The sequence below is a fragment of the Triturus cristatus genome, chromosome 5_1 (genome assembly GCF_964204655.1).
Source record: "Triturus cristatus chromosome 5_1, aTriCri1.1, whole genome shotgun sequence".
In the NCBI taxonomy this organism is placed as follows: Eukaryota; Metazoa; Chordata; class Amphibia; order Caudata; family Salamandridae; genus Triturus; species Triturus cristatus.
The window spans coordinates 11,712,346-11,991,756 of NC_140587.1; the positions used below are offsets into that span (position 1 = coordinate 11,712,346).

Genomic DNA, 279,411 nt, shown 5'->3' on the forward strand with positions numbered 1-279,411 from the left:
CTCTCACATTATGTTAGACGTAAAACCCTACCCAGACTTTTTGCCTTTAGTTCTGTTTTGTTTAAATCCTTTTTGTTAGCATTCGGTCTCTGTGCACTTTCTACTTGTGAGCCAGTTCTAATGTGCTTGTACTCTCTCCTTTGAACATAGCAAGACTGACAGACACCTGATTGGTACAGTTAATTTACTTGTTAATCCTAGTAAATGGTACTACCTATGTCCAGGACATATAAATGCTACTAGTGGGCATCAGCACTCATTGTGCCACTCACTTAGGTAGCCTCAAACCATGGACCAGGCCTGCCACTGCAGCCAGTAGTACTGTTTTAAACTGACAGTCTGATCTGGCAAAATAAACCTGTTGACAATCAATCAATCAATCAATCAAGGAATTTGTAAAGCGCACTACATACCCGTGAGGGTCTCAAGGCGCTGGGGGGGGGGGGGTGGGTGGAGCTGCTAGTGATCGAAAAGCCAGGGCTTAAGTAGTCTTCTGAAGGCCAGCAGGTCTTGGGTCTGTCGTAGGTTGGTGGGGAGGGTGTTCCAGGTTTTGGCGGCGAGGTGGGAGAAGGATCTGCCGCCGGCATTTGTTTTCCGGATGCGTAGGACCGTGGCGAGAGCGAGGCTGGCTGAGCGGAGGCTGCGGGTGGGGGTGTAGAAGCTGAGTCGTCCGTTGAGGTATGCTGGTCCGGCGTTGTGTAGGGCTTTGTGTGCATGGATGAGTAGTTTGAAGGTTATCCTCTTGTTGACGGGGAGCCAGTGTAGGTCTCTCAGGTGGGGGGTGATGTGTCTGCGTCGGGAGATGTCGAGGACCAGTCGTGCCGTGGCGTTCTGGATGCGTTGCAGCCGTCTTAGGAGTTTGTTGTTGTTCCTGCATAGAGGGCGTTTCCGTAGTCCAGCCTGCTGGTGACGAGGGCCTGGGTGACGGTTTTTCTCGTTTCAGAGGGGATCCACTTGAAGATCCTGCGGAGCATTCGGAGGGTGTTGAAGCAGGATGCGGCGACGGCATTGACTTGCTTGGTCATGGAGAGGGTGGAGTCAAGGATGACCCCCAGGTTGCGAGCGTGGTCGGTGGGTGCTGGGGCTGTTCCCAGCGAGGTAGGCCACCAGGAGTCATCCAAGGCTGAGGGGGTGGAGCCGAGGATGAGGACCTCAGTCTTGTCAGAATTCAGTTTCAGCCTGCTCTCCTTCATCCATTCGGCGACGGCCTAAATTCCCCTGTGGAGGTTGGCTTTGGCGGTGAGAGGGTTTTCGGTGAGGGATATGATCAACTGGGTGTCGTTGGCGTAGGAGATGATGTTGAGGTTGTGCTGTCAGGCGACGTGGGCGAGTGGAGCCATGTAGATATTGAACAGTGTCGGGCTGAGAGAGGAACCTTGTGGTACGCCGCAGATGATCTCAGTGGTCTTGGATCGGAAGGGTGGGAGGCGGATGCTCTGGGTTCTGCCGGAGAGGAAGGATGTGGTCCAGGCCAGGGCCTCCTCTTGGATTCCGGCATCGTGGAGGCGGGCTGTTAGGGTGCGGTGGCAGACCGTGTCAAAGGCGGCTGAAAGGTCCAGAAGGATGAGGGCAGCTGTTTCTCCTTTGTCCATCAGGGTCCTGATGTCGTCGGTGGCGGCAATGAGGGCGGTTTCAGTGCTGTGGTTGCTGCGGAAGCCAGACTGGGATGGGTCCAGGATGTTGTTGTCTTCGAGGTATTGGGTCAGTTGTCTGTTGACGATTTTCTCTATGACTTTCGCCGGGAACGGGAGCAGGGAGGTGGGCCGGAAATTCTTGAGGTCCTTGGGATCTGCTTTGGGTTTCTTCAGTAAGGCGTTGATCTCGGCGTGCTTCCAGCTCTCCGGGAAGGTTGCTGTCTCGAAGGAGATGTTGATCGTTTTCCGGAGATGGGGGGCGATGGCTGTGCTGGCTTTGTTGAAGATGTGGTGTGGGCAAGGTCAGACGGGGATCCGGAGTGGATGGAGTAGTTCATGGTCTTGATGGTGTCTTCGTCGCTGACGTTGGACCGGGCGGTCAGGCAGCTGGTGCTGATGGTGGTCGCAGGGGTGGTGGGCTCGATGGTGGACGTGGGGGTCGTGGCGTTGAATCTGTTGTGGATGTCGGCGATCTTACGGTGGAAGAAGGTGGCCAGTGAGTCGCACAGGTCTTGAGAGGGGGGGATGTCGTTGGTGTTGGAGCTGGGGTTGGAGAGTTCTTTCACGATGCTGAAGAGCTCTTTGCTGTTGTGTGCTTTGTTGTCCAGGCGGTCCTTGAAAGCTGTCCTCTTAGCGGTCCTGATGAGTTGGTGGTGTCTGCGGGTGGCGTTCTTGTGGGCTGTATAGCTGTCTGGTGTTTGTTCGCGGAGCCAGTTCTTCTCTAGTTTCCGACAGGTGCGCTTGGAGGCCTGGAGGTCTTCGGTGAACCATGTAGCTTTCTTGCTGGAGTGGTTGGCGGCGGGGGTTCTTAGTGGGGCGAGGGTGTCGGCACAGTCGTTTATCCACTGTTTGAGGTTGAGGGCGGCGGTGTTGCGGTCGGTGGAGTCGGAGGGTGGTCTCAGGGCGAGGGTGGTGGTCAGTTGGTCTACGGTGACCTTGCCCCAGTAGCGGCGTGGCATCTGTTGGGTGCGGTGGTGTGTGGTGGGTTTCCTGAAGGTGAAGTGGACGCACCTGTGGTCGGTCCAGTGGGGTTCGGTGGTGTGGTTGAAGGAGACGTGGGGACTTGTGGAGAAGATGGGATCAAGCGTGTGTCCAGCGGCGTGGGTGGTTGTTGTCACGAGCTGTCTGAGTCCGAGATTGGCGAGGTTGTCGATCAGGGCGGTGGTGTTGGCGTCGTTGTTCTCGAGGTGGAAGTTCAGGTCCCCGAGGAGGATGTAGTCCGTGGAGGCGAGGGCGTGGGTGCTGATGAGGTCGGCAATGGAGTCACTGAACTGTGGCCGGGGTCCGGGTGTTCTGTAGACGAGGATTCCTCTGAGGGTGGTGTTGGGGTCGGGGTGGATCTGGAAGTGCAGGTGCTCGGCGGTGTTGAGGGTGTCGTCGGTGTTGGTCGAGACTCTGATGGTGTTATTGTGGACGATGGCGATTCCACCTCCCACTCTGTTGGTGCGGTCTCTGCGGGAGATCTTGTAGCCTTCTGGGATGGCTATGGCGATGTCTGGTGCTGAGGTGGTGTTCAGCCAGGTCTCTGTCAGGAAGGCGACGTCGGGGGATGTTGAGTCGAGGAGGTCCCAGAGTTCGATGGCATGTTTGCGAGCGGAGCGGATGTTGAGGAGGATGCATTGGAGGTGGTTGGGATCTTTGCTTGACGGTTTGGCGGGCTGGAAGCTGGTGAAGCTGCAGTTCCGGCAGGTGAAGGGCTCATGAGTGTGCTTCGGTGTGGCCCGGTAGCAGGTGTCTTCTCGTCCGGGATTGAGTGCAAGGACGGTGCTGGCATCGTAGTGCAGTCGGGTGCAGAGGTGTCTCCGGGGTCCAAGGGTTCTGGTGCTGGGCGTGGTCCAGGTGCGGACAGGCGCAGATGGGCTTGCCTTTGGCCGAGCAGCAGCAGCCGCCATTGAAGGCTGGGAGGGAGGGAGGAGCAGCTGGGAGGCGGGAGCGTGGCGGCAAGGGGGCATGGCCGCAGGGGGCAGCGGCGAGGAGAATACGGGTACAGAAGCAAATAGGGGGGTGGAGGGACGTGCTGGGCAGGGAAGACACCAAAATACGTTGCACACTAAACAAGTAATACAGAAGGAAGGCAGTAAGTACAGCACAGAATATACCAAACCACAATCAGACGGCGATCAGCACAGACGGGCGCAGCTGGCGCAAACTCGCATTCGGCACACGGTCAGGAACGGGCAGCAGAGCAGGTGGAGCTGTTGGGCAACAGGGGGGTGACCTGGCCTGCAAGCAGGGTCAGAGGCAGGGACAGACATAAACCTTTCTTTTAAATACGTATGTGTCATCCATATGGTATTCAAAAAATAGGGGGGGTAGAGGTTTTTGGCTAGATCCACCCTCCAAATGTACGTAGACCTAAACAACCTGAATATATCGGGTAAAGAACCTAGCCAGAAAAGTGTATTGGTACTCAGTCTGCGGTCCGTGAGGGTTCCAAATAGGTGATTCCGAGTGTGAGCGTCTCTTATCAAGTGTACGAGATACCCACACCCCCTCCGAGACCATGGGGCACATTTTTGCTTCCTAAAATATACTACATGACAATGCTCAAACGTATGTATATTCTAACGCATGCTTATTAGTTGCAGCGTCACTTAATGGTTTTTCACCTCAATTAGGTCTACTAGGAGTGGTTTACACAGGGCTGGTCCCTGTGTGGTCCTGACGAAGAGCTTGGGGAAGCTCGAAACATGTTGACAAGATGCTAGGTACACCTATTCCATTATAACTAGGTCTTTCCAGCATTCTACCCCGTTTTTAGATTATACTAACTAGGAGCAATAATAAAATTAACTGGCCCACTAGGTAGGTATTTTTACCACTTACATTAGCCCACTCCACTACACTTTCTGCACCACACATAGTTGTCACAACAGTGCTCCTACGTAATCCGCAAGTCGTAGCCCGCCTCAGTCCGTAGAGGACTGAGATGGCCCCAATGATGAAGCTTGTCACCGTGGGGAAACCCTGGTGAGTGAGGGGACTCAAGAAGGGAAAGCTTTTCTTTCTTGGTGTTTTTCGAACTCAGACTGAGTTCCAATACCCTTTTCTGGCTAGGTTCTTTACCCGATATATTCGGGTTTTCATCCATATGGTAGGCAGTAAAGGCTCATAGAGAAGGGTGCAAGGCATGACATGTGTATTTAAGTTTTACATGTCCTGACAGTGAAAGACCCCTAAAGTCAATGTTCACTGTTGTCAGGCTATGCCCTCCCACCCATGGATTGACACTAGGGTTGCCTTATTACATTTACTAATTTCTAACTTCAGTTTGGGACCAGATAGGGAAATAGTGTTTCCACTCAAAGTAATTGTAAAATGTAAAATCCTCTTTAGTGGTAAAGTCAGATTTAAACCTACCATTTTGTAAATGCCACCGTTGGAAAGTTGGCATTTTTCTGCCCTAAACCAATTGTGTCTTTTTAACAGTGTCCTGGGTCACAAGAATGTGTGAAAGGCTCTTCGGTGGTGTGTTGTGTATTGCCTCCTGAAACTTAGACTAAAGAGACTTAGGAGCCTGACTCCAGGCCTGCTTTTGTCACCCTAGACAAATAGGATCCATGAAAGCACTGAGCACAACCGGTTTTTGGTGTAGGCCATGGGGTTCTCCAACTCAAAGGTTGGAATGAAAGTGGGACCTTCATAATATCTCATTAGAACACTCCTGGACCTGTGAAATACTCAGAAAAAATAAATTTCCTCCTGTCTGAGGAAGAGAGATTAGCCTGCTGACAGAAGGAAGAAGATTGTACATGCTTCAGGCTAAGTCTTGAAGGAATGTAAAGCAGCTTGTTTTACCAGTCAATAATCTCTTGAATGATCAAATGAAAGGGAACCACACTAGGTATATATATAAAATATATGTATTTAATACTAAACACACCCCTCTAGTCTCTTTATGAGGCTAGAAGTAAAAGCACATCTTCGGATTCCATCAGGAGCTTTGGAGATGCAGACTGGCAATTGCTTCGTTGGTGCCTGCCAAGCAGGGGAGTCACTCCTTGACCCCAAGGGAGATTTCTTCAGTCCTCTAATCTTGAGTAGAGCGTTGAAGTTCCAGGATTCAGTTGCAGAGTTTCGTCCAGGGATATCTAAAGTCCTATTACCAGGGGTTACTTACTTATACCTAAGAAAGGGGTTGGGCTAACTCTGGGGACCCACCTATGGGAGGGTTTGGAAAGAGGGGTGGCTACACCCATTTCCTTTGTCCAGTTTCGTGCCTATTTCCAGGCCTTCCCTGATGGAGTGTTGGTCAGCAGCAGGAGGCCAGATCCGTGTCTGTGGCTGCAGCATCCATTTTGTGATGCCAGGGCTCTTTTAAGTTAGTACCGGGTATACCGGTGCTATCATGTCTCTCCCTCTAGAAGGGTGGGATCATACTCCCACACCAGTTACTGGTGTGGGGATATGATTCCAAGGTGTTTGACACCAAGGACGACATGTTTCCGTGCAGCCAGTCCAAAGTTAGCATTTGCCGTTTGGTTATAATGCACTTAAGAGTATATGGTCAGGCTGCACTACTGACAACCCCGATGGATAGATTCCGAAGGCTGCAGAGGGGCTTAGCTCATGCGTGGGCACCCTCTCACATATAACCAAGCACCCTACCTTCAGGATTGATAAGGCCTGCCATAGGTGTGACTGATAGGTTTCTATGTGCAGTGATAGGTGAGATATAGTGAACCTATATCTGTGTAAGAGGTGGAAGCACCACCTTAACCAGGCTGCAGTAGCAGACCTGTGGTGTCATTTCGGAGGGCTTTCCAGGGGTGGCATAAGACATGCTTCAGCCCCTGGTAGGCCTCTGGGGTACCTATGCCCTGTGTACATAGTATACCATATACTAGGGACTTATAAGAGCACCTCAGAATCCAATCTGTTATGTACCTAGGGTACATGGAATCAATTTAGAGAGGAAGCAGCTATGCTGGGGTACTGAATAGCAGGGCTCCAGCAGACTAAGTTTGAAAACAGTGAAATATCAGCAAAAAGTGGGGGTAACCATAAGAGACAGATTCTACTCTCCTACAACCACAACCTAAATGTCATTCAAAGAAAGGAAAGGAGAGTGAAAGAGTCATGTCTTTCTTCCTGAAGGGCCCAATACAATGTACCTTTGTTATGCAAGCTAGCAGCAAGAAAGACTGTGCTAACATTATCCTGCTTGAGTTTTGGTTTTTAAGGATGTCACTAAAATTTTGTTTCTTCTTCCTGTTGATTTTTCGGTTTTATGGTCTTTGGTCTAAGGTTGCAGGGTTTAGAAGCATGTTTTAGGTCTTGTTTAATTATTTTATAAACTGTACAGAATCAGGAAATATCAAAATCATATTTGATATTTTGGCTGCGTTTTATTCTTTTACTGATAGGTAAAATGGCTGGTTTCCTAAGAATCTTTCCTAATTTTATAATAATGATAGTAGGTGAATTGCCAACACCTCAGGCTTTAAACATTCAATGCAAGTTATAGTGACAAGTATATGTGAAAAGAATGCGGTCACCAAGCATCTGGGATAGTGGTGAAAACATGAAACCAGACTTTTGGAAAACATGGATCGCAGTGTCACTTTAAATGCTGCTGCAAAAAGGCTCTTTCCAAATTCAAGATTGGAGTGTATTTGCAGTGATTCAGCTTTGTACATAAAAAAGTTGTTTGATGATCTGTCAAAACTGATACCTGAGCTGAAGTGCTTCCATGTAAGAGATCCTTGCCACTTGTTAGATGGCATGGTGAAAGCATCCTTACAATCTTCAGGGTTAATGAAGAATGCTTTTTATTTTTAGTCCATTTTGATGCACTGTTTTGTTATGCGCGGGAACTAAAACACAAATATTTCTCATTTTGTGCTTTGTGTGGCATCAAAGAAAGAGTCTTCCCAACTGTGTCACTTACACTGAGCTGATGGTTCTCAGTCTGTAGAAGTTCTAGATCCCTTCCGTAAAAAGGAATCTTCTCCTTAGTTTCAAATGTGCTGCTTCATTTTTGACCGCTTCAATAACTCTGAGGGCATAAGCACACAGTTTAACGCAAATGTTGCAGAACCTGCCCAGAGAATCGCAATCTTCAAGTGCACCGGTTTTGGCATGGAAAGTTATGTCAGTGGCCAGAGTTAGCAAATTGTGTACTGGCTGTTTTGGCGTTGCCCGGCTCAAGTGCCAATGTTGAGAGGGCCTTTTCACAGGAAAAAAGTTTACATGAGAAGGAAAGAGCGAGTGCACATGACCAAAGAGTAACTGAAGAAGTATTGTACGGTGTACTACAATACGTTTGATTTGCAAAATGTATTTGGACCTTGTATACACTGTACATACACTGTCTATATACCATGCACTATCAGTGCAGAAAGCAAGCAATAATAAAAGGAAAACGTTCCATAAACACCGGAAAAATACTGTTTCTGTTGTTTTTAATGGCTCGAAAATGTGTAACCACTTATAACCACTGTTTTATTAAGGTATTGAAATTACTTGAAAACACTGAAAAAACCCCACCAGAATTTACCAAAAATAGAAACTGAAAGCAGGAAAGCCTAGCTATATGAATCGATGTTAGATCTGTCAGCCTTTGGGTGGTCTTTCCCCAAACTTTATGCCTACTACTTCCGATTTTTCTGAAATTTGTTGGTCTTAGAAATCAGTGCACTATACCACTGCTAAACAGTGCTAATATGGTTTGGTTGGCATATGCCTAATTTGCATATTTAATTGACTTGTAAGTCTCCTGTAGAGTGCTATATGATGTACACTGGGCCTGTAAATTAAATACTACCATTGGGCCTGCAGAACTGGTCCTGGGCCTGCCATTGCAGCCTGAGTGCAGTTTTAAATTGTCATGCCGGCTTGAAATGAAATTAAATGAAATACCAGTATTTGTAAAGCACACAGCTTACTTGTTTATTTATAAAGTTTTATATAGCGCGAACATGACCCACGGGGGTATCAGAGCGCTTTACAGTACATAATTCTCACAAGTTATACATACAGTCGGAAATCGCATGTAATACAAAAGAGGTAGACATTGGTGTTTGGATATAATTGGTGGCAAATAGGCAACAAAGCTACCTCCAAAGTGGTGTCCCAGGGCTGGGGGCCCTCTGGACGATTAAGCGAGCCATTTCCCAGAGTCACATGGTGCTGGGCTAAACTGCTGCCGGCGCCGGAGATCGAACCGTGAACCACTTAGTCCGGAGTCAGGCATCCTGGCCGCTGTGCCACACCTCTTCCACCATTTGGCATTTAAACCCCGTTGCCAAGCCTTAAACTCTCCTTTTATCGCATATAAATTACTTCTAAGGTAGGGCCTAGGTAGCCCATAGGGTAGGGTGCTGGGTAATTGCAATTTTGGACATGTACATGCACAAACTCCTAAAATAGTTTTTCACTACTGTAAAGCCTACACCTCTTATTGGATATCACTGTGAACTCCTTATTATATTCAATAAGATCTAATTCCTAATTGGAAGCAGTTGGAAATGTCATGCTTGGCATCTATGACATTTTAATGATAAACCCACATTAATGGTATAGTCTGATTTTTCATTACCTAGACCCAGCCTGAGTGAGTCTTGATCCCTCGAGAGGTGTCCCACAAGTGAACATTCATTTATAAAAGTAAAAAGGACACAACAACTGGGAGACACATCGAGGCATCAGGTTCCCTAATTATAGGCTTACTTGATCTTTGTTTTGTGGGAATAAATACAGCATTGGACGTAAAACTCCAAGTATGATAGAGGAATGACATAGATGGCTGAGGACCCTACCAAGCACCGGGGGGCATAGTTATGAGGGCTTTGTGTCAGGCCTACACCACGCAATGTGGTATATGCAAAATGCAAGACTCTAAGTCATATTTATAAAGCCACTTTGCATGCCTTTAAATGGCTTCAAAAATATGGAGTAATGCAACGCAGTGCAAATCGCTGTGTAGCATAACTCTGCGGAAGAGAAGCGTTCATTGTGTGTTGGAGTGTAGGTATTAACAAGCAAATCCCATGTTTTTGACTTATTCCCAGGTTTACCAAACCTGGCAAACCTAGGAATGTGCCAGAAAGATATCCCTCCTCATGTGAGGCAGAAGGAGGAGCAGTATCTTTATTTATGCTTGTTTTTACCTCTTTCTGTAAAAAAAAGGAAAACACCTCTATGGATTCTTCTTGTGCAAGAAGGTCGCCTTCTTGCACAAAAACAATTCTGCCTACAATATGGCACCCTTGTACCATGGTGCAAGGGCGCCTGCGTTGGTGCTAGGCTATTGAAACAGCACCAGCGCAGGGGGAAAGGACAGGAATGAGCCGTATTGGATAAATATGACCTCTCCCTGTGACAGGTAACATGCAGTCCTGCCCTGCACCACCATTCCAATAAATATTCCCCTGGATGCCCTACAGCTTGCGTTTGTGGCAATCATCGGAAAATGAATGCATCTGTTGGAAAGTTTCTAGATGTGTCCATAATCCACATCAATAAATCAGGCAAGTCTGATATCAGAGTGTCACAAGACGAGAAAAATATTATCGTTTCTGAATTGAGAGTTCCTCCTTGTGCCCTTTGTTTAGATTTGATTGTACCTGTCTGGAGATTGTTTACATTTTATTGTAAGATATTAACTAAGGAACAATGAGTTATCTCATTTGAATCACACCCAATTGTTGCTGTTCCATAGTAAGACTCTTGGAATCTACATTCAGGTAACACAAAGTTAGCAGGTGCTCAACATGCGTAGCATGAACAGCGGTATGTCCACCAATAAATTACTGATTGCAGATCAAGTGCATTTTCCACATATGGCTTCAAGCTGCTGAATGAGTCAACAGGGGAAGTTTGATTCCCATAATTCACTCTGGCCTATTGCCCACGCCTTGATAAGGGGTCTGTTGTCAGAGAACTTCCTGTTTGACCATAGTTACATTTGTTGCCACAACTTCATGTACTTGCATGAATGCACAAGCAACACCCTGTCCTCCCCTCTGTGGCTTCCCGCCATTAAATCTTATCCAGCACCCAGCCAAAACCTTCTAACCCTTTAAAACCTTTCAAAACACTTATGATAGATTTCCCTAAAAAGACCTCTACTTGCTGATCACAGAAACATTATTCTCAAGGTCATCAATGTCACAACTCTACCTCAAAGCTTTGTTTGTTGTTCCACATATCTAATGCCTCAAACAGTGCCTGCACCTCAGGCCTCAATGGGAAGCCCCTGCCTAAAGTTCAATTCCACTAAAGCAGAATTCTTAATATACTCTAAGAACAACAGACAAACTAGTCCAGCCCTGACTAAGTAACATACATCTGCATGGATTTGAAGGCAAATTTCACTGAATGCCAAGTCCCTCTCATCCACCATGGACCTTGACCTCACACTTCAGCAACACATCACAATGAAGACTAAGATGGCTGCTAAAGGCGCTCTCTGCTAATGAGAGTGAAAGCATTCCTGCCTTTCAAGCCCTCATATATGTGCACTTGGATGGAGGGATGACCCTGAACCACAGCCTCCCATAATGTCATCAAGGGCCCATAAATATGAGCCCATCACCACCAGCCTGATAACACTCCACTGATTAGTGAATAGTGAGTACTATTTATTGTTTATGGTTAATAAAAAACATTTACAAAAATACATTTATAAAATTCATATTTCATCAAATCCAATTTGTATAAATAGGCCGTGAATAAAATGTTAAAATTGGAATTTAAAATGTATAGTATTGTCTTAACTGATTACCTTTAAATGTATTGTTTTTTTCTGTTCAGCTGGCCGTAGGAGTGTTTGACACACTTGCTTCTGCCATTTTCATGTCTACCTTGGATCTTCACTAATTTACAGTTCAGCTGCGGGTCGTTGGCATTAAAACACTCAATCACGGCTTGCCATTGTGTCTGAATCCCGCAGATGTTAAATTCTGAATAAAGCCTAGCCCTTTCTTGCTTTTGATGCAAGCAGGTGCATATCAGGTGGGCCATGTCCTCCCTTACATTCCTGCATGGACGACAGTGAGTTGAAGTGTGCCCCCTTTTGCCATGGTGGAAGGTGCAAGATAGATGGCAGCTTCCCTGGCCGATGTTTGCCCCTTGCATACCCCTGACCGAAGTATGCTTTATGGCTATTGATGGTCATCCATGCATGGCTTCGTTTTGCAAATGCTGCTTTATCCTCGACTAGCGAAATGGTCCTAATTGTCCAACGTATTGCTTTCTTAAACCGTGTATGCAATTTCGGTGTCTCCCAGAGTACGGAGAGCCCTGTAGTTGCCAAATTGCTTTTTAAATAATTCAAGGCCTGCTGCTGCGAGCTAAGCTGTATCTCATTCCATAGTAAATGGGAGCTCTCAGGGGCATCCCTGATTTTATTCCAGCCTGTTAGGTAAGCCCATTGTCTTGCAAGCTGTTGGGTGGTGAGCCCAAATTCCAGTCTGATCTGCACCGCCGACGCGTAAGTAGGAATGTTAGAGAGGATCCTATAAGCTCTGATGATATTGCTATTGAGAGCAATGCTTCCATACAAGATGGTTGTTAGAATTTTTGGGACCTGTCAGCTTAGTTTTTAGCTGTTTCAAAGATATTGCTAGGCCCAAGCCTCTCCTTCTAATTGAATCAAGTTGAATGGAAAATTGTCCCCCATTATCAATGATTACACCAAGATATTTGTAATTAGTGACATTCTGGATTCTGTCCTTGCCCAAGTACCAAGTGACTTATTGTCAGTGAAATTATTCTCCCACCCTCGCATCTCCACCATCAAGTGAGGCCCTCCTGAGCCCCTGCACTCTCGAGTGTTGGTGTTCGAGGCCCTCCTCCACCTGCGGGCTATACCTGCACCTCTTCCCTGGTGGTCCACTGGACCTCTCACTCTTTCTCTCACTCCATTTATTCTGCTTGCCTTATCCTTTCACCTCTTTCCTTTCACCTTCGTTTTTCACCCTTTTACTCTTTTTCTGTCACTTTCCATCCTCCTTTTTCTACTATTACACTGTTTTCACTCCTTTTTCTGTGCACCTTTCTGCCGTTTTTTCCACCGCTGCTGCCCCTGCGGCCCCTCCCCCCAGCACGAACAGCCCAAGCCAGTTTCCCCTCCCCACTCCCACCTCCCAGCTGTCCAGCCCTCCCCGACCCCTACTTAATGGCAGCCGCTGCATGGCTGTGCCAAAGGCAAGCCCTTCTGTGCCCCTCCATGTCCCAAGGGCGACCAGTGCTAGAAATCCTAGATCTCTGGACCGCCAATGCTACAACCTAGCGGCACTCTACGCACTCAACCCAGGTCGCAACAGCAACTGCAAGCTAGCATCACCAGCCTACACCCACGGATCCTTCAGTTGTCACCGCTGCCATCACTCCTGCAGAACCACCAAGACCACTGATCCAGCACAACCCCTCCTCAACAACTTGACAGCACCAAAGACCCTGCAATGCATCTTCCTCAGCGTCCTATCCCTCCACAAACACACCACCGAAATCTGGGACCTCCTTGACAGCACATTGACAGCACGACCCCAGACAACACAATCTTCACTGAAACCTGGACCAACACCACCTCGGGACCTGACATCGCCATCGCCATTCCCCAAGGATACACGATCTCCCGGAAGGACGACTCCACCCGCCCTGGGGGGGACTCGCCATTGTCTACAAATCCACCCTCCAACTGAGCACACTTCCCGATGAGCCCACAGACCTGATGGAACACCTGCACTTCAAGATACAGGCCAGCTCTATCACTACCCTCCAGGAAACCCTCATCTACCGACCCCGTGGACCATTCACCATCTCCATCATAGACAGCATCACCCCCAGGCCATCACCGCCACCAAATACACCTTGCTGGGAGACCTCAACTTTCACCTCGACAACCACCAAGACCCCAACAAAACATCCCTCCTTGACAACCTCCACAACATAGGACTCTGACAGATCATGACTGAACCCACACACTCAGCAGGACACACCCTCAACCCCATCTTCACAACAGGAAACTCCATCACTTTCAGCCACACCACCCAACTCCCATGGATAGACTATCACTGCATCCATTTCACCTTCAGAACACCCGCCATCCACTTAACCCAGCACCTGCTCCAATGAAGAAATTGGACGAAAATCACTGACGACCAGCTCCCCACCTCACTTGGCAACTCCACCTCAGCCATAACATCCAACAACAACCCCAACACTGCAGCCCGAACCCTGCACAGATGGATCTCCAACTGCATCAACACCTCAGTCCCCCTCAAGAAGAATAACAACACACACGCCAGGAAAGCCAGCTGGTTCACCACCGAACTCCGAGAGTCCAGACACACATGCCACGACCTCGAAAAGGCCTGGAGAAACTACAATTCTACAGAAGCCCACAACAACTTCAGAGCCGCCACCAACGCCCACCACCAACTCATCAGTAATACAAGAAAGAAAGTGATCAAAGACAGAATCTCCTCACACGAGCACAACAGCAAAGAACTCTTCAGCAACATCAAGGAGTTCGCCCAACCCATCTGTGAGTCGACAGACATCCCTCCCTCACAAGAACTCTGTGACAAACTCAGCGCCTCCTTCCACCACAAAATGAAGAACATTTATGCCAATTTTGACAAAAACAGCCAACTCACAGAACTCTCAACAACCACCCCCGACACCTTGAAGCCAACGGACAGTCCTCACCACCAAAGATACACTGAAGACGATGAAGTCAATCCACTCCAGGGCCCCCACAGACCCCTGCCCTACCACATCTTCAAAAGAGCCACCGACACCATCATCCCATGCTCTGCCACACCATCAACCGCTCCCTTCGTGAACGCCTCCTTACCCTACGACTGGAAGCATGCCAAGATCACCCCCTCCTGAAGAAACCCTTGGCAGACACCACCTTGCTCAAGAACTACAGACCCATCTCCCTGCTCCTGTTCCCAGCTAAAGTAATTGAGAAAGCCATCAACAGCCAACTCACCATCTTCATCGAAGAGCACAACATCCTCGACTCCTCCGAATCCGGCTTCAGAAAGAACCACAGCACAGAAACCGCCCTCCTCGCCGCAACAGACGACATCCACTCCTGCCAGGACAAAGGAGAGGCAGTAGCCCTCATCCTCCTTGACCTCTTAGCGGCCTTTGACACAGTATCTCACCGCACCCTAACACGCAGACTTTATGATGCAGGAATCCGGGACAAGGCCCTCGACTGGATCTGCTCATTTCTCTCTGGCAGAACACAGTGGGTCAGACCTTCCTCTCAGACCCTACACCGACCACCTGCAGAGTCCCCCAAGAAATATCTACATGGCTCCGCTCGTCCCCATCGTCAGAACCCACGGATTCAACATTGTTTCATTCGCAGATGATACCCAACTCATCCTCTCCCTATCCAACGAACCCAAGACAGCCAAACACAACTTTCAAGAAAGCATGAGAGCAGTCGCCAAATGGATGAAGAGCAGCTGTCTACAACTCAATATGGACAAAACAGAAGTACTCATTATGGACTCACACCCCAACGACTGGAATGACACCTGGCGGGCACCAGCCCTCGAAAGCCCACCCACCCCCACGGACCACGATCACAACCGCGGAATCATCCTGGACTCCAAACTCAAATGGACTACCTGATCAACTCCGTCGCATCTTCCTGCTTCCACACCTTCCACCTCCTATGCAAGACCTTCAAATGGATCCCCCTCAACACAGAAAGACCGTCACTCACCCCCTTGTCACCAGCAGACTTGACTACGGCAACGCACTCTACGCCAAACTCAACAAAAGCCCCACCCGCAAGCTTCAAAACATCCAGAATGCCGCTGCCAGACTAATTCTCAACCTGCCACGACACTGCCACATCTCTCAGCACCTGCGCACACTCCACTGGCTCCCCATCGAGGCAAGAATCACCTTCAAGATTCTCACCCACACAAAGCCCTCCACAACACCGGACCAGCATACCTGAACAGCCGACTCAAATTCCACGCACCCCAAAGGACCCTACAATCAGCCCAGCTCTCACACGCCGTGGTCCCCCACACCAGATCGGGTGGCCGCTCCCTCTTCCTCGCGGCCAGAGCCTGTAACCCCCTCCCATTCCACCTCAGACAGAAGACATCTCTCCCCATCTTCACGAGGGACCACAAAACATGGCTCTTCGATAGACCTCCTCCTTGATGGACAGTACCCTGCGCCTCCCCCCAGCGCCTTGAGACCCTTACGGGTGAGTATTCGCACTTAAGAAATCAATGATTGATTGATTGAAGCATAAGACGTTTTTAGGAATTTATTTTGTAGACATAGTTTTAGTTTTGTCCAAATTTACCTCCAGGAAGTTTTCTCTGGCGCAACTCTCCAAGGCGTTCAGGATGTCGCAACCCTACTTTCATGTGGCTAATCATCACAATGTCATCCGCGTGTAAAATGCTGGACAAGGCCATGCCGCCAATCCTCGGGGCACGTGCATTAAGTAAATTTAATGATTGTGTAAGATCCGCTATATACAATTTAGGTGTGTACCATTGCCCAACTTTATTTGCACCCAGGCATCTGTGTGTAGTTGAATTATCATTTCCAAGAGAGAAGTCGGGATATTCCAGCTGCCCAATTTTTTCACAGCCTTGCTCAGTCGATATTATCAAAAGCCGCTTTGAAGTCTATAAAACAAAGTTGCAGGGCCTGTTGCAGGGCTTGTCCGTTTCCCAGGCTTTATCGATAAGAAGTGATATTGCTAGAATGTTGGTAGTTGTGCCGGTACCTTTGCAGAATCCTGTCTGATTGTGCGGGATAATGCCTTGATCGACGGCCCTCTCTTGTAACTCCGCGAGTAAGGTACCTGCAAATAATTTTTCTTCTATATTGAGCAGGGCACTAAGACAATAGTTTTCCGGAGCACCTTTGTTACCTGATTTATGGATTGGCAAGATGACGGAGCCCTTTCAAGAAGCTGGTAGTTGGTTTGTTTGCCTAATTTGACAGAAGATTGCATCTAATGTGTCAGCCCAGAATGTTACATCCTGTTTAAACAGGGCTGGAAGAATTCCATTTGGTCCTGGGGCTCCCTCTTTTTTACTCTAGGATATTTGCAGCTTGATTTTGGTTATGCGGGCTAGCTTGGTTTCCTCCTGGTGACAATTAGTAGTTCCCTTTGACCTTTCATTGAGCTGTTTGATTATAATTGGGCCTGTGGTTGCAACCCTTCGAGGGTTGCATCGTGGGAGGCTGTAATGGGATTCTAGGTACTGGGCTCATGTCTCCTCTGGAATGTCTGACAATACTCCACCATGTGAGGGGTGCATTTCTTTGTTCACCAACAACCAAAAGCGCACGGAGTTATTGGTTTTGGAGTCGTGGAGTAGTCTGTCCCAAATGTTTTCTTCTCTAGATCGTTTGATATCCCATTTTGTTTTTTTCAGCTCAGATCTATGCTGATTTTTTTCCTCAATCATGTCTCTCTCTGGAGACGCAGCATCTGCACCATCATATGCACCTAAAAAATGGATGTATTTCTGGAAGGGCTTTGGGATTTCTAATAATGGCTTCACCAGGAAGGTGGAGCTCTGAAAGGTGCTGAGAGCCTGGATAGATTCTAGGGATGCAGCAGCTGTGACCCTAGAGGAGGAGGAGGAGGAGAAGATTTTGGATGAGGATGATGAATTGAGCCAGGATTCATTAAAGAATCTGGTACTGCCTGTGGGGCTGAGGAGCCAACAGCCTGCATGGAGTTATGGTACCCCTCAGGGCAGGAAAAAGCATATCCTCCAAAGGTCTATCCCCAGAGGAGCTGGAGGACAGGAAAGAAGAAAGGATGTTGAAACTAGAGCTTGCTAAGCTCAAACTAGAAAAAGAAAAGGAGCTGAAGGAAAGAGAGAGAGTTCTAGAGGAAAAGAAATTGGCCTTGAGGAAGCAAAAGTGATGTAGGCTCATAAACTGAGTTTGAAAGAGCTGGACATAAAGGCCAGGACAGATGGTGGCAGCATTTCTTCTGTGTCCTCTGAGAGGAAGGTCCAGATTCCCAAGGGTCTGGTACAGGATTCTGGAGTGGGAGATGACATAGACCAATGGTTTGGGGCATGTGAGATTGATTTGCAGATTTACAAGATCCACGAGAGCGATTGGGAAGCACGTCTGTGGGAGCATATCGCTTCTGACCCTACTGGTCCTACAAGGAATTGACACAATGAGATATGGCCCCCAGGAAGGAAACCTTAATCAGAACATTTGGCTTGACCCCAGAGAAGTACTTCTGGACATTTAGGGACAGTATAAAACTATCCCCACAGACCTGGGTGGATTGTGTAGATTATTTTCATAAGGCACAGAATGGTTGGGTGAAGGACAGTGATGTGAAAGATTTTCAGGAGCTGTACAATTTGCTTTCACAAGATCACATGCTTAGTCTTTACTGTACAGATCTGCAATAACACTTGATTGACATTAAGTTCTGTGACCCCAGGGAGCTTGCAATGGAGGTGAACCTCTGGGTCAGCACCAGGGTCCATAGGAAGGCATCTCAGGGGATCACCAAAAGGATGGGCAGGGTCCTCACCAGAAGAAGAGGGAACAAAAACAAAAGTAAGGTGGTATTTAAAGGTCCCCAAACTAGTTCCCAGGGTCAGCTTTGCCATCCTCATGTGGAGAAGAGAAAGAAGTGGTTCCCTCACTGTAAGTCTATAGGGGAGGTTCCCTTGAAGTGTTCTGAGTGTCAGCAAGAAAGACACTAAAAAAGAGATGCCAAGTGTCCCAAGTGGGCACAGCCCCCAACTGGCAGGCAGTCAGTGTGGTTGGCTAGTGTAGGTCTTAGAGAGGAGTTTGTCCCATCCATTGGTGAGGACAGAGTTGAGAATGCCTAGTGTGTGAGCGATGATGCAGGGAACCCAAATGCCTGACAATACTAGGAAGTACAGTCAGTGGGTCACCATCAATGGGCAGAGGGTGGTGGTACTGCGAGACACAGTAGCCAGTATGACTACCATTCGGTGTCATCTGGTGTCTTCAGAGCAGATGTGCCCTAACGTTTTCTACCAAGTTGTTACTGCTGACAACCATGAGAGCCACTACCCAGTGGTTCTGGTTCCCTTGAACTGGGGAGGGGTCTCAGATTTCTTGAGGGTAGCTGTGGACTGTCTACTGGTCAATGACCTGTAGCATACCACCTGGAAGGAGGTGGAGCTCAGGTCACACTTGGAGATCTTGGGGTTGCCTGAGTGTGTGTGCCTGACCCCTTTTTATAGGGTGATCAGAAGACCCCAGAGCCTGGAAGAATTGCCCAGATACCTGCCAAAAAGAGGAAGGGCAAGGGGCGGGGAAAACCCACTCCTGAAACTTCCATGATCCAGGAAGAGGCTGACCATGAGTGGGACACCCCAGTACCTACAGGGGAGGATGTAGCTCATCTGGGGAACTTGCCTGACCTGTCCAACTGGAAGGCGGAACAAGCTCCCTCCAGGGAAAATTTCTGCAAGGACTCAGGAGCAGAACTCTTGTAGGTCTTCAGCAGCAGACTGAGACCCAGGCAGCTGGTAACGCCTCTAGCAAGCACCTAATCTACTGGGAGAATGATCTTCTGTATAATGAGCCTAAGACTCCTGAGCCATGTGCAACACGTATGTTGGTGGTACCCCATTGCTCAGGGCTTTCCTATTGGGTCTGGCTCATGATGTGGCCTTGGCTAGTCATTTGGGGCAAGGCAAGATGCTTGACAGGCTTGTCATTCACTTTCTTTTGGCCTCAAACGAGGAAGACCTCAGATGCTTTTCGCAGATCCTGTACTACCCACCAGGTGAAAGGCAAGTCAGAGGAGAAGTGTAAAGCTCCCCTACATCCTTTTCCTGTAAGTAGCATCCCTTTAGAGTGGGTTGGCATCAGCATTGTGGGGCCTCTGGATTCCAAGACAGCCATGGGCAACAGATTTGTTGTGGTCTTCGTGGACCTTGTCATCCAGTCCCTTAGAGCTATCCCTCTGAGGATGGTGACTGTGCCCACCACAGCAAGGGCACAGATGGGGATCTTTACCTGTGGGTGTTTCCACAAGGAGGTGGCATCTGACCGGAGTACCAACGTCATGCCTGGGTTCATGAAGGCCATGTGGAAGGAGTGTTGAGTAACCTACAATTTCTCCACTCCTTACCACTCCCAAACCAATTGGTTGGTTGAGAGATGATTATGGTTCTAGCCGAACCCTTGATGAGTTAGTGGGACACCCTCCTGCACTGTTGTTTGTTCACCTACAGGGAGGTATCTCAGAAATGGGTTCAGCCCTTTGGAAGTTATACATGGTCAACCTGTGAGAGGACCTCTCAGGGCCTCTCAGTTTGGTTAAGGAAGGCTGGGGGCAAGCTCCCAAAGAGCCACGCTAGGATGTAGTGAGCTACATGTTGGCATTCTGCAACCAGAAATCCTGCTTCTGGAATCTCACACAGGAGAATCTGGAAGCTAGCCAGGAGGACATGAAATGTTGGTATGACCAGAATACTCTGGTTGAGTTCCAGCCTAGTCAAAAAGTGTGTGGCTAATGGAGCAAGTGGAGCCCCAGACTGTACAAGACGTTTGGTCTGGCCCTTATGAGGTGGAGGAGGGCTAGAATGATGTCATCTGCTAGGCGGACATCAAGCCTCCTATCAACCCTTTAAGATTCCTGTATGTCAATCACATCAAGCCCCACTTTGAGAGGTCTGAGATTACCATTCTCTTGGTTACTGATGATGGGGTGGAAAAGGAAAATGTACTTCTCACCGAGCTCCTTTCTTCCAAAGAGCAGGATGGGTCAATGGAGGGTATAAACCTCTCCCCTACATTGATCCTACGTCAACAGATGGACTGCCACTAGTTGCTGTAACAGTTTCCTCTATATTCGCCCTTATCTCAGGGGTCACTGTATTCAGAATACCGGTGAAGAACAAAGTGCACAGTTTATCTGATAAGATGAGATCCAGAATCAAAGAGGATGTCTCTAAGATGCTGGAGTTAGGGGTTTTTGAGCCCTCAAGCAGCCCGTTGCCCAGCCCAGCGGTGTTGGTCCTCAAGGCTTTCCCGCCAGGTGTCACAACTGAATTCAGGTTCTGTGTGGACTACAGTGGGCTTAATGTGGCCTGTATGGACTACAGGGGGCTAAATGCAGACATCCCTCAAGCTTCACAGCACGTTTGATTGAAAGTCAGAGTATTGGCAGATTGCTTTGACTGAGGGGAAAGAGAGGTCAGAATTCAACATACAGAAGGCCACTTCCAGTTCTTTGTTATTTTTGTAATGTATGTTTAATTTTTTAAAAGTTATGAATGTTATGTAATTTAATTTTTGCGTAATTTAATTCCGTAGCGGTTTGTGGGTTTATAGGGGAATAGGGTGGGAAGTAATTTAATTATGGTTAATTAAATATTAATTATATTTATATGTTTTGATAATTAATTGATTGATAATTAATTATTAATTGATAATTAATTTGTATTAATTGGTAATTAATTTTTATTAATTGATAAATTGATAATTATGTTAATTGTATTTTTTATTATTAGGAGCGGGAGTTGGGTTTATAGGGGAATTGGGTGGGAAGTAATTTAATTGTAATAAATTAAATATTAATTTGTATTGATGTGTATTGATAATTAATTGATAATTAATTATTAATTGGTAATTAATTTCTATTAATGACTAATTAATTTTTATTAATTGATTAATTGATAATAATGTTAATTGTATTTTTTATTATTGGGAGTGGGTTGTGGGTTTATAAGGGAATTGGGTCGGAAGTAATTTAATTGTAATAAAGTAAATATTCATTTTTATTTATATATATTGATAATTAATTGGTAATTAAATATTAATTGGTAATTAATTTTCATTAATTGGAATTATTTTTTTTTCAATGGTAATTACTTTTTATTAATTGGTAATGATTTTTAATAACATTTTTATTGGAATTGATAATTAATTTAATCTTATTTTAATATTAAATCATTACTTTCCTTACTGTTGCACTCTCAGGAATGGGAATATAATTTTTACCCTCCCGCTATCCAACGCTTTCCCTACTCTTGCACTCACTGGAAAGGAATAGTAATTTCCACCCTCCCGCTATCCATCGCTTTGCCTACTGTTGAACTCACTGGAGTGGGATTAGTAATTTTCACCCACCCGCTATCCAACGCTTTCCCTACTTTTGCACTCTGTGGAGTGGGAATAGTAATTTTTACCATCCCGCTATCCAACGCTTTCCCTACTGTTGCACTCACTGGAGTGGGAATAGTAATTTTTACCCCTACACTATCCAACGCTTTCCTTACTGTTGCACTCTTTGGAGTGGGAATAGTAATTTTTACCCCTACGCTATCCAACGTTCTCCCTACTGTTGCACTCACTGGAGTGGGAATAATAATTTTTACGCTCTCACTATCCAACAAAATCTCTACTTTTTTTTACATTACATTTTTTATTTTTACATTTTAAGCTTATTTATATTATTTTAAGTATGTTTTATTTAATTGTTTTTAATATTTAATTACTTTTATATTATTTTTAATACATTTAAAAAATTTGATATTTTAGTTAACGATATTTTAACATTCTTATATTTTGGAATCGATATTTTAGTACTTACCTGTTTGTACATAGGGATTCTATATTCTGTACTTCGATATTTTGGAGTCGATATTTTGGGCATTCTATATTATGTCCCTCGATATTTAGCCACTGAACCATTGGACCTAGTGTCCTTGGTGTGGTTTCCCATAGCTTTTTGCCTTCTGAACTCCTGGTTTTGACTTTTTTTGCTGACTTTGTTTTTGATGGTTGTAGAAATCTAGGAACCTTTTCACTGCTAACCAATGCCAAAATGCATGTCCTATGTTGTGGAAATATGGATTTTCCTGATCAGTTATGTCCCCTATCTTGGACCCCAACGGTTCTATGTGCATGTTACAAGTACATGTATGTTCCCTCCAGTTCCAGTTCTGAAGACGCAAACACATGTGCGTCCACCGTCAACATGTCCTCTGTCAGATCCGCCATGAATGGGCTGGATATTCGATTCCTAAGTATGAAAGGCCACCGACTTTATATGGCTCAGTTACTCCATTTTTACAGTTCAGGCGAGTAGGCCCGATTCTGCCATCAAGCTTTCCCTGCTCTCTGCCTCTGACAGCTTCAGCTTGAGCTCGCATCTGTATCCATGAACTTTGTCCTACTCCCTGTGCGGCTAACGGTGCCTGCCTCGGCCAGTTTTGCCTGCCTGCCAAGAAACCGTATTTCACCTTCGAGTTATCTGCTTTGCTCCTCAGCCGATGCATTCCTGTCTAGTAGTTTAGGTAAACATTTCCTTCAGCTACCGAGCAAAGGGCCCGGCCTCTCTGTCCTCATGCAAGTAATTCATAGCCCTGTTACCATGGAAAGTTTTCTGCCCCTTGCATCTCATATAGACACTTAGACGCTTGTGCACGCACACACAGTCAGTATAGAATAGATTCTGTCCGAGAGTCCTTCCTTTTTGGATAACATAGTTCTTTAAACATAGGATGTTAGATATGATTTGGGATTAGGTTGACTTGACCCCCCAGACTTCTTGTCTCCACATGTAGAGCTAAATGTCAAGTCCCCTTCACCCCCTAGTTGCACGTCAATCACACGTCATGCTGCTGCGCGCGCATCTCTGCCAAGTATTATCTTATAGATCCACCTATATATGACATCATAACCAATCATGTTTCTTTTTACTCCTCATTACGCCCATTTTTGGTTACGCATATGAACTATCATTTTCCTTATTAATTGTTACGCCTTCTGCATTTGCTTCATTGTAATGTACATTCTATAAAAATGCTTGTCTGTCAATAAAGTATTGTACTTCACTTCCTGAACCCCCGTGGTGACGGAACATGAAGGCCGCGACTCGAGTCGGCCATTTTGGAATAAAGCCCATTCAGAAACCTCTTATACCACGGATTCTGCCTCTTATTTTCCTGAGCTATTTTATTTAGATTCCGTATTAAATTCAGTCCCGGTAATTAAATTATTTACCACATAATTGGCGCCCGAATAGGGACACTTTCTCATCTCACGCGACGGTGGTGCGTTGCAGGCCCGGTCTCCTGCCACAGCTGGACGGACCAAAAACGCGTACCAGCAGGATTTCCTGTAGCTCCCTCCGGTCAAGCGGGGGCGACTGAGGCTGCGATCAACCCAGACGAGGCGGTGAGAAGTGCGAAGTATCCCGACCAGAGCCTAGCAGAGAGAGAGCAAGATCCGAGGTATACAGAGGCCCACCAGATTTCGAAGTCCCGACGTCCAGAGGGTCCGATGTCCGCTGTTGTCGAGTCAAGTCCAGTCCCCTTCCGAGGCCTTCCGTTTCGAGCTACCCGGTGAGTACCATTGCTGGGGAGGCGTTCTGACGTGCACATAGTTTGTGCCGGTCAAGACGGGTTTGGGTACACAAATCCGGTCTGCACTGTTTCAGCAGTGTATCTGTACTGTTTAGCAGTATATCAAGTATTCCGAAGTATCTAGTTATTGTCAAGAATTATGCTTGGTGATTAGTTACGCAGACGATCATCATTGTTGTTTCAGTTAAAGGTTGAATGTTTAATGTTAAAGTGTTAAACGTCTTGCATATTGTGGTATGAATGATTGTTTATTTGTGCTTTTTGTACTAAGTGTGTTCAAGATTAAGTATCGGTTCAGTTGTCAATATGCCGCTCTTTTCGAAATTAAGACAGATCACTACCAGAAAAGGGGTACTTGAAGAAGCAGTTCCTATTCCTCCTAGGGACACTCCAGGGCACTTCATGTATCACAAGCATGGCTTAGACGCCATATTATTCCTTGATCTATGGGTGGACTACACCAAAGAATTACCAGAAAGTCAGAGGTGGCCCGTAGCTGGGACCTGGGATGCAGAATGCATTATGAAAGTAGAAGAAGAGTTGTGGAAGAGGAAAGCTAGACAGTCACAGAAAGACGCTGTTGAGTTATGGCGTAAAGAATCGCATAGACGTACCGAAAAGGCGCTAAGACAGGAAGAGAGAAGTAAAGAAAGTGCAAATAAGGTCCGAGAAGGTTTGTTGATTGAAGAGGGTACACGAGTCAAAGCAGAACAAACCGACAGGCAAAGAAATGCCCTTATGAAAGGTATGTATCCCCTTCTGGCCGAAGGATTACCTAAGGCTACTACGGAGATACCAAAAGACTTACCACCCCCATTGTTTCCAATAAAGGTACATCCTAAAGGACATCCCAGAACCGCAGAAGATGTTTTTCTTTCCTCATATCTAGATGACGCAGCTCCCGAGTATGCTAACCCCGCACCACATAGATCGTCTGCTGGGGGGGGTTCAACGTCAAGATCAGGTATCTGTCTCTGTGCAACAACAAACTCCGACACAAGCTTTGGCAAGCACATCTGTTTCCGCATCCGTCCCCGCAGCCGATTCTACAGTTGTGTCCACACCTGTAGTTGCTGTAGCACGTTCAACGAATCCTTTCGCGTCCAGTACCCCAGAGGGGGCTACTGGAGGTGCTACTAGCATTTATTCTACGCCACCCCGAATAAGTAAACTTACTTTTCAAGAACCAGTGCATACACGTACGCCCAAACTTGTAAACCCCCGCATGCTTAAGGACCTTATGATAGATTGTAGATATGACCCGGTGCCCGGCAAAGAGGACGAAATGGTCCTAGCATCGTTACGTGTTAGACGAGCTGCATCGTTTTTAGGGAAGCTACCAGGAATGACTATGCATTTGGATAGCATATATCATTTCGTCCAAACAGGGAAAGACCCTGAATGCATTAACAGAGCTATGGAATATCAGAAAGTGGAGATACAGGGGGAATTGTTACGCTTTCTTGTAAATTGTGTGATCAGAAATCAAGACCGACCGGGGGTGGACCCGGGAATAATGCAAACTCTTATGAGATGGAGTCAGAATATATCAGACGGAAGACATGATAAACAAGGAAGTATAGTAGCCATGTGTCGAAAAATTAGGAAAGAAATAGAACGTATACATGAAGAGAGATTGGAGACAGACGAGTTCGAGCAAGACGAGGCGTCCGAATCAGGGGATCCCGTAAGACAGTCAGACACCATAGCCTATGTAGGAAGAGGAAGGTCCTGCAATAATACTAGATGTTTTTCTGATCCAATACATTCGACATGTCCAGATAATAACAGAACTTATCCGACGCCTATAATAAATGTGAAGTCTCCCGAACATTCATTTCAGGCTGCTGACAAAATACTTCGAGAGCGAAGGGGTTACCACCTCCTCGATTCTATGGATGAGCAAGAATTAGCTAGGTCAGCCGTTCATTGGATTGATAGTCCCGGAAAATATGGGGATGACACAGTAGCACACACGTTTTTGAACCTCAGTCCAGATGAACAACGTTTAGCTGGAATCTATATGATTCAGCAACTTCTTATATTATATAAGAATCAACATGCCGATCCTGGTCCCTTACCTGATATATTAACTGAACTACTCACGAATAGATGGAGAGGTTCTGGTAACAAGTTAATTAAAGAAATACTAGTATCACGTAAGCAGTACATTCTTTTTGTAAGCCCAGATCCTTTCTCACTGCCCAACAAGGAAAGAACGCCGTACTACATGGATAGACAGAATCCCTTACGAGAAGTGCACCCAATAAAAGGCGAAGACAATCATTTTCACCGTGTATTTGTATATACACCCATATCTAAAATGGAATTGTTAGAAATGAAGAAAGTGGTACCCAGTCATGACAAGGACCCAGCAGGTTTCCACCGAGAAATCAAAGACATGTTACTAATGGGAGAGTATACCTATCCTGACATTATGACGATATTAAAGGTGCTAATGCCTGCTGGCATTTACGAAAAACTTAAGGAAAAGGAGTGGGAAGTGGGAGACCAAAAGATAGACTGGACAGCCTTAGAAACCGAAGAAAGAGGTCGAGCTGCAGGTTCAGGGCTTGGGGATAAAGTTAAAGCACTACCAGGTTTACTAGTACAGGTACTGCCACGTTTATTAACTACGAAAAAGGAAGATTGGGGTGCAATCTCAGCCTGTAAACAAAAACAAGATGAAGACACAAGTGATTTCTATGCCCGTTTTGAAAAATGTTTTGGTATAAATAGTGGTATAAAAGCAAATAGTGAGTCATATCCACATTTGTTTGTGACAAAACTAGTGGAAAATTCCTTGCCTCAGGTGAAGAATAGAGTATTGAAATTCGAGAGTACATGGCAAGGTAACACTCCGTCACAAATGTTACAAATGTTACAGTATCATCATAATAGAATTAGAGATGAACAAGAACACGAACAGAGACGTATGAAGGACACTAAAATGAAAATGCTAGTTTCCCAGACAGTACCAGCGGATGGTCACAAAAAGGGTGTGACACATTCCGGAGATTCGGCAGTTCCTGTAAAAGGAACATGCAATTACTGTAAACAACTAGGTCATTATGTACACGATTGTCCAGTCCTGAAGCGTAATATAGCTGTAGGTATTGCAAAGGAAAGACCACGACCAGTCAGACTGGATCAGAATGAACAAGGAGCTCCACAGCATGTACAGTCCATGCCAGCTCAGCAACAGTCCATGCCAGCGTCACAACAGCCTATACAGTTTGTGCCAGCCGCACCAGCGCTGCCTGTTGCAGCTACACAAACGACAACACGACAAATGTATCAGACCGCACAGTATGAATATCCTGAGTATCAACGTTATGCATGAACCAGCCTAGAGAGGGAAGTTGACTTACCCCTTATTGAGATCCCAGTAGATCAAGAAGGATCTTATGTGCATAGTGAATTACTAGGTCAAGACAGAAAATTTTTACTTGATACAGGGGCAAGTCGAACAACAATAAAACGTAGTGAAGTTCCAGGGGCACCCCTCTCAGGCTCTCAAAATGTTTCCCTTGGTTTTTCAGGAAAGCCTATTGTTAATGAAGTATCACAGCCACTTCCACTTACGATTGGTCCCTTGACACGAACTACAGATTTATTGCTTACCAAATCTTGTCCAGAAAACTTGTTAGGTATAAAGACACTGAAAGCTTTAGGGGCTATTATATGTTGTTCTCCGGAAGGAGTAAGATTGTTTTTACGTGATTTCAAAGGTCACTATGTGTCCAGAGACATGGATCATCGATTGCAGACTTTACCCGCACATCTATGGGCACAAGGCCCTACTGATGTCGGTTGCATGAACATTACACCATATCGAGTCACACTAAAGGCAGGAGTAGTATTACCACGAATGCGACAATACAAGTTACCACCAGATGCTGTAGTGGCTTTACTGAAAATCATTGACGAGCTTATTGCCCAAGGAGTGGTTGTGGAAACAGACTCCAATGTATGTAATTCACCGATAATTCCGATTCTTAAACGAACTGATCCAATGGCCCCGCCAGTATATCGATTGGTTATTGATCTGCGCGAATTAAACAAATGCATTGTGCCACAATTTCCTGTGGTCCCCGATATCTCATCATTACTGACAGCTATTGATTCACAAGCTACATTCTTTACAGTAATTGATCTCAAGAATGCCTTTTTCAGCGTCCCCATAGATCCGGAAAGCCAATACTTGTTCGGATTTAGTTTAAATGGACGAAGCTTTAAATTCACACGCGCTCCTCAAGGATTTACAGAAAGTCCCAGCATCTATAGCCAAGCACTGAAACGAGAACTTGACAGTATCCATATGCCAGTTTGTACCGCACTGCTTCAATATGTCGATGATCTACTGATCACCGCCCGAAGCGAGCCTGAATGTGAAAAGGCATCACTGACAGTTTTACAATTTTTAGCCGAAAAGGGGCACAAGGTATCCCCTTCTAAGCTGCAATTCTGTGCACAGCGAGTTGTTTATCTTGGTCACTCGCTGTCCAAGGAGGGAAGGCAGCTTACACCCGATCGCATCCAGTTAATTGCTAACATGCCAATACCCAAGACACAAAAGGAGGTGCGGGCTTTTATAGGCCTCACTTCATACTGTAGGCAGTGGATTCCCCAATATGCATTTCTAGCAAAACCACTCATTCAGTTGACAACGCAGGAGGCAGCCACATCGACTGTCCTCCCTTGGACTCAGGAACACACACTAGCTTTTGAAAGCTTAAAGAAAGCTCTATGTCAAGCACCTGTTTTAGCGACACCATGTTACTATAAACATTTTACACTCTTTGTTACAGAACGCGAAGGTACTGCTTTGTCAGTACTCACTCAGGAACAAGCAGGATCACGTAAGCCATGTGCTTATTTTTCTAGTACATTAGATCCCGTAGCTCAGGCTTTGCCTGCGTGCCTGAAATCAGTGGCAGCAACAGCTTTAGCAATCAGACAAAGCGATGCCATAGTGTTAGGACATCCGTTGACAGTACAAGTACCACATGCAGTAGAGGTTCTTGTGAACCGAACGCAAACACAACACTTGACCGTAGCTAGACTTACAGGATATGAACTAACATTGTTTCAGCCACACATAGAAATCAGACGTTGTAATACATTGAATCCTGCTACACTTTTACCTGTAATCGGAACAGACCCACTAGCCCATGATTGTGTTGAAGTTATTGCAATAAATACGAAACCCAGACAAGACTTAACAGACGTTCCACTGTTAGATCCAGACCTGACGTTTTATGTAGATGGATCATGTATGAGGACAAGTACAGGAGATTTAGTGGCCGCGTATGCAGTCACAACAGACACTGAAGTCATTGAAACAAACTGTATAAATACTTTGTCAGCCCAAGCAGCAGAGCTTATTGCTTTGACACAAGCCTGTATTCAAGCCACAAATAAAAAAGTTAACATATACACTGATTCACGTTATGCATTCGGAGTTGTACATGACTTCGGGGTGCTTTGGCGAGAGAGAGGTTATTTAACTTCTCATGGCACCCACATACAGCACGGGTCCCTCATTCATGCTCTGTTAGACGCAATTCATCTGCCCACTTCTATATCGATTATGAAATGTAAAGCACATACGAAGGTTACTGATATCATTTCTCAAGGCAATGATTTAGCCGACAGAACAGCTAAACAGACTGCTCAGAATAGCACATCCGACATGACAAAGCCAATAGTTCCGACACCAACACATTGTATGACGATTAAGGATCCCGCACTTGACATAATTGACATACAGACACATGCTACAGCAGAGGAAATAAAGAAATGGACTGAACTAGGAGGGATCCAAACAGATCAGGGATGGATGACGAAGGAGAAATCTGTATGGTTTCTTCCTGATTCTATGGTCCAAGCTATCATAACTACGATTCACAGTCCGGCGCATCTAGGAGAGAAAGCTATGCTAGACAGCATTTAACACATTTGGTTCAACAAACATTTACGAGCAGCAGCTAAGCAAAAAGTCCGTACCTGTATGATATGTTGTCAGTTTAACCCAGGTAAAAGCATCCCCGTAGAACAGGGTGGATTTCAGCCTCCAGATCACCCTTTTGAAGTCCTCCAGATGGATTATATCCAGATGGAACGATGTCGAGGATTCAAATATGTTCTCGTAGTTGTCTGCGCTCTTTCCCGTTGGACTGAAGCGTACCCAGTCTCAGATTACACTGCCCCGACCACTGCCAAGCAGCTAGTTCGAGAATTCTTCCCACGGTACGGTTTACCACGTGTTGTATATTCAGATAACGGTCAGCCGTTCTCATCCGAACTGATGAAACATGTTTCACTCTTGCTAGGGTATCAGTGGAAGTTTCATTGTGTCCGACACCCCGAGGCAGCAGGTCTCGTGGAACGACATAATCAAACTCTGAAAATCAGATTGTCAAAAATATGTAGAGAGAAAGGTGTTGATTGGATAGTAGCCTTACCAGTCGCACTCTTTTACATGAGAATGGTAGCACACTCTCGAACAGGGCTATCCCCTTATGAAGTGATCTTTGGAAGACCACCGAATATGTGGGGGACGCCTATACCCCGTAAAATAACTGATGTTGACTGTAATATGCTGACAGATTACCTGGCTTCCTTGATGTCTGCACTACAATCTTGTCGTTCACAGGTAGCTGCAGCCTTTCCTGACAACACTGAGGTGAAACCCCATGACGTAGTTCCGGGGGACCTCGTCCTCGTGAGGAATTTTGACCGAAAGACTCAGCTGGAGCCCAGGTGGAAGACACCCAAATTGGTCCTGCTCACCACAAGGACAGCCGTGAAGATCGAAGGCAGGAAAGGATGGGTGCATTCAAGTCATATCAAGAAATTTCATGGACTTCCTTCAGATGTAAATAGCCCACCTCGTGTGTCTTCACCCATTGACTCAAAACTACCTTTGACTGAGGCTACCAGTAAGGAACTTTATAAATTAAAACTAAGGCCTAAGCCGTCGGACGATTTGATTGTTTAAGTCCTCTCCAAGGTGAAGCGGTTGAATCTGTCCTCGACATGTATCCCTTAGACCTGAATCATGAGACATCGCGAAAAATGTTGAAACGACATGCGTACTGTAAATCACTGCGTAGCCACTGTATAGTGACTTTATTAATTTTGTTTTCCTTGAGTTTTATAATAATTACTGCAAGTATATTGTTGCATATATATTATCCTATTTCTAAACATAGGTTCAATATAACTGATGAACATTCTTTTAGTGACCTACCTCCGCATGAATTGTCCTATAGGCTTGCGCTGCGCAATAACACTTTCATTAGTATGTTGCATCATTCCCATCAGACTAGTAATGCTACTAATTGTTGGGTGTGTGGCCGACTCCCTCCCTATCAGAATTATAAAGGAGTTTTGCCTTTCTTTCCACATCCGTTTACACATAATGGCTCCTGTGGAGCATGGTTTAGTTTAATCAATTCCATAGATTCAGACACAGCAGTTTATCAAGACCATTGGGTATGGGGAAATCTGAACCTAGTTTTACTCAAGGTCTGCTACCCTGACAAGGAGGGTCGCCCCAAAAGAACAGGAACTGATCTAGAAAATGAAGTATATGGATTAGGTAATTTTACACCTAATCTCATGATTCTGAATGTCGAATCCGAAGTTGAACTAGTTTTGCCAACCATGTCAGTATTCCCAGCGAAGGGTGAATTGTGTGTAAGGAAAATTGGTTCCATACATATGGGCCATAGTAAATGCACTACTATAGTAGAATTCAGTGATCAAGGCAAATCCTCATTTAGAGCTTCTCGCCACTCCTACTTCATATGTGGTCAGACTGCATATATGCGTCTACCTCTAGATTGGGATGGTACCTGCTACATTGCCTTCCTTTTGCCACCTGTTTTCCTAGCCCCTCCTGATTATTACAGAAATATTAATTTAGTACACAATAGAGAGCGGAGAGATCTCCCAATTGTCGATTACACTGAGACGGCATGGGACAAGTATGTAGATTTTAATAAAGGTATCTTTCCCTATATAGGTACAATTTCAAATAGTAAACTGATACGTAGATTAACTAAGACTCTTGAAGCTGTAGTGAATGAAACTATTGCCGCCCTAGGCAACCTGACAGAGGAGCAATCTGCGATGAGGATTGTTGTTCTTCAAAATCGTCTTGTCCTTGACGTCATCCTGGCCGATAGGGGCGGAGCTTGTAGGGTCATCGGATCAAGCTGCTGCGTATTCATACCAGAAAATTCGCCATCTGTATATAAAGCTATAACTCGCCTTCATAAGATTGTGAGCCAGATACACCAGAATCCAGGCACTTGGACTTGGTCCGGGTGGTTTTGGAGTGTGATATCAGCCTGGGGATGGAGAGTTCTATCCTTCCTAGGTATTGGCCTTCTTATACTATTCAGTTGCTGCTTATGCCTGCAATGTGGACCAGCGATTTGTGGTCTGTGTGCCACATCGTGTATTCCACATCAAGGTTTTCACTCAAGATCCCGGAAGAAGAAAGAAGAAGAAATGATGCTCCATGAACAAATCGATGGATTAATGAAGATTGATGTTTCTTGATGGGCAAGTAGGGGACAAGGAGGGAATGTGGAAATATGGATTTTCCTGATCAGTTATGTCCCCTATCTTGGACCCCAATGGTTCTATGTGCATGTTACAAGTACATGTATGTTCCCTCCAGTTCCAGTTCTGAAGACGCAAACACATGTGCGTCCACCGTCAACATGTCCTCTGTCAGATCCGCCATGAATGGGCTGGATATTCGATTCCTAAGTATGAAAGGCCACCGACTTTATATGGCTCAGTTACTCCATTTTTACAGTTCAGGCGAGTAGGCCCGATTCTGCCATCAAGCTTTCCCTGCTCTCTGCCTCTGACAGCTTCAGCTTGAGCTCGCATCTGTATCCATGAACTTTGTCCTACTCCCTGTGCGGCTAACGGTGCCTGCCTCGGCCAGTTTTGCCTGCCTGCCAAGAAACCGTATTTCACCTTCGAGTTATCTGCTTTGCTCCTCAGCCGATGCATTCCTGTCTAGTAGTTTAGGTAAACATTTCCTTCAGCTACCGAGCAAAGGGCCCGGCCTCTCTGTCCTCATGCAAGTAATTCATAGCCCTGTTACCATGGAAAGTTTTCTGCCCCTTGCATCTCATATAGACACTTAGACGCTTGTGCACGCACACACAGTCAGTATAGAATAGATTCTGTCCGAGAGTCCTTCCTTTTTGGATAACATAGTTCTTTAAACATAGGATGTTAGATATGATTTGGGATTAGGTTGACTTGACCCCCCAGACTTCTTGTCTCCACATGTAGAGCTAAATGTCAAGTCCCCTTCACCCCCTAGTTGCACGTCAATCACACGTCATGCTGCTGTGCGCGCATCTCTGCCAAGTATTATCTTATAGATCCACCTATATATGACATCATAACCAATCATGTTTCTTTTTACTCCTCATTACGCCCATTTTTGGTTACGCATATGAACTATCATTTTCCTTATCAATTTTTACGCCTTCTGCATTTGCTTCATTGTAATGTACATTCTATAAAAATGCTTGTCTGTCAATAAAGTATTGTACTTCACTTCCTGAACCCCCGTGGTGACGGAACATGAAGGCCGCGACTCGAGTCGGCCATTTTGGAATAAAGCCCATTCAGAAACCTCTTATACCACGGATTCTGCCTCTTATTTTCCTGAGCTATTTTATTTAGATTCCGTATTAAATTCAGTCCCGGTAATTAAATTATTTACCACAATGTAACTAAAAAATGGTAACAATGGGTTATCTACAATTGCCATATTTGAAGCCCCTAGTAAAGTGCACTATATTTGCTCAGGGCATAGAAGTTTTAAATGCTACTGGTGGGCTTGCAGCACTGAATGTGACACCCACATAAGCAGCCCTTTAAACGTATCTCAGACCTGCCACTGCAGAGCCTGTGTGTACAGTTTTAAACTGCCATGTCAACCTGGCAAGTTAACTGACTCTTATACTCTTAAATTCGTTTAACTGCATGGCGTATCTTTCCCAAAATATATCATTGGGAATGCCTTATGATATTTTATACGTGCAGTTTCCAATTGAGAAAATATAGCAAAAATTAAATATGATGTCCACGGACTCATAATTTAAAAACACAACATATTGTGAAGTTGTTTTTTAAATTTCAGTACTAGAAATGCTACTTTAAGAAAGTTATCATGTTCTTACTTAAACCATTTAACTGCCTTCTGCCTATCTCTGGAATATCTGTCTAGGGTGGGTGGCAGCTAGTTTCCTGCATTCCCTATAGACAACAAGACACAAAGGAAAGGTAGGTATGACTGAGCAGCCATCTGCATGTTGATAGGTCATACCGTTTCAGGATCGGAGGGAGGAACTGACAATCTACATCTGAAAGGGCTGAGCTGGCCAAAACGTGTGGGTAATGGAGCCAGGGGAGCCTCAGGCCCTGCAAGAGCATTGGTCTGGCCCTTATGAGCTGAAGGAGCGCAAGAGCGATATCACCTACATGGTGGACCTAACGACTTGTAGGAAACCTTTAAGGATCCTGTATGTCATTTGCCTCAAGCTCCACTTTGAGAGGTCTGAGACTACCACACTCTTGGTTATTGATGATGAGGTGTAAGAGGAGAGTGAACCTCTCCTTGACTTCCTTGTTTCTAAGGAGCAGGATGGGTCAGTGAAGGGTTTGAGTCTCTCCTCTATCTTGATCCTAGATCAACAGAGGGATTACCACCAGTTGCTGGGACAGTTTGCCTCTATGTTCTCCCTAATCCCAGGGGTCAATCCATGGTACACCCATGATATAGACACTGGTCAAAGCGTGCCTAAGAAGAATAACATTTAGAAGTTACCTGAGATGATGAGATCCTGCATCAAAAAGGAGATCTCTAAGATGCTGATGTTAGGTGTTAGGGGTTATTGAGCTCTTAAGCAGCCCTTGGTCCAGCCCAGTGGTGTTGGTCCCCAAGGCGGACCCGCCGGGTGTCACACCTGAAGTCCGGTTCTGTGTGGACTACTGTGGACTCAATGAGGTCACTAAGACTGACGCGCACCCCATCCCTGAGCTAATGAGATCATTGATCAGCTTGGAGCTACCAAGTGCCTCAGCATGTTTGACTTAATGTTGGGGTACTGACAGATTGCCTTGACTGAGGGGGAAAAAAGAGGTCAGTGTTATGTGCACCTAAAGGTCACTTCCAGCTCAGTTTCATTCTTTTTGGGTATGGTTAGCCAGATCCTGGCTAGGTTGGAGAACTTCAGTGCCCCTTACCTAGACGACATTGTCGTCTTCAGCTCCAGTTGTGTGGACCACTTGGACCATGTCCAGGAGGTACATCAGGCTCTGCAGAGTGCATACCTAACTACCAAGGCCAGTAAGTGCCAGATAGGGTAGGGTACATGGGTCTACTTGGTTGGAGAGCGGTGCAGAGAGGTGTAAAAAGGGGCATGCCATCTGAACACCTCTCCCTGGCACATACTGGAGGTAACTGGTGGGCTAGTTGGCCCCCAGGGACCCTCAGTATTCAAGGGGAATTAACTTACAACTTACAACCCCAACTTACAACATGCCAGTGGGCACATTTGCTGAGTCCTGCAGGGAGGGGGGCGGCCTAGCCGCGATGCCGGCTTTTTAATAACACATTTTTTTTTATTTATTTTACAAGGGGGGCTGTGTGGCCCCCTTACTTTTACATTAATTGGGGCCATGGGGACCCCATACCCCCGGGCTTGCTCTTTTTTTTAACTTTATTAAAAATAAACGGGATTGGGGCTGAGCTGCATGGCCACATATATATATTTTTTTAATATATTTTTTAAGGTGAGGGCTGCGTGCCACTCTCCTGAGGCCTCTATTGGCCCCGGGTACCCCATCCCCCGGTGCAGTGCCTCTTTTATTTTTTTTATTGAGGGAGGGGGCTGTGTGGCCCCCTACCGGGCTACTTCTAGCCCCAGGAACCCCATCCCCGGGGCCTGGCCACTCCGTTGGGGACCGTGGGGGCATTGAGGCTCCCCCCACGGTCCCCAACGGAGTGGCCAGGCTCTATGCCTCCTGTGGGAGCCGGCATTGCTTTTCCACACGGGGAGCAGCTGGCAGTCCCCAGGGCCATCAAGGGCTCCAGGAGGGCGGACGCACGGCCCTGATCCCTCCATTTCAAAGCCCCGGGGAGATGGTGGTCCCCAGGGCCGGGGCCCGCTACGGACCCCATATCTCAATATAAAGTGCCCTGGGGAGGTGGTGGTCCCCAGGGCTGTTTGCCCCCCAAACTAATCATTTCTTTAGTTCTGGGGAGGTGGCGATCCTCGGGGTCCTCGAATTCTCATGAATGCTCCTGGAAGGTGGCAGTCCCCAGAGCAGCATGGGGGGTTGGGACCCCCCACACATTTCTTTAGGAAGCCCCAGCGAGGTAGCGGCCCCGGGGCTATGGGGCCACTGAGTGCCCCGTATTTAATTTAATAAGCTGTGGGGGCCCCACGGGCCCCGGCAACATAATTTAAAAGTGGCCCCAGGACCTGGTCCTCCTGGGGGCTTTTAGAAAATGAAACGCGAGAGTCCGCGCTTAGATTTTTTTTTATTTTTCGTCCAGATTCGCGCACGCAGCGCGAATTCAGGCAACTATTTTTAAAAAAATGCTTCTTTTGGCCCTGGGGGTCCTTGTGGGATCCCCTGATCAGGCCTAGGGGGTCAGAGTGTTTCTACCCTGCTCCCTTTTCTTCTTATTTTATCTTTTTTGCTACTGTTTTCTTGTGACTCTGTTCTAACAAGTCACAAGATGGCTGCCAACACTTCCTGGTTTGGAATGTTGGCAGCCAATTAGAATGAAGCTCGTGGTCAGAAGTGTTCGCAAACTCACCACGGCCAAAGATATCGATATTTTTTCAGCAACTACTGAACAGATTTACACCATTTAAAAAAAAGGCCGCTTTCTGAACCAAGGGCTACCTTTCTGCCAAATTTGGTGTTATTCCGTTCAGCAGTTTGGGCTGTAGCCTGTCTCAAAATTTCAGGATAGGAGCTGACCTGGATAGACCTTTTTTTGGGAGAATTTTGCGAAGATTCGTCAAATGACGCCAAAGTTATTAGCAAATCAAAAAACACTTTCTGAATAGAAACAAGGTCATAACTATAACTACCTACTGACGACCGCCAGTAGGTAATATATACATTTTTATATATTTATAACATTTAAATATAAATTAAAATTAATGGTTTATTTGTTTTAAAGTATATATATATATTCACTGAAAAACCATAGGTTTCAGGGACATTATAATTAGTTAGACATTTCACTCGATCAAAACCATAGAAATTCCACCGTTATAGTTAGTTCAGCTAACTATAACTCGCACCACCGTAATGAACTGCTATGGTCTGACTCGCAGAGGGAGAGCAAGGGGCAGATGGGCCTGTTAGCAGAGACACAGTTATGAGCTAACGGGCTAACTCACAGAGGTAGAGCTGCGGGCCCGAGCTGCGAGCCGACGGGCTGACTCACAGAGGAAGAGCAACAGGCCGATGGGCCTGCTAGCAGAGACACAGTTACGAGCTAACGGGCTAGCTCACAGAGGTAGAGCTGCGGGCCCGACGGCACGCTGGCACAGAGCTGCGAGCCGATGTACTGGTTTCCAAAGGCATAGCCGCGAGCCGCAATTGGTTCTGACCATTATTTAACACAGATACATCATCCTGTACAATATCAACAACAGATAAAACAATGTTCTATAATGGCAGGTATTTACTCTTGAATAATGAAAAATGATGCAGCATCTTAAAAGGTATTCTGTACATTCTGACTGTATCACAACGTGTTGTTTGCTGTAAAAACTTGCTGTTTCCTCCCTCACAGGGGAGTTTTGATACCTGGATTTGGCCTTCCATTCCGACCTTGAAGGCAGAGTTCGGCAAGCTGATCCGAATAAGAGCCTTATTGTCCCTAAAAGAAGTTTCTTTTACTTCTGCCCATGAGACTTATGTCCTGCAGGTGGCCAACACAAGAACAGAAGTTCATAATCTTTTAAACACTGATCTCCCACAACATTTTGGTGAACTAATTCATTCTATTTTCAATGCTTTTCATACAACAGGGCTGGTGCATTTTTTTTAGCTTGTGAGAGCCGGCCTTGTAACGTCTTTTCAAACTATTTTTGGTGTCAACCCTGCTTTCATTCATTCTATTTCCTCTAGTGTTTTTGGCGGGTTGCCACTTCGACTAGCTTTGGCTGCAGGACTTTTCGTCTTGATCTGCATGCTCAGAAATGGCTGCTCCACTTGTGCTTGTTCACAACCCAGCCCTACTACAGCTACTTTGCAACTGCATGCTTGACTATTTTTTTTTTTTTATTGCCACAGAAACAAAAAGAAAAATGAGCATGAAAACAACATCTTCAAATACATCGGTATACATATGTAGGGTATAAAGGAGCATTTATAGAGAGGAAGAAGAAAAAAAGGGAAGAAGAATAAAAAGCAGGTTGAAAGGAAGAAGGAAGAAGGGAACAGAGAAAAACAAAAAACAAAACAAAAAAACAATACAAGGAAGAGAGAAGATAAAAGTACAAAAAAGAAGAAAAAAAAAAAGAAATACATACGATCGTTAGTCCCAATGAAGACAAGACCAAACCCTACGCAGTTTTAGCAAAGATCGGGGGTCTCTAGCTTTTGCCAATGCAGTTTCCATTTCGAAGACCTCCCTCATCATAGACCAAAATTTGTTAATGCTGGGAGGTGTGGCATGTATCCAGAGACGGGCTATACAAACACGGGCACAAGAGGCGATAATAGAAGCTAAGGGTTTTGTAAGAGACCCAGATTCCATAAATAATCCCAGCAGTAGCTCTTTCCCCAAGAGTGGGCTATCATAGCCGACCCAAGTTGACAAAACCAAAGTAATATTAGACCAGAAATCCTTCAACCGGGGGCAGGTAAAGAACATATGGTTTAAATCGGCAGCATATTCCTGACATTTAGGGCAGTTGGTCATGGCAGCAATTGAGTTATTAGCCCATTTGGAAATTCGCTCGGGAGTGTAATATAGCATAAAAATAATTCTATGCTGTTGAAGTTTTAGATTGACAGATATTATAGCCGAATCAATGGTTTGAAGAGACTCTTGAATTTCCTCCCTAGAAATATTAGAGCCAAAAAACTGGCTAAGTTTAGCAGCAATCTGTAAGCCATCATCACCGACTGCCCCAAAGCTTGACTATTATGGTATCTTGCCGCTGGCCACTCTCAGCGTGGCTTACAATTTGTCTTTCCGCTATCCCTGGTATACTTGCATCCAGCCAGTGATCTCATGCATATCCTGTCCCTTCCAATGGACATTGGATCTCTGCCTCACAAACACTGCGTTGCCTGACCTGGACTTTCCTTTACTGATGAACCCTTTGGTGAATCATGAGCGTGAATGTTCCGGTATTGGTTTCATGGCATGTGCTGCTGCACTTGGTGTGCTGGCTCGGTGGAATGTATGTACGGCTGCACATGATTTCCTGCAACGGAGGAAAATAAGATAAGCGTTCCGGCAGACACCTGTTAAAATTAAACCCGTGTATGGCTATAGTGCCGCTACTAGGAATGGTGGGGTTTTGTTTTTGATTTTGTACAGTTAAGCAAGGGCGGCGTGGGGTGGGGGAGGTGGGTATGTTGGTGATTAAAACACAGACTTTAGTAACGTGCAGATGTCTAGCTACTAAAGGTGATGTAGTACCACTGTGACCATTTATAAAGCGCCCTATGGCATGCTATGTGTTTTACCTGCAAATTTACATGTTTTAATACATTTTGCTGATGAGCGTTTCGGGAGACATCTGTTGAAATTAAGCCTTTGTATGGCTGTAGTGGTGCTTCCAGGTTTGTTTTATTGGTTAAAGTTAAGCAAGGGCGGGTGTTGAGATGGTGTAGTTGTACTGGGAATATTTATAAACCGCCTAATGGCATGGTGTATGTTTTACCCACCAATTTGCATGTTTGAATACTTTTTGCTGATAAGCGTCCCGCAGACACCTTCGAAAATTAACCTGCGTTTAACGGTATAGTAGCGCTACTAGGAATGGTGGGGGTTTGTTTTTGATTTTGTACGGTTAAGCAAGGGCGGGGGTGGGGGGGAGGTGGGTATGTTGGTGATTAAATCGCAGACTTTAGTAACGTGCAAATGTCTAGCTACTAAAGGTAATGTAGTGCCACTGGGACCATTTATAAAGCGCCCTATGGCATGCTATATGTTTTACCCGCAAATTTGCATGTTTTAATACGTTTTGCTGATGAGCGTTTCGGGAGACATCTGTTGAAATTAAGCCTTTGTATGGCTGTAGTGGCACTTCCAGGTTTGTTTTATTGGGTAAAGTTAAGCAAAGGCGGGTGTGGAGGTGGTGTAGTGATACTGGGACTATTTATAAACCGTCTTATGGAATGGTGTATGTTTTACTTACAAAATTGCTGGTTTTAATACCTTTTGCTGATGAGCATTTCAGCAGACACCTATTGAAGTTAAGTCTATGTATGGCTATAGTGGCGCTAAAGGGAGTGCTGGGGCTCGTTGTTTGATTTCGTAAGGTTAAGCAAGGACAGGGGTGGGGGTGGGGGAGGTGGGTATGTTGCTGATTATAAGACGGACATTTGTAACGTGCACATATGCAGCTAGTAAAGGTGATGTAGTGCATCTGGGTCCATTTATAAAGCGCTCTATGGCATGGTATATGTTATATCCGGAAATGTGCATGTTTTAATACCTTTTGTTGCTGATCGTTGCGGCAGACACTTGTTGAAATTAAGTCCCTGTATTGCTATATTAGCTCTACCAGGTTTGCTAGGGCTCTTTCTTTGATTTCATAAGGTTAAGCAAGGATGGGGTTGAGGGTGGTGCAGTGGCAGTGGGCCCATTTATGAACCACTTTATGGTATGCTATATGTTTTACTCACAAATTTGCATGTTTTAATACCTTTTGGTGATGAGTGTTCCAGCAGACAGCTGCGCAAATCATACAACATTTCTGTGGATAACAAATCTCGTGCTGATAGACACTCTTGCACTGTGGTTGAAGGCTGCCAACATTGATGGCAAATTATGAAACTTGGTGCAATTATAGATTGAAATGGAAGCCTGGACCATTTCTTTGTTACTATGGTGCAGTCAGGGTTTTAATATAAATATAAATTGGGGGTGCTCTAAAAGGGGCAGGGCAAACTTCTTAAAGGGGTGTGGGCTATTCAAGTAGGGGTGTGGTGTAAATCAAGATAACTAGCATTGTGTGCTTAAGAAAATCCCCTCCAATTATCCAACGTTCGGAAAACACACTCTGTAAAGGATTTCCCTTCCTCCTCCAACGTGGCTCACCTAGTATGATGTCGCCACTTCTCAGTAGTGAGAAAAATGAGCATGCGCACATCGATGTACATGCTCTCACTGCAGTGCAATAAAAAAAAAAAAGAAAACTGACTACCGTTGCGAGGGCCGAAAATAGAGCCCGATAGAGACCCGTTTCAAGGCCCCCTAAAACAAGCATTTGCAATGCAATAGGTCTCGCAGTTGTTAAGAGTTTGAGCTATTGGCACTGTAAATGGCAATGTCTTTTATTTATGTGTGGGTTTTTAAAACATAAATAAAAGGCATTGTCATTTACAATGCCAATAGCTCAAACTCGTATAAATGCGAGACCTATTGCATTGCAAATGTTTTAAAACAAACAAACATTTCAGCATATTTCCTCACTGTGCTGAGAAGTAATCTGGAGTTCGCTGCACCTCCGAAGCAATCTAGGGAAGCTGGGAAAAAGGAGAAGTGTGTGTGGGGGGGGAGGGGTTGTGAGTCAGTCGTTCTAATCAGAGAAAACTCTGAAAACAAGCGCACACTGAAGCTGACGAAGAGGGAGTGGGAGAGGGGAGTGGGGGCGGGCACGCAGGCTGCCAAATGGTGCGCTGAAAGTGATCGCGATCACATCACGGCAAAAGTGAAAGCAAACGAGTGCTTTCAGGCCTCCAAATGGTGCGCACGACGAGGGGTGGGGTGAGAGAGCATGAGTCTGTGTGAGGACAGTAAAAAATATGATATGAGAGGAGCACTTATTTCTTTCTGAGAGGGAGAGAGCTGTCTTTGCAGAAACTTCACTGCAAACTTTTCATCAAAAGACGCCTTTAGCCGGAGTGGAAGAAAAAACATAAACCTGTGCTTGTTTGTGGGGCAAGGAGGTATACCAAAAAGCGAGGTACTTTTAAGCCAGAGGCTCACCACAGGCTGCTGTGCGTGCTTCTGCTGAGAGGGTTGCTGCTGGGGCTCTGCTGGATTGCGATGAGGGCTTCCCCCACCCCGGGGACTGAGGGGCAGGGCTCGGTCACTGACCGCACATCCTCCGCCTTGGGCAGGCTGGAGAAGGCGGCTCCCTCCTCGCAGGCGGACATGGTGGAGGCTGTCCGAGAAGATGGGCTGAAGTAAATTGATTAACCTGGCTGTGGGTCACATCCATTGCAGTGTAAGACTTAGAAATCTCCAAATTATAACAGGCAACGGGAACCATTGACAGATACTAGACCAGCAAACACCGTAAGTTCTCTAAAACTCACTTCCAAGAAAGTGCATTCATGCAGCAAGTGACAGCACAAGGTTAAGGTACACGTGATGTTTTCTCACTTGGGACACACTGCCTGCACCCGATTCTGAGGCAATGTGTATCTTTTTTTTAAAACAAACAAACAAACATTTCAGCATATTTCCTCACTGTGCTGAGAAGTAATCTGGAGTTCGCTGCACCTCCGAAGCAATCTAGGGAAGCTGGGAAAAAGTAGAAGTGTGTGTGTGGGGGGGGGAGGGGTTGTGAGTCAGTCGTTCTAATCAGAGAAAACTCTGAAAACAAGCGCGCACTGAAGCTGACGAAGAGGGAGTGGGAGGGGGGAGTGGGGGCGGGCACGCAGGCTGCCAAATGGTGCGCTGAAAGTGATCGCGATCACATCACGGCGAAAGTGAAAGCAAACGAGTGCTTTCAGGCCTCCAAAAGGTGCGCGCGCCCGGACGGCGCACATGCACTGTATTTGGAGGCCTGAAAAGCCACTGTTTGCACTTCCAAAACTCGCTTACTATAAGTCTCGCCAGAGCAGCGCTAAAGCGCTGGCTCAGGCGAGACCTAAAAATAACTGCTGGTGCTCAGACCCAGCCCACTTAAAGCCCTGTATCCATTCATCGTAAGGACTGCACCATCCAACTATCTTTCAATTCATCTATACATTCCTACCTACATACATACATACATCTGTCCCTGCACTTTTCGTAACCATCTATTAGCCCACTCGCCAATGGTAATCACTGTGCCATCCATCCAGCCATACGCCCATATATCCATACATACATCTGTCCCAGAACCAATCCTAAGCATCTATCAGCCCACCCGTCTATCCTAAGTACTGGTCCATGCATCCATTCATCCTTCCATCCTTCCATACATCCATACATCCATCCATCTAGCTATCCATTCATCCATCTGGCCATCCATCCACTCGCCCTTTATTCAACTATCTGTCCTTATTTCCGTGCACCCTGCGCCCCTGATCCTAAATACCACGTATTATACTCATCCACCCAGCCTCTTAAGGGGCCGAAAAGGCTGGCGATAAGCATTGACAGGCATATGTTTCTGATAAAGAACAAGAAAGCTTTGAGTTGCTCTTTGTGGACCATAGTTCACCACCCTTCTCTGGTGGTGTTTTAAACAAAGGTTGATCCAGCGAAAGAAATTTAAAGCAGCTTTTCAGTGTAAGACGTTAATTTAGAAACATAACGTTTTGTCCATTTCTATATAGGAACACTGCTTTAAACTGGCCATGACTGACAGATACTGAATACCTGTAGTTGTTACACTTGAGAGAGTATACCAGACAGCTAATTTGGGGTGGTGAGAACCTGCACTTCTATATTTCCATGTGAAGCACAGTATAGGAATATAAAGATAATTCCAAAGCTACTATCTTCATATTAAAGAGGGGGTGTGAGAACTAAGTGAGCAAAGCATGTGTTTTCGTAGCACTAAAACAAGCTACCGTGAAGGGTAATGGCAGGGTCGTGCTGGAGTTGGCTGCCTGTGGTTGTCTCTAGAGGCACAACCAGAACGAAATTTCGGGAGAGGCTAATTCTTTCAGCAATAGGCAGAGTGGGGATGTACGTGCTCTAAAAAGGGGTGAAAAAGAACAGAGCCTCATTTACAAGCAAATAGTGTTTTGAAGACCTGTGAAGTACTCTGTGTGTGCGCCCGGGAAGCTGTCTCAGGGAGTCTGGGGCAATGGGCGTTGCACGCCTAGTGGTCTCTCTGCTAATCACCCCACGATGATGTTGCTCCTGCACTGCAAAAAGAGAAGAGAAATCCTGAGATAAAATGGCTCTCTTTAAAAGATTTCCCTTCTCCTACAACGCGACTCACCTGGCATGATGTCTCCACTTCTCAGTAGTGAGCAATGTGCATGCTCTCACAGTCTCACTGCAGTCCAATAAAAAAAAAAACAACGGACTACCTTTGCAAGGCCCGAAAAAAGAGCCCCATAGAGACCCGTTTCGAGGCCCCCCAAAAAAAACTCCGGGTGCTCAGACCCCCACAGATGTTAATAAAGTTGAAAAGGCTACCTTATCTCTTATAGAGAACAATATTTATTACAAAACTGTATCTGTGGATGAACAGGTAATACGTTTAGAAGATGAATCTGAAATATCAAGTGGTCAAATAGAGAAAGTGGACAAGTCAAGGACTGAAGAGATTTATGAACATTACACAATATGTCCTTTGCATTCAAAAGAAGTAAAAGGAAGCAGCAATGAGTTATTTCAGAGCTTGGAAGCTCGTTGTTTTCCACAGCTGCTTCCTACTGGAGAAGATGGACGATATGATGACCAACCTGTACGGATTCCAGCTTCAGAATATCAGCAAACAAGATTATATTCTGAAGATCCTAGATTTCCACAGTTCATTCCATACATATTTCACCTTTTGTTTGAAAGTGATATGTCTTCTCTGTCGTATGCAGTGAACCACATACTTAAAACTGACAAGAAACCAAAGTTCACAAGGGAGGAGTTCGAGATCCGCGTCAATGAAGTCATCAGAGTCGAGCCACAGCTGTTTGGAACATTGGTCAGACAGACCAGCATAGCCGAAAAATCACGCCTGTGGCAGAGGATCGTCGATAGGTTGAATGCTGTTGCACCCATCAGAAGGACCAGGACTGAATGCCAAGCCAGGTGGTGCAATCTGCGGGGGGGGGGGTCAAGCGAAAAATGAATGACGACTATGCCCAGAGCAACATCACTGGAGGTTGTGGGCCTCGCAGACCAGTACATTTCCATCCCTGGGAGGAGAAGGTGATGTCCCTGCTTCCGCCGGTGGGAGTACATGGACTTCAAGGAGTTCAAGAGCCTGGTGAGTACACAAACAACTTACGTAACATGGGGGTAATTGCATCCACACCCCAACTACACAAAATGCACGCAACTACCCCCAAGCCCTCACCGGCCAGAACCACAGTCAAAAACAACGCTAATGCCACTAACATGTGTATGCCCCATTGAGAAAGCAAGGCCATGCTATGTCCCATGCTACACGAAGCACCAACCCAAGAATGGATGTCCGGTATGCTGGGAGGGTGGGTGACACAAAATGCATTTTTGAACTCCAAATCAGACACAATTGCCCTCATCCCATATGGCCCAGGTGCATACCCATGAACCATGCTCAATGCACAGGGACTGGGAAAGTACTGACAAGAAAGCTCACACTCGGCCCGGGTGTAGGCAGCACAAGGCCCTCCTGTGACCAGTGCAAACACAAACACCAAGACAACAAGGTCAGATATCAAGGACAGGAACTCACACTCACTGTCATGGCAGCATGCTCCATGGGGGGACAACTACATCACCTGGGAGCCCCAGTGCAAAATCACACTACACCCACCAGCAGGCCCTGTCACACACACCCCTTACACAAGCAGACACCCCTGGGACAGGCAATGGATTTACCCACTGTCACAATGAACATGTAACACAACAGCACAAATACATAGCCGAAGAAGCATCCAAGCAAAAAATCTATATGTCAAAGACTCAGGAGAACATATCAATATGTCCCCCGCAACATACCCATCCACAAGTGAACATTGAGGAGAATGCTAGGCACATACAACTACCTGGAGGAACAGTGCCAACTTGAATGTGTATTGAACATGGATGTTGCATGAAACAGCATTAACATTGTCTGTCTCTCACATACAGGGCAACGTGATGAATCTCCCCCCAACAATGGGGGTGAAGAATCACAGTCCCAGGCTCGACACGCCAGTCAACAAGAACACCAAGGACGGATGGAGGCAAGACTGGTTGAGCTCCTGGTGGTGCAAAGGGACATAAGCCATTCACTCCGTCGGATCGCCAACAACATGGGTAACCCTCCCTCTGCCACCAGGCGAAGACCACCACCAGCCACAGGGAGGGAGGAGGAGGAGGATTCGTCCGACGGAGCGTCCCAAGCATCGTCAAGGCCTGCATCTGAGGGTTCCCAGAGGAAGGTGGGTCATCCACGGAAAGACCGTGAGAGGCAGTGGACCATCCACATCTCCCAGGTCACCTGGCCGCCATGTGCAACAGCATCACCTCATTGATTAACACCATCTTCCACATGGACTTGCTGGTCACAGTCTGACCAATGATGCCAAACACTGTGGCCTGGACTCTGATGACTTCAAATGCCAAGGATCCCATCTCCCCCTGTGAACTTTGGATTCCATGGTCCCTGTATTGCACCTTTTTCTGTGCACAAATCACGCCCCAGACCTATAGTAAAAAAAATTATAATTGTAATTTTATGTTGCAGTCATTTCGCATGAGTCCACAACATACGTGTGGGGATATGTCAAAGTATGCCTGAGTGTGGAAATAACTCCAGCCATCCATACACTTGGATCTGAGTCCAGTCGAGGACACACATGGGTCCCACTGTATCACCAAATACAGACATGGAGCCCAATACTCACCCGTGAGGGCCTCAAGCTGCTGAGGGGGGGCTTGCAATACTGCTCAGACAGACCAATTTGGCAGAGTATCATGAAGGTGTAGAGGTCATGGGTCATGTTGAGGTGCCCGGGGAGGGAGTCCCAGGTCTGTTTGGCAAGGTGGGAGAACTATCTCCTGCATGCAGTTTTTCTGTGGATGTGATGAATGGTGGCCAGGGCAAGGTGGGCTGCACGGAGTTGGGTCAACGGGTGTTGGTTGACAGACGTCCAAGGTCGGTTTTGGGTCTGGGGTTGTGGACTGCCTCCTGAGTGTGGTTGAGGAGTCTGAAGGTGATGCTGCAGCAGACAGTGAGCCATTGTAGCTATCTCAGGTGGACGGTGATGTGGCTGGGGCGGGGGATGTTGAAGATGAGGTGTGCGGATGCACCCTGGATGTGGACAAGTTCTCCTGCAGTTTTGCTGTTGTTCCTCCGTAGAGGGCGGTGCTGTAGTTGACCCGGCTGGTGTTGTGGACCTGGTGGACAGTCTGTCTTGCCTTGGAGTGGATCTATCTATGGATCATTTGCAGCATGCGGAGGGTGTTGCAGCATGAGGTACAGATGGTGTTGAGTTGCATGGTAATTGTGAGCGTTTGTGGCCACTGGGTGCTGGTGCGGTGCCCAGGCCGGTGGGACACAAGGAGTGGGCCCAGCTGTAAGGGGACAATCCTCAGATGATGACCTCAGTCCTGTCCAAGTCCAGCCTCAGGTGGCTGATGTTCAGCCATTCGTCAACGGATCTCATGCCTTCTTGAAGGTTGGATCTGGCAATGGCTGGGTCTTTGGTGAGGTTGAGTATCAGCTGGGTGTCAATGACATACGAGATGATGATGAGGTCGTGTGCGCATGTGATGGTGGAGAGGGGGTCATGGAGACATTGAAGATCGCCACGCTGAGAGATTAGCCCTGGGGCATCGGCCACATGACCCCAGTGTTACATGCTGCAGGGTGGAGGCTGATTCCCTGGGCCTTGCTGGTGAGCTACTTGTTGATTTAATCCTGTGCCCTCCTCTGGATACCAGTGTTGGAGATTGGTGAGCTGACAGTGTGGTAGCACTTGTTGTACAATGCCGTTGAGAGGTCAAGGGGGGTGGTCTCACCATTGTTGAGCGGGCAAAGTTGTCGTTGGTGGTGGCAATGATGACGGTTGCAGTGGTGTGATTACTGTGGAAGATGGTCTGGTGCCGGTTGCCTGGAGCTGTTTGCATGGAGGAAGTTTGTCAGTTGCTCGTTGAATGTCTTCCTGATGACATTTGCTGTGTAGGGAAGCAGGGTGATGTTCCAGGAGATCCTGCGGTACTGCCGTCCGTTGTTTAAGAAGGGCCTGGGTCTCTGCATGCCTCCAGCTCCCATGGAATGTGGCAAACTCAAAGGAGACATTCTGGACGTGGGCTTCAAGGCTGTGGAATGATGTGGTTGAGATGTTGTGTGGGAAGGGGCCTGATGGAGAGCCAGAGTGGATGGTGCACATGAGCCAGGTGGTGTATTTGCTGCTTACGGGAGTCCAGAACCTGAGGGGGGTTTGTCCCATGGTTAATAGTGCTGTCTGCCTCTGTGTGCCAAGGCTGTCGTGTATGGCCATGAGCTTGCAGTGGTAGAAAGTTGCAAGGGATGTGATCGGCCTTGCAAGGGTGGGGTGTCTTTTGGATGGAGATCTGCTGTCAGTTCACTCACAATGCTGATGAGCTCCTTGATGTCGTGTGTTTTGGTGCCTGGGCCCTATCTGAAGGATCTCCACTTGTCCTTGCTGATGATATGGTGATGTCTGTGTGTGGCGTTTTCCAGGGCTGTAAGGTAAATGATGGTTCTTTGTGTTGCAAGGTTTGCACATGAGTCCGGCTAGATCTGTATGAGTCCATTAGGTCTGCCTTGTCCCAGGTGGCTTAGCTGTTGTTGTGCTTCACAGGAAAGTCCGTCAATGTGGCAAGATTGTTGGATCAGTAGCTGATCCAGTGTGTGAGGTTACAGGGTGTGGCGGTGGTGTTGGTTCGAGTGTCCCACACAGCTTGTCTGTGGTGACTTACATCAAGCATCTTTGGGGGATCGGTAGCAGGGTGTGCGGCAGTGTGTTGCTTGTCGGAGACGTGGATGCAAATGTTGATGGACCAATGATGGATGATGGTGTGGTTCTCCTACAGCAAGAAGTTACTGGCCCCCAGCCACATGTAGCCTGTGGAGGTGAGGGCGTGCGTGCAGATGTACGTGTTGATGGCTTTGCGGAATTGTGGATGTAGGCCTGGAGATCTGTAGATGAGTGTTACTCTGAGGGTTGCCAGGGGGTTGGAGCAAAACCGGATTTGTGACTCTGAGGGTGTACTTGTGAGTAAATTGCAAGTCATCCGCCGGGATTGTTGGTGCCGTCCCTGCTGGTGATCTTGTATCCGTCTGAGATGGCAATGGAGAAGTTGTGTGCTGAGGATGCTTTTGTCCAGGTTACTGTCATGAAGGTGATGTGTGGGGCTGTTGTGCTGAGGAGGTAACAGAGTCCAATGGCGTGCTTGTGGACGGAGCGGGTGTGGAGTAGGAGGCACATGACCTGGTTGTTCTGACAGGGTCTGGTAGGCGGGGCAGCGCTGTGTAGGCAGTTGGAGTTGCACATTCAGCATGTGAAGGTGTTGTGTGTGCGCTTAGGGGTTGCCTGATAGCAGGCGGTTGATTGTCTGGAGGACATTGCTTGGAGGTGGCTGCAGCATGAGCCGGTTGTGTGATGTGGGTCATGCAAAGACCAGCGGGTCATGCACTGTGCACGTTGCAGGCGCAGACGGTCCTGTCTTTGGCACGGCGTTGGCGCAACAGTGGCACAGACAAGCTGCTGGCTGCATTTAAAGAATGGGTGGAGGGGGAAGGGAGGAGCATTTTGGAGGAGTGTGGGTTGCAGAATCAGGGCACTCGGTGGGCCGGTGCCAAAGGTGAGGCAGCAGCAGGCGGAAGGGGTGAGAAAAAACAAGGCAAAAATTTGCATACAAAGACAAGGAGGGCAGAAAGGCACAGTGCTACAGGTGTATGTAAAGGAAGGAGTGTCAGGTTACTCATGGGTCACTCCGAGAAAATGTATGAACAATCAGCAAAAATGAGGGCCACAGGATCAGGCAACAAAATGTGGAGCTACGCACAGGAGACACACCGTCAGCAGGCGTTCACTTCCCGTTGTGGGGAGCAACCTGCACAAATACATACACAACCAGGTACTTCATGCACAATACATATTAGTAGCCATGAAGAACTGCATGCATGTTGCCGAAGTACACATACACCCATATGCTCAATCTTTGACAATTATGCCATAGATGACGCATGCAAACTGGCAAGAGATCCGCAGTGACAGAGATGAGGCACTTTGGATTATGCTAAACACCTTTATTACACAAACTCACACAAAGGGAAATGCATCCATACGAACAGACTCACAGGTCAGTTGACAGAACATGTGGGACATACGCTGGACCCCCCCTTCACAACACGGATGTTGTAAATCCCAATGAAGTGGCACACAAGTTAAGGGGATGAGCCAAACACATCCTGCTGTACACGGAGAGGCTGCAATTCACCATAGAGCCTGTTGTTGTGATGTCCCACACTATGTACACCCGTAGCATCCGCAATGTTTCAGAGGCAAGGTTTACGCACATTGATGCCTACTTCAGACTCCACACTCCACTACAGATGACTGTCAAGAAGGGTGAATATCATGTCATGGGAGTGATGCTACATGTTATATGCTCCATGGTGAGAAGACATGTATGCATGGTACCACAACATGCACAGAAGCAGTACCCACACATTCCAAACCCGTACCACCACCAAAAAGCCTTGCTGCTCTCCTTACCCAAACTGACATTTTCACATGTCCATGCATGGAACGCTGATTCAGCACACGTTGCAATCCTCATGCGGAATAGCAGGAGGACAAGGATGACACGAGCAGAAAACAGGCGCAAAAACCTGGGAATGACAGACACACAAGAAGTCAACTAAAACAAATCTCGCCTCACACATGGTCAGTTACGAAACATGAACAATGTTGGACACATGCAAATTTCAAAGAAAGTCTCTCCGCAAAACTGTGTGGCATGACATCATCACTCGAGTGACACATCAGTACACACATCAAAGTCACTTTGCATTCAGCCAGCTGGACACACACATTGCAACACATGCCACTCAATGCTACAAGCTTGCACACTCATACCCAGTGACTCACCACTATGAGAAGAAGTTGCGTATGAGCTGACTGCGGATATCATCCTCCTCCTCCTCATCACTTGCCTCATGACCACGCCCTGGATCCTCCACGGGTGGATGTTCCTGCTCATCAGGATCAAGGATGAGTGGCACTGCCTTCTCAGCGGCCATGTTGTGCAGCATGCAGCACACAATGAAGATTTTGCACACCTTCTCCGGTGCATATGGGAGGGACCCGCCTGTCTCGTCAAGGCATCGGAATCGGCTCTTCAGGAGTCCAAACGTCCTCTCAATCACTCGCCTGGTCTGCCCATTTGCATTATTGTACTGGTGATCTGCAGCTGTTCTTGGGTTGCAGAGAGGTGTCATTAGCCATGGCATGTTGGGATATCCAGAGTCCCCTACATGGAAACATCATGTAAATAAGTGGGTAAGGAGATGCCGTGAGAGCCAAAGATACCGCAACACACAGGACAAACAGAGTATACCCACCAACAAGACATGCTCGTTCGTTGTGCAGCCGCAGGATCATTTGTGGCACCCTGCTACGCCTCATGATGTGGGCATTGTGTGCTGATCCTGGAAAACGTGCACAGACATCGAAAATCAGCATGTTAGCAAGACACACCACAAGGGCATTGTGAGAAGTTGGCCTGGTATATGCTGTTCACTAGTTCTAGTGACCACCTTGTACCATGCCAAGCAACCCTTATGGTGTGGTTGTAAGTCAACCTTTTCGGACTAGCTGCCCTAGTGGTAGCGTAGGCCAAGCAGTCTTTGAGGCTAAACTCGTGAAACGTGTTAAGCAAGCTGTTTTACCAAATGCAACCCCCTTTTATACCAATGAAAGGACACCACACAGATATATATTCAAAATATATATGTATTTATTTCTCAAAGTAACCCCTAGTCTCTTTATGAGCACAGGAGCACAAATCGTCAAACAAGATTACAGTAGAATACACAGAAGTTGCACTTTATATGGATAGGCCCTGGTGGCCGCTCAAACCATATACTAAAATAGTGGTATAAGTACCACGAACAGAAAAGGAAAAAGGCCTAGGGCCTCTAGAATCGCTGGGCCTAAAAGGAGCTAACTTCAGTTAGTGACCAGGAGGTCCACGGGTTGCGTGTGCAGAGCAAATAGTCACAAGCGAGCTCCCATAGGTTTTCAATGGGTGCGTAAAACGTACAAAGTTACTGCAAAGAGGATCTTCCGGATGGACTAGGAACTCAAGATTTGGAAACACAGACACTAGAGATGATTCTCTACACTTGGGCACCGGAGTGCCAGCTTTACCTCACCCACAGGAAGCGGGTGCATGGGCGTCGAAGTGCGTCGGGTTTCTTCTATCTGTTCAATGGAGCCTGTGGACAAAGATGCTGCAGGCGACCGGTCCGGAAGAGATGCAGTGGATCCAAGAGTGGATCGGAGATGTTAAAGACCTGTAAGCAGAGGGGACAGTGTTCACAGTCACTAGCCAGTGACCAGCGTGGCACCAGGTGGGTACCAGGCGATGTCGGGTGCAAACAGGAAGGAAGGTGTAGCTTGTCTCTGCAGCCACGTGGTCCCTGAAGGTCGACGACGTCCAGGAGTCAAGTCACGAGCTGTCCCACGCAGGCTCTCGCTGTCGGCAGTGTCGGCGACTTGATCGAAGCAAACAAGCCTTGGCAAAAGCAATTGTTGTAGGAGATGAAATAAGCTGATGGTTCTGACCAGCAAGGTCAGAAGGATTGCTCCTTTGGAGGGGAGCAAGAGCCAGTCTGGAGCAACCAGACCAGTGGTGTATTTTGTGAAGTTCGTCGCCAAGATGGCCGCTAGCCAGTGGGCCAGCAACCGGTTAGGCGCGTCGAGTGGCAAAATGCAGAAGGGCCCCACGCAGATCGTGGAGATGCTGGAGGGCTCACCTTTGGTGCAGATGCTGCTCGGGTGTTGGGCTTCTCAGATCCCAAAACACAACTCGGGGGAGCCTCGGTTGTTGCGCTTGCAGCTTGTCGTGGTCTTTTCAAGATGGCTGGCTCCACGTGTCTCGGTGCCTCCACGGGTCTCCTCTTCTCAGGGACTGTGGATCGGGTGGTGAGAGGTCTGGAGGTCCAGGTCTTGTCAGTCTCTGGGCTCGGGCTCCGGCGGGAGGCGGCGGCAAAGCAGACGTTGATTCGCTGGATGGTGCTTGCGTTAGCAAGGTGGTCACTCCCTGACCACAGGGGAGATTGGCTTCAGTCCTCTGTGCGGCAGAGCGTCAAAGTTCCCGTCTTCTTCTTAGTTTCAAGTTGATTCCAGGATGTCTGAAGTCTTAGGACACAGCTCCTACCTTTAAGCGGATTCTAGGGGCCGGACTACCTGCTAGGTCCCTCCCTAAGGGTGGGACCAGGAAGGGGGGTGGTTACACCCCCAATCCTTTGTCCATCTCGCCCCAGGCCCGGGACTGGTGTGCCCCAGGACCGGTTTGAACTGGCATATGCACCGAGGCTCCTTGTGAGCCTCAGGCATGTCTGGTTTCTTTCAAGCCCTACCTGACCAATACACAAAATCCTGTCTGGGGTGGTGCATGCACCTCCCCTGGCAGGAAACCCTTTGTCCACACCTCCCAAGCTGGAAGGACTCCCAGCAGCAGGAGGGCAGACTTGTGTCTGTGGTGGCAGCATCCATTTTGTGGAGCTGAGGCTATGTCTGATTTTACCCGGGTTTCAGGTACTGTACATGTCGTGTCCCTCTAGAAGGGTGGAATGCTAACCCCGTCGCCAGAATTGGCGAGGGGTTAGTATTCCAATTCGTATGACACCTTACTCGACATGTTTTGATAAAGCCAAACCAAAGTTAGCATTTAACCGCGAGGTTCATAATGCACTTAAGAGTATATGGTATGACGATATCTGGAAACAGTAGAAGGAAGTTGTTCCGACCACTGCAGACAGGCTCAGCTCATGCCAGAGCACCATCTCACATGGAACCAAGCACTCTGCCTTCAGGATTGTTAAGGCCTGCCATAGGAGTGACTTATAGGTTACCAGGTGTCCCATTTAAGGTTAGGTATAGGTATACTACACCTAAGTAAGAGGTGGTTACACCAACTTACCCCAGCTGAGTGATCAGCCAGTTGTGTCAAATTTGTTAGGCCAAGCCTGGGGTGGCATAATACATGCTTCAGCCCCGGGCAGGCCTTAGATACACCAATGCCCTGGGTACCTAGTGTACACCGGTACAGGGGCTGACAGGGTGATCCACTTCCAATTGGTTATGCACCTAGGGTGCATAGTTTTAATTTAGTAGAGAGAACAGCAGGCTGGGGGTCTGATTGGCAGGCCCACAGCCTCAGTATGTCAAAAACCAGTGAAGCAAAAAGCAAAAATTTGGGGTGACCATAGGATAGCAGACCCTACTCTCCTACACAACCCCCCCCCCCAAACGCAGGGACATTAAACTAGCCTTGACCAGTCTCGTCTTCATGTCCTAAGTGGAAGTACCTGGAGAGACCATCTGAATTCCCATGGTCAGTACCTGGCCGATGCTCCACTGTAAAGTCCATACCCTGTAGGGAAATGGACCACCTAAGCAGTTTGGGGTTTTCACCCTTCATCTGATTTAGCCACAAGAGGGGCTTATGGTCGGTCTGAATCTTGAAGTGAGTGCCAAACAAGTATGGCCTCAGCTTCTTCAGGGCCCACACCACAGCAAAGGCCTCCTTCTCAATAGCTGACCAATTCTTCTCTCTGGGGGTCAACCTTCTGCTAATAAAAGCAATTGGTTGGTCTTGACCATCTACATTAAGTTGTGACAGCACAGCTCCCACACCCAACTCAGAAGCATCTGTTTGGACAATAAACTCTTTGGAGTAGTCAGGACTTTTCAGGATAGGTGCAGAGCACATGGCCTCCTTCAGGTCATCAAATGCCTTTTGACAGCTTACTGTCCACTGAACCTTTTTGGGCATCTTCTTGGATGTCAGATCATTAAGAGGAGTCACTATGGACCCATAGTTCTTAACAAACTTCCTGTAGTACCCAGTCAAGCCCAAGAAAGCTTGAACTTGAGTCTGGGTGGTTGGAGGAGACCAGTCCTTGATGGATTGTATCTTACTCTCCAGTGGTTGAACTTGGCCTCCACCTACAAGGTGGCCCAAGTATACAACCTTACTCTGCCCTAACTGGCACTTAGTGGCCTTGATAGTGAGGCCTGCCCTTTGCAGGGCCTCAAGAGCCTTCTTCAGGTGGATCAGGTGATCCTCCCAGGTGGAGCTAAAGACAGCAATGTCATCAAGATATGCTGCACAAAAGTCATCCAACCCAGTAAGGACTTGGTTCACCAGCCTTTGGAAGGTGGCAGGTGCATTCTTCAGACCAAAGGGCATCACCACAAATTGATAATGCCCACCTGTGGTTGAGAATGCTGTTTTGGCCTTAGACTCCTCAGCTAATCTGATTTGCCAATAGCCAGCTGTTAAGTCAAATGTGCTCAAAAACTTTGCAGAAGCTAGTTTGTCTATGAGCTCATCTGCCCTTGGAATAGGGTGTGCATCTGTCCTGGTGACAGCATTGAGACCCCTGTAGTCCACACAGAACCTCATCTCTCTCTTGCCATCTTTGGTGTGAGGTTTGGGGACCAGAACCACTGGGCTAGCCCAGGGGCTCTCCGAGGGTTCAATGACACCTAATTCCAGCATTTTATGTACCTCAGCCTTTATACAGTCCCTGACGTGGTCAGGTTGTCTGTAAAGCTTGTTCTTTACAGGCAGACTGTCACCAGTGTCCACCACATGGGTACACCAGTCAGTTTGACTAGGTATCAAGGAAAACATATGTGAAAATGATTGTAGAACCTGTCTACATTCAGTCTGCTGATGGGCAGTGAGGTTGCCTCCAAGGGTCACTCCTTCAACTGAGCCATCTTCAGGGTTCTTAGACAACAGGTCTGGGAGAGGGTCATTCTCTTCCTCCTGTCCCTCATCTGTAGCCATGAGCAAGCCCATGTCTGCCCTGTCAACATATGCTTTTAACCTGTTAACATGGAGTACCCTGTGGGGACTCCTGGGAGTTCCTAGGTCCACCAAGTAGGTGACCTCTCCCTTCTTTTCCGGGATTGTATGGGGTCCAGACCATTTGTCTTGGAGTGCTGCTGGGGCCACTGGCTCCAACACCCATACCGTCTGTCCTGGCTGAAACTCAACCAAGACAGCCTTTTGGTCATGCCAAGCTTCCTGTAAGGCCTGGCTTTCCTCAAGGTTTTTGGATGCCTTCTCCATATACTCAGCCATCCTGGAGCGGAGACCAAGTACATAGTCCACTATGTCTTGTTTAGGCTTTTTGAGAGGTAACTCCCATCCTTCCTTCACTAAACACAGTGGGCCTCTTACAGGGTGCCCAAACAACAATTCAAAGGGGCTGTAGCCAACTCCTTTTTGTGGGACCTCTCTGTAAGCAAACAGAAGGCAGGGTAGAAGGATGTCCCATCTTCGCCTGAGCTTTTCAGGTAATCCTTTGATCATACCCTTTAGGGTCTTGTTGAATCTCTCAACAAGCCCATTGCATTGTGGGTGATAAGGAGTGGTGAACTTGTAGTTGACACCACATTCCTTCCACATAGCTGTCAAGTATCCTGACATAAAGTTGGTACCTCTGTCAGATACTACCTCCTTAGGAAACCCCACTCTGGAGAATACTCCCAGCAGGGCCCTGGCCACAACAGGTGCTGTAGTGGTCCTAAGGGGAATTGCCTCTGGATATCTGGTGGCATGATCCACTACCACCAGTTTAAATCTGTGCCCAGATGCAGTGGGAGGATCCATGGGACCCACTATGTCTATTCCCACTCTTTCAAAGGGGACCCCCACCACAGGTAGTGGTATTAGGGGGGCCTTTGTTGTGCCACCTGATTTGCCACTGGCTTGGCAGGTAACACAGGAGCGACAAAACTCCTTTGTATCTTCATTCATGTGAGGCCAGTGAAAGTGAGGGACAAGCCTGTCCCAAGTCTTGTTCGGGCCTAAGTGCCCTGCTAAAGGAATATCATGGGCCAAGGTAAGAAGGAAGCCCCTAAATTGCAGAGGTATAACCAACCTCCTGGTTGCACCAGGCTTGGGGTCTCTAGCCTCTGAATAAAGGAGCCCTTCATCCCAATACACTTTATGGGTACCTTGAGCATTCCCAGCAGCCTCAGCAGCAGCCAGCTGTCTGAGGGGTTCAAGAGAGTGACAGGATAACTGAGCCTGCCCCAAGTCCGCCCTTGAAGGTCCCCCTGTCCCCAGAAACTCAACCTGATCAGGTTCAAGCTCTTCAGGGACAGTTCCTTCAGGGTTCTCTAGATCAGCTTCCTGGGAAGGTTGATCATCACTCTGAGGCAGGGGGGAAGGCACAGCCTTGACCCTCCTGTTCTTCTTCTTGTTAGGTGATTGGTCCATTGTTCCAGGATCCAAGACCTGTGGTTCAGTGAGGCACTTTTTGGCCTGTGACCTGGTCACAGCAAGGACATGTGATGATATTCCTAACATCTCTGCATGAGTCCTGTACTCCACTTCTGACCATAGAGAACTCTCTAGGTCATTGCCCAACAAACATTCTACTGGGAGGTCTGCACTAACCACAACCCTTTTGAGGCCAGTTACCCCTCCCCACGAGAAGTTAACAACTGCCACACTATGTGAAGTAGTGGCATTGCTGGCATTGGTCACCAGGTAGTTCTCACCTGGTATGTACTGTCCAGGGTCCACAAAGCCTGGTGTCACCATAGTGACACTGGCACATGTGTCCCTGTAGGCTTGAGCCACTTTTTCGTTTATTAAAGGAGTCTGTCTGTACTTGCCCAGGTTATTGGGGCTCACAGTCAGGGACAAATCAATGTCCCCATCACAGATCAGGACTGCCTGTGTCAGGGTTCTGTCTAAGTCAGAATCTCCTTTAGTTCCCATAGTGATTCCCACTACACCCTTTGTCTGGGGACCAACACTGCTAACAGTAGTACAGGGAGCAGGTGCCTTAGGGGCAACAGTGTTGGGGGCTCCACCCTTTTTGCAATCACTAGTCCAGTGAGTTGTATTCTTGCAATGATTGCACCAGGGTTTCTTTTGACCTTCTTTCTTCTTTTTGGACTGTTGGGACCCACCCTCTTTAGCAGTAGTTTGGGGCCCTGTTGAAGACTTCTGGTCTTTAGGTTTCTGATCTCCACCCTTTTGGTCTGTTTTCTTCTGATCACCCCCTTGGCCCTGGTTCTGGTTCTTTTGCTTAACCCTGGTTCTGACCCATTTGTCTGCCTTCTTTCCCAATTCTTGGGGAGAGGTCAGATCAGAGTCAACCAAGTGTTGATGCAGTTGCTGGTTTTGACAGTTATTTAAAATCTGTTCTCTCATCATCAAATTATACAATCCTGTAAAATCAGATACCTTACTTCCCAGCAACCAACCCTCCAAAGCCTTAGTGGCACATTCAACATATTCAGACCAGTCCTGAGTCTGTGTCTTTTGGGTGTCTCTGAACATTAACCTGTACTGTTCAGTGGTTAAGCCTAACCCATCAACCAGAACACTCTTCAGGACTCTGTAGTTTCTGACATCCTCTTCTCTAACAGTGAGGAGTCTGTCTCTGCCTCTTCCTTCGAAGGAGAGCCAGAGGATTGCTGCCCACTGGTCTTCAGGAACCTGCTGCACTTTGCAGGCTCTCTCAAGAGCAGTTATCCATTTGTGGATGTCATCCCCACTTTTGTAGGGGGGCACAACCTTAGACAGGTTCCTATTATCAAAGACCCTATCTTTGTCCTTAGGGACAATGCTGCCACCAGTGGGTATAGACCCACTCTCTTTAGGTTGCCTAGCCTTGTTCAGTTTTTCTTCCATCAGGGCTACTTCTAGCTCCTGCTTCCTGATCCTCAGCTGGGCTTCCTGCATTCTGGCCTCATGCTCCCTCCTCTGAGGGGTGGTCATCCTTTTCCTGGAGTGACCTTGAGAGCCTCTAGAGCCATGGGAAGCATTGGATTCACCTGAGCGATTCCTTTGCCTCCCAAGCCCTGGGTTAAGTCCACTGGGGAGATCTAATGGGGTAAACCCACTGTCAGTCCCCAATAGCCTTAGTTTAGCTGGGCCAAGTATAACACTTGGCACTGGGCTAGTTCTCCCTTCATCCTCACTACCTTCTGTGTCAGTACCCTTCTCACTTTCATCCTCTGTAGTAGGAACCTCATCTAAGGGGTTACTATTGGAAAGGGGTACCTCAGTAGCATCTTCAGAAGGGGGGCCTCCTGTTCCTGTCCCTAAGGGGGCTAACTGGGAAGCTTTCTTGAGCTCTCTTTGATTTTCATCATTCTGTAAGAGTTCTCTGAGCTCAGCAGAGGTAGGGTTCTTGGGCTGTTTAAGGCCTCTAAGAGTTGCCAAATGCCTGAGCTCATTCTGATTAAGGGTAGCAAAGATGGATGGTGCCCTCTGGGGGTCACTCTCAACAGAGATGGGTACAGTGGACCCCTCTGCCCCAGCCATTGCTCTTAAGTGTGGGTGGATGTGTTGCAATCTACCTACACTTGGGTTTACCTACTAAACCTATCTAGTAGTTGTAGTCAGGGTGTGCTACTCCCTTTGCTCTACAACAACTAAGTTCAGTAGAACTTAACTATATCTAATCTTGTTTTATATGTACCTATAGGTACCTATGTGATCTTTCAATTGGTAACCAAGAAATTACAATGGTAAAACACAGCAAGCTCAAATCCAACCGCTGCTCACCAATGTGAGAAGTTGGCCTGGTATATGCTGTTCACTAGTTCTAGTGACCACCTTGTACCATGCCAAGCAACCCTTATGGTGTGGTTGTAAGTCAACCTTTTCGGACTAGCTGCCCTAGTGGTAGCGTAGGCTAAGCAGTCTTTGAGGCTAAACTCGTGAAACGTGTTAAGCAAGCTGTTTTACCAACTGCAACCCCCTTTTATACCAATGAAAGGACACCACACAGATATATATTCAAAATATATATGTATTTATTTCTCAAAGTAACCCCTAGTCTCTTTATGAGCACAGGAGCACAAATCGTCAAACAAGATTACAGTAGAATTCACAGAAGTTGCACTTTATATGGATAGGCCCTGGTGGCCGCTCAAACCATATACTAAAATAGTGGTATAAGTACCACGAACAGAAAAGGGAAAAGGCCTAGGGCCTCTAGAATCGCTGGGCCTACAAGGAGCTAACTTCAGTTAGTGACCAGGAGGTCCACGGGTTGCGTGTGCAAAGCAAAAAGTCACACGCGAGCTCCCATAGGTTTTCAATGGGTGCGTAAAAAGTACAAAGTTACTGCAAAGAGGATCTTCCGGATGGACTAGGAACTCAAGATTTGGAAACACAGACACTAGAGATGATTCTCTACACTTGGGCACCGGAGTGCCAGCTTTACCTCACCCACAGGAAGCGGGTGCATAGGCGTCGAAGTGCGTCAGGTTTCTTCTATCTGTTCAATGGAGCCTGTGGACAAAGATGCTGCAGGCGACCGGTCCGGAAGAGATGCAGTGGATCCAAGAGTGGATCGGAGATGTTAAAGACCTGTAAGCAGAGGGGACAGTGTTCACAGTCACTAGCCAGTGACCAGCATGGCACCAGGTGGGTACCAGGCGATGTCGGGTGCAAACAGGAAGGAAGGTGTAGCTTGTCTCTGCAGCCACATGGTCCCTGAAGGTCGACGACGTCCAGGAGCTGTCGGCGGTGTCGGCGACTTGATCAAAGCATACAAGCCTTGGTAAAAGCAATTGTTGTAGGAGATGAAATAAGCTGATGGTTCTGACCAGCAAGGTCAGAAGGATTGCTCCTTTGGAGGGGAGCAAGGGCCAGTCTGGAGCAGCCAGACCAGCGGTGTATTTCGTGAAGTTCGTCGCCAAGATGGCCGCTAGCCAGCGGGCCAGCAACCGGTTAGGCGCGTCGAATGCAGAAGGGCCCCACGCAGATCGTGGAGATGCTGGAGGGCTCACCTTTGGTACAGATGCTGCTCGGGTGTTGGGCTTCTCAGATCCTAAAGCACAACTCGGGGGGAGCCTCGGTTGTTGCGCTTGCAGCTTGTCGTGGTCTTTTCAAGATGGCTGGCTCCACGTGTCTCGGTGCCTCCACGGGTCTCCTCTTCTCAGGGACTGTGGATCGGGCGGTGAGAGGTCTGGAGGTCCAGGTCTTGTCAGTCTCTGGGCTGGGGCTCCGGCGGGAGGCGGCGGCAAAGCAGACGTTGATTCGCTGGATGGTGCTTGCGTTAGCAAGGTGGTCACTCCCTGACCACAGGGGAGATTGGCTTCAGTCCTCTGTGCGGCAGAGCGTCGAAGTTCCTGTCTTCTTCTTAGTTTCAAGTTGATTCCAGGATGTCTGAAGTCTTAGGACACAGCTCCTACCTTTAAGCGGATTCTAGGGGCCGGACTACCTGCTAGGTCCCTCTCTAAGGGTGGGACCAGGAAGGGGGGTGGTTACACCCCCAATCCTTTGTCCATCTCGCCCCAGGCCCGGGACTGGTGTGCCCCAGGACCGGTTTGAACTGGCATATGCACCGAGGCTCCTTGTGAGCCTCAGGCATGTCTGGTTTCTTTCAAGCCCTACCTGACCAATACACAAAATCCTGTCTGGGGTGGTGCATGCACCTCCCCTGGCAGGAAACCCTTTGTCCACACCTCCCAAGCTGGAAGGACTCCCAGCAGCAGGAGGGCAGACTTGTGTCTGTGGTGGCAGCATCCATTTTGTGGAGCTGAGGCTATGTCTGATTTTACCCGGGTTTCAGGTACTGTACATGTCGTGTCCCTCTAGAAGGGTGGAATGCTAACCCCGTCGCTAGAATTGGCGAGGGGTTAGTATTCCAATTCGTATGACACCTTACTCGACATGTTTTGATAAAGCCAAACCAAAGTTAGCATTTAACCGCGAGGTTCATAATGCACTTAAGAGTATATGGTATGACGATATCTGGAAACAGTAGAAGGAAGTTGTTCCGACCACTGCAGACAGGCTCAGCTCATGCCAGAGCACCATCTCACATGGAACCAAGCACTCTGCCTTCAGGATTGTTAAGGCCTGCCATAGGAGTGACTTATAGGTTACCAGGTGTCCCATTTAAGGTTAGGTATAGGTATACTACACCTAAGTAAGAGGTGGTTACACCAACTTACCCCAGCTGAGTGATCAGCCAGTTGTGTCAAATTTGTTAGGCCAAGCCTGGGGTGGCATAATACATGCTTCAGCCCCGGGCAGGCCTTAGATACACCAATGCCCTGGGTACCTAGTGTACACTGGTACAGGGGCTGACAGGGTGATCCACTTCCAATTGGTTATGCACCTAGGGTGCATAGTTTTAATTTAGTAGAGAGAACAGCAGGCTGGGTGTCTGATTGGCCAGCCCACAGCCTCAGTATGTCAAAAACCAGTGAAGCAAAAAGCAAAAATTTGGGGTGACCATAGGATAGCAGACCCTACTCTCCTACAGGCATTTATTGAGTGGTAATGTTTTCTATTGCGATAGGCTTGCTCCTGTGCCTGTGGTGGTACCAAAGCCACATGTGTCCCATCAATGGACCCAATGACATGGGGCATCCCTCCCAGGGCATAGAAATCACCCTTGACATCTGTCAGCTCCTCAGGAGTTGGAAATTTGATGAATTCATAAAGGTGCTCCAACATGGCTGCCAAAACATCACGCAGGACACGGCTGAACATTGTCTGTGACATCCCACCAACATCAGCTATAGTCAATTGAAACGTACCTGTGGCAAAAAAATGTAGGGCTGCCATCACCTTCATCTTGGGGGTCAGTGCAGTAGGATACCTGTGTCGCGGTTGAAGGTGTGGTGCCAGCTTGTCGGTCAAGTCCACAATCAACTGTCGAGTGAATCTGTAACGTCGGATGCAGGCACGTTCCCTCATGGCAGCCAGGTCTGGCATTGGTCTTGGGACAGGCGGTGCCCTGCAAGACATTGTTAGGAATAATGAAGATTGAGAGTCTGTCAACATCAATGTAAATGAACATAGCACATGCTAAACTGCTACAAAACATCAGGTAACTATGGAGTCTGGTGTGTGCAATACATCCAGGACACATATGCCAGCTTGCTGGCACTCCTACGAAAAGCCAGATACACCTGTTGATTGTCAAGTCTACATGACATGCCCTGAAATGAGCTGGGGGCAAGTCTGAGTGACGAGCCAGAGATATCACCGGAGTGACACACATCCACATAGCTGCATTGGAAGGATGTCATCTCATCCAGACAGTTGACTGCAAGGTACACGCACAGGTCACATGGAATGTCAAATGTACATATGACACACATTGCGATGAAGGGGTACACGTGACAACAATTAAACACAGCCATTCAGACGACGCAGACATGTATGCCTGGGAAAATATGATGTCCAATGCACACAGACCCTACAGCCGTGGGAATCCACATGTGGCATGGTGTGCGTAGATGTGTGCCATGCCCATCTCCAGACAGACCCATGTTGGATGCATCAACAGCAGATGCAGTTGACGGAACACTAACAGCAAGCTCATGGGAACACATGACACACACCTGACATAGTCACATAGGGGCACGCTGATCGTGACATGTCAGGGGATAGAGTGTCCCTGTCCCTGGCCTCAGGAGACAGGTGCGGGTGGTGATGACTGTGCCATCCCACTGCTGCTGTGCATGACACAGTTGGACTACAGACACACATGTGGCAAGTGTCAAGGTGATGTGTGCCACATAGTGCCCCATCACTCATGACATGTGTCCACAGGTCATCACACATCAATTGTGCAACTAGATGAGATGACCTGTGCAATATCACTGGCTGACACACCTAGGGCCTGCACATGAAAGTATGCAATGACAAGTACTTGATGGACATCCTTGTGCGACTCGTAGCCCTCCATTCCTGGCATGTGTACGCCTGTATTACCATTGAAAGCGTGTGAAATGCAATGTACATCCGTAATCATTGCATGTGTACGCTTCGTTTCACTATTGTACTTGTGCTGTAGGAGTACGTGTGAAAGGCACCGTACCCACGCATTCATTTCGTGTGTACGGTCCGTATCACTGTTCTACTGGTGCCGTAGGAGTACGTGTGCAATGCACTTTACCCATGCATTCATTGCGTATGTATGGTCCGTATCACTGTTCTACTGGTGCTGTAGGAGTACATGTGCAATGCATCGTACCCACGCATTCATTGCGTGTGTACGGTCCAAATCACTGTTCTACTGGTGCCGTAGGAGTACGTGTGCAACGCACCGTACCCATGCATTCATTGCGTGTGTACGGTCCGTATCACTGTTCTACTGGTGCAGTAGGAGTACGTGTGCAACGCACCGTACCCACGCATTCATTGAGTGTGTACGGTCCGTATCACTACTCTAATGGTGCCGTAGGGGTACGTGTGCAACACACCGTACACGTCCACTTCCGTTGTTGCGGTACGCAGGGGTTGCTGGCCACGCCCCCCCAAGTGACCAGACCCTGGTGGTAATGTATGGGCTCCATATTATAGGTTTGGCTTTGGGTATGGGGTATGTTTCCTGCCCCTCCCCCCCGGCCCTTGGGTGTTGTTCTCACCTTCTGCGGCGTGTGCGTCTGTCCGGTGCACCAGGTCGTAGGCTAGGAGGACCGGGATGACACATACGATGGGGTTCATGGCGTGTACGTCGCGTACCGGGGCTCCGTTTCGATAGCGTAGCGATTCGCGTAGATTTTCCGTCTGTGTTTGGCTCCCGTAAAAAAAAAGCCATACGGAGTGACGTAGGGACGAATCGTACTTGCTGGGCCAGAAACCGCTGCTTGAATGCATCCGGACGTCGCGTACTAGCTGTTCCGGATCAGAATCGTAGTTTTTTTTGACCCGTACGGTCTTTTTTACGAAACGTATGGAAATAGGCTTTCTGTACGAATCGTACTTCCTAGGTTGTACGGAAAGTTTACCGGGTACGAGTCGTACGGAGAAAACGCTCTGTACAAAGATTCGTACAGCCTTTCTCCAGGATTGGAATCGGCCCCCAAATGTCGGGTTGGTTTTCCACATCCAGTCATTTGGAAAGGAAGAGTAAATTCTTTTTTTTCCTTCTGTAAGGCACACAATAACTCAGAACTCTCCAAAGAATACCTAAAACTTAAAAAGAACAGAAGTGTTAAAGTATATCAATGACTACAATCCAGTCATTTTAAAAATGTGGAATACGAACATGGACATCCAGTATGTTGCAGATAACTCAATTGCTGTTGCCAGTTATGTTACATAGTACATAACGAAATCAGAAAATATTGAGATGAAACAAATGTGGGAAGAAATTGCACAAGAGAAAAGCCTTAGCAAAAAATTGTACAGCGTTACTTTGAAAATGCTTTCTCACCGAGAAATTGGATCCTATGAATGTTCAGACCGGTTGTGCTCTTCAAGTTTATATTCAAATTCACGAGGAATCATTTGGGTAAGTTTAGGTCTTGCCTGCAAACAAAATAGAGTGTTGAAATCATTTGAAGAAATTGAAGAAGTAGCAGCAAATAAATCAGACAGTACAGACATTCTTAAAATTAATATGTTGGACACATACTATCTGAAAAGGAGTCGACATCCGGAACAGCTATGTCTGTATGAAGAATGTTAAATATGCAGTAGTTGGATGTCATGGTTGTTTAGTAAAACATGCAAAGGGTAATCTTATAAACCACAAGAAACTCAGTAGTGAAACTCCAGATAAGCGAGAATTTTACTATTTAGCACTTCTCCAACTCTTTAAACCATGGCGTAGTGAAAGTGAATTACTTGGAGACTTTGATTGCTACGAATATTCTTTTAATGCATGTAAAGATAGCATTGCATGTACAATTTTCCCTACATATTTAAAAATGTTGAATGATGAAGTTGAACAGAAAAAGACTATTACAGCTGAAATAGCTAATGAAAGTTCTCAAGGTAGTCAAGGTAGTGGTCCATGTAGTGAAGATCCTCTTGGACAACCAATACTGGAAAATGAAGCAGCGATTGCTATGCATGAAGTAAAAACTTGTAATGCAACAAGCACACAAGGAGAATATTACATTGGAAAACTTAGAAGAATAACTAAATGTTGAATAGAAAGAAATATATGTACAAGTGAGAGAACAGATAGAACATGGTTTGTTGCATGAAAAAAAAGAATGTTTGTGTTCATCTTTTAAACCTCTTCTGATATACATCAGTGGTCCAGCTGGGACAGGTAAGAGTTACTTTGCATAGATTACTTATGTTACTAGTTGAGCATCATAAAAAATTAGAATATCAGAAGTTGTCTGGAGAAGCTTCTTGTGAAGTGTCAAGACTGTTGAAGAAAATGAAACTTTTAATTATTGATGAGGTGAGCATGGTCTCAAACTTAATGCTTGCTTTTGTACACTTAAGAATGCAACAGGTTTTAAAAACAGATTACAACATTCTCTTTGGAGGAAAACATTTAATTGTATTTGGAGATCTGCTACAACCAACCCCCGTAAAAGGAGAACCAGTGTTTAAAACTCTTCTACATGAAGACACTAAGAAATCTTTGTGAAGTTTTGGAAATGTGATCCTGTGGTTACATTTTGAATATAAAGAGCTCACTCAGAATATGCGAGAAGCAAGAGATGAAGATTATGCAAATATTCTACAAGATGTAAGCATTGGTGTTCTAAGCAAACATGGTAAACTAGCTTTTCAAAGTCGTCTACTAAAGAACTTGTTTACAAATGAAAACACACCAGCAGAAGTAATGTACAAGAAAATGAAAGAAAAAAAGTCTGTAGTTTGCTTAATGCCTACTGTGGAAGAGTGTTATGTATTCAATAGAGAGCTTATGAAATTGGAAAATCAAGAAATAGTTCACATTGAAGCTGTTGACAAAATCGAGCATCAAGGAATAACGATTCTTCTTTCAGAAAAACTACAGACTAAATTGGATTCTTTGGAAAAGTCTGTATCAAAAACTGCTACATTAGAAAAAGATTTAGATGTATGTTTAAACTGTCGGGTAATTTTGAGGCGTAATCTGAATGTAGAAGAAGGTTTAGTGAATGGAGCAATGGGGAGAGTTGTTGATTTTGTGAAATATCAACTAGAAATGGAATTGAATTATTGAAAGTTACATTTGATCAGATTATAAAGGTAAGACAGATTGTGCATTCTGCTGCACGTTTTTTGCTTGTAAAAGACTTGTATGTTCGTAGAAAACAGTTTCCCTTCTGTTTAGCATATGCAATAACTATTCATAAATCTCAAGGTGTAAGTGTAGATAATGCTTTGGTAAATGTAGGAAGAACTGTGTTTAAAGAGGGAATGGTATATGTTGCATTATCTCAAGTTAGATCACTGTCTGGTTTGTATGTAATTGATTTTGATGAGAACAAGGTTAGTGCTGCTGTTAATTGTGTAAGGGAATATAATCGTTTGAGAAGGCTTTATGCTCCAAGTTTAGGTGAATATCCTATTTATGAGAAACGTGTTGTGTTTTCAAAACACAAACATTTTGAAGAATCAACTATGGTTGGGAAGCAGAAACAAAATCTAGAGAAGAAAAAGATGTAAAGAAGCAGAAAATACAAACAAGTTATGATGTTGTCGGATACCAATGAGAAAATGCTATGGTATAAATGTTATTCTAAATGGTATATTTTATCTTGAAGATGTTTATGGTGAAATTATGGAAAGTCAGGAAAAAAGATTATGTTCGGCATTTATACTTTATTTCAAGAATTGAGAACTGATAGAAGTAAGATCCATTCTGCTTCTGGTATTCGCCAACTGTTGGATACATGTACTGGATCTTTAACGTTCAGTGCTAATATACAACAAGAGGCACAAGAATTTCTGATGGTTATGCTTGGAGTACTAGAAGAGGAAGGAATTCAGATTGAGAGTTTATTTGGACTCAGTTACAAATGTGAACATAAATGTGAACTTCAAGCACTATTGTTGACAGAAAACGATTCCTATATTTAACGATACCTGACTGCAAATCTGTACCATTTTCCAAACTAGTAAAAGAAGCTGATCACAAGATGATCTGTTCTCATTGTAAATCAGCAATGCTATCTACAATATGCCTACAAAGATATGGAAAATATTTTATTATAATACTGCAACGCTGTAGACCAAATGGAAGAAAAGTGGAAACCAAAATTAAAAATGTTGTTGCTAGTCAGGTATCTAATTCTGGAAGAACGTTTGCAACCGTTGCTATTGTTTTCCATGCTGGAAGTACTATCACAAGTGGACATTATACAGTTTATTTAAAGTGTGACAATGGTTGGAGTCACTGCAACGATACACTCTTGGAAATGAAACCGAGATTGCCTTATGAATTACCCAACTCATACTTGATATTTCTGAAACAAAGATTTTAGATGCATCATTCAGCCTAGAGGGAAGGTGTAAAGATACTTTAAGGAATTCATACTGGATCATTTCAAAGCGAAATTTTTGATACATTATTTGGCGTATTGGAAAAACGTGTCCAGAAACTACAAAGTAAAGGTAAGATTTGAAGATTGCAAATAGTATTGGATGTGTTATTTGTGTTGATTTTGTATTATATTTGTGAGAATTAGGGATTTGTTTTTTTTAACAATCTAGTTGATTGTTTTTTTCCCCCTGCTGTTTATGATGAAACTACACTGACATCACTGTGAATAATGAAGTTAAGTAGCAGCTGATGACAGCAAAGAAAAGGAGACTTTTTTTTCTGAATGTTAAATTATTTTGTATTATTTAAAAACTCACTGTAATTTGTGAAATATATTACATTACATAGCAGTTTTGCAGTTTATTTTATGTTGTTGAAAAGTTAGAAAAAACAGTACTAATGACAAATAGCACAATAGTAGTTCGATATTTAAAAAACCATTGAAATTCACTGAAAAAAACATAGGTTTTACAGAGGTTTTACAGGCGTTATAGTTAGAAATTTGCTTTTAAAAAACCTTAGAAATTCACTGAAAAAAACATAGGTTTCAGGGACGTTATAGTTAGAAATAAGCATTTAAAAAACCTTAGAAATGCACTGAAAAAACCATAGATTTCAAAGACGTTATAGTTACTTGGACATTTGACTCATATAAAACCAAAGAAATTCACCTGTTATAGTTAGTTGAGTTAACTATAACTCGTGTGCCCGCAATGCACTGGTGATGACGTCACATATTACATCACTCATGACATGGTCAGTGACATCACTCATGACATCTCAAATGACATCACTGATGACATCACTGATGACCTCATCCATGTGATAATCTGACACAGCTCCTCACACTATAATATAACCTTTGATACACGCACTCTAAAATACAGACTATTTAGACAGAATTATTTCCCCAACTTAAAACGCGCCACAAGACGTGTTTGCACACGTTAGCTCAGGCCCCGTCCCCTCCCTTCACCACTGTGTAAACACGCCCTGTGGCCGTTTTTAGTTGGAAGATTAAGTTCATTTGAATCCTGAGGGTCCCTAGGGTCCAACTAGCCCACTAGGTACCTCCAGTAAGCGCCACAGAGCTGCGTTGCAGAGAGGTGTAAAAAGTGGCACGGCCTGGACCCCTTCTCTGCAACGCAGCTCTGTGGCGCTTACTGGAAGCACCTGATGGGTTAGTTACCCCCAGGGGCCCTCAGGATTGAAGGGGAATTATTTCCCCAACTTAAAACGCGCCATAGGGCGTGTTTGCACATGTCACCTCATGCCCCGTCCCCTCACTTCCCCACTGTGTAAAAATGCCCTGTGGCCGTTTTAACTTGGGAGATTAAGTCCCCTTGAATCCTGAGGGTCCCTAGGGGCAAAATAGCCCACTACGTACGTCCAGTAAGCGCCATTGCAGAGAGGTGTAAAAAGGGGCATGGCCTGCACCACCTCTCTGCAACGCAGAGCAGTGGCGCTTACTGGAAGCACCTGGTGGGATAGTTGGCCCCCAGGGTCCCTCAGGATTGAAGGGGAATTATTTCCCCAACTTAAAACGCGCCACAGGGCGTGTTTGCACATGTCACCTCAGGCCCCGTCCCCTCCCTTCACCACTGTGTAAACGCGCCCTGTGGCCACTCTAAGTTGAGTGATTAAGTCCCCTTGAATCCTAAGGGTCCCTAGGGTCAAACTAGCCCACTAGGTACCTCTAGTAAGCGCCACAGAGCTGCGTTGCATAGAGGTGTAAAAAGGGCGTGGCCTCAGAACACCTGTCTGAAACGCAGCTCCCTGGCGCATACTGGAGATACCTGCTGTTGGGCTAGTTGGCCCTCATGGACCCTCAGTATTGAAGGGGAATTAATTCCCCAACTTACAACTGGCCAGGGGGCGCATTTGCAGAGTGCTGCAAGGTGGGGGCGTGGCCTCCGGCGCGATGCCAGTCTTTTATTTATTTAATTTTTTTAAGAAGGAGGGCTGTGTGGCCCCCCTTCTTTTTCTAATTTATTGACCCTGGGGACCCCATCCCCCAGGGCCTGCACCCTAATTTGTTTTGTTGAAAAAATACATTTGGAAGGGGGCCATGTGGCCCCCCTCCCAAGGCCTTAATCGCCCCGGGGACCCCAACCACTGGGTCATGGCCTTTTTTTTTTTTAAATTCTTTAGGAGGGGGGCTGCGTTGCCCCCCTCCTCAGGCCACTTATGGCCCTGGGGACCCCATCCCCCGGGGCAGGCCTTTGTTTTTTATTATTTTAAAAAACAATATATTTATAGAAACACCTAGGACATGCTGGACAAACCGTATGTACCTATCACTATGACGATTTGCGTGATATTCATTAAAAGGCGACCAGGCATACAATGAATCCACGTGGAATGTATTTACATCGCTAGTGAAGCTCTGACGTGTCTGACGCCCTACCGTGCCTAATACCGGCGCCCCCGCCGGTGGGTACTCTCCTAGTAGACACCCTTGTCATTTATTTATACAAACATGGGTAGCTATTGACGGGCACATTTAATACACACACACACCAAGCCATTCAAAGGGGATTCGACAATAATTCGACCAAACTATGCAAGAAACCCCCCTCACGGTTAATAATCCACCGCCGGATGTGTAATACTTTTTATTTTACTCTCTGGAAAGGAGACAAACCTCACGTGAGAGTCACAGCGTGCTCCTGGCTGAGCCCAATGCTGTGTTACACCCACCAGTGCCCGTCGAGTGCCACACACTTCTGTGTTGTATTCCACCTGCTAGTGCGTATGCTATGACACTCTCTAGCCCATGTGCACTGTAACACCACTCCGTGAATAAGTCATGCCACACTTGCCTTCGCACGGGTTATATTGCCCCATCTAACGTGCCTTCCTCGATGCCAATGTTATAACGCACAGCGCTATGCCATACATATTACAATCTGGGATCCATATCTTTGTCACAGTGCATATGCAATGTTACACTCCCAAGCACATATTTTATATTACAACTTTAGAGACTAGTTAGGTTACACAACACTGCCCTATGCATATTACACTCCAAGGCGCATATCGCATAGCACGTGCTAGTGCCAGTGCTATCTCGCGCTCTCCAATGAATCTGTCATTGCACACAATGTATTGCATATTATATTTCACGTCCCAGTTCATCTTATATCACACTTTTTGGTGCATAGTTTATACCATATACTATATATACTATATCTAGTTTTCATTTTCATTCGTGCTCTTAGGACTATGTTCTATATAACACTGTGTCCACCTACCCTTTTCACGGGCATTACATTTTGTGATGGGGGGTGGAGGGTCAGGGGGTGTTTCTGCCAAGTGAGTCCACAGTCACAAACGTCCTCTTCTTCCTGAATAAAAGTGAGATTATGCTGTATACTTGTTCATATTTTAAATAGTTCGTACAGACACACATTTTAAAAACAATAAAGTTCCTAATACCCACCTTCTTTGAACAGTTAGATTGCTGCCCCATCCACCTCCTCCCTATCCTCTGTTGTCTGAATCCATGGACTAGCCTCCTCCCTCCTGCCATGCATGGTCTGATGTGCTGCCTTCCATTTAGCATGATGTACCAGTCCACTCCTCCTGCCCTCCATTGCCCAATTTTATGGCCCATCATTGACCTCCTGCTTAGCCTCTGTGCTTAGCTTGCTGCCCCTATTCTCCTTCCCCCTGCCTTCGATGTCTTTGTGCATGCCCCTGCTCCATCCTTTTTGCCCACCATGTTCCATGGACCTGCCACTCGTATCTACTCTGAGTGTTCTGTTGAGCTGCCACTCCCCTCCCACCGGCCTAGCATTGTCAGATGACTGTAACCTGTCCCTGCCACCTCCACCCTGCCTGTCCACATGCCATGCCCCTATCCCTTTCCTCCTGTCCTCCATGGTCCATTTTACTGCCACACCCTTCTGCCCTCCATGGTCTGTTGTGCTGCAACTGCTCCTCCTGCCTGCCCAATGCGGTCTGTTGTGAGGCCCCTTCCCCTGAACTCTCTTTTCTGTGCCCAGGTCCTGACCCTCCCTTCTATCCTCCATGGTCCTTTGTGCATGCCCCTGCACCCTCCTTCTTGCCCATCATAGCCATTGTGCTGCCACTAACCCTCCCGCTTGCCATGCATGGTCTTCTGTGCTGCCATGGCCCCTCCCACCTTCCCTGTGTGGTCAGCTAGCTGCCCCTGACCCCCTCCCACCTTCCCTCCATGGTCTGTGTGTATGCCATCATAGTCTCACTGTTGTTCTCCATGGTGTGTCTTGTTTCTAGTGCCCATCTGCCTGACCTCCATGGTCATCTTGCTGCTCCTGCCCTGCCCCTTTGCCCCCAGCCCTCTGTTTCCATGTGCAGACCCCTATTCCCTCCCTCCTGGCTTGTCTGTTCCATTGTAATGCCCCTGATCCGTCCCTCCTGCCCTTTATGGTCTGTTATGCTGCAGCTTTCTCTCCTCTCTGTCCATTATGGTCAGCTAGCTACCATTGCATCTTTCGCCTCTGTTCTCTGTTGTCCATGTGCATGGTCCTGTCCCCTCCCTATTGCTTTCTATGGATTGTTGTGCTGCACTGCCGTCCCGCATGCCCTGTGTGGTGTATTGTGCTGCTGCAAACCCTGATGCCTGCCCTGTAGGGTCAGTTTGGTGCACCTCTCCATGTCCCTCCTGTCTTCTGTTATCCGAGTCCATGTCCCTACCCCAATTCCTCCTGCCTACCATGATCCAATGTACCATACTTGCGAACATCTTGAACTTGGTAAGAGGGAGATTTTGAAAAAAAACTGGGGTATTGATTTTCCCCTTTGAGTTATATTGAAAAAGAGGAGATTGTAGATAGGAGACAGATCAAATAAAGCCCATTTGAGCTTAAAAACATTGGACGTTTCCTGGCTGAAACGGGTCTGTTGGCATGTATGGTTGTACTACCACTGCCTCTTCCTTCTGCCCACAATGGTCTATTATATTGCCACAGCCTCTCTTGCCAGTCCTGTATTGTTGGTTTGTTGCCCATGCCCCCCTTGCCACTGCCCTCCATAGTCTGTTGTGCTGCCACTGCCCTTCCTACCTGCCCAGTGTGGTCAAATTGTTGCCCCTGCACTCTCCTACCTGCCTTCAATTTTCAGAGTCCATGCCCCCGGCCTCTGCCTCTCAAAAGTATCCCAATGAACAACTAGATTGCTAACATTCTATATTTATTACAAAAGTGTGGAACGCATGACGTCATCTTGATGTAATCAAAACTGTAATACCTAGAGCATTTCCTTTAGAAATTACATATATGAGAGGGTCTTATTTGCATCAAAATTATGGTTAGTGCTCTAAAAAACTAAAATGAGGACATATTTTCTGAGTTTTCAAATAGCGACAAAGAACTTTTGAATTATTTGTTATCTTTATGTTTTTTTATCCAGTTGACCACTTGATTAAATGTTGCACCTAGGGGAGAGGATGTGGTATTACTTCCAGAGCTGCAGACTTGGCAACTGGGGAACCAGGTTGGAGTTTCTGCTTCAGCTCAACATTCTGTGATTCTGGTCAAATCACTTAATCTCCCCATGTCTACAACCAAAATGAATTTGATTTTGTGTGATGTAACCAATGCTCATGTAAAGCACTTCAATACTTGACAAGTCTACACTATATAAAGCTGCAAATACACAAAAAATAAGTGTTTTGCACACTTCTGTCATTGGGCTACATGTGGGCTACATCTGGGTGATATTTGTGCTGCATTTGGGCTCTTTTGTCTCTTGGGAGATTTATTTGTTATGAAGTTTCCTAATTTCCTAATTTACTGCAGTCTCCTCAGTAGGAAATGCTTTCAGTTTTTTACTTTAATTCCATCAAGAAGGTATTCAGATATGTCACACATTTGCCATAAATTCTGAGTGTTAGCACTCTAGTTGCTCATTAGATCACTGTAGTAAAGCTATTGCTCACCACGGAAGTCTGCTGCTGGAATTAAAAGTGCATGTTTCAGTCTGCATATCAGAATTTTTTAATGAAATAGAAGAGGATTTGAAAAGTCACTCAAAATGTGCCCTCATTTTTCTTTCTTCAGCACTAATCATAATTTCTATGGCAAAATGAACCCCCTCATTTTGTTCCTTTGTAAATTAAATGTTTTAAGTGTTACCACTTTATTCCAATCAAGATGGCTTCAGGTGTGGCATACTTTTGTCATAAGTAAGACAGTAAGCGCTCTATTTGTTCGTAAGAACACTCTGGGACATTCTGTCATTGGGCTATACTTGGGCTACATCTGGGTGATATTTGGGCTACATTTTGGGCTCTTTTGTCTCTGGTGGCCATCTTGGGAGATTTATTTGTTATGAAGTTTCCTAATTTCCTCATTTACTGCAGTCTCCTCAGTAGGAAATACTTTCAGTTTTTTACTTTGGTTCCATCAAGAAGGCATTCAGATGTGTCACACATTTGCCATAAATTCTGAATGTTAGCACTCTAGTTGCTCATTAGATCACTGTAGTAAAGCTACTGCTCACCAGGGAAGTCTGCTGCTGGTATTCAAAGTGCATGTTTCAGTCTGCATGTCAGAATTTTTTTATGAAATAGAAGAGAATTTGAGAAGTCAAAATGTGCCCTAATTTTTCTTTCGCGTTACAACAAACAAATGATGGACGGAATGCTGACAATGCAGACATTCTCCCCCAGTCAAGAGATCTGGGTTAAATCCATCATGGGAACAGTCCAGCCCGAACTGCCAAGCCATGTCTTCCCTGGAACGGAATCCTGGCTGATGACGGCTGATAGCCAGAAACCGGTCCTAGGATGCTTGATTCCGGTCCAGGGAAGACATGGCTTGGCAGTTCGGGCTGGACTGTTCCCATGAGGCACAGGGTCAAGACTGATTTGCATATGGCCATGTCTAAACTGGGGTGGTGTAGTGGGCAAAAGAACGATGGATTTAACCCAGATCTCTTGACTGGGGGAGAATGTATGCATTGTCAGCATTCCGTCCATCATTTGTTTGTTGTAATGCTTTTCGCCCTAAGTGGGATGGGTATTCTCAGACGTGGGACCCGTGCTCACTACGCCACTGGAGTCAAGCTATCCTGGCTGATGACGGCTGATAGCCAGAAACCGGTCCTAGGATGCTTGATTCCGGTCCAGGGAAGACATGGCTTGGCAGTTCGGGCTGGACTGTTCCCATGAGGCACAGGGTCAAGACTGATTTGCATATGGCCATGTCTAAACTGGGGTGGTGTAGTGGGCAAAAGAATGATGGATTTAACCCAGATCTCTTGACTGGGGGAGAATGTATGCATTGCCAGCATTCCGTCCATCATTTGTTTGTTGTAATGCTAATTTTTCTTTCTGCAGCACTAATCATAATTTCTACGGCAAAATGAACCCCCTCATTTTGTTCCTTTGTAAATTAAATGTTTTAAGTGTTACCACTTTATTCCAATCAGGAATTTGCAAAATTAACTTTCGCAAATTATCGCAAAAATGCTAAAAATCTCCACAAACACGCCGGAAATATCGCGAAGACGCGGAAGTTTTTTTCCCGCCTGTTTGCGGTAATTTTTGCGTGATTGCGGGTCGCCAACTTACCCATGTGGTTGCTCACGGGTGCGGCCATCTTGTTTTCACTTTTCGCCCCCTGTTGCGATGCTTACTTCCTGTTCCGGGTCACGCAATGCATGTTTGCGCCCGTTCGCGGTAGATATTTCCTGTTCGCGACCGCTTTTACTTGATCAAGTTGCTTTTTGCTTGCTCGAGGAGAAAATATTGCGCAAACTTGCGCACGTGGTGGCAATGGGCGCGGCCATCTTGTTTTTCACTCTATTGCATGGTTCTGGGGCCTGATTTTGAATCCTCCCTACATCTTTTCAATCCTTTGTTTAAACCCACTTTTTTTTTTATCATTCTTATTAACTATTTCTCAAACTATTTTCCTGCTTTTATATTTTTGTTTTTTAGCTACTTTTTCTCTTTTTTATTGCCTGCTATTATTTATTTCCTTTACTTCTTCAATTTTATTACCTTTTCTTACCCCAGAACCATGTATAATGGTAGGGCTGGTCGCCGTCGCAGCCAGAGCCGCGACCGCCTTCCTTGCGGAAGGCGGCGCCCACAAGGTGTGCAGGCACGGGCCTGATTTGAGAGGTGGAGTTGGCTGCACTGATCAGTGCAGCGCCACCTCCCCTCAACCCTGGCAGCAGGTGGCAGGCCTGGGTCCAGGTACGGCCTCCGGGAGCGTCGGCAGCAGTGTGGGAAGGTGCGCCGGGCAGTGTCGCGCTTCTCTGGGGTCTGTGGTAAATATTTTAATTACCTGTACTATTTTTGATGCGGTAAAATACAATAAGAATAACTCAGTAAAATAAGAGGCAGAATCCGTGGTATTAGAGGTTCTGAAAGGCTTTATTCCTTACAAAGGAATTATGGTTCGAACCATGGCAATCAAATTCCATCACCACGAAGGTTCAGGAAGGATAGGCAATACATTATTGACAAGTAACAATATATATATGAAAAACATTTACATTAAGACAGATGCAGGAGGCGTAACAGCTGATAATACAGATAAGAATACACATACGTAACGAAAAGAGGCGTAATTAATAGGCGTATACTAGAAACGTCACTAAACATGATGTCACAGGTGGGTGGATCCAGAAGAGAATCCTGCAGTGTCAGCAGAAATACTTGGCAGAGATGCGCACGCAGCCGCATGACGTGTGATTGACGTGCAACTAGAGGGTGAAGGGGACTTGACATTTAGCTCTGCATGTGGAGACAGAAGTCTGGGGGGTCAGGTCAACCTAATCCCAAATCATATCTAATATCTTATGTTTAAAGAACTGTATTATCCAAAAGGAAAGGTCTCTCGGACAGAATCTATTTTATACTGACTGTTAGTGCGTGTACAAGCGTCTAAGTGTCTACATGAGATGCGAGGGGGCATGGATCTTCCATGGTAACAGGGGCTATGAATTACTTGCATGAAGACTGTGAGGCCGGGCCCTTCGCTCGGTAGCTGGAAGGATGTTTACCTAAACTACTAGACAGGAATGCATTGGATGAGGAGCGGAGCAGATAACTTGAAGGTGAAATACAGTTTTTTTGGCAGGCAACAGGCCGAGTCAGGCACCGTTAGCCGCGCAGGGAGTAGGACAAAGTTCATGGATACAGATGCAGACTCAGGCTGGAGCTTTCAGAAGCAGAAGGCAGGAAAAGACTTGATGACAGGATTCATGGCCTACTCGCCTGAACTGTGAAACGTGAAAAGTGAACCACATAAAGTCGGTGGCCTTTCATACTTAGGAACGGAATATCCGACCCATTCATGGCGGATCTGAAAGAGGACATGTTGACGGTGGACGCACATGTATTTGCGTCTTCATAGCTGGAACTGGAGGGAACATACATGTACTTGTAGCATGTACATGGAGCCGTTGGGGTCTAAGATAGGGGACACAACTGATCATAAAATTCATATTTCCTCATTCCCTTCTTGTCCCCTACGGACCCTTCATGAAATATCGATCTTCATCAATCCATCAATCTGTTCGTATAACATCATCTGTTCTTCTTTCTTCTTCCGGGATTTTGAATGAAAACTTGAACGTGGAATATACGATGTGGCACACAGGCCGCAAATCGCTGGTCCACATTGTAGACACAGGCAGCAACTGAATAGTATGAGAAAGCCAATACCTAGGAAGGATAGGATCCTCCATCCCCAGGCTGACAACACGCTCCAGAACCAACCGGACCAAGTCCAGGTGCCTGGACTCTGGTGTATCTGGCTTACAATTTTATGAAGGCGAGTTATGGCTTTATATACTGACGGCGCGTTTTCTGGTATGAAAACACAGCAACTTGATCCGATGACCCTACAAGCTCCGCCCCTATCGGCCAGGATGACGTCAAGGACAAGACGATTCTGGAGAACAACAATCCGCATTGCAGACTGCTCCTCTGTTAGGTTGCCAAGGGCAGAGGTAGTTTCATTCACTACTGCTTCAAGGGTTCTGGTTAATCTGTGTATCAGCTTACTATTAGTGACAACACCTATGTAGGGAAAGAAACCTTTATTGAAGTCTGTGTATTGTTCCCATGCCGTTTCAGTGTAGTCGACAATCGGGAGATCTCTCTATTGTCTATTGTGTACTAAATGGGTATTTCTGTGATAATCAGGAGGGGCTAGGAAAACAGGTGGCAGAAGGAATGCAATGTAACAGGTACCATCCCAATCTAGAGGTAAGCGTGTATATGCGGTATGACCACATATGAAGTAGGAATGACAGGAAGCTCTGAATGTAGACTTGCCTTGATCACCGAATTCGATCACAGTAGTACATTTACTATGGCCCATGTGTACTGAACCATTCTTTCTTACACATAATTCACCTTTAACTGGAAATACTGACATAGCAGGCAAGATTGGTACAGTTTCGGATTCAACATTCAGAATCATGAGGTTAAGTGTAAAATTACCTAATCCATATACTTCATTTTCTAGATCAGTTCCTGTTCTTTTGGGAAGTCCCTCCTTGTTAGGGTAGCAGACTTTGAGTAAAACTAGGTTCAGGGTTCCCCATACCCAGTTGTCTTGGTTAAACTACGGCATTTGAATCTAAAGTATTAATTAAACTAAACCATGCTCCACAGGAGCCATTGTGTGTGAATGGATACGGAAAAAGAGGCAAAACTCCCTTGTATTTCTGATAGGGAGGGAGTTGGCCACATATCCAACAATTTGTAGCGTTGCTGGCTTGATGAGAATGATGTAACATACTAATGAATGTGTTGTTGCGCAGCGCAAATCTGTAGGACAATTCATGCGGGGGTAATTCACTAAAAGAGTGTTCAGCAGTAACATTGGAAATACGCTTTGAAATAGGGTAATACATATGTAGCAATACACTGGTAATAATAATCAGAAGACTTAGAAAAAACATAATTAATAATGTCACTACACAATGACTACGAAGTGATTTACAGTACGCATGTTTTTTAAGCTGTTTCTGTCTATTTCTCTCTCTATTTCGGTCTAGAGGACACATGTCAGAGACAAATTCAACCAATTCACCTTGGAGAGGACTTAAACAATCAAATTGTCTGACTTGCTAGACCTTAGTTTTAGTTTATATTTTTCACTCTCTGTCTTTTCAACCAGGGGGAGTTTTGAATCAGTCTGTGAGGGAATGCAGGGCTGAAAGTTCACGTCAGCTGGTAGTCCATGAAATTTTTTGATATGGCTCGAGTGCAACCACCCTTTACGTCCCTCAATCTTCACGGCAGTCCTTGTGGTCAATAAGACGAGTTTAGGCGACTGCCAGCGGGGCTCCAGTTGGCTCCTCCTGTCGAAATTCCTCACAAGCACGAGGTCCCCCGGAACCACGTCATGGGGCTTCACCTCAGTGTTATCGGGAGAAGCTGCAGCTACCTGTGAACGACAAGATTGTAGTGCAGACATCAAGGAAGCCAGGTAATCTGTCAGCATATTACAATCGACATCAGTGATTTTACGAGGTATAGGCGTCCCCCACATATTTGGTGGTCTACCGAAGATCACCTCATACGGGGATAGCCCTGTTCGAGAATGTGCTACCATTCTCATGTAAAAGAGCGCAACTGGTAAGGCTACTATCCAATCGACACCTTTTTCTCTACATACTTTGGACAATCTAATTTTCAGAGTTTGATTATGGCGTTCCACGAGACCTGCTGCCTCGGGATGTCGGACACAGTGGAATTTCCATTGATAGCCTAATAAGAGTGAAATGTGTTTCATTAGCTCGGATGAGAACGGCTGGCCGTTATCTGAGTACACAACACGTGGCAAGCCATACCGTGGGAAGAATTCTCGAACTAACTGTTTGGCAGTAGTTGGGGCAGTGTAATCTGAAACCGGGTAGGCTTCGGTCCAACGGGAAAGAGCACAGACAACTACGAGAACATATTTGAATCCTCGACATCGTTCCATCTGGATATAATCCATATGGAGGACTTCAAAAGGGTGATCGGGAGGTTGAAATCCACCTCGCTCTACGGGAATGCTTTTACCTGGATTAAACTGACAACATATCATACAGGTACGTACTTTTTGTTTAGCTGCTGCTCGCAAGTGTTTGTTGAACCAAATGTGTTGAATGCTATCTAGCATAGCTTTTTCTCCTAGGTGCGCTGGACTATGTATTGTGTTAATGATGACTTGAACCATGGAGTCGGGGAGAAACCATATAGATTTTCCCTTCGTCATCCATCCCTGATCTGTTTGGATCCCTCCTAGTTCAGTCCATTTCTTGATTTCCTCTGGTGTAGCATGTGTCTGTATGTCAATTACGTCAAGGGCGGGATCCTTAACTGTCATACAGTGTGTCGATGTCGGTACTATTGTCTTTGTCAAGTCCGTTGTATGAGTCTGATTCTGAGCAGTCTGTTTAGCTGTTCTGTCAGCTAGGTCGTTACCCTGAGAAATGATATCGGTAACTTTAGTATGGGCTTCGCATTTCATAATAGATATTGCAGTCGGTAGATGAATTGCGTCTAATAAAGCTTGAATGAGGGGTCCGTGTTGGATGTGGGTACCGTGAGAAGTTAAATAACCTCTCTCTCGCCACAGCACGCCGAAGTCATGGACGACTCCGAATGCATAACGTGAATCTGTGTATATGTTGACTTTCTTATTTGTGGCTTGAATACAAGCTTGTGTCAGAGCAATGAGCTCTGCTGCTTGAGCTGACAAAGTGTTAATACAATTTGTTTCAATGACTTCAGTGTCTGTTGTGACTGCATAAGCGGCCACTAACTCTCCTGTACTTGTTCTCATGCATGAACCATCTACATACAATGTGAGGTCTGGATCTAGTAATGGAATATCTGTCAAGTCTTGTCTGGGTTTCGTCGTGATAGTAATGACTTCAATACAATCATGTGCTAATGGGTCTGTTCCACTTACTGGCAAAAGTGTGGCAGGATTTAATGTACTACAACGTCTGATTTCTATGTGTGGCTGGAACAATGTCAATTCATAACCCGTCAGTCTTGCTATAGTCAAGTGTTGTGTTTGTGTTCGGTTCAAGAGAACCTCTACTGCGTGTGGTACTTGTACTGTCAATTGATGTCCTAATACTATGGCATCGCTTTGTCTGATTGCTAAAGCTGTCGCTGCGACTGATTTCAGGCACGCAGGAAGAGCTTGAGCTACAAGATCTAATGTGCTAGAAAAGTAAGCACATGGTTTGTGTGATCCTGCTTGTTCCTGAGTGAGTACTGACAAGGCAGTACCTTCACGTTCTGTAACGAAAAGTGTAAAAGGCTTACTATAACATGGTGTCGCTAAAACAGGTGCTTGACATAAGGCTTTCTTTAAGCTTTCAAAGGCTTGTGTATGTTCTTGAGTCCAAGGGAGGACAGTCGATGTGGCTGCCTCCTGTGTTGTCAACTGAATGAGTGGTTTTGCTAGAAATGCGTATTGGGGAATCCACTGTCTACAGTATGAAGTGAGGCCTATGAAGGCCCGTACCTCCTTTTGTGTCTTGGGTGGTGGCATGTTTACAATTAACTGGATGCGGTCGGGTGTAAGCTGTCTTCCCTCCTTGGACAGCAAGTGCCCAAGGTAAACAACTTGCTGAACACAGAATTGCAGCTTAGAAGGGGACACTTTGTGCCCCTTGTCGGCTAGAAATTGTAAAACCGTCAGTGATGCTTTTTCACATTCATATTCGCTTCGGGCGGTGATCAGCAGATCATCGACATACTGAAGCAGGGCAGTGTTAACAGGCATGTGGATACTGTCAAGTTGTCTTTTCAGTGCTTGGCTATAGATGCTGGGGCTTTCTGTGAATCCTTGAGGTGCGCGTGCGAATTTAAAGCTTCGTCCGTTTAAACTAAATCCGAACAAATATTGGCTTTCCGGATCGATCGGGACACTAAAAAAGGCATTCTTGAGGTCAATTACAGTAAAGAACGTTGCTTCTGAATCAATGGCTGTTAGTAATGAAGAGATATCTGGGACCACGGGATATTGTGGTACAATGCATTTATTTAATTCGCGCAGATCAATAACTAATCGATAAACTGGAGGTGCTTTTGGATCAGTTCGTTTAAGAATCGGAATTATCGGGGAATTACATACATTGGAGTCGGTTTCCACGACCACTCCTTGGACAATAAGCTCGTCAATGATTTGCAGCAAAGCCACAACAGCATCTGGGGGTAACTTGTATTGTCGTATTTGTGGTAATACCACTCCTGTTTTGAGTGTGACTCGATATGGTGTAATGTGCATGCAACCAACATCAGTGGGGCCTTGTGCCCATAAATGTGTCGGTAAATTCTGTAACCGGTGATCCATGTCTCTGGACACATAGTGACCCTTAAAGTCACGTAAAAATAATCGTACTCCTTCCGGAGAACAACATATTATAGCCCCTAGAGCTTTCAGTGTCTTTATACCTAACAAGTTTTCTGGACATGATTTAGTAAGTAATAAATCTGTAGTTCGTGTCAATGGACCAACCGTAAGTGGAAGAGGTAGTGATACTTCATTAATAATAGGCTTTCCTGAGAATCCAAGGGAAATATTCTGTGAGCCTGAGAGGGGTGCCCCTGGAACTTCGCTGTGACTTATAGTTGTTCTGCTTGCCCCTGTATCAACTAGAAATTTTCGGTCTTTCCCTAATACGTGGCTATGTACATAAGGTCCCTCTTGATCTACAGGAACCTCGATAAGGGGTGTTGGACCTGTCAGCCCTAGGGTGGTCTCCCCTTCTATTTTTGTATCGTGCCTCATTTTTTCCACCCTCATTTTTATGTTGGACTAGGTCTCCGGGCGCCTTTTCATTGCCAGGCAGTGTTAAGGTGCAGGTGCTCCCTACTCCCAAGATGGCTGCCACAGACCCCTGCTACTGCAGGGTGGTCGTTTTTCATAGTAGCACCCTAGCTGCCAGGAGCTGGCTGGGACCCACAACAATGTTGCGATACCAGCCCGCCTTTTTGTCCCATAGGTAGAGTGGGGAAGCTCCTGGAAGAAGCTGGAACCTTCTAGAAGGGAGGTGGGGTTTTACTTTTGCCGCCTTGGCTAGAGGTCACCTGACCTAGGGCTACTTAAGAGTGGGAGGGAAACTTGTGTGGTGAGTTGGCCATTGGGGTGAAGCGGAGCTGGAAGAATCCACCAGGAGTGTAGGCGGTAGGGCCTAGCCAGGGACTTATGCCTCTGAGAGTGACAGGATTTAGGTACTGCCTCTTAAGTGAGTGAGGTGCCCTGTGAATCCCACTGATCTTGCCCAGTAGTAGGAGGACCCAGAGACTCTCTGCCAACCTGACTAGGAAGGATCTAGTTGCCCTCTCCATCCCTACCCCTGTAACAGAACCCCTTAAGGGCGCCAGATACATCTGCGCCAAAAGACTGCATCTGTCAACTGAGAACTGAAACCTAACTTTAAGAACTGAGACTGCATGACAAGAGCGAGCTGCAAGCCTTGAATGCCAGAGCTGAGACTGCGTGTCCAAGCTGACCTATCAAACTAAATGCTAAGCCAATTGCCAAGTCACCGGGGATTGACCAGGTACTAGCGCTGTGACCCCCGCGCTCCCTGCCCTGGTCTGGGACCCCCGGCAGCGTGCTCCGCTGAGCACTTTACCCCATCCTTAATTTGAGCCCCCCCCCCCCCCTGCGACGACGAAGCCAGCGCGCTCACCGCTGCGGACTGGAGGCCTGGAGGAGTGCCCTGCTGTGTCGCGAGGCCCAGGAGAAGCCCGGGGCCCCGTCGCTGCCGTCGCAGCCGAGTGAGGAGGTGCGCAAGGTCGGGGCCGAGTTCCCCCAACGTCGTGAGGACGGACGCCTGCTGACGCCGAGACAGAGGTAAGCCCGGAGGCCGAGATCCCCCCTGGTGCGCCCCCTGCTGGTCTGGAAACCACACCGCACTTGGCCCGGGTTGTCCCCTCCGTGGGAGTCCCCTCCCCTGCCTGCGCGACTGAGAGACCCCGCCGAGGGATCCTGTCCGTGTCCCCCCTTTTTGTAATACTGAGCGCGGTGCTCTGTGAACTGCACCGGAGCATAGGGACCCGCTCCTCAAGTCCAGTCACCCTCCCCACTGGAAGCCGCCCAAAGAACTGACTGACATTACCCTCGTGTGGCGCTTCACGCCACCGATCCTGCTTCCCCAGCCGGAGAGACCGGGACTGCGAGTAGCGCACTGTGCTATATGCTCTGCTCGAAAGTAAATCACATGCCAAAGAATGCGAGTAGCGCACTGTGTTATATGCTCTGCTCGAAAGTAAATTACATGCCAAGGAATGCGAGTAGCGCACTGTGTTATATGCTCTGCTCGAAAGTAATGACATGCCCAGGAATGTGAGTAGCGCACTGTGTTATATGCTCTGCTCTAAAGTAATTACATGCCCAGGAACGCGAGTAGCGCACTGTGTTATATGCCCTGCTCGAAAGTAATTACATGCCCAGGAACGCGATTAGCGCACTGTGTTATATGCTCTGCTCGAAGGTAATGATATGCAACTGATTACGAGTAACGTGTTGTGATAACTGTTCTATGCAAACGTTTCCACATGCAACTGATTGCGCGTAGCGCTGTGTTTTATATGCCTTGCTTCACAGTACTAGGGGCCAGTGGTCACGAGGAGCGCTCAGTTCGACAGGCGCCATGTTGATGAACCCAATGTTCCCCCTTACAAGTATTACGCTGTGTTAGACGGCCTGTTCAGGGACAGACTTTACATAAGCGCACACAGCGCTAGAATCGAGGTTAGGCACTGCATAGATATCACCAAGAGTGTCGCATGTACTGAACGATGGTATTGTGATTCATGTATTGTCTTGTTATTTCCCAAACTGCAACTGACCAGCTATACTTGGATAAACTTGAAGTATTTGCATAATTTAAACGGTGTGGCGTCCCTTATTGTGTGTGACTCTAGTCCATGAGAAGCGTGTGGTGTATGGTTGCTTAACACATAGCCCTCTGGTTGCCCGACCGGCTCGCGCCACGCTACCGCCTATAGGGCCTGGTGACCCCAGGTTCCTACATTGGTGGCCAGCGGTGGGATCCTTGGGACTTGTGACCATACAGCACCCTTCCGTGAGGCGAAGGGCGCCACAATTAAACGCCTATCCTACATTTTTTTGTTCCACAGCTCAGAAACCATTGTTGCTGGATTATTGGTTCCACTGTCCAGGTAGAGAGTGCGAGAAGCCTGGTTAGCTATTGACTGTTGCCTACACCCTAGGAATTTTCTCCTTAGTGTCTAGGTCCCCACCTGCCAGAATGGAATCCCGGCTAGCGGACCTCGAGGGGTACACCGTGAGGCAACTGAGGGAGTTCGCGCAGGAGTTGGGGGTGCCTGGGATGCGGAGGGCCAAAGCGCCGGAACTCCGTACCGCCATTAGGGCATGGGTAGAGGCCCACCCAGACGGGAGAGGGGATGAGGGACAGGAAGCGCCAGATGCACCTCAGGAGGAGAGCGCCCAGGAAGTCCTAGATATCCTGAATGTAGACATGTCCGAGAATGTGCCCCCAGGAAGACGTTCTGGGGCCAGTAGTAAGACAGGGTCTAGCAGGAGCGCGTCTCCAAGGGAGTATGAGGACAGAAGGGAAGAGAGGCAGTTAAAATGGGAGCTGGCCAAATTAGAGCAGGAGAAAGAAAGGGAAAGGGCCAGATTGGAACAAGAAAGAGAGAATAAGAAATGGGCAATGGAGGAGAAGAAGCTGGCGCACGAGCTTCAGTTAAAAGAGCTGGAGTTACGCGCCCTCCAATTGAATGCGTCTAACAAAGACAATGGTGGCAGCATACCCAGGGAACCTCAAGAACCAAAATTCTACCTACCCAAAGAAGTCATAGCCAATTATACACTAGGGGATGACATCATGAAGTGGTTGGAGGCATACGAGGTAGCCTTAACGGCCCATGGGGTACCCGAGAGTAACTGGGGAGGTGGTCTCTACCGGTATATACCTCCCACTGTTAGGGACACCCTGTTATATTTGGCCAAGGCGGATCAGGTTAAGTACGCCCCCATGAAAGAGGCCTTGTTAAAGAAGTTTGGCCTGAACCCCGAGAAGTATAGGCAGAAGTTTCGTGGCAGCCATAAGCTGTCCACCCAGACATGGGTAGATTTTTTTGATTACGCGAGGAAGGCACTAGATGGTTGGGTGCGTGGCAGCAAGGTACAGGATTACCAAGGTTTGTACGATCTTTTTTTAAGGGAGCACCTCTTGGATAAGAGCTTTCCGGAGCTGCGGCAACATCTGGTGGACCGCAAGCTGAAGGATCCTCGAGAGCTTGCGGAGGAGGCAGATATTTGGGTGAGCACCCGGGTGTCTCACAAGGGCCCCGGGGGAGATGGCTCGAAAGGTGGACAGGGTTTCCCCCAGAAGAAAGAGGGGGGAGATAAAAAGGTGGAGTTCTCGAAAGGTCCCCAAAATAAGTTTGGGAAGGGAGTAGGAACCCCACCCCCGTCCAATTCCACAAGACCCACTTACCCTGACAGGAGTCAGCAGCCAAGGATTGTGCGGTGCTACGAGTGTGGGGAGATTGGACACTACAGAGGAGATCCCAAGTGTCGCAAGCGACCACCAGCCCCATCGGGCGTGAAGAGTCCCGGGGTGAGTAGTATAGCGCTTGGGTTGGAGCTGCCCTTAGATAGGGAAGGGGAGTGGACAGGCCTGACACTGGTTTCACTCGGGGATAGAGAGGTGGTCTCCGTAGTGTCCCTGCCCCCGAACACTGCTAAATATCAGCAGAGGGTGAGAATTAATGGGGAGGAGGTGGAAGCTCTGAGAGACACAGGGGCCAGCATGACCACTGTCGTGCGGCGGCTGGTGTCCCCAGACCAAGTAGTCCCCGAGGAGTTCCATCCGGCCGTATTGGCTGACGGCAGTTTGAGTCACTATCCAGTGGCTCGTGTTCCATTCGAGTGGGGAGGAGTCAAAGGCCTTCTGCGAGTTGCTGTGAGCCCTGCCTTGCCTGTGGGGTGTTTGCTAGGGAACGACCTGGAGCACACCAAATGGAAGGACGTCGAGTTTCACGCTCACACTGAGATGCTGGGATTACCAGGGTGGACTTGCGTGAGCACGCGGTCCATGGCTGCCCGGCATGGAACTCACCCGGAGTTCGAGCCTGGAATCATGGCCCAACCCAAACCCAAACGTGGGAAGAAGAAGGAGGTAGAGGACATGCCCCGTGAGTCGGATGGGGAGGCCGCAGAGGTGCCCCCGGAGTCCGCGGAGGTAGATGTCGTTCCTGTGGAGGACTTGCCGACCCTTGCTGACTGGCAAGTGGAAGGAGGGCCTACCCGGGAAGAATTTTGTCAAGCACAAAGGACGTGCCCCACTCTTGAGGGTATGCGGCGGCAGGCCGACGCTCAAGTGGCTAGTCAGGAACTGGGAGGTTATCATGTGTATTGGGAGGATGGTCTCCTATACAGTGAGCCCAGGGTGCCGGTACACGGATCTTCGAGGGCCATAGTGGTCCCCCAGTGTTACCGGGCCTTCCTGCTGGAGTTAGCGCACGAGATCCCTTTAGCTGGACACCTGGGCCAGGACAAAACCTTTGCACGGTTAGTCCCCCATTTTTATTGGCCCAGGATGAGGATTGCCTCAGACGCCTTTTGCAAGACCTGCAAGTCTTGTCAGGCTAGTGGCAAGACTGGGGCGAAGTTGAAAGTCCCGTTGGAACCGCTCCCTGTGGTCGGGACCCCTTTTGAGAGGGTCGGTATCGATATTGTTGGGCCATTGGACCCTCCGACCGCAGCGGGACACCGGTTTATCTTGGTTTTGGTGGACCACGCCACAAGGTACCCAGAGGCTATTCCTCTGAGGACCATCACTGCACCGGTGGTGGCGCGGGCACTGTTGGGAATTTTTACCCGAGTGGGATTCCCGAAGGTCGTGGTGTCGGACAGAGGCACCAATTTCATGTCGGCCTACATGCAGGCCATGTGGAAGGAGTGTGGAGTGACCTACCGGTTCTCCACCCCTTACCACCCCCAGACTAACGGACTTGTAGAGCGCTTCAATAAGACATTGAAGGGGATGATCCGAAGCCTTGAGACGTAAATGGGACGTCCTCCTCCCCTGCTTGTTATTCTCCTATCGGGAGGTACCGCAGAAGGGAGTCGGGTTCAGCCCGTTTGAATTGCTCTATGGCCATCCCGTTAGGGGTCCCCTCAGTTTAGTGAAAGAGGGTTGGGAGAAGACTTCACAGAAGCTTCCCCGTGACATTGTCAGCTACATGCTGGCGTTCCGCAGCCAGATGGCCAAGCTGTGGAAGGCAGCCACAGAGAACCTGGAGGCTAGCCAGACCGTGATGAAGGAGTGGTATGACCGCAACGCTCGGACGGTCGAGTTGGACGTTGGACAAAAGGTGTGGGTTATGGAACCTGGAGAGCTTTGTGCCCTCCAGGACCGGTGGACCGGCCCGTTCGACATTGTGGAGCGGCGAGGCCAGACCACATACGTTGTGGATGTAAAAACCCCCCGTCAACCCCTCAGGGTGCTCCACGTCAACCGCCTGAAGCCGCACCATGAGCGATCGGAGCTTGCTCTCCTTATGGTGACGGATGGGAGCGAAGAGGAAGAGAGTGAAGCTCTTCCTGACCTTCTTGCGGCACAAGAGAAGGATGGTTCGGTGGAAGGTGTAGTCCTCTCCCCATCCTTGACCCCAGAGCAGCAGAGGGACTGTTGCCATGTCCTGGGACAGTTCGCCTCGTTGTTCTCCCTCACGCCTGGAATCACTCATTGGTGTACCCATGATGTGGACACAGGGGATAGCCCCCCGGTGAAGAACAAGTCTTACCGGCTTTCTGACCGAGTGAAGGATAGCATCCAGCGTGAGGTGGCAAAGATGCTGGAGCTGGGGGTGATAGAACCTTCCAGCAGCCCGTGGGCTAGTCCAGTGGTGTTGGTGCCGAAAGCGGCCCCACCGGGTACGACGCCAGAACTTCGGTTCTGTGTGGACTACCGGGGGTTGAACTCTGTCACGAAGACAGATGCTCACCCCATCCCACGTGCAGATGAGCTGGTGGACCGGCTGGGAGCAGCCCGGTACCTCAGCACCATTGACCTGACATCCGGATATTGGCAGATTGCCCTGGCCGACGGAGCACGGGAGAAGACAGCGTTCTCCACCCCAGAGGGCCACCACCAATTTCGAGTGATGCCCTTTGGGCTCAAAAATGCTCCGGCCACATTCCAGCGGTTAGTGAATCAGGTACTATCTGGCCTGGAGTCCTTCTCAGCAGCCTACTTGGATGACATAGCTGTCTTCAGTAGCAGCTGGGAGGACCATCTGCAACACCTCCAGGAGGTATTGCAGGCGCTGCAACGCGCTGGCTTAACCATTAAAGCCAGCAAGTGCCAGATTGGACAGGGATCTGTCGTGTACCTGGGACACCTGGTGGGCGGAGGTAAGGTGCAACCCCTCCAGGCCAAAATTGTAACCATCTTGGCTTGGGAGCCCCCCAAGACCCAAACAGAGGTCTGAGCTTTCCTCGGCCTCACTGGGTATTACCGCCGGTTCGTCAAGGGATATGGTACCATCGTGACCCCCTTGACGGAGTTGACCTCAAAGAAACAACCTCGCAAGGTCATATGGACAGCTGCATGCCAGGAAGCCTTTGATACGCTGAAAAATGCGATGTGTACAGCTCCAGTACTAGCAACACCCGATTTCAGCAAGGAATTTATTGTACAGACCGACGCCTCAGAGCACGGCATAGGTGCAGTGCTCTCACAACTCAACACCGAGGGCCAAGACCAACCTGTGGCCTTCATATCTCGAAGACTCCTCCCTCGGGAACGGCGATGGAGCACCATTGAGAGAGAAGCCTTCGCGGTGGTATGGGCTCTGAAGAAGTTGAGGCCATACCTCTTTGGCACTCACTTCCTTATCCAGACCGACCACCGCCCCCTTCGCTGGCTCATGCAGATGAGAGGCGAAAACCCCAAGTTGTTGAGGTGGTCCATTTCCCTACAGGGGATGGACTTTCGGGTGGAACATCGGCCCGGAGTTGACCACGCCAATGCTGACGGTCTCTCCAGGTTTTTCCGCCTTAGTGAAGAGAACTCCCTAGAGGTTGGGTAGCTCTCCCCTCTTTCGGCTGGGGGGGACGCATGTTGGACCTGTCAGCCCTAGGGTGGTCTCCCCTTCTTTTTTTGTATCGTGCCTCATTTTTTCCACCCTCATTTTTATGTTGGACTAGGTCTCCGGGCGCCTTTTCATTGCCAGGCAGTGTTAAGGTGCAGGTGCTCCCTACTCCCAAGATGGCTGCCACAGACCCCTGCTACTGCAGGGTGGTCGTTTTTCATAGTAGCACCCTAGCTGCCAGGAGCTGGCTGGGACCCACAACAATGTTGCGATACCAGCCCGCCTTTTTGTCCCATAGGTAGAGTGGGGAAGCTCGTGGAAGAAGCTGGAACCTTCTAGAAGGGAGGTGGGGTTTTACTTTTGCCGCCTTGGCTAGAGGTCACCTGACCTAGGGCTACTTAAGAGTGGGAGGGAAACTTGTGTGGTGAGTTGGCCATTGGGGTGAAGCGGAGCTGGAAGAATCCACCAGGAGTGTAGGCGGTAGGGCCTAGCCAGGGACTTATGCCTCTGAGAGTGACAGGATTTAGGTACTGCCTCTTAAGTAAGTGAGGTGCCCTGTGAATCCCACTGATCTTGCCCAGTAGTAGGAGGACCCAGAGACTCTCTGCCAACCTGACTAGGAAGGATCTAGTCGCCCTCTCCATCCCTACCCCTGTAACAGAACCCCTTAAGGGCGCCAGATACATCTGCGCCAAAAGACTGCATCTGTCAACTGAGAACTGAAACCTAACTTTAAGAACTGAGACTGCATGACAAGAGCGAGCTGCAAGCCTTGAATGCCAGAGCTGAGACTGCGTGTCCAAGCTGACCTATCAAACTAAATGCTAAGCCGATTGCCAAGTCACCGGGGATCGACCAGGTACTAGCGCTGTGACCCCCGCGCTCCCTGCCCTGGTCTGGGACCCCCGGCAGCGTGCTCTGCTGAGCACTTTACCCCATCCTTAATTTGAGCCCCCCCCTGCGACGACGAAGCCAGCGCGCTCACCGCTGCGGCCTGGAGGCCTGGAGGAGTGCCCTGCTGTGTCGCGAGGCCCAGGAGAAGCCCGGGGCCCCGTCGCTGCCGTCGCAGCCGAGTGAGGAGGTGCGCAAGGTCGGGGCCGAGTTCCCCCAACGTCGTGAGGACGGACGCCTGCTGACGCCGAGACAGAGGTAAGCCCGGAGGCCGAGATCCCCCCTGGTGCGCCCCCTGCTGGTCTGGAAACCACACCGCACTTGGCCCGGGTTGTCCCCTCCGTGGGAGTCCCCTCCCCTGCCTGCGCGACGGAGGGACCCCGCCGAGGGATCCTGTCCGTGTCCCCCCTTTTTGTAATACTGAGCGCGGTGCTCTGTGAACTGCACCGGAGCATAGGGACCCGCTCCTCAAGTCCGGTCACCCTCCCCACTGGAAGCCGCCCAAAGAACTGACTGACATTACCCTCGTGTGGCGCTTCACGCCACCGATCCTGCTTCCCCAGCCGGAGAGACCGGGACTGCGAGTAGCGCACTGTGCTATATGCTCTGCTCGAAAGTAAATCACATGCCAAAGAATGCGAGTAGCGCACTGTGTTATATGCTCTGCTCGAAAGTAAATTACATGCCAAGGAATGCGAGTAGCGCACTGTGTTATATGCTCTGCTCGAAAGTAATGACATGCCCAGGAATGTGAGTAGCGCACTGTGTTATATGCTCTGCTCGAAAGTAATTACATGCCCAGGAACGCGAGTAGCGCACTGTGTTATATGCCCTGCTCGAAAGTAATTACATGCCCAGGAACGCGATTAGCGCACTGTGTTATATGCTCTGCTCGAAGGTAATGATTTGCAACTGATTACGAGTAACGTGTTGTGATAACTGTTCTACGCAAACGTTTCCACATGCAACTGATTGCGCGTAGCGCTGTGTTTTATTTGCCTTGCTTCACAGTACTAGGGGCCAGTGGTCACGAGGAGCGCTCAGTTCGACAGGCGCCATGTTGATGAACCCAATGTTCCCCCTTACAAGTATTACGCTGTGTTAGACGGCCTGTTCAGGGACAGACTTTACATAAGCGCACACAGCGCTAGAATCGAGGTTAGGCACTGCATAGATATCACCAAGAGTGTCGCATGTACTGAACGATGGTATTGTGATTCATGTATTGTCTTGTTATTTCCCGAACTGCAACTGACCAGCTATACTTGGATAAACTTGAAGTATTTGCATAATTTAAACGGTGTGGCGTCCCTTATTGTGTGTGACTCTAGTCCATGAGAAGCGTGTGGTGTATGGTTGCTTAACACATAGCCCTCTGGTTGCCCGACCGGCTCGCGCCACGCTACCGCCTATAGGGCCTGGTGACCCCAGGTTCCTACAAGGGGTAAGCCAACTTCCTTCTCTAGGCTATTTCATGTGTATCGCTGGTAATCGGGATAGTCAGCTTGTGCATACTGGTACATCTGTTGTGTCGCTGCTTGTGTTGCAGCAATAGGCTGCGCCTGTGAAGTTGCTACGGTCTGTTGTGGAGCTTGCATAGATTGTACATGCTGAGGGACTTGTTGTTGGATCTGTTGGTGGACGTGGTCTCTCCTGGGTTTTACCAGTAGAGATATTATGTTTCAGAACTGCACAATCGTGTATATAATGACCTGGCTTTTTACAATAGTTGCATGTCCCTTTTACAGGACCCGCTGAATCACTGGACTGTGTCGCACCCTTTCGGTGACCGTCAGTTGGAACTGACTGAGCAACGAGCATTTTCATTTTCGTGTCTTTCATACGTCTATGTTCATGTTCTTGTTCTTCTCTAATTCTATTGTGGTGATATTGTAACATTTGTAACATCTGTGACGGGGTGTTGCCAGGTACTCTCGAATTTCAATACTCTATTCTTAACTTGGGGCAGGGAATTTTCAACTAATTTTGTCACAAACAGATGTGGATACGACTCGCTATTTGCTTTTATGCCACTATTAATACCAAAACATTTTTCAAATCGGGAATAGAAATCACTAGTGTCTTCATCTTGTTTTTGTTTACAGGCTGAAATTGCTCCCCAGTCTTCCTTTTTCGTAGTTAATAAGCGTGGCAATACTTGCACTAGTAATCCTGGTAGTGCTGTAGTCTTTTCCCCGAGCCCTGATCCTGCAGCTCGGGCCTTTTCTTCGTTTTCTAACGCTGTCCAATCTATCTTTTGGTCTCCCACCTCCCATTCCTTTTCTTTGAGTTTCTCGTAAATACCGGCAGGCATTAATACTTTTAATATTTTCATAATGTCAGGGTAGGTATACTCTCCCATGAGTAACATGTCTTTTATCTCACGGTGGAAACCTGCTGGATCTTTGTCATGGCTGGGTACTACTTTCTTCATTTCTAATAATTCAATTTTAGTTATGGGCGTGTACACAAACACACGTTTAAAATTATTGTCATCACCTTTAATTCCCATCTCACGCGCCGGAGGTGCGTTGCAGGCCCGGTCTCCTGCCACAGCTGGACGGACAACTACGCGTACCCGCAGGATTTCCTGTATCTCCCTCCGGCCAAGCGGGGGTGACTGAGGCTGCGATCAACACCCACACGAGGCGGTGAGAAGTGCGAAGTATCCCGACCAGAGCCTAGCTGAGAGAGCAAGATCCGAGGTATACAGAGGCCCACCAGGTTCCGAAGTTCCAAGTCGAGTCGAGTCCAGTCCGGTCCAGTCCAGTTCAGTTCCGAGGCCTTCTGTTCCGTTCCGTGCTACCCGGTGAGTACCGTTGCCGGGGAGGCATTTAGACGTGCACATAGTTCGTGCCGGTCAAGACGGGTTTGGGTACACAGACCCGGTCTGCACTGTTTCAGCAGTGTATCTGTACTGTTTAGCAGTATATCTAGTATGTCTTGTATATAATTCAGTATTATCTAGTATTAGTATTATGTCAGTAACTAGTTTTCTTCTAAATTATCATTGTTCGTTAAATGTTAAATGTTAAATGTTTTAATATGTTTTAAAAATTGTGGTATGAATGAGTGTTCATTATTATGTTTATCGTATTCAATTGTGTTCAAGTCCAGGTATTAAGAGTAAGAATCAAGTAGCAAGGTTTAAAGATGCCGCTCTTTTCAAAATTAAGACAGATCAAAACTAGAAAAGGGGTACTCGAAGAAGCCGTTCCCATTCCACCTAGGGACACTCCAGGGTACTTTATGTACCACAAACATGGCCTAGATGCCGTATTATATCTTGATTTATGGGTGGACTACACCAAGGATTTAGCAGAGAGTCAGAGATGGCCCACTGCTGGGACATGGGATGCAGATTGCATCATGAAAGTAGAAGAAGAATTATGGAAAAAGAAAGCCAGACAGTCACAGAAAGATGCCATTGAATTATGGCGTAAAGAATCGCATAGGCGCACAGAGAAAGCGCTCAGACAAGAAGAGAAAAGTAGGGAGAATTCAAATAAAGCCCGAGAAAATATATTAATTGAGGAAGGTACCCGAGTAAAAGCAGAACAAGTAGACAGACAAAGAAACACTCTTATGAATGGTATGTATCCTCTTCTGGCCGAGGGTTTACCTAAGGCTACCCCGGAAATGCCGAAAGACCTGACACCTCCATTACTCCCGATTAAAGCACATCCCAAAACCGCTAAAGATATTTTCCTTTCCTCCTATTTAGACGATGTAGCTCCCGAATATGTTAATGTTCCGCCACACACACCGCCTGTCGATGGTGCTCAACGCCAAGATCATCCGCCCCCACCTCCGCAACAACAAACTCCTACGCACATTCCAATAGGCCCATCTGTTTCTACCGCTTTTCCTGCATCTGCAGTTTCTACCTTACATCCAACAAATCCTTTCGTACCCAGCACCTCAGACGGTGCTACAGGAGGTACTACAGAAATTTTTGCCACGCCACCGCGAGGAAATAAATTATCTTTCAGAGATTTAGCATACCAACGTACACCCCAACTAGCAACTTCCGACATGTTCAAGGAACATCTAGTGGATTGTAGATATGATCCAGTGCCCGGTAAACAGGACAGAATGCTGCTGTCATCACTACGTATACGACGAGCTTCAATATATTTAACGACGCTACCAGGAATGATGGCACATCTAGACAATATATATCACTTTGTCCAATCAGGGCGAGGCCCTGAAAGTATTGACGAAGCCATGGAATACCAGAAAGTAGATATACAGAGACAACTGTTACGCTTCTTCATAAACTGCGCAATCAGAAACAGAGATCGGCCTGGGGTAGATCAGGGTGAAATGCAAGTACTTACTAGATGGGGTCATAATATATCAGAAGGGAAACATGATTAACAGACATGTATAGTAGTTATGTGCCGAAAGATCCGCAAAGAAGTAGAACGAATACATAAGGAAAGATTAGAGACAGACAAAACTGAATCAGAGGGAGAGGAGGAGGAAGAATCAGAGATGCCCACAGGACAATTAGAAACGATGGCTTATGTAGGTACGGGAAGACCTTTTAATAATACCAGATGCTTTAATGATCAAATACGTCCGGTACGTCCAGAATGTAACCGAAATTTTCAAACCCCTATGTTGAATACAAGGTCTCCTGAACATCTATTCCAAGCTGCCGATAAATTACTCCGAGACCAAAGGGGGTATCATATGCTCGATTCCATGGATGAACAAGAATTAGCCAGGTCAGCAGTACAATGGGCTGACAGTCCCGGAAAATACAGTGATGATGCGCTAGCACACACGTTTTTGAATCTTACACCAGACGAACAGCGATTAGCTGGTATATACATGATTCAACACCTCCTTATATTATATAAAAACCAACACTCCGATCCTGGTCCCCTACCCGAAATACTGATAGAATTACTCACGAATAAATGGAGAGGTTCAGGTACTGATTTAATTAAAGAAATTCTAGAATATCGGAACCAGTACATTGTTTTCGTATACCCAGAACATGTTTAAGTTCCCACTATGGGAAGAAAAATGTATCACATAGATAGACAGAATCCCTTACGCGAAGTGCACCCAATTAAAGGTGATGACAATAATTTTAAACGTGTGTTTGTGTACACGCCCATAACTAAAATTGAATTATTAGAAATGAAGAAAGTAGTACCCAGCCATGACAAAGATCCAGCAGGTTTCCACCGTGAGATAAAAGACATGTTACTCATGGGAGAGTATACCTACCCTGACATTATGAAAATATTAAAAGTATTAATGCCTGCCGGTATTTACGAGAAACTCAAAGAAAAGGAATGGGAGGTGGGAGACCAAAAGATAGATTGGACAGCGTTAGAAAACGAAGAAAAGGCCCGAGCTGCAGGATCAGGGCTCGGGGAAAAGACTACAGCACTACCAGGATTACTAGTGCAAGTACTGCCACGCTTATTAACTACGAAAAAGGAAGACTGGGGAGCAATTTCAGCCTGTAAACAAAAACAAGATGAAGACACTAGTGATTTCTATTCCCGATTTGAAAAATGTTTTGGTATTAATAGTGGCATAAAAGCAAATAGCGAGTCGTATCCACATCTGTTTGTGACAAAATTAGTTGAAAATTCCCTGCCCCAAGTTAAGAATAGAGTATTGAAATTCGAGAGTACCTGGCAAGGTAACACCCCGTCACAGATGTTACAAATGTTACAATATCACCACAATAGAATTAGAGAAGAACAAGAACATGAACATAGACGTATGAAAGACACGAAAATGAAAATGCTCGTTGCTCAGTCAGTTCCAACTGACGGTCACCGAAAGGGTGCGACACAGTCCAGTGATTCAGCGGGTCCTGTAAAAGGGACATGCAACTATTGTAAAAAGCCAGGTCATTATATACACGATTGTGCAGTTCTGAAACATAATATCTCTACTGGTAAAACCCAGGAGAGACCACGTCCACCTAGACAGGATCAGATCCAACAACAAGTCCCTCAGCATGTACAATCTATGCAAGCTCCACAACAGACCGTAGCAACTTCACAGGCGCAGCCTATTGCTGCAACACAAGCAGCGACACAACAGATGTACCAGTATGCACAAGCTGACTATCACGATTACCAGCGATACACATGAAATAGCCTAGAGAAGGAAGTTGGCTTACCCCTTATCGAGGTTCCTGTAGATCAAGAGGGACCTTATGTACATAGCCACGTATTAGGGAAAGATCGAAAATTTCTAGTTGATACAGGGGCAAGCAGAACAACTATAAGTCACAGCGAAGTTCCAGGGGCACCCCTCTCAGGCTCACAGAATATTTCCCTTGGATTCTCAGGAAAGCCTATTATTAATAAAGTATCACTACCTCTTCCACTTACGGTTGGTCCATTGACACGAACTACAGATTTATTACTTACTAAATCATGTCCAGAAAACTTGTTAGGTATAAAGACACTGAAAGCTCTAGGGGCTATAATATGTTGTTCTCCGGAAGGAGTACGATTATTTTTACGTGACTTTAAGGGTCACTATGTGTCCAGAGACATGGATCACCGGTTACAGAATTTACCGACACATTTATGGGCACAAGGCCCCACTGATGTTGGTTGCATGCACATTACACCATATCGAGTCACACTCAAAACAGGAGTGGTATTACCACGAATACGACAATACAAGTTACCCCCAGATGCTGTTGTGGCTTTGCTGCAAATCATTGACGAGCTTATTGTCCAAGGAGTGGTCGTGGAAACCGACTCCAATGTATGTAATTCCCCGATAATTCCGATTCTTAAACGAACTGATCCAAAAGCACCTCCAGTTTATCGATTAGTTATTGATCTGCGCGAATTAAATAAATGCATTGTACCACAATATCCCGTGGTCCCAGATATCTCTTCATTACTAACAGCCATTGATTCAGAAGCAACGTTCTTTACTGCAATTGACCTCAAGAACGCCTTTTTTAGCGTCCCGATCGATCCGGAAAGCCAATATTTGTTCGGATTTAGTTTAAACGGACGAAGCTTTAAATTCGCACGCGGACCTCAAGGATTCACAGAAAGCCCCAGCATCTATAGCCAAGCACTGAAAAGACAACTTGACAGTATCCACATGCCTGTTAACACTGCCCTGCTTCAGTATGTCGATGATCTGCTGATCACCGCCCGAAGCGAATATGAATGTGAAAAAGCATCACTGACGGTTTTACAATTTCTAGCCGACAAGGGGCACAAAGTGTCCCCTTCTAAGCTGCAATTCTGTGTTCAGCAAGTTGTTTACCTTGGGCACTTGCTGTCCAAGGAGGGAAGACAGCTTACACCCGACCGCATCCAGTTAATTGTAAACATGCCACCACCCAAGACACAAAAGGAGGTACGGGCCTTCATAGGCCTCACTTCATACTGTAGACAGTGGATTCCCCAATACGCATTTCTAGCAAAACCACTCATTCAGTTGACAACACAGGAGGCAGCCACATCGACTGTCCTCCCTTGGACTCAAGAACATACACAAGCCTTTGAAAGCTTAAAGAAAGCCTTATGTCAAGCACCTGTTTTAGCGACACCATGTTATAGTAAGCCTTTTACACTTTTCGTTACAGAACGTGAAGGTACTGCCTTGTCAGCACTCACTCAGGAACAAGCAGGATCACACAAACCATGTGCTTACTTTTCTAGCACATTAGATCCCGTAGCTCAAGCTCTTCCTGCGTGCCTGAAATCAGTTGCAGCGACAGCTTTAGCAATCAGACAAAGCGATGCCATAGTATTAGGACATCAATTGACAGTACAAGTACCACACGCAGTAGAGGTTCTCTTGAACCGAACACAAACACAACACTTGACTATAGCAAGACTGACGGGTTATGAATTGACATTGTTCCAGCCACACATAGAAATCAGACGTTGTAGTACATTAAATCCTGCCACACTTTTGCCAGTAAGTGGAACAGACCCATTAGCACATGATTGTATTGAAGTCATTACTATCACGACGAAACCCAGACAAGACTTGACAGATATTCCATTACTAGATCCAGACCTGACATTGTATGTAGATGGTTCATGCATGAGAACAAGTACAGGAGAGTTAGTGGCCGCTTATGCAGTCACAACAGACACTGAAGTCATTGAAACAAATTGTATTAACACTTTGTCAGCTCAAGCAGCAGAGCTCATTGCTCTGACACAAGCTTGTATTCAAGCCACAAATAAGAAAGTCAACATATACACAGATTCACGTTATGCATTCGGAGTCGTCCATGACTTCGGCGTGCTGTGGCGAGAGAGAGGTTATTTAACTTCTCACGGTACCCACATCCAACACGGACCCCTCATTCAAGCTTTATTAGACGCAATTCATCTACCGACTGCAATATCTATTATGAAATGCAAAGCCCATACTAAAGTTACCGATATCATTTCTCAGGGTAACGACCTAGCTGACAGAACAGCTAAACAGACTGCTCAGAATCAGACTCATACAACGGACTTGACAAAGACAATAGTACCGACATCGACACACTGTATGACAGTTAAGGATCCCGCTCTTGACGTAATTGACATACAGACACATGCTACACCAGAGGAAATCAAGAAATGGACTGAACTAGGAGGGATCCAAACAGATCAGGGATGGATGACGAAGGGAAAATCTATATGGTTTCTCCCCGACTCCATGGTTCAAGTCATCATTAACACAATACATAGTCCAGCGCACCTAGGAGAAAAAGCTATGCTAGATAGCATTCAACACATTTGGTTCAACAAACACTTGCGAGCAGCAGCTAAACAAAAAGTACGTACCTGTATGATATGTTGTCAGTTTAATCCAGGTAAAAGCATTCCCGTAGAGCGAGGTGGATTTCAACCTCCCGATCACCCTTTTGAAGTCCTCCAGATGGATTATATCCAGATGGAACGATGTCGAGGATTCAAATATGTTCTCGTAGTTGTCTGTGCTCTTTCCCGTTGGACCGAAGCCTACCCGGTTTCAGATTACACTGCCCCGACTACTGCCAAACAGTTAGTTAGAGAATTCTTCCCACGGTATGGCTTGCCACGTGTTGTGTACTCAGATAACGGCCAGCCGTTCTCATCCGAGCTAATGAAACACATTTCACTCTTATTAGGCTATCAATGGAAATTCCACTGTGTCCGACATCCCGAGGCAGCAGGTCTCGTGGAACGCCATAATCAAACTCTGAAAATTAGATTGTCCAAAGTATGTAGAGAAAAAGGTGTCGATTGGATAGTAGCCTTACCAGTTGCGCTCTTTTACATGAGAATGGTAGCACATTCTCGAACAGGGCTATCCCCGTATGAGGTGATCTTCGGTAGACCACCAAATATGTTTGGGACGCCTATACCTCTTAAAATCACTGATGTCGATTGTAATATGCTGACAGATTACCTGGCTTCCTTGATGTCTGCACTACAATCTTGTCGTTCACAGGTAGCTGCAGCTTTTCCCGATAACACTGAGGTGAAGCCCCATGACGTGGTTCCGGGGGACCTCGTGCTTGTGAGGAATTTCGACAGGAGGAGCCAACTGGAGCCCCGCTGGCAGTCGTCTAAACTCGTCTTATTGACCACAAGGACTGCCGTGAAGATTGAGGGACGTAAAGGGTGGTTGCACTCGAGCCATATCAAAAAATTTCATGGACTACCAGCTGACGTGAACTTTCAGCCCTGCATTCCCTCACAGACTGATTCAAAACTCACCCTGGTTGAAAAGACAGAGAGTGAAAAATATAAACTAAAACTAAGGTCTAGCAAGTCAGACAATTTGATTGTTTAAGTCCTCTCCAAGGTGAATCGGTTGAATTTGTCTCTGACATGTATCCTCTAGACCGAAATAGAGAGAGAAATAGACAGAAACAGCTTAAAAAACATGCGTACTGTAAATCACTTCGTAGTCATTGTGTAGTGACATTATTAATTATGTTTTTTCTAAGTCTTCTGATTATTATTACCAGTGTATTGCTACATATGTATTACCCTATTTCAAAGCGTATTTCCAATGTTACTGCTGAACACTCTTTTAGTGAATTACCCCCGCATGAATTGTCCTACAGATTTGCGCTGCGCAACAACACATTCATTAGTATGTTACATCATTCTCATCAAGCCAGCAACGCTACAAATTGTTGGATATGTGGCCAACTCCCTCCCTATCAGAAATACAAGGGAGTTTTGCCTCTTTTTCTGTATCCATTCACACACAATGGCTCCTGTGGAGCATGGTTTAGTTTAATTAATACTTTAGATTCAAATGCCGTAGTTTACCAAGACAACTGGGTATGGGGAAACCTGAACCTAGTTTTACTCAAAGTCTGCTACCCTAACAAGGAGGGACTTCCCAAAAGAACAGGAACTGATCTAGAAAATGAAGTATATGGATTAGGTAATTTTACACTTAACCTCATGATTCTGAATGTTGAATCCGAAACTGTACCAATCTTGCCCGCTATGTCAGTATTTCCAGTTAAAGGTGAATTATGTGTAAGAAAGAATGGTTCAGTACACATGGGTCATAGTAAATGTACTACTGTGATCGAATTCGGTGATCAAGGCAAGTCTACATTCAGAGCTTCCTGTCATTCCTACTTCATATGTGGTCATACCGCATATACACGCTTACCTCTAGATTGGGATGGTACCTGTTACATTGCATTCCTTCTGCCACCTGTTTTCCTAGCCCCTCCTGATTATCACAGAAATACCCATTTAGTACACAATAGACAACAGAGAGATCTCCCGATTGTCGACTACACTGAAACGGCATGGGAACAATACACAGACTTCAATAAAGGTTTCTTTCCCTACATAGGTGTTGTCACTAATAGTAAGCTGATACGCAGATTAACCAGAACCCTTGAAGCAGTAGTGAATGAAACTACCTCTGCCCTTGGCAACCTAACAGAGGAGCAGTCTGCGATGCGGATTGTTGTTCTCCAAAATCGTCTTGTCCTTGACGTCATCCTGGCCGATAGGGGCGGAGCTTGTAGGGTCATCGGATCAAGTTGCTGTGTTTTCATACCAGAAAACGCGCCGTCAGTATATAAAGCCATAACTCGCCTTCATAAAATTGTAAGCCAGATACACCAGAGTCCAGGCACCTGGACTTGGTCCGGTTGGTTCTGGAGCGTGTTGTCAGCCTGGGGATGGAGGATCCTATCCTTCCTAGGTATTGGCTTTCTCATACTATTCAGTTGCTGCCTGTGTCTACAATGTGGACCAGCGATTTGCGGCCTGTGTGCCACATCGTATATTCCACGTTCAAGTTTTCATTCAAAATCCCGGAAGAAGAAAGAAGAACAGATGATGTTATACGAACAGATTGATGGATTGATGAAGATCGATATTTCATGAAGGGTCCGTAGGGGACAAGGAGGGAATGAGGAAATATGAATTTTATGATCAGTTGTGTCCCCTATCTTGGACCCCAACGGCTCCATGTAGATGCTACAAGTACATGTATGTTCCCTCCAGTTCCATCTATGAAGACGCAAATACATGTGTGTCCACCGTCAACATGTCCTCTTTCAGATCCGCCATGAATGGGTCGGATATTCCGTTCCTAAGTATGAAAGGCCACCTACTTTATGTGGTTCACTTTTCACGTTTCACAGTTCAGGCGAGTAGGCCCTGAATCCTGTCATCAAGTCTTTTCCTGCCTTCTGCTTCTGAAAGCTCCAGCCTGAGTCTGCATCTGTATCCATGAACTTTGTCCTACTCCCTGCGCGGCTAACGGTGCCTGACTCGGCCTGTTGCCTGCCAAAAAAACTGTATTTCACCTTCAAGTTATCTGCTCCGCTCCTCATCCAATGCATTCCTGTCTAGTAGTTTAGGTAAACATCCTTCCAGCTACCGAGCGAAGGGCCCGGCCTCACAGTCTTCATGCAAGTAATTCATAGCCCCTGTTACCATGGAAGATCCATGCCCCCTCGCATCTCATGTAAACACTTAGACGCTTGTACACGCACTAACAGTCAGTATAAAATAGATTCTGTCCGAGAGACCTTTCCTTTTGGATAATACAGTTCTTTAAACATAAGATATTAGATATGATTTGGGATTAGGTTGACCTGACCCCCCAGACTTCTGTCTCCACATGCAGAGCTAAATGTCAAGTCCCCTTCACCCTCTAGTTGCACGTCAATCACACGTCATGCGGCTGCGTGCGCATCTCTGCCAAGTATTTCTGCTGACACTGCAGGATTCTCTTCTGGATCCACCCACCTGTGACATCATGTTTAGTGACGTTTCTAGTATACGCCTATTAATTACGCCTCTTTTCGTTACGTATGTGTATTCTTATCTGTATTATCAGCTGTTACGCCTCCTGCATCTGTCTTAATGTAAATGCTTTTCATATATATATTGTTACTTGTCAATAATGTATTGCCTATCCTTCCTGAACCTTCGTGGTGATGGAATTTGATTGCCATGGTTCGAACCATAATTCCTTTGTAAGGAATAAAGCCTTTCAGAACCTCTAATACCACGGATTCTGCCTCTTATTTTACTGAGTTATTCTTATTGTATTTTACCGCATCAAAAATAGTACAGGTAATTAAAATATTTACCACAGACCCCAGAGAAGCGCGACACTGCCCGGCGCACCTTCCCACACTGCTGCCGACGCTCCCGGAGGCCGTACCTGGACCCAGGCCTGCCACCTGCTGCCAGGGTTGAGGGGAGGTGGCGCTGCACTGATCAGTGCAGCCAACTCCACCTCCCAAATCAGGCCCGTGCCTGCACACCTTGTGGGCGCCGCCTTCCGCAAGGAAGGCGGTCGCGGCTCTGGCTGCGACGGCGACCAGCCCTACCATTATACATGGTTCTGGGGTAAGAAAAGGTAATAAAATTGAAGAAGTAAAGGAAATAAATAATAGCAGGCAATAAAAAAGAGAAAAAGTAGCTAAAAAACAAAAATATAAAAGCAGGAAAATAGTTTGAGAAATAGTTAATAAGAATGATAAAAAAAAAGTGGGTTTAAACAAAGGATTGAAACGGAAGTCTGCTGCTGGAATTAAAAGTGCATGTTTCAGTCTGCATATCAGAATTTTTTAATGAAATAGAAGAGGATTTGAAAAGTCACTCAAAATGTGCCCTCATTTTTCTTTCTTCAGCACTAATCATAATTTCTATGGCAAAATGAACCCCCTCATTTTGTTCCTTTGTAAATTAAATGTTTTAAGTGTTACCACTTTATTCCAATCAAGATGGCTTCAGGTGTGGCATACTTTTGTCATAAGTAAGACAGTAAGCGCTCTATTTATTCGTAAGAACACTCTGGGACATTCTGTCATTGGGCTATACTTGGGCTACATCTGGGTGATATTTGGGCTACATTTTGGGCTCTTTTGTCTCTGGTGGCCATCTTGGGAGATTTATTTGTTATGAAGTTTCCTAATTTCCTCATTTACTGCAGTCTCCTCAGTAGGAAATACTTTCAGTTTTTTACTTTGGTTCCATCAAGAAGGCATTCAGATGTGTCACACATTTGCCATAAATTCTGAATGTTAGCACTCTAGTTGCTCATTAGATAACTGTAGTAAAGCTACTGCTCACCAGGGAAGTCTGCTGCTGGTATTCAAAGTGCATGTTTCAGTCTGCATGTCAGAATTTTTTTATGAAATAGAAGAGGATTTGAGAAGTCAAAATGTGCCCTAATTTTTCTTTCGCGTTACAACAAACAAATGATGGACGGAATGCTGACAATGCAGACATTCTCCCCCAGTCAAGAGATCTGGGTTAAATCCATCATGGGAACAGTCCAGCCCGAACTGCAAAGCCATTTCTTTCCTGGAACGGAATCCTGGCTGATGACGGCTGATAGCCAGAAACCGGTCCTAGGATGCTTGATTCCGGTCCAGGGAAGACATGGCTTGGCAGTTCGGGCTGGACTGTTCCCATGAGGCACAGGGTCCAGACTGATTTGCATATGGCCATGTCTAAACTGGGGTGGTGTAGTGGGCAAAAGAACGATGGATTTAACCCAGATCTCTTGACTGGGGGAGAATGTATGCATTGTCAGCATTCCGTCCATCATTTGTTTGTTGTAATGCTTTTCGCCCTAAGTGGGATGGGTATTCCCAGACGTGGGACCCGTGTTCACTACGCCACTGGAGTCAAGCTATCCTGGCTGATGACGGCTGATAGCCAGAAACCGGTCCTAGGATGCTTGATTCCGGTCCAGGGAAGACATGGCTTGGCAGTTCGGGCTGGACTGTTCCCATGAGGCACAGGGTCAAGACTGATTTGCATATGGCCATGTCTAAACTGGGGTGGTGTAGTGGGCAAAAGAACGATGGATTTAACCCAGATCTCTTGACTGGGGGAGAATGTATGCATTGCCAGCATTCCGTCCATCATTTGTTTGTTGTAATGCTAATTTTTCTTTCTGCAGCACTAATCATAATTTCTACGGCAAAATGAACCCCCTCATTTTGTTCCTTTGTAAATTAAATGTTTTAAGTGTTACCACTTTATTCCAATCAGGAATTTGCAAAATTAACTTTCGCAAATTATCGCAAAAATGCTAAAAATCTCCACAAACACGCCGGAAATATCGCGAAGACGCGGAAGTTTTTTTCCCGCCTGTTTGCGGTAATTTTTGCGTGATTGCGGGTCGCCAACTTACCCATGTGGTTGCTCACGGGTGCGGCCATCTTGTTTTCACTTTTCGCCCCCTGTTGCGATGCTTACTTCCTGTTCCGGGTCACGCAATGCATGTTTGCGCCCGTTCGCGGTAGATATTTCCTGTTCGCGACCGCTTTTACTTGATCAAGTTGCTTTTTGCTTGCTCGAGGAGAAAATATTGCGCAAACTTGCGCACGTGGTAGCAATGGGCGCGGCCATCTTGTTTTTCACTCTATTGCATGGTTCTGGGGCCTGATTTTGAATCCTCCCTACATCTTTTCAATCCTTTGTTTAAACCCACTTTTTTTTTATCATTCTTATTAACTATTTCTCAAACTATTTTCCTGCTTTTATATTTTTGTTTTTTAGCTACTTTTTCTCTTTTTTATTGCCTGCTATTATTTATTTCCTTTACTTCTTCAATTTTATTACCTTTTCTTACCCCAGAACCATGTATAATGGTAGGGCTGGTCGCCGTCGCAGCCAGAGCCGCGACCGCCTTCCTTGCGGAAGGCGGCGCCCACAAGGTGTGCAGGCACGGGCCTGATTTGGGAGGTGGAGTTGGCTGCACTGATCAGTGCAGCGCCACCTCCCCTCAACCCTGGCAGCAGGTGGCAGGCCTGGGTCCAGGTACGGCCTCCGGGAGCGTCGGCAGCAGTGTGGGAAGGTGCGCCGGGCAGTGTCGCGCTTCTCTGGGGTCCGGCGCACCCAGGCGCAGCTGACGCATCGGTGGTCCGACATCCTGGACCGTGAGCAGGACCTGCTGGACCTGCTAGGAGTGGAGGTCCCGGGGCTTGGTGAGTAACTATTTAATTATTACTACTTTGTGTCTGTTCTTCTGCTCTGTGTTATATATTGCGAATATCTTTTTTTTCTTCCAACCAGCTAGAATGTTGCTGCATACATTCCAGGTTAATTACGTTTAAAAGTCTTCTGTGATTATGACACAGGTGCTCTTCTGTGCTACTTCTAATCTTACTTGTTTGCAACTTTGCGTTTGCGCTCGCTTAGCGTGATTCATTCTGTACGAGTTTATTTTAGAGAAATTAAGTTACGTAATGCTACAGTGACTCTAGTCCACTCCTTACTTTGTCCTGTCACTAAGAGATAGGGGCGGATTGATACTTAGGTTTAGGTACTTTGTATGAGTTTCTAATTTGTTAGTGGTATGCGTGATGCCCCCTCAGTTACGTGACGTGCTGGTATTACGCCAGTCTTTATTAGAACCTTTTCTAGTTTGTTCAATGAGTGGTGGTAATTGGCTTAGCATTAGGCCTAGCAGAACATCAGCATCAATCAATCAACCCAAAATTTGGTGTATACAAAAAATGCAGTCATGTGTCCTCCATTTGACCATATGCATTGTTGAGGAATAAAAGAAGTGGAAATGCATACTTAATGTACAATTGGCATGCCTGGAATAGGTGGGCTAGGTCGGGTGGTACGTCGTACTTAGGCTTAGTTGCTTGTAACTTAGTATTCTGGAATCAGAATGGAAGACTGGATTACTGTTGATAAATAGTAACTTAAGTAGTTGATCTGCAAATCCCCCGATACTACTTGTTGACCAGATGAGATCGGTCAATTTAGTTATTGCAATTGTTGTTTACATAAGTGTTTTTTGACCGTTGTTGAAAAATATTGTATTTTTTTGACACCATCCATCAATGTTTGTCCCTTCTTATATCTTTCCTGTTCATCAGCGCCCAGGGGCAGACAGACAGGGAGTGGGGATTCGGCGGGACAACAGTCCGAACAGCATCACCAGGAGGACACCAATGAGGGCTCCTCTGCTGGCCCCAGTAAGTCTTCTTGTTTTTAATAATATTTCTTATTCCATAACTTTTACTGCACCATATTTTTCAAGAACTATTGTTTGTTTCCAAATGCTATTTTTTTACCAACAATTATCCTTCGATCTGTACGGTTTCAAAAATCTTATCCCTGCCTCTGCTATGATGACTCTCTGTACTACTACTACTACTACTACCAGTCTGTCTGTACTGTAGTAGCTAGTCTTGCCCAGTTGGCCAGTGCCACTCTTTATGTGAAAGGTTGTAATATAAAACTCATATTCACCAGTGGCTCTAGCCATTGAGTCCAATCCTTTGGGTCGTCGTCTTGTACTACTTCTACTCTTATTGATCTTGAGTCTTTGTTAATCTTGAGGCTTTGAAAAATCACAGCAACAAAAGCCCAACCAGATTTATTACTATTTTGATATGATAGCCTATAGGACATACTACTACTGTTGTAGGGCTCTTGCACATACACAGACCTTTGCACAAGAAAATAGGATGTTGGTGATAGTAGGTTGGACTTTCCTCACACACCTCAATCAGAAATTCAGAACCCACCACAATCCCCTGCTCAACTATAGTACTGTCTTGTCATAACTATTAGGTCTCCGAACCCTCCCCCCAAGATACCCAACAAGTAGACAACCCAGAACATAACACACCCAACCTTTCAGTCGTGGAAGCAATGCACATGCACACCCTTACTTTAATTTGCTCACTCGTGTAAGTTACTCCACACCAAACACCACCAAGTCTATGTACGTTCAAATTGTTTATTTTGAATTGAGAAGCTCTGTACATTGTTCTATTATAAAATGCAGCACCAACCGGAAAATCAATAACATTAAAACAATAAACATTGTTACACTTACTTACAGTTGGGAATTAGATCATGATAACTGAACAGTGGTGGAAGGCAGCACCACCATCCCATAGCAATTTAGTTTATATAAATTTATAAATGAAGATGTGAGTGAAGGGACCCCTCACCTTGGGAGAACCTAGTACTGGTAGTTGTTGCATCATTCAGAAGCTGTGCAAAGCTCTGGTTCATAGAAGGGAATCTTGCGTCTGTAATGCGAAAATGAAATGGTGCGCGTTAGTATATTGCAACTTGCAAGCATTTCTCAGCCGTGCCAAAAAGTGTAGCATTTATGGATAAGCAATATGGACTAACAGTACACCAGTACTTTATAAAAAAGTGGCTTGTTAATGTTTTTGTTGACCGTTTGTACGCAGCACGTAGACAGTAGCAGTGTGAGGCAGGTCATGTGGGCTCAAAGGTGTCTTAAGAAGCTGCAAGGTAACGTCACATGTGCAAAAATAAAAGAGACAAAGGTAAAATGGTTTCATGGCTCGGGCTAACTAAGCAAAGGCTAGAATGACCATATATAACTATTAGTGTCTACTCTACTACTACCTGATTTGTACTAGTGATGTATGTTAGTATTAACTCATTTTTCAACCTTGCTACTGATCAATAGGGGGGAGGTGTATATGACGCCTAATAAATGTGTAATGTTTTCTAGGCACACTACCGACCACCATTGCTGGGGCCAGCGAAGGCGACGCGGAGGGAGAAGATGCGGCAGTTGCAGCAGATACCAACGGAGCGGTAGGGGGAGTGGCAGCACCAGTGGCGGGCGGCGGTAAGTTAGATTCATAATCCTTAACTATTGTTGAACTTGACAGTACACTCACTGTAAGGGTGTACTGTATGTATATGTATACTGTACTTTTGAGACTTAGGGCCCTGCCGACACCGCAGGGGCAAACCTCCCACCATCCCTGTAGAAATGAGTCAGACCCCCACATGTCGACCAGGCGGAAAAGGGTTCAATATGGCGGTGGTGTCTCTCTGAACACACTGCCAGCCATATAATCTGCATTTTGGAATGCCTTTGCGTGGCGGCATTGCCGTCCGCCACGGAAAGGCATGCAGACATTGCAGAGCATGCTTGGGGCCCCCATGGAGGGTACTACCTACCTATGCTATGGTACCCCCTGCCTTTCAAAGCAAAACGTGACAGGCTCCGTGCGGGGCCCGTCATGTTGTGCTTGGAAAAGCAGCACAACATGTATTGTTAGCATTGCTTTCGGCACCACCAACCAGAATGTAAAAAAAACAGGATGCGCCTGCCACTGTGCCGGGCGCATCATCCTAATTAATTGTCCCCACGGGACCCCCACCCTTTTTAGCATGAGGATGGCGGGCGGACAAAGTATGCCCGCCATCCGAAGTCGTAGTTGAGCTAGCCTCCTGTTTGAGGACGCAGGGATACCAACGACTCCACCTCTTCTGTTAGAGCAAAGCTGGATTTGCTGTTTCAGCTGCTACAGAGGTACTCTGCAACTCAAGCCAGCTAACGTCGCCGCCATCTGCCACAAGACCGTGAGCGCTTCTCCGACTCACACAGTAGACCGACGTCTGCCGCTGTGCTGCAACCGACTCCGAGATCGCCATCTGGGCGGAGCCGATCATCAACAAGAGTGACCAAGCAAGCACTCACTGACTCAACGACATCAGCAACGACCTGTGGTGCCGACGCTACCGTAACGTCACCTCCTCTCCAGTAAGCCCGAAGCGCCTCCCTGCCTGCATCAGCTGCCAGGGTCCCGCCGCATCGCTTTCCCCCGAAGCAAGGAACCGATGCTACCAACGTGCCACAAGACATCGCAGCTCCCTGACGCTGAGAAGAGCATATGTTGGTTTTCTTAAAGGTACTGTCCCGTGAGAGTCTTGTTGTGGCTTCGGGCCAGACGCTGCGCTCCTCACAGGCGGACTGTACCCTGAGAACTCTTTTGTGCGTTGAAGCGATAACTCCCGTTGGGGTTATCTGTTGCCAGAGACACTTGAAACTAAGAACCTATGTTTGAGTAACCGTAAAGCATATTCGTACTGTGGATTGTAGCTGTTAAGGTCTTGTGTTGATTATATAAAGCTTACTTATTTTTTTATACATCTCGGTGTGGTGTCTGTTTGTAGTGGTTCATCTATATTACTGTATGTGTTCACAAGTGCTTAACACATTGTCTCTGAGATAAGCCTGTCTGCTTGTGCCAAGCTACCAAGGGTGTGAGCAGGGGTTATCTACAGCGTGTAAACTCCCTTGCCCTGACGTAGACGAAGGGTCCCTACTTGATAAAGGTGCATACCGTTGCCAATTAGAGACTCCGGGTTCAAACAGTTATGTTGAGCCCAAAGAGGGGGATACAACTGAGACATTCTTTAGACCCCTTTAGACACTGCTTATGCTCACAGATACAATTTGACTTGCATTTTGACAGCTTTATGTGCCGGGTTAGGCCCATGTTGCAAAGCTGCACATTGTCCTCTTTCCAGCACAATAATGTTACAGATGTGTCAATGTTGGATTAGTTTCTCTGCAACTACTTTTGTTTACACATCTGGCTTTGCATAACATTATCACAATGCCTCAAACACTGAGTACAAGGCCTTTTACCGCAATGTAGAAATGTTATCCCATCTTCATCCACGGGCGACTGGGTTATCTGCCTTTCCATAACATTGCTAATCTATACGTACATTGCAAGTATGCTTTTTATTATAAATAATAAGCATCACAATGGAAGGGCAAGTTCAAGGTGCACTATTGCCTTGCTCCACTGCAGCAGCCACAATTTCAGTAGCACCCCTCTCAAGTAAGATTTTTGTCCTCCAAAAGTGATAAAAGTCCCTTTCTGCATTGGAACTGTTGGACTTCTAGACTTCCACTTGTACCATTCCAATCAGAGTTGCATTGCTGTCAACCTTAAATTACACCTAGGTCCTGATCTCTCACTTCTATCATGGGCCCTTTGAGCTTTTTCATTTACATATTTTAAAATTAATATCTCCGAAGATCCTTTTTGGATTTGTTGTTGGTCTTATTTTACCCAGAACATGTTTCTCTTTATTTTAAAATTGGTTATGGCTAAATCTCTGCCACTGGCCGGAATCCCCACCTCCGGGTCGGAAGCTCCGCCTTCAGGCTGGAAGCCCCGCCTCCGGGCCGGAAGCTCCGCCTCCGGGCCAGAATTTCCGACCCGAGTGCGGACGTAAAGTTAGTAGTCGTAAATCCATTCTGTGAATACCAAAAGTAGTAAGTTTAGGATTTTGTCTTAAGTTAATTCTGTGAATCGGGCCCAACCTATTTTGATGCAGCCATCCCAGAGTTAGCATTTACTGCGAGGTTATAATGCACTTAAGAGTATATGGTTTAACCACATCCACAAACAGCCACAGAGAATAGACTCTGCCAGCTGCAGAGGGGCCCGGCTCAGGCAGAGACACCCCCTCACATGGAAACCAAGCACTCTGCCCTCAGGATTGATAGAGCCTGCCTTAGGGGTGACTGATAGGTTTATATGTGTGTGTAAGGTGAGATATAGGGGAACCTATACCTCAGTGAGGAGTGCTAACACTACCTCACCCAGGCTGCAGTAGCAGGCCTGTGGTGTCCGATTTAGTCTGCTTCCCAGGGGTGGCATAATACATGCTTCAGCCCCTGGTAGGCCTATGAAGTACCTATGCCCTTGGTACCTAAGGTACCATATACTAGGGGCTCATAAGGTACCACAGTATCCAATCACTAGTGCATCTAATATGCACTCCATGTTGTTTTAGAGAGAACAGAGAGACTGGGGCCCTGATTAGCAGGGGCCCAGCCAGACTACAGCCAGAAACCAGTGTTAACATCAGAAAAAAAGTGGGGGCAACAGAAGAGGCAGATCCTACTCTCTGGTTTCCCTCTCCCTCTCTCTCTGGTTTCCCCTCTCTCTCTGGTTTCCCCTCTCTCTCTGGTTTCCCCTCTCTCTCTGGTTTCCCCTCTCTCTCTGGTTTCCCCTCTCTCTCTGGTTTCCCCTCTCTCTCTGGTTTCCCCTCTCTCTCTGGTTTCCCCTCTCTCTCTTGTTTCCCCTCTCTCTCTGGTTTCCCCTCTCTCTCTGGTTTCCCCTCTCTCTCTGGTTTCCCCTCTCTCTCTGGCTTCCCCTCTCTCTCTGGTTTCCCCTCTCTCTCTGGTTTCCCCTCTCTCTCTGGTTTCCCCTCTCTCTCTGGTTTCCCCTCTCTCTCTTGTTTCCTTCTCTGTCTGGTTTCCCCTCTCTCTCTGGTTTCCCCTCTCTCTCTGGTTTCCCCTCTCTCTCTGGTTTCCCCTCTCTCTCTGGTTTCCCCCCTCTCTCTGGTCTCTCCCCCTCTCTCTGGTTTCCCCTCTCTCTCTGGTTTCCCCTCTCTCTCTGGTTTCCCCTCTCTCTCTGGTTTCCCCTCTCTCTCTTGTTTCCCCTCTCTCTCTGGTTTCCCCTCTCTCTCTTGTTTCCTTCTCTCTCTGGTTTCCCCTCTCTCTCTGGTTTCCCCCCCTCTCTCTGGTCTCTCCCCCTCTCTCTGGTTTCCCCTCTCTCTCTTGTTTCCCTCTCTCTCTCTTGTTTCCCTCTCTCTCTGGTTTCCCCCCCTCTCTCTGGTTTCCCCCCCTCTCTCTGGTCTCTCCCTCTCTCTGGTTCCCTCCAGACCAGTGGAATCCTGAAGAGCCTGTGAGAAGCCTCGCTCCACCCACACATGTAACAAGCGACCAGCCCTTCGCTAGGAGGTGAAAGTGGAGTTCATGACCCAGCTGGGGGTTCACATACTGCCCCCCTCCTTTGCTGACACACTCTCCCACAGGATGACCCGGCACGGCTCTAATCCACATGTGAAAGCTTCATTTAGGAAGGAGAAAGCTCTTAGCACAATGCCCCATATCAAAATGAAAACATAACCCTAAGAGCCTCAGGGCATCAGTGGTTAGAGATATATCCTGTGCATTATCCAATGATTAGTGACTGTGAGAAATTGGGTTGTTGGTTGTCTGGGGTGTGAGCCCTGGTCGAGCAACAGTACAATCCCTTGCAGGGTGAACCTCAAAAGTCACTAAATTAACCTGCGCTTAACCCCGGGTAGCTCGGCACAAAAAGCAGTAATACTTAACTTACAGGCAATGTGTAATGTATTTAAGCAGCAAACCGACAGTAATAAAGTGAAAACACAAGACAACTCCACATCAACCTAAAAAATAGAGTAAATTCTAACAAAGCATTGGTCTCCAAAACGACAAAAATCCTATTAGCAGAATTGGAGATAGCAATCTAAGATTTAAGGTAAGTATAGCACCTAAAAGCACAAAGTGCCACTCGCAGTTGCCCTATCGTGTGAGGCCAGGTGAAAGTTACATGTCAGGGGAACAGTGATGGGGTGCTGGCTGGTTACAGGATCCAGGTTAGTCCCACCAAAAAGTAACATTCTAAAGTCCTGCACGAAGGGTTCCATTCCCGGTGGAAAGGGCCATGAGGAGCCATTAACACCAGAGTTGACAGCAAAGTGCGTACAAGATCTTGATGTTACCCTGGCTCCATGGCCCCTTATGAGGCAGTGATCTCAACGCGATTATAGCTAATCCAGTTTAAGTAGCTCGATCATATACTGGACCCTACATCGCCTTTGGCACATAAATAGAAGTAATGGTCCCACCTGGCTTAGATATGGGGTAGCCGGAGAAGACTTCCTGTGTACCTTGTGTAGCTGTGCCTGCCTTCCGTCCTTCTGGGACACTGTTCGGGATACACTGGATGCAGGGTTGGGTAGAGCATTTGACCGCACTCCACAAAGGGCTGCATTGAACACTGTAGAAGAGGAGGGATTCACAACTGTGGAGAGGACTCCAGTGTGACTGGCTCTCAAGACAAACGCCGCTCAGGGAGAGAGATACTCCGGCACCCCCGCGGGTGGAAGATAGAGGGTGGGCATGATCTTATGCAGCACAATGGAGAGGTCAATGTATGGGGCATGAGGTTGTCCCCAGAAGCATGGTCAATTTTCCTGGTAATTTTCTATTGTCACTGAGACTCAGCACAGAGAGATGGAAAACATATACTACTTTTTGTGATGTTGTATGACCCAAGGTATTGGTGGATAGATGGTGAAGGCAACCTGAATACAAGTGGAATCTGTACCTACCATTATTTAATGAAAAGCAACAACAATTTTAAAACAAAGGCTTTGTTGTAACAGATCAGACACTTTTAAAACTGCCTTCTTTGCCAGGCTACAGTGGACGGTCTGCAGCCGGGTTTGCTGCGTGACTGAAGTGGGTTGCACAATGTGCAATGCAGCCCAACTATTGGCATTTCACTTGCAGGATCTTGGCACCCTTTGTGCTCCATATTAGAGTAAATGCACACACAGCTTTAAATAGCTTTAATGATGGAAAGTGCACCGTAATACAGTGAATGCACTGTCTACATGGCAGCTGTGTATTTGTGCTGCCCTGAGGGCAGCGCATTCAAGTGAAATACAGAGCAGCTGCTTTAAGGCCGCTCCGTGTTTCACAGTGCACCCGCCTGCAAGGGGATGTTTGCTGGTCCGTGGGACCTGTTTTTACCCTAAAGAGGGCTAGCTTTAGGAGGTGCACTGACAGCCTGTCCCCTTTTTGTGGCACACTTTCAGTGCACCTTCCAAAGGCATGTTTAACTCTGTGCCCACATCCATAATATGGTGCAGGCGCATAGGCAAAGGGGTTTCCTCATTTGCATGGGGCCACGCCCCTATACAAATGAGAGAAGATCCTCTAGTGATAACTATGGCGCTACATGTGCGACAGCGCTATCTGTACAACAGAAGGGACTGCACAAACGCCTGCGGCCCCTTCGGTAATCCCAAAGTACCCTGGGGGTGCACAAAGCAAGCGCCCATGCTCGTTGCAACCCTGGGGCAATCTCAGCAACACGGCCTCTGGGGTATACCAAGATCTGCATTTTGAAAGGGGAAGCGCAGGCACCTCTGGCTAGCAGGGGTAAAGGGCACATCATTTTACAGCCAGCAAAACAGACAGGGCAAAAGTCTTGGGGCAGACCGCACAAAAGATGGCCATTTAGAAGAGAAGCTGTACTTCTTTTCTCAATCTATCTGAGCGCAGTATGAGAATGAACGAGTATTGTCTGTGTGAGTGAGGAAGGATGCTGGACATACACTCACGCGGTCCTGGCACGGACACTCGGACATTAAGACTTCTTCACGTGGGCAAAGCATTGAAAAGTACCAACAGGAAAGATTTTCAGTTTATTATGTGTACACAGAATACTTCTATGAATACACCTTGAGCAAAATGATTTGCACAGTAGAAATAACTAGATATAATTATTCAGATAAAATGTGGAGCAAGAATAAGTGATCTGAAATAAATGTGCCAATGACGATGACGACCTGTGACCACGGGACAAATGAAACACATGGCGCTGGTGCTGCAGCCAAGGGCTAGAATAGGAGGTGGGATTTAGAATGCAATGAGCAAAAAAACATATAATTATTATAAAAGAAGTTTAGAAAAGGGAACCCAGATAGAAGTCACTTGTCTCTCACACCGCCCTGAACAGTTGCTTAAATAATGAAGTAACAGAGGCTGCTACCACCCCGAAACCAGACTCAATGACCGCTACCACCCCGAAACCAGACCCAACGACCTCTACCACCCCGATACCAGACCCAATGACCGCTACCACCGACACCTGACCCAATGACCGCTACCACCCTGAAACCAGACCCAATGACCGGTACCTCCCCGACACCAGACCCAATGACCGCTACCACCCCGACACCTGACCCAATGACCCACCAGACCCAATCACCGCTACCACCCCGAAACCAAAACCAATGACCCACCAGACCCAATGACCGCTACCACCCCGAAACCAGACCCAATGACCGCTACCACCCCGAAACCAGACCCAATGACCGCTACCACCCCGACACCTGACGCAATGACCGCTACCACCCCGACACCTGACCCAATGACTGCTCCAACAGCTGCACCAGCCACCGCTCCCACAGCCATTCTAGCGGGACCGAACACTGCCCCAGCGGCAGCGCCCACCTGTGCCCAATGTCCTATGTCTCTCACTATCACCCTTTTGCCGTCTTTTATACTCTGCAGAACCTCAGACTCGGCCTCCTGTTGAGCGGTTTTTAGTTTCCTGTATCGTGATGACAACATGCACATACACCGTGTTAAACTGTGATTATTACACTTGTAACATCCATTTCACTTTCATTAAAGAGATCGTTTTTACATCCTCCACGTGTCCCTTGAACAATAGCAGCTCATATCATGAAAGTGAGCGAATGTCCAATCAAGGGGACATATTCCTAGATTTAATACAATATGGGTGAGGTTTGGAACTTTATGCTCAAGTATTTAAAATGAGCGGTGGCCGGTAATTTTAAGAGGGATGGGGATAGACGGGACACACATGCACACATACACACTCACAACCGTGCGTTCACACATATACATGCGCACAAACACACCCATTCACAACACTTATCACCAAATATTCAAAGACACACGCACGCAACCCGCTTTACACCGCCATCTTTTATACTCTGCAGAACCTCAGACTCGGCCTCCTGTCGAGCGGTTTTTAGTTTATCATACAACCGCTGTTCAATTTCTGCCAATTTCTGTTGAGTTTTTTCATCTATTTCCTTCTCCTCCTCTGGTGTTATTTTAGCGTTGCTTTTCTTCTTTTGTCTCTCAATTAATTCTTCTTTCTCACGCAGTATTTGAGCTTTCTTCCTTTCTGCTTCTTCTCGGATTCTTTTCCTTATCTTCTCCTCTCTTTCATGCAGTGCCCGCTGCGCCCTCTCATACATCTCATGTGTGTAGAACCCCCCGTTATTCCTTCCCACCAGGCCTTTAATGACGTCATACAGTTCCCGCCTCTGCTGCTCCGCATCTTCTCCTCTTGCTTTGTTGTTGAGGGCGCAGTAAGGCCTCCCAGGCTTGACGATCAGATCCATAAACTCCACATAACGATCATTTACAAAGTCCTGTATGGACTCATCTTCCAGGTCGTCTTTCCGGGTGAACAGGACCATCAGGTGCTTCTCGGCCCCGAGTCCGAAGAGGTCCCGCACCAGGTTGACCGCGTCCCGCTCCTCCTTAGTGATCCGCCCCACCTGCAGCACCAGGATGAAGGCGTGGGGCCCGGGGGCGCTGAGGACCGCGCTCTGGGCCACCGCTTTAATGATCTCCTCGTTACAGACTCTCGTGTCAAAGAGCCCGGCAGTGTCGATGACTTTGAGGTTTTCGCCATTGAAATCACAGCTCGCCGCCGCACACTCCGCGGTCACTGACCGTCGTGAGGCTCTGGACTCAAACTCCCTCCTCCCCAGGATGCTGTTGGCGGTGGCGCTCTTCCCGGCTCCAGTTTTCCCAACAAGAACTATCCTCAGCTCGGTCTCCATAGCAACAGGGTCACCTGTCGAGAGAAAGCAAGAGTGAATGATTCTTGTATCCCGAACACAACATGCACCAATACAACGTGTTCCACTGTGATTATTACACTTATAAAATCCCATTTTGTTTCCATTTGACTTCCATTAAATAGATCTTTTTTACATCCTCCAGTGCGGCTTGAACACCCGCTCATATCATGAAAGTGTGCGAATGACCAATCAAGGGGACATGTTCCTAGATTTAATACTATATGGGTGAGGTTTGGAACTTTATGCTCAAGTATTTAAAATCAGTGGCGGCCGGTAATTGTAGGAGGGAGGGGGTGAACGGGACACACATGCACACTTACACAGTCACAACCATGCTGCCTTCCCTCATTGGCTGGCCTTAGGTCTGTCACAGAGTGGAATGGGGTCGGTGAGACTGCTGACCCCACCCCACTCTGTGAAGAGGTGGCACTGATTGACACTCAGCCCTGGGCACTTCAAGGCTTAAAACTAAAGAGCTGAGGTGTGAGGCCATGAGTGATGCCACGCCTCGTCACTGAGGGGGAGGGCCTCTACGACCTTTGCAGAGATGAGGAGGTCACACCCGCAGGAGCTGTGATTTCCTCAGCTCAGAAAAGTGCAGCTCGTAATCGGGCAGATTGGCCATTCATGTGGATACGTCTTATCAAGGAGCTTTGATGGGATATTTTTGACCCTTATTGAGGAGTATTCTCCCGAGTTGCTGCACTTGATTGCAGAGATACAATTCAAGTGCACAATACTTCACCTGATATTTGAAGCCCTGATGAAGTTCCTCTATAGGAACGAAACGCATTGGTTGATGGCCACTTTCCAATATCTACACCAATAAAGAAACCTTATGGACTAACTCGGACAGCCTTGACTCCATTCCTGGTGCACCTTCATTTATTCTAAACAATTGATTTTTGTGGATTCCGATGAAATATTATTGTTTAATTCTTAAATCATTGGTGTCTAGATTTAAGATATTTTCTGTATCTTTTTCTTCGGTAACACAGGTTGATGTTATTACTCAAAAATATTTTGAAGGATAAAAAAAAGCAGAGTGGACAAATGACAAATATATACTCACCTGAAAATTTAAGAATCACCCAGCAGAATAAATGCTTTCACATAATTCTGTGAAAATATGGGTTTAAGAATATATCTCTGCATTTATATATTTAACTAGAAGTTCAGTACACCTCTCACATGTCACTGTGTGGCCACTACAAAACTCTCTCTCATCTGCATATTGCATTACCTCTTCAAGGGGCATATGTATCAAGTTCCGTTTTTGCAATTCTCAAATAGCGATTTTTAGGGAATCGCTATTTGAGAATTGCAAAACAGGATGTAATAAAAAATTCGCAAGTGTTTTGCGATTCCTTGGCATTCCTTAATTGCAATTAGCAAATTGCTAATCGCAATTAAGGAAAACCTTCCCATTCATTCCTATGGGCTAGGAGGCCCATAGGAGTGAATGGGAATACATTCTCATTTTGCGATTCGCAATTTGAGAATCGCAAAATGAGAATGCAATTTCAAGGGCGCTAAGGTGTCAAAAGGACACCCTGTTGCACCCCTGAATTATGTATGTATGCACATGTGGCGCACATACATGCCCTAAGGGCATGTCTGTGCGTCACATGGCACTTTGAAAAATGCCAAAAAGTGAATTTTTCAACGAAATCGCAAATTAACACCAACTTCAAGTTGGTGGTAATTTGCGATTCCTTACGGCTAAACTGCAATTTTTCTAGGCTTTATACATTGCATTTAAGGAATCGCAATTTGCGATTCCTTAAATGCATTCGCAAAATAGAGAATCGCATATTTTGCGATTCTCTAATTTGCGATGCCCTTTTGGGATGATACATCCCAAAAGGCCTTTTCCCGTTCGCAAACGGGCCGATTCTGAGAATCGTCCCGTTTGCGAACGGGAAAAGGGTTTGATACATATGCCCCCAAGTCCCTACTCAAGTCAAGTCCCAACACGTTTAAAATTGTATATCTAACTAACTGTTCAAATTCGGCTTTTGAACATTTTAAACATACGTTGAGAAAGTAATTCTTTTTGCACTGCTCACCCCCATTTTTTGACTGATACGGGTGTTTAATGACTGATTGCGCCATGGGATCTGCTAATCAAGAGTCGAGTACCTAAACTGATGTCCTCGACGCTGATCCTCACAAAAGAGCGGAAGATGCAGAGAACCGCTCGAGGTGCAATAACTTGTGTCTAGTGGGCATCCCTGAAAATCGAAACACCTCTACGTTAGTTACAACTCTTGAAAACTGGTTCTGCTTCTGGGTCCCGGATGACAAATGATCTGGTGTATTTGTCGTTGAACATGCGCACTGCTCCCTGGCTGCTATGTCGCCCATGGGAGGAGCACCACCTCGGCCAGTGATATTGAGGATTCTGAACTTCCATGATCGGGACACTATCCTGCGGAAGGCCCGTAATCAACCAGATCTACGGTGCCAGAACTCTAGAATAATAATTTGCATGGATTACACCAGGGAGCCGCAGTGAAGGCGGCGGTCCTTTGAGGAAGTCACACAGAGACTATGTGCCCTTAATTTATGCTTTATGCTCTTTTCCCTGCCCGCCTTAAGGTCATCTTTCAATCTTATACCTATTTCTTTGACACCCCGGAACAGGCCTGGTAGTGGGCCACAGAAGACCACAATTTACAAGCCTTACACTGGGGAGATGCGGGGCAAAGAACTCCCCCGAGTCCCGTTCTCTAGATCCCAAAGATCCAGGTCAGAGTTTCATTTGGTGATGGAGGCACGAGTGGCTGAGTCACAGGACTCAGACCTCATGACCACACCTCGGCTCACCAGCCTGCTTGAAATGGCTCCAGATTCATCTGGATGACTGTTATAGATGCTGACAGATCTTTCCTTACAGGGGGCCCTGTGCGCTGCTGTTGAGACAGGCAGTGGAGACTGCAGCGGAGCCGGGAGCCATGCTCGAAGCAGGATAGGGAGGTTCATGCTGGCTGTGTTCAGAGCCTCCCTCTTACATGAACCCTCAATCAGTTACATGGTACATTATTAAACATACCATGGTGGTTAACTGTAATGTGCGCTCTTATCACACATGTGCTGTGAAGCATAACACCCATCTTTTGTGGTGTGTCTGCTGCCATCGGACAACCCTCTTAGGAATTTTCACTTATTTTTATTTATTTGAGTTTTACATAGCGCTTGCTGGACCCGAGGGTATCGGAGCGCTTTACAGGTTAAGCAACTACATAAATATATTTACTAGAGGTACAAAGTGAATTCGGAATGTGAAAGTCACAAGACTGTACAGAACTCAATGGTTTAGCGTCACAAAGTAAAACACAGGGCATATGGAAGATAAAGGCATTGGAACAAAAAGGCTAATCAGCAAGTCACATTAAAGGGTATTGAGCAAGTAATGTGACCGTCTAGACGGCATTAATCAATGACAGAAACGAAGAACAGCCTATCTATCAATCAATCAATCAATCAGAAGTTTGTAGAGCGCTCTACTCACCTGTGAGGGTCTCAAGGCGCTGGGGGGGGCGGTATTGGGCATCTCCGGACATCCAAAAACCAAGTCTAGGGCTCCTCCTGAATCAGGTCATCAGAAAAGCCAGGTCTTGAGGCTCTTCCTGAATGCTTGCAGTGTGGGGCTTCATCTGATGCTAAGGAGGAGCTCATTCCAGGTTTTGGCCGTGATATAGGAAAAGGATCTGCCTCCCGTTCTGGCTCTGTGGATGCGGGGGGTTTCGGTCAAGGCCAGGTCAGCTGATCGGAGGCTTCTGTTGGGGGCGGCGTAGAAGGAGATTCTTTTGTTGAGGTATTGGGGCCCGGTGTTGTGGAGGGCTTTGTAGGAGTGTGTGAGCAGCTTGAAGGTCACACTTTTTTCGGCAGGGAGCCAGTGAGGTCTTGTAGGTGCTGGGTGATGTGGTTCTGTCGTGGGACGCTGAGGACGAGTCTGGCTTCAGCGTTCTGGACAGTCTGAAGTCTGTGGAGTAGAGATTTGTTGATTTCGGCATAGAGGACGTTCCCGTAGTCCAGCCTGCTGGTGATGAGTGCATGGGTGACGGTCTTCATAGATTTTGGTGGGATCCATCTGTAGATCTTGCGGAGTATGCGGAGGGTGTTGAAGCATGTGGAGAATACAGAGTTGATCTGTCAGCTCATGGTGAGGGAGGAGTCGAATATGATGCCGAGGATGCAGGCATGGTCTGTGGGTGTGGGAGGTTTGCCGAGTGCTGGGGGCCATCAGGTGTTGTCCGACGCAGAGGGGGTGGATCCGCAGATGAGGACTTCCATTTTCTCCGAGTTGAGCTTCAGGCAGCTGCTTCTCATCCAGGTTGCAATGTCCTTCATTCCTTCCTGGAAGTTGTGACTGGTGGTGTCAGGTTCCTTGGTGAGGGAGAGGATGAGCTGGGTGTCGTCGGCGTAGGATACTATGCTGAGTCTGAGTTTTCTGATGATGGTTGCGAGGGGGGCCATGTGGATCTGAAGAGCGTGGGGCTGAGGGAGGATCCTTAGAGTTCTCCGCATCTGATCTCTATGGGCTCAAACAGTTTGTGTGCCTGTTGAGGTAGCTGTTGTGGAGTAGAGATTTGAGTTCCAGTTTGAATGATGGGAAGGAGGAGTTGCAGCAGAGATCTTTGGGTAGCGAGTTCCAGATCTTTGGAGCATTACCTGAGGATGAGCGAGACTGAGATGATTTATATATATCCTTTACTCTGACTGTGGCTAAAGTACATGCTGATACCCAGGGGAGATATATTGGGATTGAGGGTCACATGGCTGCCACACAATATAACCTCATTCCTTGCTACGTCCCTCCACAACTGCTGCAGTCCACTCTCCAGGCGCTATGTGCTTTACTGGTGATGCTGCCCCCAGGGACCACTCTGGTAAGGGGAGATATCAATGAGGTTCTGGATTCCGAACGAAACATCTCCCCCGAACCTTACCCTGGCAGAAGGTGTCCCACGGGATGCCTTGCAGCCTGGCCTGACTACCTGGGCTTGTGTGATGCTTGGTGGTCATGGCACCCTTCAACGCATGCTTATACACACCTCTCACCACAGCACAATGTAACTAAAGGGGGAGAAGGCCGCATGGACCTCTCTCTAATCCTGAGGACTTCATCCTCTATGGCCGTATTTTGTTTAGAGGGGAATGGGACTGCGAGGCCCCCTATGAGGCTCATTAGGTCCTGGGGACCCCATCCCTGAGGGCTGTATTTATTTTAAAGGGGAGGGAGCTGCATGGCCCACCTAACCGTGCCTCATTAGGCCCTGAGACCCCATCCCCTAGGGCCATATTTATTTTAAAGTTGAGGTGGTCTTGTGGCCCCCTAATCTGTACCTCAAGTGCATAATGGTCCCAGGGACCCCATCCCCCGGGGCGTTTGGGTGCCTGGTGTGAGAAGTTGGCCTGGTATATGCTGTCCACTAGTTAAAGTGAGCACCTTGTACCAGTCCAAACAACCCTTATGGTAATAGGTTAAAGACAACCTTTATGGAAAGCTATCCTAGTGGTAGCTATGGAGAGCAGCCTTCAGGCTAAGTCTCTGAGGAATGTAAAGCAGCTTGTTTTACCTTATAATCTCTTGAATTACCAAATGAAAGGACACCACACAGGTATATATATCAAATATATATGTATGTATTACTAGACACTCTCTACTAATCTCTTTATGAGATTAGAAGTCAAAGCACATAAATCACAATCAAGAAAATGCAGTAAATTAAGACAAATACACGTTTGGGCCCTAGGGGCGAACCAAACCATATATCAATAAAGTGGTATAAGAACCACGTCTGAACTAGACACTAGGCCTAGAGCCTGTAGAAGTGCTTGGACCACAAGGAACCACCCAAGGTAGTGACACAGGGGACCCTCGGGGGACGCGTGCAGTGTAGGAACACAGCTGCGAATCGCCGTTATCTTCTATGAGTAAAGTCGCGGTTTGAAAATTAGAGTTTAAGGACACTTAGGAGAATTCTTTGCGCAAACCCCTTTAGATGTAAGGGGTTATAGGGCCCACACCCATGGGAGCACCAGACTACTAGAGTTACCTCACACCCAGGGAAGCCAGGTGCATAGGTGTCTTTCGGTGTTGGATCGCGTTGTCATTTTCAATAGCGAACTGCAGCAAAGTTCTGCTGCCATGGAAAGGAGAATTGTCCGTGGCGATTCAAGCCTGGATCGAGGATGTGAAGAACCTGAAAGCAAAGGGGACACAGTCTGGGTCACTAGCCAGTGACTAGGGGCACGATAGACGGATGCCCACCGATGTCGTAGCTTCAGGTGTGAGGAGGTGAAGCTCGACTACGCTGCCACGAGGACCAGGAGCATCGAGGACAATTAGGATCTGCATGTGAGCTGTCCCACCCAGAAAGATGGAGTGCTGAAGTGAAAGCTCATGGATCGTAGAAAACAAGCCTTGGCTACTTCAACCCACGCGGTTAGGAGAAAAGAGGCTTCGGAGGGGATCAGCAAGGTCCAGGAGACTCCTTCTTCAAGTGGGAGTCAGGGCAGGCCTGGAGCAACCGGGAAATCCCACTGAAATCAAAGTTGCCCTTCGCAGGGACCCGCAAGTCGAGAGACAAGGGATCGTGAAGGGACCTTTGTAGGAAGGTGGAATCTGACTATATGGTTGCCCCCACTTTTTTCCTGGTGTTTGCATGGTTTTTGACTAGTCTGGCTGGGATCCTGCTATCTAGGACCCCAGCCTATCTGCTTACTCCCTTAAATGATTGGTGTGCATACTAGATGCACTAGTGATTGGATACTGTGGTACCTTGTGAGCCCCTAGTATATGGTACCTTAGGTACCTAGGGCATTGGTACTTCACAGGCCTACCAGGGGCTGCAGCATATCTTATGCCACCCCTGGGAAGCATTCACAATCTGACACCACAGGCCTGCTACTGCAGCCTGTGTGAGGTAGTGTTAGCACTCCTCACTGAGGTATAGTTTCCTATATCTCACCATACACACACATATAAACCTATCAGCCACCCCTTTAGCAGGCCCTATCAATCCTGAGGGCAGGGTGCTTGGTTTACTATGTGAGGGGGTGCTTCTGCATGAGCAGGACCCCTCTGCAGCTGGCAGAGTCTATTCTCTGCTGCTGTTTGTGGATGCGGTTAAACCATATACTCTTAAGTGCATTATAACCTCGTGGTAAATGCTAACTTTGGGATGACTGCATCAAAACATGTCGTGTTTGGTGTCAAACAACTTGGAATCATACCCCCACACCAGTAACTGGTGTGGGGGTATGATCCCACCCTTCTAGAGGGGATGACATGTACCCACTGTACTAAACGGTAGAAATCTAAAAGAGCCCTGGCATCACAAAATGGATGCCACCAGCACAGACACTGGGCTGCCCTCCTGCTGCTGACCGAAACTCGCAGTGGAGGGAGCCCAACAAAAGGTATCCTGTCACAGGGAGGTGTTACCACCTCCCAGACAGGATTTAGTGTATTGGAGCTGGGTGGGTGCACTCCTAGAGTGCTTTGAAGTCCTGCACTGGGGGAGCAGTAGGCTCCTCTGTGCATATGCCAGCTCAAACCGGTTCAGGGGCTACCTGCCCCTGCTCTGGCGCGAAACTGGACAAAGGGAAGTGGGTGTAACCACCCACTACCCTGACCCTCCTAGAGGAGTGGTCATAGAGCTAGTCCCTCCCATATCTTCACTATAAGATACCAAGCATTGCCAATGCAATTCAGATAACCCTGGACGACGCTCTACAAAGAAGAATCCTGGCCCTTCGACGTTCCACTACCTTTGGAAGACAGAAGAATCTCCCTTGGAGTCAAGGAGTGACTCCCCTGCTTGGCAGGCACCAGTAACTTGAATCAACGGTTGCAAACTTTCCCCCTCCAGCCGGTGTTCAAAGTCCCTGCTGCCCCGGAAGTAGATTTCCTGACTTCTCGACGGCCCCTGTGAGACCCCACGAGTGACGAGGAACAGCAATACTCGGGGACCGTGCACTATTTTCGAGTGCAAACCCAAAACAACATTCCACGAAGTTGTGCATTGGACCATTTGTGGCCCAACTCTTCAGCAGGCCGTATACCAAAAATCAGCTGCCTTCCTCGTCCCGAGTGCCCGTGGGCTCCTGTGAGGTTTTTCCTGTGAAGGCGTCTTCGCGGTTGCTTGCCCGTTGGCTAGTGACCCCCACGAAGACTTTCTAATCGACTTCAAGGGCTCTCCTGATTGCTCCAGGCCTGCCCTCACTTACCCTCGCTGGGTGAGTCCATCAGACCTTGTTGGTCTGCATCATCGTCCATCTTCAGTCTACACGAGACTTGCAGTTGCCAAGGCTTGTTGGTGCCAATCTGGTTGCCGACACCTCCATCAGCTGCAGACGTCGTGGGACACTCCGAATCCAGCTGCTGGTCATCGTCGATCTCTCCTGGACCTCGTGAGCAAAGAGACAAAACTCCATCAGCAACCTGAAACGACACGACATCGGAGGTCATCCATCTTACTGGCCACCGGTCACTGGCAAGTGACCTTGAACACTGTCCCCTCAATTTTCAGGTCTTCCTCATCTTCAATCAACCTTTGGATTCCAGCGGGCGCCTCTCCAGTCATCACAAGCAGCAAGTCTTCAGTGATCTCCATTGAAAACAGCATCTCGACCCGACACCAAAAGACACGTATGCACCCGGCTTCCCTGGTGTTAGAAATGGGATTTCTGGTTGGCTAGGGCTTGCGCCAAAGCCAGGCAGAAACCACCACTCTAGTCAGGGCTGGGGAGTTACACGTCAAAGATAACCCCTGCTCACCCCCTTGGTAGCTTGGCACGAGCAGTCAGGCTTATCCCGGAGGCAATGTGTAAAGCGTTTGCGCGCGCACACAGCAACAACACCCAGGCCCACCACAAAAGAAACTCCACACAAGGTTATATACAAAAAAATAGCCTTTGTATTATAATAAACACATCAGATGATAATCACACAATTTACACTGTGCCAACTGGCACTGGGCAGAATTTTACAAGGGACTATTTACACAAGACAGGGCCACATGGACCACTGTCAGAATTAGCACAAATCACCAATAGTAAATGTAGAACATATACCAATGGAAACACAAAGTAACTGTAGAGCACAAATTATAATGGTAGAGCACAACCAGTAACTACTGGCGCAATAATGACCTCAGCGTCATCACACTAGCATCAGGTATAAAACCTATCCTGCATCCATCACAGGGGCATAAACACATTATGCAATTTCTCATTAGTCTAACGCAATAAACCTAACCACCTAAGTATAACTACACTAGGGGCGTACATCACACAGGGAGACATAGTCTCACTAGCAAGAACAACCTCATAATCAGAACAGACAACATTTAGAGGTATAACACAGGGTGTGCAAAACATGCTATACACAGTCCATTTCCTAAAACCTAATCACGTTAGCACATAAATCACAATAACACCTAAATTCAATTAGGGTCCAGGTTGCGCCAAAACCTAAACATAGCAGCTGCCCATTACTTGCTGGGCAGCTGGGGACAAGAACAGGGCCTAAACGCTGCAGCTGGCACTAAGTGCTGCGCAGCTGTGGAAGTCACATGAGGCAGGGGCTCTCAATAGCCCCTGAGACAATAGGCCAAAACGTTGGAGCCACCTAGGCTCAGAAAATAACATGTCCAATGGAGCGCACAGGCTCCTGAAATAAATGTGCGCCAATATAGACAAGGAACTTGCCCCACAGTACTGTGGAGCGCACTAACAGTTTAAATAAAATATGCCCCCGTTGTTGGAGCCTTTCTTGGCTCTGAAACAATAATGCCCCCTTCGTTGGAGCCATCTGGGGCTCTAAGAATAATGATGCCCAACGTTGGAGCGGCCTGCTGCCAGACGGGGCCGCTCTGACTCCGTACAGCCGTCAGGGTAAGGTACGGGCACCCCTGGGGCCCTTTAAACAAAATGTGCCCCTTGTTGGAGTGGTGGAGGCTCTGAAACGGACATAGCCCTCGTTGGAGCGGCCCTCTGGCAGGCGGGGCCGCTCAAGATAGAAGCACTGGCATTAAACAACATGCCCCCCAAAGCGCCGGAGCCACACGGGGCTCTTACAGTCAGGAATGCCCCCGATGGAGCGGCCCTCTGCCATGTGGGGCCGGTCAGGCAGGAGGCACCGGCACTAGTGCCTCGGACCCCCCCCTTTGCCCCCAGCCCTCGTTACTCACCGGCTGGGGCGAAGGTAGGACTCTACTCCCCACGCTGCCGCCTTCACCCGGGCCCCCTCCTGGGACCCGGGACTTTACCGATCGGCTCGCTGAGGCAGGGTAGGCTGCCGCCCTCCGTGGAGGACGTAGCCACACTCCACCACGTTTCCCCCGGTCCCCCATCTCGGGACCGGGACTCACAAGACGGAGCCCGCGCAGCTCCTCTGAAGACTTCTCTTCCGGGTCCCGCAACTCTCGCGCCGCTTCTGCCCCAGCCGCTGGCCCCGCCCACGTCACAGGCAGACTTGCCTGACTTCCGGGCGGCCGCGGCTGGGCAGCGGCGGCAATTTCTCCGGCCACAACAAGGGGTAGGCTCCCTCGAGGGGGAAAATAAATGTAGAAGTGGGGTGGGCACCCGCATTGGACTCCCATAAGCGGGGTGGGCACCCGCATTACTCATGAACAAAAACGAAGACTAAAAGCAACCAAATAAGCGGGATGGGCTCCCGCAAGGCCGGCATCACGGGGTAATCCCTAGGCTGGGGATTCCCTCTCTCTCGCTCTCAGCAGCGTGACGCCGCACAGCCCCAGCTCCTCTCTCTGGGGGAAATAAGAATAAAGCGCTCTCCAGGCGCTATGTTGAGGACCAGCACAAAGTCCTTGATAGATCCAGGAAACAGATACAAAAGGTCCCACAAAGTCCATCAGGCATCCAGGGGCTGGGAAGGGCCCAGGGAGGCAAGCCTTCCCCTGGGCCCCAGCAGCAGTGCGCCCCTGGTTGTTTCAAGTTAAGCACAAGAACATTTTCATGGGGTCACAGCCCCTCTTTTATACACCAAATCCTTTGTTTCCAAAGGTGCAGGGAAGGGGCGAACCAGATACAACTGGTTCTTGAGCACTTTGTTTTGCTCAGCCCCTCTCCCTATTCACAGCACAGGCTAGGGACATCAGTCGCACCACAGGGGGCGGAGCCAGCATTGTGTGGGGAAAGACCAGCCCTATTCAGGTCCCAGGTGTACTCCTCCCACTCATCTGGCTGCTGATCTCCCCATTCACCACTGGGTGACTCATCCTGACTCTGGGGATTCCCATACCCATCACATGACCTCAGCCAGCCAATCACGCGCCAGGCAGTCACTGCACATTTATGCCAGCGTCTAGAAGTGGCACTTCCACACTAGCTACATGGACACCGCACACATCTTCGCGCAGCATTTCATCACACGAGTCCGTACATACCAAACTCGCACCTGCTCTCCCCACGCATCAGGAACTACCAGGGACACATACATTCCCCCATGCATTCCTACGGGAGGGCAGGCCTACCTCACTACACGCACGCACTTTACCGTAGGACACAGTGGTAAAGTGCGCAGAAGCCAAAAATCACTAACACCAAGTCACAGTAAAAAGCAAAAAGTTCAGGGGTGAACCTGCCAAAAGGACCAAGTCCAACACCTGGGTGAGGTAACTCGTGCACTCCGGTGCCCAAGTGTGTGTTGGCCCTCGAAACACTTACCTTGTGAGTGGCTTGCTTGTTGACTTCTTTGAAGTGCCCTAAAACTTTAAAATACAAACCGCGACTTGCTCCATTGAAACTAATAGGAAACCCGCGGCTGTGTTTAGACCCTGCACGCGTCTCCTGTGGGCTTGTTACTTACCTGCTAACACTACAGTAGTGAAGCCCCAGCGATTCCCAAGGCCCTGGGCTTTGTCATTTTGCAAGTCGAGTTTGTTAACCCATTTTTTTAGTATATGGTCTGTACGCCCCTAGGGCTCCAGCCATACTTGTGCTTAATTTATTGAGAACTGTTGACATTTGAATGTGTACTTGTCTTCTAATCTCATAAAGAGATTAGTAGAGTGTGTCTAGAAATAAATACATATATATTTGATATATATACCTGTGTGGTGTCCTTTCATTTAGTAATTCAGGAGATTATAAGGTAAAACAAGCTGCTTTACATTCCTCAGAGACTTAGCCTGAAGGCTGCTCTCCACAGCTACCACTAGGATAGCTTTCTTTAAAAGGTTGTCTTAAACCTATCTACCATAAGAGTCGAATTGGACTGGTGCAAGGTGGCCACTATAACTAGTGACCAGCATATGCCAGGCCAACTTCTCACAACCTTGAGAGCAATTACGAAAAGCAGGCCCACGGAACACTTGTGGAGTGTAGGCCCACAATCTTTGGTGTAATAGCTGCTCAGGGTCAGGGCTACAATAACCCAAAGTACAGCTTCGAAGAAAGTCGAGAAGCTGATGCACTTGCAAATGTGCACGGTGGTCAAGGGTTCTGGTTTCACGTCACGTCACGAGGACTGTGGGTCTCAGCTTTGCTGGTACTCGGGTTGGCCGCTGAGAAGTCTGGAAATCCTCTTCCTGAGCTGCAAACACTTCGGAGTCTGGCGGGAGCTTCGGAGATGCAGACCGTCAAATGCTTAAGTTGGTGCCTGCCAAGCAGGGGAGTCACTCCTTGACTCCAAGGGAGATTCTTCCGTCCTCTAGTCTTGAGTAGAGCGTTGAAGTTCCAGGATTCAGCAACCGAGTTTCGTCCCGGGGTAATCTAAAGTCCTGTTTCCAGGGTTCCCCCTCTTATACCAAAAGAAGGGGTTGGACTAATTCTGGGAACCCTCCTATGGGAGGATCAGGAAAGGGGGGTGGCTACACCCATTTCCTTTGTCCAATTTCGTGCCAGAGCAGGGGCAGGTAGCCCCTGCAACCGTTTTGAACTGGACTATGCACAGGGACACCATATGTGCCCCCAGTGCAGACTTTCAGGCACTGAAACAGTGCACCCACCCATCCCCAATACACTAAAGCCTGTCTGGGGAGGTGGTCACACCTCCCTGAGACAGCAAACCTATTGTCCAAGCCTCCCCTGCCGGAGTTTCGGTCAGCAGCAGGAGGCCAGACTCGTGTCCGTGGTGGCAGCATCCATTTTGTGATGCCAGGGTAAGGAAAGCTGGTAACGGGTGTACTGGTGGCCCACCAATGTCTCAGTGGAAGGGAGTAATCATGCCTCCCACCCCAGTCCTGGGATGAGGCATGATTCCAAGGTGTTTGACACCAAACACGACATGTTTCTGTGCAGCCATTCCAAAGTTACATTTTACCGCAAGGATATAATGCATTTAAACATATATGGTCTGGCTGCACCACGAACAATCCTGGAGGAGTTACTCCAAAGGCTGTAGGGGTGCTCTGCTCATGCATGGGCACCCTCTCACATAAAACCCAGCACTCTGCCTTTAAGATTGATAAGGCCTGCTATATGGGTGACTGATAGGTCTCTATGTGTAGTGAAAGGTAGATATAGGAAACCATGCCAACGCAGATGGACTCTCCAGATATTTCCACTTAGAACATGAAGACTCAACTGGTCAAGTTTAGTTTAATGTCCTGACATTTGTGGGGGTTGTGTAGGAGAGTAGGATCTGCTTCTTATGTTACCCCCACTTTTTTCTGAATGTTTCACTGGTTTTCGACTATAGTCTGGCTGTGGTCCTGCTATTCAGGGCCCCAGCCTAGCTGCTGTCTCTCTAAAATGTTTGCCTGTACTTTAGGTACACTCCAGATTGGATTCTGGGGTACCCTTATGAGTCCCTAGTATATGGTACCATAGGTACCCAGGGCATAGGTACCCCAGAGGCCTACCAGGGGCTGCAGCATGTATTATGCCACCCCTGGGAAGCATTCCAAAATGGCACCACAGGTCTGCTACTGCAGCCTGGGTAAGGTGGTGCATGCACCCCCTACTGTAATATAGGTTACCTGTATCACTACATATACACACACATATAAACCTATAAGTCAAATATAAGTGAATTCCAATAGAAGTCCAGGTTCTGGTGTCAACATGGGCTTCTATTGGAATTCTCACGGGCATATTATCAAGGCCATTATCGCCGTTTTAGCGGCAGTTTTCTGCCGCTAAAGCAGCAATAATTTTAACGCTCTGCTTGATAATATGCCCCATGGTTTTTATCCACACTAAAGTATTAATGAACATTGAACAATGGTAGAGCAATACTATTTCTATTTGCTCGATTACATGTGCATTACTTATCTTGCATACTGTCTAACGATTGTAACAGCTCATATCGTTTACACAAAATATAAGACTGTTCAATAAATACTTATTGAAACGCCCGTCTATTATTCTTGTGCACTCCTGAGAATATAAAGCGTGCACGACTAGCACTGAGTATCTCTTGTTTTTCCACCATTCTGAGGAATCATGGTTTTCATGTTGCGAGGTTGCCAGAAACTATTCCTTTCTTGTTGCCAAGAAGTTTCTAGTGTGGCCTCTGGGCTAGTAAGGTAAACATACCCTACGACAAGGTTAGCATATGCGACAGTGGCCGATTGACTCAATCCTACGCCAAAAGCTATAGCATATGAGATCCTAACGCGGAGACCCTATATAGGGATATAGGAACTACTCGACATGGCGCCCAACGTTTGTTGGTTTATAACTACCAGCGTTTGACTGGTACATAATCACAAGCGTAGCCAACATTTAGTAAGGCACAAATTTAAAACATTAGATTCTGAGTAACTCAGTTGTGCTTTTCTCGGAGACTCTAACTCACACATTCCAAGACGTCTGGAATGAGTAAGAGTTATTTCCACCACAACTGAGTAGGAAGTATCCTATGTATTGGTTGTTGGTTTTCATCAAATTTGAAAGGAAATAAAAGTTCCATATTGTGCAAGTTATCTTTTGCCTTCCTAACACCAGTTCAGTTTTTATATGTCTAACCAAGACAATACTGCAGACACAGGCTCCTCGAGCGCTACACCACCAGCTTCAGCTGCAGCACCAGCAGCATCACTAAATATAATGGAAGAAGATGATCCTAACTCTAAATCAATACACCTTACAGTCAGGAAAGCCCTTGCAGGCAAACCTTTAAAACACGGCTTACCTACACAAGGTGCTACAGCAGTCTTTGTCATTGAAGCACACGAGGCATATCAGACAGAAGCTCTCTTGGGCCCTGGGGACCTCAACCCCAGGGCCTAATTTATTTAAAAAGCTCCCCATGCCGGCATCGGCCCCTTGGCCCACACACACTCTCCTGGGCAGAGCACCCAGTGTAGTGCTGGCTGGGGAGTGGGCTGGGGTGGCAGGGTCTTTGGGGCTCCTCCTGTGGCCTCCAGTGATGCCAGCACTATGGGTGCCCAGGGTGGGCACTGAAGTACCCGTAGAGCAGTTAAAGAGTCGCCAGCTCCTACAAGGGGAGCTGGCATGGGCCTTGGGGGTCCTGAGACTCCCTTAGAGGCCCTAAACAAGAGAAATGTTGTGGGGTACCCCGGGTGAGCAATGGGACACCCCCAGTTGCCGGCTCCTGTGCGGACCATGGGCCACTTGGAGGGAGCCAGAGGAGCCACGTGGCCCAATCCAATAATAAAAGATCTGGGTGTCTGGGTTGAACACCGGTAAACCCCAAAACATAAAAATAAATGAGCTGCTCGGCCCGTTCATTTATTATTCACTGCTCAGGAATGGAACGCCCCGTAATGCCCTATCAAGTTTAATTTATCTCGGTTGACTCTCTAGCAAGGGTAGGGGCACCAACAAGTATTTTTTTAATGCTGTGCAGTTCTGCAGTGACTGCATCAGTCCCGCAGCAACATTAAAAACACGGTATGTCTCCTGGGTCATTAAATCCCCAGCAGAACTTACCATATGTTTTAAAGCACTCCCAGCAGGAGCTCTGTGCCAAAGAAGATATGAGGCCTGGGGTTGGCGTCAGTCACAGCAATCAGATATTACTTTATTTTTTTTTAAACCTAGAAGATCACTGAAAAAAACGAAGTTTAAAGTGTTGCTATAGTTAGGTATGGGAATAGTATCTTATTTTGCAATGAAAAAAACTTAGAAATTCACAGAAAAATGTTTACTATGTTTGATTTTTGTGTCTTTACCCTCTCCATTTTAACTTTCTGCTTAAGATTTTCTTTTCGGAACATAAAGGCCTTGATTATGAGTTGGTATTTACTTGGTGAACGACAAAATTGCCATTACCATGTTGTAAATCTGCCCCAGCACGACTCAGTCATGAACTATCCCTCAAGAAATGGTGAATTACAGTGTGGGACCAACGTCTTAAATTATAAACCCACATGGAATCCACGATTACAGAGAGGTTTCGTGCAAACATTTACCACATGCTCTGTACATTTCTGGTAGTGCCGCTGGCTGGGGTGATGAGGGAGGGAAGTAGGGGTGCTTATTTCTGACATCTTCCTCTCTGTCAGAAAAAAAGACAACGAGAGAAGCTTGGCTGTTATTGCAACCGAAGACCTCGTGTGATTTGTCTGGGTGGAATTATCTGTCAGAATAAGAGGGAGAAGAAGGTTCAGGCTAGGTTCGTCCTCCTATATCATTAAAGTACACTCAATTGATCCATAGGTAATGGATCATGAGAAACGAGCCTAAGTCAACAGACAGTGGGTTCACCAAATTGGTGAGCCTCAACAATTTAGAAAAGAAAAATGCTTTTCTAGAGTCCCCTCACTCACCCAGGGTTGAACTGTCTGTTGACTTAGGCTAGTTTCTCATGATCCATTATCTATGGATCAATTGAGTGTACTGGGTGGAATTATCACCTAAATAAATCAGGTTTTCAGTTCCAATACAAAAATAAATCAGGTTGTGAGGCTGACCCACTCGCAGTCAGGATGAGTGGTACTACATGCAGAAAGTTCCTTCCATTAACTCATAATCAGGGTCAAAGCCTTTGGGATAACTTGGCCCTGCATGATAGATGATGTTTTCCCTAAGTTAGTGACATGTTCAATCAACCTTGAAAGGATGAAAGCCAGAGTAAACCAGCAGGGATTTGAGCCTGTGGCCATGAAGTCAAACACACATCCCTGGAGGGATTCATTGGTCCACTCAACGGGTAGGCACACTCTCTGCAATGTCTCTGGTGTCTTCTACATGGTTTCCAGATGGTTTCCTCTTATGACTGATCCGTCATAAATGAGTGAATGTCAGGTTTAAAGAAAGAAGTAAGTTCGGCTCTTCATAAGCTTCTGAGCACAGTGAAGAGCGCATTCAGTTCAAACTCCTCCCCACCCCCATATGTGGGAGTAAATATTAATTCATAATAATTCAGGGTTTGACATAAGTGCGTGTGGTTTAAAAAACACAAGACATTATAAAAGAAGATAACTGAAGTCATTTCAAGTTGCACCTTGAATCCCCTCTGCAACTCTCTCACTGATGGCTCAGAGAGCTGGAAGGAATCACTCATTTCAGTGAGTGAAATCCTGAGGCACCCTCAGTCACCAGGGCCTGTCCTCCAAGCTGTGACTGGGGCAGCTGGAAGTCTGTCTGGACTCTTTCCTGTCCCTCCCAGGCTCACTCACCGAACATGTTCTATCATTTGTTACTGTTTTGTAAACAATATATAAGTAATCACATGGACCCATGCGTCTTTGAAGGGGGGGGGGGGGGTCCTGTGTTTGTTGGAGGTGTTGCCTAGAGTTGATGTTGTCTCCTTACCTTCCTGGTGCTGGTAAAAGCTTCCTCCATTCTCTTTTTTCATGCGCTCTATTTCTTCCACCAGTTCTCTGCGCTCCTTCTCTTGTTCCCCTCCAGTCGCTGTGTTCTTGACAGCACAGTAGCGCCCTCTACAATATCCAATGAACTCTTTTAGTTTTCCATCATCTTTTGCTATAAATGTTGCTATTGGATGATTTCCCAAGTCCTCTTTTCTTGTGAACACCACCATCATGTACTTTGCTGCTTCTTGCCCAAACAGCCCTTGGAGTATTCTGACAGCCTCGGCTTCTTCTTGAGTGAACCGTCCCACCCTCACCACAAAGAGGATGGCATGGGGCCCCGGGGGGCACACCCCAAGTGCCCGAGCAATATCTCTCTTGATTTCTGCCTCAGGGCGTTTTGTATCAAACAGTCCCGGTGTGTCCACCACAGAGATGTGTGTCCGGTTGTATATACAGCACTCCTTCTGGCTCTTTGTGGTCACTGACTCTGCTGCGCATCTGGTCACAAACACCTCTCTGCCCAGGATGGTGTTCCCGGTGGCGCTCTTCCCAGCCCCGGTTTTACCCACAAGGATTATCCGAAGCTCATTCATCGTAGATTTATGATCAAAACCCGCGGGGTCTACAAGGAAACAAAACACAGATATTCAGGAAAGAGAAGCAACATTATATATAAACAAGCATTTGCAATGCAATCGGTCTCGCCTTTGGGGCCTTATATGTATTTAGCTATGCAGCACATTAGCCTGGGATCTGAAACATCTACTGTTCTTTAGCCCCTTCGCCGCGGCGCGAATTCCGCCGGGGCGCTGGGGGGTTTCCCGGTGAGCGCGGCGCCGCCATGCTCATGACGGAACCACACCGTCATGAGTCACGGGCGAGCTGTGCTCATGACGGAGTGGTTCCGTCACGGCGCCGGCCACTTACGTTGGACGCCCGCACAGGCGGGGAAAAGGCGCCGCGTGGGCGGAGCGGCCGCCAACGGCCGCAGCATGACGGAACCACTCCGTCATGAGCACAGCGCGACCGTGGCTCATGACGGAGTGGTTCCGTCATCAGCAGGGAAGGGGTTAATATGGAGGGAAAGTGAGCACCAAACTGCGTGACACTCCAGGTAGGGGAACATACCTGGAAATACATCACTAGTGGGGAGGGGATGTGGTCCGTCTACTAAACTGCTGACTTTGGTGCTGGAAACCAGGGTTCGAGCCTCGGGGTTGCGTCCACATCCTGTGATTGTGGGCACATCACTTCATCTCCCCGTTCCTGAATGTGTAATGTAAATGCGGTGCTCGTGTAAAGCGCTCCGATACCTTCGGATCGAGTTTGCGCTATATAAATATGCAACAAAAAAACAAAAAAAAAGGTAAATCTCCCACCGCGTGGTGCTATTTACATTTATAAACATTACCCTTTCCAGCCCCCACCTCAACTAAACCACACGCAGAAAGAGGGAAAAAAAGTGATGCAATTTATTCTGGCAGCTTGTTGTTTCACTCAACGCCATTAACTGGACCTTCAAACATGCAGATTTCTGATGGAAGAGGGAAGCTGACCCACTGAGCACAATGGAAATTAACACAATATTTGCAACCGTGGGATCCTACGCACCCAATAATATTTCAGATTAATCGCTTTTACTCTTTTTACCATTTTCTGTGAAATTACAATTAGACGAAAATGGCCCAAAAATCCAGAGGGAAATAATAGGAAACATTTCCGCTTCACTGAATGAACTCCTGTGACCCTCTCTCTCACCCCCACCCATCCCACCCCTGTAATACCGGCACACCCCATGTTCCTCCATATTTTCTCAATCTCCAGCCCTAAAACCGGACCTAGCCTGTACCAGCAAATTACAAAGCTTGGTCTGATCACCTCTCCCAGATCAAACTAGCATGTGCACAGCTAAACTTTGAAACAATGGCAGTGCAAACACACACTTACATTTCACACATGCAAGTAGTGGTGCTTGTAGGAATCCTCACTGCAAATGTGTTTAACATACAACCTTGCAGATGCAATGCAAAATGTACACTTTTTGAAAATCCTTACACAAAACTGCTCCTACTAAGGGGCCGATTCCGATCCTGGAAAAAGGCTGTACGAATCGTTGTATGGAGCGTTTTCTCCGTACGACTCGTACCCTGTAAACTTTTCTTACAACCTAGGAAGTACGATTCGTTCAGAAAGCCTTTTTCCGTACGAATCGTACAAAAGACCATACGGGTAAAAAAAACCAACGATTCTGATCCGGAACAGCTTGTACGCGACGTCCGGACATATTTAAGCAGAGGTTTATGGCCCAGCAAGTACGATTCGTCCCTACGGCACTCCGTACGGCTCTTTTCTTACGTGAGCCAAACACAGCCGGAAAAGCAGAGTCCTACGCGAACCGCTACGCAACGGAGCCCCGGTACGCGATGTACACGCCATGAACCCCATCGTACTTGTCATCCCGGTCCTCTTGGCCTACGACCTGGTGCACCGGACCCGACGCACACGCCGCAGAAGGTGAGAACAACACCCAGAGGCCAGGGTGGGGGTGAGGGGCAGGAAACATACCCCATACCCAAAGCCAAACCTATAATATGGAGCCCATAGGGTCTGGTCACTTGGGGGGCGTGTCCAGCAACCCCTGCATACCGCAACAACGGAAGTGGACGTGTACGGTGCATTGCACAGGTACCCCTACGGCACCAGCAGAATAGTGATATGGACCATACACACGCAGTGAATGCGTGGGTACGGTGCGTTGCACACGTTCTCCTACGGCACCAGTAGAACAGTGATACGGACCGTACACACGCAATGAATGTGTGGGTACGGTGCATTGCACACGTACTCCTACAGCACCAGTAGAACAGTGATACGGACCGTACACACGCAATGAATGCGTGGGTACGGTGCATTTCACACGTACTCCTATGACACCAGTAGAACAGTGATACGGACCATACACACGCAATGAATGCGTGGTTACGGTGCGTTGCACACGTACCCCATTACGGCACAAGTACATTTGGGCTACGAGGCGTACACACGCCAGGAATGTGGGCTTACGGACTGGCCCTGCATGTTACCTTCATATTGGTGTGTGTGTAGGTCCAGGCCAGCAGTGCACTGCTCCAAGGGGGTGGGTGCAGAGGATTCCCAGCAGTGGCCAGCCATATGGGGGTGGCTGCAGATCAATACCAGCAGTGGACACACATATATGGGTGGGTGCAGAGGACTCCTAGCAGTGGACAGAGATATGGGGGTGGGTGCAGAGGACTCCTAGCAGTGGACAGAGATATGGGGGTGGGTGCATATGACTACCAGCAGTGGCCTGCAATATGAGGGGTGGGTGCAGAGGACTCCTAGCAGAGACAGAGATATGCTGGTGGGTGCATATGACTACCAGCAGTGGCCTGCAATATGAGGGGTGGGTGCAGAGGACTTCCAGCAGTGGACAGAGACATGGGTGTTGGTGCAGAGGGCTCCCAGCAGTGGACAGAGATATGGGGGTGGGTGCAGAGGACTCCCAGCAGTGGACAGAGATATGGGGGTGGGTGCATATGACTACCAGCAGTGGCCTGCAATATGAGGGGTGGGTGCAGAGGACTTCCAGCAGTGGAAAGAGACATGGGGGCTGGTGCTGAGGACTCCCAGCAGTGGACAGAGATATGGGGGTGGGTGCAGAGGACTCCCAGCAGTGAACAGAGATATGGGGGTGGGTGCATATGACTACCAGCAGTGGCCTGCAATATGAGGGGTGGGTGCATATGACTACCAGCAGTGGACATAGACATGGGGGTGGGTGCAGAGGATTCCCAGCAGTGGACAGAGATATGGGGGTGGGTGCAGAGGACTCCCAGCAGTGGACATAGGCATGGGGGTGGGTGCAGAGGACTCCCAGCAGTGGACAGAGATATGGGGGTGGGTGCATATGACTACCAGCAGTGGCCTGCAATATGAGGGGTGGGTGCAGAGGACTCCCAGCAGTGGACAGAGACATGGGTGTGGGTGCAGAAGACTCCCAGCAGTGGACAGAGACATGAGGGGTGGGTGCAGAGGACGCCCAGCAGTGGACAGAGACATGGGGGTGGGTGCAGAGGACTCCCAGCAGTGGACAGAGATATGGGGGTGGGTGCAGAGGACTCCCAGCAGTGGACAGAGACATGGGGTGGGTGCAGAGGACTCCCAGCAGTGGACAGAGATATGGGGGTGGGTGCATATGACTACCAGCACTGGCCTGCAATATGAGGGGTGGGTGCAGAGGACTTCCAGCAGTGGACAGAGATATGGGGGTGGGTGCAGAGGACTCCCAGCAGTGGACAGAGATATTGGGGTGGGTGCAGAGGACTCCCAGAAGTGGACAGAGACATGGGGGTGGGTGCAGAGGACTCCCAGCAGTGGACAGAGATATGGGGGTGGGTGCATATGACGACCAGCAGTGGCCTGCAATATGAGGGGTGGATGCAGAGGACTCCCAGCAGTAGACAGAGATATGGGGGTGGGTGCAGAGGACTCCCAGCAGTGGACAGAGATATGGGGGTGGGTGCATATGACTACCAGCAGTGGCCTGCAATATGAGGGGTGGGTGCAGAGGACTTCCAGCAGTGGACAGAGACATGGGGGTGGGTGCAGAGGACTCCCAGCAGTGGACAGAGACATGAGGGGTGGGTGCAGAGGACTCCCAGCAGCAGACAGAGACATGGGGGTGGGTGCAGAGGACTCCCAGCAGTGGACAGAGATATGGGGGTGGGTGCAGAGGACTCCCAGCAGTGGACAGAGACATGGGGGTGGGTGCAGAGGACTCCCAGCAGTAGACAGAGATATGGGGGTGGGTGCATATGACTACCAGCAGTGGCCGCAATATGAGGGGTGGGTTCAGAGGACTCCCAGCAGTGGACAGAGATATGGGGGTGGGTGCATATAACTACTAGCAGTGGCCTGCAAAATGAGGGGTGGGTGCAGAGGACTCCCAGCAGAGGACAGAGACATGGGGGTGGGTGCATTTGACTACCAGCAGTGGCCTGCAATATGAGGGGTGGGTGCACTGGACTCCCAGCAGTGGACAGAGACATGGGGATGGGCGCAGAGGACTCCCAGCAGTGGACAGAGATATGGGGGGTGTGTACATCACTATCAGATGACCTGTGGAAATATGGATTTTTCTGATCAGTTATGTCCCCTATCTTAGACCCCAACGTTTCCATGTATATGTTACAAGTACATGTATGTTCTCTTCAGTTCCAGTTATGAAGACGCAAACACATGTGCGTCCACCGTCAACATGTCCTCTTTCAGATCCGCCATAAATGGGCCGGATATTCGATTCCTAAGTACGAAAGGCCACCGACTTTATATGGCTCAGTTACTCCATTTTGCAGTTCAGGCGAGTAGGCCCTGAATGCTACCATCAAGCCTTTCCCTGCTTTCTACCTCTGACAGCTCCAGTCTGAGCTCGCATCTGTATCCATGAACTTTGTCCTACTCCCTGCGCGGCTAACGGTGCCTGACTCGGCCTGTCTGCCTGCCTGCCAAAAACTGTATTTCACCTTCAAGATTATCTGCTCCGCTCCTCATCCAATGCATTCCTGTCTAGGAGTTTAAGTAAACATTTCTTCCAGCTACTGAGCAAAAGGCCCGGCTTCTCTGTCTTCATGCAAGTAATTCATGGCCCTGTTACCATGGAAGATTTCTGCCCCTCGCATCTCATGTAGACACTTAGACGCTTGTACACGCACTCATAGTCAGTATAGAATAGATTTTGTTCGAGAGACCTTTCCTTGTGGATAACATAGTTCTTTAAACATAGGATGTTAGATATGATTTGGGATTAGGTTGACTTGACCCCCCAGACTTTTTGTCTCCACATATAGAGCTAAATGTCAAGTCCCCTTCACCCCCTAGTTGCACGTCAATCACACGTCATGCTGCTGCGCGCGCATTTCTGCCAAGTATTTCTGCTGACATTGCGAAATCCTTTCATGGAACCACCCATTGTGACATCATACCTAATGACGTTTTTTGTTACGCCCAGTTACGCCTATTTTAGTTACGCATGTATGGTTTTATCTCTGTTATCAATTGTTACGCCTCCTGCATCTGTTTCGCTGTAATGCCTTTTCTATAAAAATGATTACTTGTCAATAATGTATTGCTCTTCACTTCCTGAACCTCCGTGGTGATGGAATATGAAGTCCACAATTCGAATTGTTCTTGGAATAAAGCCCTTTCCGAACCTCTAATACCACGGATTCTGCCTCTTATTTTACTGAGCTATTTTTAATAACTTTCCGCATCAAATTAAGTACCGGTAATTAAATTATTTACCACATGATTGGCGCCCGAATAGGGACACTTTCTCATCTCACGCGCCGGAGGTGCGTTGCAGGCCCGGTCTCCTGCCACAGCTGGACGGACAACAACGCGTACCAGCAGGATTTCCTGTATCTCCCTCCGGTCAAGCGGGGGCGACTGAGGCTGCGATCAACACCCAGACGAGGCGGTGAGAAGTGCGAAGTATCCCGACCAGAGCCTAGCTGAGAGAGCAAGATCCGAGGTATACAGAGGCCCACCAGGTCCCGAAGTTCCGAAGTTCCGAAGTTCCGAGCCGAGTCCAGTCCGGTCCAGTTCAGTTCAGTTCCGTTCCGAGGCCTTCCGTTCCGAGCTACCCGGTGAGTACCATTACCGGGGAGGCGTTCTGACGTGCACATAGGTTGTGCCGGTCAAGACGGGTTTGGGTACACAAATCCGGTCTGCACTGTTTCAGCAGTGTATCTGTACTGTTTAGCAGTATATCTAGTATGTCGAGTATGCTAAGTAACTAGTTCCCTAATGGCCATCGTTATTGTTCGTTAACTGTTAAACGCTAAATGTTAAATGTTTTAGATACGTTCTGCATATTGTGGTGTGAATGACTGTTCATTATTGTGTTTTATTGTATTAAGTGTGTTCAAAAATCAGGTATCAGATCAGTTCCCAATATGCCGCTCTTTTCGAAATTAAGACAGATCAAAACTAGAAAAGGGGTACTCGAAGAAGCTGTTCCCATTCCTCCTAGGGACACTCCAGGGTACTTCATGTATCACAAACATGGCTTAGACGCCATATTATTTCTTGATTTATGGGTAGACTACACCAAGGAATTACCAGAAAATCAGAGATGGCCCGCAGCTGGGACCTGGGATGCAGATTGCATCATGAAAGTAGAGGAAGAGTTATGGAAAAGGAAAGCTAGACAGTCACAGAAAGATGCCGTTGAGTTATGGCGTAAAGAATCCCATAGACGTACAGAAAAAGCACTCAGACAGGAAGAGAAAAGTAAGGAGAATTCAAATAAAGTCCGAGAAAATCTATTAATTGATGAAGGTGCACGAGTAAAATCAGAACAAGTAGACAGACAAAGAAATGCCCTTATGAATGGTATGTATCCACTTCTGGCCGAAGGGTTACCTAAGGCTACTCCGGAAATACCAAAAGACTTGCCACCCCCATTGTTTCCAATAAAAGTACACCCTAAAGGGCATCCCAGAACCGCAGAAGATGTTTTCCTTTCCTCTTATTTAGACGATGCAGCTCCCGAGTATGCTAACACCGCACCACATAGACCGTCTGCCGAGGGGGTTCAACGCCAAGACCCTGCGTCTGTACCTCTGCAACAACAAATTCCGACACAAGTTCCGGCAAGCACATCTGTTTCTACAGCTGTACCCACACCTATGGTTGCTATATCACGTTCAACGAATCCTTTCACGCCCAGCACCCCAGACGGTGCTACCGGAGGTACAACAAACATTTTTTCCACGCCACCCAGAATGCATAAACTTACCTTTCAAGAATTAGCACATCAACGTACGCCCAAACTCGTAACTCCCAACATGCTGAAGGAACTTCTTGTAGATTGTAGATATGACCCTGTGCCCGGCAAAGAGGACGAAATGCTCCTGGCATCATTACGTAGGAATGACTGCACATTTAGAAAATATATATCACTTTGTCCAGTCAGGGCGAGATTCTGGAAGTATTAACAGAGCCATGGAGTACCAGAAAGTGGAGATACAGGGGGAACTGTTACGTTTCCTCATAAATTGTGTGATCAGAAATCAAGACCGGCCTGGGGTAAATCCGGAAGCAATGCGAATTCTTACCACATGGAGCCGGAATATATCAGAGGGGAAACATGATAGACTATTAAGTATAGTAGCTATGTGCCGAAAGATCCGCAAAGAAATAGAACGAATACACGAAGAAAGATTAGCGGTAGACCAGCCTGAACAAAACGAGGAGGAGGAAGAATTAGAACTGCCCACAGGACAGTTAGAAACAATGGCCTATGTAGGTAGAGGAAGATCTTGTAATAATACTAGATGTTTTACTGATCCGATACGTCCGATACGTCCAGATAATAACAGGAATTTCCAAACACCTATAATAAATATAAGGTCCCCCGAACATTCGTTCCAAGCCGCTGACAAATTACTCCGAGAACGAAGGGGTTATCATATACTCGATTCTATGGACGAACAAGAATTAGCCAGGTCAGCCGTTCACTGGGTTGACAGTCCCGGAAAATATAGTGATGATACACTAGCACACACTTTTTTGAACCTCACCCCAGATGAACAGCGTTTAGCTGGGATCTACATGATTCAACAACTCCTTATATTATATAAAAGCGAACACTCCGATCCTGGTTCCTTACCTGATATATTGACTGAATTACTCACGAATAAATGGAGAGGTTCAGGTACTGAGTTAATTAGAGAAATACTAGAATCCAGAAAGCAGTACATTCTTTTTGTATGCCCAGAACATGTCTCACTGCCCATCAAGGAAAGAACGACGTATTACATGGATAGACAGAATCCCTTACGCGAAGTGCACCCAATAAAAGGTGATGACAATGAGTTTAAACGTGTATTTGTATACACGCCCATATCTAAAATAGAATTATTAGAAATGAAGAAAGTGGTACCCAGTCATGACAAAGACCCAGCGGGTTTCCACCGGGAAATTAAAGACATGTTGCTCATGGGAGAATATACCTATCCCGACATTATGAAAATATTAAAGGTATTAATGCCTGCGGGCATTTACGAAAAACTCAAAGAAAAAGATTGGGAGGTGGGAGACCAAAAGATAGATTGGACAGCATTAGAAAACGAAGAAAGAGCTCGAGGTCCAGGTTCAGGGCTTGGTGAAAAGACTAAAATACTACCAGGTTTACTAGTGCAGGTACTGCCACGTTTATTAACTACGAAAAAGGAAGATTGGGGTGCAATCTCAGCCTGTAAACAAAAGCAAGATGAAGACACTAGTGATTTCTATGCCCGATTCGAAAAATGTTTTGGTATAAATAGTGGAATAAAAGCAAGTAGCGAATCGTATCCACATCTGTTTGTGACAAAATTAGTTGAAAATTCCCTGCCCCAAGTGAAGAATAGAGTATTGAAATTTGAGAGTACCTGGCAAGGTAACACCCCGTCACAAATGTTACAAATGCTACAGTACCATCACAATAGAATTAGGGAGGAACAAGAACATGAACAAAGACGCATGAAAGACACGAAAATGAAAATGCTAGTCTCCCAGACAGTTCCAGCTGACGGTCATAAAAAGGGTATGACACAGTCCAGTGATTCAGCAGGTTCTGTAAAAGGGACATGCAACTACTGTAAACAGCCAGGTCATTATATACACGATTGTCCAGTCTTGAAACATAATATCGCCACAGGTAAAACACAGGAAAGACCACGGCCACCTAGACAGGATCAGAACCAACAAGGAGCCCCGCAGCATGCACAGTCCATGCCAGCTCCGCAACAGTCTATGCCAGCTCCACCACCGCAGCCTATTGCTGCCACACAAACAACGACACGACAGATGTACCAGACCGCACAGTATGACTATCCTGATTATCAACGATACTCATGAAACAGCCTAGAGAGGGAAGTTGACTTACCCCTTATCGAGGTCCCTGTAGATCAAGAAGGACCTTATGTACACAGTGAACTATTAGGACAAGATAGAAAGTTTTTACTTGATACAGGGGCAAGTCGAACAACCATAAAACGTAGTGAAGTTCCAGGGGCACCCCTCTCAGGCTCACAGAATATTTCCCTTGGCTTTTCAGGAAAACCTATCATTAATGAAGTATCACAGCCTCTTCCACTTACGATTGGTCCCTTGACACGAACTACAGATTTATTGCTTACTAAATCATGTCCAGAAAACCTGTTAGGTATAAAAACATTGAAAGCCCTAGGAGCTATAACATGTTGTTCTCCGGAAGGAGTAAGATTGTTTTTACGTGATTTCAAAGGGCACTATGTGTCCCGAGACATGGATCACCGACTGCAGACTTTACCCACACATTTATGGGCACAAGGCCCTACAGATGTTGGTTGCATGAACATTACGCCATATCGAGTCACACTAAAGACAGGAGTGGTACTACCACGAATACGACAATACAAGTTACCGCCAGATGCTGTAGTGGCTTTACTGCAAATCATTGACGAGCTTATTGCCCAAGGAGTGGTTGTGGAAACAGACTCCAATGTATGTAATTCCCCGATAATTCCGATTCTTAAACGAACTGATCCAAAGGCCCCGCCAGTATATCGATTAGTTATTGATCTGCGCGAACTAAACAAATGCATTGTGCCACAATTCCCTGTGGTCCCAGACATCTCGTCATTACTGACAGCCATTGATTCCAAAGCAACGTTCTTTACTGTAATTGATCTCAAGAATGCCTTTTTCAGCGTCCCAATAGATCCGGAAAGCCAATACTTGTTCGGATTCAGTTTAAATGGACGAAGTTTTAAATTCACACGCGCACCTCAAGGATTTACAGAAAGCCCCAGCATCTATAGCCAAGCACTGAAACGAGAACTTGACAGTATACACATGCCAGTCAACACTGCACTGCTTCAATATGTCGATGATCTGCTGATCACCGCCCGGAGCGAACCTGAATGTGAAAAAGCATCACTGACGGTTTTACAATTTCTGGCCGAAAAGGGGCACAAGGTGTCCCCTTCTAAGCTGCAATTCTGTGTCCAGCGAGTTGTTTACCTTGGACACTCGCTGTCCAAGGAGGGAAGGCAGCTTACACCTGATCGCATTCAGTTAATTGCTAACATGCCAATACCGAAGACACAAAAGGAGGTGCGGGCTTTTATAGGCCTCACTTCATATTGTAGGCAGTGGATCCCTCAACATGCATTTTTAGCAAAACCACTCATTCAGTTGACAACACAGGAGGCGGCCACATCGACTGTCCTCCCTTGGACTCAGGAACACACACAAGCCTTTGAAAGTTTAAAGACAGCTTTATGTCAAGCACCTGTTTTAGCGACACCATGTTATAATAAACATTTTACGCTCTTTGTTACAGAACGCGAAGGTACTGCCTTGTCAGTACTCACTCAGGAACAAGCAGGATCACACAAACCATGTGCCTATTTTTCCAGTACATTAGATCCCGTAGCTCAGGCTTTGCCTGCGTGCCTGAAATCAGTGGCAGCGACAGCTTTAGCAATCAGACAAAGCGATGCCATAGTATTAGGACATCAATTGACAGTACAAGTACCACACGCAGTAGAGGTTCTCTTGAACCGAACACAAACACAACATTTGACCATAGCAAGACTTACCGGTTATGAATTGACATTGTTTCAGCCATATATAGAAATCAGACGCTGTAATACATTGAATCCTGCCACACTTTTGCCAGTAAACGGAACAGACCCACTAGCACATGATTGTATTGAAGTTATTACTATCACGACGAAACCCAGACAAGACTTGACAGATGTCCCATTGTCAGATCCAGACCTAACGTTGTATGTAGACGGTTCATGTATGAGAACAAGTACAGGAGAGTTAGTGGCCGCGTATGCAGTCACAACAGACACTGAAGTCATCTAAACAAACTGTATAAACACCTTGTCAGCTCAAGCAGCAGAGCTCACTGCTCTGACACAAGCCTGTATTCAAGCCACAAATAAGAAAGTCAACATATACACAGATTCACGTTATGCATTCGGAGTCGTCCATGACTTCGGCGTGCTGTGGCGAGAGAGAGGTTATTTAACTTCTCACGGTGCCCACATCCAGCACGGACCCCTCATTCATGCTCTATTAGACGCAATTCATCTACCCGCTGCTATATCAATTATGAAATGCAAAGCTCATACGAAAATTACTGATATCATTTCTCAAGGTAATGATCTAGCTGACAGAACAGCTAAACAGACTGCCCAAACTCACACATCTGACATGACAAAGACAATAGTTCCGGCACCAACACATTGCATGACGGTTAAGGATCCCGCTCTTGACGTAGTTGACATACAGACACATGCTACACCAGATGAAATAAAGAAATGGACTGAATTAGGAGGGATCCAAACAGACCAAGGATGGATGACGAAGGAAAAATCTGTATGGTTTCTTCCTGACTCTATGGTTCAAGTTATCATTAACACGATACATAGTCCAGCGCACCTAGGAGAGAAAGCTATGCTAGACAGCATTCAACACATCTGGTTCAACAAACATTTACTAGCAGCGGCTAAACAAAAAGTTCGTACCTGTATGATATGTTGTCAGTTTAACCCAGGTAAAAGCATTCCCGTAGAACAGGGTGGATTTCAGCCTCCTGATCACCCTTTTGAAGTCCTCCAGATGGATTACATCCAGATGGAACGATGTCGAGGATTCAAATATGTTCTCGTAGTTGTCTGTGCTCTTTCCCGTTGGACCGAAGCCTACCCAGTTTCAGATTACACTGCTCCGACTACTGCCAAACAGTTAGTTCGAGAATTCTTCCCACGGTACGGTTTACCACGTGTTGTCTACTCAGATAACGGCCAGCCGTTCTCATCCGAACTAATGAAACACGTTTCACTTTTGTTAGGCTACCAATGGAAGTTTCACTGTGTCCGACACCCCGAGGCAGCAGGTCTCGTGGAACGACATAATCAAACTCTGAAAATTAGATTGTCTAAAATATGTAGAGGGAAAGGTGTTGATTGGGTAGTAGCCTTACCAGTTGCACTCTTTTACATGAGAATGGTAGCGCACTCTCGAACAGGGCTATCCCCTTATGAGGTGATCTTTGGCAGACCACCAAATATGTGGGGGACGCCTATACCCCGTAAAATAACTGATGTTGACTGTAATATGCTGACAGATTACCTGGCTTCCTTGATGTCTGCACTACAATCTTGTCGTTCACAGGTAGCTGCAGCCTTTCCTGACAACACCGAGGTGAAACCCCATGACGTAGTTCCCGGGGACCTGGTGTTAGTGCGAAATTTTGACCGAAAGACTCAGCTGGATCCTAGGTGGAAATCGCCTCAACTCGTACTGCTCACCACGAGGACAGCCGTGAAGATCGAAGGTCGCAAAGGCTGGTTACATTCAAGTCATATCAAGAAATTTCATGGACTACCGTCAGATGTAAACGTCACACCTTGCGTGTCTTCACCTATTGACTCAAAGCTCCCTTTGGTTGAACAGAGTGATAAGGAACTATACAAATTAAAATTAAGGTCTAGTAAGTCAGACAATTTGATTGTTTAAGTCCTCTCCAAGGTGAATCGGTTGAATTTGTCTCTGACATGTATCCCCTAGACCTGAATAGAGAAAGAAACCGAAAGATGCAGTTGAAAAAACATGCGTACTGTAAATCACTGCGTAGTCATTGCACAGTGACGTTATTAATTTTGTTTTTCTTAAGTCTTATAATAATCGCTGCAAGTATATTGTTGCACATATATTATCCTATTTCTAAACATGTTTACAATGTTACTGCTGAACATTCTTTTAGTGAATTACCCCCGCATGAGTTGTCCTATAGATTTGCGCTGCGCAATAACACTTTTATTAGTATGTTACATCATTCTCATCAGACTAGTAATGCTACAAATTGTTGGATATGTGGCCGACTCCCTCCCTATCAGAACTATAAGGGAATTCTGCCTCTCTTTCCATATCCGTTTACACACAATGGCTCCTGTGGAGCATGGTTTAGTTTAATCAATTCCTTAGATTCAAACTCAGTAGTTTATCAAGACAATTGGGTATGGGGAAACCTGAACCTAGTTTTACTCAAAGTCTGCTACCCTGACAAGGAGGGTCATCCCAAAAGAACAGGAACTGATCTAGAAAATGAAGTATATGGATTAGGTAATTTTACGCTTAATCTCATGATCCTGAATGTTGAATCCGAAGCTGCACCAAGCTTGCCCGCCATGTCAGTATTTCCAGTTAAAGGTGAATTATGTGTAAGAAAGAATGGTTCAATACATATGGGCCATAGTAAATGCACCACTGTGATAGAATTTAATGATCAAGGCAAATCTACATTTAGAGCTTCTCGCCATTCCTACTTCGTATGTGGTCAGACTGCATATATACGTCTGCCTTTAGATTGGGATGGTACCTGTTACATCGCATTCCTCTTGCCACCTGTTTTTCTAGCCCCCCCTGATTATCACAGAAATACTCATTTAGTACACAGTAGAGAACGGAGAGATCTCCCAATTGTCGATTACACTGAGACGGCATGGGAAAAGTATACAGATTTTAATAAAGGTCTCTTTCCCTATATAGGTACAGTTACCAATAGTAAGCTGATACGTAGATTAACTAGGACTCTTGAAGCCGTAGTGAATGAAACTATTTCCGCCTTAGGCAACTTGACAGAGGAGCAGTCTGCGATGAGGATTGTTGTTCTTCAAAATCGTCTTGTCCTTGACGTCATCCTGGCCGATAGGGGCGGAGCTTGTAGGGTCATCGGATCAAGTTGCTGCGTATTCATCCCAGAAAATTCGCCATCTGTATATAAAGCTATAACTCGCCTTCATAAGATCGTAAACCAGATACACCAGAATCCAGGCACCTGGACTTGGTCCGGGTGGTTTTGGAGCGTGTTGTCAGCCTGGGGATGGAGGGTCCTATCCTTCCTAGGTATTGGCTTTCTCATACTATTCAGTTGCTGCTTATGCCTGCAATGTGGACCAGCGATTTGTGGTCTGTGTGCCACATCGTGTATTCCACATCAAGGTTTTCACTCAAGATCCCGAAAGAAGAAAGAAGAACAAATGATGCTATATGAACAGATCAATGGATTAATGAAGATTGATATCTCCTAAGGGCCAGTAGGGGACAAGGAGGGAATGTGGAAATATGGATTTTTCTGATCAGTTATGTCCCCTATCTTAGACCCCAACGTTTCCATGTATATGTTACAAGTACATGTATGTTCTCTTCAGTTCCAGTTATGAAGACGCAAACACATGTGCGTCCACCGTCAACATGTCCTCTTTCAGATCCGCCATAAATGGGCCGGATTTTCGATTCCTAAGTACGAAAGGCCACCGACTTTATATGGCTCAGTTACTCCATTTTGCAGTTCAGGCGAGTAGGCCCTGAATGCTACCATCAAGCCTTTCCCTGCTTTCTACCTCTGACAGCTCCAGTCTGAGCTCGCATCTGTATCCATGAACTTTGTCCTACTCCCTGCGCGGCTAACGGTGCCTGACTCGGCCTGTCTGCCTGCCTGCCAAAAACTGTATTTCACCTTCAAGATTATCTGCTCCGCTCCTCATCCAATGCATTCCTGTCTAGGAGTTTAAGTAAACATTTCTTCCAGCTACTGAGCAAAAGGCCCGGCTTCTCTGTCTTCATGCAAGTAATTCATGGCCCTGTTACCATGGAAGATTTCTGCCCCTCGCATCTCATGTAGACACTTAGACGCTTGTACACGCACTCATAGTCAGTATAGAATAGATTTTGTTCGAGAGACCTTTCCTTGTGGATAACATAGTTCTTTAAACATAGGATGTTAGATATGATTTGGGATTAGGTTGACTTGACCCCCCAGACTTTTTGTCTCCACATATAGAGCTAAATGTCAAGTCCCCTTCACCCCCTAGTTGCACGTCAATCACACGTCATGCTGCTGCGCGCGCATTTCTGCCAAGTATTTCTGCTGACATTGCGAAATCCTTTCATGGAACCACCCATTGTGACATCATACCTAATGACGTTTTTTGTTACGCCCAGTTACGCCTATTTTAGTTACGCATGTATGGTTTTATCTCTGTTATCAATTGTTACGCCTCCTGCATCTGTTTCGCTGTAATGCCTTTTCTATAAAAATGATTACTTGTCAATAATGTATTGCTCTTCACTTCCTGAACCTCCGTGGTGATGGAATATGAAGTCCACAATTCGAATTGTTCTTGGAATAAAGCCCTTTCCGAACCTCTAATACCACAGATTCTGCCTCTTATTTTACTGAGCTATTTTTAATAACTTTCCGCATCAAATTAAGTACCGGTAATTAAATTATTTACCTACATGGTGGTATGAACGCATCCCTAACTTTGGACTATGATGATAGTGCTATAACAACACATCACTGACAGCAGTGTCCCACTCCCAGGAGGATGGATGCCCTTCCCCCACCGCATGACACACCACATGTGGGTGTGAGGACAAATAACACATGCATACCCACCCCTGTCAGATGCAGCACAATACACACCCTGATATCATGCCACAAGACTGTATAGTCATGTAACTGCCTACAAAACTAAGATAGCCAAAGGGAACACACAGTGTCACGCACATCCCCGGAGTGATAGGAATGTTCAGGTGCTGGTCCAGCCAACAAGATGTTGTCTGTCATGGAAGGAATAGGGTGGAATTCCCCTAGATACACTGCCCACAATTGTGAGTCAGGTGCCCAAATACCCTGCATAACAAGTACCATTTGTGTGGTAGGCCGTGATTACACACATGCATAGTGCTGAAAAGGGGGAATTTGTCCCTGAAGGCATTCCTACATACTCAAAACACAAGTACAGTGACTAGCAAGGATGGCACAGACGATTCAGCAGGAGACATCGGTGAGTAGGCATGGCCATTGTTGAAGGGATCCGTCACCAACAAAGGAAATATTAACACAGGTCAGCACAACAATAGTGCAACTGTTTGCAGGGAAGATGTCAGGTGCCACAGAGGAAGGAACACTCCTTGGGACAATGTCTCAAAACAAAATGAACACACACTACCAATGATTCTTTGTAGACACATTGTGATGGCACACAGATACCATGGTCCACCTCATGACCATCATACAAAAACATTTCTCAGAACCCTAACACATTACCAGAACACCAACTCCAGGAGCCTCATCACCAACATCAAGTACCTGAAATGTAATAGTGTTGAAAGTAAAACAAAATACTTTATTCAGCACAAAAACAAAAATTAAAAAAATTAGACTATTTACAAAGGCCAATGGCCAGTCCATATTTCAAGTCCAAGGGGGGACGTAGGGGACCCCGTCTACCCCTAGCTTGCCTGCACAAAGGAACCTCAAGGTTTGTCGACCGGGTGGGGCATCATCTGTGGCAGTACCAGGCACCGCAGGGACAGGAGGGGGAAGGGTAGGTGTGGTGGGTACAGGAGTGGACGTCTCCACCACAGGGGGTGGGGCAGCGCCGAAGGTGGAGGCGAGCTCGGCGCTGCACTCTGCTGCTAGGACATCCATCCTAACCCCTGCACCTGAGGATTCCCCAGGGTCAACGGAGGGTGTGGTGGGCGAGGAATGGGGTGCAGCGCTCTTGGGGGAGGGGGTGGACATGGTGGGGGACTCAACTCCCATGCCCGGGGACTACCTCGCCCGCTTGTGGGGTGGTGGCTCAGTGGGGGCGAGGTCCAGCTCACCCATAAAGAGCTGCTTGGGTGAGCGTTTGGCAGGGGAGCCAAGGGGAGTGGTTTTGGAGGGACAGGGTTGTGAGGACTGCGGACTGCGACTGTGGCAGCGTGTATGTCGTCTGTCCCCAGACCCTGTGCGTGACAGGAGGTGTGCGCTTTGCCTTACTTGGGGGTGTGCTGGCTGTGTCTGGTGGGGTGCGTGCCCATGACTGTCTGGGTGTGCATTGGGCAGGCATGGGAGAGGGAAGTGATTGAAAACAAAGCACAGGTGCACCACTCAATAAGCAACATTAGTCAAGAAACATATACGTAATACAAAATTGAATATATCCAAACAATTTTTTAAGAAGGATTCCAACATGAGTATTTTGTATTTCTTTATCTCTTTTATTATTTCATTTTTCTTTTTTCAGTGAAGACATGCGAAGTTTTAGCAAGTGAAACAGCCGACGCGTTTCGTCCCTTTGTGGGACTTCTTCAAGGCTGTTAAGTATAAACAATACAATATATAAATATATAAAAACATGACTTGCAACAGAAATGCAAGTATATAAAACATAACAATACGAAAATTAAAACACCGACAGAGGACAGAAGTAACAAATATATAAAGATTTCTTTCTTGCTTATATGTCTTGAGACTCGTTAGTTTGTATCACAAACAACAAAGGAGTCTCACAAAATCAAGACCACTGTGGGAACATGTATATGGAGAATCAGCAACACCATTTAATTCTAACAGTGGACTCTTTGAAAAGGTGCCAGCGTGTTCCATGAAAGTGGAAATGTCATTTGGTGTGCACTTCCTTGGGAGACATCTTTCATGCAGGCACATCGGTGTTCTTAACACAAATCATCAAATTACCACATTTAAAACATGAAGAACTGTTGACAAGTGCTGTGAGTGACAAGGTACAATTTTTTTAGAGTAACAACTTGAATTATGTCAGTTGTCACATGGCCATCCGTCACCTGATTACACAGTTGGCTACACATATGACCTACTGCCTGTCATCTGGAGTGGCACACATGTCCACACCCAGGACAATGCATAAGCTAATGGGCCTGCTATTGGGTTGTAAAAAAGCATAGCTGTACTGTGGAGACACCCTCGTGGCAAGCCAGAATGTACACACAGATGTCTGCACAGAAAGTCCAAACTGCATTGCATCTGAACCACACACAGGTGCCAAAAATGTATGAGCAGGAATCATGTTTTTAAAAACTGACACAGGCTACAAAGCACGAACATTAAGCACTGGCCAGCATCACAGGGGCACTGCACAGTGATTCTTTGTACAGCCAATTCCCACACACAGGTCAGACCTGGCAAGGAAAAATCAGAGTTGCCCATGTAGGCCTCTCCCGCACAACCACCCGTACCTGAGTCAATGTGATTGATACAGATCAAGAAGTGACACCTCTTATTCAGGGTTACAATAACTGTGCTTGAAAATTTGCTTCATTTACACAACATCACCTCGTGGGGCTGGCAACACATATTTGTGACAAACAGCCATCAACAGATTGCTGTGAATAGCCACACAGGTACTGCCCAGTGTGAGTATGCACAAGCAAAATGGTGTATCCCTGTCCAGTGGACACATGTAGCACACATTTGAAAAATACAAACTAGGCCAGGGAAAAATGCCATAGAGGCAGACCTATGCTGAACCCACAGAGAATGTGCACAGTGTGGGATGACACACATGATTAGGAGACCAGGGTGTCTCAGGGGACTGTAGTGGGCACACTGCTCCGTGTTCCTGGGATGAGCTGACTATACTATGATCAACCGTCATGGCACTATGCATATCTCCCACTCATGCACATCATGTCTGAGGCCACAACATTGGTCATGCACGGTGCAAGGGTGTTAGGTTGAAACCTCACATTCCTATGTTGAGAATAATCATCAGTGCCAACAAATATGGACCCCCAACATAGTGAACAGGTCATGGCACAGGCAAGGTACCAACACAAGTCACAGACCACCCTCCCACATGATGCAGAAAGCAATGTGCACTTAGATTTTCTGTCACCGTAGATGACCATGTGCAAATGTGATTACACACAGACCAGGGGACACATGTCAAGGAGGGGAAGGGATGAAAAAGAGCACCAGGTGACATTGGGGAACAGAAAATGCACTGCACATATAAACTCTGGGAGTGTATCCAGGCTACAGAGCACTTCCAAAAGCTGGTGACACATAACACAACAAACAGCCATGTACCTACCCCCTCCTTGCTGCAGTCTCTCCTGTAACTGCCTATTGAGGTCAGGGAAGACCACCGCCAGGACACGGCTCATGTGGGGGGGTCAGGCATCGGCGCCCGCCGTGGGGGTGAGGAGGGTCGAGCCCCAGCTGGACCCGGGCGATCCGCTGGGTCCAGCACCGGATGTCCTGCCACCTTTTGCGGACCTGTGGCAGCTGCCGACTATGCTCCCCCGCAGATCTCATGGCACTGATGATGTCCCATCAGATCTCTCCCTTCTCGTAGGCAGTTACCTGTCAGGATGACAAAGTGACACAACATCAATACACCTGCTCCATGTCCCAGAGACACACATTTGAACATCTTTGAAATGTTGAACAGGGCATAGGATGCAGACATGAATTGCATCATTCACAGTAAGAAATTGGCCTGTGTGCAAGCCCCAATGCACTACATGGCATTGAAAGTCAACAGGTGGCATGAGGGGTGCGACACACTCACTGATCATGCCACACACTGTGCAGCACATGCAACAGCAGGCTGATGGCCAGCACGTGCCAAGCAGTCACATGTCCCACTCCACTGACGCACCCTCAGCAGACTAGACAGACACACCCAGGCACAGATCACTCGCCTGTCATTGACAACAGCGGATACAACCCTCACTCTGCACATGTGCCACTTGCCAGTGGGGTGTCACAGGTGTCGTGCTACCTTTGCAAGTCCGACACACAGCACGGCTTACTTGTCACATCAGATGGGTAGATCTGTTGCCTCCTCCATGCAGCTGTGGTGCAACACTTCACATAGACACTCACCCACATGACAAGGAACATTCACACACATCAATGTCCATGAGGTCGTACAGATCATTTGGACACTCTCACCACAGGTCCACTCAACTCATACACATCTGTGGGTACAGTCACCTGTCACACCGGGGGGACCACTGAATCACCTCAGGACAATAGGAAAAAAAGCCACCAAGGATTTGCCAGGCTGAATGTGTCATGCACTATGACGTGAATGTCACAGTAAGCACAATGCAAGTGAGAAGTGCACACAGGAACTACATCATGCTCTGCATGAGAGACATCATCATGTCCCCCCGGGACCCACTCTAAACAACATTGCATGTCTGTCCCCACCTGGACACAATATTGACAGTCACACAACAGGTACATAGGCAAAGGTAGTGGAGTCAGCACTCACCTGCTCCCCTGGTCTCCCATACAGCTTGGTGTACTGTGGGAGGAGGCAGGCCAGCAACGCCTCATTCTCCTCCATGGTGAATGGCTGGGCCCTCTCAACAGTACGTGACAGGGTCCAGAGGAAGCAGAGACAGCAGCAGTGTGGTCGACTCGAAAGTTGTGCAGGCAAGTGCCCTCTCATGGGTTCTGGCTGCCTTATATCTGTCTTGCTGAGGGGCATTCATTTTGAGGAGTACATAGGGATTGGTCAGACTCATTAGCATCATACGTTTACTCCAATCCCTTTAAACATACACCAATGACACGCATTCGCATCGTTCAAATTTTGAGCATCATGTCAAGTCAACAACCACTTTGCAACATTGTATTTTGTGGCCAACTGACTGTTCCAGGACACCTGATGGACACATTTCAACTGAAAACTCTGTATCCATGACAACCAGCATGCATTTAGGGCCTAATACTTGTCCCTTATGTGTCCCCTATGTAATTTTGAAATCCACACACAGGTACGGTGCGTTTCACACGTACCCCTACGTCACCAGTACAATGGTGAAACCTAGCGTACACACGCAATGATTGCGGGTGTATGGTGCGTTTCACACGTACCCCTACGGCACCAGTACAATGGTGAAACGTAGCGTACACACACAATGATTGGGGGTGTACAGTGCGTTTCCAACGTACCCCTACGGCACTAGTTGTACAGTGCGTTTCACACGTACGGGTACGCACTAGTTGTACAGTGCGTTTCACACGTACATGTACGCACTAGTTGTACGGTGCGTTTCACGCGTACAGGTACGCACTAGTTGTATGGTGCGTTTCACAGGTACCCCTACGGCACTAGTTGTACGGTGCGTTTCACACGTACAGGTACGCACTAGTTGTACAGTGCGTTTCACACGTACCCCTATGGCACTAGTTGTACAGTGCGTTTCACACATACCCCTACGGCACTAGTTGTACGGTGCGTTTCACACGCTTACAATGGTAATACAGGCGTACACATGACAGGAATGGAGGGCTACGAGTCATTGCACATTTCATGTGCAGGCCCTAGGTGTGGCAGCCAGTGATATTGCACAGGTCATCTCATCTAGTTGCACAATTGATGTGTGATGACCTGTGGACACATGTCATGTGTGATGGGGCACTATGTGGCACACATCACCTTGACACTTGCCACATGTGTGTCTGTAGTCCAACTGTGTCATGCACAGCAGCAGTGGGATGGCACAGTCATCAACACCCGCACCTGTCTCCTGATGCCAGGGACAGGGACACTCTATCAACTGACATGTCACGATCAGCATGCCCCTTTGTGACTATGTCAGGTGTGTGTCATGTGTTCCCATGAGCTTGATGTCAGTGTTCCGTCAACTGCATCTGCTGTTGGTGCATCCAACATGGGTCTGTGTGGAGATGGCCATGGCACACCTCCACGCACACCATACCACATGTGGATTCCCACGGCTGTAGGGTCTGTGTGCATCGGACATCATATTTTCCCAGGCATACATGTCTGCCTTGTCTCAATGGCTGTGTTTTTATGTTGTCATGTGTACCCCTTCATCGCAATGTGTTTGATATGTACATTTGACATTCCATGTGACCTGTGCGTGTGCCTTGCAGTCAGCTGTCTGGATGAGATGACATCCTTCCAATGCAGCTATGTGGATGTGTGTCACTCCGGTGATATCTCTTGCTGTTCACTCAGACTGGCCCCCAGCTCATTTCAGGGCATGTCATGTAGACTTGAGAATCAACAGGTATATCTGGCTTTTCGTAGGAGTGCCAGCAAGCTGGTATATGTGTCCTGGATGTATTGCACACACCCGACTCCATAGTTACCTGATGTGTAGTAGCAGTTTAGCATGTGCTATGTTCACTGACATTGATGTTGGCCGACTCTCAAACTTCATTCTTCCAAACAATGTCTTGCAGGCCACCGCCTGTCCCAAGACCAATGTAGACTTGGCTGCCATGAGGGAACGTGCCTGCATCCGCCGTTACAGATTCACCCGGCAGTTGTTTGAGGACTTGACAGACAAGCTGGCACCACAACTCCAACTGCGACACAGGTATCCTACTGCGCTGACCCCCAAGATGAAGGTGATGGCAGCCCTACATTTTTTTGCCACAGGTACATTTCAATTGACCATAGCTGATGTTGGTGGGATGTCACAGACAATGTTCAGCCGTGTCCTGCCTGATGTTTTGGCAGCCATGTTGGAGCACCTTGATGAATTCATCAAATTTCCTACTCCTGAGGAGTTGACAGATGTCAAGGGTGATTTCTATGCCCTGGGAGGGATGCCCCATGTCATTGGGTCCATTGATGGGAAACATGTGGCTTTGGTACCACCACAGGCACAGGAGCAAGCCTATTGCAATAGAAAACATTACCACTCGATAAATGCCCTTGTGGTGTGTCTTGCTAACATGCTGATTTCCCATGTCTGTGCACGTTTTCCAGGATCAGCACACGATGCCTACATCAAGAGGCGTAGCAGGGTGCCACAAATGATGCTGCGGCTGCACAACGAACGAGCATGTCTTGTTGGTGGGTATACTCTGTTTGTCCTGTGTTTTGCGGTATCTTTGTCTCTTAAGGCATCTCCTGACCCACTTATTTACATGATGTTTCCATGTAGGGGACTCTGGATATCCCAACATGCCATGGCTGCTGACACCTCTCCGCAACCCAAGAACAGCTGCAGATCACCGGTATAACAATGCACACTGGCAGACCAGGCGAGTGATTGAGAGGACGTTTGGACTCCTGAAGAGACGATTCCGGGGCCTTGACAAAACAGGCGGGTCCCTCCCATATGCACCAGAGAAGGTGTGCCAAAACTTCCTCGTGTGCTGCATGCTGCACAACATGGCAGTTCAGAACGCAGTGCCACTCATCCTGGATCCGGATGAGCAGGAACATCCACCCGTGGAGGATCAAGCGCTTGGTCATGGGGCTAGTGATGAGGAGGAGGAGGATGATATCCGGAGTCAGCTCATACGCAACTTCTTCTCATAATGGTGAGTCACTGGGTATGAGTGTGCAAGCTTGTAGCATTGAGTGGCATGTGTTGCAATGTGTGTGTCCAGCTGACTGAATGCAAAGTGACTTTGATGTGTGTTCTAATGTGTCACTCGAGTGATGATTAACCCTGGGCGTAGTTCGCGAAGTAGCACTTCGCGAAGCTAGGCAAAGTGCACTTCGCACTACGCGAGCTACGCGTAGCAGTTTGCGAACTGCGTAGTACCTTGTTCGCACTGTGCCAGATGTTGTTTTCAATGATTGCACAGTGCGGACAAGCAACCGGCACTGTGCAATCTTTGAAAATGGCATCTTGCACAGTGCGAGCTGTAGTTTTCTGCTGCTCAAGTAGATTTTTACTCGAGCAGCAGCTTTCTCAACGCGAACTGGTAGTTTCTCATCGCGAGCGGTCGCGAGCATACGCGACCACTCGCAATGAGAAACCTGACCTCCTCGCGTTGGGAATCTCGCCGGGAGGTTTATTTTCCATGCTCGCGATCGCCAACTTGATGTTGCTGATCACGAACAAGGAAAAAGTCTCGCCGGGATGTCATTTTGCTTGCTCGCGGTCGCCAACTTGACGTTAAGGACCGCGAGCAAGCAAAAAATGACCGCAGCACTACGCAACACTACGCTACGCGTGTTCGCACTGTGCTACGTGCAGTTCGCGTAGTGCGAAGTAGCGCGAACTTCGCAAACTACGTGAGCGTAGCGTAGTGCTTTGCCCAGGCTTAGTGATGATGTCATGCCACACAGTTTTGCGGAGAGACTGTCTTTGTAATTTGCATGTGTCCAACATTGTTCATGTTTCGTAAATGACCATGTGTGCGGCGAGAATTGTTTTAAGTGACTTCTTGTGTGTCTGTCATTCCCAGGTTTTTGCGCTTGTTGTCTGCTCATGTCATCGTTGTCCTCCTGCTATTCCTCATGAGGATTGCAACGTGTGCTGAATCAGCGTTACATGCACGGACATGTGGAAATGTCAGTTTGGGTAAGGATTGCAGCAAGGCTTTTTGGTGGTGGTAACAGTTGGGAATGTGTGGGGACTGCTTCTGTGCATGTTGTGGTACCATGCATACATGTCTTCTCACCATGGAGAATATCACATGTAGCATCACTCCCATGACATGATAGTCACCCTTCTTGTCAGTCATCTGTAGTGGAGTGTGGAGTCTGATGAAGGCATCAATGTGTGTAAACCTTGCCTCTGAAACATTGCGGATGCTATGGGTGGACATAGTGTGGGACATCACAACAACAGTCTCTATGGGGAATTGCAGCATCTCCGTGTGCAGCAGGATGTGTTTGGCTCATCCCCTTAACTTGTGTGCCAGTTCATTGGTATTTACAACATCCGTGTTGTGAAGGGGGGGGGGGGGGTCCAGCGTATGTCCAACATGTTATGTCAACTGACTTGTGAGTCTGTTCATATGGCTGCATTTCCCTTTGTGTGCGTTTGTGGAATAAAGGTGTTCAGCACAATCCAAAGTGCCTCATCTCTGTCACTGCAGATCTCTTGCCAGTTTGCATGCGCCATCTATGGCATAATTGTCAACGATTGAGCATATGTGTGTATGTGTACTTCGGCAACATGCATGCAGTTCTTCATGGCTAATAATATCTATTGTGCATGAAGTACCTGGTTGTGTATGAATTTGTGCAGGTTGCTCCCCACAACGGGCCGTGAACGCCTGCTGATGGTGTGTCTCCTGTGCGCAGCTCCACATTTTGTTGCCTGATCCTGTGGCCGTCATTTTTGGTGATTGTTCATACATTTTCTCTGAGTGACCCATGAGTAACCTGACACTCCTTCCTTTACATACACCTGTTGCACTGTGCCTTTCTGACCTCCTTGTCTTTGTGTGCTACTTTTTGCCTAGTTTCTCACCCCTTCCGCCTGCTGGTGCCTCACCTGCGGCACCGCCCCACCGAGTGCCCTGATTCTGCAACCCACATGCCTCCAAAATGCTCCTTCCTTCCCCCTCCACCCATTCTAAATGCAGCCAGAAGCTTGTCTGTGCCACTGTTACGCCAACGCCGTGCCAAAGGCAGGACCGTCTGCAACGTGCACAGTGCACGACCCTCTGGTCTGTGCATGACCCACGTCACACAACAGGCTCATGCTGCAGCCACCCTCCAAGCAATGTCCTCCAGACAATCAACCGGGTGCTATCAGGCAACCCCTAAGCGCACTAACGACACCTTTGCATGCTGAGTGGGCAACTCCAACTGCCTACACAGCGCTGCCCCGCCTACCAGACCCTGTCAGAACAACCAGGTCATGTGCCTCCTACTCCACACCCGCTCCGTCAACCAGCACGCCATTGGACCTCCACAACACAACAGCCCCACACATCACCTTCATGACAGTAACCTGGACAAAAGCATCCTCAGCACATGACTTCTTCATTGCCATCTCAGACGGATACAAGATCACCCGCAGGGACGGCAACACCAATCCTGGAGGATGAATTGCTATTTATTCACAAGTACACCCTCAGAGTCACAAAGCCGGTTTTGCACCAACCCCCTGGCAACCCTCAGAGTAACACTCATCTACAGATCTCCAGGCCTACATCCACAATTCCGTTAAGCCATCAACACGTACATCTGCACGCACGCCCTCACCTCCACAGGCTACATGTGGCTGGGGGCCAGTAACTTCTTGCTGGAGGAGAACCACACCACCATCCATCATTGGTCCATCAACATTTGCATCCACGTCTCCGACAAGCAACACACTGCCCCACACCCCGCTACCGATCCCCCAAAGATGCTTGATGTAAGTCACCACAGACAAGCTGTGTGGGACACTCGAACCAACACCACCGCCACACCCTGCAACCTCACACACTGGATCAGCAACTGATCCAACAATCTTGACACATTGACGGACTTTCCTGTGAGGCACAACAACAGTTAAGCCACCTGGGACAAGGCAGACCTACTGGACTCATACAGATCTAGCCGGACTCTTGTGCAAACCTTGCAACACAAAGAACCATCATTTACCTTACAGCCCTGGACAATGCCACTCACAGCCATCACCATATCATCAGCAAGGACAAGTGGAGATCCTTCAGATAGGGCCCAGGCACCAAAACACACGACATCAAGGAGCTCATCAGCATTGTGAGTGAACTGACAGAAGATCTCCATCCAAAAGACACCCCACCCTTGCAAGGCCGATCCCATCCCTTGCAACTTTCTACCACTGCAAGCTCATGGCCATACACGACAGCCTTGGCACACAGAGGCAGACAGCACTATTATCCGCAGGACAAACCCCCCTCAGGTTCTGGATTTCCTTCAGCAGCAAATACACCACCTGGCTCATGTGCACCATCCACTCAGGCTCTCCATCAGGCCCCACACAACATCTCAACCACATCATTCCCCATCCTTGAAGCCCACGTCCAGCGCGTCATGAATGTCTCCTTTGAGTTTGCCACATTCCATGGGAGCTGGAGGCATGCAGAGACCCAGGCCCTTCTTAAACAACGGACAGCAGTACCGCAGGATCTCCTGGAACATCACCCTGCTTCCCTACCCAGCAAAGGTCATCAGGAAGACACTCAACGAGCAACTGACAAACTTCCTCCACGCAAACAGCTCCAGGCAACCGGCACCAGACCATCTTCCACAGTAATCACACCACTGCAACCGTCATCATTGCCACCACCAATGACAACTTTGCCCTGCTCAACAATAGTGAGACCACCCCCCTTGACCTCTCAACGGCATTCTACACCATGTACTACCACGCTGTCAGCTCACACATCTCCAACCCTGGTATCCAGAGGAGGGCCCAGGATTAAATCAACAAGTAGCTCACCAGCAAGGCCCAGGGAGTCGGCCTCCACCCTCCAGCATGTAGTACACTGGGGTCATCTGGCCCATGCCCCAGGGCTCATCTCTCAGCGTGACGATCTTCAATGTCTCCATGACCCCCTTCTCCACCATCACATGCGCACACGACCTCATCATCATCTCGTATGCCATTGACACCCAGCTGATACTCAACCTCACCAAAGACCCAGCCATTGCCAGATCCAACCTTCAAGAAGGCATGAGATCCGTTGACGAATGGCTGAACATCAGCCACCTGAGGCTGGACTTGGACAGGACTGAGGTCATCCTCTGAGGATTGTCCCCTTACGTCTGGGTCAACTCCTTGTGTCCCACCGGCCTGGGCACCGCACCAGCACCCAGTGGTCACGCACGCAAGCTGGTGTTCATCATGGATTCATCGCTCACAATTACCATGCAACTCACCACCATCTGTACCTCATGTTGCAACACCCTCCGCATGCTGCAAATGATCCACAGATAGATCCACTCCAAGGCAAGACAGACCGTCCCCAAGCTCCCCAACACCAGCCGGGTCAACTACAGCACCACCCTCTACGGAGGAACAACAGCAAAACTGCAGGAGAACTTGTCCACATCCAGGGTGCATCCGCACACCTCATCTTCAACATCCCCCGCCCCAGCCACATCACCGTCCACCTGAGATAGCTACAATGGCTCACTGTCTGCTGCAGGATCACCTTCAGACTCCTCAACCACACTCAGGAGGCAGTCCACAACCCCAGACCCAAAACCGACCTTGGACGTCTGTCATCCAACACCCCGTTGGCCTAACTCTGTGCAGCCCATCTTGCCTTGGCCACCATTCATCACATCCACAGAAAAAACTGCATGTAGGATATAGTTCTCCCACCTCGCCAAACAGACCTGGGACTCCCTCCCCGGGCACCTCAACATGACCCATGACCTCTACACCTTCATGATACTCTTCCAAATTGGTCTGTCTGAGCAGTATTGCAAGCACCCCCTCAGCAGCTTGAGGCCATCACCGGTGAGTATTGGGCTCCATGTCTGTATTTGATGATACATTGTGACCCATGTGTGTGCTCGACCGGACTCAGATCCCAGTGTATGGATGGCTGGAGTTAGTTCCGCACTCAGGCATACTTTGACATATCCCCACACGTATGTTGTGGACTCATGCTAAATGACTGCAACATAAAATTACAGTTATTAATTATTTTATTATAGGTCTGGGGCGTGATTTGTGCACAGAAAAAGGTGCAATACAGGGACCATAGAATTCAAAGTTCACAGGGGGAGATGTGATCCTTGGCATTTGAAGTCATCAGAGTCCAGGCCACAGTGTTTGGCATTATTGGTCAGACTGTGACCAGCAAGTCCATGTGGCAGATGATGTCAGTCAATGAGGTGATTCTGTCGCACATGAAGGCCAGGTGCCAGGCCAGGTGACCTGAGAGATGTGGATGGGCCGCTGCCTCTCACGTTCTTTTCCGTGAACGACCCACCTTCCTCGTGGGACCCTCAGATGCAGGCCTTGACGATGCTTGGGACGCTCCGTCAGACGAATCCTCCTCCTCCTTTCTCCATGTGGCTGATGCTGGTCTTCGCCTGGTAGCACAGGGAGGGTTGCCCATGTTGTCGGCAATCCGACGGAGTGAATGGCTTATGTCCCTTTGCACTGCCAGGAGCTCAACCAGTCTTGCCTCCATCCGTCCTTGGTGTTCTTGTTGACTGGCGTGTTGCTCGGCCTGCTGGTTCTTCATCTCTGTGAGGGTCACCACTACCTGGCTGAACTCCCTGGTGTCATGCCGGTATGCGTCCATGATGTTGTCTATGTGTGACATACCGGTCCCTTCAGCTGGCTGGTCAGGTTCTCACTTCCGCCTGCCTACACTCCCACCACCCCTGCCCACACAAGCCTGGCCTGCCGTTGTGGGCACATCGGGTCTACGGGACCCCTGAGGGATGGCAGTGGCAGTGTTGTCTGCCTCCTCCTGGGTGCCCGGCGCACCTTGTCCCTCCTGGTCAGACTGGCTCAGTTGTTCACTGCGGGCAGGGCTCCTCGGTGTCTCCTGGGATGTGGCAGGAATGGGGGTGGTGGTTGGCACAGATGTTCCTGAACCAGGTGCTGCAGGGGCTTGGACAGCAGAGGGCCCAGGTCGGTCGGGGTCATCCGCGGAGTGTTAAGAGGCGCCACTGCCGGTGGGATCAGGTTCCTCCCGAGCCTGGGACTGTGATTCTTCACCCCCATTGTTGGGGGGAGATTCATCACGTTGCCCTGTGTGTGAGAGACAGACAATGTTAATGCTGTTTCATTCAACATCCATGTTTCATACATATTCAAGTTGGCACTGTTCCTCCAGGTAGTTGTATGTGCCTAGCATTCTCCTCAATGTTCACTTGTGGATGGGTATGTTGCGGGGGACAGATTGATATGTTCTCCTGAGTCTTTGACATGTAGATTTTTGCCTTGGATGCTTCTTCGGCTATGTATTGGTCTTGTTGTGTTGCATGTTCATTGTGACAGTGGGTAAATCCATTGCCTGTCCTGGGGGTGTCTGCTTGTGTAAGGGGTGTGTGTGACAGGGCCTGCTGGTGGGTGTAGTGTGATTTTGCACTGGGGCTCCCAGGTGATGTATCTGTCCCCCCATGGAGCATGCTGCCATGACAGTGAGTGTGAGTTCCTGTCCTAGATATCTGACCTTGTTGTCTTGGTGTTTGTGTTTGCACTGGTCACAGGAGGGCCTTGTGCTGCCTACACCCAGGCCAAGTGTCAGCTATCTTGTCAGTACTTTCCCAATCCCTCTGCATTGCGCATGGTGCATGGGTATGTACCTGGGCCATATGGGATGAGGGCAATTGTGTCTGATTTGGAGTTCAACTATGCGTTTTGTGACACCCACCCTCCCAGCATACCGGACATCCATTCTTGGGTTAGTGCTTCGTGTAGCATGGGACATAGCATGGCCTTGCTTTCTCAATGGGGCATACACATGTTAGTGGCATTAGCATTGTTTTTAACTGTGGTTCTGGCCGGTGAGGGCTGGAACTCATTGAAGTCCATGTACTCCCACCGGCGGAAGCAGGGCCATCACCTTCTCCTCCCAGGGATGGAAATGTACTGGTCTGCGGGGCCCACCACCTCCAGTGATGTTGCTCTGGGCGTAGTCGTCATTCATTTTTCGCTTGACCGCCCTCCGTAGATCGTACCACCTGACTTGGCATTCAGTCCCGGTCCTTCTGATGGGTGCAACAGCATTCACCCTATCGACGATCCTCTGCCACAGGTGTGATTTTTCGGCTATGCTGGTATGTCTGACCAATGTTCCAAACAGCTGTGGCTCGACTCTGATGACTTAATTGACAAGGATCTCCAGCTCCTCCCTTGTGAACTTTGGATTCTTGTCTGTGGGCATGGTGTGGGGTGAGGGTGTGGATGGTTGTGGGTGTGTGGGTCTGAATGTGAAGGTGTGGGTCTGAATGTGAAGAGGGGGTATGTGTGAAGGAGGTTGTGTGAAGGTGTATATGTTATGGTGGATGGGTGCAGTTGTTGGTGTGTGCTGTCTAGCTGCAGTGAGTCTGTTGCAAAGGCTTATGGTTTGTGTGTGTGGGCCCTTTTTATTGGTCCATTTGTGGGTGGGCCTCAGTTTGAATTTTTGGTGGGTGTGTTATAAGGGGTGGTTGTGAGTTTGCCCCTCTGTTTGCCTGTTTGGATGTGGCCAGGTCAGTCTTTTCCATTTTTTGTGCACTGTAGACGTGTTTTGTGGTTTTGTGCGAGTCGAATAGACCCTCCTTGTGCTGTTTTACAGTGTCCGTGGTTCAGTACGGTACAGGGGTACGAGTCGTACAGGCACACACCCCCATGCGTTGTCTATGTATGGTGCGTACACCGACATTGCTTTATGTACGGTGCGTACACCGACATTGCGTATGTACGGTGCGTACAACAACATTGGTGCGTACAACAACATTGCGTATGTACGGTGCATACACTGATATTGCGTATGTACGGTGCGTACACTGACATTGCGCATGTACGGTGCGTACAACAACATTGGTGCGTACAACATTGCGTATGTACGGTGTGTACAACAACATTGGTGCGTACAACAACATTGTGTATGTACGGTGCGTACACCGACATTGCGTATGTACAGTGCGTACACCGACATTGTGTATGTACGGTGCGTACACCGACATTGCTTATGTACGGCGCGTACACTGACATTGCGTATGTACGGTGCTTACACCGAAATTGCGCATGTATGGTGCGTTCACCGCCATTGCGTATGTACAGTGCGTACACCAACATTGCTATGTACGGTGCGTACACCGACATTGTGTATGTACGGTGCGTACAACAACATTGGTGCGTACAACAACATTGGTGCGTACACCGACATTGCATATGTACGGTGCGTACAACAACATTGGTGCGTACAACAACATTGCGTATGTACGGTGCGTACACCGACATTACGTATGTACAAGTCATTCCCCGTTTACGGGACGTTTTCCATACAATTCGGAAATCGGAAAGCCGGTCCGGATCGTACTTGTACGATCGGACTGTATTTTTAGGCTTCGTACGGAAAATTGTCCGGGTCCGTCTCGTACAACTTTTCCCGATCTGATTCGTACGGATAGGGCAGATCCGTATGTATTTTTCCCATACGAATCATACTTCATGGGTCAGACGGGACTTGTACAATTCGTATGGAAAAAATTACAGATACAGGTCATACAGAAACAAAAAATACAGGATCGGAATCGACCCCTAAATGTTGATATTTATCTATAGCGCCTAGATTTGGAGTTATTGGCGCACTATAAATCCATTAATATAGCACCCATAAGCGGTTCACTAAAAGTGCGCACAAATGCAGCGAACAGTACATCATATATGCCATGTTAGATTTTATCACACACTTTTGTTATAGCATTTATCTGCAGATTATCAAAAGTCCAGCGTTTAGAGGATGGATGTGTGTTATAATAAAACTACCAGGATAATATAAAATGATCACAACCATATAAAAAATATATATGAGATGATTGTAGCTAATAAGGGTTAATAGATCCTTTCTTGCTCCCACAGGTTGGTATGAACTCTGGCGGATATCACCCCATGGCTGTGTCCCCACGAACCCGAAGAATCTCAACCCGCAGACCATCCGCTCATGGGGCTATTTTAGGATGTCGTAAATCAAAGATGGCTGGAGGTTAGGGAGGCAACAGAGGTCCCAGGGCAATGGCGATCTGAGGGTGCCCACAACCCTAAAAGGAAAACTTATAGACTGGGGGGAGGGGGTTTAGGTATTTTAAAATTCATCAGATAAACACATGATTCTTTATCTTTTCCGGGCGGCGTTCCAAACTAAAACATTGATGTTAACAATTTTTTCAGTTAATTAAAAACGCAGTATCGCAGTTTAAAAAATCTATTGATACAGCAGAGACTAAAATAAATAACACTTTATACATGTAAGATATTCAAGACATTCAATTCCGTCATTAAGCAACTAGAGCTCGAATCCAAAGGAAAGGAAATCCCACTTATTGTACCCGTGCTCTATTAAGGTACTGCCACCCAGCAGGAAGTTTGGCGCTTGCTGGCCCCGCAAATTGAAACTATGATCCCAAAATTGTGCTTAAAATACAACATATTTTAGCCTGTTTTGGGGGTAAAACAACGAATAGTGTAAGTTTATTGTCAATATGGCTTTAGATCAGCTTACCTGCTGGGTCCTAGGAAACGGGTTCTTGGCTCAGGCGGCCAGGAGCTGTAGCATCGCCATTCACTCTGTTATATATTAAAGTGCAGTGCTGAGCTGGAGGGGGGCATTCTCCCATCCCCCACTGCCGGGACTCTACAATTGCAACCCGATTGTAAACAATGTGCAGAGATCCTTGCAGCTGAACTCTTTAACCGCAGAGTCCCCATGGCAGATGAACTAAGGACGTATTACAATGTTGCATCTCTGCACTCACAACCAAATATAATAGGCAATGTATTTTTTTTTCTTTGCAGCAAAGCCATGATTTATTAATGAGAATTCACAGTCGCGGCAAACACCACCCAAATGAAGCAGTTTCGGGTGGAGCTATAAAGCACACACTTTGCAGCACTCTACGCTACACTCACAGTAAAGTCTAACTGTCTGGGGAAGCCTTTCTGAACATAGAGTTACTCTGAGGCACGCCTTCCTCACACGGACTGTAGGGGAGGGGCACAGACTGTGTTAGAACAATTGTGCAATTTATCGCAAAAATTGATAAAAATCGCTGATGGGACAACAGCACCGGCGGCTGAGGAAGTATGCGCTGTGTGTACAGTGTGGCTGGGAGCAAGGCACGAATGGGGGGGCGAGCGAGAAGGCATCGGACTGCGGGAAGAAAGTGGTCTGTGCAGTAAAGGGGCCAGTAACCATGGAAGGACACACATGACGACATGGCCTTCATAAGGAGGGACTAACAGGCCTACAAACAATCAGAAGGCAGCATTTAAGACACAAGCCAATGAAAATGATGGGTGGAGAATGGGTGGAGCTTCCACAAAGCTTCCATGCTACACTGAAATACTGCATGTTTCGCAAAGTGTGCAGCGCATGCACTGCAACGCTAGGCGAGACCTAAAAATTTGTGACACGGTCAAAATCTTTTAAAATATTTTTTCACATATGTAACATTTTTTAAAAAATTGTTTATACTTACAAAAAAATGTTTTCTAACCAAAAAAGATATGTTTAATAAATAAATTGACACTGTTGTGGTACTAGTTTTTCTTGCCCGCACCTGAATATTTACTGCTTTGCTGAGGCTTTGTTTCTCAATTGCTGTTTCCTTGTTATTGGCAAATTTATCTTGTTTACAGGAGCCCCGTTACTTTAAAAAGCTACTGGCTGGAAAGCCCATTGGCAGATTAGGTCACACAGTGAATTAAATCAATATTTCAAATGTATTAAAAAAATGGAGAAAATGTAGTGAACTGTGCAAAATGTTTCCCTTATAAAAGAAGAAAAATTAGTTGGCAAAGAAACAACTCAGCCCCAGCTGAAACTGCAGGCCACCAACCACAATAACGACATTTTAAAAATCAATTAAAATTATAAATAAATCCTGGTGTATGCCCCCAATCAAACAACACCAGTTTTTTCAACTTACTTGTAAAATCTCAAATACAAAGTATTTAAATCCAACGGTATATGCAGCTGACCCAAAGAGTGACCTTTCCAGCTCCAAATACAAATTAAAAGAAACCAGGAGATGGATTAAGCATTGTGAGGAGCCAGATGGACAGGTACAGGAAGTTGGAGACTCTAGGGAACGTCCTTCCTGTTGGACAAAATAGTAAGTAAAAGAAAAAAAGTACTCCTTGCACATCAAATAAAGGTCATTTGAGGAGGGTTTTGACTCCAAACAGTAATTTCGGGAAGACTCTGATGCTTCTCGAGGACAGAATCTTTCCCAGATTGCAACTGCGGTAGATCCTGTGAATTCAGGATCTTATACGTCAAAAAACATCCACTGGAAGTCGCTGGCACACCGAATGACGTGTTGCAAATCACAAAATCTAGTGGATGCATGCGGTCAACTAACAAATCTTGTGGCGCTCCAGAATAGCTCTGAAATCTGGTGGGCAATTGCGAGCGCCTGGCAATTCACTCCCATGCACACAAAATGACATTTTGAGCACAATAACCCAAAAAACTCAGCTCCGTTGCGGAGTTTGTAGGTGACTCTGTATTTTCCGCAGAATGCGGAGCTGCCGAACTCAGCAAACTCGGCAAGTGGAGCGGGGTTTTACACCCAGGCCTACTCAAGTGGGTAATGCAAATGAGGGGTTTGAATCCACAATTGTTGAGGTGATCCATCTACCAGCAGGGAATGCACTTTACAGTGGAACATAGACCTCGGTCAGACCACGCCATTGCTGATGGTCTAAGTAGGTTCTTCCACATTAATGATAAGAACTCCAAAAAGGTTCTTGTCACACTACATGAAGAAATAACCACAGGCAAGTGCTACAGGTGTGTTGAGTCAGGCTGCTTGGCACTGTTCATATCACTCTGCATAAAGATATAACCACAGGAGAGTGCTGCAAGCATTGTTGAGTCAGGCTGCTTGGCACTGTTCATCTGACACTACATGAAGAAATAACCACAGGAGAGGGCTACAAGCATTGTTGAGTCTGGCTGCTTGGCACTGTCCATCTCACACCACATGAAAAAATAACCACAGGCAAGTGCTACAGGTGTGTTGAGTCAGGCTGCTTGGCACTGTTCATCTCACACCACGTGAAGAAATAACCACAGGAGAGGGCTACAAGCATTGTTGAGTCAGGCTGCTTGACACTGTTCATCTCACACTTCATGAAGAAATAACCACAGGTGAGTGCCACAAGCATTGTTGAGTCAGACTGCTTGGCACTGTCCATCTCACACCACATGAAAAAATAACCACAGGCAAGTGCTACAGGTGTGTTGAGTCAGGCTGCTTGGCACTGTCCATCTCACAACACATAAAGAAATAACCACAGAAGAGGGCTACAAGCATTACTGAGTCAGGCTGCGTGGCGCTGTCCATCTCACACTAGATGAAGAAATAACCACAGGAGAGTGCTAGAAGCATTGTTGAGTCAGGCTGCGTGACACTGTTCATCTCACACTTCATGAAGAAATAACCACAGGTGAGTGCCACAAGCATTGTTGAGTCAGGCTGCTTGGCACTGTTCATCTCACACTAGATGAAGAAATAACCACAGGAGAGTGCTAGAAGCATTGTTGAGTCAGGCTGCGTGACACTGTTCATCTCACACTTCATGAAGAAATAACCACAGGTGAGTGCCACAAGCATTGTTGAGTCAGGCTGCTTGGCACTGTCCATCTCACAACACATAAAGAAATAACCACAGAAGAGGGCTACAAGCATTACTGAGTCAGGCTGCTTGGCACTGTTCATCTCACAACACATAAAGAAATAACCACAGAAGAGGGCTACAAGCAATGTTGAGTCATGCTGCTTGACACTGTTCATTTCACACTACGTGAAGAAATAACCACAGGAGAGTGCTACAAGCATTGTTGAGTCAGGCTGCTTGGCATTGTTCATCTCACTACATGACGAAATAACCACAGGAGAGTGCCACAAGCATTGTTGAGTCAGGCTGCGTGGAACTGTTGATCTCACACGACATGAAGAAATAACCATAAGAGAGTGCCACAAGCATTGTTGAGTCAGGCTGCTTGACACTGTTCATCTCACACCACGTGAAGAAATAACCACAGGAGGGGGCTGCAAGCATTGTTGAGTCAGGCTGCTTGGCACTGTCCATCTCACACCACATGAAGAAATAACCTCAGGGGAGTGCTGCAAGGATTGTTGAGTCAGGCAGCGTGGCACTGATCATTTCACACTAGATGAAGAAATAACCACAGGAGAGTGCAAGAAGCATTGTTGAGTCAGGCTGCGTGACACTGTTCATCTCACACTTCATGAAGAAATAACCACAGGCGAGTGCCAGAAGCATTGTTGAGTTAGGCTGCTTGGCACTGTCCATCTCACACTACCTGAAGTAATAACCACAGGCGAGTGCTACAAGCATTGCTGAGTCAGGCTGCTTGGTACTGTTCATCTTACCACATAAAGAAATAACCACAGGGGAGTGCTACAACCATTGTTGAGTCAGGCTGCTTGACACTGTTCATGTCACACTGCATGAAGAAATAACCACAGGAGAATGCCACAAGCATTGTTGAGTCAGGCTGGTTGGCACTGTTCATGTCACACCACCTGAAGTAATAACCACAGGGGAGTGATACAAGCATTGTTGAGTCAGGCTGCTTGGCACTGTTCATCTCACACTGCATGAAGAAATAACCACAGGAGACTGCCACAAGCATTGTTGAGTCAGGCTGCTTGACACTGTTCATCTCACACCACGTGAAGAAATAACCACAGGAGGGGGCTGCAAGCATTGTTGAGTCAGGCTGCTTAGCACTCTCCATCTCACACTACATGAAGAAATAACCTCAGGGGAGTGCTGCAAGGATTGTTGAGTCAGGCAGCGTGGCACTGATCATTTCACACTAGATGAAGAAATAACCACAGGAGAGTGCTAGAAGCATTGTTGAGTCAGGCAGCGTGACACTGTTCATCTCACACTTCATGAAGAAATAACCACAGGCGAGTGCCACAAGGATTGTTGAGTCAGGCTGCTTGGCACTGTCCATCTCACACTACCTGAAGTAATAACCACAGGCGAGTGCTAAAAGCATTGCTGAGTCAGGCTGCTTGGCACTGTTCATCTCACACCACATAAAGAAATAGCCACAGAAGAGGGCTACAAGCATTGTTGAGTCAGGCTGCTTGGCACTGTTCATCTAACACTACGTGAAGAAATAACCACAGGGGAGTGCTGCAAGCATTGTTGAGTCAGGCTGGTTGGCACTGTTCATGTCACACCACCTGAAGTAATAACCACAGGGGAGTGATACAAGCATTGTTGAGTCAGGCTGCTTGACACTGTTCATTTCACACTATGTGAAGAAATAACCACAGGAGAGTAATACAAGCATTGTTGAGTCAGGCTGCGTGGTACTGTTCATCTTACCACATAAAGAAATAACCACAGGGGAGTGCTACAACCATTGTTGAGTCAGGCTGCTTGACACTGTTCATGTCACACCACCTGAAGTAATAACCACAGGGGAGTGATACAAGCATTGTTGAGTCAGGCTGCTTGACACTGTTCATTTCACACTATGTGAAGAAATAACCACAGGAGAGTAATACAAGCATTGTTGAGTCAGGCTGCGTGGTACTGTTCATCTCACCACCTAACCACCTCATATATAGAAAGCACCTGAAGACCTGGCTCTTCCCATAAACTCTGGTCGCTCACTCTGGCTCCGCTCAGCACTGGGATGCTCCCGGGTAGCCATGCGCTTTACAAGATCCTTTTTCATTTCATTCAAAGGCTACATTAGTGGGTGGCACAGTGTGTGCTGCTGCCCACTAACAGCATTCAATTTGCAAGTCTTGGGCACCCAAAGCATCATTTACTAGGAGCTTATAAGTACATTGAATGCACCAAGCAGGGGTAGAGTGGTTTTACCATATTTAATTGAGAGAGCTCAAACACTTTAGCACTGAAAAGCCAACAAAAATGGGTTCAGCTAACGAAGAGAGTGAAGGCAAAAGTTTATAGTGACAATACCACACTTGGGATCCCAGGGAGTCACTCCCATCAGAGAACCTATCACTCCCTATCTAGACATGAAAACTCACTAAAGGACTCCTTCCCTTGCTCCCAATACACAACCCCTGATTTTAGCAAACGTTTGGTGTGACCTTGCGGAGAAGGTCAGATCCAAGAGTGCTCTAAATCCCTGGTGCAGTGTCCTTGTGAGAACCTGCTGATCATTTTACCATTCCAGCAGACCCATTGCATTTTATTGTTGCAGAGACCCATGTCAAAGGAAGCATGGCAGGGCTCTGAATATACTGTATGTGTTTGTTACCCATCACAGAGTGCTAGCAGCTCATACGTCCACACGAGAAGGAGAAACTCTTCTTCAGCATTCTGTGTCCATGAAGCAGTGAACAGGATCCCCAGCCAGAAACAGATGAGCATTACCCAACCCCTCATGCATATACCTGCATACCCCTGAAAGAGGACCTAGATAAGCATACAGCAGATGCTCTAATTACAGAAGAAATACTGTTCCACTAGCACTTAGCACATTGTCGCATTCCCAGGACAAGTGGTCACATACTGCTTAACTAGCTGATCACCTTGTACAGGCCCCAACTGCCAGGCTTGCACCATTTTTATTAACTTTGGTTACCTCACCTTGGGTGAAACCTTTACATCCTGATGAGCCACATAATTCCCACCCCCATTCATGGGCCAACCCGCACCTGACATTCAAACATTACGTTTGTCCCCAAACATGATAAAGACAACAGTTTTTTGTTTTTCACATATGTCAACTCCCAACCCCTGGTTTGTCACTCCAAAATACATCCATCTAATTCAGATGACTGTACCCTTAATTCTTGTATCCCTGGTCCCTCATGGATAGAGCTGGAAGAGCAGAGACATTGGAATGGGGGTGCTTTCTCCTAATGGACACCGTTCCAGATGATTGCCCCAACTGCAAGACATCTTGCTCCGTTTGACTATCTCACTCTTCAAGTTGTCTTTCTCTGTTTGCTCGGGGCTGACACAAATCCCTGGCTTTCCCAGGCACTTTTGCAATTTTGGCCTCTAAAGAAATGGCCAGGGAAACCTCCACTGCCATATCCTGAGTCCCTTCCATCCACAATCTAATCCCAGAGCTTCCTAAAAAATGATATGTTCCTTGTGAATTCTTCAAGTCCTAATAATATGGTCACCATCATGCCATGACCTGGGCACTCTTGTTGAGGGTCCACCTTGAATGGTGTGTGATAACAGCAAAGGTGACACATTTCATGCAAATTTTGCATCTGGTTGTCACATGAGGAGAACAAATTAATTTATTGCGTGTTCAAGGCACTGTTGGTTGGCATAGACAATCCCAAATTCTTGGTGAAGCATCAGAGTTATTTTGACGTTAGAGATGTTTAATGACTTCGAATAGTCCCTATACCCTTGTCCCTGAAACAAGGGTCTGTTGTCCATGTGCAACTCCTTCAAAAACCAAAGAATAGCCATAATCTTCTCCAGTTTTGAGATCAACTTGCTGGCAGCAGTTGAAGACACTATCTCCCCCGTCAGCAATTTAGAATAATCATCCACCATCACAAATAGATGGCATCCATACAGGAGGCTCCTGAAGTTGCTGCTTGCCCCATGTCCCCCTAAAAAGAAACTTCAACGATCACTGGAGTGGAGGATTCTGGCACCCGGCTGCAGGACACAAATGACATGCCATCACAACCCTTACAAGCTCATCCAACTGTGGAAACCACAATTTAACTCTAAATCTGCTTTTGTTTTTCATCACATCTTTGTCTCCCCCATGGACCAGGTGAACTAGTGGCATTGTGAAGTGTTTGGAAGTAACCAGCCTTTGGCCTCTAAGCACATACCCCGCTGTTGTGGCAACCAGTTTGTGCGAGACATTTTACAATGGTGTGTAAAACTCATTGCGGTTTGAGGGTGCGGTGCGACTTATAACTCTTCAGAGCAGTCCAGCTCCCAGTGTGGCTTCCATGCAGGGTCATCTGTAGACATTCAGTGCTGGCAGTCAGTTGCATGATCCTGTCCACGGATAGGGGTCACGGCTGCAATCTTGCAAATGCATATCTCAACTATTCTTCAGTTGCTTGTGCCTCCACTACTCCTGCAAATGGAGTAACCACTTTTCAATCCTCAAGGGTGGGTTGGTTCATGACACTGGACATAGTGTACACTACAAAGAATTGTCCACACAAGTGCAAATGAAATGGCTGCACTCTCACTGAATGACTATTCTCTCAAGTACTGTTATTCTGTGGTGGTGAGCACTCTGCTGGCATAGCCTATTGGATCTATTCTCCACATACCTATTGTTGCAACAGAGCTGCTCCCACACCGGGCTGGCATAGGCTATTGGGTCTATCCTCCACATACCTATTGTTGCAACAGAGCTGCTCCCACACCGGGCTGGCATAGGCTATTGGCTCTATCCTCCACATACCTATTGTTGCAACAGAACTGCTCCCACACCGGGCTGGCATAGGCTAGTGGGTCTATCCTCCACATACCTATTGTTGCAACAGAGCTGCTCCCACACCGGGCTGGCATATACTATTGGGTCTATCCTCCACATACCTATTGTTGCAACAGAACTGCTCCCACACCCTGCTGGCATAGGCTATTGGGTCTATCCTCCACATACCTATTGTTGCAACAGAGCTGCTCCCACACGGGCTGGCATAGACTTACAGCTAAGTCGCTTTTGTCAGGAGAAAGTACATAAATGTAGGGTCTGTTTTCTCAGTTCAGCTTCAAACTTGGGCAGCAAATGGAATTGTATGTGTTGGTACCTCTGAGCCGTAGACTCTGAAGTGTGATCACTGTGCAGTTTGATGATCTTCCCTTTAATGCAGGCTGTACCTTGAAAAAGACCTTGGAACTTGTACTATCCACATCAGGGGTGTATTTCTTGAATGCAAATTGGACCAGGTGGAGACTCTCTGCCATCTGGCAGGTCAGAAGCTTGACCGTTCATCTGTGGCTAGATCTGCAGATGCAGGGAAAGTGATTCACCTAATCACAGGATGCACACTTCTTTCTTCTTTCTCCACTTGGCTTGTGGTATAGGGTCACCACAGTATCCGCATTGAGTGTTGTGTTGATCCTTCCCATTCTCTGATGATTTGACTTAAGAGACTTGGTTTACATGTTTGCTCTTTGTAGGTCCTGTAAAAGTGACTCAATGTTTGGCGCCTGGCTTTGGGCAGCTCTTTTGTCAAAATGTCAAAATGTCAGGAAAGGGTTTTCCAGGCTGGGGGAGTATTTGTTTTCTCAGCTTTGAGGGGCCATATCCTAGGATGGTCTGTATCTTGATTTCCTCTGTTTCATCATAAATTGTACAGGTGCTTGTGAGTTCTTTTATCCTCATGTAGTATGCATCGAAGAATTATTTGGGGTCTTGCTGCACCTGCCTAAATAGGATTATTTTATATTCAGGTTTGAAGTGGGTCTTTGGGCATCATCAGTGGTGACAACATGTAAATGTTTTTACCGGCAACTTATCAACGGAATGGGGTTGGGCCCTTATGATGCATGTGGAGAGGCACAGACACAATGTATATGATAAAATGCCTTCCTGCCATGTATGTATATTTGTGGTGATATGCTGTACCATAGGGAAAAAAACACACACTTAACATTTAATGTTATTTCTTTTACGACAGCATTATTCAATAATTCTTTTTATTTAATAGCAGATATATTTGTATAATTCTCGCTTTCACTAGAGTATCAATCTCCACCCACTTCTCCAGTCTCTTGGGTTGTACGTTTTCATGCTGGCAGGAGCTGTGTGAGTTCTCTGCTAGGGAAGCCAAGGGCTATGCAAAGTTCTTGTGTTGTAACTAAAATAGCCTTGAAGTAGATATGGTGGGCATTGACCTCCTGGTCAGAGTCACTCCTCTCCCCCCACGCAGCTCCACCTTTAATGCTCTGCCCATGAGCCCAAGCTCCTTCCAGGTAGGTGTTAGAGGCCCTCCTCGACATACAGGCTCCTGCCTGCGCCTCATCCCTTGTGGTCTAGTGGAAGAGCACCATGCTCTTCTACTATTCCACTCTGTACTGTGTCCTTTGTTCCTCTTTCTCTATTGCCTCTTTATCATTGCCTTTTCTCTAATGCCACTTTTTCATTGCCTTTTCTCTATTGCCTATTTTTCAGTGCCTTTTCTCTATTGTCTCTTTCCCATTGCCTTTTTCTCTTTTTGCCTCTTCCCTTTGCCTCTTTTCCCTCCTTGCTCCCTCTTCCTGTGCTCCTGTCACTGCTGCCCCATGCCCCCTCCCCCAGCTTGTTGCTCCTGCCTCCCAGCTGATTGCCTTCCTCCCAACCCCTACTTAATGGAGGCTGCTGTGCGGTCGCGGCACTGTCGTGCTGAAGATGTGCTAAAGGCAAGCCCATCTGCGCCTGTCCGTGACCCAACCGTGACCAGCGCCAGGAACCCTCGTCCCCCGCCATGACGACCTCAGCACTGTCCATGCACTAAACCCCAGATGCAACAATGGCTGCCAGCTCTTGAGGCCAACACCCAAGGGCTGATCTCCTGCTGACACTGCCCCACACCTTCAGCCACCTCCGGAACCTGGCAACAACCCCCAGCCCACCGCACACCAGCACACACAAACACCTAAGCTGCATCCTCCTCAACATACACTCCCTGCACAGAAATGTTGTAGAAATCTGGGACCTCCTCAACACTCACACGCCCAATTCCCCCTTCCTCACAGAGACCTGGACTAACGTCCGCTACACAACTGACATCGCAACTGCCATCCCTGACAGATACAATATCCTGAGAAAAGACCGCCCCAACCGCCCAGGAGGAGGCCTCGCCATCACCCACAAAGGATCCCTCCGATTGACAGCCACCGAGTCGGACGATGCCTCACCCCCCACGGAACACATCCACTTCCAGATCCAGACCAACCCCAAAACAACACTCGGCGGAACCCTCGTCTACAGACCACCTGGACCCAGCACCCCTTTCACCAATGTCATTGCCGACCTCATCACACCCCATGCCCTCACCTCCACAGACTACATACAACTCAGAGACCTGAACTTCCACCTGGACAGCCACAGCAACCCCAACACCACTGCCATCCTAGAGAACCTCACCAACATAGGGCTGAAGCAACTTGTCTGCACCCCCCACTCACAGCAGGGGTCACCCCAACCCCATCTTCACTTGAGGAAACAGCATCTTCTTCAGCCACACCACAGAACTGCTCTCGACTGACCACCAGTGCATCCATTTCTCCTTTACGAAACCCACCGCACACATGTACGTGTGCTGTCTTCTATGCAGAATCTGGAACAAAGTCTCTGAAGAACACCTTACCTCCGCCCTCACCTGCACTCCACCCCCAGCTACGACATAAGGCAAGCAACCTACACCAATGGGTCGCCAACTGCGCCAACACTATCGCCCCCTCCAGAACACCATGAGACGACACAACAAGAAAGCTAACTGGTTCACCACGGCTCTCTAAGAATCCAAGTGTTCGTGCTGATGACTGGAAAAGACATGGAGAAACAGAAAAACTCTGGAAGCATGCTCCGCCTACAAAACAGCCACCACTGCACATCACCAACTCATCAAACCCACAAAGAAAAACTTCCTCCAAGACAGAATCCTCTCCAATGCCCACAATTCCAAGGAACTCTTTGCCATCATACAGGAATTTGCCAAACCCAACAGCGAAACAACTGAAGTCCCTTCCTCCGAAAGACCTCTGCAACAGACTCACCTCCTTCTTTCACCTCAAGATCAAGATGCACTACGACAACTTCGATGGCCAAGACCTCTGCACCGCCCCAACCCGGAGCAACGCCCTTCTCACCTGGACCACACTCATGACAGAGGACACCCTAAAGACCATGAAGAGCATCACTCCGGAGCCCCTTCTTACCCCTGCCCACGGAACATCTTCCACAGGGCCGCCACTGCCATCGCACCCGAGCTAGTTCGAACCAATAACTGCTCCCTTGAGGCAGCCATGTTCCCCGACAACTGGAAGTGCCTCAAAGACAACCCTCTCCCAAAGAAGCCCTCCGCTGACCCGACGTACCTCAAGAATTTTAGGCCTATTTCACTGCTTCCATTTGCAGCCAAAGTCATAGAAAAAGCCGCCAACACCCAGCTAGCACACTTCATCAAAACCAACAACATCCTCGACACCTCTCAATCCAGATTCCACAGCAACCATAGCACCAAGATCACCCTCCTCGCCACCACTGATGACATCGCGCCCTCCTCGACCAAGGCCAAATGGCAGCTCTCATCCTCCTGGACCTATCAGCAGCCTTCAACAATGTTTCCCACCGCACACTAGCCACCAGACTCCACGACGCTGGCATCAAAGGAAAGGCCCTCGACTGGTTAGGATCATTCCTCTCAGGCAGAACACAGAGAATAAGACTCCCACCGTTCTCTCAGAACTGGCATAGATCAGATGCGGAGTACCCCAAGGATCCTCTCTCAGTCTCAGTCTCTTCAACGTCTACATGGTCCCCCGAGCAACCATCGTCAAAAACCACAGGTTCAACATTGTCTCCTACGCCGATGACACCCAGCTCATCCTTCCCTCACCATGGAACACAGCATCACCAGGCACAATTTCCAAGAAGGGATGAAAGCCGCCGCAAACTGAATGAGGAACTACTGCCTGAAACTCAACTTGGAAAAAACAGAAGTCCTCATCCTTGGCTCCACCTCCTCTGCATGGGACGACACCTGGAGTCCCCCCGCCCTCGGAAACCCACCCACCCCAATGGACCATGCACCTTGGCATCATACTGGACTAATCACTCCCCATGAATCGCCAGATCAACGCCATCTCCTCCAAATGCTTCAATACCCTCCGTGCTCTACGGAGGACATTCTAGTGGATCCTCCCCAACTCCAGGGAAACTGTCACTCATGCACTCCTCACCAGCAGACTGGACTACGCCAACGCCCTCTATGCTGAAATCAACAAAAAACTCCTCTGCAAATTCCAGACCATCCAGAACGCCGCAGCCAGACTAATCCTCCATATCCCACGGCACAACCACATCACCAAACACCTCCGAAACCTCCATTGGCTCCCCATCGAAAAAACAATAGCTTTAACCCCTTCGATGCTGCGCAGATTCCGCCGCTGTGCTGACGGAATCTTGCGCGGGCGTGGTCATGACGGAATGGTTCCGTCATGAGCACAGCTCAACCGTGGGTCATGACGGAACCATTCCGTCATGAGCACCGAAGGGGTTAAAGCTGCTCACGCACACCTACAAGGCCCTCCACAACGCAGGACCCCAATACCTCAATGATCGCATCTTTTTCCATGCCCCCAAGACAAACCTCTGCTCAGCCGACCTCTCCCTAGCCACCATCCCACACTTCTACAGGACCAGAGCAGCTGGAAGGTCCTTCTCCTACCTTGCAGAAAATACCTGGAGCGAACTCCCCCTTCACCTCCGGCGAAGCCCGACAGTGCACCAATTCAGAAAGGACCTCAAGACCTGGCTCTTCCAATGACCCCCAACGGAGCTGCTCAAACCCATCACCAGCGCCTTAAGACCCTAACAGGTGAGTAGTATGCCTTACAAAACCCTGATTGATTGATTGTAAATTATTTTTACTTTCCTTTTATTTGATTTTGTTCTCTGATAAGTTTGTCCAGGGTCTCGACTGGCACTTTTCTAGCTGATGACTGTCTGCCTTGGCTCTTTCCCTGATGTGTGGCCTGTGGAGCTGCTCTGCTTGTTGGCACCCTCTGGTAGCAGGTATGCTCACTGCACTCTCTTTGCCCCAACATAGTGAGGCGGTGGTAGTGCACTTCTCACCAGTAGCACAGAGCAGCCACACCTCAACTCCTTGGCCGGGCACACCGACTTGTCTTCTGCAGCACACCATTGAAACCCCTGTCACACTCTGCTTCACTGTCATTCTTGGATACAGAAAATGGAATCCGCACAGTGCTGATTAAACTCTCGGGTGATATTAACACGTGGACACATTGGGGTGGGACCAGACATTCAGCAGCCTGTGGTATGCAATGCCGTTTTCTCCCTTCGAACGGCTAGCAATTCTGTCCGCACAATGGCTACCTATTAATGAAGCTCTGCACATCAGATAGACAATCCGACACATATCCTTGATATTGGGTGGCATCGGGTGAGCTTGAGGATGCCCAGCACCCCGACGACCTGCTGCACAGATTGATTCAGCTGCAAAGAGGGAGAGTGATGCTCCGGCGAGATCCGGCTCCTGGCAAGGTGCGGCCTGGTATCTGGGTCCGCTGACAGCAGCTGCCTCTGCAGAGGATCGGCACTGCTGAGGTGTGGCAGGCGGAGCTCGTCTTCAAGAGAGTGGCTGTTGGAAATGGAGGTCTCTTGTTGTAATGGTTTGCACCTTTGTCCAAGTAGGGACCCTTGCTTCTAGTCAGGGTAAGGGAGTTACGGCCTTAGACAACCCCTGCTCATCCCCTTGGTAGCTTGGCTAAGATGCGGCCTAGTTAATGTCAGATCAATAGGCAAAAATGCCTTACATATATATGATTTATTTCAAAGTCTTAATTTAGGCGGCCTCTTTATTACAGAAACATGACTAAAAGACTGCTCCAACCCCAATATCGTACAAGCCCTCCCCCCAGGATATACTATATCCAGAAGAGATAGACCTATACAAAGAGGAGGGGGGCTAGCAATAATTCATATAAACTACACGTTTGACATCACAGAGATGAAGGGGGCAGAAATCTTGGGCTTCTGTTTCCAACCAGATAGCCTTGATTTACCGGCCACCGGGGACTAGTCTTAAGTTTCTAGACACCCTGGAAGAAAGTTTTAGTACCCTGGTAGTCAGGTACTCTAACTTCACCATACTGGAAGATTTTAACCTGCATTTGGAATTAGCAGTCTCTCCAACTGCAAAAAAGTTCAGAGAGATTATAGAAACTCCAGGACTTGAGCAGCTGATATCTGGCCCCACGCACTGCGCAGGGCATACCCTGGATGGAATTTGCACCAATTGACCACCTATGGTTACTATAACTTGGTCGGATCACAAATGTATCCCTTTCGGGATCACATGTACCACTACACAACCGGGGAAAGACTCTGGCGAAACATGCCATCCAACCATATGAAAATGGAATAAAATGCTAACGAATCCGAACCGGCAGACAATGGGGGAACTGGGCAAACCCACTTTAACAGGGGACCGATCGCTAGACATGGCCATCTCTAATGACTGGATGGCCACACTTGCTAATAATTTAGCGTTTGCGCCGCACCTTGTTGAATTCTCCTTTGCAAAAACTCTGCTCCCTGGTACAATTCTCAGCTAGAAAACTTGAACGGAAATGGAGGATAAACTACAAATCCGAAGAGCTTAATATTTTTAGAACAGCACTCAAAAACTGTCATTCAAAAATCAAATCAGAAAAGAAGGCATATTACACCAATCTAATCAAGCAGGCAGTATCTGAGCAAAAAACGATCTTTAAAATTGTAAAATCCTTTACTCATCCCAAGATGTTCGATCACGAAATTCCTCCGTCACAAAAACGAAGTGACCAGATCTCGGATTACTTTTGATGAAAAGGTCAACAACCTAAAAAAAGATTTTAAGCCAACCGACATACTACCTGTGGAAAGAGCTATCTCTCTGCTTCCATGTTGAGGCAAAATAACTGAGAAGTTTGTAAATATGCAAATTATTGACTTTCTGCTGCAAGCCAACATTCTACACCCCCGGCATTCAGGATTCAGGTCTGGTCATTCAACAGAGTCAGCGCTGCTACATACTATGGAAACACTCAAATTTGCCCTAGATCAAGGCAACATTGCAGTGCTGATTCTGTTGGATCTCTCGGCAGCTTTTGACACTGTCTCCCATGACATCTTGGGAGAACAGTTAAATAAAAAACGGCATTTCACGTAAAGCGTTAGCCTGGCTAACATCATTCCTGGAGAACAGGAGACAAATACTAACCCTCAGCTGCTCTCTGGTGTTCCTCAAGGCTCCGCCCTGAGCCCAACACTTTTTAATATATATATGGTACCTTTAATGGACTTTGTGGCATCCTTTGACATCGAGTCTGTCTCATATGCTGATGATACTCAGCTTATCCTAACTCTAGATAAAGAGGCCACAGTGGCAGAAGAAATCTTTCAGCAATGCCTCTCTGCTGTCTTTGAATGGATGAAATCTAACCACCTCAAGTGCAACAGCTGCTTGGGAAATCTAACATATGCATGCCCAAACGGTGGTGCCCGACTGACGCAGTACCCCCTCCGAACACAGTGGATACTGTAAAGAATCTGGGGATTAAATTTGACACTTCGCTGTCCTTCTACCAGCAAGCACTCTCGGTGGCCGGCACCTGCTTCTATATGATCAAAACCCTCAAAAAATGTTTTGATCTTCTTCCAACTACTGCTCGTACGACAGTTGCAGTGGCCTTAGTCCTGTCTCACCTGGACAGATAGTCCAAAACGCAGCGGCCCGGCTGGTACTGAAACTGCCAAGGGGGCCCTCAGCCTCGGAGGCACTCCATGCCCTCCATTGGCTGCCCATACACAAAAGGATCCTCTTTAAGATCCTAGTAATCACCTTTCGAACGGTCAGGCTAACTGGACCTAAAAACCTCAGGACCAGAATCAAACCATGTTACCCAACGTCCTCTGAGATCCTCATCTGAACATTTCCTGGCACTTCCCCACTTTCACCCGACACCCAGAGGGGGAAGTCAATGGCGGTCCTTGGAACAAAAGCTTGGAGCTGCCTGCCCACCCATTTGAGACTTATGCAGTCAGAACCCATGTTCAAGAAACTGTTGAAAACCTGGATTTTCGCATCCCCAGATAATCTGGTATTATCTCTTATCTGACGGTTTTCTGTTTGAGACTAATCTCCTCCATGCCTCATTTTACCCGTTTTCAGCACCATGATGGTCCACGGAGTGAAAGCTGCGCTTTATAAATGACTTCATTCATGCATTCATTCAAGCAGGCTTATCTCAGAGGCAGTGTGTAAAGCATTTGTGCACGAATACAGTGATACAGTGAAAACACTACAAATGGACACCACACAAGTTTCGAAAATAAGTAATCTTTATCTAAACCAAACAAGACCAAAATGACAAAAATCCACAATACATACACCAAGATAGCCTCAAAAATAGGTTATTCACGCAAACAAAGCTTGTAACAACAAATAACTCAGTCTGGAGATATTGCGACGTCGTGACAGATGAAAATCCAAAGTACGGCACGGACCGAGAGGTGCCCGGCATCCAGCGTGAATTCACAAAGACCCGTAAAGAACAGTACCTTGGCAAATATTGAAAGCAAAGATGGTGCACGGTGTCAGAGAAGGGATGCTTTGTTGGTCCTGGGCAGCATCCGTTCCTTACAACCACAGGGGAGGTAATGCGCCGGTTTCATAGGACCCCAGGTGAGGTGAGGTCTCGGTTCCTTACTGCAGTGCAGGGGAGTTGAGGCGCAGGTTCCTGACTGTTGCTGTGGAGAAGAGGCATCGGTTCCGTACTATTGCCGGGGACGTGATATCACGGTGGCGGTGAGGCATCGGTTCCTTACGTTGGATTCAGGAATTCACCCACGTCCAGTAATGGCTCCACAATGATGAAGCACCTGCCTCATAGATGTCGGGGCTACGATGCGAGTCGGTGTGGTGCGTCATGAGCATCACAAGTGGTGCCCTCGGCTCCAGTGCAGGCAACGGCCTTGGTGACAGCGCCTGAGTCAATATGGTGTGGCGTCTGCAGGTGCTAGGGCTGTGGTGCAAGTTGGAGTAGTGCGTCATGCTCTTCACGAGCAGTGCCCACGGCTACATTGCAGATTGCGGCATCGCTGGCTGGCCTCGGTGTTGCAATTTCCCTCTGTGGCAGCTGAAACAGCAGTTCTAGATGCAGAGGGACAGAGGAAATGAAGTCTTTATGTCCCTGAGACTTCAAAACAGGAGGCAAGCTCTACACCAAGCCCTTGGAGATCCTCTTCAAGCAGGATACACCGCACACAGCTATGTCTTGGTCCTCTTCTTGGCAGAAACAGCCACTGCAGGCCAACCCCAAATAAAACACAGCAAAGGGGCAGTACTTCTCCTTCAGCTTTCCCAGCTCTTCTCCTTAGCAGAGGTTCCTCTTGAGTCCAGAAGTAATCTAAAGTTCTGGGGTCTGGGCCCCAATATGTATATAGCATCTTTTGTTCTCTTGTGGCAGAGAGGCCCTGTGCTTAGTCCAAACAGGTTCTGTCCTCTCTGGTCCAGCTTCCCAGCAGGAGGTGGAGACGGCATTGTGTAAGGCAGACCAGGCCCATTCAGGTACAAGGAAATCTCCCCCCACTACTCTAAATGCAGCCAGGTGTATTCAGTCCAGCCCTGACTCATTCACATTCAGGAAAGGCACAACACACATAAAACCCCTCCAATGGCTGTCCAAGAGAATGCATATCTCCAGCCACTGTCCCTCCGAAGCCAGACAGTCAATCCACAAACCAGCAGAGGCACACAGGATGTCTAAGCAAGAAAATACCCACTTTCTAAAAGTGGTATTTTCAAACACACAATATAAAAATCATCTTTACTAAAGGATGCATTATTATATTCTGAGTTCAGGCATACTATACTCCATCTTTCTGTCTTGTCCCAATGGGAAATAAACTCCCATTCTATCCTATGGTACAGATAACCTTTCGATAGAGAAAAACAAAATACCCCGTATTTCACTATGAGGTCATGTCACACACACCAGGACATGTCCTACCTTTCACATAGACTGCACCCTGACCTCAGGGGTACCTTGGACCTATCCTAGGGGTGACTCACATGTCATAAAAGGGAAAGTTAGGGCCTGACAAGTGGGTGGCAGGTCGGAGACCCCTTTGAAAGGCTGCTTGTGTGGGTGGCACAATCAGTGCTGCAGGCCCTGGACACACACAGTGCACGGTACTAGGGACATAATAGTAAGTCAAACAAGCTTATTATGGAAACACCAATCAACAATTTACACAGAGAGCACATGCACTTTAGCACTGATCAGCAGTTGTAAAATGCCCAGAGTACTAAAAACAACAAAAACAGGGTCAGAAACAGGAGGCACAAAAGCAAAATGTGTGGGGATAAACCCGCTGAAATAGCCAGGTCTAACATGGGGCTCACATGTCCTCCCTTGCGGGTCATGAGGCATGGTGCAGCACGCAGCCTCGCAGTGGGACATGGGCTACTGCTTGGGCCAGTGGCTCGGTAATGCCTGCAGACTGAGGCCAAAATCGGGATCCAGAAGGCCTTCTCCTGCCTCTCCTGCCTCCCCCTGAGGCAATTCTTTGTGACACAATGAGGCCTGGACATAATGCCTGTGCAGGGGAGAACTGCGAAGAGAGGAGGCAGGCCCAGCATCGCCGTTGTGGGACTTGGTCGCATGAGCTGCCCGTGCCCTGGGAGCACTGGCAGGGCCCATGGCCCCTCGAGCGTGTGGCCCTGTGAGCAGACAGCCCTGGACTTTCGTACTCGAGACTCGTTGCCTATCGTAGGCCTGTTCATGCCCTCTAGGCTTGGTCCCTTGGAGAGAGGTGGGTCAGTGAATGAGGCTTTGCTGCTGCGGCCTGGGAAGCCTGCTCAACTCTTCACTGCTGGGCTGGAAGGTGGGCCCTGCTAGGGGCCCATTCAGGATCAGACCTGTGGGTGGGGCAAAAGATCTCACCGGCTCCAGCGCAGAGTGTCTCTGACTGGGGCTCTGCCTACGCAGTCTTGGGGGATGGCATTGCACGTCGGTGCTGTCCAGGACACTTGGCAGAGCCCCTCGAGGAGTGCTGGCCCCCAGGGAGACTTGTTGGGGGTTTGTTGCCCATCCTGGAAACTGGTATGAGGAGAGCTGCGTGCCTTTAATGCTGACACTGCGCCCTGTGGCCTACTAACAACCGCAGGCCTGCTTGTGCCCCCGTGCTGGAAATCTCAGGGTCAGGTGGGCGTAGCGAGATCTTGTGCTATGCTGTAACGGGCCCAGGCTTAACCTGCGCTGCGCTGCACAGCTGGTGATGGACCCTGGGGCAGGCCCCATTCAGTGATGGACAGTCTGCTTCACTGCGCTGCATTGAGACGCCGGTTCAGACCCAAGGAGGGGTATGTGTGGGAGGTGTGGTTGACCTTCAGGTGAAACGGCCTGACTCGTGGGTCTGGCGCCCCTACCTTGAGATGTGTTTCTCCTGTGGTTGTCTGCGTGACCCGATTGCATTATGGGGAAGACGGATGGTAAACAAGCCAAACTGCCCTTTGAATCGCATAGGATGGCGTGGACAATGGATTTCTCGTAGGAACATCTCACGCTGGGACCCAGACTGGCGGGGAAAATGTCCCAGAGCCAGACATTCATTCTATGTTCATCGACCTCAAACAGAGCCTGCATGAATGAATGAATGAGGATGCATTTATAAAGCGCATGGCTACCCGTAGGCATCCCAGCGCTAAGAAGTGAGAGAAGCTTCTGAGACTCATCTGGGGAAGAGACAAGTTTTCAACAGTTTGCGGAAGATCAGATGGTTAGTTTCTTTTTGCAGCTGAAGGGGAAGAGAGTTCCAAAGCTTGGCGGCATTATAGGAGAAAAGCCGACCTCTGCTTCTGGCTCTTTTGATCCTTGGTACGAAGGCCAGGTGCAATCCATCGGAGCTTAAAGGCCTATTGGCTTGATAAGGTTTGGGAGATGATCTTAGGTCCATTTCCTCCAAGCAGTTTGTGAGTGATACAAAGAGCTTTGAAATGGACTCTCTCCCGAATAGGCAGACAATGTAGAGCTTTCAAGGCAGGTTTGGTCGACAATCGGTAGGGAATTCCCAAGAGAATTCTTGCCGCGCAGTTCTGGATCATTTGAATTTTTGAGAATACTGCTTCTGGGGCACCTAGGTAAAATACATTGCTTAAGTCCAATCGTGATAAAATAAGCGCTTGGACTACGAGTTTCCTGGCTTGGAAAGGTATCAATGGGAATACTTTACGTAGCATTCTTAGAATGCGAAGCAGGAGGCGACTACCTTTCTGGATTGGACTTTGAGAGTTCAGCCAAAACCCCAGACTTTTTATGTTGGACTTGGGGATGGGTGCTGATCGCATTGTGGTCGGCCACATCATATTAGGTTTAAATAATGACGGGTTACCAAGGACCATAAGCTCCGGCTGGTCGCCATTCAGCTTCAGGTAGGAGTGACTCATCCATTTGGCCACTTCTTCGAGGCAAGTACAGAGGCGGGACGAGGATGCATATGGGTGATTAAGTAAAACCACTAATTGAGTATCGTCTGCATAAGTTATGATATTCACTCCGCAAGGCTGTATGATCTCAGCCAGTGGAGCCATATAGGCATTAAAAAGCGTAGGGCTTAGAGAAGAGCCCTGTGGGACTCCACAAAAAAGGGGCCAAGGTTTGGAGGTGGTTTCACCCTCGAATACCTGGAAGGATCGTCCTTCCAGGAAAGACATCAGCCAGGCTAGGGCTATTCCAGACACACCCAGGTTTCTGAGTCGGTCAATCAAGATATGGTGATTAACCGTATCGAAGGCCGCACTCAGGTCCAGGAGGATCACGGCAGAAGATCCTCCCGAGTCAAGAATTTTTCTTCATTCTTCCATGACAGCTAAAAGAGCTGTCTCTGTGCCGTGACCGGGGCGGAATCCTGTTTGAGTTGGGTGGAGGAGATGGTTGGATTCTAAGTAGGTAGAGAGTGTGACATTTACATATTTCTCTAGGATTTTACTGATTCCCGGGAGGAGGGAAATAGGACGATAGTTGGCCAAACAGTCAGGGTCTAAGTTAGATTTCTTTAAAAGAGCTTTGACCAGAGCTTTTTTCCAGGAGGAGGTGACTACTCCGGATGTGATGGATGAGTTAATCAGGTCTAAGATGACCGGGCCATCTATCTCTGTTTCTTGTTTGAGAATCCTAAGTGGAGCAGGGGTCATTGGGTGACCCGCTTTTTACTCGATCAGCAGTGGCTAGCAGACAGTTGTAGTCCATTATAGGAAAGGCTACTAAGCAAGTATCGTTGTCTTCTATGTGGGGTTTATCACAGTGGGTGATATTGGATTCTTAAGTGGAGGAAAAGGAACCATAGATAGTCTTGATTTTATTGTGGAAAAATTCCGCCATTTCATTACAACGTTGGTCTGAAATAGCGGGGGATTCGGGGAGAGAGGGAATATTCATTAATCTCTTAACAATTTGGAATGTTTCACAGGGGGAGTTAGCAGAAGACGCTATAGTCTTCTCATAGTAGAGAGTGTGGGTGTTTCTAATTTCAATTTTATAATTTTTAATAGCATTCTCATATTCCTTCTTCTTGTCAGGGGAAAAATTCCTTCTCCAACCTCTCTCTGTCTTTTTACAGATTTGTTTTAATTCTCGAAGTTTGGGAGTATACCAAGCTGCTTTATTAGGTACTTTATGTAACTGAATTGTTGTTTTAGGAAGGACTTAGTCAAGTGAGCTGTTAATCCAGTTGTCAAATTTCTCATTGGCCGCTATCGGATCGCAGTTTGGAGCAGGCATAGATCTCTCCAGAGTTGATATCCAGGTGTCCAGTGGAACTTTTGACCAACCTCGGGACTTAGTATGCACCAGTCGGGTTGGGGGGGTGGCCTGAGTAGAGGACCAAGAAAAAGGGATCAGAAAATGATCTGACCTTGGAATAGGTATAGGGGCTTGACAGGATAGCTCCTTCGGACCCGAGAAGATGGGGTATAGGAGGTGTCTTTTTGAATGTGTATCAGATGGTACTTTTTGAGTGAGCTGTAAGGCCGCTAGGTCTGAGATCAATTCAGATGCAGTTTTAGAGGTTAAATCATCGAAGTGAATATTAAAATCTCCAAGAATGGTGAAGTTTGTAGTGGAACTTGCTAGTTTTGGAACCGTTCCTGCAAGTGAATTACAGAGCTGGCCTATAGATCCTGGGGGACGCTAAATCAGGATCCCTGATAGAGTTAGCGTAGGTGTGAATCCTATTGAGAACTGAAGGTTTTCGCAATCTAAGAGAGGGCTTCTAAAGGTTCTACAGACAAGGTGGTTCTTTAGAACAATAGCAATTCCACCCCCTTTACCATTGATTCGATATAGCCTCTGGATTATGTAGCCAGGAGGAAGAGCCTGATCTATGTTAGGATCGGAGGCTGTGTTTAGCCAAGTTTCCGTAACGAATAGAGCATCAGGACTTTCCTCCGTAAGCAGCAGGGATACTTCCTCAGCGTGTTTTTGGTAAGGAACGACAATTTAATAAAAATAGCTTAAAAACTTGGTGTGGTACAGCAGCATGTGGACTAATGGCAGTGGGGTGCTTAAGACTATAGGAGCAGTGCTTACAGTTGTGGTTCCAGCGGTCAGGAGCGATAGAGTGAAGACAGGTGGGATCTCGGCTTACATTCAATTGTTTGAGTAGGTTTGTGCTGTATCGATGTATTTCTGATGGGAGACGAGCAGGGGTTTTGGCCCCTGGTCCCGGAGGGGCGCGGATGAGCGCAGACTGGCTTGCCTTCAGCGCGTCTGTTGCGCGGTCATGCCTTTGGGCTTAATATAGCCCTGGTAGGCTCAGAGACTAGAGCGCTGACCTACAAAATGGCGGTCAAGTTATGCGGGCAAAAGTTCCCCCCTCAATTCCCACACAGTGCAATGAGAATCAGTGCAAAATACAATTTAAAACAAGCAGAGTAAGCGATTTTAAAATGTTTCAGTTGCAAGATTTCTAATCTAGAATGCAGCTCTCACGCCTGGCATGACTCATGAAGCTTCGGTCACCATGCATGCCATCAACACGAAAACTGACATGCTCTCTGATCACTTTGAACACTTGAAGGGGTAGGTAGACAGGCTCGAACCGCATCTGGATAAACTTGAGCACCACATGTCAAGGGTTGAGATCACACACTCCTCAGATGGGGAGCGCCTGCACCAGATAGATAAAGTACTTGAAGTCATCCGCAATAAAAACAAATATTTGGAAGCGCGGTCGTGCTGCAACCATTTGATCATAGAGCGTTCCCATGTTGACTGCGATAGACAGAATGGAAGACATTGTGAAAAAGACGCTTCGCACCCTGTTTATAGGTTGCCCTCTACCCTATGCTAATCGTCAAGAGGGTGTAAAGATCACTAGGCCAGTGCCCATCTCCAGGTGCCCCTGCGCACCCGTTTATAGGGGGGCTTCTAAATTATCAGGACATAGATACTACGCTACATCTAGCTAGGGAGCGCAGTCCCCTCCAATATCAGATCTAATCCTTCCAGATTTCACTCTGCCATATCACAGACCATTTTCCCGACTGCTCTCTCTGCATTGCTCTTTCGGGCTATGTCAAAGAGGTTTCTGCTGAGGTCTGCCGGCAATGCTGCTGCTTGGGAAGCCAGGGTGACTATACACTGGGGTAGACAGCAGGCACCGAGCAGAGTTAAATGTCTTCAGTATGCTGTTTCTTGTCAGGAGTGGCTTGACTCATATTAGGATCTGATGATCATCCAATCATGCCAAAAAGATATATGGGCCTCTCTGGTGACTTATCTTCGAATCTAAAGCAACACGAATGAGGACGTGGCTGACTCTCTCAGTGGTCACCAGACTGCGAGTGCATCTTACTATCCCTCCTCCTATGGCACCCTGCCAAACAGCTCTCTCAAAGTGGGGTATAGCGTTAGTCCCCTGTCAAGCTAGGTGCGTTCTCACTGGAGACTATCAATTGTGTAGGGTGTTCAGTCTGCTGAGTGGTTAGTTTGTTCCTCTTCCCCTATTCCCACTCTTACTGGCCCTCCTCCTCCTCTACCCTCCTACTCACTCTAGTAAGTCATTTTGTGATTTATCTGTCGACCAACTCTGCTATGTATATGAGCCTTGAATGCATACTGTCCTGTTGTTATGCTGTAGATGATTATTGCAAAATGTACTGAATGAAAAAATAAATGTCTCTATCCTTGGTTGAGTGGAATTTACATGGCTGCATGGAAAGGAGGTACGACATCATTTAACTGATCACCCGGTACTGGCCCCAACTGCTGTGCTCGCACCACTTTTAGTGACTCGGCGTAATGCAACCCAGGGTGATATAGCCTAAAGTGCTAAGTAATTTAATTCCTATTCGTAGGATCCCCATTATTACCACCACCTCTAATTGACTGATCCCACACACAGATGTCAAACATTACAGGTCCCTCACAGATCGCTTCTTACCCCAGCAGAGCCTCACATAGCAACTGCCATTCACCCGGATAAGACCCTTACTTAGAACCAGAGAGACAGTAACCCAGAACAAACACTTGCAAAGTGCCATGAGACTGTCTCCCAGAACAACCCTCACGTTGCAGCAAGAGACTCTTGAAGGAAGGTGGAGTATTATGTGTTGACGCTGGTGAGGTATCACCGTGCAAATCTATCACACATCCCACAGATGTTCCTTGGATTCACACTAATAAATCCTTAGCTCAGTCCTGGTAAAGTGGCAAAGAGCAGACAGGCTTTAATTGAGAAACTTGTCTTAAGCATTTTAGAGAGAATACCAACATAGATGATAAGTAATAGTCACGACTTGAAAGAAATTCGACACCAATTTATAAAAATAAAGTAGATTTGTATATTAATGTAGACACCAGAACATACGTTGTGAGATACATATAACTGGAGTTATGGATTTTATAAGAAAACATAAATCACATTGTTAGACCTGTCATCCTTAGGGCTGTCTTCCCCCAAATTATGACTGTCTTCTCATTTTTCTGATTATTTTTGGATTATGGGAACTTTACCAGTGCTACAGTGCATGTGCTTCTCCCCTAAACATGGTACAATTGGTGTGTACACAATTGGTATGTTTAATTTACCTGTGAGACCCTTATAAAGTGGTATACCTGATACTCAGGGCTTGTACATTAAATGGTACTATTGGGCCTGCAGCACTGGCTGTGCCTCCCACACAAGTAGCCAAACAGACCTGTCTTAGGCCTGCCATTGTGGTGCCAGTGTGTGTAGTTTACTCACAATCCACTTGGCATTTAAAACTATTTGCCAAGCCTTAATCTCGCCTTTTATGACAAACAAGTCACCTTTAAGGTAGGCCCTAGATAGCCCTAAGGCAGAGGTCTTCAAACTTTTGGATGCCGAGACCCCCCTGTCAACATTTTGAGGCGTAAGGACCCCCTCTTGACAAAAATGTCTAAACCTGTTGACTAAATTGCGTGGGATGAAAATGTAAATAAGGTTATGTGATGCCGCGTATTTTGGGATAGCATTGCTTCATTATTTTGATATTTGTTACACACAGTAACGCTGAGGAAAGATTTCACCCAATCAGTACCCATTTATAACCAAAATACAGCAATTATCATCAGAAAGATTTCAAGTCAACCTTTGTGAAGGGCCTTCCACTCTGCAGCAATACGTGCTGCCACATTGTGAATGGTGCAAGTGCATGGTGATCAGTGTGAGTGCATTGGGATCGCTGTGAGTGCAGGGTGAGCGGGTGAATGGGGCAAGTGCATGGTGATCAGTGTGAGTGCATTGTGATCACTGTGAGTGGAGGGTGAGCGGGTGAATGGTGCAAGTGCATGGTGATCAGTGTGAGTGCATTGTGATCACTGTGAGTGCAAGGTGAGCGGGTGAATGGTGCAAGTGCATGGTGATCAGTGTGAGTGCATTGCGATCACTGTGAGTGCAAGGTGAGCGGGTGAATGGTGCAAGTGCATGGTGATCAGTGTGAGTGCATTGTGATCACTGTGAGTGCAAGGTGAGCGGGTGAATGGTGCAAGTGCATGGTGATCAGTGTGAGTGCATTGTGATCACTGTGAGTGCAAGGTGAGCGGGTGAATGGTGCAAGTGCATGGTGATCAGTGTGAGTGCATTGTGATCACTGTGAGTGCAAGGTGAGCGGGTGAATGGTGCAAGTGCATGGTGATCAGTGTGAGTGCATTGTGATCACTGTGAGTGCAAGGTGAGCGGGTGAATGGTGCAAGTGCATGGTGATCAGTGTGAGTGCATTGTGATCACTGAGTGCAAGGTGAGCGGGTGAATGGTGCAAGTGCATGGTGATCAGTGTGAGTGCATTGTGATCACTGAGTGCAAGGTGAGCGGGTGAATGGTGCAAGTGTATGGTGATCAGTGTGAGTGCATTGTGATCACTGAGTGCAAGGTGAGCGGGTGAATGGTGCAAGTGCATGGTGATCAGTGTGAGTGCATTGTGATCACTGTGAGTGCAGGGTGAGCGGGTGAATGGTGCAAGTGCATGGTGATCAGTGTGAGTGCATTGTGATCACTCTGAGTGCAGGGTGAGCAGGTGAATGGTGCAAGTGCATGGTGATCAGTGTGAGTTCATTGTGATCACTGAGTGCAAGGTGAGTGGGTGAATGGTGCAAGTGCATGGTGATCAGTGTGAGTGCATTGCGATCACTGTGAGTGCAGGGTGAGCGGGTGAATGGTGCAAGTGCATGGTGATCAGTGTGAGTGCATTGTGATCACTGTGAGTGCAAGGTGAGCGGGTGAATGGTGCAAGTGCATGGTGATCAGTGTGAGTGCATTGCGATCACTGTGAGTGCAAGGTGAGCGGGTGAATGGTGCAAGTGCATGGTGATCAGTGTGAGTGCATTGTGATCACTGTGAGTGCAAGGTGAGCGGGTGAATGGTGCAAGTGCATGGTGATCAGTGTGAGTGCATTGTGATCACTGTGAGTGCAAGGTGAGCGGGTGAATGGTGCAAGTGCATGGTGATCAGTGTGAGTGCATTGTGATCACTGTGAGTGCAAGGTGAGCGGGTGAATGGTGCAAGTGCATGGTGATCAGTGTGAGTGCATTGTGATCACTGTGAGTGCAAGGTGAGCGGGTGAATGGTGCAAGTGCATGGTGATCAGTGTGAGTGCATTGTGATCACTGAGTGCAAGGTGAGCGGGTGAATGGTGCAAGTGCATGGTGATCAGTGTGAGTGCATTGTGATCACTGAGTGCAAGGTGAGCGGGTGAATGGTGCAAGTGCATGGTGATCAGTGTGAGTGCATTGTGATCACTGTGAGTGCAGGGTGAGCGGGTGAATGGTGCAAGTGCATGGTGATCAGTGTGAGTGCATTGTGATCACTCTGAGTGCAGGGTGAGCGGGTGAATGGTGCAAGTGCATGGTAATCAGTGTGAGTGCATTGTGATCACTGAGTGCAAGGTGAGCGGGTGAATGGTGCAAGTGCATGGTGATCAGTGTGAGTGCATTGTGATCACTGTGAGTGCAAGGTGAGCGGGTGAAGGGTGCAAGTGCATGGTGATCAGTGTGAGTGCATTGTGATCACTGTGAGTGCAAGGTGAGCGGGTGAATGGTGCAAGTGCATGGTGATCAGTGTGAGTGCATTGTGATCACTGTGAGTGCAAGGTGAGCGGGTGAATGGTGCAAGTGCATGGTGATCAGTGTGAGTGCATTGTGATCACTGTGAGTGCAAGGTGAGCGGGTGAATGGTGCAAGTGCATGGTGATCAGTGTGAGTGCATTGTGATCACTGTGAGTGCAAGGTGAGCGGGTGAATGGTGCAAGTGCATGGTGATCAGTGTGAGTGCATTGTGATCGCTGTGAGTGCAAGGTGAGCGTGACAATGAAGGGCGAGAATGAGTTGTCTGAATGCAGGGTGCATTCCCAGACCCATGAAGTAACTCAGCATGTTATTGACGGGGGCGTATATAATATTTAATATCTAAGTTAAACTATTGCGGCATTAATCGGGGATCGAGGGTGAAGGAAATAAATAATGTGCTGATCCTGCAACAAACTTCCAGTCCTATGGTTAGGGTTGCCAGCAGATTATTTTGGTGGCCCAGTCGGTACAAAAAAAAGCAGTCACCTAAAGCGGTATTTTCAGCGCTTATCTGTGCATACTTCCCAGGGCCGGCTTTAGTGCTGGTGGTGCCCTGTGCGACAATGTTTGTTGGTGCCCCCCCAATGACCACCCCCACCACGGATTCTCTCACTAGCACCCTTTAACAGTGACCAAGTCTCCATAACCCCACACTCTCAGATGCATTGAATTAGTTATATAGTGCCACTCATACCAGTGTAGGGTGTCCGAGCACTTTGCATCACACACACATTACACAGAGACAATCAATCATAAGTGTGTAAATCAGTGTATAGGAAATGTTACATAAGCCAAAGGACTAAAAGTATAGGAGTCACATGTCATCCATACTGGTAGGCAGTATAGTTTAAGAGTGCTTGGTGTGGAGAAGCACAAACGCAGAGTCGAAAAAGAAACAGCATAGTTGGGAGTTTCCTTTAATAATAAGAATTGATTTCTAGCCAAATTAACCCTTTTTGCAACATTAATCAATGGTCTAATAATGTATTCTTTGTAGAGTGCCTGCTGTTCTAGGATGAAAGTTAATAGCTCACTATTCTCTATTAGGACTTTAAGTTATAAATTGCAAGTAACAAAAGGATGTCTCTTTTGAAAGCAGTAACCTGCTGATCTCTTCACATCATACGCACTCTGTAATCTACTTGGTACACGTTCTTTGCAGCAGGCGTATTAACCCTCTGCACTAACATCACCTAAGTCAAAACCTCAACTATACAACATTCTGATCTCTCGCCAGGAAGATAATTAATCACACAAGTTATCTTGACATTTATGTGAGGCCTGGTAATTGCCGCTGCAGCAGGTGCTTCAAAAGCACAATAAACTTTCACTCACGGCGCCCCCAGGAAGCCAACTTTGTATGAAATGCATTCTCACACTACGGCAGTGAATGTAAAATCCAAATGTAAGGAATAGGCACAGTGGGGACCCAGGGGGTACTGGAACCAGCAAAAAAAACCTAAGCCTCTGTAAGCAGTTTACAAAGGCATGTTAAATGGTCTTTAAAGACCTGTGAAAAAACACGGGGGTGCCGGAGACAGGAATCCAGACACTGCCCAGCTGAGCCCCCAGCAGCTCAAGTTTCACTGCAGCAGCCCGGGCTGAGACACAGGACGGGGGAAGTGTGGGGGGGGGGCTGAAGCCCTTGGGCCTGAGCAGAAGTGTGACTGGGAAGGCGCGACCCCCTTTGCATCACTCCACGGCCCCCCTGGGTTCGCGCCCCACAGTTTGAAGACCCCTGCCCTAAGGGAAGGGTGCTGTGTAAGTAAAAGGTAGGACATATTCCTTTATGTTTTGCATGTGGTGACAGTGACACAGTGACACAGAGCTAAATTCGGTTTTCACTTCTTTGAGGCCTACTCCTCTCTTAGGTTAACTTTGGGAACTCCTTTATAGACTTTTAAGCTGTCATTCCTGATTAGAAAGGAGTAGTTGTTTCATGCTTTATACCTTTGGAATTGTAATGATAAACCCCCTTACCAGTGAAGATAGACTTAACATTTCTATTTCCGAAATGACACTTTTAGAAAGTGGACATTTCTCTGCTCTTAGCTCCATGTGCCTGCCAGCCTGTCTCCAATACACATCGGGGGTGGGTGACAGCTTCTCTTTGTGCTTTCCCTCGAGGCAGCCACAAAAAGAGGAAGGTTACGCATGTCTGAGCACTCATTTACATGCACCTGCATTCTGGTCATCCTTAATGGGCCTTCCTGGGCAATAAGAGAGAGGGAAGCTGACATTTCACTTGTAAGGTAGTGTCCCGACCACATACAATGGGCTGATTTACCCCCATTGCTAGTCTGGGGCCAGGGCTGGGAAGAAAGGGGACCTGTGCATTTCAAGGAGCTGCTTTGAAGACAACCCCACTTCAAAGGCACATTTGGGTATAAGTACTGGGTCTCTGACCCCTAAAATCAGACACTGCTGGAACTACAACTGTGCATTGCCAGGACTGCTATGCTGCTTAAAGGAGTCATTTTTGGACTGCTGATCTGGAAGGTTTGCTGCTCTCAGACTTTTCTGAAAGAGAGAGGGACTGTGCCTTTTCCTACAAGTGTACTCTAAGGGTTTGTTGGCTTGCCTCCTGTTGCTTGTGACTCAGGGATATCAAAGTCTCTTCCACTGATCCTCTGCCTGGCTCACTGAAAGTGGGCCCAGATACTTGCAACAAGGACATTGGAGCACGTCTAGTATGTGTGTAGCAGAAACGGCGCATTGACTTGGTTGCAGGAGTAGAATTGGCACATCACTCTCGGAACAAATGCAATGCCTTGATAGAGTGAAACATTGGAATCTCGCATCCCTGGACTGTGTGGAAAAATCCGGAGCATCACTCTATGGAACCAGTGCATAGTGGCCCAGTGTCTCGTCTGCAGAACCAATGAATCTCCATCTGCGTTTTTCAGATGATCGATGCATCCGCTGCTTGCGGGATGAGCATTGAACATCTCACAACGCATTTTGCTGTTGCGATCAGGAAAGGTACTTTGTTCACTGGGGCATGCATGGGTGCTGTAGGTGACCCATGCTCCATCATGGGTGGCCTAGTCCAGTGTGATCAGATAACCTTTTTTTCTACTTATTGGATTTTTACCATTTTGGTCTTGAATTATTACAAAAATTGTGATCTATTTTCCTAAACCTGTGTGGAGTCTTTTTGTAGTGCATTCATTGTGTTACAGTGTGTGTGTGTGAGTGTGTGTGCGAGTGTGTGTGTGTGTGTGTGTGCGTGTGTGTGTGTGTGTGATATTTACTACAACACAGACCTTACTGGTGTTAAATCGTGAAGGCTAAAAAGTAGCCTAACAGCAAGTGCCTAAACATTTCAAGAAGGATCTTCCCAGACGGGGGTTAAATTAACTCAGGATTTATCTCTCTGGTTCATAAAATGTCTCCAAGTATTTAGGATAAGTTCTTCAGTGTTTGAAAGCAAGATCCTGTCCAAACTGTTCAAGAGTTGTACATTTCAAATAGGATCGCTGTTCCTTGCAGAGCCTATGGGCCTGCAGGTTGTTTTTCTGACTCCAATGTTGCCTTAATACTTGCCGCATTCTAATGAGTTGACAGGTCTGTTAGCCACTCACCCTCCCTCCCTGCACAAACCATTATATAACTACCTGACCAATTCGAACAATAAATGCATGTCAGGGCAAACCTACTAACATCCTTCTGAGAGAAAACTGTACCTGCTTGGCCCGCTGCTCCCAGCTGCTGCATGGTCATTGTAAATGTCTTTTCAGCCTCTTTATACATGTCAAGGGTGTAAAAGGTCCCTCCATTCTCTACTTTCATGCCCTCTATAATTTGGAGCAGTTGTTGCCGCTGGTTTCGCAGTTCTTCTCCGCTCGCTCTGTTGTTTACAGCACAGTACCGGTTTCCACAGTTCTTTATCAGATCTTTCAGTGGTTCCTCAGCTTCTTCAAGGTATGTCTCTATTGACTCATCTGGGTGTTTCAAGTCATCTTGTCCTGTAAACAGCACCATCATGTACATTGCTGCATCCTTTCCCAGCAGACCCTGGACTATCTTCGCAGCCTGCGCCTCCTCATCAGTGAAGGCTCTCAGTCGAATCACAAAGATGATAACGTGGGGCCCCGGGGAGGACATTACAATCGCTGGATCAATACATTCTTTGATTGCCACAGGAGAGATGTTTGTGTTAAACCAGGCGGTGTCCACCACAGTGATGTGTCTGCCATTGTATTCACAGCCGCCGCTCTCACACTGCTTCGTTACTTGCACGGCTGAGGTTTTTGAGGTAAACTCTTCCTTCCCCAGGATGGTGTTTGCAGAAGAACTTTTACCAACTCCGGTTTTACCAACAATCAGTATTCTTGTGGTTTCATCACCTGCAAAGACAAAGCAAATTTTCAAGACAACAATAAATAGGAGCAACTGTACATGTAATATTTTTTAGAGTTAATTATCCATGCAGAAAGCTTTGCAGCTTGATGGTCTACCACAAAATATAACAACAAGTCCACATAACTCATGCAGACAGCGGATAATAAGTATGAAAAGTGCCAGGAAGGTGTAATTGGTAAAGGCATACTAAATAATTGTAATTCTTAAACATTTAGGAATGGTTTTGATCTAAATCCCTATCCACTAACCTTTGCAGACAGGGCTTTGCCCCTCAGGCTAATGTTTCCTGGAGGCAGGCGTAACAAGAAGAAATGTATTTTTTCCCTTTATTTTTCAAACTGTGCATGAGTACTGAATTCTACAAAACACATACAAAGAGGGAAAAGGTCTTGAAGTATGGTTTTTTACAGGAAGTATCCCCTCCAGTACTAAACCCATGTGGATTTTCTCTCTCTCCCTTTGATGGAAGGCAGCATCACAACTTTAGCTGCTGCACCATGTTGCGTAGAATATTAGCAAATCTGGGTTTAAATGTGTGTCAACAATAAAATTAAAAAACACACAATTGATGGACAGAATGCAGAACAAATCAAAACATTCTCCCCCAGTTAAGAGATCTGGGTTAAATCCATCATTCTTTTGCGCACCATGTCTTAAAATTAGGATTTTTCTCAATTTAGTAGTCCTAAATCTAAATTTAGGACTACTAAATTGAGAAAAATCCTAATTTTAAGACTTTCGGTATTCACAGAAGGCATTTAGGAGTCCTAAAGTTAGGAGTCCTAACTATACTACTACTAAACTGAGAAAAATCCTAATTTTAAGACTTTCGGTATTCACAGAAGGCATTTAGGAGTCCTAAAGTTAGGAGTCCTAAACTTAGGACTACAAAATTGAGAAAAATCCTAATTTTAAGACTTTCGGTATTCACAGAAGGCATTTAGAAGTCCTAAAGTTAGGAGTCCTAACTATACTACTACTAAAGTGAGAAAAATCCTAATTTTAAGACTTTCGGTATTCACAGAAGGCATTTAGGAGTCCTAAAGTTAGGACTCCTAACTTCTGTGAATACCGAAATGAGTAAGTGCCTTCTGTGAATACCAAAATGAGTAAGTGCCTTCTGTGAATACCAAAATGGTAGTAAGTTTAGGATTTTGTCTTAAGTTAGTTCTGTGAATCGGGCCCGCTGTGCGTAAAAACAAACCAGAACGTTGAATGAAAATTGGTGGGGTATATCTGAAGATTTATGCTGACTCATGATCTCTGTACACTATCATCAATGAGGACTTATGGAGGGTGTCCTTTGTGCAAAAATTGGGGGATCAGTTGTTGGAATGGGAAACACATCTGGAGGGTTTCAGTGGTGAAGCAATTGATTTGTTAGATTACCATTGGTTTACCTTCAGATTCAAAGTCAGGGAGGCCAGAGGGAAGCAATATGTGGCTAAACAGTTCCACTGGTATTGGGATGGTTTGATCAGAAACTGTTGCATATCGTCTTAGACCCTATGAGTAAGAAGCAGGTGTTGGTGGTAGATGATGGTACTGCTGTGTATAATAGAATATTGAACTATTTCCTAAAATGTTCGGCAAAGAATTGGGCAACCTAAAGCAGGATGCAGTACCTAAAGTAAATAAGGGTCGCAAAATACCCATACTAGTTAAGGACGAAATTTCAAAGGAACTGTATAAGTTAGTGGCTTCACAAATAATAGAGCCAATCGAAGTCTGACGTTGGATTTCTCCCCTGGTGATAGCTAGATTAGCAATGGAAAAATCAGGTTATGTGTGGACTTGCACGATCTAAACAACAATATTGGTATATACAGATTTCCATTACTTAAAATTGCTGACATGGTCAATTGTCTTAAAGATGAACGGCCCGATTCACAGAATTAACTTAAGACATAATCCTAAACGTACTACTTTTGGTATTCACAGAATCCACTTACTACTTTTGGTATTCACAGAATGCACTTACTACTTTTGGTATTCACAGAATGCACTTACTACTTTTGGTATTCACAGAATCGATTTACGACTACTAACTTTACTTCCACACTCGGGCCGGAAATTCTGGCCCGGAGGTGGAGCTTCCGGCTTAGAGGCGGAGCTTCCGGCCCGGGGGTGGAGCTTCTGGCCCAGAGGCGGAGCTTCTGGCCCGGAGGTGGAGATTTCAGCCATGGCTAAATCTCTGCCACCAGCCGGAATCCCCACCTCCGGGCCGGAAGGTCCACCTCCGGGCCGGTAGCTCCGCCTCCTGCTCTATTGTCAAGACTAGCGCTTTGAGTGGTCTTTCTAAATAGCTGTATAAGCAATCCAAATAACATCTCTCAGTCTGTGTGTACAAGTGACTATGTGCACAATGGTTTGTCTGTATGATTCCCTTTGTGTGTATTTATGGCAAACTGACTATGTTATTGGTTGTCTTTAAGTAGGATGCTCTGATGTGTGAGAAGACTTTATGATGTTGAGGTACTATTCAAATGGGACTGCCTGGGATCAAGTCATATACTGCTTACATCATTCATAATTCCTTCCATTGACTGGGTCGAATGCGAAACAAACTTTAGTTTGCCTGATAACTTCAACTGGTGTAAAGTAAATCTAGGATTTAAATGTGGTTCCATGAAGAAAAGGTGAAGGAACTAATTTAGAATATGGTGGATGGAGTGCCAAACTGCCAAGTCTACAGAGGGATGTGCTCCACTCCCCTAATGATATACTGTTAGCCATACTTTGAGACCTTGGCAATGCATGCAAGAATTTCTTAGACTCTTAGTCTTTAGCAAAACCACAATGAATGACATTATGGAAAATATTGAAGCTTAGCTGAGTAGATATCATGTTTAATCTGCAGGTGCTGCACAGTGTTTTGTAGAAAAGCTAAATAGAAATGGCTATGCCATGCCAGGAAATTTCACTCAGCGCATAGGTTCCCTATATTTGCATGAACTTTATACTGTGAGCTCTGAGCTCAGTCCTCGTAAAAGCATTCAAACAGGATGTTCTAATCCACTGGAACTCCTGCTTAAACAAGACAAGTCTATAAATGATTATTTGCTTCAAAGAATTATTCTACCAAATGCTATGTAGATTGGTATTGGAGGCGGATAGAGTGCCAAATGACTGCGCCCTTTGAGATTTTTAGGCAGAAAGTCAGCATAATCTTTTGCTGAAATTGCTGCTGAGCTGATTCTGTGATACAAAAACATTAAAGAATATGAATCATAAAGCTGATGGATATTAATTTACTCGCTTGTCTGGTGACATACAGCATGTCTGAATTTGAATATGTAAGACTGTGTCCTCTAAGACAAGTATAACTCAGTGGCTGCCTTTGTTTACACCCACAGAGCACATTGGTGTCTTCAGCATCATATCACAATAGCAGCTCTGGCCACTGGTAAAAGTCTTCTGCTAATAAATTAACTCTGGCAGCATCAGTAGAAACATGCACAGTGTTGGATGTATTAATTTTTTGAAGTTCCAGGACTGACATCAGGCACATGGATGCAGGAAACTAATGAGAAGCAAATGAAAACGAGGTAATTAGCAAAGATGTTATAGAAGTATTTGAAGGGCCAAAATAATTTCCATCAGACCAAGAAACATTGCTCTGTTGGAATGGATAAATAAAACAGTGTCCAGAACTCAGCAGGCCCTCCAATACCAGAACTTCTGTAGCCTGTGTACCCTCTAAGGTTGGTTTGCCGCCCACTTAGAGCATGTGTCACTAACTGAAGGACCAATCTGTCTCCTCAAAATGTGGAGAGACTCAGAATGATGAAATTGAATTGGCATTTAATTCCCCCAATAGATGAAGCACCAGAAGACACAGCATTGAAAAGGGGGATCCCTGGCACAACTTATCTCCGCCTGCCAAACTCTGAGTCAGTTCCCTTGTGCATGCATGTGCATGTTGGCATTTGTAGAGCATGAAACTAGCTCAAGGGCGATAGAGCACTGAGTTGGGACATGGCCCAGGGAAGATACAGCAATTGAGTGACGCTTTACAGTAGATTGTCTGATCAGTGGTAGTTCTCCTGGAAGAAGTGTATCATCATATTGTTTCTAATCGTAAGAGAGCTGTTAATCTTAAATTGATAGCAATGACTTATTGCTTATCTCAACGTTTTGTCTCCAGTGTAGTGACTTCCAGTCACCAGGTATTTATTGTCCCCGCAAAGTGGCTATTTTTTTTGCCAGGTAAGCTGCTATCGTATTGTTGAGGGTTTTATACATGACTCGGCTTGTCCTGAACAATTTCTGAGCTGAAAGGGGATATTTATTTAAAGTTTTGTATAGCAGGAACATGACCCAAGCTGGTACCTGAGCGCTTTACATACGCGCTGCAGAAGACATGGGTAGATAGCTGTGGGAGAGAGGCAGATAAATATACATCAGTTACAAAATAACATTATAGCTGGCGACACTGAGGCCGTATCAAATGCCCGGTAGCAAATTATCCAGCAACACAAGGGTCAAAAGGAGAAGAGCTTCTAGTTCAGTGCAGTGCTCATCGGTATCGCTTTCACTTCCCTTTTGAAGGCACATGTTGAAGGAATCCGTCTTGTTCCAGATTCTCGGGGCAACACCAGAGAATGCACGATTGTAGGTTTTCATTTTTTTAAACTTCTTCGGCTTGAGGAGCAATGTGCTGGTGCTCATTGAGGGCTGGGAGCCTCCCGATAGTTCAAGCTTATTTGTCAGGTAGAGAGGAGTGTTGAAGTGTAGTGCTCTATGGGTCATACATGCAATTTTTAGCTTGATCCTTGACTCAAACGGAAGCCAGTTGAACGGTTTCAGGTCTGGAGAGATGTGGTTGGTTTTCTTGGAACCAGTGATGAGTTTAGTCGCAGCATTCCGAGATGCTGTGAGGGGGGCTAAACTGGGTTTTGGTAGCCCGCATAGAGTAGCACTGCCGTATTTTAGTCTTGAGATGGCCACTGCTTGCACCGCAGACTTGAAGTCATCTTGGGGAAGGTAGGGTTGGAGTTTTCTTAATATGCTCAGTTGATAGTTCACTCCTTTGGAAGATGCTCTGATGTGATCATGCATATTTAGGATCTTGTCTAGCACAATTCCCAGTGATTTCTTGGAGTAGATGTGTGAGGTGTGCAGTTGAGAGCGGTGAGGTTTCTTAGATATTTCTTTACAATGGGGGTTTGCTTGGTGGGTGAAATGAGGAGGGATTCTGTTTTAAGTGTGTTTAGTTTGAGGTGTTTGGAGGTTAGCCAATTAAGGGTTTTATGCAGGGTTCCTTAGAGTGACTTGATATCATCAGGGGAAGCGATTTTCATGTAAAGTTGGGTGTCATCCGCATACATCTGGTAATGGATGTTAGATGCTTTGAGGATCAACATAAGCAGTTCAATGAAAAGTTTGAAGAGTGTGGGGGAGAGCGAGGACCTTTGGGGAACACCCAGAGAGCAGGGAATGGAATTGGATAGCGTTTGATTGGTTTTGACTCTCTGCGTTCTGTTGTTGAGAAAAGAGGTAAACCAGTGCCAGATAGCCCCAACCTACATTCCAAAACGTTAAGTAGATTGTCATGTTTGACCGTGTCAAATGCAGATGAGAGATCGAGTAGTATTAGTAGGCAGGATTCATTCTGGTCAAGCAGAGGGAGTGCGTCGTCCACTATATGAGTGTTGACCGTTTCAGTGCTGTGGCCGGGATGGAATAGGTCAAGAAGTTGGAATTGCTCAATGTGTTTGCGCAGTTGCTCATATACACATTTCTCAAGGAGTTTTGCCAGGGCAGGGATGGTTGTGATTGGTCGATAGTTATTCAGGTCTTTGGGGTCCGCTGTGGGTTCTTTAAGAATAGGGTGGACTAGGCCCACCTTCATGCAGTCAGGAATCTCACCCTGAAGAAGAGAAGCATTGATGATCTCGGACCAGAGCGGGGCTAGCGATCATATCATTGCTTTAAAGAAGTTGGGTGGAAGGGGATTATTGAAGTGATTTGAAGGTTTCAGGGTCGAGAGTATTTTGAAGATGGAAGTGTCATTGAGGGGTGTGAATTGACTCCAAGAGGCATTGTTTTTAGGGGAGAGACATGGCGGCGTGGGGGGGGGGGGGGGCCAGGGTAAGGAAGAGTCAGGAGAGGGAGAGAGATCGTTCAGGGCCAACTTTAGATCTGATTTGATCTTACTCACCTTTTCAAGGAAGAAGTCAGCAACGGCCTCGCAGTCTGGCTGAGGGCAAGATATGAAAGGAGATTGGATAGGAGTGTTATTGGATTGTAAGTTAATCAGCTCGAACAGCCTTTTCGGGTGGTTTTTGACTTTGTCAAGTTGGGATTTGAAGAAGGTTGCTTTCGTCGTTCTGATGAGTTTGTTGTATCTACTCCTTTTTATTCTTAGAGTTTTTAGTCGACCAGTGGAAGGAGCGGATCTCCAAGCACGTTCTGCTAATCTTAGGCTGCGCCTGTCAGCATTTGGGCTGTCATTGAACCATGGTTTGGAGTCTTTGATGAATTTTCTTTTTAGCTGAAGTGGGACAGTTGCACTCAGGGCAGACAAAATGGAGTTGTTATAGTGCTCAGTGAGGTCGTGGACGTCGGCCATGTGTGTAGGCGGAGGTAGGTCGATATTGCAGCGAGATATTAGCTCATTTACATTAGTATTTAGAGCGTTCTTTTCCAAAGTTTTTGTTTTAGTGGTTTTGATCTTTTGGAGGTCCAGCTGTCGAGGATACGAAAGGTGATATAGTGATGGTCCGACCAATCACAGGGAAGAATAGATTTGAGTTGAATGGAATTGGGATTGGAGATGATTAGATCTAGGGTTGAGCCTAAGTTGTGCGTGGGACTATCACAGAATTGAGTTAGGCCGAGGTCAGTTAGGAAGTTTTTGAGACTTTTGACCGCCTGGTAATGCAGGTCCTTCCAATGGAGATTAAGTCACCAAGGAAGATCTGGGGGCATTGTCGTCCCAGATTGGAGGAGATGGTTTCCATAGTTTGTTCAATTAGGGGGAAGTTGTCTCCTGGAGGGTGATAGAAGATGTGTCGGCTGCATACGGTTCTATGTTTGCTTGTGATGTCAATGCAAAGATATTCACAGGATGAGAGATTTGCTGAAGGGGACGGTTTTTCTGAGAGAAAGATGTGGTAGATACAGGCTATGTCACCTCCCATTCTCTTAACTCGATAGAGTCTGATAATTTTGTGGCTTGGTGGGACTACAATGTCAAGGATGGGACCTGAGGAGTTGGTAAGGCAAGTTTCGGTGAGGATAAGGAGGTTGAGTTTCTGAGCAAGGATGAGATCAGCAAGGTCCGTGGCATGTTTCACCACTGATCTACAGTTGAGTAACATTTCAGGTAGGAATTGTGGTCAGTGAGGGGGGGGGTGTAATGGGGATCTGCTTGAGGTTATTAATGTTAACAACATTGGCGTTGAGTCTGGGAGCTCTATGCAGGTTAGATGTGATGCTTTGTATGGCCTCTGTCTGGCCTTGCTTTGGATTAGTCGCTCCAGGCTCATTTAAGGAGGTTGCTTGTGAGGTTCAAGAAGGGCCTAGGAAGACCGTATGAAAAGAGTTGTAAGTTCGGAGAAGTGAAAGAATATCTGGTTCTGGTAAATTATTTATGGATCTGGTGGGTCTAGAAGTTGCGTTAGGGAGTGGTATTCCAATTCTGGCCTGGGGGTTTCTGCCGGAGGTCACTCTGTAACCTTGTGTAAGGATATGGTAGTTTGGGATGATGTTGGAACTTAGGCAGGATCTCCTGCAAGGTCTTGTTGGAAGAGAGGTCACTGGCCAGCTCCGAGGTGATGTTAGTGAAATTCTGTATGTCAGTTTTGAGGTTTAGGAGTTCACGGTTAATTTCCTTGAGCTTAGACGCAGAATCGATTGTGGATCAAAGCTCCTGTGGAGGGGAGGAGGAGAGTTGTTTACTAGGGTGGGGGTAGGCACGACCCAAGAAAGGGGACAAAGTGGAGGGGGCACGTCCCCTGAGGAGGATTTCCGTCTCTGCTGTTTAGGAGAGCAAGGTAAGTGGGTGCTAGAGTTGTCGTGAGGAGGGAGTTTGGGTGGGAGGGGGGAAAGGTTTGAGAGTTGAGGATTAGATGGGGAGCAGGGTCTCTTGGTTTTAAGGAGGTGAGGGGAAACTGATTTCCTGGTGGAGAGTGGGCGGGCCAGCTGTGGGGAGAGGGAGATATGTAGGAGAGAGCCAGGAGGAAGGAGAGTGTGGAAAGTGAAGATGGTCAGAGCAAGGACTGGGTGGTCGGGAGACAGAGGGTGAGGCTGGACATGGCTGAACTAGGGACCTATGCATGTTGTTTGGTGTCGGTGTGGTGATCAACATGTTGTTGTGACACATTAAAGAGGGATCAAGGACGTCCTGTTATAAAGTTAGGATGAGGACATTCCTTGAGTGAGTAGGTGTGTCACTATAGTCCATCAATTTTTACCTGAAGGCAAATCTGTCATCCAAGATGCCCAAGTTGCGATTGGAGGCCTGAATTAGGATAGTCCCATTGTTGTAGATGGATATGGTAGAATTTGCACTGAATGTGGGTGACATCACAGCTAAGATTCTTAGCCGAGGCGATTCTGAGTAAAGAGTGGAAAGCCATTCTCCACTGAGCTCTTCTTTTAGTATAAAAGATCAGGTCACTGGTAATAGCACATTTTTGTGACAGAAATAGGGGTCAGAGATAATGGTTTCTTGATTAGCTTTGAGTAGTCTATGTTTCAGAGATTTAATCGAGTTTTTGGAGAGGTTGGTCGGGTAATTATGTAGCTATTCATACCTAGCTTCTCTAGTCTGGAGTCCAGTCTGCACTGAGCGAGAGAGGGCGTGGTGGAGAGTGATTATTTTGCGAGCCTTAGGTGAGATGTAAGAGAGTACAGGATTCCAGGGTCTAGTCCTCATTGAGGAAGGGTCTTGTAAGACATGGCGGGTTCAGTAGCGGGTCGTATTGTTCCAAGATAATGATAATAATATGGTCTACACCTGAGTGCAGGACATATTATTTTAGTCAGTCTGGGGCAAGCCAGTGCTCTAACCAGTCAAGAACCGAAGGAGGAAGGCTGAGCTCTTGCCATGTATGTCTAGTGGGAGCATAGATAGATGATGCTTTGAGTATAGGGGAAAGGGGACAAAGTGTTGCGTTTTTCTTTTAACGTCGGGGTGACATGGTCAAATTTCCTTTAGCCCTGATGAGCCATGCAAGGTGTTTCAGGACGGTATCAAGGACACGGCTGAAAAGGCATCACACCATCCAGATGGGAGTAGAAAGAGGCTTACACTGTTTTGCTGAAATAGTTTTCTGGGACAAATGGCTTCACTTTCTTCAAGAGATAGAGTTGGAGCCAAGCTATCTTGGTCTTTCTTGTGATGTATTACTTGAACTAGATGTTTCTGTAGAGAGTGAATACCTCCCCAAAGAGGTAAACCTGGAAGGTTTAAGTTATAAAGGCAAGCTTCAATCTGGAGTTGTTCAAGTTTGTAGACAAATTGGAGAAAATCAGTCTTTGTTGGGTTTAGCTTCAAGACATTTGAGATTGGATGAGTTTAAAGCATGATTTGAGTCTTTTTATGTCAATGAGTGAAGATATTTTTAGGTAGAGTAGGGTACAACCTATGTATTGATGAATATTGATGCTGTTGATCTTTTCGAGATATTTTGTGGCAAGTTTCTGAAAGATAATTTGATTGGCGTTATTTCTCGTTTGGTTTTCAAGCAGAAAGTTTGACAGTGCAGCATTGAAGATTTCATTCAGTTTGATCATCCTGATGGCAGTTGGGATGGAGGTCTGAATGTTTTTTTCAAAATCCAGAAAGAAAATGTCATTTACCAAACACAGGCTGACCAAACATAGACCCAGACTGGCCACCCAGTCTCAAGCTCAGACCAATCAGAGTCTCGGTTGGGGCAGACATGTCGCAATACATCCTCCATGCCCATGGCTGTAAGAAATTTGCTTGAGGGGTAGGCCTGCTCTGTAGGGGTTGAGAGGTATGTCCAGGGGTGGTTCAGGTGCTAGCATGTCACTTGAGTCAGGCCATCCTGGCTTTTGAGGGTAATACCCAAAAACTAGTCCTAGGATGCTTGTTTACAGTCCAGGGAGGACGCAACTTGCCAGTTTCGGTTGTCCTGTTCCCATGGGGAGCAGGGTCAATACTGATTGGAATACAGCTGAGTCCAAATTGGAATGGTATGGTGAGCAAAGAAAACAATGGATTTAGGACCAGATTTCTGTACAAGGGTGAATGTTTGACATTGTTCCGTTTTCATTTGTGATCCTTATTGTGACAGGTATGCCCAGACATACATTTTTATGGAAGGGCATTTAAAAGTTCTACTAGAACAGCAAGTTCAACTGATTTGCCGTTCAGATTTCATGGACTTGGACTATCTTCATTGCTGCTGGAAAGGAGGTCTGGGTGTTCAGAAAAAGATTGTCATTCACCAAACGCAGAATAACTAACCCTAGACACAGACGCTGGTCACTCAGACTCCAGCTCAAACCAACCAACATCAGTCACAGGCTTGAAACAAACAGAAAAACACCACTGGCTCAAAACGCTGTATTCCTGTGTGAAAATGCAATGGCTGCAGGATACAGAGAGCAGCACTGGAGACTCCGAGAAATACTCATAAGTGTGCAGCATCTACTACCATTAGACATTTCTATCTTGTGAGACGTGGGGCCCCTTCCACAATGCCTGACAATTAAGTGATGCCCAGCGCCCTGCTATCAAACTTTCTGGAGAGGACGGTTCCCTCACAGCGACTTACAATCTGGCTGTGGTTTATCTGGTGGACATTTTGGCATGTGTCCCTCTGCAGTCTTCAGTGGCTTGTCCGACTCAACTTCTGACGTGCTCATGTCTTCCTCAGTTTTGAACCTGCAGTAAACACAAAAAGAACAAAGAGTGAGGCAACACGAGAAGATATTTGAGGAAGGACACACACTCCAATTTGTGATTTATCTGTCGACCAACACACACTCCAATTTCAATTTTGTTCTATTCCCCTTGGATTTAGATTGGACTCTTGGGGCATCCTAAGGCTGTCTGTTCCTAGTAATCCACCTAGAAAATAAAGTCACTCATTACTGTCACTCTACTGTCAAAAAAGGTTGTTCACTTAACATAACTGTAAATGAGTCAAGGCCAAAAAAATGTTAAACACTTGCATGAAACTACTGCAGACTTGTTCACTCACTAGTCAGCTGACTGTATATGTGACAGAACATTCTTAAAGATCATGTGTAGAAAGCATTGTACTTCAATGAGAGCTATTCTACCTTTCGCATTTCCCAAGTCGTTTGTTTAAGAGACAGCAGTTGTATTGTCTTAACCATTGGATATTCTTAATGAAAATAAGGCATTTATCAAGTTAAATTTAATGGTCACAAGAATCTAAAAGAAACTAAGTATATTTTGTTCTTTTCTGGATATTTCGTTGCTGGTTTCGTAAAGATAATTTGATTATGAGCGCTATTTCTCTTTTGGTTTTCATGGTGCAAGTTCTAGCGAAGCAGAAAGTGTGACAGATCAGCATTGAAGATTTAATTGAATTTGATTATCCTGATGGCTGTTGGAATGGAGTTCTGAACATTGTTTTCCAAACACAGGCTGACTAATCCTAGACCCAGACTGGCCACCCAGTCTCAAGCTCAGACCAATCAGAGTCTCGGGTTGAGGCAGACATGTCGCAATACATCCTTCATGCCTATGGCTGTAAGAAATTTAGTTGAGCGGTAGACCTGCTCTGCAGTGGTTGCGTGGTATGCCCAGGGGTGGCCATCCTGGGTTTTGAGGGTAATACCACAAACTCGGTCCCAGGATGCTTGTTTACAGTCCAGGGAGGACATGACTGAGCAGTTTGGGCTGGTCTGCTCCCATGGGGAGCAGGGTCAATACTGATTTGCATATGGCTGCGTCCAAATTGAAATGGCTTGGTGAGCAAAGAAAACAATGGATTTAGGCCCAGATCTCTGCAGTCCCCAGTGGAGGCTCCACAGGGGACTGCATTGAGTGCTGTACTGAAGAGACTGAAGGGTCCTGGATTTTTCAGAACTGAGCCTGTCTGTTGCAGTCGAGACCATAATGTATACTTCTGGTTTCTGATGCTGTGTATGATATACTGAAGGGGTGTGATATTCAAGTTGATCATTGTGGGGGATTTATTCATAAGTTTTTTTTATCGATCCTTTGTATTGTCTTTTACTGAAAGTGAAGGCAGCCAGCAGACAACCTGAAGGCCAGCAGGAGGGACTCAGGGTTGCAGTCCAGCGAATGCATCTTTAATTTTTACGGCCTTGCTATGTCGGCGAGATGCTGGGCTCTCAGTGAAATGCAATTATGGAGGTTGAGGACTCGGACTCTGCGGGTTGGGTGGGGCGGTGGGCTCTGAGTTTTAGCCTAGATGCGGTGTGCTTATGTTGTTTGAATGCTCTGCCTATGGGTGGGGGTGATTTCTTGTTTTTCTATTCGTTGGTTACACTGCGATTGGAAGGTAAGTTCAACCTTGCACGGTTGTTGTGCTGAATGATTGTGATGTTTAGACAGAACACAATGCACAGAGCCGTACCCACTCCTGTACACACGAGCTACTAGGCATCCTGCATTGTTATATTCGATACAGGTAACCTGATATAGGCCCAGGTAACTTCAAAACCCTTACCCTATATTCTTCCTTACATTACACTTATAACGGTTTACAGGGACTGACCTTTTACCTAGATATGTCACTGCATTCAGAATGTGGGTTTACCCTTGTTCAACATCTCATATATTATGCATGAAGATTCTTGGAAGCAGAGCAGGACTACCATCTCCTATATAGCATGAAATAATGAATAATGAATATATCTATGTATACAGTTCATGGCTGACGTCATCCTTAGTCTGACACAGTAATACAGTGAGGTAGGACCCCCGGGGAGACCTATGGGTATATATATATCACATCTTGGGAAGATAGACAGAAGATGTAGGAGAGTAGGATCTGCCTCTTATGGTTACCCACACTTTTTGCTTGATGCTTCACTGTTTTTGACTTAGACTGACTGGGATCCTGCTATTCAGGACCCCAGTCTATCTGCTTACTCCTATAAATTGATTGCCTATACTTTAGGTACATTCCAGATTGGATACTGGGGTACCCTTATCAGTCCCTAGAATATGGTACATCATGTACCCAGAGCATAGGTACCCCAGAGGCCTCCCAGGGACTGCAGCATGTATTATGCCACCCCTGTGAAGCCCTCCCAAATTACACCACAGGTCTGCTACTGCACCCTGGGTAAGGTGGTACATGCACCCCTGACTTAGGTATAGGTTACCTATACCTATTCTAAATCACTGCACATATAAAACTATCAGTCACCCCCTATGGGAGGCCTTATCAATCCTGAAGGCAGGGTTCTGGGTTTTATGTGAGAGGGTGCCCCTGCAAGAGCAGAGACCGTCTGTAGCCTTCGGAACCTATTCTCCGGGGTTGTCTGTGATGCACCCAACCATATATATTTAAGTGCATTTCCTTGCGGTAAATGTTAACTTCAAAACAGCTGCTTAGAAACATGTTGTGTTTGGTGTCAAACACCTTGGAATCATACCTCCCCGGCAGTAACTGGTGGGGGAGGTATGATTCCACCCACCTAGAGGGACTTATGTGAAACATCGGTACACCCGGTACCAGCTTTCTCGACCTGGGCATCACAAAATGGATGCTGCCAGCCACAGACACGAGTCTGCCCTCCTGCTGCTAAGCTGAGCTCGAGCAGAGGAAGGCTTGACAATAGGTTTCCTGTCACAGGGAGGTGTGACCACCGCCACCTTCCAGACAGGTTGTAGTGTATTGGGTCTGGGTGGGTGCACTCTGAGAGTGACAGAAAGTCTGCACTGGGGGCACATTTGGTGTCCCTGTGCATAGTCCAGCTCAAACCAGTTGCAGGAGCCATTTGCTCCTGCTCTGGCACAAAACTGGATAAAGGTCATGGGTGTAGCAAACCCTCTGTCCTGTCCCTTCCTTAGGAGGGTCCCCAGAGTTAGTCCGACCCCTTCCCTGGGTAAAAAGTGGGAAACCTGATTACAGTACTTTGGATTTTACCTGGACTAAACTCAGCAAGCAAAAACCAAGTACTTTGATGGTCTACACTTCACTGGACGACAGAAGAATCTCACTTGGATTAAAGGAGTTACTCCCCTGCAGCAGCAGCCACCTTAATGCATCTGACTGGTTTGCATCTCTCGAGCTCCTGAGGACTCCGAAGATTTCTGCAACTCAGGAGGTGGGTGACCGAGCATATCTGAGGTTGATCTGCTCTCTCAGCAATCCTGAGACCAGTATCCCTCATGGGGACCGTGCAACCTGAACCCCTGTGCACTGTGTACTTTTGCAGCAGCATATGCTTTGTGGCGATCCCTGAGGCTGTGCATTGGACTACGTGTAGTCCCGACCTGAGCAGTATTTCCACCGAAGATCTCCAGCCTCCACTCCATGAGTACTCTGTGGGTTGGTGCTTTGTGAATCTGCTCAAGGTCCCTTTGCGATCCCTGGACTGTTGGCCTGTGGGTCCTGGCGAGGGTCACAGGTCACTTTGAATTTCCGTGGGCTTCTCTGGTTGCTCCAGATGTGTCTTGACTCCCCATAGCTTGGAGAGTCTCCTGGTCCTTGCTGGTCCTCAACGTAATTTGTTTCCTCTGCTCGCGTAGGTTGCCTTTGCAAAGGCTTGTTGGTGTTCAATATGGACACTGACCCCTCAGCACTTGTTAGCCTTTGTGGGACAGCTCAATTCCAGACTTTAGTCAAGCATTCTATCTTCACACCTGAAGCACCCAACTTCGGTGGGCATTCATCTACCTATCCCCTGGTCACCCTGAAGTGACCCAGACTCTGTCCCCTCTGCTTTCAGGTTCTTCTCACCTCAGATCCAGGCTTGGATCCCACCAGAAACATTTCATCTTCCCGAAAGCAGCACTTCTTCATATCACGCCATTGAAAACGACAAAGGTTTCCGACACCACTTGACCCCTATGCACCCGGCTCCTCTGGGATAGGTAACACGGGTACCTCGGTACTCACAAGGGTGCTGGCATTAGAATCTTCTATGTTCCAAAGGGCTTGCTTGAAGTCCTCTCCGAAGTGTCCTTAAACTGTAAATTTCCAACCTCGACTTTCCCATAGAGTTGTACGGAACCCGCGTCTGTGTTCTCACACTGCACCCGTACTCCGTGGGCTCCCTGTGTCACTCCTCTGGGTGGTTCCTTGGGGTCCAAGTGATTCTACGTGCTCTAGGCACTGTGTCTATTGAAGACGTTGTTATACCATTTTTTTAGCATATTGTTAGCTCTCACCCAGGAGGTGTATTGTGCTATTTACTGTCATTCTACTGATTACGTATTGTGTGCCTTGTGCTCTAATCTCGTATAGAGATTAGTGGAGAGTGTTTAGTAATAAATACATATATTTTATATAACACTTGTGTGGTCCTCCTTTCATTTGATTGCTCAGGAGGTTCTGGTCTGGTAAAACAAGCTGATTTACATTCCTTCAAGACTTAGCCTGAAGGCTGCTCTCCATAGCTACCACTAGGATAGCTTTCACTAAGGTTATCTTTAACCTAATCACCATAAGGGTCGTTTGGACTGGTGCAAGGTGACCACTTTAATTAGTGGACAGCATATACTAGGCCAACTTCTCACATTGGTGTCAGCGGTTTGATTGAAGCTTGCTATTGTTTTACCAGATAAAGTTCATTGAGTAATTAACTGAAAACCACTAAAAGTATTAGGTAACTATAATACATCAAGATTGAATAAGTAAGTTCTACTGAACTTGGAGTTGGGTAAGTCAAGGGTCCAGCACACCCTTTCTCCAACTCCAGAGAGTTTAGTCTCCACTAGTTTAGGTAGGGGCCTACACCACATAACACTAGTATGTCTTCTAGAGGAGAAGCCAGTGGCTCTTTGCCAACTAGGTATGGTAGTCTCTCATTCCAAGAATTGAGAAACATGTGCATGTCTAGGAATCTGAAGACAGGGAGAAGTGCCAGCACTCAACGCCTCATAGAGATATTGATTCTAGATGACCTCAGAAAGACCCCCGGGTCTGACGAGGCAGGTAGAGGGGCTGGAACAGGGGATGAGGAAAGGCCAGACAGTGAAAACTGTGGGGACCTGGACTCAAACCCTGTCAATGAGAATCAAAATGATTCTAACCTGGACAACTTAGATCTTCCTTTAGGTGGGGGAGAAGGCCCCAGTGGTCATCTCTTTACCCCACTAGGAAGAGTACTGAGTATACCTAGGAGATCTAGAACTCCCTCTGTGGAGTCTAATTATTCAGGTACCTCTGTAGAGACCTCTGTATCTAATAGGAGAGGATCCTGTTATGGTAAGAAGTGCCAATTACTAGAGATTGATGTGAGACGTTGGCCTGATATATGCTGTCCACTATCACTGGGTGATTGCTTGGAGTGGCTTTTTGTTCCTCCATCGCAGGGGTAGAATATCAGTGGCCCTTCCTGGATCCTTTGGGGATGCACAGTAATCTCTTCTGCAAGCTGGCCATTAGCCGCTGTGACATCTTGGGCTGGCCCCAGGCTCCCTTTCTTAACCATTCAAAAGGAGCTCTGATTGGCTTAGTTCAGGGGATATGAGTGTGAATAATCCCATCTCTCACCTCTCCCATCGTGAGCACTATGGCTTTAGCATTTTTTCCTTCTGGCTAAGCAACATTCACAGGATTTGTGGTCATAATGAAAGTGATGTTTTGATGGTGAAGCTAAAACGAAAAACAGAGCACCTAGCCTTGGTCCATGCATCAAGACTGTTTGCCTCAAAGAGTTAAATGTTTTATTCAAGGCCATCCATTCCTGAACCCATAAAGAATTCCTGCGCAAATGTAATCACTATTCAATGAGCATGCAAATGGGTCAGTACATGAGTGAACATGAGAGAAGGTCCTGGCAAAGAGATTGCAGAGGGTTTGTGTGAGACGTTTTTTGAGTCAGTGAGCGCAACAGTTACCATGCAAGAGTAACCGTGTACAGAGTCTGCACCAGTGAACATGCGAGAGGGTTCCTTCAAGAGTGAAATTGCAGGATTGTGAGTGTGGAACCAGTCAGTGCTCGGCTGAGAATTCTTGCAAGTGTTAAAGTGCTAAAATGTTTGCGCAAGAGCGAGCAAGGACCTCCAAGTAGGTGGTAATGCATTTGCAAATGGGAATGGGTCCCCAGAGGACCCCTTCATTTTTGCAAATACATGCAATATTATTTTTTAAGGGCAGGCAGCAGTCCCAGGGAAAACTGCCTGCCCTTAAAAAATGAAACAAAAACGCTTCATTTTTTTTTTTAAATGCATCCCGTTTTCCTTTATGGAAAACGGGCTGCATTAAAAAAAAAAAAGCTTCTTTATTCAAAAGCAGTCCCAGACACGGTGGTCTGCTGAGCCCAGCAGGCCACCATCCCTGGGAAGGCCTGTCATTCCCAATGGGCTCGCAAATTGCGAGAGGTTCATTAATATTCATCAGCCTCACAATTTGCGACCCCATTAGGAATTGCAAACAGTGTTAAACACACTGTTGTACATGACAAATAGCGCCTCGCAAATTGAGAGTCGCGAATGCGATGCAATTTGCCAGGTGCTATTTGGCAGGTCGTACATCTCGCCCGAGGTTCTTTGCTAATGTGAGCTAGACCAGCCCCCGCTGAGTGTGCAAGAAGGTCACCGAAACGAGTGAGGGTGTGCAAGGGCCATTGCTTCGGTGTGAGTAGGCAGTGTATGTTTTACCGAAGCGTGTTCTACCGCCAACCATCAACTCATTTAGGTGTATGTTGGAGTTCAGGGGTTAAACATCCTCAACATTCTATTTGGAATAACGTTGTCGCCGATTGACGAATCTTCGTGAAATTTTCCAAACTTTTGGCCAGCTCCGGTCCGCTCCTATCCTGAAAATTTCACGGTGATTCGTCAAGTGGGGGCCGAGAAAAAAGGGGGGTCCCAAAACACATTTTCCCCATGCATTTTCCCATAGGACCTGTTGACGCAGCTACAGCTCGAACTGCTGAATGGAATTACACCAAATTTGGCAAAGAGGTAGTCCTAAGGTTCAGACTCGTGCCTTTTGCTTAAATGGTGTAAATCCGTTCAGTAGTTCCTGAGAAATTCAAAAGTAAAATCACATATATATCTGGGTGGAGCCTAACCACACATCTCATCGGGAGATCTGATTGGCTGTCAGCACTTCATCCAAGAAGTGTTGGCAGCCATCTTGGGACCAATATACATGATAGCACCTCATTAAAAAGCAATGCAGTTAATAGAAGGTTTTAAGACTTTAGTTACATTATAAATCATTTGTTGATGGTACCATACTCATTTTAGGAATTGTGGTGTGTTCTAAGGTGATTTTACCATGTGAAAAAGCCTTCTGCTGTGATATCATGAATCATGTTTGAGAGAAAACTAGTTTCTCATGCTTTTCCCACAGAGGTTTGGAAGGTGATCTATGAGCTAAACTGAGAGCATATTTTCTGTGAATTCACATTATCTTTCTCAGTCATGTGAGAATGAAGTCTGACATTCTCAGTAAAACATGTACATCCAACAAGGGCAGAGACTGTCAGTTGATTCCTTTGTGTTCTACTGCAGCTTCCCAGAGTGTTCTAAAGAACAACTAGAGCGCTAACAGTCCTACTTATGACAAACTTATGGCACACCTGAAGCCATCTTGATTGGAATAAAGAGGTAACTCTTAAAATATTTAATTTAAAAAGGATCAAAATGATGGGGTTCATTTTGCCATAGAAAGTATGATTAGTGCTGCAGAAAGAAAAATTAGGGCACATTTTGAGTGACTTCTCAAATCCTCTTCTATTTCATTAAAAGATTCTGACATGCAGACTGAAACATGCACTTTCAATACCAGCAGCAGACTTCCCTGGTGAGCAGTAGCTTTACTACAGTGATCTAATGAGCAACTAGAGTGCTAACATTCTGAATTTATGGCAAATGTGTGACACATCTGAATGCCTTCTTGATGGAATCAAAGTAAAAAACTGAAAGCATTTCCTACTGAGGAGACTGCAGTAAATGAGGAAATTAGGAAACTTCATAACAAATAAATCTCCCAAGATGGCCACCAGGGACAAAAGAGCCCAAATGCAGCACAAATATCACCCAGATGTAGCCCACATGTAGCCCAATGACAGAAGTGTGCAAAACACTTATTTCTTGTGTATTTGCAGTTTTATATAATGCAGACTTGTCAGGTATTGGAGTGCTTTACATGAGCATTGGTTACATCGCACAAGATCAAATTCATTTTGGTTGTAGACATGGGGAGATTAAGTGATTTGACCAGAATCACAGAATGTTGAGCTGAAGCAGAAACTCCAACCTGGTTCCCCAGTTGCAAAGTCTGCAGCTCTGGAAGTAACACCACATCCTCTCCCCTAAGTGCAACATTTAATCAAGTGGTCAACTGGATAAAAAAACATAAAGATTACAAATAATTTAAAAGTTCTTTGTCGCTATTTGAAAACTCAGAAAATATGTCCTTATTTTAGTTTTTTAGAGCACTAACCATAATTTTGATGCAAATAAGACCCTCTCATATATGTAATTTCTAAAGGAAATGCTCTGGTATTACAGTTTTGATTACATCAGGCATTCCACACTTTTGTAATAAATATAGAATGTTAGCAATCTAGTTGTTCATTGGGATACTGTTGAGAGGCAGAGGCCAGGGGCATGGACTCTGAAAATTGAAGGCAGGTAGGAGAGTGCAGAGGTAATAATTTGACCACACTGGGCAGGCAGGAAGGGCAGTGGCAGCACAACAGACTATGGAGGGCAGTGGAAAGGGGGCAGGGGCAACAAACCAACAATACAGGACTGGCAAGAGAGGATGTGGCAATGTAATAGACCATTGTGGGCAGAAGGAAGAGGCAATGGTAGTACAACCATACATGCCAACAGACCCGATTCAGCCAGGAAACGTCCAATGTTTTTAAGCTCAAATGGGCTTTATTTGATCTGTCTCCTGTCTACAATCTCCTCTTTTTCAATGTAACTCAAAGGGGAAAATCAATACCCCAGTTTTTTTTCAAAATCTCCCTCTTACCAAGTTCAAAATGTTTGCAAGTATGGTACATTGGATCATGGTAGGCAGGAGGAATTGGGGTAGGGACATGGACTCGGATAATAGAGGACAGGAGGGACATTGAGAGGTGCACCAAACTGACCCTACAGGGCAGGCATCAGGGTTTGCAGCAGCACAATACACCACACAGCGCATGCGGGACGGGAGTACAGCACAACAATCCATAGAAAGCAATAGGGAGGGGACAGGACCAATCACGTGGACAACAGAGAAGAGAGGGGAAAGAGGCAATGGTAGCTAGCTGACCACAATGGACAGACAGGAGAGAAAGCTGCAGCATAACAGACCATAAAGGGCAGGAGGGACGGATCAGGGGCATTACAATGGAACAGACAAGCCAGGAGGGAGGGAATAGGGGTCAGACAGAGGGTGGGCATGATGGATCAGGTCTATCGTTTCCATATGATATACTGGAAGGTAGTGGTCATTGGGAAAGGCAGCCTATATTTGGCTTTCATTGATCTCAAGACTGCGTTCGACCTGGTCCCTCGTGCCAAGCTTTGGCAGGTGCTGTCCGACTTGGGCTTCCCACCTTTGATTCTTGATATTATCAAGCGCCTCCATGAGGGGAATTACGCTAAAATCAGGTGGGGTAATCAGGGTCAGCTGACAGAAAGGGTGGCGGTGAATAGGGGAGTACGCCAGGGTTGTGTGCTGGCTCCAACCTTGTTCTCCATCTTTATAAATGGGGTGGTCAACCATTTCAGAGAAAACCCATCAGATGCCCCAACCGTGGCAGGGGACAAATCCCCTACCCTCCTCTTCGCCGATGACACCCTTTTGATGTCAAAAAGAACTAGTGGCCTGCAAAAGCTGCTTGATAGGTTCAGCCAGTTTTGCGATGCACGGGGTTTAGTGATTAATACCACCAAAACAAAACTGATGACACTATCCCCATCTAAACGTTTTAGGAACGGCATCACACTTAATGGCATGCCACTAGATACTGTAGAATCCTTCGACTATTTGGGCATTCGGATTAACAATTCGATGAAATGGAATTCTTCATCTAGCTAAAATGCTCCTTAACCATGGCGGGGGCAATTCTAAGAGAGCAGCGGCTTTCCTTCAGTAGACCAGTAGTCCCGGCCCTCGTGGTCTATGATGGGAAAGCCTTGCCCTCAGCACTATACTGGTCGGAGTTATGGGGGTTCGAGAATATCAGTGACCTGGAGAAATCTGAGAACCATTTCCTTAGAGGACTGGTTTCTCTTCCACCTTCCAGCCCCCTGATACCACTTCGTAAGGACTTGGGCAAGCACTCTATTAAGGGCATAGCAAGATAACGCCCGCTGCTCTTTTGGGTTCGTTTGAGACGTATCCCGGAATTGGCCAGCTATGCCGCTGCTCTGAATGAGATCATTAATTTAGATACAGGTAATAAGATCAAATGGATTTGTAAACTAAAGCAGTTGGTCACAGAAATTGGTTATGGGGAGGCATGGTCCAGCCAGATTCCACCTGCAAAGCAAATTATTAAAAAAGCTTATTGGGATTGGGTGAAGGGAGAGGAAGCTCGAAGCCCCAACTGAGGGATCCTCACTGATCAGTTTCTGGAGCACAAGCTTGATGCTAAAACTGAGCAGTATCTCGACTTTATACAATCCCCACGAGATAGATTGCTCAATCAATCAATCAAGACATTTATAAAGCGCACTACATACCCGTAGGGTCTCAAGGCGCTGGGGGTAGGGGGGTGCCGCTACTGCTCGAACAGCCAGGTCTTCAGCTTCTTCCTGAAGGAGAGGTGGTCTTGGGTCAGGCGCAGGTCGGTCGGGAGGGAGTTCCAGGTCTTGGCGGCCAGGTAGGAGAAGGACCTTCCTCCTGTCGTCGCTCTTCGGATGCGGGGGACGGCGGCGAGGGCGTGGTTGGCTGATTGGAGGTGGCGTTTGGGAGCGTAGAAGTTGATTCGGCTGTTGAGGTAGCTCGGTCCTTGGTCGTGTAGGGCTTTGTGTGCATGGGTGAGGAGGCGGAAGGTGATTCTTTTGTTGACGGGGAGCCAGTGTAGGTCTCTCAGATGTCCGGAGATGTGGCTGGTTCGTGGGATGTCGAGGATGAGTCTGGCTGAGGCGTTCTGGATCCGCTGGAGTCTCTTCTGGAGCTTGGCGGTGGTACCGGCGTAGAGGGCGTTGCCGTAGTCCAGTCGGCTAGTGACGAGGGCCTGGGTGACGGTCTTCCTGGTCTCGGTGGGGATCCACCAGAAGATCTTCCGTAGCATGCGTAGGATGTTGAAGCACGCCGAGGAGACGTTGTTGACTTGCCTGGTCATGGAGAGGGAGGAGTCCAGGATGAAGCCCAGGTTGCGTGCATGGTCTGTCGGTTTGGGTGCGGTGCCCAGGGCGGGAGGCCACCAGGAGTCGTCCCAGGCGGAGGGTGAAGAGCCCAGGATGAGGACCTCCGTCTTGTCTGAGTTCAGTTTCAGGCGGCTGGTCGTCATCTACATGAAGCTTAGGTTAGGAACCCTCCCGCTTAACGTTTTCGTAGCAGGTTGGAAAAATCAGAGCGTAACATCCGCCAACTGTCCTGGGTGTTGCGCCCCCAACGAATCCATCTCCCATTTCCTCTTTGCGTGCCCGGTCTATAGGGCGGCAAGGAGGAAATGGCTTAGCCCAATTTGCAGAAATCTGGGCTTTGTGGATTATAGGGTGGCGTTACTTTCTATTTTAACCAATGCCTCTTCCCTTGCCATGGTCTGTGGGGTAGCCACATTTTTGGGGTGTGCCTGGTTGATGCGTACTAAACTGCTAAGGCCTAGCAAGAGCTAGGCCTTAAGACATATATGCTGTACTTTGTTCTGCTTCATCAGGAAGTGTTTTTTATGGTTTTTTATTTGTACATATTCCCCTTTTTAAATTCTTATTTTTATACTGTCACATGATGTATAATGACGGGTTTTTATTGATGAATCAATTATGCTCGTACTTTTATTATATTTTATATTGAATAAAGTGTTATACTACTAATACATTGTGCGCAATGACAGATTCATTGGAGAGCGCAAGATAGCACAGGCACTAGCGCATGCTATGCGATATGCGCCTTGGAGTGTAATATGCACAGGGCAGTGTTGTGTAACCTAACTAGGCTCTAAAGTTGTAATATAAAATATGTGCTGGGGAGGGTAACGTTGCATATGCACTGTGACAAAGATATGTATCCCAGATTGTAATATGTATGGCATAGCGCTGTGCGTTATAGCATAGGCATCGAGGAAGGAACGTTAGATGGTGCAATATAACCCATGCAAAGGCAAGTGTGGCATGACAAATTCACAGGGTGGTGTTACAGTGCACATGGGCTAGAGAGTGTCATAGCATACACACTAGCTGGTGGAATACAACACAGGGGTGTGTGGCACTCGGCGGGCACTGGTGGGTGTAACACAGCATTGGGCTCAGCCAGGAGCACACTATGACTCTCAAGTGAGGTTCGTCTCCTTTCCAGAGAGTAAAATAAAAAGTATTACACATCCGGCGGTGGATGTGTGTTTTATTAACCATGAGGGGGGTTTCTTGCATAGTTTGGTTGAATTTTAGTTGAATCCCCTTTGAATGGCTTGTGTGCGTGTGTATTAAATGTGCCCGTCAATAGCTACCCATGTTTGTATAAATAAACGACAAGGGTGTCTACTTGGAGAGTACCCACCGGCAGGGGCGCCGGGATTAGGCACGGTAGGGCGTCAGACACGTCAGAGCTTCACTAGCGGTGTAAATACATTCCATGTGGATTCATTGTATGCATTGTCGCCTTTTAATGAATATCACGCAAATCGTTATGGTGATATGTACATACGGTTTGTCCAGCATGTCCTAGGTGCTTCTATAAATATATATTTTTTTAAAATAATAAAAAACAAAGGAAGGCCCGGGGGATGGGGTCCCCGGGGCCATAAGTGGCCTCAGGAGGGGGGCAACACAGCCCCCCTCCTAAAGATTTTTTTTTATAAAGGTCCCCAGGGCCGATTAAAGCCTTGGGAGGGGGGACACGTGGCTCCCTTCCAAATTTATTTTTTTCAACCCAAGAAATTAGGGTGCAGGCCCTGGGGGATGGGGTCCCCAGGGCCAATAAATTAGAAAAAGCCCTCCTTCTTAAAAAAATAAGATAAATAAAAGACCGGCATCGCGCTGGAGGCCACGCCCCCTCCTTGCAGCACTCTGCAAATGCGCCAGGTCAGTTGTAAGTTGGGGAATTAATTCCCCTTCAATGCTGAGGGTCCCCGAGGGCCAACTAGCCCAACACGTATCTCCAGTATGCGCCAGAGAGCTGCGTTGCAGACAGGTGTTCTGAGGCCACGCCCCTTTTTACACCTCTATGCAACACAGCTCTGTGGCGCTTACTGGAGGTACCTAGTGGGCTAGTTTGACCCTAGGGACCCTTAGGATTCAAGGAACTTAATCTCTCAACTTAGAACGGCCACAGGGCGCGTTTACACAGTGGTGAAGGGAGAGAAAGTCAGATTGTGAGCAAAATCACCCTCGGGAGAGCGCGCTCAACCAGAAAGGAAGGTTCCCTTCACAAGCCTTTCCGCTCTCAGATTTTGCTCGCAATCTGACTTTCTCTCCTACTTAAGGAAACATATGAAAGCTAAGAATACAGGGGAATTGAGCCTACTTAAGGTTTTAATTTACTCACCTCTCTTGGGACTGCATTTACCAGCATGCCGCTGGATGTCCAAATTATGCCACGCCCACTAAGGGCGGTACTTCATTCAATAAATGGCTGAATGGAGTGATTGGTGAGTCTTCATTTTCTCCCTGTGCTGAGTCCATGATGAAGGGGCGTACCAGCCTTGAAACGCGTCGGACAATGGAATTAATGCCATGAAGGACAGTAATGCGAGTGACAGCAAGGCATACACACCGGAGGTGGGGAGAGTGTCGTGTGCGCTTTCAGAGCTCGAGGGCTTCTTGCGGAACAATGTGCCTGAATTGAACTATGTGAAATCAGAAAACCTGTATTTAATCCTGGCTTCCCCATTTTACCTAATTGCGTGGTCCTAGGCAATTTAGATTGCATTTTCTCCTTTATTACCTCTGTTAGACTTGGCATCTTTGGCGTGTTTCCCCTGAGTTTTTGGTTTCTGCCCTCCCGGTTTTTGCACACTTTTCTCACTGCTGATCAGTGGTAAAGTGCGAGTGGTCCTGTGGTAAATTGTGTTATGGATTGGAGTTTCCATGATTGGGTATTTGATTTACTTGTTAATCCCAAGTAAAGTGCACTGAGTGTGCCAGAGCCTGTAAATCAAATGCTACTAGTGGGCCTGCAGCACTCGTTGTGCCACCCACGTGAGTAGCCCTAAAAAGGTAACTCAGACCTGCCATTGCAGAGTCTGCGCACAGTTTGTAACTGCCATGCTGACTTGGCGAGTGCACCCACTTGCCAGGGCCTAAACCTTCCATTTTCTAAATGTAAGTCACCCCTAAGGAAGGCCCAAGGTACCCTTGTGGGTCGGGTGTAGTGTATGTGAAAAGTAGGACATGCCCTGGTGTGTGTGGCATGTCCTGATAGAGAATTACAGCCCATTTTGTTTTTCACTATTGCAAGGCTACCTGTACCCCATAGGACAGAAGTGGAAGTTTGTTTATAACATCTGATAAACATAACTGGACCTGGGAATTAGGTGGGAAAATAAAGTTTAGTATGCCTGAACTCAGAATCTAAATATGCATCTTTTAGTGAAGGTGAATATTACATTCTGTGTGTGAAAATACCACTTTTAGAAGGTAGGTATTTTCTTGCTTAGTCATTCTGTGTGCCTCTGCTGGAATGTGGATTGCCTGTCTGGGTTTTGGATGACAGAAGGCTGGGGAGCAGGAGTGGCTCCAGATAGTCTAGGAGGGTCGGGAAAGGGCTGAATAGACCTGGGCTGCAATGGAGGAAGGGGGAGGAGATTTCCTTGCACTACAAAGGGCCTGTCTGCCTCTGACAATGCCGTCTTCACCTCCTGCCAGGAAATCACACCAGAGAAGGCAGAACTAGTTCTGGCTGGGCACAGACACTCTGCCTAAGAGAGCAAAGGAATTTGAGATATAAATATTGGGGTCCAGACCCCAGAACTTTAGAACTCTTTTGGATCAAGAAGATTGCCAAGAAGAGCCGGAGAAGCTGTGAGCACGAACTACCTCTTTGCTGTGCATTTTGCTGTGTTGGCCTGCAGTGGCTGCTTCTGTCTTGGGCAGTGAAAGGACTGGACTGAACTATCTGGAATCTACTTTTGTGAGTTTCTCCAAAGGCTTGAGGTAGAGCTTGCCCCTTGTTCAAGAAGTCCCATGAACAGCAAACACTTCAAGCTCTTCTGCCCTCAGCACTGGGGACTATGTGTTTTGTGCTGCAACAGAAGAAAAGCAACTCGACGACATCTACGACGCCGCTGCCGACTCTGTGTCCTGAAAGCACCACCGAGGGCACCGCCCCAATGCCGTATGGTGACCCTGGTCTCAACACCGCCACCTGCTGATGCTGCCACCGAGCCACTGCTCGATCCGTGACCTGTGGTCACTGCACTCCACACCGCTTTGCGACAACACCTTGGCACCGCAGTAGGCACCGCCACAATGTCGCACTGCGACCCTGGTCTCACCGATGATGCTGCCATTGAGCCCCTGCTCGCACCGCGACCTGTGGGCACCACACTCAGCACCGCCTCGCTTCACGACAATGCTATGGTATACCAACGACGCCGCTCCATGCCACAATCGACACCGCTGCTTGCACCGTGGTTCGAGGGCACCGCTCATAAAGTTAAACGATGCATTGTCCTTATCCCGCACCGCAGCCTTGGCCTACTAACACCTGTGCCATTGATTCCAGTTCGACGGCCGACGACAACGCTTCAGCAACGACGATGCCGCTGCTTGCACCGTGACGGGCACCGCCTTCATCCCGCACTGCAACCCTGGTCTCACCGATGACGCCATCCGCCGCCACCACCACCGAGTTGCTGCTCGCACCACAACCTGAGGGCACAGCAGGCTGCCCCGTGGCACCTTGCACTGCAGCACACGACGCCTGCCAACGCCAGCACTCCTGACTCCATCAGAGAGATCTCCCTGCAACGTGTGTGACTTCGAGGGCCCCGACGACTCCTGCACTAACCTCCGGAACAGACGCCTACAGACGCCGTGTTTTTGGAAGCTCAACAAGAGGTCAGACGCCCTGCATTTCTAAAAGGTACTGTTTGCAGGTCTTTCTGACACTGTAGCTGGCCCACGACACTACGGTCTGCCAGAACTGTTTGGATTTCTTTGCTCACTACCCTGTGATATCCCCAGATGGAGCTATCAATATCAAGGAACTATTTTTAAAGCATATTTGGATAAGTGAAAATTTTGGAGTACTGTATTGTGGATTTTTATTGTTTTTTGTCTTGTCTTAAGTATATAAAAATATTGAATATTTTTCTAAACCGGTGTGGTGTCCTTTTGTAGTGCTTACACTGTATTACTGTTGGTTATGTGCAAATGCTTTACACACTGTGTCTAAGATAATCCTGACTGCTCATGCAAAGCTACCAAGGGGGTGAGCAGGGGTTATTTTAGGAGTGTAACTCCCTTATCCGGACTAGGAAGAAGGGTCCCTATTTGGACAAAGGTACAAACCCTTGCCAACTATAGACCCCCATTTCTAAGAATCACATACAAGAGGACCTCAAAATTCACTTCTGTACATAGTTTGAACCTGTCTATCTAAAAACAGAATTATGGATGATAGAAGTACATCTAAAAAATTACCAGTCAGTTAGCTCCTTGAAGAAAAGATTGGAAGAACTAAATCAGATAATGAATGATTTCACAGCAACTCTGAAGCAGAGTAAATTTGCAAATTTAAAGAAAGATACTAGCAAGTTCGCCATGAAAGATTATACCCCTACATCCAAGATGATTATGTACAATCAGAAAGACATAAAGACCCCAACATAGATGGAGACACATCAGACACAGGCTCAAACAGCTCAATCTCCACAAGAAATAGTCGAGCAAGCTACTAAGGAAGAAGAGACCAGTGAAGGACGAACTTCCAAGGGACAATGCAATGGGGGCCCCAATCAAGGACCTCAAATGTACTCTGAACCTTTTTTCCATGGCCCACCAACAACACAAGGCTCACCAGTACCATTCAACCATTGGATCACGACCCAACAAGGATTATTAATGCTACCCACAAAATCCTTCTTTAGGATCATGCCAAGGTCCCAGGAGGGGTCGGTCTAGGAAGAGGAGCCAAGTACATTGGGCAACCAATGAGGAACAAACCAGAGTTGCAACCAGGTGTATGACTGGTGCCACAAACAACCAGGCAACGACCAGCAAACAAGTAGTCTAGTGGTAAACCTGATGGACCACACATTATCTCAAGCACAGATGGGAATCCCTGAGAAAGTATTGGGTTTCGTACTCACCGAAAAGTTAGACAGGTTCAAACTATGTACGGAAGTGAATGAATTCATCAGAAGATTAGAACTAACAGCATATTTTGCCAACAAGCCACCAAATATCCCTGTACAAAATGACACAGGGTTACGGTTGAAGTCCACCTTCACCCCCCCCCCCCCCCACACCAATGCTACCCTACCAGTGGAACTTATAGCTTGTGAGAAAGCTGTGCAGAAGTATTTAGAGGGAATCAATCCAGAGGGCACCTGAGTATTTCACAACATTACAAGAGAGCAAAAACCAGCAATCAAGGAACTGTCTAACAACAGAAACCTGGTTATAAAACTGGCAGACAAAGGTGGAGCCATAGTTATCCAATCAGCAGAATCATACCACCAGGAATGTATGAGACTCCTGCAGGATGATAGGAATTATGAGATGCTGAAAGAAGACCTGACAGAAACAATACAAATACATATCACAAGCATGGTAGAAGAGGCACTTGCCCACAACTCGATCTCACAAAAAGAAGGGGAATTCTTCACAAACAAATCTCCTGCGAAACCATATTTTTATATGATACCAAAGATTCACAAGAATCTCAAACTCCCACCAGGGCGACCTGGCACCTCAAAATGTGTGGATGCTTTTTGCGAACCATAATCCAGAAGACAGTCACGTACCTAAAAGGACACCAAATATGTCCTCAGACTTCTGCGAGACAGACCATTCAACCCTGAAACTGAATTTCTTATTGGTTTAAACGTGGAAAACCTATGCACCAGTCTCCCACATGAAAAAACATTAACCATCATTAAAGACGTTCTGTTAGAAATCGACTGGGAATGTCAAACTCCACGGAACATCGTGATGGAGTGCCTCAAGGTGGCGTTGACTAGAAACTTTTTTTCTTTTTGAAGACACTCTCTACCTATGGGATCAGCATGGGGAGCACTTTCACCCCATGTACATCACTAAGAAAAATACAAGATTCTCAATCCCGACAACACTTTTCTGTCCTATATTTGGTTATGGAAGCGTTACATTGATGACGTTTCGGTAATATGCAATAGTAATAAAGAGACAGCATACTGTTTTCTATCCTGGCTGAACTTCCATAACGATTTTCTGAAATTCACTAACACCATATCAAACAAGGAACTAGTATTCCTAGATCTTAACATCTACCCACAGGGAGGAGATCTGATAACAACAACACACATTACAGCAACCGCAAAGAATTGCCTACTCGTCTATGATAGCTTCCACCCGAGACATCTAAGGGAGAATCTCCTGTTTGATCATTTGCTCTGTTAAGGAGGAACTGCTCTGACCTCAAGAAGGTCAAACAACAAGCTGTGGATTTACGTCACAAACTGATGAAAAGAAATTACCCCATCCGGGTCATAGAGAAAGCGATGAAACGAGCAAAAAACATTAATAGGACGCCCTATTGGAGGTAAGACCACCAAAACCAAAAGAGGAAAGACCCATATGTGTAACCACTGATAACACAGGCTCTAACCAGGTGAGCAAGTTAATCAACAGGCGCTGGCGGATTCTGAAGTGTGGCCTGTTAGATTTCCAGAAGTCAATGTTCTTCCACAGAAAGAGGAAACGCTTAAGAGATATGATTATCCACACCAGACCTCGTCAAATCAAGGTCAGTGACATGTCACCGGTTTTTCATTCCCCCTTTACAGGTCACCACCCATGTGGAAACTGCAGTGTTTTCCATCTGACCACTAAGAGCAGAAGTATTACATTGAACCATAATGCCTATTGGGAACAACAGCATTTCACAAATTGCAACTCGAAGAATGTGATTTACATGATTACTTGCCCATGCCAACTCCATCAGATTTGTATGACAACTCGCATGGCTAAAACACGCATCTGCGACCATCGGAGCAATCTAAGATGTGCCAGTTCCACAACAAAAATGTCCATACATTACATCGAGGAGGGACACGCGGTATTTGATCTGCAATGGACTATTTGAGACCAATCCTGAAGGAATCCCAACTATTTGAAAAGGAACAACGTTGGGTTTTTCACCTGGGAACACAAAAAAGTACTAAACGATGGAATACCATGGAGCCATTTTGCTTGAATCTATGATGAACCCCCTGCAGATATGGAGAACTTATAATGGTTCCCACAAACAGACTACAAATAGCTAACAATATGTAGATGACAATAACCCTATTTGGGAAAAAACAATAACAGGAATACAAAGTATAAAGGAAGGAACAAGGGTAGTACATGTAACATTTTTTGGCTTAGACCTTTTTCTCTTTTTTCCTTTTTCCTATTTTCTTTTATTGAGAACCAGAACATAGAGGTATAAACACTTCAAATATATAAGGCGTAAAAAGCCGATGTAGAGCACACGGATCGCAGATTTCTTTGAACTAAGTTAAAAACGTATTAAACAGCCCCCAAGCAACTATGTTCTTGGTTGCAATTCCTTTGAAATCTTAGAGCAGTAAGTGTTCCCTCGATGGCAGCCCAGCCTGTCTGAGAAACCTTTTCTTTATTTTTCAGCCTTTCTATTTTCCATAGTTGGAAATTGATTAAAATAAGGTTAAACACCACCATATCAAAATGAGAATAATTTAAATTTATCAATGATGTTTCCATCAATTTGAATATACACCATTTTATTTTTCATGGAAATATCTTCCTGGCCAAAAGACACAAACCGGAGCAGGAGTAGTACACTTCCTAACCAGGAAGTCGTGCCACAAACGGGCAGCCATCTTGAGTGAAGTCAGCGGTCTAGACACCACTGACACGAGGACGAGAGTAATAGGAACCGCCTTACATTTAAAAGAAATGTTCCAGCGCGTCAGTGGTCTTCAGAGCCATGGGCAGGCTAAGTATGCAGGCGAGGGTGCAGCTTTGACGAAGTGAGTAGGGCATAGAGGATCCCCTTTGATAATGAGCATTCCGCATTAAGATTGACAGAGTCGTTCGCTCACATTTTCTTCAAAAAAATCTATTGATCATCATTTTTTGCATATCTCCTTTGATTTTCAGTGTGTGACTACAAGCACCCCTAACCCCCCTTCACTGGCTAGCACTGCTTAGAACAGAGTGAGAAAACATAGAAACACCTAACTTTTTTTAGCGAGCCATATGGAATTCCTGTACAATGAAATTAAGGTGAAACAACGGCGGATCCTAGAGAAGAAAATATTAGCATTATTTTAGCTTTTCACCGAGTGACACACGTGCTCTCTGGTTTGTACATTTCCTGCCTCCACCCACAGACAGACAGAGAACAGCTGTTAACAGAAGTGTCACCCTCCGGTCAAAAGCCATAGGAAATATCCTGCCAAGCTCCAAATCTGAAGCACGGCCATCCGCGACAAACCTAAACTAATTTGATTCTTACACAAACTTGAGTAGGCAACCTTTAGCCACTAGATTTGTAGTCCGCGGCTCTCCAGCAAATGGAAAATGGATGCCAGAGGCAGTTTTGTGACAGAGCAGAGAGTGAAAAAGAAACAAAAGCAAGAATGTATTTCTACCAGAAAAAGAAACCAAAATACGTGGATGTTTTTTCTAGAAAGCAGCGCGGTCAGACCATGTGCTTCAACAACTTAAAACCACTTACTCAATGCACATCAAGTATACTCGCCTCTGACGTTTGGTGTGCATGCGTACGATGTAAAACATCACATGCATGCGAGAGGGACAGGTCAGTGCGATGGCAGGCAACCTATCATAGGGAAAAAATGCATTTACAAATGCAATAGTACTCATATTTATACAAGACCTATTGCATTTGTCAACAAAAATGTGGGCGTCCAAGAAGGCAGGAACAGGAGTGGATGGGGGTGGTGGTGGGCAGAGTAGGCACAGACTCTGGGAGGGAACAGGGGGAGGCAGGGGAACAAAAGACTTTTGAAAGTAAAGGGGCTGATAGCTATGGAAGGAGAAAAATTACGAAATGGTCGTCAAGAGGCAGGACTTACTTGCTGATAACCAATCAGAACGCAGCATTTCAGATTTGAAGCAATCAAAAGCATGGGCAGAAAGTGTGCGGAGCTTCCCCCACAATACTGTATACAGCATCCCTCGACGAGACAGGGCATGCGCTGCCTAGCCGAGACCTAAAAAGAATGCTTGGCATAGCCGGTTTAAATACTCGCTGCAAACCTGCCCACATTGAGGGCAGCTGTGTATTATTGCTAGGGACTTCCATCAGGCATCCTGACGTTTCCGCACCTCATGGCGGCCATCTTTAAATGGCACTAAGGTCAATAGCAGAAGCGTCACAAAAACAACAATGCTAATGTACCAGACAAAGCCCAACAACAACCCCTCCTCCTAATCATGATACACTATCAACAAGGTAAATTAGAAATTATAAAAAATATATAAAAATATATATAGAGAAAATCCAAAATCGTGAACCCAGTAAAGTATTCAGAAGGATAAATTAATATCACACCCCGAACTGATGCTTGGATGGGTTCAAATTCAATCAGCCGTGCTATATGACGACATTGATATGAACAAGAAACGTGTTTCAATAAGATTTAGAAGGGGGGTCACATATGTGTGTTAACTAGTATGAATACCCCAAAAGAATGAATTACCATCGGGGCGGCCATCTTACGTTGGGCTATGTAATACAACCGTAAGGAATATCATGAGGAGGTCCTAGTTCTAAAAAGATCGAAACCCGAAAACATACCTGAGAATCGACTAATCAGTCCAAACAAATCAACAGCGAAGCAAGGTCAAACAAGCATTGGCATAGCCAATAGGTCTCGCTTTTGGGACCTTCTAAGTATTTAGTTATGCAGCACAATATCCTTGGTGCAACCACATCAACTTTTGTATGGCTAAACACTTATAAGGTCCCAAAGGCGAGACCTATTGGCTATGCCAATGCTTGGTGTGGTTGTGTGTGTGGTTGTGTGTGGTTGTGTGGTTGTGTGTGGTTGTGTGTTTGTGTGTGGTTGTGTGTGTGTGGTTGTGTGTGTTTGTGTGGTTGTGTGTGGTTGTGTGTGTGGTTGTGTGTGTGTGGTAGTGTGTGTGGATGTGTGTGTGGTTGTGTGTGTGGTTGTGTGTGTGGGTGTGGTTATGGGTGCAGGTGCAGGTGTGGGTGTGGATGTGTGGTTGGGTGTGGTTGTGTGTGTGGTTGTGTGTGTGTGGTTGTGTGTGTGGTTGTATGTGTGTGGTTGTGGGTGTGTGGGTTATGTGTGTGTGTGGTTGTGTGGGTGGTTGTGTGGGTGGTTGTGTGTTTGGTTGTGTGTGTGGTCATGTGTGTGTGTGTGATTGTGTGTGTGTGTGGTTGTGTGTGTGCATGTGTGTTGCACAAATACGTTACACATTGCCTTTTTAGAGAAACCTGACTGCTCTGTGTCAAGCTACCAGAGGATGAGGCCAGGTTACCTTTTAGTGTGTATCTAACCCACCCTGACTAGAGTGGTGGTTCCTTCTTGGACAAGGTGCATAGCTCTGCCAACCAGACAGCCCAGTTCCAACACACATCAATTCAAAACTGCAGAACCGTTGTCTTGCAGTCAAAGGGGAAAGGTGGTAGTGACAATGGGTGACATGCAGGTCGAGTTGTGTGGAACCCATGGAGGGTAAAGGTGATACGGGACCGAGGATCAAGCCACAACAGTCAATTCAATTTTGACCCATGGAGCCTGGGGCAAAGTTGTCCTGGCTGTCCTTGTTGCAGAAGAGCTGCTTTTTTAATTGAAAATACTATGCTACAGGGAACAACTTGCTAAAGCACAACAACAGGACTGCTCTAATGTCAGATGAAGGTCAGTTGGAGTTCTCTCTAGGTGTAGCCTCGAGCGTGAGGGTCAGTTGTCGGACTGGCGAACAAGAAGCTTTGGCAGCGGTAAGCACAGCAGATGGCTATTTCCACATCCAGTGGTCCAGGGGAACATGGTAGTGACCAGCAGCTTTGTGGAAGGCAGGTCTACAGTTCCCACAATGCACTAGACCATATTGATTTAGGCGATCCCTCGGAGGGCCTGATAGTCAGTGATTCTTCAGATCCAGAGCGTTGTTTTACCTGCAGTTTGCAGGGAACTAGTGCCACTCGTCCAGGGGAATCTGAGGGTGCTTCAGACTCTACCAGGGGTCTCTCTGTCTGTGGGTACCAAGTTTAAGGCAAGGAAGAGTCTTGATCAGGCAGTTCCAGAAGAGTTGCCAGAGGTGCAGAATATCCCTCTTTTGGTTTCGGCAGTCTTGTCGCGGACATAGGTCTCTTCTTTGTCCTCTTCAATGCAAGTTGATTCAGAACTGAGGACCTGGTGTAAGGGGCGGCCCTTAAATCCTAGATTTAGAGGTGTTAGTGGAGTGGGTGCAAGTGGCCAATGGGATACTAGTTCCAGTGGCTAATCCACCACTGAGGTGACCATATTCAGGGGAGTAGGTCACCTTTTCTACTCAAAATCTATGATTTACACAAGTTTTTAAAAATGGCAGAAGTCTTCCATAGCTATAAACACAAAGTAGCCCAACCTACAGGTGTGGCTAGCCTTCTAAATATATATACCTCCTACATACTCAATTGCCTACCTGTCTGTGACCAAATGTGTCCGGGACGGAGGAGTCTGTTTCCTCTGTTGGGAGGCAGCACTAATGCATATCAGAGGTGGTATAGCCTTAGAAGCTCATCACAACTTTGCTAACCATCCTGAAGAGGAATAGGTGTGACCTCCTTCCTGCTCAGGTCTTTTTTCCTGACTCCTGGGAGTTTTCACACTGCCTGGTAGAAGGTTAGAATACTGTCTTGGTAGCAGCAAGTACAGGCTTACATACAGAGCACCGGAAGGCTGGGGCAACCAGCTGGGCAACCTCTAAGGTAGCTACCTGGGTGAACCTGTGGAGGATCCTACAGGCTCATATCCTTACTCCCGGCCTTTTCTAAGGTATTGGAAAATATGTGAACACAGTCATTTTGGACTATTTGGAAAAAAATAACCTTCTGTTTTTAGTCAGTCAGGCTTCAGGGCTAATTATAGCACAGAAACGGCATTGCTGGAGGACACAGAACATATCAAAGAGAAGTTAGATCAGGGGGGTAGAGCAATCCTAGTATTATTAGACCTGTCGAGGCCTTTGTTACGGTCCCGAATGCCAGGCCCCTGGAAAGGATTCAGAAGCTTGGTATCGGCGGTTCTGAGTTTCAGTGGCTGGCCTCTTTTCTTGAGGACTGAAGTCAGAAAGTTTGGACTCCTCCCATTGATGCCACCATTCCTAATTTGAAAGTGGGGGTCCCACAGGACTCTGTATTGAGCCCTACACTTTTCAATGTGTACATGTCCCCACTCACAGCATTGACAGAAGCATGCAGGGCTAAAATATTTTCTTAGTCCGACGACACCCAGTTGCTTCTTACCTGTGAAAAGGGGGCAGACTTTGAGGCTGAGAAGATCAGAACATGTATCTCCAGGGTGTTCAATTGGCTGATGAGGAATCAATTGGAGTGTAATCCTGAGAAATCGGAGATTATCTTTTTTGGTTTCCCCACCCCCAGAAAAGTGGAGATAGCTCTCTTTCCATGAGACCTCAAGTCAAGTCGGTAGTAGGTACCTGTTTTGGTCTACTGCGAATGCTGAGGACATTTCTAACTCTGCTATCACTGAATACAAGGAAAAGGGTGGTCCAGGCACTGATCACCTCTAGACTAGATTATGCGACTGTCTTATACCTGGGTTTACCTGAGTATCTTCTCAACCGCTTGCAGGTAGTTCAAAATGCAGCGGCGAGAGTGGTGCTCATGCTTAATCCCAGGGCACATATGTCCCCTCACCTTAAGGCTCTACATTGGCTTCTTGTTTTTGATGGTATGTTGGACTTTGTTTTGTTTGCTGGTTTAGTGCCTCTGCGCACCTTGGCACTGCTGTTTTGTGTTAACTTGCAAGTGCTCCTACTGTAAATTGTGTTTATGGATTGGTGTTTACATGTTTGGCTTATATGATTTACTACTAAGTCCCTAGTATGGTGCACTGTGCGTGCCAAGGGCCTGGAAATCAAATGGCACTAGTGGGCCTGCAGCACTGATTGTACCACCCATACAAGCAGCCTTTCAAAGGTGTTTCAGACCTGCCACTGCAGTGTCTGCGTGCAAGTTTTACTGTCATGTCGACCTGTCTTACATGTAAGGCACCCCTCTGGTAGGCCTAAAGTACCCCTGGGCAGAGTGCAGTGTATGTGAAAGGTAGGGCATGTCCCGGTGAGTATGACATGTCATAGTGAAATGCTGCCAATTTCATTTTTTCACTATTGCAAGGCTATCTGTCCCATAGGCTAACATGGGAGTTGCTTTGTAACATCTTACAAGTATAATTTTCCATCGAGACAAGCTAGAGAAATGGAGTTTAGTCTCTCTGAACTCAGAATTTAATAAAACATCTTTTTAGGGAGATGGTTTTTAAATTGTGTGTTTTAAAATGCCACTTTTAGAAAGTACACAAACACACCAGTGCCAAACCTGACTAAACATTTGAAACTCTAATTAAACCATACTCACTATATTTAATAAAAGCAAACTATTTAATATTTTTACAACATTCTACAAACACTTTTGTTTTTGTGTTATTTTTGTCACACATAGAAGACCAAACACAGAATCAAAGATATTCTTACCTCTCACCAACAACAATTCACACACAACAGTGGATACAGAAAGAAATTAATTGGAACAAATACATACATGTGAATAATACACAACACAAATAACATAAATACGATACACCAATAGATCACTTGTCTTTTACAATGTCCAGAGCATACACTAAAAGGAATTGGATTGTATATACACCTGCAAAACAATTCAATGAATTCAACTGCTCTCCTTTTTTGTGAACAATGCATCTCTGCGAACTCGTGACTTGTGTACCCAGGTAAGTATCATTTACTTTTTCATTCCATGGATTTTGATCTCACACTGTATTTAGATCCAATAATTTAGACAGTAGGGGCACAAAACATGGTCAACGCATTTCGATCCCACTACACAATTCTTTATGGGGTTCTTCTCAGGACACAGAACTGATATTCACTCTCAAATGGCTTGACATATAGGCACTAATGTGCTGATAGCATTTGTATACTGCAACACGTACATACACCCCTACTTCAGAACGCGGTCTCCAATTCACTTCAGACTCGGCGTTTACAAGAGTAGAGACATTTTTAACGATTCCTCAAAGTTTTCTGCAGCATTCTCAGCATTCACTCGCTGTTCGGGAGCTGTCAGCAACATTTGAAGTTTTAGAAAGTTGGCATTTTCTTGTTTAACGATTCTGTGTGCATCTGCTGGTTTGTGTTGAGTGTCTGGTTTTGGAGTGACAGGTGCTGGGACTGGGCATTCACTGTCGACAGTCACAAGGAGGGGGGCTGAGGTATGTCCTGCCTTTCCTGGGTGACTCCTAGCAGGGCTGAATTGGGCCTGGTCAGCATTTAGAGTGGTGGGAGGAGTTTTCAATAGCACCCAAAGAGGCAGTGTCTCCTCTGCACAATGCTGCCTCCACCTCCTGTAGCGAAATTGGTCCAGAGAGGGTCAAACGGATTTGCACTGGGCTCAGAGACCAAAGAGGAAATGTGGTATAAATATTGGGCCTCTGACCCCAGACCTTTAGATTTCTTTTGGATCAAGGAACCTGCCAAGAAGAAGAGCTGGCAAAGCTGTGAGGAGGAACTACTACTTTGCTGTGTGCTTTGCCGTGTTGGCCTGCAGCGGCTGCCTCTGTCTTGGGCAGAGAAAGGACTGAACTGAACTTTCTGCAAATTCTTTGTTTGAGTTTCTCTAAGGGCTTGAGGTAGAGTTTGCTCCCTGTTCAAGAAGTCTCAGGAACAGCAAAGACTTCAAGTTCATCTGCTACCAGCACTGGGAACTGTGTATTTTGTGCTGCAACAGAGGAAAAAGCAACCCTACGCCATCAACAACACCACTGCTGGCTCAGTGTCCTGAAGGCAACGTAGAGGGCACTTCGCAACACAACCCTGGTATCACTGACGACGACACCAAGCGCCACCACTGAGCCGCTGCTTGCACTATGACCTGTGGGCCCACAATTCACACTGCCTCGCTTCAAACCACCATCCTGTATCCCCGACTACAGTGCTCCACGCCGACATCCACCCCGCTGCTTGCACCTTGGTTTGAGGGCACCGCTCTTAAGTCACATGATGCACCATCCCACACCGCAGCCTTGGCCTACTGACGCCAGTGCCATCGACTTCAATTCGTCAGCCGACGACAGCACTTCAGCAACGAAGATGCCACTGCTTGAACCGTGGCCTGCCAGCACTGTGGCAAGCACCGCAGCCCTGGTCTCACCGATGACACTGGATGAGCATCACTGAGCTGCTGCCAGCAACACGACCTGAACGCACTGCAAGCCGCACAGCAGCACTTTACACCGCAGTCAACTCCTGCACCAACCTCTGGAACCGACGCCTGCCAATGCCAGCTCTTCAGAGCTCACCGCAACACCCGGCATTTCAAAAAGTACAGTTTTGCGGGTCTTCCTGACACCGTACCTGACCCGCGATACCGCAGTCATCCAGAACTGGCCCACAACGCTGTGAAAGCCCTGAACGGAGTTATCGACTTCAAGGAACTGCATTTTAAGTCAAATTTTGCTTATTGATAATTCTAAGAAGTGTATGGTGTATTTTTATTGTTTTTGGTCTAGTTTGCACAGATACAATATTGGCTATATTTCTAAACTGCTGTGGCGTCCATTAGTAGTGTTTTCACTGTATTACTGTATGTTATTTTAAATGCTTTACACACTTCCTCTGAGATAAGCCTGACTGCTCGTGCCAAGCTACCAAAGGGGTGAGCAGGGGTTATTTTAGAAGTGCATCCTCCTTATACTGACTAAGAAGAAGGGCCCCTACTTGGACAAGGTAACAACCTGCCAACTACAGACCCCCATTTGTAACACCCACTCAGATGCAAGGTGATGAGCAGCTAACCTGTCTCCTGGTAGTTCTCATCATCAAAATAAAAAATCAGAAAAGGCCATCTGCATTGGCATGGTCAGTCCCTGGTCTAAGTCAATACTCTGTAGGGAAATAGACCACCCAAACAGTTTGGGGTTCTCCCCTCTCATCTGCATCGGACATCTGTGAGACCTGTGGTCAGTTTGAACTTTGAAGTGAGTCCCAAACAGGTATGATCTCAGCTTCTTCAGGGATCAGACCACAGGAAAGGCCTCCCTCTCAATGGGACTCCAACGCTGCCCTGTGGGGATGAGTGTCACCCCAAGTGGGGCGGGTATACTCAGACGTGAGCCCCGTGCTCTCCATGCCACTGGAATCAAGCTATCCTGGCTGAAGAGGGGTGAAACCTCGAAACCGGTCCTAGGATGCTTGTTTCCAGTCCAGGGACGACCTGGCCTGGCAGTTCGAGTTGGACTGTTCCCATTGGGCACAGGGTCAAGACTGATTTGCATATGGTTGGGTCCAAACTGGAATGGCATGGTGAGCAAAAAAACGATGGATTTAGGCCCAGATCTCTGTACTGGGGTGAATGTATGACATTGTTCTGCATTCTGTCCATCAACTGTTGTTTTTGCATTTGTCACCCCGAGTGGGACGGGTATGCTCAGACGTAAGTCCCGTGCTCTCCATGCCACTGGAATCAAGCTATCCTGGCTGAAGAGGGGTGAAACCCCGAAACCGGTCCTAGGATGCTTGTTTCCAGTCCAGGGAGGACCTGGCTTGGCAGTTCGGGCTGGACTGTTCCCATGAGGCACAGGGTCAAGACTGATTTGCATATGGCTGGGTTCAAACTGGAACGGCATGGTGAGCAAAAAAATGATGGATTTAGGCCCATATCTCTGTACTGGGGTGAATATATGACATTGTTCTGCATTCTGTCCATCAACAGTCCTTTTTGCCCTGTAGGGATGAGGCACCTGCTGATATAGGCAAGTGGTTGATCCTGGCCCTCATCATCTCTTTGCGACAACACTGCCCCACCCCCATGTTGAGAAGCGTCTGTTTGGACAATGAACTCCTTCCCACTGTCTGGTGGCTTCAGGACAGGCGCTGAGCCCACAGCCTCCTTCCTGGTGTCAAAGGCCTGTTGGAATCCAGGGGTCCAGGTGACATTCTTAGGCTGTTTCTTGGAGGTACGTTCTGTGAGGGGGTGGGGGGGGGACACAATGGTCCCATACTGCTTCACAAACACACTGTAGTGCCCGGCCAAGCCAAGGTAGGCCCTGACTTGAGTGTGGGTTCTTGGAACAAGCTTAAAAGGCTCTTCCCTACAACTGTCATCTGGACCACACGCACCTTTGTTTTGCTACAATCTTTCTTGATATATTTATGCAAACCCTTCAGGGTGACTTAGTGCGCTACAAGAGAGGGTAAGTGTGCACAAGGTTTGCAGGACACATGCACATATAAATGTATAGCAACGTATAGCCACTGGTTTGTGATCGGGGCTTGCAGGCATCATTAATAGCAGCCAGATAGGAACCACAGGCATATCAGCAGTTGGCGGCGCTTAAGGTAAAGCGCGCAGTAATGATGAATGTCAGAGACAGCCCCCCGCTCTAGATTCACATAGAACACATCGGGCCCAGTTCGCAAATGAATGCGTTTAAACTTACTTTTCAATTCAAGTGTACTTCGAAGATTTGATGTAAAGATTTACGTCATCTATGGGTATGGATCGCACTGAGAATCATGTGAACATTCCCAGGAAAAGGGAGTGTCATACAACACATCAACCCTTCTAAGAACACTAATATAGCGCCAAGAGGCTGACATAACAATTCATGCCTAAAGAGCCCTTCACATACTGCTAAGAGGAGAGCTCGTCTCGTACTTACTCATGAAGAGACGATTACAAATCTCGAACCAATGACCGAGCCCCTCTCGCAGCGCCTTGAAGACCTCACTGAGCGCTAAGCACATTATTACGCCCTCACCCTGCCCTTTAATGCAAGTGTATTTCACTCGATTATTGGCCCACCCCCCTCTCTATGTGCATGGGGGGGCAGCGGGGGCCATGGTCAGCCCCCCCCCCCCCCTCCACTAACGGCGAGTCCTTGCAGTCAGAGAGCACTCACTCACCTGCCTCAGGAGCTCCCGACCTCTGCCGATAGCGCCTTGACTGCGACTCCCGCAGACGGACAGTCAGTCAGTTAAATACCAGGCTCGGCAGCACCTCCTCCGAGTCAAAGTAACGCCTGGGAAGTGCCGTCTGCGGCCACACGGGAGCGCTGCACACCAGCACATGTTATATTCGCAGGACAGGTCCCTGGCTCTGAACCTTGCACAGAAAGAAAAGGAAAGTGAAACTCGTCGAAGAATGACGGCATTGAACGGCTGTGACAAGGCCGGCTAGAGTCTGTGAGCACCAGGAGGCCTCCGTTACTGTGCATTCTCTTTACCACCATAGAAGCCGCGCAGCCAGAGGCTGGATTGAGAAATGGTGGAGAGGTCTGCTGGGGTGAGGTACATGGCACCCCCTATCGGCCCACAACTGTTATCTGCAATCACGAAAGAACCTAAGAGAAGAGACTCTCATGTTATTCGCAATCAAACAGATCAAAAATCGAATTTCCAAAGGCAAGAAAGAGGGCGCTCCGGGGCCCCACGGAATCCCTCCAAGTCTACACAAGCAAGACCCAGACTACTGGGCCGAACATCTCCGACCCCTCTTTAAAAACATCCTGGATGTGGGCCGAATGCATGAGAGGAAGAGACGAGTCAGTTCTGGATAAAGCAGTGTCGAAATCATTTCGATTGATTTTTAACCTCCCTCAATACACTTCACCAGCCCAGCTAAGGCTAGAATTTGAACTTCAAAAACCACAAGTAGCTCGGAAGGGGCCTACGTAAAATGCTGGTACAAAATAAAGGGAGCAGAGAACCACTCTATGAATTCATACCTATGGAAAGAGCTGAACAAAAATAAAAACAATCCAGCCGCGATCTATCTACAAACGGCACTAAACTATTTAGCCCGACAAGAACTCTGGGAAGTCAATGGCCCACAAAAAACTTTCAAACAAATAGCAAACAAAACAGTAAAGTTACTGTCTTTGGAATAAGACAAATCTACCCTCTCAAAAGAGCACACGGGCGGCTTGTTATTCAAGTCACACAAGGGTCGCACCACAAACCTGTTTGGGAACAGGATTTTCAAAGATTGCAAAGGAAACATACCTGAAACTGAGGATGGCCGTTCTACCGGTCAACCAACATCTACCCCATTGGCAAAGGCTAGATGCAATCACAAACTGTAAAATCTGCGGAGAACCCAAAGACAGCATTCTTCATCCGTTGTGCAGCTGCAGAGGCTTACACAAAGAACGCAAACTGCTGTTAAAAGCAGCCTGGAACGTGAGAGGGAGCCGAACCCTCAGGCCAGCATGAAAATCCTGCTTTGAAGGAACAGACATTCAATTAGTGTAGGAGAGTAGGATCTGCACTTATGGTGCCCCCACTTTTTTTCTGATGTTAACACTGGTTTCTGGCTATAGTCTGGCTGGGACCCTGCTAATCAGGGCCCCAGCCTCTCTGTTCTCTCTAAACAACTTGGAGTGCGTATTAGATGCACTAGTGATTGGATACTGTGGTACCTTATGAGCCCCTAGTATATGGTACCTTAGGTACCAAGGGTATAGGTACTTCACAGGCCTACCAGGGGCTGAAGCATGTATTATGCCACCCCTGGGAAGCAGACTAAATCTGACACCACAGGCCTGCTACTGCAGCCTGGGTGAGGTAGTGTTAGCACTCCTCACTGAGGTATAGGTTTCCTATATCTCACCTTACACACACACATAAACCTATCAGTCACCCCTAAGGCAGGCCCTATCAAACCTGAGGGCAGGGTGCTTGGTTTACATGTGGGGGGGTGCCTCTGCCTGAGCAGGGCCCCTCTGCAGCTGGCAGAGTCTATTCTCTTTGGCTGTTAGTGGATGCGGTTAAACCATATACTCTTAAGTGCATTATAATGCTAACTTTGGGATGACTGCATCAAAACATGTCGTGTTTGGTGTCAAACAACTTGGAATCATACCCCCACACCAGTAACTGGTGTGGGAGTATGATCCCACCCTTCTAGAGGGGACGACATGTACCCACTGTAGTAAAATGACAGCAATCTGAAAGAGCCCTGGCATCACAAAATGGATGCCACCAGCACGGACACTAGGCTGCCCTCCTGCTGCTGACTGAAACTCGCAGTGGAGGAGGCCCAACAATAGGTATCCTGTCACAGGGAGGTGTAACCACCTCCCAGACAGGATTTAGTGTATTGGGGCTGGGTGGGTGCACTCTTAGAGTGCTTTGAAGTCCTGCACTGGGGGAGCAGTAGGCTCCTCTGTGCATATGCCATCTCAAACCGGTTCAGGGGCTACCTGCCCCTGCACTGGTGCGAAACTGGACAAAGGGAAGTGGGTGTAACCACCGCCTACCCTGACCCTCCCAGAGGAGTGGTCATAGAGCTAGTCCCTCCCCTATCTTCAGTATAAGATGGCAAACTTTGCCATTGCAAAACAGATAACCCTGGATGACGCTCTACAAAGAAGAATCCTGGCCCTTCGACGTTCCACTACCTTTGGAAGACAGAAGGATCTCCCTTGGAGTCCCCTGCTTGGCAGGCACCAAAAACCTTAATCAATGGTCGCAAACTTTCCCGCTCCTGCTGGAGTTCAAAGTCCCTGCAACCCTGGAAGTGGATTTACTGACTTCTCGACGGCCATTGTGAGTCTCCAGCAAAGCTCAGGCGTGTGGACCCCGCGAGTGACAAGGAACAACAATATCCAGGTACCGTGCACTATTGTTAAGTGCAACCCCTTCACGACGTTCTACGAACTTGAGCATTGGACCATCATTGGCCCAAGCCTCCAGCAGGTTTTGCAGTGAAAATCAAAGGCCTACCCCGTCCCGAGTGACCGTGGGCCCCTGTGAAGCATTTCTTCAAGAGGCATCTTTACAATCCCTTGCCCGTTGGCTTGTGGGTCCCCCAAAGACTTTCTTATCAAACCAAAGGGCTCCCCTGGTTGCTCCAGGCCTGGGTGGGTGAGTCCCTCAGACCTTGCTGGTCTGCAACACTGACCTTCTTCGATTCCCACAAGACTTGCTGTTGCCAAGGCTTGTTGGCTCCAATCCAGATTCCGACACATCAGTAAGCTGCAGAGGTTGGGGGACACTCGGAACCCAGCTGCTGGTCATCGTCAATCCTTCCTGGACCTCGTGAGTGAAGAGTCAAAACACCCTTGGTCACCTGAAACCACTCGACTTCCGTGGGCAACCAGCTTCCTGGCCCCCGGTCACTGGCAAGTGACTGTGAACACTGTCCCTTCAATTTTCAGGTCATCTGCATCTCGAATCCACCCTTGGATTTCACCGGACACTTCTTCAGTTAACGCAAGCAGCAAGTATTTTTTGGTCTCCATAGAAAACAGCGACGCGACCCGACACCAAAAGGCACCTATGCACCCGGCTTCCCTAGGTGAGGTAACTCGTGCACTCCGGTGCCCTAGTGTGTGTTGGCCCTCAAATTACTTACCTTGTAAGTGGCTTGCTTGTAGACTTCCTCGAAGTACCTTAAAACTTTAAAAATCAAACCGCGACTTGCTCCATTATAATCAATATGGAACCCGTGGCTGTGTTCACACACTGCATGCGTCTCCCGTGGGTCTGTTACTTACCTGCTTTCACTGCAGTAGTGAAGCCCCAGCGATTCTACAGTCCCTAGGCCTTGTCATTTTGCAAGTCGACTTTCCTAACCAATTTTTTTTAGTATATGGTCTGGTATGCCCCTAGGGCCCCAGCCATATTTGTGCTTAACTTATTGTGAAACGTTGATATTTGAATGTGTTCCTGGCTTCTAATCTCATAAAGAGATTAGTAGAGTGTGTCTAGTAATAAATACATATATATTTGATATATATACCTGTGTGGTGTCCTTTCATTTGGTAATTCAAGAGATTATAAGGTAAAACAAGCTGCTTTACATTCCTCTGAGACTTAGCCTGAAGGCTGCTCTCCACAGCTACCACTAGGATAGCTTTCTTTTAAAGGTTGTCTTAAACCTATCTACCATAAGAGTCGAATTGGACTGGTGCAAGGTGGCCACTATAACTAGTGACCAGCATATGCCAGGCCAACTTCTCACATTGGTGGGCAGCGTGTGGGATTCCAGCTTGCCATTGTTTTACCAGAAAATCTCTATTTGAATTACTAACTGAAAACCACTATAGGTACTCAAGGTACATATAAAAGTCAAGCTTAGTATCAATAAGTTCTACTGAACTTAGAGCTGTTTGTGAAGGGATAGCACACCCTTGCTACAGCTCAAGCTAGGATCAGTAGGCCACAAACTAGTGTAGGTAGTGCAACACTGCATAACACTAGAATGTCCTCTAGGGATGGAGCCAGTGGGTCCACCCAACCCCAGTATAAGGACATGATCTTCTTTGACTTGAAGGCCATGTGTGTTGCAAGACACCTGGGATTAGGACAGAGTCCCTCCACACAACACCTGATACATCTACTAGTAGCAGATGATCTTAGACTGGCTCTAGGAGCTGGTGGATCTGAATCAGGGGTTGGGTCAGCCATAGTCTCTGGGTCTGATGATGAAAATCAAGATGACCTGGAGTCTGTGATTGAAGGGCCAGACCCAGAAAGGCCTGAACAGGACAGAGGAATTCTCCCTAAGAGCGTTGACAGAGTGGGAGAGAGGCCTAGGTCCCATTCAAGGGAATCTGACCATTCATATCACTCTGACAAGGATTCTGTCCATCATAGGAACTCAGACTTACATAGAGAGACCTCCTCTGAAAGAAGGTACAAGATGCTCCAGTATGAGGAAGCTAGGCTAGCCCTCAGAACCAAGCAATTGGCCTTAGATAGAGAAGCCTTTGAGCTCCAGAGAGCTTCTAGAAAAGAGGGGTTAGATACCCGAGGTGGCAGTAACAGTGTGCCTAGAGGCAGAGATTGCTTTCCAGACCATAGGAACCTGTCCAAGGTTGTTCCTCCCTACCAGAGTGGGGATGATATCCACAAATGGATAACTGCTATGGAGAGGGCCTGTAAAGTTCAACAGGTCCCCTAGAAACAGTGGGCAGTAATCTTGTGGCTCTCCTTTTCTGTTAAAGGTAGAGACAAGCTCCTCACTGTTAGAGAGGAGGATGCTAATGATTATGAAGTCCTGAAGAGTGAATTAATAGATGGGTTTGGCTTAACCACTGAACAGTACAGGTTGAAGTTCAGAGACACCCAGAAAGCACAGACTCAGGATTGGACTGACTTTGTTGATTGTGCAACCAAGGCTCTGGAAGGTTGGCTGGTTGGTAGTAGAGTTACTGATTTTAAGGGATCGTATAATCTTATCATGAGAGAACAGATCCTTAATAATTGCCAAAACCAGTTGTTGCATCAGTACCTGGTGGACTCCGATCTGACCTCTCTCCAAGAATTGGGAAAGAAGGTAGACAAATGGGTCAGAACCAGGGTGAGGCAGAAAACCCAGAACCAAGGGGGTGACACCAGGAAGCAAGATCCTAAAGGCTCAGATAAAGGTGGGGATAAGGCAAAAGACCAGAAGTCTTCACAAGGGCCCCAAAAATCTGCATCTGGTGGGGAGTCACAATCTACAAAGGGAAAAGGCCAAAAGAAGCCCTGGTGCAAATGCTGTAAACAGAAAGGACACTGGACTTCTGATTGTACCAAGTCCAAAAACCAAACCACCACCACTCCAGCCCCTAAGGCACCTGTTCCCCCTAGTGCAGTTATTGGTGGAGGTAATGCTCAGAATAAGGGTGTAGTAGAGTTGACCCTGGGTTCTGATGTGGACTCTGGCCTTGTCAGAGTACCAACACAGGCATTGCTAGTTTGTGAGGGAGACCTTAATATGTCCTTCCCAGTGAGCCCCAGTAATCTGGGCAAGTACAAACAGCAGCCTATAATTAATGGCAAACAGGCTTTGGCATTCAGGGACACAGGTGCTAGTGTCACCATGGTGGCAGAGGATCTAGTGGACCCTGCACAGATCATCCTGGGTGAAATGTACCAGGTTACCAATGCAAGCAATGTCAGGACCAACCATAGTCTGGCAGTTGTGAATGTCTCCTGGGGAGGGTTAACTGGCCTCAAAAAGGTAGTAGTCAGTGCAGACCTCCCTGTCGAATGTTTGTTGGGCAATGATCTGGAGACTTCAGCCTGGTCTGAAGTGGAATTATGGACTCATGCTGAGATGTTGGGCATACCTGCAGAGGTATTTGCTGTGACCAGGTCACAGGCCAAAATGCATAAAGCTGAACCAGCTCTGGATCCTGAACTATGGACCAGATGCTACCCAAGAGGAGGAGCAGTAGGGTTAAGGCTGTGCCTTTCCCTCTGTCTTAGATCTCAGATTCCTCTCCTGAGGGAGGAGAAGCAGAGTCTGAAGAAGGAACTGCCCCAGAGGAACTTGAGCCTGGTCAGGTTGTGTTCTTGGGGGCAGGGGGACCTTCCAGGGAAGATCTGAGTAAGGAGCAACAGTGCTGCCCCTCTCTTGAACCCCTCAGACAGCAAGCTGCTGCTGAGGCTGCTGGGAGTGCTAGTGGGTCCCATGAAGTTTATTGGGATGAGGGACTCCTATATTCTGAGGCTAGGGAACATACCCCTGGAGCTACCAGGAGGTTGGTAATACCTCAGAAGTTTAAGGGGTTCCTCTTGACCCTAGCACATGAAATCCCATTAGCAGGACACTTGGGCCAAAACAAAACCTGGGACAGGCTTGTCCCTCATTTTCATTGGCCACATATGTCAGAAGACACCAAGGAGTTTTGTCACTCCTGTGTCACTTGCCAAGCCAGTGGCAAGTCAGGTGGCACAACAAAGGCCCCACTGATACCACTACCTGTGGTGGGGGTTCCCTTTGAACGGGTAGGGATTGACATTGTTGGTCCCCTTGACCCTCCAACATCATCTGGGCACAGGATTATCCTGGTGGTAGTGGATCATGCCACCAGGTACCCAGAAGCACTTCCCCTCAGGACCACCACAGCCCCTGTGGTGGCAAGAGCCCTCATTGGAGTCTTCTCCAGAGTGGGTTTTCCTAAGGAGGTTATATCTGACAGAGGTACCAACTTCATGTCAGGGTATCTAAAAGCAATGTGGAAGGAGTGTGGTGTCAACTACAAATTCACTACTCCCTATCACCCACAATGCAATGGGTTAGTTAAAAGGTTCAACAAAACCCTAAAGGGAATGATTAAAGGCCTCCCAGAAAAGCTTATGTGAAAATGGGAACTTTTACTTCCCTGCCTTCTGTTTGAATACAGGGAGGTCCCACAGAAGAGGATTGGCTACAGCCCTTTTGAACTTCTGTTTAGGCACCCTGTCAGAGGCCCCTTATGTTTGGTGAAGGAGGGCTGGGAGTTACCTCTCAAACCTCCCAAACAGGATGTGATGGACTATGTACTTGGTCTCCGCTCCCGGATGGCAGAGTACATGAAGAAGGCAACCAAAAACCTTGAGGCTAGCCAAGAATTACAAAAAGCTTGGCATGACCAAAAGGCTGTCCTGACTGTTTACCAGCCAGGCCAGAAAGTGTGGGTGTTGGAGCCTGTGGCCCCAGAAGCTCTCCAGGAGAAATGGAGTGGCCCCCATACAATTGTTGTGAAAAAGGGAGAGGTCACCTACTTGGGGGATCTGGGCACTCCCAGGAGCCCCCTTAGGGTGCTCCATGTCAACAGATTAAAGCCATATGTGGACAGGGCTGACATGGGCTTGCTCATGGCAACTGATGAGGACCAGGAGTAGGATAGTGACCCTCTCCCTGACCTGCTCTCACAGAACCATGATTTAGCGCTGAGACGCCCACGGGTATTCGTTAGCGCTTTACAAATGTCAAAAAATAAATAAATAAATAAATAATGGGTCGGTTGATGGTGTTGCTTTGGCAAGCAGCCTCACTGATCATCAGCAAACTGAATACAGACAAGTTCTGCACCAGTTCAGACATATGTTTAGCCTGACCCCAAGTCAGACTTCCTGGTGCACCCATGAGGTGGACACTGGAGACAGTCTGCCTGTAAAGAGTAAAATCTACAGGCAACCTGACCATGTCAGGGACTGTATCAGGACTGAAGTCCAGAAAATGTTGGAAATAGTTGTTATTGAGCCTTCAGATAGCCCTTGAGCTAGTCCAGTAGTTCTTGTGCCTAAACCTCATACCCAGGGTGATAAGAAAGAAATGAGGTTTTGTGTTGACTACAGAGGCCTCAATGCAGTCACCAGGACTGATGCCTATCCAATTCCCAGGGCAGATGAACTTATAGATACTTTGGCCTCAGCCAAGTGTCTCAGTACATTTGACCTCACAGCTGGCTACAGGCAAATCAAGTTAGCTGATGATGCCAAGGCCAAAACATCATTTTCAACCCCTGGTAGGCACTATCACTTTGTGGTAATGCCCTTTGGTTTGAAAAATGCACCTGCCACTTTTCAGAGGTTGGTGAATAAAGTTCTGACTGGTATGGAAACTTATTGCTCAGCATATCTTGATGATATTGCTGTCTTTAGTTCCACCTGGCAGGATCACCTGGTCCACCTCAGAGATGTTTTGGAGGCCCTGCAAAAAGCAGGCCTCACTATCAAGGCCACTAAGTGCCAGATAGGGCAGAGTCAGGTTGTGTACCTGGGCCACCTTGTGGGTGGCGGCCAGGTTCAACCATTGCAGAGCAAAATCCAGACCATAATGGAATGGGTAGCTCCAACCACCCAGACACAGGTTAGAGCCTTTTTAGGCCTGCTGGGTACTATAGGAGGTTTGTTAAGGGATATGGATCTATAGTGACCCCCTTAAATGATATGACCTCTAAGAAAATGCCAGAAAAGGTTCAGTGGACAGCTAGCTGTCAAACGGCATTTGATGACCTCAAGCAGGCCATGTGCACTGCCCCCATCTTGCAGAGTCCAGAAGTTCATTGTTCAAACAGATGCTTCAGAGCTGGGTGTGGGAGCAGTACTGTCTCAATTTAATGATGAAGGTCAAGACCAGCCAGTAGCTTTCATCAGCAGAAGGCTGACCCCTGGTCAGCTATAGAGAGGGAGGCCTTTGCTGTGGTGTGGGCCCTGAAGAAGCTGAGGCCATACTTGTTTGGCACTCACTTCATAGTTCAGACTGACCACAAGCCCCTCATATGGCTCAAACAGATGAAAGGTGAAAATCCTAAACTGCTCAGGTGGTCCCTTTTCCTACAGGGGATGGACTATACAGTGGAACACAGACCTGTGACCCAACGTGCCAATGCAGATGGACTCTCATGGTGTTTCCACTTGGGACACGAAGACTCAACTGGTCAAGGTTAGTTTAATGTCCCTACGTTTGGGGGGGGGGTGTGTGTAGGAGAGTAGGATCTGCACTAATGTTGCCCTTACTTTTTTTCTGATGTATACACTGGTTTCTGGCTATAGTCTGGCTGGGTCCCTGCTAATCAGGGCCCCAGTCTCTCTGATTTCTCTAAAGGACTTGGTGTGCATATTAGATGCTCTAGTGATTGTGTGGTAAATAAAATATCACGCTGTCATAATTTTTCAGATATCAATAAGATCATGCATAAAGCAAGAGGCTGAGTCTGTGGTATCAGATTCATAAAGGGCTTTATTCCAATAACTCGAGTCAAAGGGAGAATATCACCATCACCAAAAAAGGATCTGGACGGGACTGAAAAGTATTCTCAATATTCTCAAAACATTATTCACAGAGTACAGTATATATACATTTCTCAATTGTACGTAAGCAAAAGAGCAAGAGAGAATGAGATAAGAGCATGTGGGCGTGTAAGTAGGCGTGAAGGTGGGCGTCCATGTGGGCGTCCACTTGATGATAATGGGTAATTTGTCATGTGTGGGTGGATACCTGGAGATGATTTCGCAATGTCAGCAGAAATACTTGGCAGAGATGCGCGCGCAGCAGCATGACGTGTGATTGACGCGCAACTAGAGGGTGAAGGGGACTTGACATTTAGCTCTACATGTGGAGACAAAAAGTCTGGGGGGTCAAGTCAACCTAATCCCAAATCATATCTAACATCCTATGTTTAAAGAACTATGTTATCCACAAGGGAAGGACTCTCGGACAGAATCTATTCTATACTGAGTGTGTGTGTGTGTACAAGCGTCTAAGTGTCTATATGAGATGCAAGGGGCAGAAACTTTCCATGGTAACAGGGCTATGAATTACTTGCATGAGGACAGAGAAGCCGGGCCTTTGCTCGGTAGCTGGCAGGATGTTTACTTAAACTACTAGACAGGAATGCATTGGGCAGGGAGCGGAGCAGATAACTTGAAGGCTGAATACAGTTTTTGGCAGACAGGCAAACCGGCCGAGGCAGGCACCGTTAGCCGCACAGGGAGTAGGACAAAGTTCATGGATACAGATGCGAGCTCAAGCTGAAGCTGTCAGAGGCAGAGAGCAGGGAAAGGCTTGATGACAGAATCGGGCCTACTCGCCTGAACTGTAAAAATGGAGTAACTGAGCCATATAAAGTCGGTGGCCTTTCATACTTAGGAATCGAATATCCAGCCCATTCATGGCGGATCTGACAGAGGACATGTTGACGGTGGACGCACATGTGTTTGCGTCTTCGAAACTGGAACTGGAGGGAACATACATGTGTTTGTAACATGCACATGGAACCGTTGGGGTCCAAGATAGGGGACATAACTGATCAGGAAAATCCATATTTCCACATTCCCTCCTTGTCCCCTACTTGCCCATCAAGAAACATCAATCTTCATTAATCCATCGATTTGCTCATGGAGCATCATTTCTTCTTCTTTCTTCTTCCGGGATCTTGAGTGAGAACCTTGATGTGGAATACACGATGTGGCACACAGACCACAAATCGCTGGTCCACATTGCAGGCATAAGCAGCAACTGAATAGTATAAGAAGGCCAATACCTAGGAAGGATAGAACTCTCCATCCCCAGGCTGATATCACACTCCAAAACCACCCGGACCAAGTCCAAGTGCCTGGATTCTGGTGTATCTGGCTCACAATCTTATGAAGGCGAGTTATGGCTTTATATACAGATGGCGAATTTTCTGGTATGAAAAATGCAACAGCTTGATTTGATGACCCTACAAGCTCCGCCCCTATCGGCCAGGATAACGTCAAGGACAAGACTATTTTGAAGCACAACAATCCGCATAGCAGACTGCTCTTCTGTTAAATTGCCTAAGGCGGAAATAGTTTCGTTCACTACTGCTTCAAGGGTTCTGGTTAATCTACGTATCAGCTTACTATTGGTAACTGTACCTATATAGGGAAAGAAACCTTTATTGAAATCTGTGTATTTTTCCCATGCTGCTTCAGTGTAATCGACAATTGGGAGATCTCTCTGCTGTCTATTGTGTACTAAATGAGTATTTCTATGATAATCAGGAGGAGCTAGGAAAACAGGTGGTAGGAGGAATGCTATGTAACAGGTACCATCCCAATCTAGAGGTAAGCGTATATATGCGGTCTGGCCACATATAAAGTAGGAATGACGAGAAGCTCTAAATGTAGACTTGCCTTGATCACTGAATTTTATTACAGTGGTGCATTTACTATGGCCCATGTGTATGGAGCCATTCTCTCTTATACATAATTCCCCTTTTACTGGGAATACGGACATGGCGGGCAATATTGGTGTAGCTTCACATTCAACGTTCAGGATCATGAGGTTAAGTGTAAAATTACCTAATCCATATACTTCATTTCTTAGATCAGTTCCTGTTCTTTTGGGAAGTCCCTCCTTGTTAGGGTAGCAGACTTTAAGCAAAACTAAGTTCAGGTTTCCCCATACCCAGTTGTCTTGATAAACTGCGGAATTCGAATCTAGGGAATTAATCAAACTAAACCATGCTCCACAGGAGCCATTGTGTGTGAACGGATAGAGAAAGAGGGGCAAAAACTCCCTTATAGTTCTGATAGGGGGGGAGTCGGCCACAGACCCAGCAGTCTGTAGCATTGCTAGTCTGATATGAATGGTGCAGCATCTGAATAAAGGTATTGTTGCGTAAAGCAAGTCGATATGATAGCTCATAGGATGGCAGATCACTAAATGTGTGCTTTATGGTATCATTAGTGGAGGAGTGTAAAAGTGAGGCAATAGGAGGAAAAATAGCATGTAGTATTAAGCTGATACATATTATCGTGATGCACATCTTGCTCTTTTTTTATCAATATTATTGTCCAAGATCTTATGCAAGCCAGAATACATGTTCAACCGCTTCACCACCTAGTGGACTTAATTGATCAAACGGGTTCTGACTTCTTTGGATCACAGTTTAGCTTTGTGGAAACTTCTGGGCATTCTCCTCTAGAAAATGTTGTTCAAAATCCAAAATCCAAGTTCAAAGTCTTTTTCCTTTGTAAAAGAGTGGTGAAGGTGCAATCATCCTTTCCGCCTTTTGACTTTAACGGCCGTCCCCGTGGTCCAGAGCACTGACTTTGGCGCCTTCCATCCAGGAGCGATGGAGTATTCTTTGACCTGGGTGTTGTCAGGGAAGGCGGCAGCAACCTGCGAACAACAAGAGAGTAGTGCAGACATCAAGGAAGCCAGGTAATCTGTCAGCATGTTACTATTAACGTAAGTAATCTTTTAGGCATTGGAGTGCCCCACATATTTGGTGGTCTACCAAAGACCACTTCATAGGGAGATAAGCCTGTTCTAGAATGAGCTACTATTCGCATGTAAAAGAGGGCAACCGGCAGGGCTACCGTCCAATCTACACCTTTGTCTGCGCAAATTTTAATGTCCGATTATGTCTTCCTACAAGGCCTGCTGCTTCAGGATGTCGCACACAATGGAATTTCCAGGTATACCCTAACAGAAGGGACACCTGCTTCATTAGTACCAGGACATATTTGTAACCTCTACATCTGTTTATTTGGATATAATCCATTTGGAGCACTTCAAAAGGGTGGTCAGGTGGATGGAATCCACCTTGTTCCATCGGAATGCCTTTACCTGCATTAAATTGGCAACAGATCATACATGTTCTGACCTTTTGTTTCGCTGCTGCACGCAGGTGCTTGTTGAACCATATATTCTGTAAGCTATCTATCATTGCTTTCTCTCCTAAGTGTGCAGGACTATGTGCGGTATTTATAATCACTTGTACCATCGAATCAGGAAGAAACTATGTGGATTTGCCCTTATTCATCCAACCCTGATCAGTCAGTACCCCTCCTTGTTCCGACCATTTCTTTAATTCGTCTAGAGTAGCATGTGTCTGAATGTCTTGTACATCCCTGGAAGGATCCCTAACTGTCATGGCTTTGGACAGTGATAGTATCTGTGATTTTGTCATGTCTAGTGGGGTCTGAGCTGTCTGTTTAGCAGTTCGGTCTGCCAGATCATTGCCTTGGGAAATGGTATCTGTGGCTCTAGTATGTGCTTTACATTTTAGGATAGCTATGGCTGTTAGTAAATGTATCGCTTCCAGAAGGGCTTGAATATGGGGCCATGCTGTATCTTGGCCCCATGAGAGGTCAAGAAACCTCTTTCTCTCCACAGAATCGGTGTAAATGTTTACTCTCAGGTGCTTAGCTCTTATGCACGCTTGTGTCAGGGCGATGAGCTCTGCTGCTTGTGCTGACAATATGTCTATTCTTTTAGTCTCTATTATTACAGTATCAGTAGTCACTGCATATGCTGCCACTAATTCTCCCGCCCCTGTCCTCATGCATGAGCCGTCAACATATAGTGTTAGGTCGGGGTCTGGGAGTGCAACATCTGTCAAGTCTTGTCTTGGTTTAGTCACGGTATGTATTACTTCAACACAGTCGTGTGGTGAAACGCTTTCTGTACTGGAGGGCAAAAGGGTAGCGGGATTCAGTATGCTGCATCGTCTGATCTCTATGTGTGGTTGAAATAACGTCAGCTCATAATCTGTCAGTCTAGCTACAGTCAGGTGTTGTGTTTGTGTCCGGTTCAAGAGAACCTCTACTGCGTGTGGTACTTGTACTGTTAGAGGGTGGCCCAGCACTATCGAGTCACTTTGTCTTATGGCTAAGGCCTTTGCTGCAACTTATTTTAGGCACGCAGGCAAAGCCTGTGCTACTGGGTCTAATGTACTAGAAAAATAAGCACAGGGCTCGTGTTTTCCTGCATGATCTTGTATTAGGACAGATAGTGCTGTTCCATCCCGCTCTGTCACAAAAAGCATAAACGATTTGTTGTAATCAGGGTTTGCTAAAACTGGTGCTTGACATAAAGCTCTCTTTAATTCTTCAAATGCCACAGTGTGTTCTTGAGGACTTTAGTCTTTTTGTGTCTTGGGCTGGGAAAAACCAGAAATCAATTGAATACGTTCCGGTGCCCACAACTAATTCCCCTGAAAGATCACAATAAAACATGAGAAAAAGGGGAAAGCACCATACCTATTTCCTCGGCTTAATTTCTAAGGGGGCTAATTTCTAAGGGGCTTAATTTCTTAAGGGCTAGCGGGAAGCGAACCTCCTCAGGGGCCAGCAGAAAGCCAATATTCTCCTCCTCCCCCCCCTTTTTGACAGGAGGAAATCTGAAACAGATTTCACTGCTGTCAAACACTATCAAACCCTGTGTCTTGTCAACACTATTAATCCCTGTGTGTAGCTACTGGGCGTAAGCAAAATTATAGGAGATACACAGCGTAATTGAAACGGCGAGAAATCTCTCAAATTAATGTACAAACCTCATTGTGTTAGCTCATAAGCTGGCCAAATGACATCTCATATGCAAATGTCCCTATTATGTGAACCTACACCAACCTGAAGTCAATATTAATGCTAGGAGGCCCTAATAGGAATGCTAAATTACCTAAATATTCGGAAAACCAAGTTAAAGAACAGCTGTTAATGTTGATAATTAATAATTTATCTGCTAAAGAAATCAGTCATTTTGCAATAATTTCCACCTATACAATAAATAGCCTAATTTAAAAACAAGTCAACTTTTGGGGCCACCACTTACAAGAATGAGCTTACTAAAGCAAACTTTAAAAAGGAAATCCTGTCAGATATTTTCTCATTACCCTAAATACCGAGCCTCATTTGTCACTCTGTGGTGGCAGTCCTTATTTAAAACAGGCCTTTCAAGAGTTAAGATGCTAGTGCACAGATCATAATTGTTCCTTAATGTCCAATCTGGAAACATATGACCGAGGCTGCCTGTCTATAAGAGAAAGGCAGTCATGTGATACATATTTTAGTCTTGCATAACTTTTCCTTCTTTTATTCATCTCCAATACCAATTAGACATACACTGATAACGTGTTGTCTGTCACTTTGACAGCATGATAAAGTTAATATCACGTCTGTGAAATTTAGTAATTGTGAACAAGTTCCAGCCAAGCGCTGTGCAAAGATCGCCGTCGTCACGACTATCTCTGTACTTGCACAGGAGAACTTTGTATTAAACGCTAAACAGACTGGTCAATACAACACAAAAACAAAACATATATAAAATACATATGCCAAGCCATCAGTATACCAAGCACAGAAAGCATAGACAATTACACTAACATATATAAATGAGCAGTGATGCGCAATTACAGTACCTACAGCTCAGATGCGATCATTCTGGCCTGCTTAATTTGTCAGGCTTATAATCAATAACTTATTTACCTGCCCTATACAACCCCATCTGGCAGTGGGTCATCCCAATGATGACCGCGTCAAGTCTGACACACAGGATCAGCAACAATAATCAAAAAATGACGAACACACGAACCTGTCTCTTTTTTTTTATTTTTTTTTTTTTATAAAAATGAGCTATGCATCTTTGTACACAATGTACCCTCATGTCCTAGTCGAAGATGCATCTCACATCTTTCCTCACAGACCCGTAACCACTGGATCATTTATCCAATGCAACTGGTGGCAGCTTGTGGCCACAATTCAAAAATGTCTGAATTTGAAAATCGTTTTTATATAGGCACATAGCCCTTAAAATTCCAAGCAAGAGCAACATTTTACTTTCCGGCCAGAAGCAATATAACAATTGCTAAAAAATAAAACAAATCTTCTCCATAGACATTTCCTCGGGACACTTGTTTTGCACAGAATAGAACAAGGGAATCTTTCTCAACTTACATTTCTCAGCTGCCCTGTCTTATCAGAGAAGCTAAAAATAGCCCCTCAGCGCGGCCTGAGCCTGGGCTGCCAGCCATCTTTTTTTGTTTTTCCTACTCCCCGCCTCCAAGGCTCTCCGGCTGCAGGCATTACACAGATGCGATGTCAGAGAAGCTTTCTAAGCAGTGTCTCTGTTCTGCTCCTCTCACCGGCCCCCACCTACACTGGCTACAAGGTCAGAATCTGTCTCCGATTTCTGTATCACATTCTGCTCTACACAGCCCCCACCTTCTCCTCACTCTGAAGCTGTCAAAGACAAAAAGACTACTCAATTCCATAAAAACTGCAATAATTCGCCGAATTGAAAAATTATTTTTATATACAATTTGCTCTCAGGGGGTCATAATCTTACCGTCTTGACCCAGCACATTGGCTCACTGGACCATCAAGAACACAAACCTGTATTCATGAACAATTTGCAAATTCGAAATACCCACAATTCTTTTTCCAAGCTAAACTTTTCACTAATTATTTTTCGTTAACACTTTGTACATTAGGGGTGTCATCAAATCACAGGAGTTGCTCCTTCTCTAGCTGCACCCCTCTCAATTTCCTATTGACAACGTAGTCAAATGTTGGACCATGTAAACACCAGCTATGCGCTGTTCATTTGGTGGGTGGCTCAAGAACCTTTGGGCTACTATATCATTATTATATGCACTCTAACTGGTCTTTCTCATGGGGCCACTCTTGCTAGGTCCTCTGAAAGGACGGGATAAATACCAGCAACGTCAGTATTTCTTTTTCTGTCAGCCTGCGCTCATTTTACCAGCTCTAATTCCTCCTGTAACATCTCATCCTTGGCTTTTCCAGACTCCAGTCCACTTCTCTCTGCTTCGTGAAACACTTACTCTGTCCTTCTATGTCACTCCTTGCGCCAAAAACTCAATGGCATCCTTCCAAGCTGGTCTACATTTCCTCTTTCATAAGAGTGTTTCGTTGTCTGTCTACTTGTTCTGCTTTTACTCGGATACCTTCCTCAACTAATACGCTTTCTCGGGCTTTGTCTGAATCCTCCCTACTTTTCTCTTCTTTTCTGAGCGCTTTCTCTGTGCGTCTATGCAATTCTTTACGCCATAATTCAATGTCATATTTCTGTTACTGTCTAGCTTTTCTCTTCCACAACTCTTCTTCTACTTTCATAATGCACTCTGCATCCCAGGTCCCAGCTACGGGCCACCTCTGACTTTCTGGTAATTCTTTGGTGTAGTCCACCCATAAATCAAGAAATAATATGGCGTCTAAGCCATGTTTGTGATACATGAAGTGCCCTGGAGTGTCCCTAGGAGGAATAGGAACAGCTTCTTCGAGTACCCCTTTTCTAGTTGTGATCTGTCTTAATTTTGAAAAGAGCAGCATATTGACAACTGATCTGATACTTAATCCTGAACACACTTAATACAAAAACACAACAATGAACAATCATTCATACCACAATATGCAGGACGTTTTTAACACATTAAACATTAAACACTACACATTTTAAAAATGACCAACAATGATGATAGTCTGCATAACTAATCACCAAGCAGAATTCCTGACAATAACTAGATACTTCGGAATACTTGATATACTGCTAAACAGTACATATACACTGCTGAAACAGTGCAGACCGGATTTGTGTACCCAAATCCGTCTTGACCGGCACAACCTATGTGCACGTCAGAACGCCTCCCCAGTAATGGTACTCACCGGGTAGCTCGAAACGGAAGGCCTCGGAAATGGACTAGACTGGACTCGACAACTGCGGACATCGGACCCTCTGGACGTCGGGACTTCGAAAACCTGGTGGGCCTCTGTATACCTCGGACACAGCTCTCTCGCAGGTGGGCTCTGGGTAGGACAATCTGCGTTCCTCATCGCCTCGTATGGATGCCTGGTCGCAGTCTGTCCCCTTCATTGGCCTGAGGGAGTTGGCGGGAAGACCCGCGACGTGCGCGCTTGAAGTCCATCACGGCTATGGAAGGGGGCAAAACTGGACCTTCATCTCCGGCGTGTGGGGAAAGAGATTAAACTGTTCGGGCGCCATTATGTGGTAAATAAAATATCACGCTGTCATAATTTTTCAGATATCAATAAGATCATGCATAAAGCAAGAGGCTGAGTCTGTGGTATCAGATTCATAAAGGGCTTTATTCCAATAACTCGAGTCAAAGGGAGAATATCACCATCACCAAAAAAGGATCTGGACGGGACTGAAAAGTATTCTCAATATTCTCAAAACATTATTCACAGAGTACAGTATATATACATTTCTCAATTGTACGTAAGCAAAAGAGCAAGAGAGAATGAGATAAGAGCATGTGGGCGTGTAAGTAGGCGTGAAGGTGGGCGTCCATGTGGGCGTCCACTTGATGATAATGGGTAATTTGTCATGTGTGGGTGGATACCTGGAGATGATTTCGCAATGTCAGCAGAAATACTTGGCAGAGATGCGCGCGCAGCAGCATGACGTGTGATTGACGCGCAACTAGAGGGTGAAGGGGACTTGACATTTAGCTCTACATGTGGAGACAAAAAGTCTGGGGGGTCAAGTCAACCTAATCCCAAATCATATCTAACATCCTATGTTTAAAGAACTATGTTATCCACAAGGGAAGGACTCTCGGACAGAATCTATTCTATACTGAGTGTGTGTGTGTGTACAAGCGTCTAAGTGTCTATATGAGATGCAAGGGGCAGAAACTTTCCATGGTAACAGGGCTATGAATTACTTGCATGAGGACAGAGAAGCCGGGCCTTTGCTCGGTAGCTGGCAGGATGTTTACTTAAACTACTAGACAGGAATGCATTGGGCAGGGAGCGGAGCAGATAACTTGAAGGCTGAATACAGTTTTTGGCAGACAGGCAAACCGGCCGAGGCAGGCACCGTTAGCCGCACAGGGAGTAGGACAAAGTTCATGGATACAGATGCGAGCTCAAGCTGAAGCTGTCAGAGGCAGAGAGCAGGGAAAGGCTTGATGACAGAATCGGGCCTACTCGCCTGAACTGTAAAAATGGAGTAACTGAGCCATATAAAGTCGGTGGCCTTTCATACTTAGGAATCGAATATCCAGCCCATTCATGGCGGATCTGACAGAGGACATGTTGACGGTGGACGCACATGTGTTTGCGTCTTCGAAACTGGAACTGGAGGGAACATACATGTGTTTGTAACATGCACATGGAACCGTTGGGGTCCAAGATAGGGGACATAACTGATCAGGAAAATCCATATTTCCACAATTGGATACTCTGGTACCTTATGAGCCCCTAGCATATGGTACCTTAGGTACCTAGGGCATAGGCCCTTCACAGGCCTACCAGGGGCTGAAGCATGTATTATGCCACCATTGGGAAGCAGACTGAATCTGACACCACAGGTCTGCTACTGAAGCCTGTGTGAGGTAGTGTTAGCACTCCTCACTGAGGTATAGGTTCCTATATCTCACCATTCACACACATATAAACCTATCAGCCACCCCTATGGCAGGCCCTATCAAACCTGAGGGCGGGGTGCTTGGTTTACAATGTGAGGTGGTGCCTCTGCATGAGCCGTGCCCCTCTGCAGCTACCAGAGTCTATTCTCTATGGCTGTTTGTGCCTGCGGTTAAACCATATACTCTTTAGTGCATTATAATGCTAACTTTGGAATGACTGCATCAAAACATGTTGTGTTTGGTGTCAAACATCTTGGAATCATACCCCCACATCAGTCCATGATGTGGGAGTGTGATCCCACCCTTCTAGAGGGGACGACATGTGCCTACTGTGGTAACACCGTAGAAATCTGAAAGAGCCCTGGCATCACAAAATGGATGCCACCAGCACAGACACTGGGCTGCCCTCCTGCTGCTGACTGAAACTCGCAGTGGAGGAGGCTCAACAATAGGCATCCTGTCACAGGGAGGTGTCACCACCTTCCAGACAGGATTTAGTGTATTGGAGCTGGGTGGGTGCACTCCTAGAGTGCTTTGTAGTCCTGCACTGGGGGAGCAGTAGGCTCCTCTATGCAGATGCCATCTCAAACCGGTTCAGGGGCTACCTGTCCCTGCTCTGGCACGAAACATGACAAAGGAAAGTGGGTGTAACCACCCCCCACCCTGACCCTCCCAGAGGAGTGGTCATAGAGCTAGTTCCTCCCTTATCTTCAGTATAAGATGGCAAACTTTGCCATTGCAAAACAGATAACCCTGGATGACGCTCTACAAAGAAGAATCCTGGCCCTTCGATGTTCCACTATCTTTGGAAGACAGAAGGATCTCCCTTGGAGTCAAGGAGTGACTCCCCTGATTGGCAGGCACCAAAAACCTTAATCAATGGTCGCAAACTTTCCCACCCCCGCTGGAGTTCGAAGTCCCTGCAGCCCCAGAAGGGGATTTCCTGACTTCTCGAAGGCCATTGTGAGTCCCCAGCAGAGCTGAGGTGAGTGGACCCCACGATTGACAAGGAACAGCAATACCCGGGTACAGTGCACTATTGTCGAGTGCAATCTCTTCCCGATGTTCTACGAACTTGTGCTTTGGACCATCATTGGCCCAAGCCTCCAGCCGGTTTTGCAGTGAAAATCAAAGGCCTACCCTGTCCCGAGTGACCGGGGGCCCCTGTGAAGCATTTCCTCAAGAGGCATGTTTGCAATCCCTTGCTCGTTGGCTTGTGGGTCCCCTGAAGACTTTGTTAACAAACTAAAGGGCTCCCCTGGTTGCTCCAGGCCTGCCCTCACTTACCCTCGCTGGGTGAGTCCCTCAGACCTTGCTGGTCTGCAACGCTGAACTTCTTCGATTTCCACGAGACTTGCTGTTGCAAGGCTTGTTGGCTCCAATACGGTTGCCGACACCTCAGTAAGCTGCAGATGTTATGGGGCACTCCGAATCCAGCTGCTGTTCATCGTCGATCCTTTCTGGACCTCGTGAGAGAAGAGTCAAAACACCCTTGATCACCTGAAATCACCCGACTTCCGTGGGCAACCAGCTTTCTGGGCCCCGGTCACTGGCAAGTGACTGTGAACACTGTCCCTTCAATTTTCAGGTCATCTGCATTTCAAATCCACCCTTGGATTCCACCGGACACTTCTCCAGTTGACGCAAGCAGAAATCTCCATAGAAAACAGCGACGTGACCCGACACCAAAAGGCACCTATGCACCCGGCTTCCCTGGGTGAGGTAACTCATTCACTCCGGTGCCCTAGTGTGTGTTGGCCCTCGAATAACTTACCTTGTAAGTGGCTTGCTTGTAGACTTCCTCGAAGTACCCTAAAACTTTAAAAATCAAACCGCAACTTCAACCATTATAATCAATAGGGAACTCACGGCTGTGTTCACACACTGCATGAGTCTCCCGTGTGTCTGTTACTTACCTGCTTTCACTGCAGTAGTGAAGCCCCAGCCTGTAGCCCTAGGCCTTGTCATTTTGCAAGTCGACTTTCCTAACCCATTTTTTTAGTATATGGTCTGGTACGCCCCTAGGGCCCCAGCCATATTTGTGCCTAACTTATTGTGAAACGTTGATATTTGAATGTGTTCCTGGCTTCTAATCTCATAAAGAGATTAGTAGAGTGTGTGTAGTAATAAATACATATATATTTGATATACATACCTGTGTGGTGTCCTTTCATTTGGTAATTCAAGTGATTATAAGGTAAAACAAGCTGCTTTACATTCCTCTAAAGACTTAGCCTGGAGGCTGCTCTCCACAGCTACCACTAGGATAGCTTTCTTTAAAGGTTGTCTTTTAAACCTATCTACCGTAAGAGCCGAATTGGACTGGTGCAAGGTGGCCACTATAACTAGTGACCAGCATATGCCAGGCCAACTTCTCACAAATAGCATGCAGATTGGTTAAATTTGTTAATATTGTAAAAGCCATGTCAAATTTAACTGTAACATAACAGAATTACCCAGGAGATCCGCTTTTTTAAAGCAGGAACTGCAAAACTACTACTTACTGTTATAACCGGACATCAAAATCGGATTCCAACGGAGCACAATGCACATTACTGTTCCTTGGACATAGACAATAATTATAACAGCTAAACCAGGAGGTTTTTTTATCTGCTTTTACACCATTTAATTGTTTTGATAAATATTGTGATTCATAACTAATTATTCTTACTGTAATATATGTTGAGGTTTTTTTAACAAAAGTATTGGTATATGTGACCTAATTTAATTGTGCTATTTAAGATTTTAATTAATCATGCAATAAAGATTTTACTTACTTACGCCCCTCTAGTCTCATTATGAGGCTAAAGTTCGAAGTACATTAGTTACAAGTCAAAATATCAACAGTAATAGCACAATACACGTTTGCGCCCTAGGGGCGTACCAAACCATGTACCCCAATAGTGGTATAAGAACCACGACTGAGCTAGACAAAAGTTCTAGAGCCTGTAGAATCACTGGGACCCCAAGGAACCAGCCAAGGTAGTGACACAGGGGACCCACGGGGGACGCGTGCAGTGTGCTCACACAGCCGTGAATCACCTAAAGTTCTATGGGAAAAGCCGCGGTTGGATTTTAAAAGAAAAAGGACACTTCGTAGAGGACTTCCAGTTAACCCCTTTAAACTTAAGAGTTTCTAGAGCCCACACCCACGTGAGTACCGTAGTACTAGTGTTACCTCACCCAGGGGAGCCGGGTGCATACGTGTCAAAAGGTGTCGGGTGTTGTCGTCGTTTTCTATGGCGATCTTCTGGAAAGTGCTTCTGCCGTGAAGGAAGAAAGTGTCCGGTGAGATCCAAGCCTGGATCGAGGAAGAAGAATACCTGAAAGCAGAGGGGACAGAGTCTGGGTCACTTGCCAGTGACCAGGGGCACGATAGTCGAATGCCCACCGATGTCGGGTGCTTCAGGTGAGTTGATGGGCATCTTGACTCTTCAGCCACATGGTCCAGGAGGCATTGACAATGAATAGGAGCTTGATTTGAGTGGTCCCACGAAGTCTGTCGAGTGCTGCGGTGTCGGCGACCAGATTGGACCCAACAATCCTTGGCAACGGCAAGTCACGGGAAAATAGAGAAAGGACTTTGGTGCAGACCAGCGAGGTCTGACGAGCTCACCCAGCAAGGGTGAGTCAGGGCATGTCTAGAGCAACCAGAAAAGCCCAAGCAAAAGAAGAGTTGCCTTCGTGGGGACCTACTAGCCAACGGACTAGAGATCGGGAAGGAGCCTCAAGCGGTCACACTTGGAGCTGGCCCACGGGACACTCGTGGAGTGGAGGCCAGTGATCTTCAGTGCAGTCGGTGCTCGTGAATGGGGCTACTCGGAGCCCAGAGCACAACTTTGAGGGATGCCAGGAAGATGATGCAGTTGCAAATGTTCTTGGTGTCCATGGGTCACGGTTTCACATTACCCACAACAGCTGCATGCCTCAGCTTTGCTGTGGTCTCAGGGCAGCATCGGGGAAGTCTGGAAATCCACCTCTGGTGATGCAAAGACTTCGGCGTCCGGCGGAAGCTTCAGTGATGCAGACCGGACAGATGTTTCTTTGGTGCCTGCCAAGCAGGGGAGTCACTCCTTGACCCCAAGGAAGATTCTTAAGTCCTCTAATCTTCAAGTACAACGTCGAAGGTCCAGGATTCATGTGCAGAGTTTCGTCCAGGGATAATCTAAAGTCCTAAGGACTGGGGTTCCTACTTTATACCCAAGGAGAGGGTTGGTCTTACTCTGGAGACCCACCTATGGGAGGGTTTGGAAAGAGGGGTGGCTACACCCATTTTCTTTGTCTAGTTTCACGCCAGAGCAGGTAGCCCCTGCAACCGGTTTCAACTGGACTATGCACAGGGACAGCAAATGTGCCCCCAGTGCAGGACTTCAAAGCACCAGAGAGTGCTCCAGCCCAGCCCCAATGCGCATCTGCCTGCACATCATCCTGTCTGGGGAGGTGGTTACCTCCCTGTGACAGGAAACCTATTGTCCAGGCCTCCCCTGCCGGAGGTTCGGTCAGCAGCAGGAGGCCAAACCCGTGTCTGTGGCAACGGCATCAATTTTGTGATGCCAGGGTTCTGCAACGTTAATACCGGGTATGCCGGTGGGTACATGTCTCTCCCTCTAGAAGGGGAGGTTATAATGCACTTAAGAGTATATGGTCAGGTTGCACCACAAACAGCATCAGAGGATTGACTCTGAATGCTGCAGAGGGGCTCTGCTAATGCAAGGGCACCCTATCACATGAAAACCAAGCACTCTGCCTTCAGGATTGATAAGGCCTGCAATAGGAGTGACTTATAGGTTTATATGTGTGTGCATTGATAGTGATATAGGTAGTCTATACCACAGTAAGGGGTTCATACACCACCTTACACAGGCTGCAGTAGCAGACCTGAGGTGTCATTTTGGAGGGCTTTCCAGGGGTGGCATAATACATGCTTCAGCCCCTGGTAGGCCTCTGGGGTACCTATGCCATGGGTACATAGTATACCATATACTAGGGACTTATAAGGGCACTTCAGAATCCAATCTGAGATGTACCTAAGGTACATGGAATCCATTTTAGAGAGGAAGCAGCTAGGCTGGGGTCCTGAATAGCAGGGCCCCAGCCTGACTAAAGTGGAAAAAAAGTGAAACATCAGCAAAAAGTGGGGGTACCCATGTGAAGCAGATCCTACTCTCCTACAGAGGCCCTCACAGTATTACATAGTTATAATAACAAGAGGCCCTATCTGTATTATGTTGTTATAATAATTAGAGGCCCTCAATATATAATGTAGTTATAATAACTAGAGGCCCTCTCTGTATTATGTAGTTATAATAATCAAATGCCCTCTCTGTGTTATGTAGCTATAATAATCAGAGACCCTCTTTGTTATGTAGTTATGATAATCACAGGCCCTCTCTGTGTTAGGTTGTAATAATAATTAGAGGGCCTCTCTGTGTTAAGTTGTGAGACTAATCAGAAGCCCTCTCTCTGTTACGAAGATATAATAATTAGAGGCCCTCTCTGTGATATGTAGTTATAGTAATTAGAGCCCCTCTGTGTATTATGTAGTTATAATAATCAAAGGCCCTCTCTGTGTTGTGTAGCTATAGTAATCAGAGACCCTTTATCTGTCATTCAGTTATAATAATCAGAGGCCCTCTCTGTGTTATGTAATTATTGCAATTAGAGGCCCTCTCTGTATTATATAGAAATTGTAATTATAGGCCCTCTCTGTGTTATGTAGTTATAATATTTAGAGGCCCTCTCTGTGTTGTGTAATTATTGTAATTAGAGGACCTCTCTTTGTTGTGTAGTTATAATATTCAGAGGCCCTCTCTGTGTTATGTAATTATTGTAATTAGAGGCCTTCTCTATGTTATGCATCTATAATAATCATAGGTCGTCTACGTGTTACATACTTATAGCAATCAGAGGAGATCTGGGTGTAATTTAGTTATTGTAATTAAAGGCCCACTCTGTGTTATGTAGTTATAATAATAATAGGCCCTCTCTGTGTAATGTAGTAATTGTAATCAGAGCCCCCCCCCTGTGTTATGTAGTTACAATAATAATAGGCCCACTCTGTGTTATGTAGTTATTGTAATCAGAGGCCCTCTCTGTGTTACATAGTTATAATAATAATAAGCCCTCTCAGTGTAATGTAGTTATTGTAGTCAGAGGCCCTCCCTGTGTTATGTAGTTATAATAATAATAGGCCCACTCTGTGTAATGTAGTTATTGTAATCAGAGGCCCACTCTGTGTTATGTAGTTATAATAATAATAGGCCCACTCTGTGTTTTGTAGTTATTGTAATCAGAGGCCCTCTCTGTGTTATGTAGTTATAATAATCAGAGGTCCTCTCTGTGTTATGTAATTATTGTAATTATAGGCCCTCTCTGTGTTATGTAGTTATATTATTTAGAGGCCCTCTGTGTATTATGTAGTTATAATAATCAAAGGCCCTCTAAGTGTTATGTAGCTATAATAATCAGAGACCCTCTGTGTTATGTAGTTATAATATTCAGAGGCCCTCCCTGTTTTACGTGGTTATAATAATTAGAGGCCCTCTCTGTGTTACGTAGTTATAATAATTAGAGGCCCTCTCTGTGTTATATAGTTATAATAATTAGAGGCCCTCTCTGTGTTATGTAGCTATAATAATCCGAGACCCTCTGTGTGTTAAGTAGTTATAATAATCAGAGGCCCTCTCTGTGTTAGGTAGTTATAATAATTAGAGGTCATCTCTGTGTTACGTAGTTATACTTATCAGAGGCCGTCTCTGAGTTATGTAGTTATAATAATTAGAGGCCCTCTGTGTATTATGTAATTATAATAATCAGAAGTCCTCTCTCTATTACATAGTTATAATAATTAGAGGCCCTCTCTGTGTTATATAGTTATAGTAATTAGAGACCCTCTATGTGTTATGTAGTTATAATAATCAGAGGCCCTCTCTGTGTTATGTAATTATTGTAATTATAGGCCCTCTCTGTGTTATGTAGTTATTCTAATTAGAGGCCCTCTCTGTGTTACATAGTTATAATAATTAGAGGCCCTCTCTGTGTTATATAGTTATAATAATTAGAGGCCCTCTCTGTGTCACATAGTTATTGTAATCAGAGGCCCACTACGTGTAATGTAGTTATAATAATCAGAGGCAGTCTCTGTGTTACGTAGTTATAATAATCAGAGGCCCTCTCTGTGTTACTTAGTTATAATAATTAGTGGCCCTCTCGGTGTTACATAGTTATAATAATCAGAGGCCCTCTCTGTATTATTTACTTATAATAATTAGAGTCCCTCTCTGTGTTATGTAGTTATAATAATCGCAGGCCCTCTCAGTATTATGTGGTTGTAATAATTAGAGGCCCTCTCTGTATTATTTGGTTATAATAATTAGAGGCCCTCTCTGTTGTATGTACTTATTGTAATTAGAGACCCTCTCTGTGTTATGTAGTTATAATAATCAGAGGCCCTCTCTGTGTTATGTATTGATAATAATCATATGTCTTCTCCGTGTTACATAGTTATAGCAATCAGAGGACATCTCTGTATTATGTGGTTATAATAATTAGATGCCCTCTCTGTGTTATGTATTATAATAATCACAGGCCCTCTCTGTGTTATGTAATTATAATAATTAGAGGCCCTCTGTATTATGTGGTTATAATAATCAGAGGCCCTCTCTGTGTTATGAAGTAATTGTAATTAGAGGCCCTCTCTGTGTTACATAGTTAATGTAATCAGAGGCCCTCTCTGTAATATGTAGTTATAATAATCACAGGCCCTCTCAGTATTATGTGGTTATAATAAGTAGAGGCCCTCTCTGTGTTATGTAGTTATAATAATCACAGGCCCTCTCTATGTTATGTATTTATAATAATCATAGGCCCTATCTGTGTTATGTAGTTATAATAATCAGAGGCCCTCTCTGTGTTATGTAAATATTGTAATTAGAGGCCCTCTCTGTATTATGTGGTTATAATAATCAGAGGCCCTCTCTGTGTTATGAAGTAATTGTAATTAGAGGCCCTCTCTGTGTTACATAGTTAATGTAATCAGAGGCCCTCTCTGTGTTACGTAGTTATAATAATTAGAGGCCCTCTCTGTATTATGTGGTTATAATAATTAGAGGCCCTCTCTGTGTTATGTATTTATAATAATCATAGGTCTTCTCCGTGTAACATAGCTATTGCAATCAGAGGACATCTGGGTGTAATGTACTTATTGTAATTAAAGGCCCACTCAGTGATATTAATTTAGAGGTCCTCTCTGTAATATGTAGTTATAATAATCACAGGCCCTCTCAGTATTATGTGGTTATGATAATTAGAGGCCCTCTCTGTATTATGAAGTTATAACAATTAGAGGCCCTCTCTGTTTTATGTAATTATTGTAATTAGAGACCCTCTCTGTGTTATGTAGTCATAATAATCAGAGGCCCTCTCTGTGTTATGTAGTTATAATAATCAGAGGCACTCTCTGTGTTATGTATTGATAATAATCATAGGTCTTCTCCGTGGTACATAGTTATAGCAATCTGAGGACATCTGGGTGTAATGTAGGTATTGTAATTAAAAGCCCACTCTGTGTCATGAATTTAGAGGTCCACTCTGTAATATGTAGTTATAATAATCAAATGCCCTCTCTGTATTATGTGATTATAATAATTAGAGGCCCTCTCTGTGTTATGTAGTTATAATCATCACAGGCCCTCTCTATGTTATATATTTATAATAATCATAGGCCCACTCTGTGTTATGTAGTTATAATAATCAGAGGCCCTCTCTGTGTTATGTAACTATTGTAATTAGAGGCCCTCTATGTGTTATGTAGTTATAATATTCAGAGACCCTCTCTGTGTTAAGTAATTATTATAATTAGAGGCCCTCTCTGTGTTATGTATTCATAGTATTCATAGATCGTCTCCTTGTTACATAGTTATAGCAAATCAGAGGACATCTGGGTGTAATGTAGTTATTGTAATTAAAGGCCCACTCTGTGGTATGTAGTTATAATAATAATAGGCCCTCCCTGTGTTATGTAGTTATAATAATCAGAGGCCCTCTCTGTGTTATGTAATTATTGTAATTATAGGCCCTCTCTGTGTTATGTAGTTATAATAATTAGAGGCCCTATGTGTATTATGTAGTTATAATAATCAAAGGCCCTCTCTGTTTTATGGAGCTATAATAATCAGAGGCCAGCTCTGTGTTACGTAGTTATAATAATTAGAGGCACTTTCTGTGTTACGTAGTTATAATAATTAGAGGCTCTCTCAGTGTTATGTAGTTAAAATAATTAGAGGCCCTCTGTGTACTATGTAGTTATAATAATCAGAGTGAGGTTCTGTAGCGATCCGAACCCGTGTATTCGGTATCGTAGTACTGACACGATTTTGGTACCAATGAACCGTAAATGATCCATTTATTACATGACAGTGTTTTCGCTGCGCTACGAGCATGAATTTACTGAGAAATAGGGCATTCTGTTGTAAATTCATGGCATCCATTTTAGATACGGCATCCATCTTGTTTCTTGCCCTCACATAGTCAATGGACGAGCAATGACCCCGGCAGAATCACCTTGTTAGGGACACGTAAGCTCGAGTCCAAGGAAGCTGACGCTGCGCGACTAGGCAGAATCAGGCTGCCTCCCCTGCCTGAGGCCAGCCCTGCTATACTGGTTCTCGTGTCCATTGTCCTGATTAAGAGGCCGAAGACGGTAGCCATGCCCGTTTATGACCCATAAGCATCTCTTATGCTACTTTTCGATCCTTTACACCTGGCTCTGCTCCTCTCCTTCTGGACTTTTACTATGGGGAGGTTACGATTTTTATGATGGGGAGGATCGGTCAAAGAATAGAAAATTGACAAAAAGACTTGATCGAATACTGAAAACCTACGACTAATTATTGTTTGGTGTATGTTTATTGTCTGTTTGGGATACCGGGTTGGGCATGAAAGATATTCGTGCAATGTTGCCTGAAGACATATTTTGTGTATTTAAGGAGCAACCCATTTTCTTCAATTCGAACAGTCTCGTAGATTCTGCATTTGTGTGGTTCCTATGACTTCTGTGTCCCTGCAGTAAATAAATCGAGGTCTCTGACGCCACCATCGAGAAGCCCGTGTCTCTGTTTATTAATGCACCAAGGCAGGAAGGAACTCAGGGGTCTTTTGGGTGTTGTTTCCCTGACACCTCTGGACTCTAAAAAGTCCAGAACCTCAAGAGATGCTCTCTGTTTTCTGTATTTATAATAATCATAGGTCGTCTCCGTGTTACATATTTATAGCAATCAGAGGACATCTGGGTGTAATGTAGTTATTGTAATTAAAGGCCCACTCTGTGTTATGTGGGTACAATATTTAGAGGCCCTCTGTGTATTATGTAGTTATAATATTCAAAGGCCCTATAGGTGTTATGTAGCTATAATAATCAGAGACCCTCTCTGTGTTACGTAGTTATAATAATTAGAGGCCCTCGCTGTGTTACGTAATTATTATAATTAGAGGCCCTCGCTGTGTTATGTAGTTATAATAATTAGAGGCCATCTGTGTAATATGTAGTTATAATAATCAGAAACCCTCTCTGTGTTATGTAGTTATTGTAATCAGAGGCCCTCTCTGTGTTACGTTGTTATAATAATAATAGGCCCTCTCTGTGTTATGTAGTTATTGTAATCAGAGGCCCTCCCTGTGTTATGTACTTATAATAATAATAGGCCCACTCTATGTTATGTAGTTATTGTAATCACCGGCCCTCTCTGTGTTACGTTGTTATAATAATAATAGGCCCTCTCTGTGTAATGTAGTTATTGTAATCAGAGGCCCTCTCTGTGTATAATAATAATAGGCCCACTCTGTGTTATGTAGTTATTGTAATCGGAGGCACACTCTGTGTTATGTAGTTATAATAATAATGGGCCCTCTCTGTGTAATTTAGATATTGTAATCAGAGGCCCTGTCTGTGTTACGTAGTTATAATAATAATAGGCCCACACTGTGTTATGAAGTTATTGTAATCAGAGGTCCACTCTGTGTTACGTAGTTAGCATAATAATAGACCCACTCTGTGTAATGTAGTTATAATAATAATAGGCCCTCTCTGTGTAATGTAGTTATTGTAATCAGAGGCCCTCCTTGTATTATGTAGTTATAATAATAATAGTCCCACTCTTTGTTATGTAGTTATTGTAATCAGAGGCCCTCTCTGTGTTACGTAGTTGTAATAATATTAGGCCCACGCTGTGTTATGTAGTTATAATAATAATAGGCCCACACTGAGTAATGTAGTTATTGTAATCAAAGGCACACTCTGTGTAATGTAGTTATAATAATATTAGGCCCACTCTGTGTTATGTAGTTATTGTAATCAGAGGCCCTCTCTGTGTTACGTAGTTGTAATAATATTAGGCCCACGCTGTGTTATGTAGTTATAATAATCAGAGGCCCTCTCTGTGTTATGTAAATATTGTAATTAGAGGCCCTCTATGTGTTATGTAGTTATAATATTCAGAGGCCCTCTCTGTGTTATGTAATTATTATAATTAGAGGCCCTCTCTGTGTTATGTATTTATAATATTCATAGGTCGTCTGCGTGTTACATAGTTATAGCAATCAGAGGACATCTGGGTATAATGTAGTTATTGTAATTAAAGGCCCACTCTGTGTTATGTAGTTATAATAATAATAGGCCCTCTCTGTGTTATGTAGTTATTGTAATCAGAGGCCCTCTCTGTGTTACGTAGTTATAATAATCAGAGGCCCTCCCTGTGTTATGTAGTTATAATAATCAGAGACCCTCTCTGTGTTATGTAATTATTTTAATTATAGGCCCTCTCTGTGTTATGTAATTATAATAATTAGAGGCCCTCTGAGTAATGTAGTTATAATAATCAAAGGCCCTCCCTGTGTTATGTAGTTATAATAATCAGAGACACACTCTGTGTTATGTAGTTATAATAATCAAAGGCCCTCTAAGTGTTATGTAGCTATAATGATCAGAGACCCTCTCTGTGTTACGTAGTTATAATAATTAGAGGCCCTCTCTGTGTTATGTAGTTATAATAATTAGAGGCCATGTGTGTATTATGTAGTTATAATGATCAGAAACCCTCTCTGTGTTATGTAGTTATTGTAATCAGAGGCCCTCTCTGTGTTACATTGTTATAATAATATTAGGCCCTCTCTGTGTTATGTAGATATTGTAATCAGAGGCCCTCCCTGTGTTATGTAGGTATAATACTAATAGGCCCTCTCTGTGTAATGTAGTTATTGTAAACAGAGGCCCTCTCTGTGTTACGTAGTTATAATAATAATAGGCCCACCCTGTGTTATGTAGTTATTGTAATCAGACAGCCACTCTGTGTTACGCAGTTATAATAATAATAGGCCCACTCTGTGTTATGTAGTTATTGTAATCAGAGGCCCTCTCTGTGTTACGTAGATATAATAATTAGAGGCCCTCTCTGTGTTACGTAGTTATAATAATTAGAGGCCCTCTCTGTGTTATGTAGTTATAATAATTAGAGACCCTCTCTGTATTATGTAGTTATAATAATCAGAAGCCCTCTGTGTATTATGTACTTATAATAATCAAAGGCCCTCTCTGTGTTATGCAGCTATAATAATCAGAGGCCCTCTATGTGTTATGTACTTATAATAATTAGAAGCCCTCTGTGTATTATGTAGGTATAATATTTAGAGGCCCTCTCTGTGTTACATAGTTATAATAATCAGAGGCCCTATATGTGTTATGTAGTTATTGTAATCAGAGGCCAACTCTGTCTTATGTAGTTATAATAATAATAGGCCCTCTCTGTGTAATGTAGTTATTGTAATCAGAGGGCCTCCCTGTATTATGTAGTTATAATAATAATAGGCCCACTCTATGTTATGTAGTTATTATAATCACTGGCCCTCTCTGTGTTACGTCATTATAATAATAATAGGCCCTCTCTGTGTAATGTAGTTATTGTAATCAGAGGCCCTCCCTGTGTTATGTAGTTATAATAATATTAGACCCTCCTTGTGTAATGTAGTTATTGTAATCAGAGGCCCTCTCTATGTTACGTAGTTAGAATAATAATAGGCCCTCTCTGTGTTATGTAGTTATTGTAATCGGAGGCGCACTCTGTGTTATGTAGTTATAATAATAATTGGCCCTCTCTGTGTTATGAAGTTATAATAATAATAGGCCCACTCTGTGTTATGTAGTTATTGTAATCAGAGGGCCACTCTGTGTTACGTAGTTATCATAATAATAGACCCACTCTGTGTTATGTAGTTATTGTAATCAGAGGCCCACTCTGTGTTATGTAGTTATAATAATTCTAGGCCCTCTCTGTGTAATGTAGTTATTGTAATCAGAGGCCCTCCTTGTGTTATGTAGTAATAATAATAATATGCCCACTCTTTGTTATGTAGTTATTGTAATCAGAGGCCCTCTTTGTGTTACGTAGTTATAATAATAATAGGCCCACTCTGTGTAATGTAGTTATTGTAATCAAAGGCACACTCTTCGTTATGTAGTTATAATAATAATAGGCCCACGCTGTGTTATGTAGTTATAATAATCAGAGGCCCTCTCTGTGTTATGTAAATATTGTAATTAGAGGCCCTCTATGTGTTATGTAGCTATAATATTCAGAGGCCCTCTCTGTGTGATGTAATTATTATAATTAGAGGCCCTCTCTGTGTTATGTATTTATAATATTCCAAGGTCATCTGCGTGTTACATAGTTATAGCAATCAGAGGACATCTGGGTGTAATGTAGTTATTGTAATTAAAGGCCCACTCTGTGTTATGTAGTTATAATAATAATAGGCCCTCTCTGTGGTATTTAGTTATTGTAATCAGAGGCCCTCTCTGTGTTACGTAGTTATAATAATCAGAGGCCCTCCCTGTGTTATGTAGTTATAGTAATCAGAGACCCTCTCTGTGTTATGTAATTATTGTAATTATAGGCCCTCTCTGTGTTATGTAGTTATAATAATTAGAGGCCCTATGTGTATAATGTAGTTATAATAATCAAAGGCCCTCCCTGTGTTATGTAGTTATAAGAATCAGAGACACACTCTGTGTTATGTAGTTATAATAATCAGAGGCCATCTCTGTGTTACGTAGTTATAATAATTAGATGCCCTTTCTTTGTTACGTAGTTATAATAATTAGAGGCCCTCTCAGTGTTATGTAGTTAAAATAATTAGAGTCCCTCTGTGTACTATGTAGTTATAATAATCAGAGATGCTCTCTGTGTTATGTATTTATAATAATCATAGGTCGTCTCCGTGTTACATAGTTATAGCAATCTGAGTACATCTGGGTGTAATGTAGTTATTGTAATTAAAGGCCCGGTCTGAGTTATGTAGGTATAATATTTAGAGGCCTTCTGTGTATTATGTAGTAATAATAATCAAAAGCCCTCTAAGTGTTATGTAGATATAATAATCAGAGGCTTTCTCTGTGTTACGCAGTTATAATAATTTGAAACCCTCTCTGTGTTATGTAGTTATAATAATTAGAGGCCCTCTGTGTATTATGTAGTTATAATAATCAAAATGCCTCTCTGTGTTATGTAGCTATAATAATCAGAGACCCTCTCTGTGTTATATAGTTATAATAATCAGAGGCCCTCTCTGTGTTACGTTGTTATATTTATAATAGGCCCTCTCTGTGTAATGTAGTTATTGTAATCAGAGGCCCTCCCTGTGTTATGTAGTTATAATAATAATAGGCCCTCTCTGTGTAATGCAGTTATTGTAATCAGAGGCCCTCTCTGTGTTACTTAGTTATAATAATAAAAGGCCTACTCTGTGTTATATAGTTATTGTAATCAGAGGCCCACTCTGTGTTATGTAGTTATAATAATAATAGGCCCTCTCTGTGTAATGTAGTTATTGTAATCAGAGGCCCTGTCTGCCTAATGTAGTTATAATAATAATAGGCCCACTCTGTGTTATGTAGTTAATGTAATCAGAGGGCCACTCTGTGTTACGTAGTTATAATAATAATAGGCCCTCTCTGTGTAATGTAGTTATTGTAATCAGAGGCCCACTCTGTGTTACGTAGTTATAATAATAATAGGCCCACTCTGTGTTATGTAGTTATTGTAATCAGAGGCCCACTCTGTGTTACGTAGTTATAATAATAATAGGCCCTCTATGTGTAATGTAGTTATTGTAATCAGAGGCCCTCCCTGTGTTACGTAGTTATAATAATAATAGGCCCACTCTGTGTAATGTAGTTATTGTAATCAGAGGCCCACTCTGCGTTATGTATTTATAATAATCATAGGTCTTCTCCGTGTTACATAGTTATCGCAATCAGAGGACATCTGGGTATAATGTAGTCATTCTAATAAAGGCCTACTCTGTGTTATATAGTTATTGTAATCAGAGGCCCACTCTGTGTTATGTAGTTATAATAATAATAGGCCCTCTCTGTGTTATGTAGTTATTGTAATGAGAGGCCCTCTCTGTGTTACGTAGTTATAATAATCAGAGGCCCTGCCTGTGTTATGTAGTTATAATAATCCGAGGCCCTCTCTGTGTTATGTAATTATTGTAATTATAGGCCCTCTCTGTGTTATGTAGGTACAATATTTAGAGGACCTCTGTGTATTATGTAGTTATAATAATCAAAGGCCCTCTAAGTGTTATGTAGCTATAATAATCAGAGACCCTCTCTGTGTTATGTAGTTATAATGATCAGAGGCCCTCTCTGTGTTACGTAGTTATAATAATTAGAGGCCCTTTCTGTGTTACGTAGTTATAATAATTAGAGGCCCTCTCAGTGTTATGTAGTTAAAATAATTAGAGGCCCTCTCTGTACCATGTAGTTATAATAATCAGAGATGCTCTCTGTGTATTGTATTTATAATAATCATAGGTCGTCTCCGTGTTACATAGTTATAGCAATCGGAGGACATCTGGGTGTAATGTAGTTATTGTAATTAAAGGCCCACTCTGTGTTATGTAGGTATAATATTTGGAGGCCCTCTGTGTATTATGTAGTTATAATAATCAAAGGCCCTCTAGGTGTTATGTAGCTATAATAATCAGAGACCCTCTCTGTGTTATGTAGTTATAATAATGAGAGGCCCTCTCTGTGTTACATAGATATAATAATTAGAGGCCCTCTATGTGTTACGCAGTTATAATAATTAGAGGCCGTCTCTGTGTTATGTAGTTATAATAATTAGAGGCCCTCTGTGTATTAAGTAGATATAATAATCAGAAACCCTCTCTGTGTTATGTAGTTATAATAATTAGAGGCCCTCTGTGTATTATGAAGTTATAATAATCACAGGCCCTCCCTCTGTTATGTATTTATAATATTTATAGGCCCTCTCTGTGTTATGTAATTATTGTAATTAGAGGCCCTCTCTGTGTAATGTAGTTATAATAATAAGAGGCCCTCTCTGTGTTATGTATTTATAAT

General features: G+C 46.5%; 1 protein-coding gene across 1 annotated transcript; it reads right to left on the reverse strand.

The window, feature by feature from the left end:
* Positions 1–117,208: 117,208 nt before the first annotated feature.
* On the reverse strand, positions 117,209–243,575 carry LOC146829955 (GTPase IMAP family member 8-like). Its single transcript, XM_085603994.1, has 5 exons — positions 243,529–243,575; positions 212,696–212,805; positions 201,263–201,925; positions 135,970–136,593; positions 117,209–118,259 (listed from the first exon to the last, which is right to left on the reverse strand). Exons 2-5 carry the CDS (start codon positions 212,784–212,786, stop codon positions 117,334–117,336), a joined length of 2,304 nt encoding a protein of 767 aa, XP_085460120.1. The 5' UTR covers positions 212,787–212,805; positions 243,529–243,575; the 3' UTR covers positions 117,209–117,333.
* Between the last annotated feature and the right edge of the window lie 35,836 nt (positions 243,576–279,411).

Bases quoted from the DNA above. Each gene is read 5' to 3' on its own strand.
- LOC146829955 (XM_085603994.1), bottom strand. From the start codon at position 212,786: ATGAGCACGTCAGAAGTTGAGTCGGACAAGCCACTGAAGACTGCAGAG. The intron at 201,926-212,695 runs GTAAGTCGCTGT...TTGTCTTTGCAG, and splicing joins AGATAAACCACAGCCAGATT to GTGATGAAACCACAAGAATA. The intron at 118,260-135,969 runs GTAAGGAGACAA...TTCTCTCGACAG, and splicing joins CTTTTACCAGCACCAGGAAG to GTGACCCTGTTGCTATGGAG.